General features: G+C 37.8%; 5 protein-coding genes and 2 pseudogenes across 16 annotated transcripts; 3 read left to right on the forward strand and 4 right to left on the reverse strand.

Moving 5' to 3' along the window:
- Positions 1-209: 209 nt before the first annotated feature.
- On the reverse strand, positions 210-48,850 carry CAPS2 (calcyphosine 2). Of its 11 annotated transcripts, none has more exons than XM_047742919.1 (19): positions 48,805-48,820; positions 47,316-47,342; positions 44,994-45,090; positions 42,065-42,114; positions 40,097-40,142; positions 39,879-40,004; positions 37,501-37,674; positions 32,550-32,672; positions 29,665-29,732; positions 26,554-26,673; positions 22,420-22,494; positions 21,457-21,552; positions 21,276-21,369; positions 17,157-17,275; positions 15,362-15,438; positions 12,768-12,922; positions 9,395-9,514; positions 7,434-7,530; positions 210-1,524 (listed from the first exon to the last, which is right to left on the reverse strand). In XM_047742919.1, exons 3-19 carry the CDS (start codon positions 45,066-45,068, stop codon positions 1,349-1,351), a joined length of 1,791 nt encoding a protein of 596 aa, XP_047598875.1. In that variant the 5' UTR covers positions 45,069-45,090; positions 47,316-47,342; positions 48,805-48,820; the 3' UTR covers positions 210-1,348. The 11 variants fall into 11 exon arrangements, with proteins under 11 accessions (XP_047598875.1, XP_047598877.1, XP_047598870.1 ...); XM_047742921.1 differs by lacking the exon at positions 48,805-48,820 and adding an exon at positions 48,535-48,706 and having other exon boundaries at positions 44,994-45,080; XM_047742914.1 differs by lacking the exon at positions 48,805-48,820 and adding an exon at positions 48,535-48,706.
- Positions 48,851-56,312: 7,462 nt separating this feature from the next.
- Positions 56,313-89,354, forward strand: GLIPR1L1 (GLIPR1 like 1). The gene is made up of 6 exons (XM_047742605.1): positions 56,313-56,640; positions 72,019-72,264; positions 75,718-75,818; positions 84,978-85,066; positions 89,098-89,124; positions 89,213-89,354. The coding sequence occupies exons 1-6, from the start codon at positions 56,464-56,466 to the stop codon at positions 89,320-89,322; spliced, it is 750 nt and encodes a 249-aa protein (XP_047598561.1). The 5' UTR covers positions 56,313-56,463; the 3' UTR covers positions 89,323-89,354.
- Positions 69,247-69,406, reverse strand: LOC125108015 (uncharacterized; annotated as a pseudogene).
- A 9,327-nt stretch (positions 89,355-98,681) lies between the features above and the next one.
- Positions 98,682-129,412, forward strand: GLIPR1L2 (GLIPR1 like 2). Its single transcript, XM_047742362.1, has 6 exons — positions 98,682-98,906; positions 101,007-101,252; positions 103,642-103,745; positions 119,062-119,147; positions 128,828-128,854; positions 128,939-129,412. The coding sequence occupies exons 1-6, from the start codon at positions 98,691-98,693 to the stop codon at positions 129,334-129,336; spliced, it is 1,077 nt and encodes a 358-aa protein (XP_047598318.1). The 5' UTR covers positions 98,682-98,690; the 3' UTR covers positions 129,337-129,412.
- A 19,246-nt stretch (positions 129,413-148,658) lies between these two features.
- On the reverse strand, positions 148,659-166,261 carry LOC125106476 (glyceraldehyde-3-phosphate dehydrogenase-like; annotated as a pseudogene).
- Positions 166,262-171,266: 5,005 nt separating this feature from the next.
- GLIPR1 (GLI pathogenesis related 1) lies at positions 171,267-190,586 on the forward strand. The gene is made up of 6 exons (XM_047740548.1): positions 171,267-171,551; positions 172,776-173,018; positions 184,439-184,551; positions 187,821-187,903; positions 190,127-190,153; positions 190,246-190,586. Exons 1-6 carry the CDS (start codon positions 171,378-171,380, stop codon positions 190,398-190,400), a joined length of 795 nt encoding a protein of 264 aa, XP_047596504.1. The 5' UTR covers positions 171,267-171,377; the 3' UTR covers positions 190,401-190,586.
- Positions 190,058-205,096, reverse strand: KRR1 (KRR1 small subunit processome component homolog). Of its 2 annotated transcripts, XM_047740546.1 has the most exons (10): positions 204,940-205,096; positions 201,808-201,980; positions 199,393-199,527; positions 199,091-199,216; positions 198,919-199,002; positions 197,773-197,829; positions 196,070-196,240; positions 193,810-193,887; positions 193,615-193,708; positions 190,058-191,552 (listed from the first exon to the last, which is right to left on the reverse strand). In XM_047740546.1, the coding sequence occupies exons 1-10, from the start codon at positions 205,064-205,066 to the stop codon at positions 191,413-191,415; spliced, it is 1,185 nt and encodes a 394-aa protein (XP_047596502.1). In that variant the 5' UTR covers positions 205,067-205,096; the 3' UTR covers positions 190,058-191,412. The 2 variants fall into 2 exon arrangements, with proteins under 2 accessions (XP_047596502.1, XP_047596503.1); XM_047740547.1 differs by lacking the exon at positions 197,773-197,829.
- Between the last annotated feature and the right edge of the window lie 83,262 nt (positions 205,097-288,358).

The raw sequence follows: 288,358 nt of genomic DNA on the forward strand, positions 1-288,358 counted from the left end.
CTACAACATATAATTTCATATTTAATATTTTAATGTTAATCAAGAGATATTTTAGACTCCTAAAGACTGTGAAGCATAGAATTTCAAATGTCAGTTATTATGCTGTGGGTGTTTGAAAATGTAACTACATAATTAAATGCCCCTCTATTAAACTGGGTACTAAATAATAGATTTTATTATACCAAAGTCAAAGAATGCAGACAATAAAGCAAATGCAGAATAATTTATTGTGCCACCAATTAAAATTTAACAAAATACACAAATAACATATTGAATATGTATTTTCTAACTCTACACTGAAATAACATACATTCATTTTAGGACACAAACATCCTTTTACATTTTGTTAAGAATTACTAAACTATCCCTGAGTCCATACATGGGATAATGCACTTTTTGAGATCTTTATTTAAAAATCTAAGAAAATATTTTCCCTCTCATTTTGTACTGTTTCTAGCTAACAGTAATTCTGTGTAGGTAATAAGGATTCCAGTTAAAAATAGAACAAAAGAAGGAACAGAGCTGATCACTTGAATAATTACATTGTGCTCTACTGGACAAACAACAGCACATAATTTAGAAGAATCCACAAGACAAGTCAGTATTTAAATAAGCATTTGAAGGGTAAGCCTCCATCATTCTAAATATTTATGCTACACAAAACATCTATACCATGTGGAAAATTTCTCTTGCATATCCTCTAATTCTTTTAACGTTTTCAAATGTTTTAAACAAGCTGAACTATTTGAAGTCTTAGAGGCTTTGGACCCAATTCCAGTTCATCAAATTGAGAATGGTGGCAATCATATTTTGGGGAATGAGTAGCCAAAAAACAATGGACGAGTAACTTGGTTACTATACTGAAGCTCTCATATAGTTTGATACAGATGTAACTTTCCTATGAAGCCTAATTTTAACAATGACCTTTATGGAGGGGGTGGGGGGTTGGGTGAGCCTGGTGGTGGGTATTATGGAGGGCATGTATTGCATGGAGCACTGGGTGTGGTGCATAAACAATGAATTTTGGAACACAAACACACACACACAAATAAAATAAAATAAAATATTTAAAAAATGACCTTTAAAACATATCCAAGATAAGTAATGAATCAGAAAGATAGAGCTTTACACGCTTAGAGTCAGGCAAACACTCAGACATGCACATGACCAGACATATACCACCCTTCAGCTCTTTTTCTGATTCCTCCTACCAGACTCAACCTGTTTGAGAAAAACAAAAAACAAAAGAAGTCCTAGAAAAATATATTCCAGGGTTTGACCACATTTTACATTCAATTCACCTCGCCTTTAGAAGGCTCAGTGCTGAAGACACACTCATTCTAAAAAATTAAATTCCCCAAGGAGTACGTACAATATTAACAAAATCTTCATCATGTACTATCCCTATACTTAGACCTTCATAGTAATCTTCAAATTCACCATAGGTCACTTCATCAGACTTGCTGCAGGCATCTTTTAATGTTTCTAGAAAAGATAATTTGATTTCTTCCTCTGTGGAATGGCCTGTAAGATAGTACCGACTGTGAAACAATTTCCTTAAAACACTAGTAAAATGACTGATGACGATAAAGAAATACTTAATCACCTTATGAAATCTTTTCAACAATTTCAAATCTTATGTCAAACTACCCTCCAATTTATTTAAACAGTTTCTTGCATGAATCAGAATTTAATGGTGATGACTTCAATACACATTCAAGGCAACTTTTAAATCTCTGATCAGATGTGTCCTATAGGTATAAACAAAATAAGAGTCACTACTGTAGATATTCTTTTATATCTTAATGTTTTAGAGGACTCAGCTTTATTCTCATTAGAAATGAGGAAAGAAAATAACAAGTAAATAATTTCAAAGATTTATAGGCTGTTAACACAGTAACCCAATGTGTGAAAAACATCCCTATATTCAGGCATTAGCTATTTTATGAATCAGTTACTCATAACTGCAGCTAGAAAATATTACCACAAATAAGATTCAAAGGCCTATGAAAATCTTTGCCAGAAGAATTTTCACTAGATTAAATCACTCTATTTTAATCTCTGACATTAAGTAGGCTATTTCCACTACATCATACTAAATATGATTAATTTCATTCTATAGGAAGATGCTACTGAGAATCAAAAGTGTAAAAAAATTATAATGCTTCAATTTGTTATGTAAAGAGAGAACGTAACTGCTAAGTAAAATAAGTCAGTCAGAGAGACAAATACCATATGATTTCGTTCATATGTGGAATTTAAGAAATAAAACAGATGATCATAGGGGAAGGGAATGAAAAATGAAATAAAAGAAAAAACAGACAGGGAGGCAAACCATAAGAGACTTAGCTATAGGGAACAAACTGGGGGCTGTAGAGGGGGGTGGGGGTGGGGTAACTGGGTGATGGGCATTAAGGAGGGAATGTGCTGTAATGAGCACTGGGTGTTGTATGCAAGTGATGAGTCACTAACTCTATCCTGAAACTAACAATACACTATATGTTAACTAACTTGAATTCAAATAAATAAATAAATAAAATCTAAAAGAAAGAAAATTACTCATTTGAACATGCTATATCCATTAAGATTCCTAACCCTGTGTATTACTGAGATGATAGAGACGTTGTAGTCTCCACCCAAGGATTGTGACTGAAAAGTACTTCTAAAAAGAATATTCCACTGAGTTTAATTTGGGAGAAGCAGGTCAATTTTAGCAAATCAGGAAAATATATTAAACCTGGAGATTTTATATCTCTAGAATCACCCTTTCACAGCCATTTAAATTCAATTAAAATACTGTAAAAGTTCTTAAAACACACACACACACACACACACACACACACACACAGGCACACCTGGGTGGCTCAGTTGGTTAAGGGTCTGCCTTCAGCTCAGGTCAGGATCTCCCAGCATCAGGCTCCTTACTCAGCAGGGAACCCTGCTTCTCCCTCTCCCTCTGCTGCTCCCCCTGCTTGTGCACTAGCTCTCTTTCTCTGTCTGACAAATAAATAAATAAAATATTTAAAACAAAACAAAACAAAACACCAAAGAGGCAACATAAAATATCTGATTCAGTCTTTTAATTCATTTGATTTTTTTTAATTCAGGAAGAGAACAATATTTAATTAATTTAATTAATTTAATTTAATTAATATTTAATTAAGTAGCTTGGGTTATTTTGTGGTCAGTGAAAACGAAGGAGCAATCTCAGGTGCTCCCTACTCACATGGATTTATATCTATTCCCAGGATTCTAGCATGGAGGAGGAAAAAAGACATCCTTTAAGTTTTTAATAAGAGGAATTAAAAGATGAAAGGAAGCTACAAAATATGGTCAGATGATAATCAAAGAAAATAGAGACCCATATACAAAGGCAAAAAAGTGTCAGAGAAATCTAAATGACCCTCTAAATCACTCTGAAGCCATGTTGCATTTTAAAATTACAAACTTAAATTGGGAAAAACCACCTTAATTGTCTAATGAGGTGGGCAAAATTAGGATAAGGGTTGGATCTTTTTCAAAAGCAGAAGTTCTCTAATAGACTTAGATAATCATTCATTGTTAAGGGCCTTTCAAATTAAAAAAAATGCTTTAGATGTTTGCTGTCTTTTAAAAATATGTGCAAAATAGAGAAAATGATTATTTTATTTTAAAAAAAGGCTGAATGAACAAGGACTGGATAATTATGCTCTGCAGAAATGGTAATATAAAACAATAGAGTGAATTTGTGATTGAGTGTTAGTCAAGGGTTAAAATTAACCAAGATCTAATATATATAAAAATATATACCTGTTGGCAAAAGAGATTTCCTCCTCTGTTTATCACCCATACTTTTGAACAAATGAGTTTTAATACTATTTTTTAATGAAAACATTTTTTATTTAAATTTTTGTTTCAAATACTCAAGATTTTTATACCTCCTCTGTATCACCATCCAAGAACTACTTACCTTTTATCATTTTTAACTAACCTTTCTTTCTGTCTACTTGGACACCATGAAGTATTTTATTTTTTTTTTTAAGATTTTATTTATTTATTTGTCAGAGAGACAAAGAGAGGGAGAGAGCACAAGCAGGGGGAGCAGCAGGCAGAGGGAGAAGAAAGCTCCCCCACTGAGCAGGGAGCCTGACATGGGACTCCATCCCAGGACCGAGGGATCGTGACCTGAGCTGAAGGCAGATGCTTAACCAACTGCGTCACCACCTAGGTGTCCCACCATGAAGTATTTTAATAAACAATGATAATATCTTTACAGAGAAATACATTTGGAACATTTCATTTCTATTAAAGCTAAAAATATCTTTTTCTAATAAATTATTTAAGTAAAGTAAAAAGAAAGTATTTTCTATAGTAAAAATGTGCTACAAAAGCCTTAATTTGAAATTAATTATAAATTGTAAATAATCTAGGGACGCCTGGGTGGCTTAGTCAGTTGAACGTCCAATTCTAGGTTTGGCTCTGGTATGATCCTGAGGTCATGAGATGGAGTCCTGTGCTGGGCTCCAAATTCGGTGGGAAGTCTGCTTCTCTCCTTCTCACTCTCTCCCTCCCTTTGCTCACTCTCTCTCTCTCTCTCTTTCTCAAATAGATAAATATTTTTTAATTTTAAATAATTTATATTCCAGAGATGGGCATGTGACTAGGTTATAATTTGTATTGATAGGTAATATTTTTAAACTTTAAACTTTAAAAAACTTCAATGGGTGTTTGTTTTTCTTTTTAAGACTGCTTGTACCTACTAGCTTATTTTCCTTAATGTGAATGCAAAGATGAGATATGGAATTTTGGGTTTGGGTTTTTTTGTTTTTTTTTTTTTTGAGGTGTTGGAATTTCTTAAACTAATGAAGGCTTATCCAACAAAAACAAAACCCTCACCAACAATTCAATGACATCTAACAAAACTAAAGCTGCTTTAGCAACTTAATTAAGATTGTTAGAAGGGAGAAAACAAAGAGAAAAACAATGTAGGATGTTGAAATCATCTAATTTTGAAATAAGAAAACTATCTTGTTCTTATATTTAGCAAGCTAATTAAGGAAGAAAAGCAGGGAATGACACAGGTTTAAAGAAAAAGATATGCTAAATCCAATTCAATAATGCTAGAAATTTTCTTATGGCAACTGCAGTTCATTTAAAGTCATTGATAAGCAAATTAAACTATTCTGACCTTAGGCTATCAGAAATCAGGAAGCCAGTGATAGTTACCTTTAATCTTTATAACAAATTGTTGTTTTTTTCACTTCATAATTAAAAGTGATAAATAAACCATTTATAAGGGTTGATGGTGATAAACAAAAGTAATTACAGGGTAACTTCTTTTAATAATAAAAATATCAAAGAAAAATTCTGGAATAGTATTCTATAGTATTTAACAGTATATGATCAAAATCATAAATTAGTAAGAAACTTCATAAAATATAAATTACAAATGGTCAAAAAATACAAAAATATGTTTAACCTTCCAAATAACCAGGGAAATGCAAATAAACTTTTTTTTTAGTCTATCAGATTGGCAAAATTCTGTGGTGTTGGGAGGACAGTCGGGGAAATGAATTCTCCAACTAACGGCAATATAATCTGGTATAGCCATCTTATAATGCAATTTTAAGTATCAGTTAAAATTTGAAATGTAGATATTCTAGGTATTGAAATTACCACCCCACAAGAAACAGCAGAAAATGAGCCTGAGGAGTCACAAATAAACATATTCGTTGCTTCATTGTTTAGAAATTTAAAGTCTGCCAGTAGGAGCCTAACTAGATAAATTGTAGTGTATTGATTTTTAAAAAGAATAATATGCAGCAGATAAAAATAAGGTGTTTCAATATGGATTAATATGGCAAGAGCTCCAAAACATATTTTTGAGTGTAAAAAGTAAACTACATACCATTGTGTTCAGTGTACCTGTCATGCTAAAAAAATATATATATATATTCAAGAAGTATTTGATATTTATAGCACCTATATAGCTATGAAAATTCACAGAGTAAGGACATATAAGAAATGTATATATATTAAATGATAATGTTACCTCTATAGAGGAACGTGTGATGAAAAGAGGAGAGTCACTGTGGCCAAATACTTTCTTTCTTTCTTTTTTTTTTTTTAAAGATTTTATTTATTTATTTGACAGACAGAGATCACAAGTAGGCAGAAAGGCAGGCAGAGAGAGAGGAAGGGAAGCAGGCTCCCTGCTGAGCAGAGAGCCCGATGCGGGGCTCGATCCCAGGACCCTGAGATCATGACCTGAGCCGAAGGCAGAAGCTTTAACCCACTGAGCCACCCAGGCGCCCCCAAATACTTTCTTTATACTAAGAATGTATTAATAAATCAACTATATAAAAATTTAAGTCAGAAAAAATATAGTAGGTAATGAATCTCTAAAATTACAGATCTTCCCTGACTCACAATAAAGTTGTACCTGATAAACCTATTGTAAACTGAAACTGTCTTAAGCTGAAAATGCTCTTAATTCATCTAACCTAAAACACCATAGTTTAGCCTAGCCCACCTTAGTCGTGCCCAGAACACTTACAATTAGCCTACACTTGGGCAAAATCACCTAAGGCAAAGCCCATTTTATAATACAGTATTGAGTATCTCATGTAATTCATTGAATACTGTGTATATATATATGTATATATGTGTATGTGTACATACATATATATATAATATAGTATTGAATATCTCATGTAATTTATTGAATACTGTACTGAAAGTGAAAAACAGAATAGCCGTATGGGTATAGAATGATTACATAAGTGTATAGGTTGTTACTCTCCTGGTCACATGGCCGGCTGGGAGCTTGCTACTGCTGCCCAGTTTCACAAGAGTATCATACTGTGAATGCTAGCCAGGGCGAAGATCAAAAAGCAAAATTTGAAGTGCAGTTTCTACTAAATGCACATTGTTCTAGTACTATTGTAAAGTCAGAAAATTGTTAAGTCAAGCCATCCTAAATTGCCTGTATGTATTTGAGGTATTTTCTAGATCCTCAAATTTTGATACACATATGTATGCCTGTTATATATATATCACCATTCCCAGAGAAAGACATTCACTTTCTGCCTTGAATCTTCAAGTATACGAAGATACAGTAAAACTAACCCAGAGAACTTGCACATGTAATTATCTGTCCTCTAAATCCATTCTGTCCTAACGCAAATTCCTCATGATCTCCTCAGTAAGAAATAAAAATTCAATCTCAGTTCATAAACATTAAAAAAAAAAAGCATAAACAATAGACCTCAGAATATTTAAATGAAGAAGGTCAAATGGCTCTTGTGTTTCTGGTTTAAAAAATAAGTGTTAAAAAAATAAGTGTTTATTTCCTCCCTTAATGACCTCAAGTCTACACTGTAAGTTAATATAATTTAAGATTTTACTCTTATTAACGTTTTAGAAATCGAATGCAATTGACTCATAATAATTACCTGAAATTACTTGAGGATGCTTCTTTGCACAGTAACATTTTCTTATGTTTGTAATAGGCACAGAGCCAGTTTTGTTGAAATCCAATTTCATGAAGGCCTAAATAAAGAAAAAAATGTTATTTTTTTCTATGAAATCATTAGACATGAGAACCCAATTCTCTATTCTGTAGGTTATCCTGAAGCTCTAAAAAGCCAGTTTAAAAGTACTAAACTGCTATAAGAAGGAAGTATTATGAATACAGGAAGATACTGGAGCAAGATAGGTAAACTGCACTCTCTGCCACCCTGACCTTGAGATAGTAAGCTAACCTCTGTTGCCCTAGCTTTTCTCCTCTTATACTGAAGAGCTGGGTAAAAGACCTTTCTGGTAACTTCCACCTCTAACCAAACCTGCTAACATCTTGATCTTGGACTTCAAGCCTCCAGAACTGTGAGACAATACATTTCTGTTATTTAAATCACCCAGTCTGTAGTATTTGTTAAGGCAGCCCAGGTGAACTAATACAGTACTTTATAACTCTACTTTTATCCTCTTTTCCTAGTATCAAGATTTATGAAAGAGATAACCCTCTAGCTTCTACTCCTGATACATCTGTCACCTGGGCATGTAAAGTACAAATAAGAGCAAATTTATAAATTATTATGTGATGAATTCATTTAACATAAAGTTTTTATTGTGTCTTTTGGCCAGTAAAGATTTTGATATTTTCTATTTGAGATTTATACCTCATGTAATTGTTTATACTCTTCTATACACAAAAGCTTTGTTTCAATATTAGATACATACACACAGGTACATATTCGAAAGAAAAAGAATCTACATTGCTCGAAAGTATGCTCTAAAAATGGCCAGCAGAACCTGAGTAAGATGTAGTTTCCTATAAAAATCAGGGCCTCCTGGGGTGCCTGGATGGCTCAGTTGGTTAAGCCTCAATTCTTGATTTAGGCTCAGGTCATGATCTCAGGGCTGTGGATCAAGCGTGTATTGGGCTCCAAGCCTGTTTGAGATTCTCTCTCCTTCTCCCTCTGCCCCTTCCCTCACTCACACATGCCCAAGCATGCATCTCCTTCTCTCTCTCTCTCTAAAATAAATAAGTGAATCTTAAGAAAAAAAAAAAAAATCAGGGCTCCTATTTTTAATTCCAATTTAATAGTCATTTTAACCTTCATTTGAACAGCTAGCTAATATGCATATTGTAAAAACCAGAAAAACATCCCTTAGTCATACTCCTAAGATAACATGTATTGAGCCTTGACACTAGAACAGCCACAATGCTAAGAATTTTACAAGTTTAGTCCTTATGCCAACTCTATGAGACAAGAAACTAAGGCTCAGAGACATTTAATAATAGATAATCATATAACTAGTCATTTTTGGAGCCAGAAATCTATGGAACCAGTTATGTGTGGAACACAGTAATGTGTGAACCAAAATTTGATTTCAGAGTTTATTTTCCTTTTAAAATCTGTTCCTAAAACAAGGGGAAGTGTAGCTCAGAGGTTAGAGCACTGGTCTTGTAAAGTCTGTTCCTAAAACATATGCATAAATTATTTTGCTTTATGCTGGTAGATTTGTATATGTATGTGTTTGCCTGTATTTTACTAATTCCAAATATATTACAGGTGAAGGGATTTAAAACATGTTCAATAGTAATCAATAAAGTTGTAAAATAATGAACCCAACACTCTACTAAAAGTAACTATTTCAGGGGTGCTTGCATGGCTCAGCAGTTAAGCATCTGCCTTCTGCTCAGGTCATGATCCTGGAGTCCTGTGATGGAGTCCAGCACCAGGTTCCCGGCTCAGCAGGAAATCTGCTCCTCCCTCTGCCCAACCCCCCCACCCCCGGCCCCCTGCTTGTGTACCCCTGCCCATGTGCATGCCCTCTCTCTTAAATAAATTACAAAAATTTTTAAAAACTTAAAAAAGTAACTATTTCAAAGATTATTTAACAAAATTACCTTTCGAACAAACGATTTCCTGTATTCGTTCATTTCACCAATAATGGCACGTTTGAATTCTCCATAATCAACCTTGCCACTGTCATTGCCATTCAGAATTTGCCATGCAGACTCAAAATCCTGGACATATTCACAGAGACCACTGTTTCACCTTTTAGTTATATACGACCACAACAAAACTCATCTTAATACTATTTTGTTACTACTTTTGTAGCCCCAGGCAAAGAAGCAGATTTAACAAGACAATTCCAAAAAGTTACATATAAAACCAAACAAAGGCACTAAGAACACCATTTAAAGGAACTCTGTGGTGGACAGTTCTGTAAAATTCAAGGTCATTTAGGAGAGTCAGTGTCACAAATTCTTATTTTAAGTTTGATTCCTTTGAATACAAAAATGCTCACCACTTACTTGAATTTGAACTTTCAATTATTTTTAATGTATTATATATGTGACAATTAAAAATTCACTTCAGGTTCTACAGTGCTTCCAACTGGCATTAGGGCGACTAGTGGTATTTCTGCTAGTCGTCATGTTTGAAAGTGCAAAAGATCTAAATGGCTCCAATATTATCCCACAATTCACACTGAAAGGTGTTATTTTGAGTAAATCCTTATGCCAGTTTGCTGATTTTACCATTGCCACTTACTTCTTTGCAAATGCACAATTTAATAGAATGTTCTAGTCACAGATTTCCTAATAACAACAACAAAAAAATACAGATGGGGTTTTCTTAAACTCAGGTAAATAGATGTATTTTCAAAGTTTCAGTCAAGTTGTTAGCTTTAAACAAGTTTGTAAATAAGATATCTAGCAAGGTGAATGACAAACAATGGGACTCAAAAAAGTTCTACTTCCTCCTGCTTTTTTCAATTAAAATTCTAATAAGAAAAACTCAATCTTAAGATGCCCTGCTTCCCCCAATTTTCAATAACCCCTAATTTGTCTGTCATAATGCCTAGCACATGACTAACTTTAAGTGTCTGTAAAATGCGCTCTTAAATTTGAAAATGAGCCTGACCTTTAAAATCTTACATAATACAGATAAAAGATGAATTCGCATGCCCAACTCATGGAATACTAGAATTAAAAGATACTGCTTGAAGCTTAAAAGAAATAATTTTCAAAAATGGAATAATTTACCAAAACGGGCAAGAAATTTATGTAAGTCTTTCTAAGATATGGTACAGACTGGAAAATTATAATTCAGTTGAAAAAAACAGAGCTTAAATGTATTGATAGTATCTCTAATAAATTAAGCTACTTAGGGTGCATATCAATTTTTTAAATTTCAAATCAAAGAGAATGACCATGCCTTCCCCAAACTACTTCCACAATTAGACCCAGATTGGTGATTCTGGAGTCCTTATTTCTGCTTATCATTTCATGGGCAGTCTCTAGTGATATTACAGGGGCAAAAGCAGGGAATATTATTTTTAAAATGGGTAAAAGGGAAGCTTACTCGTATTTTCATAATATATGTTCTCCCTATGTTTGAAGTCTTATATAATTATTTTAGTTTCTATTTCTGACTCCAGGGACAAAAATTCAGCAAATCAACCAAGAAAAGAAGTACTGGTTGATGCAGAAAGAATAAAAGACTGACCTAGATTATCTGGGCACTAACTCTAACTCAGTTATTAATTACCTGTGTGACTGTGGAAAAGACACCAAGGCTTCTAATTTTCTATTGCTGTTTTTACTATATTATTATTATTATTATTATTATTAAGAGGAAGAAATGAAGTTAGAGGATCTCTAATATGTATCACTAAGTGGGCCACAAGGTTAAACTTGGTAAAAAACACAAAGGACAGGCATGTGACAACAATGATAAACAACATCACACTGGCACAGAATTTTAGTTGAAAAGGCCTATTCCCCTGTAATTTTCTCATCTGAGTTTCAAAGTAACTCTGACCACAGATATTATCTGTAGATTGCCCAGGCAGAGCCTGTCAATCAGAAAAGTTTAAAAAGACCTATGCAAGATCACACAGCTGAAGTGGTAAGTCCAGAACTTGAATCTATATCTCCTAAGTTCAATTCCCAGTGTTCCTTCCACAAGTACACTACATCCTGTGACAAGACTATTTGAAGCAAGAGAAAACAATGCAAGAGAATCTCTGATCTGAAACCCTCGAGGTAGACATGTTTCAAATTTACTTTTAGAATGAAACCCAAACTTCTTAGCATAGCATGCAAAGGCTTTAAGATAATGGACCCCACCAGGCTTATTTCTCTCCACTCTTCTCTTTTCCTTCCTTCCATACGTCTGTCCATGTAAACTATGCTGTTTCTTCAGCACTTGCCATAAGCAAGGTTCCATTGGAGGTGTTAGACACAGCAGGAAACCAGAAGCACCTTGGTCCCCGTCCCGATGGATCTAACACTCTACTTGCCAGCAGAGCCAGAAAATACTTGTGAAGTGGTATGAAGAAAATAATATGATACATGGTACAGAGAGGACCAAGGATCAGATAGGCACTGCTTTAGACAGAAGTGTCAGTATAGTGCTCCCCATAGAGAAAGCCTAAATGATGAAAAATCCAACCCTGCAAAGGTCTAGTGAAAGATTGCTCACTGTACAGGGAACAGGATGTATAAAAGCTCTGGTTGCTCTTTGGGGAGCAGGGGGTTGGTTTTGGCCTTTTGCAATTCTTAGAACAGGCTACACGCCCCCTCCTCCTCTTCATGCCTTTGCATGTGCTTCCCCTTTGTATGAAATATTCATTGTCTGACCCACGTTCTTCCTCCCCTTTTGCCTGTTTAACTCCTCCTCATCCTTCAGAACTCAGCTCAGTTATGCCCTTCTCCAGGAATCCTATGATCTTCTCTCTTCTTCCCCATAACCTGGCCTGGAATTAATCCCATGTGTTCTGTAAGCATTCTCTATTTAACACATATAGTCTTTCATAATCCTTCATCTCTCTTTTCTTCTGATTATGAAGACCTTGAGAGTCTAGAGTATGCACTCTCAGAGCTTAGAACAATGCCTACTTATTAGGTTCTATTAAATATATGAAGGAAGAATGAATAGTGAGATTAAAATTAACAAGACTTGTCACCTGATGACTAACGCTGATTATGAAGCATAAAGAAAGAGACACATGGGGGCACCTGCGTTGGTTAAGCATCCAACTCTTGATTTGGGCTCAGGTTCACGATCTCAGGGGTTCAGCACCCTGTGCGGAATCTGCTTGAGATTCTCTCTCTCCCTCTGCCCGTTCCCCCCACTATTAAATAAATAAATAAATAAATAAATAAATAGAATCTTTTTTTTTTAAAAAAGACACACCTGAACTACTAAAATCCCATTAGAAGAGTAAATAATACCATTTAAGAATACTATGTCATTCATCACAGTACCTACATTTTCAGACACTTCTAAGTGAAATACTTGGAGAGTTTGCTTAAAATCTGCCTTATCTAAAAGTCCAGTTCCTTCTTTGTCCAATTGTTGAAGATATTTTGCCAATCCAGTCAAAATACGAACACCTCTTTTGTGTAGCTGTTCTTTTAGTGCATCTATTTAGGAAGAAGAGAAACGGAAACCAGTGTTTTCTATATACAAATGTATTGGTTCTCTGGTAGAAAAATTAAAGTTGATGTAAGTGGTATAAGGGATGTGAATATGCAACTAGATGGTATGTAGGACTGACAAAAGACCTTGAAAAATAGAATGCTTTAAGTAAAGAGTGTTACATACAAAATCGCATGTAAATATACTAGAACTATAGCACCACCGTGTGGTGAAAGTGTTACATAGAAAAATAAGGGATCACTTCATCAGCATGAAAATAATCTACATGTTACAAATAAAATCTTAGTTTTTACTTTCCAGACTTCCTCTTCATCTAATGATCTCACATCTTTAATCTCTTTCCTCTTTGCTATAATTACAAAATTGATGCCAGGCAAGTCACTCAAAAATAACGAGTTCAAAATTTCTAAAATATCTGAAATCTTCAAATTGTATCTTACATATTGAACAGCATCAAAGCTTTGCAGTGCTATCTTATACTTACACACTTAAAGCAGGCCTTTTTTTTTTTGGAATTTTTAGTTATATTCTCAAGCTTCTAGCATTCTCTTTGAAGGTCAGTAATTACACTTAACACAATTTATGCCATTTTTACTTAAGAAAATATAGTTAACTCTACTAAAGCAGTTATTAAATATAATAAAGAACAAATGTCAACAGTGGACTCAACAGTGACAAACATTGGGCTGACCATGAAAAAACAGAGAAAATGATTCACTAACAATGACATCAAGAATATTGGAAGAGGGGCACCTGGGTGGCTCAGTGGGTTAAGCCGCTGCCTTCGGCTCAGGTCATGATCTCAGGGTCCTGGGATCGAGTCCCATATCGGGCTCTCTGCTCAGCAGGGAGCCTGCTTCCCCACCCCTCTCTCTCTCTCTGCCTGCCTCTCTGTCTACTTGTGATCTCTCTGTCAAATAAATAAATAAAATCTTAAAAAAAAAAAAAAAAAAAAAAGAATATTGGAAGAGTTCAAACCCCAATCCCAGACAACTTTTAAATCTGTTTCTAGCCTTTTTACTCTCATATCATTTTTTTTAAAGATTTTATTTATTTATTTGACAGAGAGAGATCACAAGTAGACGGAGAGGCAGGCAGAGAGAGGGAGGGAGGGAAGCAGGCTTCTTGCTGAGCAGAGAGCCCGATATGGGACTCGATCCCAGGACCCTGAGATCATGACCCGAGCCGAAGGCAGCGGCTTAACCCACTGAGCCACCCAGGCGCCCCTCTCATATCATTTTTAAATGAAAAATCAGGATTTATCAAACTTTACAAATGATAGGTTGATTTCTATGATTGTTTGTTTAATGTATCCCTCCCTCTTGGCCATGAGAGTCATCAAAGGAACTGTCTGTCTGGGCCTACTATCTATCCTTTAGTGGTTATAAGACTGGACTCTAGAAACAAAAATCTGTAACACATATTCGTATCCAAATCCTGTGTGTATATCATTTATTACCACAATAACTCTGGAAAGTTAATAAAATAGGTTATCCCCATTATAAAGATGAAAAAGAAGTGCAAGAGATTTACACAAAGTCTATGAAATGGCAGAATCCAAACATCAACCTGGCTCCCAGGCTAGCATTTTTCTCTTTTAAAAGAGGTTGCCATAAATCACTTTGGGACATCATCTTATGCATAAGACAAATATTATATTACAAAATCACTTACATTTTATTCATTTCATGAAGAAAACGCATACTATCTAGTACTTTCTAAAATTCTTAAATTCATAAGTCATATAATACTAGTTAAACAAGATCACTAAAGTGGAAAACATCCTAAAACTATTTTCATTTTTTTTCAAATCCACCTGCTTTATAAAAGTATTTTTAGGGGCGCCTGGGTGGCTCAGCGGGTTAAAGCCTCTGCCTTCGGCTCAGGTCATGATCCCAGGGTCCTGGGATCGAGCCCCACATCGGGCTCTCTGCTCAGCAGGGAGCCTGCTTCCTCTCTCTCTCTCTGCCTGCCTCTCTGCCTACTTGTAATCTCTGTCAAATAAATAAATAAAATCTTTAAAAAAAAAAAAAAGGTATTTTTAAATGTGTAAATTCATAAAAGAAGCAAATAAGAAATATAAATCAGTGGAGCACCTGCGTGGCTCATTCGTTAGGCGTCTGACTTAGGCTCATGACAGGATCCCCGAGTCCTGGGATGGAGCCCCAAGCCCCGCATGGGAATCCCTGCTCGGCAGGAAGCCTGTTTCTCCCTCTCCCACTTCCCCCTGCTAGTGTTCCCTCTCTCACTGTGTCTCTGTCTGTCAAACAAATAAATAAAATCTTTAAAAAAGTAAAGAAAAGAAATATAAATCAAGTTCCTTTGTTGTAAAACTGAGAAATGTTTGGAAAATACTGCTTTACTGCTTGCAAAGAAAATTGTTGAAAATGAAAACTACTTGAGACAATAGTAATGATACATACCTTGAACAGCCTTTAAAATAAGCCTATCGTTAGGTTCTTGACTGGTTAAATTATCCTCAGGCTCCACAGAATCAGTTCTGTAATTGATATGTTCACAGTGATAAAAATGTATTCTTTTGCAATCTTGAGCACGGAAACTCTAAGCTCTTCCCTATTCTGGACTCAAAGAAACTCTCAGAGTTGGAAGAGTGCTTAGAGATTCCCCAAGTCCCAGCTTCGCTGCTATAATTTCCAGAAAAATTAAATATACTAAATCAAGAGCTAATATCTTTAAACCTTCCAAGAACTACCTTTAAACATTACATTCATTTTGTAGCTATTTCAATGTTCTTTTAGAATGATTAAAACTATAAAATTTAAAAGCAGTTTTAACTGTGAAAGTACAAAATATAAAAATGTTATTTTAAAAAGACAGAAAAAAAAAACTGCATTCATTTGAGCACTACGGTAAATGACAAAGAAACAGATATCCTGGGGCGCCTGGGTGGCTCAGTGGGTTAAAGCCTCTGCCTTCGGCTCATGTCATGATCTCAGGGTCCTGGGATCGAGCCCCGAATCGGGCTCTCTGCTCAAGCGGGGAGCCTGCTTCCTCCTCTCTCTCTCTGCCTGCCTCTCTGCCTACTTGTGATCTCTGTCTGTCAAATAAATAAATAAATAAATAAATAAATCTTAAAAAAAAAAAAAGAAACAGACATCCTTTAGCCAATTTATGGGATGTGGCCTCTAATATAGTACACCAATTATTGTCATTTTGAAATGCATACAGCACCAAGAAACACTCAGCAAGAACAGCATATATACACATATATTCTGTGATTTAAAAATATATATATTTTATTGATTATATGTGATTATATATGGTTACATTTTACTTACATAATTCATATATAACTATGAATATACATAAAATATATATTATTTATATATAAGGCTGTGATTTCTATGAATCAAAGCATTTGTAAATGAATTTGAATTTTTTTGAATCACAGAATATATATATTATAAAATACATACAAATAATATATATTGCAACTGATAATGTTCATACATATTATATATAATAAAATATATATAAATTAAATATGTTTTATAATATAGGTATTCATTTAAAAGCCTTTTTTGGGGGGGAACCTGGGTGGCTCAGTTGATAAAGCATCTAACTCTCAAATTCGGCACAGATCATGATCTCAGGGTCCTGAGATCAAGCTCCACATTGGGCTCCAGACTGGTGGGTGAGGAACCTGCTTAAGATTCTCTCTCCCTCTTCCTTTGACCCTCTCTTCCCCACCCCTAGCTTGTTCTCTCTCTCTAAAAAATATAAATTAATAAAAATTTAAAAATAAAAGCACTTTTGATTCATAGCATTATTTTTTCATTATGCATATCATCAATCAAGGAATACTATAATCATGTGAGACCCAAGACATTTTTTAGTGCAAAAAAAAAAAAAAGGCATTACACTAAAATGTGGGAAATGTTTTAAGATTATACTATAGCTTACCTTTAAAATTGACTGCTTTGGTGGCATTTGGTAAAATAAAGGTGTTTAGCACAGACAAATTAATAACCTTTAACATAGATGGAACACTTTTGATCTTTATTTAACTATTCCTACACATAAGATGTATTTGAGTACAATATAGAACATGAACTAGACAAATATAGCTATGCTTTGTTTTTCAAAAACATAAAGCTTAACTAAAGTCAAAATGTTTTAGGATAGAATATCATCTTACAATAATAAAAAATAGTGTTTTCACTTACTTTCAAAATGACAAATGCATATTTGACTTACTTGAGAGAATCCAAAGCTATCTGATCAATATTAGTGATCCGAAGTATAAGTAATGTGTTTTCTTTTATGCTCTCTGGAAGACTGGAATGATCAGAACTCAAAAATGTCAAGTTTGCACCCTAAAGAAATTAACAGATGAATTCTTTAAACTAGAAAGTATATGAAGATTCTGGGGGCACCTGGGTGGCTCAGTGGTTAAGCCTCTGCCTTCAGCTCAGGTCATGATCTCAGGGTCCTGGGATTGAGTCCCACATCGGGCTCTCTGCTCTGCAGGAAGCCTGCTTCCTCCTCTCTCTCTCTCTCTCTCTCTGCTTGCCTCTCTGCCCACTTGTGATCTCTCTCTGTCAAATAAATAAAATCTTAAAAAAAAAATTCGATTCTGATTATATTTGATATGGTATACTTTTATACTGATTAAAAAAAGTATATTTAGAGAATATTTAGAAACTGCACAGGCTTCAGCTAATAATATTGAAAAATAAAGGAAGTAATTTCCCAATCAATCTCTCAATTAGAATGATCTTAAATTTAATAATTGATGTGGAAAAAAAAATAAGAACTCCAATTTTTTATGAGTCAGAGGAAGAAAAGACAAATTATTTTAATTGAAATTATGACATCCCTGGGGCACCTGGGTGGCTCAGTCAGTTAATTGTCCGCCTTCGGCTCAGGTCATGATCCCAGGGTCCTGGGGTCGAGCCCTGCATGAGGCTCCCTGCTCAGTGGGAAGCCTGCTTCTCCTTCTCCCTCTGCCTGTTCATGCTCTCTCTTGCTCACTCTCTCTCTCAAATAAATAAAATCTTGGGGGAAAAAAGGGGAAAAGAAATCATGACACCTCTAAGTTCAGAAATAGAACTCCTGATTCACAGAAAGATGCACAGCAAATTGATAACCTAATAGATTCATCACCCTCTTACACTTGGTCTTTTCACAACAACCATCACATAAATGTAAAACTAACTATAACCTAGTTGGAACAGCAAGGTTTTGGTGAAAACATTCCTATCAAAAAATCCCTAGTCCAAAGTTAGAAAGATACTATTTTAATTTCTGAGTTGCTCAAATAAGTACGGTCAAATAGGGACAAACACAAACTCTAAATAAGGGGCTGAATTACCTCTCTTGAAAATAAGGGGAGAGATTTCTTTCTCTTTTCCTGGAGCATTTACTTTAAAAAATTGTAATAACAGTACTCTCTCCATTCTTTAAAATGTGTGTCAATTCTCTTGAAATGATTACATTATGTGATTAAGGAGACTATGTGAGAGGTGTAGCAGGGTAATGCCTGTGAACATATGTACGTGTGCACTGCCGAGTGTGTTAGGTGCATCGAAGAGCTCTGAGTCGGTCCAACGCAACAGGTGCACGCTTGGGAGTGAACCTGTGGGTGCACTTTTACGCATGAGCGTCTGCGGGCTCATGCGCATGTGTAGAGGAGTATTATCTTAATAGCTAGCACTAAAATTTCTTGCAGGGAGTATCAGAGAAACACCGTGGTGGGGCATACAGAAGTGAAAAGAGAAGTTCCAGAATAACAGCTGGAAGGCAGACAAGAACTGCCTTCACCTCCACAAAAAAGAAAAATAAGCCAAGTATTTCTGCATAAAGAAATGGAAGATTGTGGGAAGAACAAGAGATGGGAGGTGTCAGAAAATAGGAGAGGAGGACCTATACCACAGGAAATGTTTAAGGGACATATTTTTAAAAATAAGAATGTCTAATAATAAATTATAAGCTGCTTACTCTGCTGCAGTATAAACCTCCCTCTATATTCCCTTCAAAATGTCTTCCACACAAAGGCTCATATGTATAGTGTTGGGGGGGGTCCCTCCCTTCTTCTTCCCTATTTTTCTTCCTTCATCCTTCCATTCCATTCTCTATCCCTCCTCCCCTCACCCCTCCACCTCATTCTTTCTTGGAAATCATAAAAGGAAGCAGAGTTCTACACCGGGTTCAAGTAACATAGAACAGGTTAGTAAAAATAAGTCATAAACTGTATTAAAATTTTCGAGCAGCAGTTCAGAGCTAGAGGTAACTTTGACATTGGGATGGACACTAAACATTCTGTATACAGGTATGTGCAATGGGATTTGGAGCTGATTTTCTCTAGCTCTCAAGAGGCAGGCCAGAGTGACATGTCTGGTATACTTAATCCAAGTTTAAGATGTAAAGTTCTTCCTCACCCCCAACTCCTCATGTAACCAGTCACAACATATCTTGATTCTCCCTCCTGAAGACTTTATTTATTTTTTTTAAGATTTTATTTATTATTTATTTGACAGACAGAGATCACAAGTAGGCAGAGAAGCAGGCAGAGAGAGAGGAAGGAAAGCAGGCTCGATCACAAGACCCTGGGATCATGACCTGAGCTGAAGGCAAAGGCTCTAACCCACTGAGCCACCCAGGCACCCCACTCCTGAAGACTTTAAAATTTTTTTCTAATTAGCTTCATAGCCACAGCCACTTGCCTAATTTAGGTTGCTATAACCTCCTTCCTAATTAATAGAATTATATCCAATCTGGTTCTTTCTTTTAGTCTTCAATCCACTCCCCATCTTGTAACCAGAGAGATCTTTCTTTCTAAATCACAAACCTGATAATGTCAGCTCCCTCAATCCATCCACCTCTCATCTTTCAATAACTCCCCAATACATTTTATTTTTTTTTTAAGATTTTATTTATTTATTTGACAGAGAAAAGTCACAAGTAGGCAGAGAGGCAGGCAGAGAGAGAGGAGGAAGCAGGCTCCCTGCTGAGCAGAAAGCCCGATGCGGGGCTCGAACCCAGGACCTGGGATCATGACCTGAGCCGAAGGCAGCGGCTTAACCCACTGAGCCACCCAGGCGCCCCTCCCCAATACATTTTAGATGACTCTTTAATATAAGGCTACTCTTAATAAGCTCTGACTCATCTCTTTTTTTTTTTAAGATTTTATTTATTCATCAGAGAGAGAGAGAGCACAGGCAGGGGGATGGGCAGAGGCAGAGGGAGAAGCAGGCTCCCTGCTGAGCAGGAAACCCCATATGGAACTCGATCCCAGGACTGTGGAATCATGACCTGAGCAGAAGCAGACATTTAACCAACTGAGCCACCCAGGCGTCCGAACTCTGACTCATTTCTTGCCAACTCTGACCTTGAACTAAAGTTCGGCCAGACTGAACGACTTCCAACTAAGTCTCCAACTAAGTCTAAGTCTTCAACTAAGCCGAGCTCTTCCACATTTCTGTTCTTTCAGTGAGCTGTCTCCTCCCTCTGGAAGCCTTTTCCTATTCTCTCCTGTCTACCTATCCCAGTCTACCTAACGCCTTTTCTAGATCAGTATTAGGTGGCACTGTCTCCAGGAAGCTTTCTTCAACCCAACAAAACTGAATCATTGCCCCTCTGGCCTGGCCCTCCTATTTGACTATATTTCCCATTGGACGGTAAGCTCCCTCTAAGTAGGGAATTGATTTAACTTATTCACTGTTCTATCTCCAATACTTGGCCTATGAGTAGATATTTGTTACATGGATGGTCACTGTGGATAGTGCTAAATTTTATTCATGAGATAATGTGAATATAATAATTTAAGAGCACTACACAAATTGTAATATTACCTATGATCAACCTCTTCGAGGGTATCCTTGTTCTACACCACAAGTCAGGAGTTGTGTGAGGTGCGGAAAGTACAAGGCGGAGACACTAACTATCAGATATGTGACAGCTCCAGAGGTCAAGTATCCCTCCATATAGAGAAGAACATGCATTTACAGGAGATAAGCCTGCATGATGTGGACCATTCTCCCAGGACTATTGAAATAGCCAATTACCCAGTGGTACGGCCTTGTCAGGCCTTCAAAAGTACCAAGAGACAAGCCCTCCCAAACTTATACTGAAGAATTGTGAGGGAGGGGTAGAGTTTTGCAAGGAATTAATGTGATATGCTTACATTCAGACCACTGAAATCTGGACCTGGGAGGCAGAACCTCCTGGGGAAAGATCAACCATTAGCCCTGCTCTATAAGGAGTAGAGATAATAAATTGAAAACTAGAAACCCTGTTCTTTCTAACCCCCAAAACCATCCCACAAAATTCAGCATCTGGCATTAAAACATTTGCATACATATACACTTCACTTACAATATAAAAATCGCCAAGTTGGTATTGTTTTCCTTTTCTTCGTCCACACTGATGACTATAAATGTTTTTTTGAATAAAAGGAAGCACACTTGTTCTAGAAGTTAAATGACAAAAATGTGAAGTTATTCAGCTTCTTCAGAAGTAATCATCTTGAGAGTTGTAACAATGTTTTAGGGCATACCTATTTTTCCCAAATTGCCGATATTCATAAATTGTTAGGGACTGGTCATGAGCAAAAAAGAAACCAACCAACTCTCTGCAGGCATCATGTCCATTTCTAGAAAAACAGAGTAATATTAAAGATTTTCAAATAAGGGTAATTTTCAAATTAAATAATAAACCAGCATTGTGTATGTCAAAGAACAGCACAACTCCCTTTGATATGTGGCAATGAGCAGGGGTTATGGGAAGCTACAGGGAAACATGGCATGGCTTGCTGAAGTGTCAGTTTAAGTAAGATCTGGATGGAGAAAAAGGCTTTGCCTTACAGTGAAAGGATACAGATATATTACAATAGATTAATGTTTTGACATAGACTTTTAAGATAGAGTGAAAGACCTTTAAAAATGCTGACCTTGTAAAAAGCCACTGAAGGATAGATACTTATCTTTGTCAAAGAAAGTTTAAAATCACTGAACAAACTTGATAACTTTTAAAAACATACATCACCTTTAATATACATAAAGAACATCAGTTATTGTGTATGACTGGAAGTTTGTAACACAGAAATAACAGATTTGAGAATCATCTTCTCACTGTCCTGCACCTATTAATAATCTACTATTAATTTAAGCCCTTAAAAGAAAATCAAAGAAAGCACCTTACATACAGGTTAATTTTTAAATCCTTTACCATCCTCTAGTAAGTACCACATATCTTTAAAAAAGTCATTTCTAAGTTTCTTTTTGAAAGCCATTTTAAAATCACTTTTTAGATAACTTCTAATTAAAGTGCCTTGTTTATAGGTTCATAGTTCCTATAATTGTTGTAACATATTAGTATATATTTCTAAAAACATTCATTCTAAATTCACATTTTGCATTTAAATGTGACAAACTTAACCAATCTCATTATTGTTACTTCTATTTGAAGAGAATACTGTTTTATAATCATAGGATTAAAAGTTTAATAAAATCACAATTACCTTGATATGATCCTACCATCAAATTGTACTTTATGAGAAAGCATATTTTCAGTTAGTGTAGAATGGGTTCTTATCCTGTTAAGAAATACATTTGTCAATAATGAGTTTAAAGTTTCCTATACTGGATATTGACATAAATGATAAAGTACAAAAGAGGTTATGTTGATATGTTGAAATATACAAAATGAAGATGAAGTTATAAACCTCTTTCTTTTTTAGAGTGCTAGCTAGCTAACTGAAGCAGACTCAGAGGGAAAAAACCCTGAGATATAGTGTATAATACCCACATAACTTTTGTGTTGGAATGTATAGTATCAAAGCGCTACACAAGTAAACAGCGCATTTGTAACGGGTCCTATTACAGTGCTACCAGGCAGCCACTTCTAGCCCTGTTCTCCTTTGCCCTCCTCCAATCATCTAATTTGCTTTTCTAGCCTTTTCCCATTAGAGGTGACTAAGGGACAAAGTTCTGCCAATAATCTTCAAGGGAAGACTTTCTTTTGTCCTGATAAAAGAGTGACAAAGGAATAGTTCTTGCCTGTGAACGTGGCAGGGATATGATGCTCAGAGCCACTGTAGCCATCAGGCACCCATGTCAGAAAGGCCAATAAGACCTTGAGGAAGACAGCCCAGAGCTGTGTCATCACTGAACCACTGAACTAAAACCAATGCTACCTCCAGGCAACTGGTTTTACAAGAAAACAAATCCCGACTTGTTTAAGTCACTATCACTCAAGTTTTCAGTCATGGGTAGCTGAAAACATGCCTTGCCAAAATAACAGAATGGTGGGAAAGGCATTAGATGAGGTTCTAGCCTCGAATAAGTCTAGCTATAAAGACCTCAGATGAGCTGTGTAATCTTTATGGCCTTCAGATGGCACTGAATGATCTCACAGAGATTGCCAGTCCTAAAATTCTGTTTAATAATATGAAGTAAAACCCAAATGTCCACACTTCAGCATCCTATTACTAGGAAACTCCTTTATAATAAGAAATCTGAAGAATTGCCAACGTATCTTTACTCTCCTTCCCAAATAATTTTATGGCACTCCAATAAAGCTGCAGGTATAATGAAACTGTAATAACGTAAATAGTAAGTAAGTGTGTGGGTCATTGGGATCTTGAAAAGCAATACCTCTAAAATCAAGGTCTCTGAAAAATAAGCAAGATACAGACAACGAGAGCCTGTGGACCAAAGGAGTCTGTGAACACAGAGGGGAACCATGAAAGACTTGTCTTCTCAATTCAATTTAATCCATAGTATTAATGTGTTTATTGAATACTACTAAATGCCTGAAAAAACTCTAAATGCCAAGAAAATAACAGCAATAATAACAGCTACCATTTATTAAGAACTCCCTAGACACTAGTCATTATTAAAATCACTTAAATGCACATTGGTTCATTCAATGCTTGCAGTAACTCCATGAAGTAAGTACTATTATCCCATCTTACAAATAAATTTTACAGAGTCATATAATTAGAGCATGACAAAGCCAGCCCAATCTTGCTCATAACCATTACGTTATATTGCTTCTCAAAGGTGAATAGAATTCAATTTAACAGTGATAGGTTGAAGTAATAGCTTCAAGGAGCCTACAGTCTCCTTGAAAAGATAAAAGAAGTAAATAAGACATTTATATTATAAATGGAAAGTTCTGTGTGAGTGTTTTAGGTATCCAGTAAGTAGTATCAAACACTTCTCTCTACCCCAGCTTTCAACCAATACAAGAATAAGAATCAGACAAGATAAAGACCAAAATACTAATTTTACTGCTCCTGGTGGGAATGCTAATTTGCAGCAACCACTTTGAAAAACTATTTGGCAGTATTTTTTAAAGCTGAACATATGCATACTAAATGATTCAGCGATTCTACTTCTAAGTATGTCCTGAGCAGAAATGAATACATGTGTTCACCAAAAAACATGCACCAAAGTTCATGGAAGCATCATTCTTCTTTTTTTTTTTTTCTTAAGATTTTATTTATTTATTTGACAGAGATCACAAGTAGGCAGAGAGATAGGCAGAGAGAGAGAGAGGAGGAAGCAGGCTCCCTGCCAAGCAGAGAGCCTGATGCGGGGCTCGATCCCAGGACCCTGGGATCATGACCTGAGCCGAAGGTAGAGGCTTTAATCCACTGAGCCACTCAGGTGCCCCTCATGGAAGCATCATTCTTAAAAGGCCAAATGTTCATCAACTTCTGTGAACAAACTGTTGTAGATTTATACCATGAAATACTGTACGGCAATGAGGATAAAAGACAAAGACAAATGATAGGGATAAACTCGTGAACATGTTGAAAGAAGTCAGATACCTAGCGTCCAAATTTTGTGATGTGATTTCAGTAAGTTTATAATAAGGCAGTTATCATCCATGCTATCAGGACAGAAGGGCTAAGCTGGTGTGGTAGAGGAAGTGGACAGTAAGTGGGAGGCAGCACAGGGAAGTCGTTGAGGTACTAGTAATGCTCTATTTCTTGATCCAGGGACTAGGTATGTGAGTATCATTAAGTGTGTGGACATTCCTATGCTGTACACTTAAAATGTGTACACTTTGTGAACATATATTTCATTTCAATAAAAGCTTACTTTAAAAGAGACATTTAGATGTGTTAGCTAAATGATAATCGTCTAGAGTTGTTCATATCCTACTCCTCAGAACATGTAAATACGTTACAATTACATGGTACAGTAAAAGGGACTTTGCATATGTAATTCAAGACCTTGAGATGAGGAGATTATCTGGAATTATCCAGCTGGATTCGAAGCAATTGCAAGGGTCTTTATGAGAAGAAAGCAGAGGGATATGTTGACTATAGAAGAAGAATGTCAGAGGGGTGCCCGGGTGGTTCAGTAGTTAAGTATCTGGCTTCGGCTCAGATCATGATCACAGAATCCTGGGATAGAGCCCTGTGATGGGCTCCCTGCTCAGTGGAGGGTCTGCTTCTCCCTCTGCCTGCCATTCCCCCTGCTTATGCTCTCTCTCTCTCTCACACTCTGTCTGACAAATAAATAAATAAAATCTTTAACCAAAAAAAAAAAAAAAAAAAAAAAATGAGGGGCTTAGTGAGAGTGGGTTTCCATTCACTGAGAAAGTTGAAGAAGTTGGACAACCAGTAATCAAATATGTTATAGAAGCGATTCAAGCTTTTGGTAGAAATTTGGCTCCAGTGACCTTTAAAGTCCCATCATCTCTGAAATGCCCCTGAGTCTCCCTCTGCTCATGCTTTTGCTCTCCCACTCCCTCTCAAATAAATAAATAAAATCTTAAAAAAAAAAAAAAAAGGATCAGAGTGATAAACCACAGCTGTTGCTGGGTTTGAACACGCAGGGAGGGGCCATGAGCCAAGGAATAAAAGAAGCCTCTAGAAGTTGAAAGAGGAAAGGAAATAGATTCTCCAGAAGGAATGCAGCCTCGTGAACACCTTGATTTTAGGCATCTGACCTCCAGAACTGTAAGAAAATAAATTTGTGTTGTTTTAAATATTGTTTGTGGTAATTTGTTACAGCAACCATAGGAAATTGATACATGATATCTTTGAATATTTAAAGATATGGAAATAGTCTTCTGGAAAACAAGAATGAGACAAAAAAAATAACGGTTCTAAGAACTTTTTGGCATTTACAGCAGTCTGAAAATATGAAAGAATTGCTGCAGAAACTGGTCAATTGTCTATGTCATTTAATGCTGAGGCTAGTCATCAACTGCCAGTGAAGTTGTTGAGACTGTAGGGGGACTGCACCCGAAAACTGTGAAAGTCCAAAGATTTTATGTTGCAAAATAAAAGGCAAAATAATAATAATAACTTGTAAGCAATAATAATTTTGAATACATGATTAGATTCAATACATATAATTGTCTCAGTTACTATATCTGTATTTTCACATACATTATCTCCTAGGTCGTAACTGTTATTCCTAAATTACTAATAAAAAAGCTGGAGGATAAAGTTTACCCTATGACTTAAAATGGCAAAACCGTAATCTGAACTCCAAAAACTCCACTTTCCTTTATATAGAAAAAAACAAAAACGAGCCAAAAAACTCTTTTCAGTTAGACATAAAAGTACATTTTTAAAAAATTCATTTATAACGTAGTATATCTTCATTTGATATAAGTAAAAGTTTCTTACTTGGTTTCATGTAGTGTTCTTTTCCTAAATCGAAGAGGCGCTGTCTTTGAATCTAGAAAGATAGGAGCGCTTTCTGGTCTCTCAGTGGGTAGGTTTTGTTCAGGATCACTGATTACAGCCCTATATAGGAGAACACAAAATCTGAGAACTCAGTATGATAATGCACTACTCTAGCATTCACATATTTATAGGCAACTGGAAAAGCTCATCTACAGATACAAATTCACACTACTGTCAGAATTATACATTTTCCAGATACTGAATGAATACATTTAATAATTAAAAAATACTGGCCACAAAAAAGTGAATATTCCTATCAAAATCTTTTTCCATAAGTGTTATCTAAAGATAGATTGAAATTTTTGAGAGAACTCTGAGCTCCATGTCTCTCTCTTATTATTCTTTAAACAAATAGACACGGTGCTGGTGACTCCTGAATGAATACATGAAGCAAAGTAAGTAAGCAGCCATATGGATTTCTGGGGGGGAAGCATTCCAAGCAGTGGGGGAAATATATGCAGAACACCTAACACAGGAGTGAACCTGGATGTTCCAGAACAGGAAGGGAGCTGAATGTCTGGAGCAGAACAGACAAGGAGAGAAGTAGGAAAAGTAGTCCAAGTTCTAATAGTGGATAGATGATGTAGGGCTTGGGTAAGCTATATTATTGACCATAATTTTTAGCACTCCTGATCCACATCCTTGCCATGGCCTCATTATAGGTGTGCAGTACCAACTTCCCATACTCTCGCATTGAGCTTAGCCATTTGACTTGCTTTGCCCAATTATATATAGCTGGATGGCTCTACTGATGGCAACTAGACTAACTCATGTAAGTGTGGGTTGGCTGGGGATCTTCTCATCTAGCATAATCTTGACTAAGTGGCCCAGCTGCAGTTGCAAAGTCATGTTCTTCTTTAGGTCAGTGGGGTAACCAAGCTGTGTTCTTCTCACAAATATGGCAAAAGCTCAAAAGGTAAGTGGAAACACATAAGGCTTCTTAAGGCCTATGCTCAGAACAGAGACCACTGCTTTGTTCATACATAACTGGCCAAATTAAAAAGCAAGAGCCAATTGACTAAGCCTAGCCTGGACAGTTGATCTGAAGATACACGAGTTCTATTTATTCACTGTAGTTTTAAGCTACTAGGTTTTGTCATAATACATAACCAATGCACAGATTTTACTCTAAGATGGGAAATTACTGAAGGGTTTGATCTGCCTCACTTTTTAATAGACGTACTCTAGCCACTGGGTTAAGAATAGAGCAATGAAGGGCAAGTGCAAACACAATGAGTCCAGTTAGAAAGTGACTGAAATAATTCAGGAGAAAGAAGATGATGTTGTGAACAGGGATGATGGCAGCAGAAGGAGTAAATTTATTTTGATGGTAGAACTGAGAGTGACTGCTGAAAACTGAATATGGGATTTGAGAAAAAGAGAGGCATCAAAAGCATCACCAAGATTTTAGGTCTGAAAAACCTAAAGAATGGAGCTACGTTGGAGGAAAATCAAAGAGGATTTGGTCTGGGGGAAGGAGTGAAAGAACTTCCAGGAGCCCAGATTGGCAAACATGGTGTTGGTACCTCAGATCAAGGAAGCGTCAATGTATGAATGCTTTTTTTTTTTTTTAAAGATTTTCTTTATTTATTTGACAGACAGAGATCACAAGTAGGCGGAGAGGCAGGCAGAGAGAGAGGAGGAAGCAGGCTCCCTGCTGAACTGAGAGCCCGATGTGGGGCTGGATCCCAGGACCCTGGGATCATGACCTGAGTCAAAGGCAGAGGCTTTAACCCACTGAGCCACCCAGGTGCCCCTGAATGCTTTTTAAAGGCATGATACTAGATGAGATCACTTAGAAAGTCAATGTAGAAAAGTCTAAGAATGGAGCCCAGTGTAATCCCATGTAATGAAAAGGAACCAGGAGCAGAGATTAAGAACCAGAAGGAGGAAAACCAGCTAAGTGTTGTGTGTAGGAAGCCAATGGGAAAGAAGAAAGTACTTCAAAGAGGAGAAAGTTTTCAATAAGAGAGTGAGATACTGCTGATGGGTCAAGTAAATGAGAACGGAGAAATCACCATTAGTTGGGCAACGTGGATGCCACGATGAGTTATCTTATAAGGACATACTGCAGTGGCACGGTGAGGGTAAAAACATCAACAAAATGAGTTCAAGGGATAACGGAAGAGGAACATTAAAGATTGTAAGTATAATTAATTATTTCAAGACAGTTGCTGAAAAACATGCATGTAGAATACCTTTCTGCCACCTAAATAATTTTTTTCAAAGCTAACCATAAGTCTTACTTCTTCCTTGAAGACTTTCTAGACTATTTCAGCCTTTCTCTGAAATCCTACAATATTTACATATTATCATGCAATTTTTAGCACAGCAGGTAATTATCCTTTTCCCAGCTTCCTAAGAGTTATGAGACTTCAGATTGAGTTTTAAATTTTTAACAGTCCCACAGTTCCCAAACTGTGTACCACATCACTCCAGGGTGCCACAGGGAACTCACAGGGACTATGTGGGATATTTTTAATTTTTGAGGGCAATACAGTGACACATGATATTTGTTGGAGACTACATAACTATTAGCTTAAAGTAATTCACAGTTTCACCAAGATATCATGCTACACTCTTTCAGTGAGGTCAAACGTTTGCTGGGCTGGTTTTTCTACAGTTGCCATGATGAACAGCAAGTGCCATGTGGAATTGAAAGTGAAGTGACAGCATCCTCAACAATTCTAAGGTTGGAGACATCGTGCCATGCACCAGAAGGTGCATACAAGAAATTGTGGCTATTTAAGAATGAAGTAAAAATATTTTTCTTTTACTCTAGGCATATTATTTTTTTTGAAATGGCCATTAAGTTGTCATGAAGTAAATACTTAAGTTATTTAGAGAAAAATACTTAACAAAGACAACTGTTGGGTCTTTCTACTGGCCGAGGACTGCTGTAAAAACCCATCACTAAAACATTGTGAGTGTAGTGAATGGAGAACGTGTGGGAACCTTGGAGTTAGCCACCTGTTGGTTGACTAAAGATAAAAAAAATTTTAATGAAAACTTTCTGAATGGTTTCTTTCACTCATTACTACTAACTCTCACCTAGATAAGTGGTCTATCATCACTTGCTCTGCCACAGTCTGTTTCTTCCTCTCTGCAGCCACCATTTCCTGAGAAGAGAAAATTTTAAAAATTTCATTATCCGTAAAACAGAACAACACTGTAGTTAACACAAGGACCCTAAAATATACGTTAAATTTCCAACTTTCTTCTTAAATAGAGATTACTATATCCATCATTAATAAAAAAAAATTCCAATTATTTAATCTGAAAATACGATGATTTATTTCCTAAAAATAATGCAATTCAATTTCGGTAGAAATCATCAGAGAGTTCCATGCACTGCCTCTGAATTTCACGAAGCCGGAACAGAAGAGGAGGAGACTATGATATCCCCTCCCTGACAGATGCCTTGTAAGAGGCACTTTTACGTGCTCCAAGAAGAATACGAACATTGACAAAAAAAGAGTTTACTCTAAAACTGTTCATAGGAGAGGAAGTGAAAATTAAATTGGAATCCTTCAACCCTTTATCAAAAACTAAAAATAAAAATCTTTCAACAGCCTCCCATCATTAAAAGGATAATATTTTCTATGCATAATATCCATTGATCAACTTTTCTCAATTACTGGTTTGATTAAATTATCTTCACACTGGTTTTTGCTTTTCCAACTCATTTGAAAATACTTTTACTACATTTTAGGTTATATCAAATTGAAAAATTAGTAATCATTTAATTCCAATTAGATCATAATGTAACTATATTTACTAAAATGTTTCTTTTGAAGAGTAAATAAAAGATGTTAAAAAATTAAATGGTCAAAATAAAGCTTGCTCTGTTTTTACACTGTAAATTACTGTCCTCTCCATTGATCACTCCAGTAAATGAAATCAAGTACAATAATGTAGCGTATGAGAGAGGCTTTGTAACTCTATTCAAAATGGACACAACATTCAAGTAAGAATGACTAAAGGCGTATCATAGAAACTCCTAAGAAACCTGGAAATTTGGGTGCAATTATTTAAACATTAGTCTATAATTGAATTTGGCTTTTCTGGGGGTGGGGGTGGTTAGCAGAAATTAAGACACAGTTTACACATCCAAACATGCCCCATATAAATATAGTTAATTTAACATATAACTCCATCTGATGTTGTCTAAGCTCATGACACTTTATAACGATTTTTGTTTAGTAATAAATTTAAAACAGCAATTAAAAAGTTAAAAAGCACATGGTAACTTACAAGCACAGCAAAGTGTGTTTTATGTCTAAGAGTGATGAAGGTGAACACTGACTAAACTATGAAATTATATATAGAAAAGTTCAGCCAGAACATAGATGTAAAACCCAGAAGCTAGCAGAAGAGGTGAGATTAATGAATAGAGAGCCCATGCAGAAAGCCCACCTTAAGTGTTGACATTTATAGTGGTTTACTGCAGGAAAGGTTAGACCCACCCTCAGGAACATTGATTTTGAGGTCTGTGTAAACATAAAGCAGATTAGAAACAGAAGTCACACTAACACAAAGAATCTAATAATGTTGAAAAAAGACAACAAACTAGAAGAGATAGATATGAAAACCAAAGTTTCACTACTTCTGGTGTTCAATTAAGTAGTTAAAAATTAAAGTAAAAAGTTTCCACCTAGAATTTAAAAATTAATCAGTACTAATTTCAAATGCATTGAAAGTTTACTCACATAAACATGTCCTTGAGGAAAAAAAAAAGATAAATATGTGCTACCACAATAAAGTAAAATATTTGATGCTGAATTTAGTGAATTAAAGTGATCGTAAGTACAAGAAATCCACTAACACCCAGATGGCTTTGGATGACACCAAGAAGATTACCCAATGGGTCTTAAGTATCAATAACATCCATTTCAAGTATAACTTCAGGAACATAACAAAATAAGCCTTATTTGGGAGACTATTTTGCCTTATAAAGTAGCTTTTAAAATTTTAGTATAATCCTGGTAATATTCCTTATTCTATTAAACTTAAATATCTAAATAATAATAGACATAGAAAACAATGTTTATTTTGTTTCAGTACAAAAACTAGAACAAATTAGCAACTTGAGTTATCCACAGAAAACCAGTCTATGATCCAGACACTGACTACACAGTGCTGTCAACTGAGAACATATTAATTCTGGATGACTGTAATCCAAATAAAATGTATACTGACTTTCCTCTCGGTGATATTGATAATATAGCCATCTAAAACCATAATGCTTTATTATTATTGGCTATCTAAACCAGGGTTTCCCAACTTTTGAACCACTATACACTGGCATTTCAATAATCCATTACAAATATGTCTAAGATCGTAATCATCTGGGGATGTCTGGGGTGAGCAGTGGACTCCAACTTGAAGGAGCTTGGTCTGATTGCTCCAGGATGCTATAGAAATGTAATTATCTATTTGTATCAGATCTGGCCTAAGTGATACTCATCCAAAAATCTAGTTGATTTTGTAAAATACACAATTTAAAGTTAATATTAAGAATCTAGAGTTTTGCTTTCCTTTTTCTAAGAAAAAAAAAATACTTTATTCTTCCCCTTTTCCTTAATTTGCTGAAGTTTCCCTAGTTTTATTAGCTTATCACTTTTAAAAAATAACTAGGTTACTTTAGGGGTAGGGGTGATGTTAAATAAACCCACTGACAAAAATAGCAGCCAATTAACATTTAATAGTATAAACTAAATTTTTACAAACTCTTAAAGATTCAAGACTATTTCTCCACAGTCAATATACCAAACATCAACCTTTGGAAAAATGAGGACTCAATTTACACATTAGTGAACATCCACCGCAGTCCAAATTCAATTGTTGCAATTATTTATTCAATTTAAGTCTGCAAAATCTTGGAGGGTAAATTATCTTAATGGCTTAACAAGTAAGGAAAGATCCGGTTAACTTACAGCATCAGATTTTTTCATACAACTTTGTGCATTGTAAGGGATGTCTGCATAACCCTGTTGTAAGAGGGCTTTCCTATCCAGAGTGGTAAGACCACCCACGATGGATTCTTCACCTTGTACACACTGTAAGTGAAAGCAACAAATGCATTCTTGAGAGTTTATACTTAGTTCACATATTTAGCATATTTGTTTTTAACAAAAGAGGGTATTGAATAACCTCTGAACACATCAGTAGTTATTTGTGTACAACAATGTATACATAACAATACATAACACCTAACAAGTTATCTGTGTATAACAGTACAGGCTCTCATAATCAGATTGTCTATTTGAATGCAGTTCTTCCACCTTCTAGCTAATGACCGCACTATGCCTCAGTTTACCCATGATAATGGGAATTAAAAGGGGAATTAATAATAGTAACTACTTCACACACACACACACACAAACACACAGATGAAATGTCCAACACTTATAAAAGTATCTGACATATAATAAGCATCAGATAAAAGGTAGCAACAATCATAACTATTATTGCCCATTTGAGTCTTTGTAAAGTTAATAAAAATGGGCATGTTCACTCCTTTGTAAAATGAAATTCAGAAGTACTAAGAGATGGATGTATCCTTTGAGGTAAAGGATCCTTTGAGATCCTAAAGATAAACACAAAAATTTTCTCTGAATATAAGGTGTACTTATATTCTTTTAACAACAACAACAAAAATGCCCTGGCAGGATAGCAACTGCTAAAAACTTAATGGATTTCAAGAGTTTTTCCTCCAGGGTTTATTCTTACTTTAGAGCTTTCTTAAAAGGTCACATTCCATATTCATACTCTACTCTGTCTTCGTGACCTTTGATTGTTACATGAAATCTTATTATACATTTGTTTATGAATTGTTGCCTGCCTCTACTGCTATACGCTCCATGAGGGAGGGAACCTTGTCTATCAATTTTATTTCAAAATCCCTGATCTCAGAACAGGACCACACATAGTGAGCACTAGATAAATACTTATTCAACAAGCGAATAATGCATCTTATATAAGTTTTAACTATTGAGGGGCACCTGGGTGGCTCAGTTGGTTAAGGGTCTGCCTTTGACCCAGGTTATGATCCCAGAGTCCTGGGATCAAGCCCCACTTCGGGCTCCCTGCCCAACAGGGAGCCTGCTTCTCTCTGTCCCGCTCACTCTGCTTGTGCTCTCTCACTGTCTCTGTCAAATAAATAAATAAAATCTTTTTTTTAAAAAAGTATTAACTATTGGGAAATCAGTTTATGAGGATACTTTATAATTTTATTTATTTACCTCCTACTATATTTTTTCCTGAATAGTTTTTTTATTTTAACAGTCACCAAAAAATGTTTAGCATTATATGAGGTAAATTAAACAGATTAAATTAACAGATATGTTTAAGTACAAGCAAAGGTCTGCACTATGTTCTGGTTGGAAGATGCTTTCAAAAGATTTTTATTTTGTTTCAGGTTGTTTTTATCCTTTTACAAAAGGAAAACAATGACATTTCCACTCAGTATGTCAGATTTAACCTCCCCAACTGAGACTTCCCTGTGGTCTCCCCGACACTTCCAATTTCTCAGGCCAAAAACCTTAGAGTCCTCCTCCATCATCCCTTTCTCCTAAGCCTACAACCAATCCATCAGCAAATATTCTCAGCAAATACTCTCAAATATTCAAAATCTTTCCAGAGTCTGGCTTCTCATCATGACCACTTCTTATCCAAGTCTGCTGCCTGGGTCCAAGCCATCATCTTCATTCTTCACGTGGATTATGGTGACAGCCTCCTCAAACATCTTTCTGCTTCCAACTTCATCCTATTCTCTGTAAAACCCATCCTCAATGTAGCAAAGTAGCTTTCTGACTCAGAGTAAAGGGCAAGGTCCTCATGTTGTCTACAAGGCCTTGCAGATCTGCCTCCCAGCACCACTCTTAACTCTCTCTCCATCTCTCCCTTGCTCTTCCTCCTCTGACCGCACTGTCTTCCTTGGTATTTCCTAAATACTCCATGCCCCCTCTACTTCATGACACTTAGAGTTTATCCTGAGTGGCTTGTGCATTACCCTTTTCAGATGTGAGCTTAGATGTTACCTAACGGTAAAGATTTTTCCAGGTGAACCTGTACAAATTGCAATCCCAACTTAAGCCCTGGTCTTCCTAGCGCCCTTCCATCCATAGCATTTATCACCACCTGTCAGACTAAATGGTTTGTTTGACTGATTCATTCATTCATTCATTTTTTTCTCACTAAGTCCTTCCATTATGATATATACTCTGTGAGGCAAAAATATTTGCCTGTTTTATTCACTGACTTAGTATTTTCTATAAAATTAAAGTTTCATGATTTTTATGTTTTATTTAAAGATGTTTCATTATTTAAAATATAAATTTACATTTTAGGTAAGAATTTGACAACAAGAGATTCATTGGCTTTTTATACTAAATGGAAGGAAAACTCAACAAAGGAAATTTGCCATTCAGACAAGTGAGGGGAACTTTTACTTTACAGTTTGATTGATTATCTGTTGAGTGATATATCAGCTTGACTAGTTGGGGGCTACGGCCTTTGGTTATTGTCCTAGATCCTAAATATTTTTAACTTCAGCTTTTTAATTACTAAAAGGAATCAATTTTCCTGTTGTTCCCTGCTTTGTAGAGGGTCTTACATTTTTGATATAAGGGAGCAATTCTATTTCCAATGATTACTATTCTAGTATTAACTAATGTAATTGTAATAGGATTTACTAATAGCCCACTTATATAGCAGTTTTGATTTTCATATGGTATATATCTAAAAAGACATCAAATAAGTTGCTTGAACCACTTAAGTACAAAATTATTATGTATGGAAACCAGGGCTGTTTTGTAAAGCTATCAAGACATATGAAGTAATAATTACATACGTTTTAAAATCTACATATGTAGATATTAAAAACCAAAGTAAAACATAATTTTTCCAGAAGAAAACATGAATATGCTGGCTTCTATAAAACCCTTTATTCATACAATAAAGTAGTCACCAATCATATAGCAAGCTTCACAAGCAATATTTTTCCTCCCTTAACCAAAAACAAATACTTTCATTTGAAACTATGTTCAAGGAAAACAGTTTTACTTTAAAAAAAAAAAAAAAAGCGCCTGGGTGGCTCAGTCAGTTAATCATCCAGCACTTGATTCCCAGCTGGGTCATGATCTCACGATTGTGAGATCAAGCCTCTCATCTTGCCCCTCACTGAATGCGGAACATACTTCAGATTCTCTCTCTGTCTCTACCTCTGCCCCACCATCTGCCCACCAATCTCTCCCCTCTCCCCGCCCCTCACCTGTGTGTGCATGCGTGTGCACACATGCACCCTCTCACTTAAAAAAAAAATACTTTAAACCATTTTGCGGAAGCAAATAAAACATGAGCTTATAGAAATCTTTGTTCTATTTTTCCCAACATTATTACAGTGACTTAAATATCACATGATGGATCCTACAGCTATCTGGCCAAATGCTAAAGGGCTATGAAATTATCCTGCCTAATATTACAGACATCAGATTATTATACTTGTGTGCATCTGTTGGGATCTGGGAAATCTGTCTTAACATAAAAGAGACCAAATAATCCCATAACTTTTGTTACTCCTTCCATTGAACACCATGTGATAGAGTTAGTTCATACATGTATTAAATAAAATAGCTCATATGCCATACCTACTTATAAATTAATCAGTTCTTTTTACCTATTAAAAAAAAGTTAAGTAAATACAACCAGCAAACTTCCCTGAAAATACATTATTCTTATAAAAAAATTCATTAAATAAAGAATTATATTCAACTCTTTTCCCCCTTTATGACCAGTGGTATCACAAAATATGTTTCCAAACCTTTCACTCTATAATTCAAGGTTGACCTTTTCTATATGCTTATGAAAAGCCATTAAATTTATTATAGTGAGTTTGCTCTTATATTCATGATGAATTTACACCTAATTAACATTAAGTAAAAGCATAATTTTAGCAATTCATGTTAAAAAATATCTCTCAACAAGAGCCAGAAGACAATCATGGAGTGACAACAGTTTTGGAATAAAACAGGGTCACTGAAACATCTGAAATCACTTTTCTACTTTAAAATTTAGACTGTGAGGCAAACAGAGTTCAAGATAGCTACATGAAAAACAGCTTTTTAATACTGCCTTATTTTCAATCCCAAGTCAAATGGAAAACTCCTTACACAGAGAAGATGACTAGGTCATATGGCTAGAGTTTTCACATTTGAAAATGATAATAATAAACTTTTAGAGTTGTTAAGAATAAACTAGTTAGGGTGCCTGGGTGGCTTAGCCACTTAAGTGTCTGCCTTTGGTTCAGGTCATGATCCCAGAGTCCCAGGATCCAGTCCCGAGAATCCGGGCTCCTTGCTCAGCGGGCAGCCTGTTTCTCCCTCTGCCTGCTGCTCCCCCAGCTTGTGCTCTCTCTCACTTTCTCTCTCTTTGACAAATAAATAAATAAAATCTTTAAAAAAAAAAAAAAAAGAAGAAGAAGAAACTAGTTAATGCAAGCAGAATATTTAAAATAATAGTCCCTGGCACACAGAAATAAATGATAGCCACTATACTTACTATGACTAACAGTAAAACATACAAGACAAAAAGATTTCTATAATACATATAATTTTTTAAAATTTCATCAGAACTTGGGGCACCTGGGTGGCTCAGTGGGTTAAAGCCTCTGTCCTTCAGCTCAGGTCATGATCCCAGGGTCCTGGGATCGAACCCTGCATTGGGCTCTCTGCTCAGCCGGGAGCCTGCTTCCCTTCCTCTCTCTCTGCCTGCCTCTCTGCCTACTTGTGATCTCTGTCTGTCAAATAAGTAAATTTAAAAATCTTTAAAAAAATTTTAAAAATAAAATAAAATTTCATCAGAACTTTATAAAGTCTCATACATTACCTTGTCATCTATCTTTTTTCTTGGAGATTGTTGTGTGATCTTTGATTTTGTCTTTTCTGCATTTCTCTGACTATACTGTTTATATCCCTCTTTCATTTCAGTTTCATATTGCTGATATTTTAGTTTATATTTGCTTGTTGGTGCTGGCAAGTTTTCAGGTATTATGTCTTGCTCCTAGATATAAAAATAAAAAGTAATTTATCTCTCAGAAAAATCAAAATAATTATTAATTTTCCTTATTAACATTTAATAGGCTTATCATTTATCTTAACATGTATGCCTAAGAAATAAATCATTATGATCTATGTGCTAAACAGAAGTGATATTTATTTATTTTCTTTTTAATTTATTCGACTGAGAGAGAGAGCATAAGCAGGGGGAACAGCAGAGTGAGAGGGAGAAACAGGCTCCCCACTGAGCAGGGAAATATCTGTACTTTCCACTCAATTTTGCTATGAACCTAAAACCATTCTAAAAAGTAGTTCGTTTAAAAAAGAAAGAAAGAAAGAAAGAAAGAAAGACAGGATACAAAGATATGTAGCTTTAAAAAAAAAAGATTTTATTGATTTGAGACAGAGCAAGCATGCGCACGAGTCAGGGGGAAGGGTAGAGGGAGAGGGAAAGCAGGCTCCCTGCTCAGCAGGAAGCACTATGCAGGGCTCAATCCCAGGACCCCAGGATCTTGACTTATACCCAAGGCAGAGGCTTAACTGACTGAGTCACCAGACACCCCCAGAGGTGATATTTAAAACATTTAGCTGGTATAGCATCACTGAGCAATCAAAGCAGATGGAATTGCTCAGAATGGGCAGTGGCCTTAAAAAGCAGGAAGCCTGCACCTGGTTTCCCTACTAAAGATCAGTCCTCATTCTAAAATAATTTGGGAAGACAAAAATTAACTTTTCTTTCTTAAGAGTTTTAGATAAGCCTTCTATTCCTGCCCCAGAAAAACTCCACTGATAAGCATTTCTTCCAGAACACTTAAGGAATTAGAGATCAAGAACACTAAGTGCTGGTGGTCATTTGTAAAATTTCAGATATATCACATTCTGGTAGTATTTGGTTCCCTACCAAATTCCCATGGGAGTAAGATAACAGAGCCAGTGTATAAGTGAAATCTAAAAAGAGTACTGAGCGAACGCAATGACATATATATTGGCCCAAAGGGGGATAGCCACACTAAAGGAGGATGAAGCCAGCATGCCCCTTGAAAACTGTTGATAATATCCAAGCCCAACCTAGAGAAAGAGAAAACGAAGTTTCAGGGTGAAAACTGTAGCATGATACAGACTAGGGTACTACTGGTGCAATTTATCCAAAATGAGGCCAAGGAGAGCATGAATAGAACCAGCTAAGGGTGCCTGGGTGGTTCAGTTGGTTAAGCCTCTGAATCTTGATTTCCACTCAGGTCATGATCTCAGGGTCTTGAGATCAAGCCCCGCATCAGGCTCTCTGCTAGGCGTGAAGCCTGCTTAGGAGTCTCTCTCCCTCTCCCTCTGCCCCGCCCTTGCACCCCGTACACACACACTTTCTGTCTCTCAAAAAAAAAAAAAAAAAAAAACACACACACACACCCGTTTAAAAAAATAGAACCAGCTATAGGAGAAAGACCAACAAAGACAGAAAAGCAAGCCCTCCTCGTAGAATACTGAACAGAACTTGTGTTCATAACACAAAGTAAAACACTAAATATTTTTTGAAGTGTAAATATTGTCCCAAGGAGATAGTTTGGAATAAGTATAGTTACTTATAGTTACTCCATAGCATACCAGTAGCCCAAAGTATAAGTTAATTTCCAGAGACAAATCTTATGAGCCATTAAATTTATTATGGTGAGTTTGCTCCTATATTCATGATGAATTTACACCCAATTAGCATTAAATAAAAGCATAACTTTAGCAATTCATGATGTTAAAAAAAATTTCTCAACAAGAGCCAGAAGACAATCACGGAGTGATGACAGTTTTGGAATAAAACAGGGTCACTGAAACATCTGAAATCACTTTTCTACTTTAAAATTTAGACTGTGAGGCAAAAAGAGTTCAAAAAACTACATCAATAACAGCTAAAATCAAAAGACAAAATCAAGCAAGATCTGATCTAATAATCTACCATATTTCTTAAATTCCTGGATTTCCTATTAGGATAAACCTGTACTTTACTAATTGTATAAGACATTTTTAAAATACTATTCCTATGTGAAAAAAATGTAAAACAAAGTAGAATTATTTCACCAACATGATTGTTTGGGATCTTAATATATAAAATACTTAAACTGGACAAAACATGGACTAAACATAATGAAATTTCCGGACTAAATACGGTGCTTAAATGCCCATTATAATTCTGAAAGATGGTAGTAAGAAATAAATACTAACCAGTTCATTTAGATGATGCTGGGTATGTGATATCTGACATGGTGTGACCCAACTAAGAGCAGAAGATGAATTTGGTGGGTTAAAATGAATATGTGCAGTACTAAGTGGAATATGTGAAAAATCATCCTAAAATAAAATTAAATAATACTCATTATACACTACATGCAATACTATGTTCAAATGTTTATTATAGTAAGTAAATACCAGGTAAAAATTACCTCTTCATCAGAGTCAATGAGGCTTCCCAAATCAAGTCGTGGAACCCTGAAAGAAATAATCTATATGCATCCCATAACTTTTTAAAATGAGGCTTTAATAGTTGCAAATCATATGTACTACAGCTTATATAAAAAGGTACACTAAGGATGCCTGGGTGGCTTAGTCGGTTAAGCATCTGCCTTCCGTTCAGGTCATGATCCCAGGGTCCTGGAATCGAGTCCCGGATCAGGCTCCTTGCTCAGTGGGGAGCCTGCAGATTCCCTGTCTCCCTTTGCTTGCGTCTCCCCCTGCTTGTGCATGCTCTCTCTCTCTCTCTCTCTCTCTGACAAATAAATAAATAAAATCTTAAAATAAATAAAAAGGTACACTAAAGCCAAAGGTGTGCTGTACCTACCAGCTGTGAAAGGCTTTTGTTAAATACACAGCAGTTTTTGTGCTGGTTGTTAACAAAGCATTATTAAAAATAAAATTATAAAAAATTAAAAATAAATAAGTTATATTAAAAACAAAGGTAATAAATACTCAGATTCATCACTTCTTAATGACTCTACCATACTTCACTATTGCCTATGTTCTAGAGGTTACGTACATGTATGGTATTTGTATGGTAATATAATGGGATGTCTCTCTTTCCAAGTCATGCTCAGTGATACAATACACATAGCTTGAAATCAGCCACAGTGGGATCATTTACTCAAAAACTGGCAAATGCTATGAATTAGGAGTTGACTTATTATGTTTTGATCTCTTAGACTTAAAACAGTCATGGAGAAAACATTAATGGTTCAGATTAAACTTAAAACTGTATCGTATCTGTAACTGTCACATGGTGAATAACAAAAAACTGAGGAAATATTGTTCCAGTATCCTAAACTATTACAGAAGTCAACAAATAGATCACTCACATCACTTTACAATAAATGAAAGAAATCAACCAACATTCACCCTGGAACTACACTAGTTCACAGACTGAAACCGTCAGTTGGCTACAGATACCAGAATTCAGCAAGAAACAAAGAAAGCATTCTGTGAGGATTAATTGGCTATGTGGAATTTATAAAAAAGAGTTTATACATTTTGTTAGTATTTGTAAATTGCTTACCATATGTCCTCTGTATCAGTAAATTTATAACCAACTTAAAATATACTTGTTTATTCATAATTAACAAGTAAAATTTAAAATAAACTTATAACACACTTTCAGGAAACCAGCTGCTAAATATTTACCAGCACATGACTGACTGTCAGTATACACTGAGTACCTTGTTGCATCAAGAGCTTGCACGTACCTTGTACTCCCATTCTTTGGCTAGATGAGCACACAGGTATCTGTTATGTAGAACCACGTGAAATGGCTGATACTTGCTCATTTTTCTTCGATAAAAATGCTAATTTCATATGGTCAAGCCTAACAAAGTACTAGGTTTTTAGGTTCTATTTTCTAATGAGCTCTGTAGTCTAAAATACTTGAAAAGATATAAAAGTCATAGCCTTTCAAATCTTAAAAGGCAAAAATGTAAAATATAAAACATAAATTAATGTGGTCTAGTCCACAAATAAAATAATTTAAAGAAGACTGATAAAATTGTCATATCTGTCAAGATAAGATCAAAGCCACAGATATTTCCCATTAAATTAATTTTAACTACCCCAGTTATCAAATTCAAAATTTCACATATTTCTTTAACAAATTCATTTAACTGAGTTTTCTAAGTATGACAGAAGTTAAACCTTTTCAGGAAAATGTAAGAATATTAAATAAAATACAAAACAGAGAAGTATTACCCTCAATCCTATTAACCTACGTTAATTTTGGCATGGCAATTTTCAGGCTATCCATATCCACATCAATTTTTCTATGGTTCACAAACATAACTACATATCAAATTTTGCTTTCTTTTTTTACTTGTTAATATATTATAATATTTGCCCATTTAACAGCTCAAGTGTGAAGAAATGTGACTTACACAGGTAGACTAGGATTCTGGATTGCCCATGATCTTGGAGTCTGTCCTTGCTTTAATTAAAAAAAGAAAAGATCAGTACATATATACCCTTTATTTATACTTTAAAAGATAAGCAATGAGTCAATGCAAGAAAGCTGATTACCATTTTCTCAGTAAATACCACGTAAGAAATATTTTTTTAAAGATTTTATTTATTTATTTGACAGACAGAGATCACAGTAGGCAGAGAGGCAGGCAGAGAGGAAGGGAAGCAGGCTCCCTGCTGAGCAGAGAGCCCGATGCGGGGCTCAATCCCAGGACCCTGGGATCATGACCTGAGCCGAAGGCAGAGGCTTTAACCCACTGAGCCACCCAGGCACCCTACGTAAAAAATATTTATTAAGCATCTCGCTACTGTGCTTGAGACATAGGATGATAAGTAACACAGATCATCTTTATCCTCAGGGCACTGTCGGCAGGGGAAGACATTCACTCAAACAATAATGTGAAAAAAAAAAAAAAAACAAAACATGTGCTATGCCAGAGCAACTACATACAGCATTTTACCCAACAAGTCTAGGAAACTGAGGAAGCATTTTCAAAAACAAAAAAAGTAACCTTTAAATGGAACTCCGAAGGATGAGTAGGAGTTAGCCAGATTAAGACAGAGGGAGAAAATTGCTTTAGCCAGGAGGAACAACTCATCCTGCACTGGCCCACACCCAGGAGTTAGCAGCTAGAAAGGGCTGAAATGGGGAGTGTGAAAAAGTAATGGTGGCCAGAGCTGTTACATAATACAAGTCAAAGACCTTGGACCATGTCCTAAAGGTAATGAGAAAACTGCAGGATTTAAGCAAAGAAGTGACAAATATATACATATACATTTGTAGATGTTCAGTCTCACTTCCAAAAAATTATGCAAAGATATGAAAATTATAGTGAGCTTAGATACCATACAATAAATATATATAAATCGTAGAAAAATTTGAAGTTAATAAGGCCACAAAACAACTCATGCATCAACACTTCTGCCTTACTTCTGAAATGTTGTCTAACTGGTCATTTCTGTTGTACTGATAGCAAGTACAGAAATTACATTCAAGATTGAGCTTCATCATTCTAACTGATCATAAAAGAGAAAACAAATTCAATTCAGTATGAGCTTTAATATATGGCATTAGTTTAAATATTATCCCAATAAAAAGTTAAAAATGTAGAAATGTAAAATCACGAAATGATGAGTTAATTGGAATATATATATTAAGTTGACCCTTGAGCAATGCTGAGGTTAAGGGTGCCAACTACCTCCTCCATAGAGTCAAAAATCCACTTATAAATTTTAGCTCCCCCAAAACTTTAACTACTATTAGACTACTGTTGACTGGTAACATAAACAGTCAATTGACACATATTTTGTATGTTATATGTACTATATACTGCATTCTTACAATACAGTATGCTAGAGAAAGTAAATGTTAAGAAAATCATAAGGAAAAGACATTTGTAGTACTATACTGTATGTATTTAAAAAAATCTACATATAAGTGGACCTGTGTAGTTCAAACCTGAGTTGTTGGGGGCACCAAGGTGCCCCAAAGATTTTCTTAATTGTATTTGGGAAACATCAGGGTAGATTAGGAAGAAAATCTAAATAGAATATCATTATAGTTGTCATAGTCATGGTCATCACCATGATCATCTCCCAGAAAATGTTTTAACAGACTTAAAGACAGTCTTGAAGTCACAGACCTACCTATTTCAGAATGACAGTTACCTTTCTTAGCTAATTCCAACAAAACTGCGCTAGCCAATACAGAAGAAAAATAAATATAGCCAGCAAACTATGGCTTAGTTCTGTTTTATAAATAAAGTTTTATTGGAACACAACTATTTATTTATTTATTTATTTATGAACTGTCTATGTGTTCTCAATACAACAGCTGAGTTAAGTGGTTGCAAAAGAAACAACAGCCCATAAAACCAAAAATATCTACTAGCTGCCCCTTTATTTAAAAAGCTGAGTATGGGGCACCTGGGTGGCTCAAACAGCTAAGTGTCCTACCTGCTGCTCAGGTCATGATCTCAGGGTCCTGGGATCGAGCCCCACATCAGGCTCCCTGCTCAGTGGAGCATCTGCTTCTCTCTCTTCTGCTGCTCCTCGCCTCTGCTCATACCCTCTCTCTCTCTCCTTCTAATAAGTAAATAATATATATATATTTTTTTTTAATGGCAAGGAAATACCTATCACTTTTATGTATTTCTAAAGGAAAATTTGTATATACCCAATTCTGTGGTGGGAACAGGGACAAAGCAGCTATAACTCTACACTTAATCAATGATATATATACACACAGTGGTAATATTATGAAGGTTATGAAGAATAAAAGTCTTAATAATAGAAGCTCTAATTCTCTTTCTACCTAGCTAATACAAAATGTATGCTAATATTCTCTTCTTTCTACTATCCTTATTTCTTTTATTTTCTGCAGATATACATAGATAATTTTTTAAATAAGAATATGAAAACAATAATAATATGCTTGATTATTTAAAATAAAACTAATTCAAGTAATGACCCACTTTCAAATAATGATTATCTTCAGTTTTGGCCACTCAGTTCTTCAAATCCAGAATATATGGATCCTAAATATTTGTGAGTATAAGTTGTCATAAAAACATGAAGAGTCAGAAAATTATTTATTTTTTTTTTAAGATTTTTATTTATTTATTTGACAGAGAGAGATCACAAGTAGGCAGAGAGGCAGTCAGAGAGAGAGGGAAGCAGGCTCCCTGCTGAGCAGAGAGCCCGATGTGGGACTCGATCCCAGGACCCTGAGCCGAATGACCTGAGCCGAAGGCAGCAGATTAACCCACTGAGCCACCCAGGCGCCCCATCAGAAAATTATTTAATTAATCATCTTATGAGAGGAAAATTATATAGCACACGTACTTGCAGCAGCTTCTTTCTTCCAGAGAACGGCTGATTTGTAAGAGAAGCAGCAATTCCTTTAACCTCTAAATCCATTCAAGTTCACGTCTGCAGTATACTTGGAAAAAGGTAAAAAACATACAAAATGATAACTCTTACCCTAATTTTAAATAAGTCATACAAACTACGTAACACTACTTCATGGAGAGAAATCATGTGGTTAATCATTGTTGCTTCTTTCACCAAAATCAACTTTTTGTGGCGCAATTACATTATGTGAGGCAACACTTAAGAGGCAAATGCTAGTCTGAATAGGTTTCTCTGAAGATGTCCATGTCCTGATCACTGGACCCTGTGAATATGTTTACATTACATGACAAAGAGGACTCTTCAGATGTGATTCACGTAAAGGATTTTGAGGTGTGGAAATTATCCTGGATTATCTAGAAGGCCCAGTGTAATTACCAGGGTCCTTAGACAAGGAGGAGCAAGACGATCAGAGTAAGAAAGAGAAGATGGAAGGAGGAAAGCACAGGTCAGAGAGGAATGAAGATACTAGAAAGCTGGCTTTGAAAACAGAGGAAGAAGTCATGAGCATTCTCTGCAAGTTAGAAGAGGCAAGGATGAATTTTCCCCTGGAGCCTCCTGAAGGAACCAGCCTTGCTGACATCTTGATTCTAGCCCCTGATTTGTAGCCCTGTCATTTGTGCTTCTGGCCTCCGGAACTGTAAAATAATGAGTTTATGTTGTTTCAGACCACTGTGTTTGTAGTGACTTTTTACAGCAGTAATAGGAAACAAATGTCTGTACTTCCCTACCACAAAATGATGTAAACTTATTTTCCTTACTTTTTTCTTAAACTTTTATGAGTTTTGATTTTGCCGGAGTAAGCAAATGAAAAAATGTGTTATGCAAGCAGTATTCTCTGATACAAAGAATAAAATAGAGTGGGTGGTCCAATTAGAAATGATGAGGTAACTGGTAAAAATGCATGTAAAAGAATGCTGAAAATAATCAACTTGAACAAAAATGTACAAGACAAAAATCAGATGAATATCTCAGTGATACAAATTTTGAAGATTTTATTTTACACTTCAACCTTATATTACTGAGGATTTGTTGTTTAACAATTCATACTTTCTTTTTCTATTATTAGACTTGGATTTATTTTAATAGTAAACTTTTTTTCTTAATTTTTAAGGAAAGATAGCATGGCATAGTGTCAGCATAGAGTTAGATAGACTGACATTAAAATCCTCATTTAAAAAAAAAAATCCTCATTTTTGACACTTCTTTGTAATGTAAGCTTGGGTAAAAACTTAATCTTTCAGAGCCAATATTTCTAATATGTAAAATGAGTTTAATGTTAGCACCTTTCTCTTCTTCCTGTTTTAAGTAGAACATGATTATTCAATACATGGTAGCCATCACTGTTACTATTAAAATGTAGTTTTACTGCAGGCCCAATGAAATCCTGAGAGATATCCCAGTTCTTCACTAATTTATCTGTATGGCTCCCTCTACCCCATTTCCATAGCCCCCTCCCCTAAACCTCATACCCCAAGATTAAATTTCTACTCCAAGAGTAATGTCAGGAAGACTTACCAACCAACAGTAGATATATTCTGGAAACATCACAAATTACTGGATTTAAAAATAATTTGACTTTTTTTCTGAGTTATCTTTCACAAAGAAGCGACTTTTTGAAGTTGTTATTGCTTTGGTTGGGTGGAGAGAAAGTTGTTGTTTGCTTTAATCACATCACAAAAGCTGTTGTATTTGCCATGATGGTTAGCAGCCAACAAACCCAAGTAGAAATAGGGATACTGAGCAATCAGCTAAGTGCTTTTCTCCACACATCAACCACACAATTATTTACACCTTAGAAAGTACAATAGCCATTTCAAATCACTATAGGTCACTTTATATAACCATGATTCATTTGCAAATAACAAAAACAGCAAAATTTAAATCCTCTTTCCAGGACCCCCTAGTCCCTGAACTTCCCCAAGCTTGACAGTCATTACTTTTCACTTGTAATTAACTCTTTTCATGTCCCTAATAAACTATCAAGTCCACAAAGGTTGGTATCTCATGTCCTTAATATAGGAGATACTCAATAAATATTTTAGCCAATAAAGAAATTAATGCAGAGTCAAATACCTGTACACATTTTAAACATATTCTTCATTCCCTTCCTCTGAACCTAAATATGAAAGGACCACAGCCACATATAAATTCTGTCCTCAAACAATAGATAAGGCATTCATAGCATGACTGGCAGCTATTACCCTTCATACTATACTTAAGCCTCATAAAGGCAAGGACTATGGTTTTGCTCACCTTGTATCTCAGCACTTAACAGAAAGCCTAGAAAACAGTAGGAACTTAATAAATCTTTGTTAAGTAAGTAAATTCAGTCAACTCAGATATGAGTTATTTCAGAACTATGTAGCATACAAATGGTTCACTCCAATATAACAGGAGTTTTCAAAAGGCAACTGTCACATGTGGAACACTCCAGGATCTATAGAATTAGAGCTGTGAGGTTACTGACACCTTATGTCAAAGAATTAGCCCACGACTGCAGAGATAAAAACAGCTCAAACTTCTGACTTTCAAACTAAGGAATCTGAGACCCCAAAATGGGGACATTTACTTGCCCAAATTATTTACCAGTTATTACTTAGCATGAATTTACACCAGTTTCAGACCTCTTTCTAATACTATACCCTTGCTTGCACAGATCATAAGAGAAGAATTAGCTGCAGAGACTCAAGAACACCAGAAACCCAAACATAGTGGCAAAAGAATCAGAATTTCAAATAAACGGCATGTGAGCGGATCTTTGGAACGCAGACCAAAGTCTGTCCTTGTCCTATAGCACAGAATATACAGTTGGGGTATACTGGGAATGAAGGTGGTAGCAGCAGGGAAAAGCACTTCTGAATGGCTGTCTCCACCCAAACTGGTGCCAAGTGGTGAGACTTTACAGTTAGCATGTAATGAATATTGTTGACAAACAGATTCAAATCTTACCGTATTATCTTTGATGCTACCAAAAAGAAATGAACTCATCTCCCACTTCCCTCATTTTTTAAGGATTACTTCCGATTGCAATTATCACCACTTCTCTCTTGGTTAGTGATATTAGCGGCTATAATATGCTTATACCAAATCAGAACATAAAGGAAAGCGAAGAATAAACTGATCCAATCCATCCCATAAGTCAAGGAGAGGGAAAAGATTTAGTATTTAACCCCCATGCAGGTGAGGACCAAGTTTATCTTGGGCCCCGGGTGATCCCAGACCCAAGTATCCGAATGAACATGATATCATTCTTAATCTCATAGTAATTGTCTGTACATCACTCCCCACGAAGTTAAGATTATACATCAGGGCACCTGCAAAGTACAAGTGATGCTCCGCCCTCTTCCTATCTTAGATTCGTGGACTGGGGTGGGGCATACGGGATAGCCAACCTGACTCGACCCAATAAGCTGGGTAAAGAGCAGTTCCACAGTGGCAAGGATGAAAAGGGTACCAACTGGGGCAATTCTACCGAGAAACTCCTGAGACAGCTCCAGACAGGACAAGCTGGAAAGACACAGTTCCGGGTAGACTCCAGAAAGTCCAGGCCGGCGGCTGCAGGTTGCCTAGGAACAGGAGTCCCCACGCTGGGCCGCCAAACTCTCTCCCACTTCCAGGGAAGAGAAGATTGTTGGCCCAAATCTCTCGTTCCTTCCACACCACCTCCTGCCCCATGCTCTGTAGGGTCGTTCCTCGGCCAAACGGGCCCGCACCCGGAGGGCTACCATGCAGGTGTACTCACCGCACCGCGGTGCTGAAATCCTTGCAGCGGCCTCTGAGCCTTAACCCCGGACTAGTTCTGGGGCGCCTCTAAATCCCGGCGGGGATTTGGAAGAGGACTCATTCATCTGGGCTTCTGCTCAGAGAGAGAGAGCCAAAACCTGGCCCGGATCCAGACAGCTGTTGTATAATGCTTCATTTAACTGCGTTCTATTTAACATATTTTATAGAGCATCTAGCAAGAGTTCAGATTCCAGAGAGATGTTATGAGGGGAAGAATTGTGCTGTAATGTTGACTCTCAAGGAACCTGCGATTATTTAAAAAGACAAGACTGCTTTACAATATTATAGAGAGACATATAAATATAGATACATAGATATATAGATGTATAGAGGAAAAAAATTAAGATACCAATACAACGGAAAGGAAATAAGCCCAGTAATCAGGAAATTTCCATTTTATTCCTTGCTCTCCATGCAATGTCTTTGGTCATCAACTCCAAATCAATGAAAGGAAAGGTCTGGTTTGAGATATTTCTTGGGTTCCACTCCACCGTAATATGCCTGTACCCTTCCTGAATTGCACAGCCAACTGTAATACTCAAAGGAGAACCAAGACCCTCTGACACCTAATGCAGTTCTCCAACCACAAAATCTAGTTGTTTTTCTAATCTAAAGTGTCTTTTCAAAGTTAGCTCCCCTCAAAATGTATATATCTAAATTTGCAGGTTGGAGTCAGTTTTGGAGTAAAAACACAAATACATTTACAGTGAGTATAAGGTAATCACTCCTATTTCTTCCCTATATAAAATTCATCAACCCATTCTCCCCACACAGAAAGAAAAACAATATTAAACTGGAAAAATAAAGTAAAAATGAAACAAGAAACTCAACTTCAACTTTTAAAATGTTTTTAAAGAACTGAAACAATTCTAGTGCGCAACCTACCTTGCCCATTCCACAGACAACTATTCAGGCAAATAACATGAGGACATTTTCTTGTCTGTTTCTGGCACTTAAGCTTAGTACACCTAAATTGCTTCAGTATTTCTGAATATAGTTCTCTAAGCCTTTAGGAATACATTTTTTTAAAACATTGTCTTAAAACATCTATTACAAAAGCAGTAATATTGGATTATTATTGACTATATAGAAAGAGGAGAAAAACGTTTTCCTTCTACCCTTTGTGGTCTTCCTGCTGGTTTAAGAATGAAGTTGACACAAGACAGACTACAGGGAAAGAGACAAGGCATGTGCACACAGAGGCCCAATAATGAAATTGAGACTTAAAGAAATGACCAGGGGCGCCTGGGTGGCTCAGTGGGTTAAGCTGCTGCCTTCGGCTCAGGTCATGATCTCAGCGTCCTGGGATCAAGTCCCGCATCGGGTTCTCTGCTCGGCAGAGATCCTGCTTCCCTCTCTCTCTCTCTGCCTGCCTCTCCATCTACTTGTGATCTCTCTCTGTCAAATAAATAAATAAAATCTTAAAAAAAAAAAAAAAAAGAAATGACCAAAGCAGGCAGTTTTTATACTTTTCAGACAAAGAGACAATACATCTGTGAGGAGTTGACAAAACAAAGAAAACTTTGGGACTTTGGTAAATTATTCTAAACAGAATTTGGGCTGGGATAGTATATTAGTGAAAAGTAACAAGTGTTGTTTATGCAGCCTTCAGGGGTCTAAATTTCCTCACTGGTGATAAGGTATAAGAGGTTATCTTTCAGCAGGCCAGAGTGTTCTTTTTGCATTGGCCGTTTCTTAAGTAACTTTTATTTAAAATAATCAGTATAACAAAGTGGCACATTTGGAGTGGACTGCCTTTGGCCCCTACATATAAATTGCACTTTTTTGCCCATTTTCAAAACAAGCACCAAAGTTCTGTTGTTATTGCAGCTAGTTAATTTCTTCATACATAAAACAATACTAAATTAGCCATGTGTTAACCTATATTATTTGCAGATCTAAAATAATTTGCATTTGAAGGTCATCAAACATCAGTTGAACACCTATTATCTGCAAATGCATCCAGTGTTAAAAAAGTAAAGTATATGAGCCAACCTAGTATTTATTGCCTTTAAAATTGATTCTAAAATAGTTATGGATCATCTAGTATATATATGATGAATAAGATAATTTCTAAAGAAGCTTACAATTGTATACAATATTATTAGAAAGTTAAAGAGGGCTCATTTCCTCATTAATAAATATTTACTGAAGGCATAAGTGTTCAGTGGCTGTCCTAGGGGCTATACACATAGCAATAAAGCAAATAAAAACCACTGTTTCAGTAAAGGTTAAAATCTGAGGTGACAAACATTAAATAAAATATCATCTCGGGTAGCAATTAATGTAAAGGAAAATACAACAGTTTACTGGATAGACACTGACAGAAAAAGATAACGTTGTAGGATCACATATGGGTTTGCTGAAGGGAATTCTGCAGACAAAGGGAATAGCAAGTGCAAAAAGCTTGGGGATAGAGCATCCTTGTCAAGCAGACGGATGTGGCTAAGGCCAGTGAGCCAGTGGAGAATGTGGACTAGGAGACAGAGATTAGCCATGGTCAGATTAAATCATGCCTGTGGGCCAAACCTAGGACTTTGGATTTTATAAGTGTGACAGGAAGTCATCAGAGGGTTTTGAAAAGAGGGGAGGCTGCGATATTGTGATTTATCATAAGAAATATATATTTGATCTTCCTCCCTGTTTCTGGCACAGAGCTCCTAAAACACTTGGAATTTTCCTAAATGCTAACAGCAGTGAAACTTCTTTTGTTATTTTATTTTTATTTTATTTTTTTTTTTAAGATTTTATTTATTTATTTGACAGAGAGAGATCACAAGCAGGCAGAGAGGCAGGCAGAGAGACAGGAGGAAGCAGGCTCCCTGCTGAGCAGAGAGCCCTATGCGGGACTCGATCCCAGGTCTCTGAGATCATGACCTGAGCCAAAGGCAGCGGCTTAACCCACTGAGCCACCCAGGCGCCCTTCTTTTGTTATTTTAATGAGGTGACTCCTAGAAAGCACCAAAGGATGGAGGCTGGTAGCCAGTGAAGCCAAGCCTGTGATTGGAGGTGGAAGTTTCAGTCCCACCCTCGGGACTCCCAGGAGGTGAAGAGGGGCTAGAGGCTGAATTAATCATAGCCAAGGAGTTACTCAGTCATGACTCTTTGGTGATGTCTCCAAAAGTACCTCCAAAGGACAAGGTTCCCAGAGCATTCTGCTTCCAGAGAGCAACATAGAAATTCTGCCTGAGTTTCTAGCCTTCAGACTCAAGAATACAACATCAACTCTTATCCCAATCTTCAGCCTGTCAGCTTGCCATACAGATTTTAGGCTTGCCAGCTCCTACAATTGTCCGAGTCAATTTCTTGAAAATCTGTGTGTACGTACCTGTGTGTATAAAAAGGGAGTGGGGTGGGAATTTATGTCTATTAGTTCTGTTTCTCTGGATAACTCTAATACAGAGGGGATAAGAGAAATAAAGTAATAAGATATAGGATCATGAGGTGATTTAATGACAAAAGATCCCTTCTAATTGGAGGACTTCTCAAAAGGAACTAATGATTGGACTCTGAAAAGATTCATTTATTAATTTGTTCATCAAATATTTAACTCTTTGGGGATTCTGGGTATACAGGAGTAAAAAAAATAATAATAAGCAATCCCTGCCTCATGGGGCTTATGTTCAAATGAAGGGAGAAATGAAAATGTAAATAAATTACGTCTGATATGAGTGAGGATAAGAGCTATGGAAAAATATAAGACAGAAAAAAGGACAATAGGAAGTGATAGGTGTAGGATGGGTAATGTAAAATACCACTCTGAGGTATTTTGAGAAGATGACTTTTGAGCAAATATTTGAAAGAGATGAGAAACTAACAATGTAGTTTTCTGGGAAAAAGAGTTCTAGGCAAAAGAAATGAGCAATGCCCTAAGGTAGCAGCACCTTCACTTTTTTTTTTTTTTTAAGATTTTATTTATTTATTTGACAGAGAGAGAGAGATCACAAGTAGGCAGAGAGGCAGGCAGAGAGAGAGAGGAGAAAGCACCCTCCCCAGCGAGCAGAGAGCCCAATGCGGGCCAGATCCCAGGACCCTGAGATCATGACCTGAGCCAAAGGCAGAGGCTTAACCCACTGAGCCACCCAGGCACCCAGGACCTTCACTTTTTAAAGGAACAATAAAGGGGCCAGAGTATCTGGAGGAGAGAAAAGGAAGGGAAGGAAAGTAGATGAGATCAGAAAAGCGTCTTCTTGGTTAGGGCCTTGAAGGTAATAGTGAGGATAGCCTTGGGATTTTGTTTTGACTACCATGAGAAGCCATCAGTTGGAAGGTTTTGAGCAGAGGAGTGATCTGACTTATATTTAATAGGATCATTTTGGACACTATGTTGAGAATTAGTATTTAAATATTTGAATATGAAGATAAATACACATAGAGACAATAGAATGAGGTCCTAGAAATGCTCAAAAAATGTTCTCAATGCTTAAAAAAAATTTAAAAAATATTTTTTAATAGTTATTCTTAAATGTATGCATCACTTAACAAAGTCAAAATTAGGGGCGCCTGGGTGGCTCAGTGGGTTAAAGCCTCTGCCTTCAGCTCAGGTCATGATCCCAGAGCCCTGGGATCGAGTCCCACATCGAGCTCTCTGCTCCCTGGGGAGCCTACTTCCTCCTCTCTCTCTCTACCTGTCTCTCTGCCTACTTGTGATCTCTCTCTGTCAAATAAATAAAATCTTTAAGAAAAAAAAAACAACAACCAAAGTCAAAATTATTCCATATTTCTACTCTACCCCAGAAATCCAAGGACCTTAGAATAGTTCAACTATAATCACTAAGCTCTCCCATCTTCCACATGATTTTTGCCAAGTATTATAGTTCCAACCTGTATTTAAACTCCTTCTTCCTTGAACACTCTTTCTCCAGTAGCCACATACGTCCTTCTTGCATCCCCTTCAAGCATTTGCTAAAAAGTCACCTTCTCAAAGACATCCACACTGCCACACTGATCACCCTGTTTGAAATCACAGTCTGCCACCCTCACCTCCACACCCACCCCAGGGCTCCCAAACTCCTTAACCTGATTTATTTTTTCCATAAATATTATCAGGTTTATCATGCTATAAAATTTTATTTATCATGTTTATCATTTATTCTCTCTCTTCTTTCACTAGAATTCCAGAAAGGCAGATTGCTTTGTTTTATTTCTTATGGTTGTAATCCCAAGCATCAGGAAAAACGCCTAAAACATACCAGACACTCAAAGTATTTAAGTGTGCTTAAGATTATATACAATCACTCTGACTGCTGTCTTGAGAATAAATTATAGAAGGTTAGGAGCAGGAGCAGGAAGCTTCACCAGGAAGCTATTGCAATTATCCACGAAATCAAGGAGTGCCATTTCAAATGCTGAACAGTGGTCATGTTCTGAAAATGTAAAGACAAAGACAACAGAATTTGTAAAGGGACCAAAGCCTCCAAAGTTCAGGGCTTGAGCAATCAAAAGGATGAAGCTGTCATTAACTGAGATAGGGAAATTGTGGAAGGATCCAGATCAGGCTGTGGGATATGAAAATCTCAGTTTGGACTGTGTAAGTAATGTTAAAGTCACATATATTATAATTCTCCATCAGCAGAGGCAGACAGATATTTTCTCTACTACTCAATAGAATGTCCATTAGGATCGTTGTATTTTCTCCCCCATTTTATAATTTAATTTTCTGCTTTCTTTTTTTTTTTTTTAAGATTTTGTTTTTCAGTAATCTTTACACCCAACATGGGGCTTGAACTTACCACCCCAAGATCAAGAGTCACATGCTCCACCAACTGAGACAGTGATGCACCCCCTAATTTTCCACTTTCTATTTAAAAATGGTAACTATTTGCACCAAAGTTGATTTTTTTTAAAGATTATTTATTTATTTATTTGACAGACAGAAATCACAAGTAGGCAGAGAAGCAGGCAGAGAGAGAGGAGGAAGCAGGCTCCCCACCGAGCAGAGAACCCGATGTGGGGCTCGATCCCAGGACCCTGGGATCATGACCTGAGCTGAAGGCAGAGGCCTTAATCCACTGAGCCACCCAGGCGCCTCCCAAAGTTGATTTTTACTGGCAAGATTTATTGACTAGGCTATTCAGTTGATATAAATAAGTATTTACTTAAATTAAATGGCATTGTAAACAACCTTAAATCTTCAAATAAAAGTATTTCTTTGAAACACAGAAATACTGGAAAATATAATTTAACATCCCACAAAAAATGCTGGTTTATTATTGTTAGGTCTGTAATCAAAGGAGTGAGACTGACACGAAGTGAAGGTCAAGCAAAGCTTTATTTCACGTCAAGCATCGAGAATCAAACCGACCATTCGGGGCCACCTCTTACAGAAAGAGCGACCCCTCCCAGCCTTACAGACTAACTTTTAAAGGGCAAAGGCCATGTGGTTGAGCCTGGCCACACACAGGTGGCCAATGAGATTGTAACACACAGAGAAAGTTGCATAGTCATGCTAGGTCACACACGGGTGGCCAATTGAATTACAATTCACCCCATAGTAGCTATTTGAACTAGCCTATCACCTTGGTCAGCATTGGCGCCCAAAAGGTAGGGCCCACACTCCTTGGTAGCTAGGGAGACAGTATCCACTGATTGGATGTCTCCACCTGGCCTGACCCGCCCTTGTATTTGGGCTCTGTTACCTGGGACTGGTCGACCATATTTTGCTAGTTTCCGGGACTTGCTTTTAAGTAAGTCCCCTGTGGGGGGGGGGGGGGGGGGGGTCAGTTTAAATTTTACTGTATAAACAACAAAATGGCTGTTCAACCAGAGATGGAGCCGCTCTGGCTAAATAAGCCTGTACATTATTAAATAACAACTGATATAATGGATATAAAATATTAAACCAAATGAAGTTGGTTTGTATTGCAATGTAGGTAAAATAAGATCAAATGTACTCTGCTTTAGCCTTTAGAATGCCCACTAAAGTGATCCTTTCTCAGAAGTTTACTTGGTTACTAACTAAACCTTAGGTTTGTTCCAAGTTCCGATATCAACTATGAGATTTTGTCCAGAGGAACTACTTGGCTACCCTCTCTATTTTTATCTTTCTAGGCAATCTGTCTCCAAATGAGAAAACACACACAAACTATTAAATTATTAAGTGTTTGGCAAAGTAATAATCACACTATGTGGAATATACAAAATGCCTGTTCTTGCTTTATTAACAGTTTCTGGAGATATGGGCAGTATGATGCTGCAGTTTATTTAAAACAATAAAACTATATATTCAGTCTGTGTAACTAATATATAGGGTTTGGTACAGGCTTGGTCCGTTTTCAGCATCTAATACATGTTGCCTTTTTAGGTAACACTGTGCCCTACGTCTGATCTGGATAGCAATTTAGGGGCTATCCCTGGATGGTTAAACCTGCACCAGAGGGCGGCTCATGCTTTTCTGAAGCCCAGGGCTTTGTGATGGGATAATCCTGCTCTTTGTCTTACCTAGGGTTCTGGCCCCGCCCTCTCCGGGCAACCTGCTGAGCATCAGCGCCTGAGCTCGCTGAGCTCCAGCTTGTGCAGGAGGATGGAGCCTGTAGAGAGCGTGGTCCCCAGGGGCCAAGGATGACGGCTGGCCTAGCCGTTACTGTCCACACATTCAGAGCATCCTTTGCATCTCACCATGGTTCTGAGGAAAAAACTGAGCTGCTTGTGGACTTTAGGTCTCTGTCTGGTAGCCAGTAAATCGTCTGCTAAAGTCCCTGCTATCACAGACCAGCGCTTCAAAGACGAGTGCGTGGAGTCTCATAATGAGCTGCGAGGCAAAGTGTGGCCCCCCGCGGCTGACATGAAACACATGGTGAGAAAGAACGGGTCTGGGATCTTTTTTCTCTGGTTCATCCTAAGGTATCTCTGGGCGATAAATCTGATGGATTCATTTATATGAATTCAATCTGGGCTTTCACCAGGCAGTTAAGAATCACGTTTTAGCTGGGCTATTCTCCCGGGTAGTGATAGGAGTGGACGAAAAAGGAAAACCTGAAGCTGTATATTGCCAAAGCTTAGCCCCCTTTGGGGGGGGGGGGCGGGAAGAAGGATGGGGTGGGGGTGGTTCCGGGAAGGCTGGTGTCTGGGAGTTGCTTGGATTTCATCACTAAGGCTTAATAAATGTACTTTGCAACTTCTCACAACTTTCCTGAACTCGCCCCCATATTTTGGCTAGCACTTCCCAAACCACAAAACCAAGATACTTCATATAAAAGAAATAGCACAGTGATGGAGACTCTCTTGTCCACTTACCTGTTTTTACATTTTATGAACTTTAGGTTGTTGAAACAGTACTACATGTGTAGTATTCATTTTTAAGAAATGTTCTGCAAGGATGTAAATAATGAAATCAACACTTGAATAATATCAGATTGCCATTTCCATGAAAAATAATAAATATGTGAAGTTTAATTCCAAAAACATTGAACTGATGGTGTCTTTTGCAGACTTCCATCATATAGACATTAAGCCAAAAAGAGTACTCTACTGAAATATGACCATGAAAACAATGGTCTATTAAAATAATCCATAGAAAAATCCATAATTTTTAAATAAATGCTTGACTCTAAATTTTATCACAAGAAATTTCCCATGCATTTTTCTTGCTTGTAGATATATCATTATGAAATTATGAACATAAATGTTGGCAGCATAGCTTTGTTTATGTGCTATGCAGATGTTGCTACATTGTAAAACATATCTATTTATTCTTTCTATTTAAGCTTTCTTCCTCTCTATCCAACAGAAAATAAAATGGAAGTATTATAAAATCACAACTCCGGCACTAAAGTTCAAAACTCCACTATTCTGCTACATGGGAAAGCACTTTTTGAGGGGAAAGAGATTTCAACAATGTTTGGGAAACACTGGCTTAAACAAAAATAAACTAATCTCTTTAATGCAGAATTGTTAAAATATTTTAATATGTAATATGTACTTTAATCTCCAATAGGTTAACGTGGTCAATGACATGGATTTGCTTACAGCATTTCCTCTATATTTATTTGAATATCTTTTTAAAGGACTATCTTATGTCATTAAAATGCTATTTAAATATATGTACCCATATATTTGTGTGTATATGTAAATATATACATCCTATATATGTATGTAAATATATACACATGTACATATGCATATATGTGTGTAAATACACACAATACACACAAATATACACATTCTGTGTAAACACCTATAGATGCTATGTTCTCCAAAGGAAGCAATAAAAGGATATACATAATATTAATTTAAATTTAAATAACTAGCTGAAGGAGAGTGAAGAAAAGACCAGGGTGGAGAAGACATGAATGGAAACAATCCTTGTTTGCATTTACCTTGTTTTATGTTTGTAAATGTGTAGAAGCTTTTGTTATTTTTGTCCTTTAAATTTTCTGGATATGGAAATTTTCATTTCTTTGTGCATATCCATATTTCCACCTGGTATCATTTTCCTTCTGCCTAAATGACATTAACTTATACTTTGGTCTGTTGGTTTTAATCCTATCAATTTTGTATATTATAAAAACCTTTGTTTCTCCTTACTCTTTTCTCTATCATGCAATTTTATTAACTGTATATTTTTTCCAGTTGAACTGAAAAATAATGGACATACATCATGGTATAAATTTAAGGCATACAGCATGAGGGTTCGCTTTACATATATTGTCAAATGATTGTCACAGTGTGTTCAGGTAACATCCATCTTCTCATATAGACAATTACCAAAAGAAAAGAATGAAAAAAGAATAAAAATTTCTCCTTGTGATGAGAACTTCTAGGATTTACTCCGTTAACAACTTTCCTATATACCATATAGCAGGATTAGTCATAATCATCATTGATGTGATGTGGGTCAAGAAGGAATGATCAAGAAAGAAATCTTGAAATATTTTCAGTGCAAAAAGGAGTTTTTATTAAAGCACAAGGCCAGACCCATGGGCAGAAAAAGCTGCACTGGGATTGTGAGGAGCAATGGATTATATACTTCTAAATTGGGGGAGGGGGCTAAAGACAAAGGAAGTTTCCAATAGGGTTTGCATATATTAAAGAGGATTTACAGGATCCTGGAGGTCTGGCTATTGTCAAGTTAAAGTTACTTTTTGCCTCCCTCAAAGCATGACCATTAAAACTGTTGTGAGTGGGGTACCTGGGTGGCTCAGTCTAACCTGCCTTCTGTTCAGGTCCTGATCTCAGGGTCATGGGATTGAGCCCCAGGTAGCAGCTCCCTGATCATGGGGAGCCTGCTTCTGCCTCTGCCTCTGTTCCTCCCCCATCTTGTGTACGCTTGAGCGCGGTCTCTCACTCTCTCTCTCAAATAAATAAAATCTTTAAAAAAAAATAAACATGAACCAGTTGTGAGTTTTTTTGAGGAATGTCATACTCTGTCTCAAATATTCATCAATGGGCTGCAGGTTGTAAGGAAATTTAATTTTATCTGCATTTCTTTGGTTTTCATTCCCATCGACCATGTTGTACATTATATGGATAGCACTTAATTTATAACTGGAAATTTGTATCTTTAGATACCTTTCAATCTCCTTAATTTTTGCTAGATATTATCACTATGAGTAGAATTCTAAACTGAACTTTAAAGATGTTATCACAGTGTCTTCTATCTTCTCCTACATTATTTGTGATGAGAAATCTGGACCATTTTCTTGGTTCCCATGTATATCATATGCATTTTCCTTCGGTGGCTTTTAAGAATTTCTCTTTATCCTTGATTTGGAGCAATCTGATGTGCCCTGGTATCACATTGTTCATATTTCCTGGGGTCCACTGAACTTTTTGAATCTACAGATTTTAACCAAAAGAGAAAAATTTGAGCTGTTTTCTACTAAAATATTAGACTCCAAATACATGTACATTATACCATTTGAAGTTTTCCACAGTTTGCTGATGCTCTTTTCATTATTTTTTTTCTCAGTCTTGCTTTCCCTACTAATTTTAACATCTGTGTCAGTCCTGGTTTGATTTTCATTAATTGATTTTTCTTCTCATTTGGAGTTGGTTGTATTTTCTTGCATCTCTGTATGCAGATAATTTCTTCTTTTCTTTTTTTTTAATATTTTATTTATTTATTTGACAGACAGATCATAAGTAGGCAGAGACAGGCGGGGGCGGGGGCGGCGGGGAGCAGGCTCCCTGCTGAGCAGAGAGCCCTCTGCCGGGCTTGATCCCAGGACCCTTGGGATCATGACCTGAGCCGAAGGCAGAGGCTTAACCCACTGAGCCACCCAGGTGCCCCTGCAGATAATTTCTCACCAGATGCCAGATACTCCTAATTTTACTTTGTTGGGTGATGGTTATTTTTGTTTTTCTGTAAATACTCTGGACTTTTTTCCTGTCATGTATTCATGTTACCTGGCATTTTGATCCATTTGAGTCTTGTTTTTAAGATTTGTTGGGCAAGAAAAAATCAATGGTTTAGGGTAGGAATAAATATCTCCCACACTGAAGCCAAGTTCCTTCTGAGTACTCTACACAATTCCCAAAATTATGAGGTTTTCCAGTCTGGCTAGTGAAAAGAGGCACTATTCCCAAGACTGAGTGAGCATTAGGTAATATTTCTCTTGCCTTTTTGAGCAATTTCCCTGACCATGGATAGGTTCCTCAAATACATGGGCTTATCAGTACTCTGCTAAATACTCACACAGGACCCTCTGAACATCTTTGGAATTCTCTCTCCATGCAGGTCTCTCTTTCCTGGTACTTCTTTATGGCCTGAAAATTCTCTCACAGCACTAACATGAGGATTACTTTTTTAGTTTCCCTACTGTCAGGGAGCACTGGCTTTTTTTGCCTGGTGTTACGCCTGCTGACATCCGCTTTTGCACATAGTTTTTTTCAAGTGGGAAGGTGAATCTGGTCTTGGCGACTCCATCCTGCAGAAACAGAAGTGTTAACTGTGGACTAAATCTTCAACAGGAGATTCTCCTGTCTTCTACTACTGATCACCCAGAAAAACTAAGCACCTCATTTCTCATGTCAATTTCTATATTTATCAGGGGACACCTGGCTGGCTCAGTTGGTAGAGCATGTGGCTGTTAATCTTGGGGTTATTAGTTCAAGCCCCACATTGGATACAGGGATTATTACTTAAACTTAAAAAAATTTTTTTTCCATATTTATCAGAAAATAGTAGACTATGATGTTATGTTAACAAATAAACCCTGAAAGCTTGCAGGCCTTTTTTTTTTTTAACTTTTTTATTGATATATAACATTGTATTAAAATGTACAACATGATTTGATATATGAATATATGGTGAAATGATTACAAGTTTAGTTAACATCCATTACCTCACAGTTACAATTTCTTTTTCTTATGATCAGAATGTTTAAGATCTAATTTCTTAGCAACTTTCAAATATATAATATAGTATGGTTAGGTATAGTCACATCATTATGCTTTAACATACATCCCCAGAACTTATTTGCCTTAAACCTTGAAGTTCGCACCTTTTGACCTCCTTCACCAATTTCACCCACCCCCATCTCCACCAACCACCAATCTGTTCTGTATCTATGAATTTTTTAATTTAGATTCCACATATAAGTGAGATCATATAGTATTTGTCTTTCACTATCTGACTCATTTCACTTAGCATTAATCTTTAAAGAATATAGGTTTAATGTATCCCTCACATAAAGTCCAATACTGGTTGGACCATTCTCCACTTCCCCTCTTCTTCATGCAATGCCATCAGCTGTTTATATCTTACTTCCATCATGCCAACACATGTTTTTCAGAGTCACCATTGAGAAAGCTAGAAGATTATGTAGGTATTTGTATAATCAGACCTGAAGGTGATACATGCTGTTCCCATTCCTATCCCTCTGGGCAGAATTAGTCTGATAACCCTAACACGGTTGCATTAAATGTCTCAAGCACAGACTGCTTTTATGGTCATCAGGTACTTATTTATTTATTTATTTATTTATCCTTCCCTCCCAGAAATAGAACAATTCTAGGCCTCTGCCGAAGTATGAAGTCCAATATCTTGTTCAGTTACTGAAGCAAAGGCTTAATATCTCTGAGTGGTAGGCAAAACCCAACAAGGTTGGTTGTGGATACTCTTGGCCTAGTGACTATGTCTGTCCTCCACACAAACAATATTCAACAGCAACACAAGACAAGACCACCACACCAAACACATCTATTCAGAATGTGGGAGAATGGGAGCCACACAGTAATCATTGGTTCAGAATGATTCTGCAATCTTTAGATAGGAGAGGGTATGAAGACCTACTATACTGGGGTCCAGAAAATTTTTTTTTTGATTGGAGGAGGCAGGAATTCCCTTGTTCGTTATTTTCTGTGGTACCTATCTTCTCCCTCTAAATTGTTCTTCATCTGTCATCCTCCTTGGCCAACTTGAATTGGGCATTGGGAAATATGCCATCTTTGAGCCAGAGCCTTTTCATGTTGCTTTCTGTCCATGGTCATTTAAAGTACCCAACATTCACAGGTTTTTTTATAACAGGTTTCTGCTATCTTTGGAAATATATCTGTCTCAAAAACTCTCAGGGTCAGGGGCTCCTGGGTGGCTCAGTGGGTTAAGGCCTCTGCCTTCAGCTCAGGTCATGATCCCAGAGTCCTGGGATCAAGCCCCGCATCGGGCTTTCCACTCCATGGGAAGCCTGCTTTATCCTCTCTCTGCCTGCTTGCGATCTCTGTCTGTCAAATAAATAAATAAAATCTTAAAAAAAAAAAACAAAAAAAAACCTCTGAAGGTCTTTCAGCTGTATGTCTCCAACCAGTTCCAAATACCAATACCCACACTTAAAGACCAGTTAGAGAAATTTTCAAGTCTTTTCTTAGTTTTTCTCACTGTGGTGCTTTTCTTGTTCAGCTTAATGCCAGTTTTCTTGAAACATGAGTTTTGGGGAAATGGATACACTCTAATCTGTTCATTTGCTGTGCCACTTTTTAATCAATTAAGAAGATTTCCTTGGAGTCCTATATTTCAGCTCTTTGTCCAGAGCTTTTCTAATCACATGAAAGATTTAGGACATGTGTCTCAAAGACTTTTTAATATGTTATTATATACTACATAGAAGCAGTTTCTTTTCCAAGTCTCAAATGCCCCACATTTCTTTTTTTTTTTTTAAGACTTTATTTATTTATTTGAGAGATAAGGAGAGAGCACAAGCAGGGGAGCAGCAGGAAGAGGAAGAGGGAGATGAGACTCCTTGCTGAGCAGGGAGCCTAATGAGGGGCTCAATTCCAGAACCCTTGGAACATGACCTGAACTGAAGGCAGACACTTAACTGAGCTACCCAGGTGCCACAAAAGCCCCACATTTCTTGATTCTGGCTTTTATTTCTGCTTCCAAACTGGTAGTTATTTTACTCATAAAATAATTTTGTTGAACCAACAAACACTATTGCTTTGTTTTCCACTCTCTGCTTTGAGCTTCAAGTTCAATGGACTCATGGTCTTCCTCCTGAGTTATAGATCACATTTTTTCAGATCTTTTGGCCCTGAATCAGATGGATTCCTGCCCATGACATAAGCTGTGTCACTGTTTGCCAGCTAACTATTAAATTCCCCATATGATTCAGACAAGCTTACCATCATTTGTGGGCAAAGGAAGAATAAAAATGGAAGCCTACAGTCTCATTGTTTGCTCAATAATATAATCTTTATTTAATAAAGATTGTGTGGTTGCAGGGATTTCACCTAACTTGTTCAGATCTGGATTTGATCAGAATAATTTTGATCATTTTCACTGATGTTAGCAGTAACCAAATTTTCATTTCTTCTGAAATAATCGAAACTCTATTAAAATTAAAAGGCAAAGTTAGAATGGGTGAATTACAATTTTAAGTATTTTTTTAAAATTTTTTTACTTTAAGTCTTCTTGTATATTTTTATAAATAAAAAATTATTCACCATTCTGGTGTTCATGTCCATCTAGTGATCATTTTATAAAACATCATATGTGTAGTGGGGGAGGAGGGTAATATGTGATGTCCTATAAAATCTGGGCCCAGAGCAGGGATCCTTCTTACCTAGGTCTCAGGGTGGTTTGAGTTTAGATTTTTATTATGGATTCACTCTACTTCTAGCACTAAGTTTTATGAGGCTAGGTTAGGCTAGGCTGTGGTATAAAATAAATCCTGAAATGTCAATGGCTTAACAAAGTTTAATTCTTTACTGGTACAGGTTATAGAAAAGGTGAATTAGGATTCAACCTCTCTTGGAAGTACAAAGGGGGAACTCCCTACCCCAGCTAGGTCATTGACAGGCAGTATGACAAGAGTTCCCAATATAGGTAGTATGACAAGAGTTCCCAAAAAAGGATAATTGCTTTACCTATTTGAAGAATAAATATCTACGGATTCTCTCGCTATTCTAAAGAGGTTTAGCATCATCTTATTTTCTTCTCATTTCTTCCCCATATTTTTATTGAATTAATATGACTTTTATATTCAGATTGCTGGGTTTTGGTTTTTTTAAGATTTTATTTTATTTATTTGACAGACAGAGATCACAAGTAGCAGAGAGGCAGGCAGAGAGGGGAGGAAGCAGGCTCCATGCTGAGCAGAGAGCCCGATGTGGGGCTCGATCCCAGGGCCCTGGGATCATGACCTGAGCCAAAGGCAGAGGCTTTAACCCACTGAGCCACCCAGGGGCCCCCAGATTGCTGTTCTTAATTGCAAATGTTTGTTATGCTAGCTGTGACTAATAATAACACAAATAAATTTTAATGTAGCAAGTGTTGGTGAGGTTGTAGAGAAACTGGAAACACTGTACACTGATGGCGGGTATGTAAAATTGTGCTGCAGCTATGGGAAACAATATGGAGATTACCCAAGAAATTATACTAGAACTACCATAAAATCCAGAAATTCCACTTCTAGGTATATACCCCAAAAAACTGAAATCAGGATCTTGAAGAGATATCTACACTTTGATGTTCAGTGCAGCACTAGATACAGAAACAATCCAAGGATCCATCAACAGATGACTGGGGAAGGAAAATGTGGCATATACATGCAATGGGATATTATTTAGCCTTAAGAAAAGAAAATTTTGCCATCTGTGAAATAAGTCAGTCACAGAAGGACAGATGCTGCTGCATGATTCCACATTTGAGGTATCTAAAATAGTCAAATTCATAGAAGCAGAAAATTCAATAGTGCTTGCAGGGGCTGGGAGGTGATATGGTAGGGGTATTGGGGAATGGGGAATTGTTACTCAAAGGGTATAAAGTTTCAGTTATGTAAGATGAATAAGTTCTAGAGATCTGCCTTATAGAATAGTGCCTATAGTTTACAATATGGTATGAGGCACTTAAAATCTGTGAAAAAGGTAGATCTCATGTTAAATACTCTTAACACAAAAACACCAAGGGGACATAAGGAAATTCTAGGAGGTGTTGGTCATATCTATTACCTGGATTATGGTGATGGTATATGGGTGTTTGCATATGTCCAAACTCATCAAATTGTACACATTAAATATATAAAGTTCTTTCTATATCAAAGATACCTCAATAAATCTGATTTCAGTATTATTTTTGTTATTTGCATCATTTCTTATAATCCTTTCAGGAATTTTGAACATTGACATAATTATACTATTTTTATTATTCACAGTCATTCTTTTTATATTATCCATGTATAGCATAAAGTCTGCAGTAGCATACTGACATATCCCAGCATCCTCCTGCCCTCAACCCTATGCACAATATACTGCTTCTTGCCATACATAGCACAAGTAGAAGCATCATGATTATATAAGGATTTTTTTTTAAAGATAGTGCAAAAACTCTCCATCACATGAAACCATTACAATTCTCTTTGTTTTTAGTTTATATTTTGAAGAATTTCTTAGTAGGTTTTCTTATTCCTCCTCATGGAGAGGAGCTTCGGTGATATGGATGTAATTCATAATATAAGGATTTTTTTATCAGAAATGCTTACAGAGGGGCACCTGGGTGGCTCAGTGGATTAAAGCCTCTGCCTTCCGATTCAGGTCATGACCCCAGGGTCCTGGGATCGAGCCCAGCATTGGGCTCTCTGCTCAACAGGGATCCTGCTTCCCCCTCTCTCTCAGCCTGCCTCTCTGCCTACTTGTGATCTCTGTCTGTCAAATAAATAAACAAAATCTTTTTAAAAAATGTTTGCAGAGTGTACTGGAGGTTTAGGTCAGGCAGAAGACAGGTGATTGGGCTCTTTAAAAGTTATGTCTATAAGAATATCAAATTCTTCTATTAACAAGTTAAGGCAGAATATTACTCGATAAAATTTTTCCTGAACTGCTAAAGACTTAATAGCAATTAAGTGTTAGGTGAACGTATTGCCAGATCTAAGGGGACATTAGAATACTTTTTTCTAGAAAGATGTTTAATTATGTTATTCAATTAGGGGGGGAAATGAGCTTTATATAGTCCCTCGCATTCTAAAATGCAAATAGATTTTTTAAATTATATATACACCTAGATAATTATACATATCATGTGTGTTTGAACTGGCTTGAAATACATGTTTTAAATGCATATAATTCCTTAGCCATCAGGTATTAATTCCTACTATTTTAAAGACACTCTGTTCACCATTTGTAATATTAAGACTAAGTGTTAATTAGAATGAGAGAGTAATTTTCTCTTGTACCATACTTTGGAGAAGGGTTGATTTGGTACAAGCTATTCTACAAGAAAACTATGTTTTGTTTTGTTTTATTATATTAGTCACAATACAGTACCTTATTAGTTTTTGATGTTGTGTTCCATGACTCATTATTTGCATATAATACCCAGTGCTCATTACAATACGTGCCCTCCTTAATACCCATCACTGGGCTAATACATCCCCTCATCCCCCTCCCAATTAGAACTATGTTTTAACTAATATACATATTTTTAATATATACCAGATTTAAGGGTGCCTGGGTGCTCAGTTGTTTAAGTGTCTGACTTTTGGTTTCAGCTCAAGTCATGATCTCAGGTCATGTGATGGAGCCTTGCATTGGGCTTCACTCTGAGCATGGAGTCGGCTTGAGACTCTCTCCCCCTCTCTGTGCCCCCCACTTCGAGTGCTCTCTTTCTCTCTCTCTCTCTCTCTCAAATAAATAAATAAAATCTTAACAAATATATAAATAAAATACATACCAGATTTAAGCTGGTCTTTTTTTTTTTTCTTTTAAAATGAAGAAATCCTCCAATGATTCAAGTGAAAGACTAGGATTCTTACAGGTATTAAGAGGAGTTAGGAGAAAACAACAATTTCAATGTCATCAAATTTTTCATCCAAATCCACAGAAGCCAAACGGAAGTAGCACATTTTCAATTTTAATTTCAAAGAATAATCAACCAAAAATCCTACCCAAAGAAAATATACTTCAGGGATTAAGATGAAATTAAATTTTAGTTGACTCTTTAGATTCAACTAAAATAAGTTGTCATGGGGCCTCTGGGTGGCTCAGTGGATTAAAGCCTCTGCCTTCGGCTTGGGTCATGATCTCAGGGTACTAGGATCGAGCCCATATTGGGCTTTCTGCTCAGCAGGGAGTCTGCTTCCCCCTCTCTCTCCCTGCCTGCCTCTTTGCCTACTTGTGATCTCTGTCTGTAAATAAATAAATAAAATCTTTTAAAAAATAAAATAAGCATAAGCAGACCTACTCTAAAAGAATAGCTAAGAAAAGTTCTTCAAGCACTCAAGCAATGATGGAACAAGACTCTCAGAATATCAGGGATGAAGAAAGAACAAGTCAAAAAGTAAAAATACGGGTAAATACAGGAGCGCCTGGGTGGCTCAGTGGGTTAAGCCTCTGCCTTCAGCTCAGGTCATGATCTCAGGGTCCTGGGATCGAGCCCCGTGTTGGGCTTTCTGCTCAGGGGGAAGCCTGCTTCCCCCTCTCTCTCTGCCTGCTTCTCTGCCTACTTGTGATCTCTCTCCCTCTCTCTGTCAAATAAATAAATAAAATCTTTTTAAAAAAATATATGGGTAAATATAACAAAGTGTTCTTCCATTATGTTTTCTAAATTATGTCAAATTTTTTATTTTATAATATTGTTTGACATGGTTCTTAATATATGTATAAGAAATATTTAAAGCAATTAATGTTGGTGGAGTAAGTGGTAAAGGAACATAGATGGAAGTAATATTTCTATACTTTAGTCAAACTGGTAAAATGCTGACACCACTAGTTTGCAACAAGTTACATAAATTATGTACTATCTATAGCAACCACTAAAACACACACACACACTAAAAAAACACTATGGATAAATCAAAATAGAATCCTAAATAGTGTTCAAGAAGCTCGCAGGAAGACAGGAAAAGTGAAATAGGAATGAAAAACAAAGAGAGGGGGCCTGGGTGGCTCAGTTGGTTAAGCAACTGCCTTCAGCTCGGGGCATGCTGCTCGAGTCCCAGGATTGAGTCCTATGTCAGGCTCCCTGCTCAGCGGGGAGTCTGTTTCTCCTGCTGACCTCTCTCCTCTCATGCTCTCTCTCTCTCATTCTCTCTCTCTCAAATGAATAAATAAAATCTTTTAAAAAAAGAAAAAAGGGATAATAAAAATAAACAATAAAATTGTAGGATTTTGCTTAACCTATCAATAAGTACATTAAACGTAAATGGTATAAATCACATCAATTTAAAAATAATATCAGAATAGGAGCTCCTGGGTGGCTCAGTGGGTTAAAGCCTCTGCCTGCGGCTCAAGTCATGATCCCAGGGTCCTGGGATTGAGCCCCACACCAGGCTCTCTCTTCAGCAGGGAGCCTGCTTTCCCCTCTCTCTCTGCCTGCTTCTCTGCCTACTTGTGATCTGTCTGTCAAATAAATAAATAAAAATTTAAAAAATATATCAGAATGAATTTAAAAGAAAAAAAAACATGAGCAAATAATATGCTATAACCAAGAAACTCACTTCAAATATAATGATATAGGTAGATTGAAAGCAAAAGGTTAGAGAAAGACATGTCATACAAAAGTTAATCAAAAGAAAGCAGGAGTGGCTTTATTAATAGCAGATACAGTAGATTTCAGAGCAAAGAAAAACAGAACAATATTACATAATGATACAACAATCAATCCATCAAAGAAATTTAAATAAAAAAGATCGTATGCCCCAAACAACAGACCTGTAGAATATAGGAAGGAAAACCAGTAGAACTGAAAGAAGAAATAGAAAAGTATTCAATTACAAAGGGATATTTCAACAGTCTGCTCAAGAAGCAGACAGAAAATCAGCAAGAAGAACTTAATACCATTAACCAACTAGAATCTAACTACATTTATAGAACACTCCACTCAGCAACTAAGTAATACACATTTTTATGAAGCACCTGTGGAATATTAGCCAAGATTGACCATATCTTGAACCATAAAATGAAAACAAATTTAAGACAACTGAAATTATATAAAGTATGTCCTCAGAACACAATGCAATCAAACCAGAAATCTATAGTACAACAAAAATAAATTCTTTAAACACTTGGAAATTAAACACATTTATAAATAATCTATGGGTCAAAGAGGAAATCTTAAGGAAAATTTCAATTAGCAATAATCGCGCCTCGGATAAACCTCATTGGCTACGATACTGCCACTGCGCAAAGCTGGAAAATTTCAAAACATATACTGAAAATACAATATATACTCAAGAGGATGTAGAAAAACTGTATCTGTCATACTTTGCTGGTGGGAATGTAAAATGTAAAATGTTGCAGTCATTCTAATTTGGTCCTTTTATTCTAAAAAACCACATGTACACTTATCATATGACACAACAATTATCTTCTTATGGCACTTTTTCTTTTTTCTTTTTTCCCAGAAAAAGGAAAACTTAACTGCTACACAAAAACCTGTTCACACATGTTCATTGCAGCTTTATTTGTAATAACCTAAACAGTAAACATCAAAATTTCCATCAATAGGTGAAGGTTAAACAAATTATGGTATATCCATACTCTGAAATACCACTCAGCAATAAGAAGGAATAAACTACAAAAACATGGAACATTATGGACAGATCTCAATGGAATTACGCTGAGTGAAAAAAAGCCAATCTCAAAATGGTCAGGTCATATCGTGACTGTTTATACAACATTCTTGAAATGACAAAATTATAGAGATGATGAACATATTAGTGATTGCCAGTAATTAGGGATAAGATGGGGAAGTGAGTATGACTTTAAAGCATTAGTAAGAGGGATCATCGTGGTGATAGAACAGTTTATTCTATATCTTGACTGTGGGCGTGATTACTTCAATTTACACATGTGATAAAACTGCATAAAACTACACACATACACACATGAATGCATGTAAAACTACTGAAATGCTAAGGTCTGTTGATTGTACCAATGCGAATTTCTTCATTTTTTAAAAAATTTTATTTATTTATTTGACAGAGAGAGAGAGACCACAAGTAGGCAGAGAGGCAGATGGGGGGTGGGAGGGGGAAGCAGACCCCCTGCTGAGCAGAGAGCTCAATGCAGGGCTTGATCCCAGGACCCTGAGATCATGACCCGAGCCAAAGGCAGAGGCTTAACCCATTGAGCCACCCAGGTGCCCCAGTTTCTTCATTTTGATATCGTTTTATAGTTACTTAGAACACTATCAGTGGGGAAACCAGACAAAGTTTGCACAGGACCTCTGTGTACTATTTTTGTAAACTCTTGTGTATCTAAAATTAATTTGGAATAAAAATATTTTAAAAAATCATCTTTTGAGGGGCTGGCCCAGATCCTAGAATTGTAAGTTTAAGCCCTACATTGGGCATAGAGCTTACTTAAATTTGAAAAATTATCTTGCCAATAATACCTACATTAAGACATTGCCACTCTTGTAAAAAACTGATTGTGGACTCTATTCTGTTTCACTGGGATATTTGTCTATCCATATCTTGTACCAATACCACAATGTCTTTATGTAGATTGTGATGTATTGATATCTGGTACAGTAAGTCCTCTAGCCTTGCTTTACTTTTTTTTTTTTTAAAGATTTTATTTTATTTATTTGACAGAGAGAGATCACAAGCAGGCAGAGAGGCAGGCAAAGAGAGAGGAGGAAGCAGGCTCCCTGCTGAGCAGAGAGCCCGATGCGGGGCTCGATCCCAGGACCCTGAGATCATGACCTGAGCCGAAGGCAGCGGCTTAACCCACTGAGCCACCCAGGGGCCCCCTTGCTTTACTTTTTATAGATTGTCTTAGGTATTGATGATTCTTTGAACTTCCATATAAATTTTGAAATCAATTTCCACCCAAAAAAAAAGCTACTTAGTTTTTTTTAGAAATGAATTAAATGATCAATATCCAATCCTTTACCTATATTAAATCTTCCAGTTCATAAATATTTTACATCTATCCATTTAAGTCTTTACAAATCAATCTTAGTGATGTTTTGTACCTTTTTAGGGTAGAGATTTTTTATATAATTTATTGGGTTTATTCTTATATATTTGTTATCTTTGAAATTATTTGTTTCTGAAATATATATGGAAACACAATTTTGTATATTTTCCTGATATCTGGAAACTGATAATTTCACTTTTTTCCTGTAGTTTTATTTGTGTGTTCATTTGAATTTTCTACATACCTAGTCTTGTTATCTATGAATAATGCTAGATTCCAGTCATTTTACATTTTATGTCTTTTTTCTTACGTATTTACAGCTCACATATTTTATTACACCACCTAACTTCCTGTATTATTTTAAATAGAAATAATGAGACATCTGGTTTCCCAATCTTGGGAGAAAGCTTTCAATATTTCACCATTATATTGGTGCCTGTTAATAGTGTTTTTTGTTTGTGTTCTGGTTTGGGTAGATATTCTCAATCAAATTAAGGAAATTCTATTCCTGTGTGTCTAGAGGCATTTTCCCTTTCTACTTACAAATGGGTACTTATCTTGCTTATGGTATATTTGCATGACCTGAATTACTAGACTGTGAACCCTTGACTTAATTTAAATCACATTTGAATATATTTGTTGAGTGCCTCTAGTGTGCTAGGCCATCTGCAAGATATTGGAAATTCAGATAAACTGTCATAGAGTGGGTACTAAATGTTTCTGAAGTAGACTAAAAAAAATGACTAACTGTAAACATAATACCAAATATATATATATCTTATTAAAACAAATTTAAACAAAATTGGATAGCAATCATTAGAATAGCTTTAATCCAAGCTAATACACACAATTCAATTTAAATTGTTTTATCTTTCAGAGTTGGGATGATGGTTTAGCAAAGGTTGCTAAAGCATGGGCAAACAAGTGCAAATTTGAACACAACTCCTGTTTATCAATACCATATGGATGCTATCCAAATTATAAATTTCTTGGAGAAAATATCTGGTTCGGTGGATTACGCATATTTTCACCAAAATCTGCTGTTACTGCTTGGTTTAATGAAACTGCATTTTATGATTATGATAACCTATCATGTTCCAAAGTTTGTGGCCATTATACACAGGTAAATATTTGACATTTTGTTGATTAGTTCTTATTTATGCACCTTTTAACAAAAGACAAAAATTTTTAAGCATTTTCTTTCGAGTTTCCTTTGAGTATCTAAAAAAGCACTTTCATTTGGAAGATATTTATACTGGGAATAGATTTCTATATACTAGAATTTTTGGTTTGTTTGTTTGTCTTGTTTTTCGAGACTTTAAAAATCTTACTCCACTGTGACATCACAGTGGAGTAAGATTTTTAAAGTCTCATCTCATCTGCATTGTTTCCAACAAGAAATCTACTATAATCTTTTCTTTATTCCTTTGTACTTTATGTGTCTTTTGCTCTTTTACAGTTCTTCCTTTATTACAAGTCATGAGCAATTTCATAATAATGCACTGAAGTTTTCTTCATGTTTTCTCTGCTGCAGTTTACTGAGCTTCTTGCGCCTGTGGGTCTACAGTTTAAATCAAATGTTGAGAAACATTTGCCATTATTTCTTCAAATATTTCTGTCATTTTCACTTGCTACTCCCTTCCCAGAGTTGTTACTCATGCAGAAGGCCACTTGAAGTTTTCCATAGTTGACTGATCTTCTCTTCTCTCTTTTCCTGATTTTTTTCTTCTGTGACTAAATTCACATTCATTTAAAATAAATGCTTTATTTTTAAGTTCATTAATTAATAAATAACTGTATCCTGTATGTTTAATCTTTCACCTAGGATTTTAATCATATGGAATACAGTTATAATCATTATTTTGATTTTTTCCTTCCTAATTCTAGCATCTAGGTTAGTTGTGGGTTAGTTTCAATGGACTGATTTTCCCTCTTCATTATGGTCCATATTTTCTTGCTTCTTATCATGCTGCTGGGTAAATTTATTATATTCCCAAATTTATAAATTTTGCTTTGTTGAATGCTGGATTTATTTATATATCTCTAAATATTCTTGAACTGTCTTCTGGGATACAGTTATATTACCTAAAATTTTTAAAATTTTTTTGGTTCTTATATAGACTCTTGTGCATACTCTACCAATGCCCCAGAAATTGGTATTTTCCAGTGTGGCTAGTAGGAACAGCCTCGAATCCTGGGTCTGTATAAGTCTTCACATCCTTCCTCTAGTTTTAATAGGTGGTTCTTTCCCAGGCCTCGGGTAATTTCTTCACATACATTCTGATTAATGCTCTACTGAATTGATGATGATGACTTCCTGTAGATCTCTACAGTTGTATCACAGTGAAATTTTCACCTCCCCACTACTGTATTCTCTAAACTCCTGCTTCCTTGGTCTCCCCAAACTCTCAGCTATGCCTCTCAACTGTGTGAATCCATCAAGCATCTGCTGGTTTTCCCAGATGCTTCCTCCCTCTGCCCCGCCCCGCCCAGCCATGGCATGAAAACTTTCTCAAAGCAATAATCTGGGACAATTGTACAGCCAGATCCTCTCCCCTCAACTCACAAAGGGCATTATCTTTTTCAAGATACCGGTGTCCAGTAACTTTATTTCACATTATTTTCCCAAGTATTCTCATTATTTTGGTGGGAATTTTTGCTGAGAAGTCAAACTTGTTTTTAAGCTAAACAAGTCTTAAAAATGGCACTGAACTCTTAGAAGCTCAATTTAAGCAATAAAAAGGGCTTTCTTCTCCAAACTTACGCATCTGTATAAGATGTATTAGTATATAGTGACTTAAAGCAAGTCCTTTTTATCAGAGGAGCCCTGAACAAAGAGATTAGCAACTTCCATGCTCCCCTTCTATTCATTCCTTGTCCAAAAACAGGACACTATAAATCTGGAAACCCTTCTCAGGATAGATGTCTGCAAAGAATATGGTTTGGCTACTGCTAGGAAAATCAAAAGAATGGAATCCAAATGTTAGGTGTACCGATAACAAGCAGAATGTAATATCCCTAATATGCCATCAAGACTAATTCAAAAGCCTTTATATAATCCTTCATCTCTCTTTCGCTTCAAGTCAAAAGGAACCTGCTTCCAAATACTCCTTCTCCGCTATCATTGCAACATCAAAATTGTAAGCTCACTTCACACTAATTTACACATATGCTTAAATAATTAGGAATGAGTTCATTCTTTCTACTTGTTCAGCAACTACATCTTGCTTAATGTTCTAAACAAAATGAGCTAAAAATTTCCTGCATTTACTGTTTGCCGACATTCATATTGAAGTTACAACCAATGTTCATGTTGTCACATCTAGTCCCTTTAATGAAAGTAATACATTAAAAACCTACACATAGTCAATATTTACTTTTACCATTCTCAAAGCCAAAACAGAATAATAACTTAGATATATTAAGCAAATAGAATTTCATGGAGTAGCCATATACTCATGAACCAAATTTTAAAACAGGATTTCTTGGAAAATATATATACTTGCAGTTGTATGGCATATTAACTTTTTGAAACATCCAAAAGGAAAAGGATCTTTTAAGAATCAAGCTTAACCTCACTCTACTAAGTAGGAAACTAGCTCACAACTGATGTCAATCTCTTAAGCTACACACATGGTTAGAAGCAAAACTCATCTCTTCTCTCTTACTCTTCTCTCATCTGTTACCATTATTAAAGAAACAGTAATATTCTTCACTGTTTTCTCTCTCTCCCCTGTCTAGTTTTCCATAGGAGTCATTTTCCTTTTGATAACTTTGCTATTCTTTGCAACTAGACAAAAATAAAGATACACCATCTCTGTGGCAAGTATGTTTTGCAGAAGACTCATTACGTTCTTAATCTCTATCCATAACTGTCTCTTGCTTACTTAACAAAGGTAAGAATATGGTTAAGACCACAAAATTTAAAACGTGATCATAAGTGAAGTAAAATTTTTCTGAGAAAAAGAAATAAAAGTTTTTATTATTTTCATTTATAGTCTGACTTTAATATCATTTATATAATATGCCCATGGAGGAAATTAAAATACATTTCATAAGTCACCTAGAAAAAAACATAATTTTGTTTTCATGTTATATCCTCCTTTCAATTTATGAGAATTAACAGTGAGGAAAACCTACTTAGATAGCCTTCAGGAAAATAGCCTTAACAAAATAATTGTTTTAAAATTAATATTAAAAATTAAGGGGCGCCTGGGTGGCTCAGTTGGTTGTGCAGCTGCCTTCGGCTCAGGTCATGATTCCAGGCTCCTGGGATCGAGCCCCGCATCGGGCTCCCTGCTTAGCGGAGAGCCTGCTTCTCTCTCTCCCTCTGCCTGCCGCTCTGTTTACTTGTGCTCTCTATCTCTCTGTCAAATAAATAAATAAAATCTTAAAAAATAAATAAATAAAATAAAATTAAATTAAATTAATATTAAAAATTAAAAAAATAAACAGAGAGTAAATAGTTATGTGCATTCATTTCTGGTAGCATGACAAAGATTATACCTGCTCCCATAATGCATTGTTTGTATAAAGTTGTTTTGCATATTTTATTTTAAAATTCTTTTCCTTGTAGGTAGTTTGGGCCAATTCATATAAAGTTGGTTGTGCAGTAACAGTATGTCCTGGATTTGAGGGATATGAAACTGCAATGTTCATATGCAACTATGGACCTGCGTAAGTTATTTTGCTATTAAAAATATTTTAACTTAAAATAACATGTTAAGAATTGTTCTCAAAATAGAATAGAACCTTACACTAAAGGGACAAGTATTTTTTTTTAGACATTTTTTTTAAGATTTTATTTATTTATTTGTCAGAGAGAGTGAGCACAGGCAGAGGCAGATGGAGAGGCAGGCTCCCTGCTGAGCAAGGAGCCCGATGTGGGACTTGATCCCAGGACACTGGGATCATGACCTGAGCCAAAGGCAGACGCTTAACCAACTGAGTCACCCAGGCGTCCCGGGGACAAATATATTTTTAATAAATTTGAAGTCTCTCTCTGTAGCGCTACTAAAAAATAAATTAAAATAGAAGGTGGTGAGAGAACATTACCTTATATAAAAAATTATTCCTATTATGAAATACTTAAATTTGAGAATGAAAATTATGGAAACTGTTTAACTTAAAATAAGAGAATATAAAATACATTGCCCCAGTAATATCTAAATACTTGGAACACAAAATAGGTTGGCAGATGCTTCTCTAATATGACATAATTGAGATGAGTAAATGATTGAGAATGACAGTGAAATGCACATTCTTCTAAGAAAAGAATATCATAATTTTTAATTGCCATGCTGATAATCGCATATCTAAATGGAAATACAACATGAGCCTAATGGGAGTCCCCAAAAATGAAATTCTGGAACTCTAAGCCCAATAGATCTATACAAGGAAGAAAATAAAAATCAGTTAATAGTCCAACTCTTTTAACAACCGAAATTTTTTTAAAAGTACAAAAGTTAAAAACACAGGCAAAGAATAAAATATACATAATTTGCAAAAAGGATCTGAGATATGCCAAAATGGCTATGGAGAAGTACAAATGTGTATATCTCTGTATTTTCTTTGGTTGCCTCTCAATCAGTAACAAAAACAAAAATGACAAATGCATAGCTTTAAAATTTCAGGCAAAGTTCAGTTTTTATAAATACCAGAGAAATTGCAGAACTACTGAATACTTATTTATTACCATCCAAAATAGAATATATAAGGAAAAAGAATCCTAAAAAGATAAAAAGGGCACTGTTATCTGTGAGATAATTTAGGCAGAATTGATTTCCTGGAAGAGGCAAGGCCAGAAAAATATTTTAAGAAATATGGCCCAAAACTTTCCAAGCTTAAGGAAAATTATAAAGTCACAGAACAAGAAGGCTAACAAATCCCAAGACACAAGAAACATCAAGAAAAATGCACTGACTCACCTTATAATAAAATATTTCAGGAGGCACCCAGGTGGCTCAGTTGGTTAAGCAACTGCCTTTGGCTCTGGTCATGATCCTGGAGTCCTGGGATTGAGTTCTGCATCAGACTGCCTGCTCAGCGGGGGAGTCTGCTTATCCCTCTGACCCTTGCCCCGCTCATGCTATCTCTCTCTCTCTCTCATTCTCTCTCAAATAAATAAAATCTTTTAAAAAAATTTTTCAAAAAGAGTCATAATGAGAAAATCTTAAAAGCTGCTGGAGAACTCAGACACATTACATACAGAGGGACAAAGATAAGGATGACAGCAGATTTCTCAGTGGAAGTAATGTGAGAGAGAAAACAGCAATATCTTTAAATACTGGAAGAAAAAAAACTGTCCACTGAGAATTCTATGTTTTGAAAATATATTTTAAAATTAAAAGAATAGATTTTTTCAAACCACTGGAAATGTTAACTACATGAGTAATATATAGGATGTTTTCTTATTATTTAATTATCTTCCAAGGATAATTGTTTAATCAAAGATAATAGCAATGCATTGTGAGAGTCACAACTACATAAAATTAAAATATGTGATAACTATAGCATAAAGGCCAAAAGAGAAAAATCTAAGTATATTAAGGTTCTTTTACTCTGTTAATTGCAGTAATTTAAATTGACTGTGATAAGTAAAAGATGCATACTATAGGCTCCAACTACTTAAATAATAAAATTAGTTATAACAAAGGCATCAACAAAGCAGGTAAAATTAGATTTTAAAAAATATTCACTTAATCTAAAGAAAGGCAGAAAAAAGAAAAAGGGGAATGGACAAGAACAGAGGAGATGACTAGAATAAATAAGATGATAACCTCAAACCTAACTATATCAATGCTGACTCTTTCAGACACTTTCAGCTCAGATCATGATATCACATTCATGAGATCAAGACCCACATTGGGCTCCACATTCAGCATGGAGTCTGCTTGAGATTCTCTCTCTCCCTCTCCCTTTGCCCCTCCCCCCCACACACATTCACTATCTCTCTCTCTCTTTCAAAATAAATAAAATATTTTTAAAAAATAATCACATCAAATTTTTTTTTAAAGATTTTATTTATTTATTTGACAGCGAGAGATCACAAGTAGACGGAGAGGCAGGCAGAGAGAGAGAGAGAGGGAAGCAGGCTCCCTGCTGAGCAGAGAGCCCGATGCGGGACTCGATCCCAGGACCCCGAGATCATGACCTGAGCCGAAGGCAGCGGCTTAACCCACTGAGCCACCCAGGCGCCCAATCACATCAAATTTAAATGATACAAACACCAATAGAAAAGGCACAGATTCCAAGATTAGATAAGAAATCAAGAACCAGGGGCACCTGGGTGGCTCAGTGGGTTAAGCCGCTGCCTTCGGCTCAGGTCACGATCAATCAATGAAACCAGAAGCTCATTCTTCAAAAAGATAAACAAAATTGATAGACCTTTAACCAGACTCACAAAAAAAAAAAAAAAAAGAAAAGAAAAGAAAGAAAAAAAGGAAGGAAGAAAGAAAGACTCAAATAAACAAAATCATAAATGAAAGAGGAGAAATAACTAATACCACCAAAATACAAAGGATTATAAGACAATATTATGAGAATTACATGCCAACAAATTAGACAACTTAGAAGAAATGGATAAATTCCTAGAAACATATAACCCACCAAAACTGAAGCAGAAAAAAATAGAAAATTTGAACAGACTGATTACCAGTCATGAAATTCAACCAATAATCAAAAACTCCCAAGCAACAAAAGTTCAGAACCAGATAGCTTCACAGGCAAATTCTACCAAATATTCAAAGAAGAGTTAATACCTAGTCTTCTCAAACTATTTCCCCCCAAAAGAAGGAAAACTTCCAAATGCATTCTATGAGACTATTACCTTGATACCAGAACCAGATAACAAAACCACAAAAAAAGAGAACTATGAGCCAATAACTCTGATGAACATAGATTAAAAAATTCTCAACAAAATATTAGCAAACCGAATCTAACAATACATTTAAAAAATCATTCACCACAATCAAGTGGGATTTATTCCTGAGATACAAAGGTGATTTGGTATTCACAAATCAATATACTTGTGTCACATGAGTAAGAGAAAAGATAAAAAACATGATTGTATCAATAGATGCAGAAAAAGTACTTGACAAAGTACAACATCCATTCATGATTTTAAAAAAAAAACCCTCAACAAAGTTGGTTCAAAGGGAACATACCTTAACATAATAAAGGCCATATATGAAAAACCCACAGCAAACATCATACTCAATGGTAAAAAGAAAACTGTGAGTTTTTCTCCTAAAATCAGGAATAAGACAAGGATGTCCACTCTCAACACTTTATTCAAATAATACTGGAAGTCCTAGACACAGCAATCAGATAAGAAAAAGAAATAAAAGGCTTCCAAATAGGTGAGGAAAAAGTAAAACTTTCACTATTTTCAGATAACATGACACTATACATAGAAAACCCTAAACTCCACCAAAAAAACTACTAGAACTGATAAATGAATTCAGTAAGGTTGCAGGATACCAAATCAATGTACAAAAACCTGTTGCATTTCTATACACTAATAATGAAGTAGCAGAAAAAGAAATCAACATTGACAACAATCCTATTTACAGAAACACCAAAAATAATAAGGGGCACCTAGGTGGCTCAGTTGGTTAAACATCTAACTCTTGATCTCAGCTCTGGACTTATTCTCAGGGTCATATGTTCAACACCATGTTGAGCTTAAAAATAATACAATAATAATAAAAGCATCCAGGAACTTAACCAAGGAGATGAAAGACTATAAAACATTGATTAAAGAAACAGAGAACACAAAGAAATGGAAAGACATTCCATTTCATGGATTGGAAGAACAAATATTGCTAAAATGACTATGCTACCCAAATCAATCTACAGATCTGATGTAGTCATTATCCAATACCAACAGCATTTTTTACAGAGCTAGAACAAATAACCCTAAAGTTTGTAGAGAATTACAGAAGACCTCAAATAGCCAAAGCAATATTGAAAAAGAAGAACAAGGGGCGCCTGGGTGGCTCAGTGGGTTAAGCCACTGCCTTCGGCTCAGGTCATGATCTCAGGGTCCTGGGATCGAGCCCCGCATCGGGCTCTCTGCTCAGCAGGGAGCCTGCTTCCTCCTCTCTCTCTGCCTGCCTCTCTGCCTGCTTGTGATCTCTGTCTGTCAAATAAATAAATAAATAAAATCTTTAAAAAAAAAAAAAGAAAAAGAAGAACAAAACTAGAAGTATCACAATCCTAGATTTTAAAATCTACTACAAAGCTATAGTAATAAAAACAGTATGGTACTGGCACAAAAAGACACAGAAGAGGGAGCCCAAAAGTAAACCCAAAATTATATAGTCAATTAATCTTTGACAACGAAGCAAGAATATGCAATGGGAAAAGTGTCTTCAATAAATGGTGTTGGAAAAACTGGACAGCTACATGTAAATGAATGAAACTGGACCACTTTCTTACACCATACACAAAAATAAACTCAAAATAGATTAGGGACCTAAATGGAGACCTGAAAACAAAAATTGTAGAAGGGAGCACAGGGAGTAATTTTTCTGACCTCGGCCATAGCAACATTTTTCTAGATATGTCTCCTAAGACAAGAGAAACAAAAGTAAAAATAAACTATAGGGACTGTATCAAAATAAACAGCTTCAGCACAGTGAAGGAAACAATAAAACTAAAAGACAACCTAGGGGCACCTGGGTGGCTCAGTGGATTAAGCCGCTGCCTTCGGCTCAGGTCATGATCTCAGGGTCCTGGGATCGAGTCCCACATCGGGCTCTCTGCTCAGCAGGGTGCCTGCTTCCCTCTCTCTCTCTCTCTGCCTGCCTCTCCGTCTACTTGTGATCTCTCTCTGTCAAATAAATAAATAAAATCTTTAAAAAATAAAAAATTAAAAAATAAAATAAAAGACAACCTAATGAATGGGAGAAGGTATTTGCAAATGATGTGTCTAATAAAGGGTTAATATCCAAAATGTATAAAGAACTTACACAATGCAACACACACACAAAACCAAAAATGGGTCAAAGAAAAAAAAATGGGTCAAAGATAGGAACAGGCATTTCTCCAAAGAAGACAGACATGTGGCCAACAGACCCATGAAAAGATGCTTAACATCACTTATCACCAGGGAAATGAAAATCAAAACCACAGTGAGATATCACCTCATACTTGTCAGAATGGCTAAAATCAAAAACTCATGAAACAAGGGGCGCCTGGGTGGCTCAGTGGGTTAAAGCCTCTGCCTTCAGCTCAGGTCATGATCCCAGGATCCTGGGATCAAGCCCCACATTGGGCTCTCTGCTCGGCAGGGAGCCTGCTTCCTCCTCTCTCTCTGCCTGCCTCTCTGCCTACTTGTGATCTCTGTCTGTCAAATAAATAAATAAAATCTTTAAAAAAAAATACTCATGAAACAAATAGTGTTGGTTAGGATGTGGAGAAAAAAAGAACCCTCATATGCTATTGGAGGGAATATAAACTTGTATAGTCACTGTGGAAAACAGCATGGGGATTCCTCAAAAAATTAAAAATGGAATTACCATATGATCCAATTATTCCAATACTGACTCTTGATTTTGTCTCAGGTCATGATCTCAGGGTTGTGAGAGAGACCTGCATCACGTTCCACACTGAGCATGAAATCTGCTTAAGGTTCTCTCACCCTCTCTCTCTGCCCTTCCTCCAATACTCACACATGCAGTCTCATGTGTGTTCTCTCTTTTCTCTAAAAAAAAAAAAAAAAAAAGGAACAGTAGGGTTAATCAATCAAGAGGCAACCTGGTGAAATGGAGAAATTCCTCCAAGGACACAAATGAAATAAGGAAAACCGTAGAGCAGTATCTCCTGTGAATATATGTATAAAATCCTAAATAAAATTTAGCATTAGAATCCATCAATATGGTAAAAGTCTAAGACACCTTTTTTTTTTTAAAGATTTTTATTTATTTATTTATTTGACAGAGAGAGATCACAAGCAGGAAGAGAGGCAGGAAGGGGAACAGGCTCCCCACTGAGCAGAGAGCCCGATGCTGGGCTTGATCTCAGGACTCCAGGATCATGACCTGAGCCGAAGGCAGAGGCTTAACCCACTGAGCCACCCAGGTGCCCCTACTAAGACACCTTTTTAAATGGAGTTTGTTCCAGGAATATAGAGGTGGTTTAACATTCTAAATACATCAATCAATGTAATTTACCGCATTAATCAACACAAAAATAAAGATCACATGATCATCTCAATAGATTGAGAAAAAGCTAAACATTCATTCCTGATATAAGCTCTTAGAAAACTGGGAATAGAAGGGAACTTCTTAAACCTAATAAAGGACAGCTGTGAAAAATCTATATGTAATATTATACCAATACTAATAAAAATTTCTCTGAAGTACCAGGGAGTAAATATATTAAGCTTTGCATGCCATATATGTTGTTACTTTCATCTTTGCTTTTATTTTGTTTTAAAGAACCCATTAAAAATATTTTAAAAATTATTTGCTTGCAGCCCGTACAGAAGCAGGCCAGACTTGGACTATGGGCCATAATTTGCTGACTTCTAGTTTATAAGTCTATATTAAAAAAAAAAAAAAAAATCTGTGAAAATTCTTCCAAAACTAGTAAGTGAACTTGGTAATTTTCAGGACACAAGATCAATATATAAAACTCAGTTACATGTCCGTACACTAGCAATAAATAATAATAAATTAAATTTAAAAACAATACCATTTATAACAGCACCAAAAAATAAAAATTATCTAGGAATAAACCTGGCAGAAAACATGAAAGACTTCTACACTGAAAACTATACAATATTCATGACAGAAATTAACAAAGATACAAATAATTGGAGAGATTATATGCTGTTAATGAATTAAGACTCAATATTGCCAAGACATAATTTTTACTGATCTATAGACTCAATATAATTCAATAAAAATTCCAGATTTTTATTGTAGAAATTGACAAACTGATCATAAATTTCATATGGAAGTGAAAAGGACTTTTAATAGCCAAATCAACTCTGAAAAAAAAATTTTTGAAGGGCTAACACTATTTTATTTATTTATTTATTTATTTATTTATTTATTTATTTATTTTGAGAGAAGAGAGAGAGCACAAGCGGGGAGAAGAAGCATAGAGAGAGGGAGAAGCAGACTTCCTACTGAGCAGGGAGCCCAACGCCAGGCTCCATCCCAAGACCCTGAGATCATGACACGAGCTGAAGACAGATGCTTAACTGACTGAACCACCCAGATGCCGCAGAAGGGCTAACACTATTGTTTTCAAGAATTATTAATGCTAGAGTAATCACAACTGATATACAGTTAAACAAATAGATCAGTGGAACAGAATGTGGGGCCCAGAAATAAACCTATACATGGTGGTCTACATATGTTCAACTAATTTTCCCAAAATGCACAAAGGCAATGCAGTGGAAAAAAATTTTTTTAATAAACAGTGCTGGTACTGTTTGCCATTCATATATAAAAAAACAAAAGCAAACTCAGGTCTATATAACATACAACCTATAATAATTAACTCAAAATGGATCATAAACCTAAGTGTAAAACCCAAAATTGTAAAACTATTAGAAGAAAACACAGTTGAAATCTTTGTGACCTTAAAATAGCCAGATATTTTTAGCTATCACGTCAAAACCATGACCCATAAAAGAAATAATTTGGATTTCATTAAAATTTAAAATTAATGCTATTCAAAGACACTGGTAAGAGAATAAAAAAACAACCTACTATAGACTAGAAGAAAGTCTTTGTAAAGCTTATCTAATAAAGGGCTTATATCAAGAATATAGGATGAACTCTCACAATTCAAATTAGAAAAACTTAAAACTCAGTTGTTTTTTTTTTAAATGGACAAAAGATTAACAAAGAAGACATGCAGATGGCAAATAAGCACATGAAAAAATGCTCAACATCATTAATCATTAGGGAAACACAAATTAAAACCACAATGAATGTCATTACACAGTTAGAATGGTTAAAGACTGGCCAATCCAAGCCCTGACAAGGAAGTGAAGCAATCAGAATTCTCAGCACTCTGGTAGAAATATAAAGTGTTACAACAACTTTGTAAAAACTGTGTGGAAGTTACTTAAGAAGTAAAATATGCATCTACCATATGATCTATTCATTCCTTTTATCCAAGGAAATGTAGGTCCATGTTAGGTCCATGTAAAGACTTATATATGAAAATTCAAAATGTGCATAGTAACTGTATTTGGAATAAACCAAATGTCCATCAACAAATGAATAGATAAATTGCCACATATTTTTAATGGGATACTACTCGTGTTTTTAATGTTTTTCTTTGTGTACTCTAGGCAATTAACACTTTTTAAAGCCTTCCACAGATACAGAGATGGGGAGGAAAGCAGTTTGTTAAAATGTAGCAACTTATTTTATTGAAAAACAGGCATAATAGCTATCAAGTCTTATTGATACATCACCAAGAGAACGAGATAAGAACTATGGTACTGAACATAAAGCATATGTTTCTCCTTGCAATTTAAATTTTTATTGTATTTACAAAATCAAGTGATAATCATAGTATTTACAGTAAAAATTTTGTGACTGTCAACATGCATAATTACACTGGGTTCACATCTAATTTGTATTTTACAGAATATTCAAGAATATAACTGCCACATGGATTAGGGACATCCTGTAAACAGTTTTAATTGTTTCTTTTTACCAAAAAAAAGAAGCACAAAATTGGGACCAAAGTTATTTTTCCTTTTAAACATTCATGAGTGAGTGACCAAAACAACTTGCATAAATTCATGCACAACATTAGAGAAATTAATAGCCATTTCGCTAATCAATTATTCTCTTTTTACAGAGGAAATTATCCAAATCAACCTCCTTACACTAAAGGAATATCCTGCTCTTTGTGTGCAGAAGAAGAAACTTGTATAAAGAACCTCTGCCGTAAGCAAAAAGGAAAAAAAAAAATCATAACATTTTATTTGGAGACCAGTATCCATATATTAATTGTATTTTAAAATTTGGATCCTCAAGTATATAAGGAATTACTGACAATATTCTTCTTTGCTGCTATATGGTGATAGAAATCATTTGTCATAAATTACCATATTTAAACTCAGATGATCCCTCCCTACTTCACTGATTATTTTTCCTCTCAAGCTTAAGGACAGACAGGAGTAAGGTATAACTGTGATCCAGTTTGCTACTATACTAAAAATATCTGTTCATCGAAATGTTTATTTGTAATTGCTCTCAATCACCTCCTTTTATTAGTTATTATCAAAATAGTGATGCATGTAGAAGTAATACATTAATCAATGTTCAAATTAATTGTGATTTAAAGCTAATATGTTTCTCTTCCATTATCAGTCTTTTGGTTCTCAGAACAAAGTTTTTTTTAAAGATAAGTGCATAAATACCTGATTGAAAAAATTTTCAGTGAAACAGCGAAGAGAGATGATCTGAAAACTGTAAAAAAAAAAAAAAAGATGATGATGATGATGATTTGGTGCCATGAGAGAAAACAGACACAAAAATAATGCATATTAAATGATTTCATTTATATAAAGTTCAAATATTGGGCAAAACTAATCTACATTTGGAGTCAGGATAGTGGTTACCTTTAGTGACCAAAAAGGAGTTAATTAAATAGAATAGGTTACAAGAAGGTCTTTCTAAACTTATGCTATGTTTACCTACATGTGTTCACTTTGTAATAATTTATCAATCTTTCCATTTATGAGGCATGTATACTTTCATATTGATATTTACTTCAGTTAAACAATGAATTTAGAAGTATTAGAATAATTTTAAATTTCATTCAAAGCAGTTTAAGAAATAAAGTCATTGTATATCTCCTATTTGCAAACTAATGTTTTTTAGTTAAAGGGACATAAAGATAACAATGATACACTTTTTTTTTTTTAACCTTCCCCTTCCTGCCCAGTATCCAAGCCACTGTCATTTCTTGCCTGAGCTAGTAATCTCCCACTTCTCTTCCTTCTCCAAACTGTTTTACAGAAAGAAAATCCAGGTCAAATTGTTTTCTTAAAATTCCTCAATTGCTTCTTACTCCAGTTAAAGAAAAATATGATTCTGTTCGAAGGCCAGTAAGTCCAGTTATGATCACTCTGGCTCTTGCTTCTCTCCCCTACCATTTTTGTTGCTATTGTTGGTATCCTCCCTTTGACACACTAAGTTCCATGATTACCAGCCTCAAACATTCCAAACTCTTTCTGCTATCTCCAGCATCTCGATCACCTGTGGTTCTGTTTCTAGTTTCAAGATTGTTTTGTTTTCTCTTAGTTTTGGTAACATGCTCTGTTTCTTGGTGTGGAGAATGACCTTTAAAGATGGCCACTAATGATTCCTCCCCTCCTTTACACATATGCCACTCCTCCCAAAAAAGTGGAGACTATTTCTCCTCCTCCTCCTGAAAGAGGTCTTGATATTATGCCAGTTCTGGCCCTACCCTTTAGAAGAGACTTGCAGCTTCTGCTTTTGCTCTGTTGGAATCCTCCCAGAATTTCAGTTCCACACTCTCCCCCTGGAGAGGTCACACGGAGAAAGGCCTTGGAACAGGAGAGGTCAATTTTCTATTTCAACCCCATCTGAGCTCCAGCTAAATGCAATTATGTCATTGAGTCCTGAAGACACTACATAGAGCAGAGTAATTGTCTTATAGAGCCAGCCAATCCAGATAATTGTAAGAAATAATAATAAATCTTTATTGTTTTAAGCCGTTGTTCTGGAAGTTTGTGTCACAGCAGTATACTGCAAAAACACTTGGTGTATGCCTAATAAGTTGCCTATTAAGCATCTAACAACATGTGTAAAACAAAATGTAGGGAGTTCTACCTTTTCCTCTGCTGAACAGAGTCAAGGTTGTTCACCTTAATCCAAACACAGATTAGTCAACCCTGGGTTAGAATTCATGCAAGGCTTGGTCTACCTCTGTCTCTGTTCCAAGGGCATAGACGTACAGGGCTTTCCACTGAGAGACTGATGTGTTCACTGTTGCCTTTCCCTAAGAGGTTCTGAATTCTAATCTGCATTACTTTAGTATTCTGAGATTACTGAAAAATCTGCTTTGCTTTCCAGAGGCTTTCAGCCTAGGATTTTAGCCTCCTGTTCCTCATAGCTTCAAAATTAAACAATTTGAGGGCAAAATGACCATCTTGAACTCATTCTTCCACTTTTACCTTTCACCAGGATCTTTTTTTTTTTTAAAGATTTTATTTATTTATTTGACAAACGGAGATCACAAGCAGGCAGAGAGAGAGGAAGGGAAGCAGGCTCCCCGCTGAGCACAGAGCCCGATGCGGGACTCGATCCCAGGACCCTGGTACCTTTACCTGAGCCAAAGGCAGAGGCTTTAACCCACTGAGCCACCCAGGTGTCCCTTTCATCAGGATCTTGAACTCGATTCTCCAATTTTCTCAATCTAGTCTTAGAAGCCCAGCAAAAGCTCCAGTGGTTTCTGTTTACCCAAAATCAGCCTCTGCCCAGGCAAAGCCCAGATTTTCAGCCCTAGACCTGGGCCCAAGATGAAATGAAATGGCTCCTGGGGTGGGAATCAGCTTTCATAATGTCAGTCCATTGTTTGTGGATCTCCAGCGCTGAAATCCTGACCCTCTAGTTTTTGTTGCTTTAGGAAATCTCTGGGGTTCTTAAACATCATTTTGTTGTACTTTATCTGGATTTTCCGCTTTTACTTAATGAGGACTTTTTCTGTCATGAGCTTCTCCATCCCAAGATTCAAGCAGTTATCAACAATGGATCTCCAAGACAGCACCACACAAGCTGCAAAGGTTACAATAAGCTTTGCTACCTGGTAGGATGTGTTCCCAACTTGTTTCTCTTCTAATTGTTCAGAAATCATGCAGCTCTTCCTCAACCTTTGCTCTTGCAATTAACCACGGGATAAGTTTATTAGTTCCACAGAGGACCTTGAAATTTTGGTTGGAATTACATATAAATATATTTGTAAAGAATTAACATCTTTGGGATGCCTGGGTGGCTCAGTCAATTAAGTATCTGCCTTCAGCTTAGGTCATGATCTCAGGGTCCTGGAATCAAGCCCCGCATCAGGTTCCCTGCTCAGTAGTAAGTCTGCTTCTCCTTCTCCTCCCTGCTCCTGTTCTCTCTCATTATCTGTCTCTGTCTCTCTCTCTGTCTCTCTCCATTAAATAAATAAGTACATAAATAAATAAATATTAACATCTTTGCTGTGGTATGGTTCCACTTATCTAAGTCCTATGACTTTTGATTTGTGCCTTTCCTCTTTTTTTGTTGTTCAGTGTTTATATAAAGCCAATTTTTAGTTTTGTTGACTTCCTTTTTGAAAGATGGGAGCAGATTAACAAGAGACTTTCTGCCCTTACTTTTCTGTAAGGAAAATTTATTTTTTCCTGATAACTATTATATCTAAAGCCTAGAATTATGTTCAATACATAGTACACACTCAAAAAGTGAATAAATGAATTGAATTAAATGAATTCTTAACAAACTGTAGGATCTTGTTAAATAGAGGGAAAAAATTTAATGACGAAAAGACACAGAGCAAACTTTGGAGCAGGAGCCACACCAGAAATAAATGAGATATTTAATAGAGGGCTCTGGGTACCAAAAAGTCAACATGAGGGAATTACATTCTTTTTCACAGAATTTAAATGGACATGGCAGAATGCTACAAATAAAGTCAATTACTTTATTTAGTTTTGTCAATTTTAGTGTTTTTTTTTTTTTTTTCCCTTTAACACGAAAGCTTCTCTAGAAATATCTGTTGACATGACTTTCTGGTAGAGGGCATCGTATAGATTTTTAAGCACTGTGGAATTTGGGGAGGAAGCTTTCATTTTCTTAAGTTAAACTAAGTTTAAAGCCAAACTAAGTTTCCTAAGTTTATCTTATTTAAAAAACCAAAAAAGCAAGTGAATGCCCTTAATTCTATAATTTTTTTTTGTCTACCTTAGGTAATAAAGAGCTTGATGAATCTGAAAGTACGTATCAAACTATTTCAATATTGATTCAATTACTTCCTCCCCTTGAAACTAAATGGAGCTTTCAACTGTTGTGTTTTATTGACAGACTATCCAGATTGGAATCCACAGGGGACAGCACCTCAGCAGATATCATGTAACCCATTGTGCCTAGTTTCTGTTCTTCTTGAGACTATTTTAATTATCATTTATATATAAGAAAAGTTCTCAAATGTGACAATAAATACTTTATGGCTAAACATAAAATTCTCATCAGTTTAATTCTTTAAAACTTCTACACTCTTGTCTGTTACCTAAATTTAATGTCTGATTTTAACAAAAGATGTATTGAGTATAGAAGGGTAGCAGTAAAAAAAGAAAAAAATTAAGGTTTCTCTTTTTTTTAATACAATTTTACATTGCATCAAGAGTCCCACTCTCTAGTTTTCTAGATTGTCATTTTATTTTTTTAATTTTTTTTAAGATTTTATTTCTTTATTTGACAGAGAGAGATCACAAGTAGGCAGAGAGGCAGGCAGAGAGAGAGAGGAGGAAGCAGGCTCCCTGCTGAGCAGAGAGCCTGATATGGGGGCTCGATCCCAGGACCCTGAGATCATGACCTGAGCCAAGGCAGCAGCTTAACCCTCTGAGCCATCCAGGCGCCCTAGATTGTCATTTTAATTATAGGACACTTAAAGAACATTTCAGATATTAGGCATTTTCCTTATATTCCAGTAGTTTCCTTTAAGAATACAATTAACATTATTCAGAAAAAAAATGTTATTAAGGAAAGTTTCAGATAGCATGTAATGTCATACAATAGTTGGAGAAATGGACGGGAAAAGATTAAATTGATTAATTGATTTAATTAATTTAATTGATTAAAGGGAAATCAATTAAATTTTAAACCTCTGAAAGGTAAATGTATGTTCTTTTAGATTTTATTTTAAAATGTGACCTCATAAAATAACAGGATACAGACTGTATAACTTTTAAAACCTACACAACTGGAGTAGAGTTAACACCACCTCTACAAACCAAAGAATCAGTCAATTCTGCCATTTTTTTTTGTCTGAAGACAAAAAAACAAACAAAAAAAAAACAAAAGAAACTATTCAATTAATTCAGTTTCAAAAATCAGTTATGTTGAATTGTTGACTTCTATGGGCTAAACTATCTAGATCTTTTTCTTCTCAACTAAAGCAATCACCAACCTCCTCAGATATAAATATTAAAAATCATTTTAAAATATATTTTTAAACAGACATTTTTTTTTAAAGAGAGAGAGAGAGCAAGCAGGAGAGGAGCAGAGAGAGAATGTTAAGCAGACTCCATGCTCAGCATGGGGTCTGACATAGAACTTGATTTCATGACCCTGAAATCATGGCCTGAGATGAAATTAAGAATTATATGCTTAACTCACTAAGCCATCCAGGCACCCCCAAATGTATTTTTAACATGATTGAGAGTTATTTTGTTTATATTGCTAAATATCTAAGAATCTCCACATATCTGGATGATTATTGCTATTCTTAAAAAAAAAAAAAAAGCCAAATGATTTTATATTTCAAATCTGTTTGTATTAGGGTTCTCCAGAAAAACAGAACCAACAGAGAGAGACAGAGACAAAGAGAGGGGAAAGATTCAATAGAATTGGCTTACATGACCATAAGCTAGCAAGTCTGAAATCTGTAAGGCAAGTTGGCAGGGTGGAAATTCAAGTAAGAGTTGCTGTTGCAGTCTTGTGTCTGAGGTCTTAGAAATCAGGCAGAATTTCTATGCTGCAATCGGAAAGCAGAATTCTTTCTTCAGGAAATCTCTTTGCTCTAAATGCCCTCAACTGATTGGATGCAGCCCACCCTCACATGGAGGGTAATCTGTTTTATTTAAAGTCAACTGATTGTAAAGTTAATCATACCTAAAAAATAACTTTACAACAATAGCTAGATTAGTGCTTCACCAAACACTTGCCATCATAGTCTAGCCACACTGACAGAGTGTCACAACAGTCTAGCCATACTGATACATTTAAAATTAACCATCACACTACTCTTTGTCATCATCTTTATGGAATCATTATCTTTTTGGTAAATTACTGCTATTTAACTATTGCATTGTTAAAAATTCAGATCCATAATTACTCCTTAACTTGCAGTTTGAAATAAGCGAAAGGTAAGCTGACACATATACATATATTTTGTGTTGTCTTCATGGATTTTTTGAATTAAATTTTTTCATGAATAATTAAAATATCCTCTGATTTTTAATATAATCATCTCCTTATCTTCTTCAGACACCTTATTCATCCAAAAGCATGTTTCCTTAAATCAGATTAACTTAAGTTCTACAGAACACATAAAAAATTAATTTTTATAGATTATATTCTCTGATTTTGAAGAAATAGTTCTCAGAATATTAAATTGGCACTCCTATGGAAACTTGCAAATAGTGGTATTTCTTAGAAAAGGGGTCTCTATTTGCAGAGTTCTCTACACTGAAGTGTGAACAGAAGCTCGGTAGTTGGAGTGCCTCTGCCTTTCTGAGTGGGGCTTCCTCTCATTGGCAAGAAGAAAAATTCTGGGTCAAGGAGTTGTCTTTTCTATTCCTTATGATCATATCCAGACTCTTCAAAGGACATGTTGGGAGGCCTGACATCATTTGCAATTCTTTTACTCTGAGAAAATCTTGTTTTTGTTTTTTTTTTAAAGATTTTATTTATTTATTTGACAGAGAGAGATCACAAGTAGACAGAGAGGCAGGCAAAGAGAGAGAGAGAGAGGGAGGCAGGCTCCCTGCTGAGCAGAGAGCCCGATGCGGGACTCGATCCCAGGACCCTGAGATCATGACCTGAGCCAAAGGCAGCGGCTTAACCCACTGAGCCACCCAGGCGCCCAGAGAAAATCTTGTTCTTAATAGTGACCTTAAGTAATTAACCCTCATTTCACTCAGTTTGCCATTACTATACAAACTGCTCTGGGTTTGGCCTTTTCAATTTACTGAAGGCAGTTAACTCAGAATTTAAACAGTGCATTCTTTTCGGGGGATCCTCTTCTCCTACTAGCTATGTTCGAAATTCCCACAAATTTGACTAATCACTTGGCAGTAAACTCATCAGACTCATCAGTCGTAGCTGGGCCAGGTTTATCACATTCCTACCCTCTGGGAAGGATCAGAAACAGATGGATTTAAACAGCAGTCTCTACAGTTTTTTGATTATGCATCCTTATCAGTAAAATATACAGATAGACAGACTGCTCAACAGTCCTGCTTTGCCTGGGACTGAGGAGTTTTCAAGGACACAGAAAAACACACTAAACCCAGGGCATTCCTTAACAAGTCAGGGAGTTGGTGACTCTGTCCTGGTGGCTCAGTGGGCTGGGCCTCCGCTGCCAGCTTGGGTCGTGGTCTCAGGGTCCTAGGATTGAGCCCCACATAGGGCTCTCTGCTCTGTGGGGAGCCTGCTTCTCCCTGTCTCTCTACCTACCTCTCTGCCTACTTGTGATCTCTCTCTCTCTGTCAAATAAATTAAAATCTTTTTAAAAAAGTATACATATATCATCTAATTACATGTATTATGTGTAGTTGTATAATAGAGCAATATATATTTTAAATACTCAAAAACTGAACCTGAAAGGGATCACATAATAATGAATTAAAAAATAAGTGCTAAAGAGAGGTTTGTGCCAGGAGGATGGTAAGAATCAACTGATACTCGGGATACCTGGGTGCTTCAGTCAGTTAAGCATCTGTCATAGGCTCAGTTCATGAACCCAGGGTCCTGGATTGAGTCCCTCATCAGGCTCCTTGCTTAGCCCGTAGCCTGCTTCTCCCTCTGCCTGCCACTCCCCCTGCTTGTTCTCTCTTTTTTTCTCTCTCTCTGACAAATAATTTTTTTTTAAAGAATCAACTGAAACTGTTTGTTTGCACTTGTGTCTTTACAACTATAATTAATCTGCAATTTCCTTTCAGCAAGACATGTGATCATTTGGTAATGGTTGGCTTAGTTAAAACCAGGTAATATACTCTGTAATTAAATCTATGCAGGTTGATATACTGCAACAAAAGAAATAAACAAATCCCCAAATCATCACTCCCTGTAGAACTCCCATTTTTCCTCAGGAAAGCTATATACCACTTGCCATTGCTCCCTGTCAAAAAATGCCAAGGACTCACCTGTACACACTGGATTTGCTCCTTATCAAAATAACTCAATATGTATTAAAAATGCATAACATGTCTGACACCATACTATTGGTTAAAAATTTATTTTAGTTCTTGTCAATATAAGTAAAAATGAGGTAGTGGGTTTATTAATAGTATTAATTTAATAATAGTAATACCTAACACTAAGTAAGGTTTACAATGTGCCAAGCACTAAGTGCTTCACATATAATTATATAGTCCTCTTAATCCTGTGAGGTAGATGCTATTACTTTTCATTTCTTGAACTACTAATAGGTTTAAACATATTTTTATAAACTTCATTCAGATTTACAAATATATTTTTTGAGAGTTAAGATGGTGTGAGGGAAGACTCTCCTTTGGTCAAGGAGTCCGAGGAGTCATTGCATATATACAACCACTCTAAATAAATACTGACCTCAAGAATACAGAAGTAATATAAATTTAGGAGTCAAAATTTCATATAAATATTCCCAGATTTATGTTCAATTTTATGCCTTTGACTTTTAGATAGAGGTATACTATATTTTATTTCCTGAGGCCTAAACTCATCCTGGAAGCTGGTTATATACAGTAAAATTTTATCTATATGTGAGAATGATAGATGTAGCATGAAATTTCCACAGTTTCTGGCCCTTTTTTTTTTTTTTTGTCAATTGCCTACTTATCCCCTTTATTTTTCTAATTGTGTTGTTCATTTTCTTAGGAATTTTAAATGATTCCTAACTGTATCTTGATGGTACATCCATGATTTTAATGCTTTGATATTTATCTAGCCGATACCTTTCTCAGTTGTTCTCTATTTATATTTTAATGAACTAACATCCATCTTTCCATTTGGGAATGTTCATCTTATTTGTGCATCATTTTGTTTTGGTTCTCATTATTATAATTTGAATTTTTGGAATTATAGAACAGATCTATCAAGTGAAGACTGACATAAAAGTGAAAGAATAAGAGTAAAGTAAAAACAGCATGTCTCCTCAATAATATCTCTACGGACAACAAAATAATCTTTGGCCTATTGCATGATCATTCTTCTTAAGTGTACATAAAAAATGTATTTTTAAACTTGTTAGTTTTTATCAAAATCAGAGTATAGAATTAGAGTATTTTCCCCTAAAATTTCAAGCACAATGTACAGAAACTGAAAACAACCCAAAGACATCTGAGATAAGCAAGAGGCTGAAAGTCTGTATCCTAAAATTACCCATACTTTTCAAGTGAAGACAATATCTCTGTAGACACAACAGAAAAGTAAATCAGTATTCAAAAAGAATATGTGCAGCAGAACTTTAGTAAAATAAATAATTTAGTGATAATTTATTTTTCACATTGCTTGTAAAGAAATAGATGATTCTGTCAATACACTTTAACAATTCCAATGCCTTCAAGAAATTTAATGAGTTAAATTATATCACCACTTTCAAGATTAAACAAGTTAAAACTCTTTGAGGGCTCGATGAATAGGCTAAAATTTCAAAGTTCAAAAAGTCACAAGCTATAAGAACTTATGAGAAAATGAACACATCTTTTAGTACCACTGAGGAGAAGAATTTCCTTCCTATTCATGGTCCTTCTGACTGGACTAAGAATTAAATTGTCCTGAGACAGATTAACAAAAGAAAATCAAACTTGATTTTGTATGTATGGGGAATCCAAACAGAAATAGAAATTCCAAAGACAGGCAAAATAAGGTATATATATCATTCTGAACTAGGGAGAAGGGGACAGAGATCTGGATCTCAAAGAGAAGGAGTGCAATTCACAGGAAGATCAAAAAGTAAATGTTTAATAAATGTTTGCTGGGCCTTTCAGGAACAAGGGGACATAGAAGACTTTGATCAAACAGACCCTGCTAGGTTCCTCCCTGTCTATCAAAACTAGTTCAAAGTATAATGTAGTAATCTATGGCAATAACTCTCTTCCTGGAGCAGTCCTCTATCTAAATTCTTTATAGATACCTCACCGTTGCAGGAAGATAAAGAGCTTTTCCTGAATCTGCTGGGGTTTGATTGTTTTTGAACTCAAACTAGTCTTCATGCCAAAGCGTCCCATCATGGGACAGCCTGCCCAAGGCCTCTGATATAGACTCTGTGATTTTAATACATAAAATGTTAAACAGTGGTTAAATAATCCTCAAATATAACATGCCCCTTTAAATTTTTTGAAAAATGTATTTTAGAATGTAATTTGAAATGTTTCTTGTATGGAGTACATGATGTGGACCAATTCACCGAAAGACTGAATATTTTGCAAAACATTCTCAGCAAACCCAACCTTCTTTCTACACAAAACAAGCTACCTGGTTTTATGGGTCCTTTCTCTGTACTTCCATTTTAGTCACTTGGGTTTAAAAACTAGCTCTACTGGCTGGTGACTTTAGACCAATTACATGACCTCTTTTTCTGAGTTTTCCATCTGTAAAACAGATAATCATAGTGTCTGTTTCTTAAAGCATTTATGATTTAAATGAATTGATATTTTCCAAGCATTTAAAATAGCCCCAGATAAGTTCTGGAAACACTAGTGACAAATATACAATATACACTAGTGACAATTATACTGTGAATGTAACTGCCACTGAATTTTACACTAAAAATGGTTAAAATGGTAAATTTTATGGTAATGTATATTTTACCACAATAAAAAAAATTTAAAAATAAAATAAAATAGTGCCTGTCACAAAGTAAGAATTTTTTAAATAAACTAAAAGTAGCATTTACTGGGGCACCTAGGTGGCTTAGTTGATTGAGCATCTGATATCAGCTGGAGTCATGATCTCCGGGTCCTGAGATGGAACGAGCATCAGGCTCCAAACTCAATGGGGAATCTACTTCTTCATCTCCCTGTCCCTTTGCCCCTTCCCCTGCTCATGTTCTCTCTTTTTCTCTTTCTAAAATAAGTAAAATGTCTTTTAAAAATAGCATTTACTATTCTGCATCATAATTATTAGTTTATTTGTATCACCCATAACTAAAAGCTTCATATGGATAGACTACATATTTAATTTGTTCAGCATTTGTAACTCTAACACCTATCAGGGACTCAGACATATAGGAGGTCCTAAAGAAATACCTATGACTGAGTGTGGTGTCCAGCAATAGGTTGCCTAAGAGACAGTAACTTCCTTCTTGGTATAATTATTTAAGGAGAAGTATAATGATCTCCTATTAGTGATGTGTCAGAGCATCTGACCAATACATAGGACTAGTAAAATTGTCTAAAATTTCTTCCTAATCTAAGATTGCATTATACTATTTATCTTGTGCCTTGGTACAGCAATTTTCATAATCTAACAACAGTACCAACATAATAAAGGAACTCCATCTTTCACCACATGCCACCTCCATCCCTATAATATGCTCTACTGGTACTAAAACACTTGTAGTCTTTTCAGATCTCCTGGTATATTTACATGTTCTTTTCCCTTTGCTTAGAATGTGCTCTGTCGGGGCGCCTGGGTGGCTCAGTAGGTTAAAGCCTCTGCCTTCGGCTCAGGTCATGATCCCAGGGTCCTGGGATCAAGCCCTGCATCGGGCTCTCTACTCAGCAGGGAGCCTGCTTCCTCCTCTCTCTCTCTGCCTCCTTGTGATCTCTGTCTGTCAAATAAATAAAATCTTTAAAAAAAAAAAAAAAAAAAAGAATATGCTCTGTCATGTGTATGCTTCACATTCTTGATGTCACGTTCTCTAGAAAGGCTTCCATGGTCCTCAAAAAGGGTATTAATTGTCCCATACATGCTGCAACAGCATTTTGGCTTTGTTTTTATCACATGTTATAAGAGTTACCAATTTGCTAGTTCTCTAAACTATAGGCTATTTGGCAGCAGAGTCTGGGTCTTTCTCAATTATCTAACACATTGCCTGGTAATAAACACTTATTAGAAGTATAACAGCATGAATGAAACTATCTTGTGAGGTCTACTGCTTTCAATTGTATACATCATCATTTTTTAAAAGATTATTTATTTTAGAGAGAAAGAGAGACAGAGCAAGACGACGACAGGACGGGAAGAGGGAGAGGAAGAGAATCTCGAGCTGACTCCCTATTGAGAGGGGAGCCCAAGTTGAGACTTGATCTCACCATCCCAGATTATGACCTGAGCAGAAACCAAGAGTCAGAGGCTTAACCCACTGACCCACCCAGGTGCCCCGTACATTGTAATTTTTTAAAGCACATTTTTAAATATATTTTGACCAGCCAGATGCCAATGCTTTCTTTGTGGCAAAATTCTGTCCCAGTGTTCGTGATTTCAAGTACCTCTTTAATGCTATGGAGCACAGTTTGTTATATGCAAATGTGTATCCCAAGCCAAATATGTGCTTTTATTTTGTGCCTAGAACTTATACTCCTCAAAGCAAGTTTTCTTTAGCAAAATGTTTGAAGGCAAAGAGACCAAGCCAAAATCTAAGACACTAGCCATTTTGTCTGAAAGAAATAAATGAAAACAAAAAATGAGTTCTTACCAACTGTGAACAAGACAATTTGTCAGAGACGATTAACTCTGATATTATAGGCTGTCTATACAGATCAGCTGAGATGAAATGAAAATACTTTAACCTTATGGGAACTTGATGTTCCTTACTCTACCCCCTACACGCTAAGCTTTCCAGTCTTCCATTTATTCTGTAGTTCTTCACAAAAGATTATTAAAACACTAACAGAAAAATCTCAGTGAGGAAATCCGAATTAAAGAAGAAGTGCCTTTGTCCATGAGGATAAGAAAGGGTGCATCCCGCACTAAATTTTCAACTCAAGAGGCAAGAATGGAATTAAAAGATCTACTGAATTTTCAATAGTATCAAAGAAGAATGCTCATTTCCCCTTGCATAATTAGAAAGTTCCTCAAACATGTTCATTATTCAGCAACTGGCATTCAGTACAGATGGCTCATTAATAAACGATGACACAACATGTGGTATCAGAAATCAACTCTGGATAATTAGTTTTTGTTTTTATTTTTTTTTTAAAGATTTTATTTTTTTATTTGACAGAGAGAGAGATCACAAGGAGGCAGAGGGGCAGGCAAAGAGAGAGAGAGAGAGAGGAGGAAGCAGGCTCCCCGCTGAGCAGAGGGCCCAATGCGGGGTTCGATGCAGGACTCGATCCCAGGACACTGGGATCATGACCCAAGCCAAAGGCAGAGGCTTTAACCCACTAGGCCACCCAGGCACCCCATATTTAGTTAGCGTAGTTTAGTGAAAAGCCTGTACTCCTTTAACTCAAGCCTTTCTTCGGTTAGTTCTGCAGATTGCTATGACTTTCTGCCCCCAAACCTAGGACTTCCGTTCCCGCTTCTCCCTAAGCTCCTCCGAAAGCAGGCCCAGCTTGCGTGGGTCGGGGTGTGGCTTGGTAGGGGCGGGCTGGCGCGTGCGCACTGGCCTGTCTGCGACGGGTGGGCCATGGAGGCTCCAAGGCCCTTTGCGCGGGAATGGTGTGCCCAATCACTTCCCCGGATGCGAGGAGGCGTTTTGAGGCTGTGGCTACTACTGCTGGATTTCGGTTTGAACGCGACACTTCCTCATGAAGAGGATGTACACTTTATCAATGAGTACGTGAACCTCCACAATGAGCTCCGGGGCAACGTCCTCCCCCGAGGGTCTAACTTGCGCTTCATGGTGAGGCTCTAAGGCAGTTGCCCAAACCAACAACCTCCTTGTCACAATGCCACCCCTCAGCCTCAGAACCCGGGCACTGCTTCACTGAGGTTGACGAATCGCAGGGAACAGCACTTTTAGTTTGGGTTTAAAAAAAATACCCTCACATAAAAAACATGTCACTGTGACACACGGTTATTGCCAAGATTTTGCACAGTACTGGGATTTGTAGAAGTACTCAGCTGAGGGATTGTCTCAGTCACCTCATCCCAGCTCTGGCCTTGATTTTGCATTCCCTTACAATGTTATTCTTCCTTTTTCTTCCATTTTCCCCTCTTATTTCCATTTTATACCTCATCAACTGTTCTCTTGCTACTGGTCTTTGTGACTATCATTTAAATAAATATTCTCTTACCAGGCAATTAGGAGCTTCCAATTTATATTATTAAATGATATTACAAGGACTGTTTCCATAGACATAAGTTTTTTCTTCCTTCTGGGTTAGCTCCTTAGACAAATTCGAGAAATAGGATAAATAAATTAAGGGTATGATATTTTAAATTTATATGATATATAGCAATTGCTCTTGTAAAGGACTATGCCAAATTAAGCAAATACTAACAGTGTATTATAAGGTATTTTCCCATAACACAGTCATGGGAAGCAATAACTAAATGCTTACAAACTTGGACTTGAGAGTTAGACTTCTTGGATTTAAATCCAGGCTCCACAGTTTACTGACTCTAAGTAGCTATAAGTAAACTACTTAACTTTTTTTGTGTTTTAGTTACTTCCTTTGTGAGATAAAAGCAATAATTATGCATAACTCATGGGATTATTGTGAACATTGAGTGAAATAATGCTTAGAAAACACTTAGAATAGGGACTAGTACATAGTAAGCATGTGATATATAAACTATATGCAAAACGAAGCAATAGAAGGATAGTCCTTGGAGCATTGTTTGCAGATGGAAAGCTGTCTAAAAGGCCATTAATAGGGGGATGGTAACAGGTATTATAAAATATCCATATTGGGGAATAATACTGTGCTGACTTTGTTAAACTTGGATAGATCTAGTTATGCTAAAATGGAACAATCTCTCTTAAGTGAAAACTGCGAAGTTGAAGGCCAGTTATATTGTGTATGGCATGATTACAATTGTAGAGAAAAAAAATCACCCAATACCTACCTACAACATCCCCGCTTATATTTTATATTTGAATATGTTTGTATATGTATATATACAGAGATAGAGAAATGTATACATAAGCAATTTTTTTAAACAATTTTTACCTTTGGGGAGGAAAGTGTGAGGGATATTCTAAAGAAATATTTATTTTCTATATTTTCTATATGTATAATCTATGAAATTAACTAAGAAAACTCAAAGGAAATCTTGGTATTAGTTTTTAGAAACGTTTATTTTCAGATATATTGTAGCATGTACAAAGCATTTTGATTTTACAACTTTTTTGTTGATTTATCTAAATGTACAGTGAATTTAATGAGTCTCAAAATAGTGATAAAATTACACATTTCTGAATATTTCTAGATAGGTAGCAAGGGAACAGTATCTTGTGATATTTTCTTACATTTCTGAGACTACCCACAAAACTTGACATGTGCCTCTTTTATAATATTCAGCAAGTACAACTATGTGTTAAAATTTTATATTTATAAAATATAGAAGACAAAATTTATGCCTGACTTTGTATTTTATTCCCCGCATTACAATAGTTTGCATATACTCAGTATTCAATAAATAGTTCTTAGATGAATACTTTAAATTATTGTATTATTATGTAGAAAAGGAATGAGATTAAAAGTATATATTCTGAACAGAATACATGTTAGAGTATATAACCATTTGCATCATCTAACAATATGATTTTTAAATTACAATTATATAGATAGTCCTTTGCCTCAGGAAATAGTTATTTCATTTATGATTAACTCAAGAACATTTTCTCCCATAGAAATTCTACCAACAAGCTCATAAGCACAAAGTTTGAATTGTTTTCCTTAAACAGAATATGAGAACTCAAGGAAAGCAATTTAGAGAACAAGAAACAAAATGCTCATTATTATTATTTTTTCTTTGCTTTTTGCATTTTTTTCAGACTTGGGATGTAGCTTTGTCACGGACTGCTAGAGCATGGGGGAAAAAATGTGTCCTTGAAAATAATAATCATTTAGAAGAACTAAACATGGCCCATCCTGTATTTAATGGTATTGGTGAAAATATGTGGGTTGGACCTGAAAATGAATTCACTGCAAGTATTGCTATCAGAAGTTGGTATGAAGAGAGGAAAATGTACAATTTTGAAAATGACAGTTGCTCTAGTGACTGTTCTAATTATAAACAGGTATCTAATTTTTATATTAATTCAATAGACTCCTTAATTGCTTTCTACGAAGTTTTGATTATGTTTCAACTTTATAAATAACCTCAAATGGTAAAGTTACTAATTCTAATAGAATCAAAATTCTAATTAGTCCTGGATCTTCAAAATGTCTGTGATTGCATCTATTATGTGAACCATACAGTTAAAACATTCCTTTAAATGTAGTAAATCTCATTTCCATACCCAAAAATGAAAGGTGCTTTTCTAAAAGTAATACACTCTGGAAAAGGAAGAAACTAACAAATAAAAATTATTTTTAAATTATTGACTATAAACATAAGTAAAGAACTTCATATTTTTTGCACAGATCTGTACACATACTACTATATAGCTGGTTGATTAAAACATTTTAAGTGCAAATTAATAGCGTTATTTTCCTGTCTTGTCTAACAATCCACCTTTACACTTTATACTCCAGCAATACTGAACCACTTGTTATTTCCTCTCTATATACTTATTATTTGACTGTCACATTATTTATAATCTATATACTACACTGAGTACAGAGAGTTATCTTATCCATAAATTCTCAACATAACAAGAACATAACATTATTTTGGTTTTCCATAAATATTTGTATCAGGAATCAAGAAATAATTGGATTAACTTCCAAGCTGGTTTAAGAGATAATTTATTTTTCAAAAAAAAAAAAGGAGATGATTATTTTTCAATCAATAGACTATGATGTCATGTTTTATGCAGAACTTAAAATCCTATGATTTTGTCATGTTAAATTCGTATCTAAGTTCCATCGAATGAATCGTGTTTCAAAGCTGTTTGATCCATTCTTTCTTCGGGAAAGTTAGAGTGGTTCTCCATTGTATTGCTCATATCAAGGTCAGACTCCTTAATAAACGATTTTAATAATCCCAGTAAATTAACCAAGTCTACTCCATGATCTTCTCCTGTTATTTTTTCCTCTTTAATTCTGGTATCCTAGAGATTTTTGTTTCCTGTTTTTGGCCTGCTTAACTCCATTTCAACTACTGCTGACATTCTCTTCTCTATTCTTTTAATATATCACTTTGTTTCTTTAAGAATCGCTTTTTTTAATTTAATTTTTTTCAGTGTTCAAGATTCATTGTTTATGCACCACACCCAGTGCTCCATGCAATACGTGCCCTCCTTAATACCCACCCCCAGGCTCACTCAACCCCCCCACTCACTCCCTCCCCTCTAAAACCCTTGGTTTGTTTCTCAGAGTCCACAGTCTCTCATGGTTCATCTCCCTCCGATTTCCCCCAACTCACTTCTCCTCTCCAACTCCCTATGTCCTCCGTGTTATTCCTTATGCTCCACAAGTAAGTGAAACCATAAGAATTTTTTTAATTCTTTTTTTTTTAAGATTTTATTTATTTATTTGACAGACAGAGATCACAAGTAGGCAGAGGCAGGCAGAGAGAGAGGAAGGGAAGCAGGCTCCCCGCTGAGCAGAGAGCCGGACTCGGGGCTCGATCCCAGGACCCTGGGACCCTGGGACCATGACCTGAGCCGAAGGCAGAGGCTTTAACCCACTGAGCCACCCAGGCGCCCCAATTCTTTTTTTTTTTTAAATTCTCATTTTTTTTATTCTTTATTCTTTTATCTTTTTCTTTATTTATTCTTTATTTTTTAATTCTCATTTTTTAAAACCTCTAAAGCTTGGGATAAAGAGAAAAGGAAACCAGAAACTGTTTCTCTCTTCCACAGATGTTAACAGACAAAACAAGTACTTTTTTTGTTATGTGGAAGTATTTGAAATACTAAAGCCCTACAGAGAATTTCTGGAATATCTTCAATCATTCTCATATTGTCACTCCAATTCAAGACCTGTTTTTCTTTTTATAGAAACCAGCTCTTTTATACATTTTTTTAAATTGCAGGTCCAGACTCTATTTTATTTTATAATGGAATTTTCTCAACAAAAGAGAAATGCTGACTGCATTCAGTTACCCTCTACTCTTATATTACTTTTCCTTCCTTTCTATAATCTTGATGTCATTTTTCTCCTTTCTAGTCACAACTTCCAGTATTCCAAAACCTCTTTTCCTTGTTCCTCTCTGTCAATAACCTAGAACTCTCAGATTCAACAGGAGTTTGAAAATTGATTGAAGGTGTAAAACTCTCTGGATCAGTGTTTCTCAAACTCTTTATCCTAAGGCAGAACCTGCTAAAGGTTTCTCTAAATAGAGCTTGGGAAATGCTTCCCTAAATCTATTGATAATTCTCTACCTGCATCCAAATAGAGAATACTTCATATTCCTTAAATTGCTTGGTTAACAGTTCCTTGTGAATTGAATATATTATTGTTTATAACATGTCAGTAAATGTTCAGAATCAAATTTTGTTTCCTTTGAAAATTTTATTTTAGCTTGTTTGGGACACATCTTACAAAGTTGGTTGTGCTGCTACTTCATGTACAAGAGTTGGACGTATTAGATATGCAGTAATTTTCATATGCAACTATGCACCAGGGTAAGTTGTTTTAAATTTTAAAAAGAATATAAAAGGTTAAGGTTAAGTTTTCCTAACTTTCAAAATACTCTTCTAAATGTCTTTGTGCACTGTAAAAGAATTAAATGTAAGATACTAAAGATTTTAAATTGAAATAGTTTCAATTCTATAATGAAAAAAGTCATATTCTGTGCATATTGATTTAACATACAAATTAGCCAAGGATTACTTCCTTAAAGAATTTTAACTTTGTGAATGGTGTAAGTGAATGGTCGAGTTTCATTCTATACATAGCTGTCCAATTTTCCCAGCACCATTTATTGAAGAGACTGTCTTTTTTCCACTGTATATTTTTTCCTGCCTTGTCGAAGATTATTTGACCATAGAGTTGAGGATCCATATCTGGGCTCTCTATGTACCTGTTTTTGTGCCAGTCTATGTATCTGTTTTTGTGCCAGTACCATGCTGTCTTGGTGACCACAGTTTTGTAGTAAAGCTTGAAATCAGGCAACGTGATGCGCCCAGCTTTGTTTTTCTTTTTCAACATTTCCTTAGTGATTTGAGGTCTTTTCTAGTTCCATACAAATTTTGGGATTATTTGTTCCAGCAGTTTGAAAAATGCTGGTAGAATTTTGATCGGGATGGCATTGAAAGTATAGATTGCTATGGGCAGTATAGACATTTTAACAATGTTTATTCTTCCGATCCATGAGCATGGAATGTTCTTCCATCTTTTTGTGTCTTCTTCAATTTCTTTCATGAGTGTTCTGTAGTTCCTCGAGTACAGATCCTTTGCCTCTTTGGTTAGGTTTATTCCAAGGTATCTTATGGTTCTTGGTGCTATAGTAAATGGAATCGATTCTCTAATTTCCCTTTCTATATTTTCATTGCTAGTGTATAAGAAAGAAACTGATTTCTGTATATTGATTCTGTATCCTGCCACATTACTGAATTGCTGTACGAGTTCTAGTAGTTTGGGGGTGAAGTCTTGGGTTTTTCATAAAAAGTTTCATGCCATTGGTGAACAAAGAGAGTTTGACTTCTTCTTTGCCAATTTGAATACCTTGTATTTCTTTTCGTTGTCTGATTGCTGTTGCTAGGACTTCTAGTACTATATTAAACAACAGTGGTGAGAGTGGGCATTCTTGTCGTGTTCCTGATCTCAAAGGGGAGGCTGTCAGCTTTTCCCCATTGAAAATTATATTCTCTGTGGGTTTTTCATAGATAGATTTTATGAAGTTAAGGAATGTTCCCTCTGTCCCTATACTCTGAAGAATTTTAATCAGGAACAGATGCTGTATTTGTCAAATGTTTTTTCTGAATCAGTTGAACCCAAAATGGATGAAAGACCTCAACATGAGGCAGGAATCTATCAAAATCTTAGAGGAGAACATAGCCAGTAACCTTTTTGACACCGGATACAGCAACTTCTTTCAAGACGTGTCTCCAAAAGCAAAGGAAACAAAAGCAAAAATGAACTTTTGGGACTTGATCAAAATAGAAAGCTTCTGCACAACAAAGGAAACAGTCAACAAAACAAAGAGGCAACCCAGGGAATGGGAGAAGATATTCACAAATGACACTAGAGACAAAGGGCTTATATCCAAGATCTATAAAGAACTCCTCAAATTCAACACCCAAAAAATAGATAATCACGTGAAAAAATGGGCAGAAGATATGAACAGACACTTCTCCAAAGAAGATATACAAATGGCTAACAGACACATGAAAAAATGTTCATCATCACTAGTCATCAGGGAAATTCAAATTAAAACCTCATTGAGATACCACATTACACCAGTTAGAATGGCAAAAATTAACAAGACAGTAAACAACAAGTGTTGGAAAGGATGTGGAGAAAGGGGAAGCTTCTTACACTGTTGGTGAACATGAAAGTTGGTGCAGCCACTTTGCAAAACAGTGTGGAGATTCCTTAAGAAATTAAAAATAGAGCTACCCTATGACCCTGCAATTGCACTACTGGGTATTTACCCCAAAGATACAGATGTAGTGAAAAGAAGGGCCATATGTACCCCAATGTTCATAGCAGCAATGGCCACAATCACCAAACCATGGAAAGAACCTAGATGCCCTTCAGTGGACGAATGAATAAAGAAGATATGGTCCATATATATAATGGAATATAATGCCTCCATCAGAAAGGATGAATACCCAATTTTTGTATCAACATGGACGGGAGGAGATTATGCTGCATGAAATAAATCAAGCAGAGAAAGTCAATTATCATATGGTTTCACTTACTCATAGAGCATAAAGAAAAACAGGGAGGACATTAGGAGAAGGAAAGGAAAAGTGAATTGGGGTAAATTGGAGGGGGAGATGAAGCATGAGAGACTATGGACTCTGAGAAACAAACCAAGAGTCTTGGAGGGGAGACGGATGGGGGTTGGATAAACCTGGTGATGGTTATTAAGGAGGGCATGTATTGCATGGAGCACTGGGTGTGGTGCATAAACAATGAATTCTGGTACACTGAAAAGAAATTTAAATTTGAATTCTTTCTCCTTACTTACCATGTGATTATTTACTCTACACCTGAATACCTTCCTATGATGGGAAATAACTACCTTCCAAAATAGCCTCCAGCGCTAGAGAATTTTTTGGAAAATCTGAAGTTGTGTTATAGGTCAAGATTATATTATAAGTAATATTATTAAAATGTCCAATCAAGTGAGAAAATATCCTAATCAACATGTCAAGAAAGCAGTAAAAAGAACAACTACATGCTAGGATTAAGAAAGAATTTCTGCCAAATAAAATGCTCTGATACTAACCAAAAAGAAAACACAAACAAACAAAAAAACACATTAGTTACTGATTACTGATTGTATTCCTCTGGTTAGGGAAAATAAGAGAACTATGATGTAAATCAAATTACACTCAGAAATCCTCTTCCTGACCCTGTTTTGTGACCCTGAACACAGTCATACAAAACAAGTCCAAGACGTAGCATCATTTTATAACTTCTTAGGCTTCCTTTCATTCCTACAGAATGAAAGCATTGGGATGCTATCTGTTATAGGGAGAAACTTTTGAAAGTTAACTGCTAATTGGTATTGAAAATTTAGGGAACTTGGTACTGATTTAAAGGAGGAAAGAGGTTTCCTCCGAGGCACTAGTCTTCATTAATGCACTCAACACCTCTATACAAGGCACAGATTTGTCTACCAACAAGACCAAAAAAGGCTGACCATATTTAGTTTGTAGTCTTGGAAGGGAGACAAACAATAAATAAACACATAAATAAATAACATTTAATTAGATAATAAAATATGCCATAAAACATAAGGCAAAATAAGCAGATGGAATATAGGCAGGGTTGTTGTAAGAGAAAGTGGCATTTGGCCTGAAGATGACTAAATATTTCAGATAGAAATAAGAGCATATACAAAACCTTTGAGCTTGGAATGAGTTTAGCATGTTTGAGAAATGCATAACTGGTAAGAGATAGGAGTTCAAGTGGAAAGTTAGGTGACAGCTACACCAAATAGCATCTTAAGGATTTTGGAACTTATCCTAAGTAATGGTCAAGGCAATGGAAAGTCTTAAACAAGTGAGTGAAATGATCTTTTTTTATGTTTTGAAAAGAAGCCTTAAAAAAACAAAAGATTATCCTTGCTATTATATACTAAGCATTAAGTATAGGAAAATATGGATACAAAGAGGAAGTAAATACAATTAGATTTTTTCTATATTACAGGCTATAGACTATGGTATTCTTTTTTTTAAGTAAGCCCTACAAACATTGTGGGGCCTACACTCATGACCCTGAGATCAAGAGTAACATGTTATACTGAATGAGCCAGCCAGGTGCCCCTAGTCTATTTTGGATTAGGGTTTTAGAATGTGCATGGGTTTTCTATTGTTACATAATAAGTTACCACAAATTTAGTGACTTAAAACAGTACCTCTTGTTATCAAACTGTTCTGTAGGCTGTAAGTTCATGCACAGCTGTGGCTGGATTCTCTGCTCAGTGTCTCAAAGGTATCAAGAACTTGACTGAGTTCTTATCTCTAAGACTCTAGGGAAGAATCTGCTTCTAAGCACATTACAATTGTTAGCAGAATTCAGTTCAATGTAATTATAGGACTTGGACCACATTTAGTTGCTGGATCTCAGCCAGAGGTTCCTCTCAGCTTCTATAGGCTGCCCACATTCCTTAACACAAAACTGCCCCCATCTTTAAGTCAGTAAAACTTAATGCTTCAAGTCTCTGACTTCTCTTCTGTGACCAGCTAGAGAAAACTCTTTGCTTTTAGAGTGCCAAATAATTGAGTCAGGCCCACCTGGATAATTTTCTTATTTTAAGGTCAACCGTGCCATATAACATAAACCATTATTAATAGAAGTAAAGTTCATCATACTCACTGTCCTGGGAATTAAGCAAGACATGTATATACCAGGGGAAGGGATCTTATGGTCCATCCTAGAATTTTGCCTATCATAGAATGGGAATTGAGAGGAAAGGTCAGTTTCTGCATATATCATGGAGTTATCTGGAGCTAATAATACTAGTTTATGGATTTGACTTGAGGGATAAATGGGATCAATAATACAAGATGATACCTATGTCTTTAGTTTGATAAACTGGATGAATAATGATGCCATCAATTCAATAGGGAAGAACAGGAAATGTGTTTTGGTTTGGACATATTAGGTGGAAATATAAATATGGGAAATGAAGTGAATCATGAGAAGTAAAAAGTTCTGCAAAGATCTGGGATAGGTTTCTAAGCAGAGGAAACTACTGGTACAAAAGCCCTGAGATAGAAATAAATTACAGTCTTGAATGAAATCACCTTATGTGAGAGTATAGAGACTTATTTTAAGGGTGAAGTCCTGGAACACTACTGTATTTCAACTTTAGGCAAAGAAGATAAGAGGAAAATCTAAATGGTGCTGGTAAGGGGTACTTGGAAGCCAAGTGAAAAACATGAGTCAATATACTCAAAATGGATAACTGTATGAGATGCCTCTAAAAAAAATGAAAAGCATGAGGAAAGAGAGATGACATTTTCATTTGATAAGATGAAGGTATTTGGTGACCTTAATTACAGTAGTGAGTGCAAGACTATCCTATAAGTATAGTGATAAGATGAAGCTACAAGGTAGGATTATTATACTTTCCACCTACCTGTCCCATAAGCTTGTCTTGAAATTTCTATCAACCATTTTTCTTTTGATACAAATATTGGCGAGTTTGCCCCATGAAGGATCTAGATTAGAACATACATTAGTCAACTCAGTCCAAGTTTTATTTGATATGTACTCAAAGTAGACAGTAATAGCTATCTTTCTTAAGAATAACTTTCTTAAGAATAGTTAGAATAGTTAGCAGAAAATCAATCCATCATAGTATTATGAAATACTGAGTAAAAATTAATATAAGAGAGACAAACTGAAAATTGGAATGTGTAGGGAACTGAATGGTACCGTACCCCCAGCAAAGATATACCCAGGTCCTAATTAACAGAACTGTCAATATTAACCTATATGACAAGAATGAGTATTGTCTTATATGGCAAAAGATGTGATCAAGATAAGGATCTTAAGAGGAATTGCTTAGCCTAGAATATTTAAGTGGCCCTAAATGCAATCACATGTATTCATGTAAGAGAGGGAAAGGGAGATTTGGTGCTTAGTTACACAGAAGAGGAAGAAGCAAAGAGATCATAGAAGAGATTGGAGTGATATATTAATAAACCAAGGAACTTCTGGAGCCACCAGAACCTGGAAAAGTCAAGGAAATCCCCCCATGACCCTTTGGAGGGAACGCAGTCCTGCCAACACCTAGATTTTGGACTACAGGCCCCTAGAACTAGGAGAATAAATTTTTGTTGCTTTAATCACTGAATTTATACTAATATGTTAAAGTAGCCACAGGAAAGTAATACAGAATGGAAGAATAAGACAGATTTGCCATAGAGAAAATATAAATCAATGACAACCTTGAACCTCTTAGAACACAAAGATGAAGAATGGAAATCAAAATATGTATGAAGAAAGAAAGGAACTATATAGGGCAGATAAATCTATAAACTGGTGCTCCTAAGGAACCGAGAAGAATAAATGGAGTGTAAATAATAATCAAAGAAGAGAGAATGTTCCTAGTCTATAAAATACCCATATAAAGATTAAGATCACTCAGAAGGATCAGAAAAAAATGAACTGAAATAATATTTACATATATCATTTTCTAGTGATTATTCTTCAGTTTCAAAGATAAGACTCATATATTTCTAAACAAAATAAAGTAAAATTTTAAAAGTATTAATTAGACTAACCTTGAACTTAGACATTGGAGCTGCTACAATCAAATATGACCATGAGAAATTAAGTTTCAGTGATAGGTTATTTTATTAACTAAGCTAGGAAAAGATGTAGTGTGGAGGAAAAGGATTTGCTTATTTTTGGACATGTTGTATCTGCAGGTGACTGCAGGACCTTTTGTTTAATTAAATATGTATTTGTAGTAGGTGCACCAAACACTGACTAGGCAAGAGAATTCCATATTTTTTAATATGGTGTCTATCCTAAAAATGCTTGTACTCTGTTGGGAAGGAAATATGTAAAAATAAACAAATAAGTAAGTAAATAAATTAAAAAGCAACATTAACGAAATGCACACATATGTATACTTTAAATAGAATAGAGTTGTTGTAAAAGCGGGTATGAAATCATAGAGACATTTACCTGAATATAGGTTTAAAGGTAAGGTAAGGGATCTGGGGTTGATGAAAATGTCTTGACTTTATTGCCAAAAGAAGTAAATGATAGTATCCAAAAGTATTTAGTAAAGAAAATGTTCTTTATTTAATAGTTAAGGAAATAGAATCTGGCAGGTGGTGCCATTTTCTTTATTTCATAAACAGAGAGCTAGAATATATTTTCCCCAACCTCCCTAGAAATTTGGTGGGGTCCTGTGACAAACTCTAGCCAGTAGAATATAGGTCACTTTCAGGCCTAGCCTTTAAAAACTTCCCACATGTTCCTTCACACTCTTGATCTTCTGTCATCTGTTGGCTGGACACAGAGGATCTGGTGGAAGATTCAGTTGTCCTAGAGGGTGGCACAGCCATGGGATAAAGTGAGCCAGTGCCCCAGGATGACTGTTCAGAGGAAAGTTCTGCTCTACCACTGTCAATACTTATACTTCCATGACATGAATTCTGCCTACCATTGCATGGAAATGGTGAAGGAAGGTCAGATCAAGATGCAGTTTGAAGATGGAGCTAATAATATCTGCTGATTGATTTAACTTTAGGAGTGAATGTAATAGAATAATCAAGGATGATATCTGTGTCTAATCTGAGCAACTGGATGAGTGGTGATACCATTAAATTAGATAGGGAAGGCTCATAAATGAGTAAACCTTGGGGGAATAGAAAGTGTTCTGTTTCAGACACATTGGGTAGACAGACAACTGTGGGAAATGTAAATGAATCATGAGACATGAAGGTCTAAGATAGGTTCCTATGTAGTAAGAACTGCAGGTAAAGACTCTGGGGCAGAAATGAGTTGGTCCTTCTTGAGATCACCTTGTGAGAAAGTATAGAAAATAGAACAGAAGAGACTTAAGGACGAAGCCCTTCATCACTACAGTATTTCAACTTCAGGCAAAGAGTTATCAGGAGTATAAAGAGAGTCTAGTGAGGTAAGAGAGAAACTAGAACTGTGCAGGCATTTTTAAAAAATAACATTTAGACTTATTTTCCCACCAGTCTTTTTTTTTTTAATTGTATATGAGGTTGTTCTTTTTCATGTTTTTCTGCATACATAATAATTTATGATTCAATGATATATCATATTGTAATCATTTTAGACATTCTGAATAGCAGTTTAAATACATTAAGGGTAAACAATGCATATAACCATTAGAAGCAATGATAATATGAAGAGTTATGACAAGTTCACAAATGTTCAGTGACAACCATATCGCATTCACTGCTTGGCTATGATTTTAAGACACCATCAATGGTAATATGTATCCCATTTACAGAGATGTTAAAATATGAAAAGATGTGCATCTTAGAATTATGAAATACAGTATATAACTAAAAGGAAATATCTATAAAACAATATGTATCCTTAAAATAAAAATATGTTATATGAAATAATATTTTGCTTGCAATTTAATACAACTATTTCATATTTTAAAATATTAGCTATGAAGCACTAAATTTGATTTTATGAACTATTAAGGCTCATGACTTGCAGTTTGAAAAATAATGCCAATTTAGAATACTACTCTGATTAGATGATTGGCAGCAGAGAGAAGAAAAAGAGGTCAGTGTGTAGAGTTACATGAAAGCTGTTTTTTATAACCTTGGTTGCTAATGCATTTTTATAAGCTAAAGAAAGCCATCAATAAAAAAGAGAGAGGTAGACTATATTAGAACATACGAGGGAAAGGGGAGGAATTGAAGTGCAAGTTCTATATGGAAAAAAGCAGAAGAGAATTATAGGAAAAGTAAATGTAGAGAAAGCTTAATAATGAATATTTTTCTTCTTTTCTTGTGTAATGAAGCTCATGAGGATTTAATCTATTTCATTGATTTTTCAAAAGAAAAGATTCCAGATTTATTCATACAATCTAATTTCTTTGTTTACTTTCTATTTTATAATTTTGAGATATTCAATCTTCCAAGTATCTTTTAGGAACAGAGGTTCTTTTTGTTAAGGTATACAACATTCCTTTATCTTTAATCCTACTTAATATTGAAGATATTTATAGTTATATATTTTCTTCTGATTGCAACTTCTGCTGGCCCTTGGGATTTTGTGTGGTAAAGCCTCTTTCTCATTACTTTCTATGGACTGTAATTCCAGGTCATTTTAATAAAATATGTTTAATACTTAATACATAGTCATCATAGAAAATTCATGATAGAAAATTCAAAAGAAATTAATGCTCCCATTTCTGTTTTCCAGTTACCCTTCCCAATATTTTATCTTAAAAGATATATTCTATGCATATACCAAAGTTTATCTGTCTTTGTGAGTGTGTGTGTGTGTGTGTGTGTGCATGCGCGTTTCCACAATTCAAACAGAAGTCTACTACACTTCCTGTGGTGTTCTTCAATTTTTTGTTTACTTAGTGATATAAACTGGAAGTCTTTCCATTTGAGTACACAAAGAGTTTCCAGATTCTTTTTAAGGTCTTTACAGTGTTCTGTTTTTCAATGAGTGTGCAAAAGTTCATTTACACAATGCTTTCAGGGTGCCTGGTTGGCACAGCCAGTTAAGTGTCTGGCTCTCAGTTTTGGCTCAGGTCATAATCTTTGCAAATAGAAAAGAACTCAGTGGGAACCCTATATTTGCCTTGGCTTTCTCTGAGAGAATTCTCGAAACCATAGCCAGAGAAACAGAATCCAAGCAACAAATGTGTTATTTGCTGAACATAGGAAATATCAGTGGTTTTTGATGTTAAGATAGCTTATATTCAGGATTAGGATCCTGAAGGGGAGAGGACTGCAAAGAAGGACGCCGAAAAACCTGTAAAAATTCTTTACTGGTCCTTGGTCAACTCCTAAGCTATCCATCCCAAGACACGATTCTGGAAAGATTAAATAGGAACAGTTGCTTGGAAGCTGAAAACCCACATAGAAATTTCAGAAGCTGCACAGCACTGAGAAGACATAGTTGCAGTCTGGGCTTAGCCAAAATGGAGAGATCAGCCTGGGGACTTAGCAAGCAGAACATAAAAATCCAGAAAATCAAAATACATTTGATTATATAAAAATTTAAAATTAATTTATAGCTAAAGAAATACCATAGCTATAGCCAAAGAAAAAACAATATACTGCGAAAATATATTTGTGGAATATATGGCAGAGTTGGTCTCATTAATTTGCAAAAAATTCATACAAATAATGAAGAAAAAGAGAAACAGCACAGAAGAATAATTTAAAGAAGATATGGAAAAAGGTCATTTACTAAAAAGAAAAAAAAATCATTAATCATATGAGGAGATATTCAATCTCATTCATCATTGAAGTAATGCAAATAAAAACAAATACAAGTTACTACTTTTCACTCATCCATCTGAGACGATAGAAAAGCTTGATACTCTGCACATATGATGGGACAGTAAATTGGTATAATCTTTCTGGATTTGGCAGAATAATAAAATTTAGAATATACTTACTTTTTATTCTTGTAATATCCTTATTAAAATTTTATCGTATTAATATCTTCATGAAAATAGGCCTATATATATATATGTATATATATATACACAAGGATACCCATTTCAATATGTTTTAATAGCATGAAACTGAAATAAAAAAATAATGACTCAAGTAATAGCAGACTGAACAATTTATTTACCATGCATTATTGTATAACTATTGAGAATATTGGTGTCTTTATGTACCAATCTCACTTGTTAGATGAAAAAGTAAGATTCAGAACAATAATAAGTAAGACTGGGTCTTTTGTTATAGCAGCTAGCATTATCAGAAAATACAGTGATTCAGAAGAGAGAAATGGGAAATTTCAGTTAGGTGGGTAGGTCTGCTCTACTAGTCATTCAGAGACCAGCTTGCTCCCATCTTAGTTTCTTCACCACTCCCTGGAGGCAGAATCTATGTCTACAGATCAAGCCCAAGTCACAGATAAAGGCTTGCTTAATCTCATAGTAAGGCAAAAGAAACATGTTTGCATGACCATCTCCTATAGCACAAGTGGGAAGTGATGCACATTACTGCTGTTTGCATTCCATTGGATATAAAACTGATCACATGGCCACATCTAAGTTGCAAGGGAAATTGGGAAACATAACATGGTTAGCCAATAATGTGACAAGCTAAAATATTGTTATTTCTGTATTTTAAGAGATATTTAGATTGATAGCTAGTAGTCTATCACAATATATAAGTACTGAGAATTTTTATGGGGAAAAAAACCCACTTGTTTCTGGTAGGAATTATAAGAAGACATTAAACAGAAGTTATCTTTGGGAAGATAGAAGGAAAAGTAGAGGATGGAGACATTTTCCCCTTTAAAGTTGCCCTTCTCCCTGCTTGACGGAGAGTCAGCTTCTCCCTCTAACCTTCTCCCCTCTCATGCTCTCCCTCTCTTTCTCTCAAACAAATACATAAAATCTTTTAAAAAAATAAAAATAAGGTTGCCTTTTCCGCTTCCTCCTTTCCACCATATACTTACAAGTATTATACTTATTACTTATTTATTTACTTTAACATTAATGAAGGATATCTGAATTGAGATCAGAGAATTATTTAAGACATTTTTAGAAGACAATAATAACAGGATTTGTAGATCATTATACTAAGTAATGAAAAAGAGGAGGGACAGTGTCCAGTCAGTTAAGCATCAGACTCTTGGTTTTGGCGGGGGTCATAATCTCATGGGATTGAGCCTCACATCAGGTGGCTTCCATGCTCAGCAGGGAGTCTGCTTAAAGATTCTCTCCCTCTGCCCCTCCCCTCACTTGCATGTATGTCCTCTCTCTCTCTGAAATTAATTAAATCTGTAAAAAAGGAAGTAATAAAAGAGGTAACAGTCAAAGAAGATTCTCAGAATTATAATTCAGGCATGACTGGTATTGCCATTAACTGCAATGGGAAACACTGAACCTACTGGGAGGGAAGATCATGAAATCCATCTTGAACATAATGAATTTAAGTTGGCTGTGATTTACCTGCATTGAGATTTTCAATAAGCAGGTGGTTATATGGGTCAGAAGCTCATGAGTAAGGCATGGCATAGAACAAATATTTGGAGTGCAAGACTACATAGGGTAATTGAAATCATGTGAGTAAATGGGATTGCCTAGTGAGAGGTATAGAGTAAAAAGAGAATAGCACCTCTGGAATCTTACGCCAACATTTAAGGGCAATTAAAGGAAGATGAAGTGTGGGGAGAAACCTAAGAATGATACACAGGTAGGAGAAAAAAATAGAAGAGTATCATAGGAAGCATAGGGGAAAGCATGTTTTTAGAAGGAAGTAGTAGGGGCGCCTGGGTGGCTCAGTGGGTTAAGCCGCTGCCTTCGGCTCGGGTCGTGATCTCAGGGTCCTGGGATCGAGCCCTGCATTGGGCTCTCTGCTCAGCGGGGAGCCTGCTTCCTCCTCTCTCTCTGCCTGCCTCTCTGCCTGTTTGTGCTCTCTATCTGTCAAATAAATAAATAAAATCTTTAAAAAAAAAAAAAAGAAGGAAGTAGTAATCCAAAATTTCTAAGAGGTCAAGCAAAGTAAGGACATTAAAATATCAGATTAAAGAGAAGTTCATTGATAAGCATAAGAAGAGCCATTTCTGTGGAATAGAGGGAAATGAATGAATTCTGGGCTCTTTTATTGTTGCTTTTATTTTGTTTTGTTTTGTTTTTAAAGTGGGAAAGATGTAAGCCTATTTAAATATTGACATGAAAGGTCAAATACAGATAAAAGCAATTCTTTATAAAGAACAAAGGCAGAGTGTGGGTGTGAGTGTGTGTGTATATACATATCCAAAGGTACAAGTTCCTGAGAAAATGGAAAGTTATTAAAGAGATTAGCCTCAGAAGGAAGGAGGGGCAGTTCTCCAGTTGTATTAAAAAGGAAGGAAGAGGGTACCTGGGTGGCTCAGTTGGTTAAGCAGCTTTGGCTCAGGTCATGATCCCGGAGTCCCAAGACAGAGCCCCACATCGCCATCCCAACTCAGCCGGGAGTCCGCTTCTCCCTCTGACCCTCTCCCCTCTCATGCTTTCTCTCACTCTTTCTCAAATGAATAAATAAAATCTTTTTTTTATTTAAAAAAAAAAGGAAGAAGGAAATAGGTATATTTGTCATGTTTAGTGAAAAAAAAAATTCCCATGTTTCAATCTAAAGGCTATTATATTTCACTGTGAAGTAGGACAGATCATGTCCTGAGAATAAAGGAGACAGTGAAGCTAGAATTTTGAGGTGTGGGAAGGCTTGAAAGAGTTATGATGGAAAATGAGGGAGGAAGCTGATTAGAGAAACATAGAAAGATTCTCTACCTCCTATAATGATTTTTCCCCAGCAACACCCAGCAGCCTTGAAGCAGACATGGAGCATGCAGACTGTTAAGGTTCTGTCATTTTTTCCAGTACTGGGGTTTTGTCAGGTAGACATAAAGGAAAACAGTAATAGAGTTATAGGGTTTTAGCCAGATAATATGCAAAGCAATAGACCTAGGCTTTATTGAGAAAAGACAGTAGGATAGATAGGGATAAAATAGACTTGCAGTACCAATGAACTTAATGAAGAAATATGACAGGAGTAAATGAGTGAGCAAGCTGCAAGGATAGGAGGCTACAGTCAGTGAATGGGATATATGATATTGTGAGTTCAGAGGTAGAGTTTTAGGGGATAACAAGATCCAGAATGTAGCTACAAAAGCAACAATTATGGAGTATTATTTGAGATGGTAAAGACATCCAGTAACAGGCCAAGCCTTTGGATGAATCATCCATAAGCACATTGTAATCATCTATGTCCCAAATTTAGGGATGAGAACAATTTCGCCTGAAAAGGGAGATGGTGACCAAGGTACCAAAATGAATGAGGCACTAGATCAGAAGGAAGACGGTATCTTGGGGAGGATTAAAGGATAGTGCAGCTAAATAATATCCATCTCAAAGGAGTGTTTAACTGTGGGTCCTAGACCTGTAGGTACAAGATGTGAGGGTGAAGGGAGGAGATGTGATAGAGTTAGAGAAAGGTTTAGGGCACCTGGGTGGCTCAGTTGATTGAGTGCCCAACTCTTGGTTTCTGCTAAGGTCATGATCTATACAGCTCTATAGCTCTATCATAGAATTTAAATAATGATCTTCTAGTGGACTTAGGCTTAGACATGCATATAGTTACTCATTAGGCCACCTGGGCAACACAGCCTTATCTAGCGCCTGGACACATGTCCTGTAATAGTAATATCCTGAAGGTATGGCAAAATAGGAGTCTAAATAGTGTTCCAGAGGACTGTTTTGACTTGATCTCAGCAAACCTCTAGGCTGATTCTTGGAAAAAGCAAATGCCTAAAAAAAGAAATTTGTCTGTTTCTTCAAGTACTTCCAGGGAAGCTTTGAAATTTCAATGGAACTTGCTGGTAATAGGTATTTAATTTTCTTTTCTCCTAATCCAGGCCAATAATTCCAATTGCAATTGTGGAATTGTACTGTAGATTTGGACTTAACTTGATTTACGTTAAACTTCTTACAGACTCAGAACAAGAAAAATATTGGCATGGGAGAGTATTAGTCTGACATTTCTGGCTATATAATATAAATAGTGATATGAAATTCAAATCTTTGGAAAAGAAGACCCATTGTATTCTACCATGATGTAAATTTATTTTGGTATATATTTCTAAGTTTTCACCCTTCTTCTGGATGGCCCAGAGTGACCTAACCAGGGTCTTCTGTGACTAATATTTGTTTTTAAAATTTTCACCTACACACTGAGTAAATAAGTATTCTCGTTAAATATTATTTCTCTGCCTATCTTCCCTCTTTCTCAACCTAAATCCTTCATATAAACTTCCCAATTTATATCTATTGTGTGGCCTCTCTTTCTTACCTAGCCCTGGGCAATTGATGTAATAATTTCTCAATTCTTCCCTCTGTTCTAAACAATGAATTAAACCAAATTTGTAAAATCCCATTTAAATTTATTTGCTTGTTTATATATTTACATATTTTTAAGGCAGACTTTGAGTAAATCATGCAGCTGGTTCTTTAGGACAATAAGCATTTCAGGATTTTACAAACTTTTCAGAAAATTAATATATCATTTCTATAGAAATTTTTATATATTTGTACCAAGCAGAAAGCAATTAATTATAAAACATTCTATAACATCATTTTGAAAGGAAAATTTTGCTACAAACTTAAATTAAAGCAGCTTTTTTTTAAATATTTTATTTATTTATTTGAGAAACAGAGATCACAAGTAGGCAGAGAGGCAGGCAGAGAGAGAGAGGAGGAGGAGAAGCAGGCTCCCCGCTGAGCAGAGAGCCCGATGAGGGACTCCATCCCAGGACCCGGAGACCATGACCTGAGCTGAAGGCAGTGGCTTAACCCACTGAGCCATCCAGGCGCCCCTAAAGCAGCTTTAAAACTCATTCACACTTAAATTACAGTACTTTGTTTTAAGGACATGGGGATTCATTTCAGAAAAGACTATTTTCTTTGGGGAGAAAAGGAGAAGATTACATCTCCAACTTCAGTACTTCCTTAAGTCCCTTTTCTTAGTTAAATCACCTTAATAACCTAACTAAAAATTGGTAACCATATTATTTAAATGATGAAATTTGAGACTTTTTTCTAACTAAATGTTTTCTGCTTTTTTGTAGAGGATCTCTGTCGAGAAGGCCTTATAGACCAGGAATAATTTGTGCTCAATGTAGCAGATATGACAGATGCACAGATTTTCTATGCAGTAAGATAAAGAAAATAACTTAAACATTAAAAAATCCATAACACATTTGATGACAAGAAAAATGAAGTATTGAACACTAGTTTTTCTTTGTCATGTTAATATTATTCTTTTGATCAGAGTGTTGTTATTATTAACAAAGGAGGGTTGAAACTGTATCATCTCTAGAATTTTCTAGTCCACATAGCCTTTTTTGCCCTCTCTTACCCCTGTTTCTTCCCCTGGAGATCTACCACAATGTCTGAAAGAAGGAATGGGAAAGAATAGTTCTCTCCTAAAGAAGCTTGCTAGTTAATTCCTGAAATAGCAGCCTGTTTGAGAATGACTGCTCTAAAGGATAGGATATTCTAAAATATTTATAAAGAGAAAAGAAGTAAAATAACACACACTTAGTAGCCTTTTCTTTTAGTTTTTTTTCCTCCAAAATATTCAAAAGATAGAAGTAGAAAATATATTTGGGTAAACTTTTCCTTAATTTTCCCAAACATAAGAGCATGTAATCCAAAAGTACAGCCACACCTGAAATATATGATGCTTACAAGAATGTGTTGGGGGCTAAATTGAGACCGTAAGGGGGCACATTGTAATTTTGTGATAAAGAAACGAATGGACAATTTCATCATAATATCACTGCTGACATGAATCCACTCCAACATTCTTGCCCTTGCTTCGCTTGAATCAAGACGCAAAATCTTGCTCTTCCCCTTCCCCTTTTCTTTCTCCTCCTAAAATAATTCAATCCTAAAACCATTAAGTAGGTCAGAACAAGGTAGGCATCCACACAGAGGGCCAGAGGATGTAACATATTAGAGCTTAAGCAGAATGACAAGAGATTCATACACAGTGAACATGAGAAGACAGCCTTAAACAGAGGGAGGACAGTGTCCACATGGGGGTATAGTCTTATATAGAAGGTTAGAGCCTCTGTGGAGTGAAATGGATGTCCATGAATGAGGTCAGACTTAGGGTATCAGAAACATACCAGAATGAAGAGATCTCCATACCAAGAGGGCTCAGTATGTGGTATGTGAGCCCCAGTAAGTGGAGGAGGGCATCAACATGGGGTAGGATTGAGAAGCTTGGCATATAATAGACAGGACATGTAAGGACTACATCCTTGGAGGGATGGTTTGGCACTGGTTGTTTGAACCCAAGCGGAATGTGAAAAGGATTCACATATAGGGATGCCCTGGTAAGAGGTATTAAAATCTATGTAGATAAGGGAGCATCCATGTTTAGAGGCAATTTCACATGATGTATCAGAATTCAAAGTAGGTGAGGGAAGCTTTAATGTGGGAGAGGGAGGTGGCCTGGCATCTGGAGGGGTCAGAGCCCTAGTGGAGAAAAGTAGGAATCTACACATTGGAGAAGCCCAAAACTGGGTTTTACAAGTCTGAGCAGGGTGGGAGGGGATCCAAGTGGAAGATCAGGCTATAGGTTGCCAGAGTAAATACAGGATGCCCAGTTAAATTTGGACTTCAGGTAAACAAAACAAAACAACACAACAACAATATATATATATATATATATATATATATATATATATATATATATATATATATACATACATATATATTTATATATATATATTTAGTATAAGTATATTCTGAATATTGCATGAGATATATTTGTCCAAGAAATTCTTTGTAGTCATCTCTGATTTGAATTCAACTAGGCATCCTATAAATATTTTTAAGTTTGTATTAAAATTACAGTTAGTTAACATACAGTGTAATATTAGTTTCAGGCGTACAATATAGTGATTCAGTACTTCACTTAACACCCAGTGCTCATCACAACCAGTACACTCCTTAATCCCCATCATCTATTTAACCCATCCCCTACACACTTCCCTTCTGGTAACCATCAGTTTTTTCTCTATAGCTAAGAGTCTGTTTCTTGCTTTGCTTCTCTTTCTCTTTTTTCCCCTTTGTTCATCTGTTTTGTTTCCTAAATTCCATATATGAGTGAAATCATATGGTATTTGTCTTCCTCTGACTTATTTCACTTAGCATAATCCTGCAGCTCTATCCACGTCATTGCAAATGGCAACACCCTATATTTTTATTTGCTAAATCTGGCAACTCTATAGCCTGGTGTGGGGTATAAGAGCTCAAGCAGAATGAGGAGGACACCCATGTAGGGAAGAGAGTAGAGGCAATAATGAAAATTGGAAACCTACTAGGGATTGATCAAATAAACAAGTAGATTAAGGATAATGGAAACCAGCTTTCTCACTGTCAGAGAATGGAGTATTAAAAATGTAAAGGAAGAAAACAAACATGAACCTTGTGATGAATTGAAATTAGAGGTATTGAAACTTAGGGGTTTCAATAAATATAAATAACATAGATGTAAATGTTTGTATATGTATGTATCTATACACATATACTCCCTAGCTCAGAGATGGTTTTGGAGCAGTGGCCTCCCACCCCCAAAGGAATGAGCACAACTAGCACCCACATCTTGGTTTCCAAATTCGAGCCTACAGTAAAAGAAACAAGGGCTCATTTGGAGAAAGTTCCCAGGGCTGGAGCAGGGAAAATAGAAGTTAAATCCAGACCATCTTTTTATATCTAAAAGCAAAGAAGTGCTCAAAGAGTGATGGGGACATGTAGAAAAATGGATACGCAGGACACAGAAGACATCTTAAAGGGCTCTCAGTGATCAAACCTAGGACAATTTGAGTACCAAAATAAAAATAAAAATTATAACTCCTTGCATATAACAGGAAACTCTGATTCATACTAATGTAAATTAATAAATGAATAAATTAGAAGTTTGATGAGGAACAATATATTACATAGTTCCAAAGTAACTCCCTATAAAAATATTTCAATACTAGTGGGAAAAGAGTAATTTCACAATGGAGCAGCCCACCCGACACCACCCTAATAAAGTGATCCATGTGAACATCATCAGTAATTGGAAAAATCAAGACCAAAACCCTGCACCACCTGAGAGGATGCAATGAGAATAACAGCATCTCTTCTGTGATACTCCTGCCAAAGATGCACAACTAGGTCCAATCACAAGGAAGCTCAAATAAGTCCAGATTTCAGGTTTGTTTAAAAAAAATTAAAGATTTGTCTGCAAGATAACTAACATGTTATCTTCAAAATATGCCAAGATCATTAATGTCAAATAAAGACTGAACCACCGTCCCAGACAGAAGACAATAAAGAGACGTGAAAACTAAATATAATGCATGAATCTGAACATGATCTTTTGTTACAAAGACACTATTAGCACAGCTGGCAAAAAATAATGGAATGAGGTCCAAAGATTAGAAGATAGTAATGTAACAATGTTAATTCCTGATTTTGTTGGTTATATTACCATCACGTAGAAAAATATCCTTGTTTGTAGGAAATAATAAGTACTCTCAGATATATCAGAATGGCCACTTGCATTAAAATGGTTCAAAATATGTTATTTGTACTGTATTGCAGCCTTTTTCTAAATGAGGGATTTTTTTCCCAATTTTATTTATTTCTTTTCTTCTTAGTGTTCCAGCATTCATTGTTTATGCACCACAACCAGTGCTCCCTGCAATACGTGCCCTCCATAATACCCACCACCAGCCTCACCCAATCCCTCTCTCCCCTCCAAAACCCTCAGTTTGTTTCTCAGGGTCCACAGTCTCTCATGGTTTGCCTTCCCCTCCAATTTCCCCCAATGCCCTTCTCCGCTCCATCTCCCAATGTCCTCCACGTTATTCCTTATGCTCCACAGCATTGCTGTAAAACTGATGAATAATAATTTTAGACAGGAGCTCTTGAGAGCAGCTAGGGGAAAGAGATTCCTTACATACAGAGGACGGTCCATCAGAATAACATCATACCTGTCCACAGAAACCTGGCAAGCCAGAAAGGGCTGGCGATACATATTCAGGGCACTAAAGGAGAAGAACAAGCAGCCAAGAATACTTTATCCAGCAAGGCTGACACTCAAAATGGATGGAGAGATAAAGAACTTCCAAGACCATCAAGTTTTAAAAGAGTATGTGATCACCAAGCCAGCACTACAAGAAATATTAAGGGGGGTTCTATAAAAGAAGAAAGAACCCAAGAGTGTCATAGAACAGAAATTTACAGAGACAATCTATAGAAACAAGGACTTCATAGGCAACATGATGTCAATAAAAATGTATTTTCCATAATCACTTTCAATGTGAACAGCCTAAACGCTCCCATAAAATGGCACAGGCTTGCGGATTGGATAAAATGGCAGGACCTGTCCACATGCTGTCTACGAGAGACCCATTTTGAACTTAAGGATACATCCAGACTGAAAGTGAAGGGATGGAAAAGCATCTTTCATGCCAATGGGCCTCAAAAGAAAGCTGGGAGGGGCGCCTGGGTGGCTCAGTGGGTTAAAGCCTTTGACTTCAGCTCAGGTCATAATCTCAGGGTCCTGGGATCAAGCCCTGCATCTGGCTCTCTGCTCGGTGGGGAGCCTGCTTTTTCCTCTCTCTCTGGCTGTCTCTCTGTCTACTTGTGATCTCTGTCTGTCAAATAAATAAATAAAATCTTAAAAGAAAAAAAAGACATTCCTTTAAAAAAAAAAAGAAAGAAAGAAAGCTGGGGTAGCAATTACCATATCAGATAAATTAGATTTTATTTTATTTTTTTTTAAGATTTTATTTATTTATTTGACAGAGAGAGATCACAAGTAGATGGAGAGGCAGGCAGAGAGAGAGAGAGAGGGAAGCAGGCTCCCTGCTGAGCAGAGAGCCCGATGCGGGCCTCGATCCCAGGACCCTGAGATCATGACCCAAGCCGAAGGCAGCGGCTTAACCCACTGAGCCACCCAGGCGCCCTGGATAAATTAGATTTTAAACTAAAGACTGTAATCAGAGATAAAGAAGGATACTACATCATTCTTAAAAGGTATATCCACCAAGAAGATCTAACAATAGTAAATATTTATGCCTCCAATACGGGAGCAGCCAACTACATAAGACAACTGTTAATCAAGATGAAGAGTCATATTGATATGAATACATTAATAGAAGGGGATCTTAACACGCCACTCTCAGTAATAGATCATCCAAGAAGAAAGTCAATAAGGAAACAAGAGCATTGAATGACACATTGGACCAGATGGACCTCATAGATATATACAGAACATTCCACCCTAAAACAACAGAATACTCATTCCTTTCGAGTGCACATGGAACTTTCTCCAGAATAGACACATACTGGCTCACAAATCAGGGCTCAACCAATACCAAAACATTGAGATTATTCCCTGAATATTCTCAGACCACAGTGCTTTGAAACTGGAACTCAACCACAGGAAAAAGTTTGGAAGGAATTCAAACACTTGAAAGCTAAAGACCACCTTGCTTAAGAATGTTTGGATTAACCAATAAATCAAAGAAGAACTTAAACAATTCATGGAAACCAACGAGAATGAAGACACTTCGGTCCCAAACCTATGGGATACAGCAAAGGCAGTCTTAAGGGGGAAATACATAGCCATCCAAACCTCCCTCAAAAAAATTGAAAAATCCAGAATACACCAGCTCTCTTTACACCTTAAAGAACTGGAGAATCAACAACAAATTAAGCCAACCCCACACAGAAGGAGGGATTCTTTTAAATTAAAAAAAAGTTGTTAATGCAAAACCTAAGGAAAGCAAATCAATTTGAAATTTTTTGTTATAGTTCAGGGAAGAGATAAGGTTCATACTGGAGTATTTGTAAGAGAAATGAAGGTGATGAGATAAATTTGATTAATATTTATGGGGCAAAATTAACAAATCTTAGAGAATAATTTGACATAGTGATGAGAAAAAGAGTCTAATATAAATACCAGAGTTGGTGCAATGGATTGAGATATGAATTATATGAAGAGAGAAAGCTATGGAAAATAGATGATGGGTTTTGATCATTATTAGCTTTAAATACCTATTTGATATCTGAGTAGGTAAGACTCTTAAGCTTAGGGTATATTTCAAGGCTCTATTTCAGAATCAAGAGCATATAGACAAGTCTAAAAATATAAAAAAGGAATAACTCATCCAGGTACAACACACAGAGAAAGAAGAGTAGTATACTAAGAATAGGATCCTAGGGGTGGGGGAAAAAATGAGAAATACTGAAAGAGAATGGCGGGAACAGTGGAAGAGGGACGAAGGGAAGAGGATACCCCAGTGTTCCCTTTCATTAAAGTGTTCTTACTGACTTGGCAATATGGGAGAACATTGAATCTGGGTTTCAAAATCAGAGCCATGTGGGATGTGGTCCAAGTGGAGGATCAGCCTGTAGGTTGCCAGATTAAATACAGGGTGCTCAATTAAATTTGAAATTCAGGTAAACAAAAATATTTTTAGTATATCTCAAATATACTTATGAAGAACTGAAAAGCCACATTGAAAACAACACAAGGAACCAAAAATACTGGAAAATATAGTAAGGGATAGGGAGGTCAAGTCTAAGAAATGCAAGAAATTTAAAAGATTAAAAAGAAAATTATAAGAAAGCGCTGATAAATCTGATTCCTTATGTGAATAATTGGAGCCCCTGAAGACCAGAACAAAAATAATAGAGTAGAAAACAAAGCAATAGATAGATATACAGGTATTTAAAGAAATAATTTTTTAAAAACCAGAAATAGAAATTCTTGAATCTAGACATTGAATGCCTACTATGGAATGTAAGCTGGAAAAAAGTAAGAGGTTCCTTAAAAAGTCAAAAATGAACCACATGATCCAGTAATTTAACTTCTGGGTGTTTATTTGAAAATGAAAACAGTAACTCATATATGCACCCACGTGTTCATTGCAACTTTATTTACAATAGCCAAGATGTGGAAAGAACCTAAGTATCCATTAAATGGGTGAATGGGTAAAGAAAATGTGTTATATCTGTATCTATCATTACACACACAAATGGAATAGTATTCAGCCATATTAAAAAAAATGAAATCTTGCCATTTGTGACAAAATGGATGGCCCCTGAGGGCATTTTGCTAAGTGAAATGTCAGAGAAAGAAAGATACCATATGATCTTACTTAACGTAAAACCAAAAACCAACACACAAAAACCAAGCTTATAGATACAGAGGATAGATTGATTATTGCCAGGGGTCGAGGTGGGCAGTGGGCAAAATGGGTAAAGACAGTCAAAGGTAGAAACTTCAACTTCTAATTATAAAGTAAATAACTCATGAGGATGTAATGTACAGCATAGCAACTATAGTTAATAATAATGTATTGCATATTTGAAAGTTACTAAGAGAGTAGAACTTAAAAATTCTTATCACAAGAAGAAACTTTTATTACTATATATGATGACAGATGTTCACTAGATTTACTGTGGTGATCATTTCACAATAAATACAAATACCAAATCATTTTGTTGTATACCCAAAACTAATATAATGTTATATGTCAATTATACCTCCATTGAAAATAAATAAATAATAAATAAATAAATAAAATAAAAACAACCTTTTAAAGATTAAAAAAATAAAGAAAGAAAGAAAATGGATAATATGTGCCAGGGAAAAGTGATGCAAATTAGAGGAAAGTAAAGAATCCTTTAAGCATCCAAACCAAAATGTAAAATAATTCATTGGAGTTTAATAGTCTGCGTTGAGTCAGGAAAACAGCCACGTTAAATATTCTGACAATACAGTGTTGAACATAGAAAATAGAACTCACATGAATGGTGTAAACTCTAAGGGAGCAAAGATCACAGAAGTTGCTATGAAAAGGCAGAGAAACTATAGTTAGAAGGTCAAAGAAGCAGAAACAGAAAACCTCTTAGCTTGAAGCACCAAAATAGGTGGTTCTCAAAAGCTTACAAGAAAATTGCTGCAATTCTCAAGAATCTTTGAAAAAGCTCCCACCAAACGGTCTCAGTATTTGACAGCAAAGCAGGTAGTTTCCTATTCTACCAAGCAGCCACTGGGAATCTCACATCTGTTCGCATCTGGCGAACAACCACCCATGGAGAATAATAACGGTTTCTTCTTCTCTTAAATCTTCCAAATTTCACATGCGTTCCTGTCATTGGCAAACTCTAACTTGGAGCTATACAGAGGAAGTAATTCACAGAAAGGTAGTAAGTTCCCGATTTCAGGTCTGCAACACAGGATCAACTTGACACCAGTGTGATAGAATGCTGCATTGGCAATCGACAATCCTGCATATTTTGGCTGGTGTCAAACTTTTCTGTAATAAGAGTTAATGCCAAGAGACAGTGGAATAATTCCTATATTGTTCTTAATGCTGTACATAAATTCAGCCAAACCTATTATTCAAATACAAGCAGATAAACAAATCGTGTGGGAACACAAAGAAATTTGTGGTACATAGTTCTCACAAGCACTTTCTCAATAAACCCCTAGAAGATGGCTTTCACCAAAAAGAAGAGATGAATGGAAAATGAAAAGCTACACTGGAAAAACTATCTATAAGCATAGTTTAATCAATAGACAAAGACTAAATTCTTAAGGCTATAATTACAGAACAAATGTAAATATAATAAATTTTGACAATATAAAATGATATAATTAATAAAACTTGGCAGAAGAAGAGAGAGATAGAAAAATGTGCTTAATTTCCCCATCTTTCATAGCAAGGGGCCAAAAGATATTATTTAAAGCTGATAAATCAAACAATAGAGAAGTAAATAGATTTAAATGTATTTAATATATTCAATCAAGTGCAAAAGTAAAAGAAGAATGTAATAATGGAAAATAGTGATGACAAATGAAGGAAAATCCAAATAAGAATTATGCTAATTACATCATAGCTCAAACTAAGTGATCAACAGCTACACATACACAGAATGAAGTAGAGAAAATATAGACTTTGTGGTAAAAAAAAAATTTTTAAAGGAGTGCCAAATAGAAAATCATTGTATAAAATATGAAGTAAAATAAGACAAGCACAAAAGGCTAAAATAACATCAAAGATCCAATTGGTCAGTTCATCCCTAGGATTTTCTGAAGAGTGATTTCTAAATTTTCTTATAAGGTTAGTGTCAATTACAAGACAAAGCCTCTGGTTCCCATTGGGCCTCTATGTGTGAGAACTCATATATCCTCTTAACTCTCCTTCCTAATGGAATCCAGGAATGATTTTTTGATCTTCTCTGCCCCAGTCAGCAGAGGGAAGGAAATTTATTCCTGAGAAGTGTTATGATAGCTTTGGGCTAGATAGCAGAAACAATAAACTCTATACCAGGCTGTATAGTTTACTTTGCAATGAAATGAAGAACAACCAAAAGCTCCTGAAAATAAGAATTAGATGAGGAAAGTGAGTATATTCAGAAGATTAATTTGGAATGATCTGGGGAAAAAAGAGAGATGCATGTAAGAGATATTATAAAATCCTAGAATGTTGAAGCTGGAAAAATCTTTACAGATTCTGTCGAAGTGAAATGATTCATACAAAGTGACAATGATTTAGAGACAGAATTAGTGATAGAATCCACATGTCTTCATTCCCATACTTCTATGTTCCCCCTAGCAGACTCAGCTGACTTTTACTGGAAGAGAATGTATTATATTTTGTGATGGGCTACTTTGGAGGAGGCACATCAAAGATGGCAGCATGATACCTGAGGACTAGGAGAATAATGTCATTATTTTTAGAAAAATTATTTTATTTCTAGAGAAAGAAGGAATTTTATATAATTCTTTATGGACTTTCTTTTTCTTTTTAGGTAATGCAGATCGTGACCAATCCGTATGTATGTATTGTCGTCCTTTATTTCTTGGACAATTTAACTACTTTATACGAAATCCAGCTTTCAATTTTGCTTCTTTATTTACAGATTACCGATTTTGGTATCCCAGATGGGAAGTTCCTCGGCCAATTGTGTGTGATCCACTGTGCTTATTTATTTTCTTTCTGAGAATGTTGTGTTTTTCAATATGTATCATAGTTGTTTTGATAATACAGTCTCGGTTTCCAAATATATTATTGGAAGAAGAAATGATGCTTGCCTCTGATCTAACTGAGGTAGAGCCAGAACAGTTACAGGAAAAGGAAGAGGAAATGGAGGAAGAAGACAGGGGAAAGGTGGAGGAGGAAGTGGAGGAAGAGGAAGAATATAAAGAAAAGGAGGAGGAAGAGGAAGGGGGTCAAGAGGAGGAAGGGGAGGGAGAGGGTGAAGAACAGGAAAAGAAGGAGAAGGCGGCAGTGGAGGATGAAGATTTACCACCACCATAAGACAAAAGTGTAATACAAAAAATAAATAAATAAATAAAAGCAAAAAATAAAACACTGAGCTTTAATAAAAAAGAATATGTACAAACCATTACTGCAATACCTTTTATTCTCTTCTTTTTCTTATATTTACTCAACAAATTTAAATTTGAAAAACATAGAAACAAACTAACAAAAACATGTATTTTATAGTAAGTATTGTAAGGCAAGTTCTCGGACACTAAGAGTAGGTAAAGACCTGATGACAGAAGTACTAAAAAAGATTTGACCAGTCTAATTACTTTTAAGATTTTACTGTGTTATCCTTATAAAGGAAGGAATTCCCATTTTCTAAATGTCTATCTCTGTGTTTTAAATATTTCTTGAATGGGTTAATAAGTTTCTCAAGTATTAAGAATATACATGTTAATGTGCTTAGGATCATTCCGACTCAAGATAACCATTTAATTACTTTTGGTTTTGTTATTTTTATCATTATGCTTATAGTTGTTATTTTTTTATTTTATTTAAAATCGATTAATTACTATTATAGTTGTTATTGATAGTGCTGATGATGTTGGTGATGATATTGACCATGTGCTATCAAGGCATTGAATATCATTATGTATATTTGTATTGTGTGTGTTTGGGAAATAGTTTAAGTGGTACTGTACATGCTGTTAGGAGACAAATTTTTATTTCTACTTCATGTTTGATATTTCATTAAAGCCTTGTTGTAATTCTTTATTAGGCTATATAATTTATTGCCACCAAGGACAAATAAATGTCAAAAGTTTAATTATTAGTGATTGAGCAATTTGGCTGCTTCCAAATTTATGTGGTAAAATAAGATAAAAATTTAAAAAGTTATTTGCTTGTAGTTATTTAATATGTACAGTAAAAGTTCACGAATTGGTAATATAAATTAACTACTTACTATTTGTAGTACTAGTAAATGATCTGAATAAAAATACCTAACATAGCACACATAAAATTGTATAAACTCCATATTTTTTAACTTTATTATATTAAAAGCCTATTCTTAAATGGGGCAAGATGAGAATTATACAATAAAGCCCTACATTTATGTAATTTCTATGTAGTCAGCCTCTTTTCTAACCAGCTTCCTAAGAAAAAGCCTTAGGTAGTGAAAAGGGCTGGTTCTCTACAATGATTTTATTTATTAGTATGTTCTGATATTTATATACTATTTCACAGCTTCCAAGGTGGTTTCACATAATTTTTTAATTTCCAAAACCGCACTGTAGAGTTGATATTGCTTCCATTTTTAAAATGAGAAGACTGACCTTGGGTTTGTGAAGTGTTACAACCTAGGACTCAAAACAAATTTATTTCCGGACATTCTGAGGCATTTACAAGTATAAATTCTTCATGATCCCATGTTCAGTTCCCACTATGACGAACTTATATATTTGTATATCTAACTTCTACCTATCTAACTTTACTCTTCAACATATTCTCCAGGTAATTTCATGGAATATAATTGCTATAAGCCAGTGGTTCTTCTCTGGGGGCAATTTTGTCATCTCCCTTCCAGGGACATTTGGAAAAATCTGGAAACATTATTGAAGCTGTGACCAGGAAGGTGCTACTGGTATCTAGTGGGAAGAGGCCAGGAATGCTGGTAACAATCTTATAATGCCTAGGACAGCCCCCACAGCAAAGAATTATCCTGTCCAAAATATCATCAGTGCCAAGTTTGAAAAATTCCACTGTTGGCTTATCTTCACCCCAGATAGGTGTAAATAATGAATGTATTGTAGATGTTATTGTATTTCCCTAATTTCTCATTTTTCTAAAAATCGTTCTCTCATTTTCTTTCCTACCCTTCTTGCTTCACCTTTTTATATCCACAAGTTACCATGGGAACCATCATTTTGCTTTTGAGCTTCTGTCTTCTTACTTTGGAGATGGTCTACTAAGCACAGATGGTTGCAATCATAGTTTTTGGCTTGGAGATCCAGACAGACTTTCAAATGAGGTTCTCCCTGATGGCAAAAGTTGTAATATGTAAAGCTCTGAGGCTGTTTAGCAGACTGCATGGAAAGAAAGAATGAATACCAACAGAGAAGCAGTGAAAGGTTGTTGTCTCTGATGCTTAGTTTCATCCCAACCTTTCACATGTATTTTTTTTTTCCAGAGTATACCCTATTTCCATCCAGTAAGTTTTCCTTAGGTTATTTTGAATAGGATTCTGTAACTGACTCAATTGATAGGACATTCATAGTATAAAGATATTTTCATTAAAATGTCATTTATTGGGCACCTGGACGGCTCAGCTGCCTTTGGTTCAGGTCATGACCCCAGGGTCCTGAGATGCAGCCCCACATCAGGCTCCCTGCTCAGCAAGCAGCCTACTTCTTCCTCTCCTTCTACCTGTCATTCCCCCGGCTTATGTGCTCTCTCTCTCTCTGTCAAATAAATAAATAAAAATCTTAAAAATAAATAAATAAATAAATAAAATGTCCATTATTCTGAAACAGCATTAGCAATAATGGCACTAAAACTGAATATGTAGAGATCCTTTATAGCATCAAGTGGTCAAAGAATAGGGTGTCTTTTTAAGTTTTATTTCCTAAGTCTTGGTTCTTGGTATCATACCATCTCTCTCTCCCAGAACCATACACCGTATGTACTTAGAATGCTTACTTTATTACACAAGTTATAGGTTGACTCCCTACATAAGGGATCATTAGTATGAATCTCAGAGGTGTCAGGGAAAATTACCCTTACTCAGTTTCCATGGTACTGAGTTTCAGGAATATATTTTGACCAGGATGTTCTGACCCAAATGGTCTTGAGTGGAGAAAGAGTACTTAAAGTACCGTATATTCTATTCTGCATTATAAAACTCTACGACTCTTAAAATGTTCCTGGCCCTAGTAAAGTAATTTCCAGCAACATTATGTGTAGTATATACTTGCCCTTGGTTTGACTAAGGGCTTGAGAAAGTGTCAAAGAGTCAGTACACTTAGTCAATAAATACTAACAAAATATTAGGTGATCCAATGCTATCCTGAGTCCTTGATTTAAATGGTCAAGGATCAAGTACATTATTTCTTAAAACTAGATAAAGGTAAGATTGTTGGGCTTTCTATAGGTTCCTTAACTCCCCACAGCAATGAACTGTAGAACTGGATGGTAATAGACAGTACACAAAGGGAGGCTGCGGAAGAACAAAATGAATACAGAATGTTCACAAGGAACAGCACAGCAATAAGGAAGGAACTAGATAGAGTCATAAGGATTTGGTGACTATAGAGGGAGTAGAAGGATTTGCAATTATTTAGCATAGCCATGAACCCCATCCACAACATTCAACATAATGTTGATGGGAAACCAGGTTGGCCAAAAGTGATGGGCTGGGGCAGAGTGGAGGACATTGGACATTTTCTTACCATTCCATAGCAAAAGGAATTGCCAAAAACACATGCCCACTCAATTTCAAAGTACCGCCTGAGTGAGGGAACTTGATTATGGGCAGTATTAGACAAGATCTCTAAAAATATTTAAAATCTGAGAAATACTATTGATATTCCTGTTATTAAACAGATCTGATAGACTTCAACATTGCAGTAAGACATCTTATGGAATGCTAGCTTGTGTAGTGTTCTATACCTGAGGATCAGGCCCTCAGGAAATCCATACATGGTGGTGTTGGCTAAGACTCTTGGGGCAGGAAAGTCACACCTATACCTAGAAAAGATATCAGAATAGGTGTCTATTTCAGTGAGAATGAACCACTGGCTTTTCTAGAATGAAAGGAGCCCAATGTAGTCAACTTGCCACCAAGTGCTAGTTGGTCTCCTCAAACAATAGTGCCATGTTAGAGACCCAGAATTCATCTCCATTGTTGGTAGATTCTATATACAGAGGTACCTGGAACAACACTGATAAATGAAAGTCTATGCAGCTGGATCTGTATGTGGCATCCATGCATTCCATTTGTCTGTCCATCATACTAATTCTAGGTGGGAAAAAGACAAAGTCTAGCAAATGTAAATTGATGAATTATTTTGTCTACTTTGTCATCTGATGCATATGGTGGGCAATAATCTGTTTTAAAAAAAAAGTCTGCCTACCATTCCCACTTCTTTATTTCCATTCATATGTCTCTGCCCCAGATCTTCTTATTTCTTACCTTTCAATCCTTTTCCTTCCAAACTCCCAACCTAAGACTAGATATATGCTACGGTCCATGTGATCATATTGATTCTCATGTCAAGCCACTTGTACTTCCATACAAAGTGGATAGTCAGGTACCATTCAAAGCTCCACCCTGAAGATTTTCTCTTACCACTGCCTTTCCAGGCTATAATGCAGTTATTGTCCATTTTCTGCTTGCACCACATTTTGGACCAACTGATTGATAAATTAACATTTGGCTTTCAAAAATTACCTTTACCTAGAGGTTCAGGACCCCCCCCCCATATAGTCACAAGTGTGAACTGAGTTCTGGTAAAACATTAGTGGGTGAGATGGAGGTCTAGGTTATCTGCTCATGTAGCATACTCATGCCCTGTGGTCCCACTTGGATTTGATCCCATAATGATGCTTTGGTTCAATGTCAACTCAGATCATGTGTCCAATAGTTCCCAAATGTGTGGATATTCCTCCCTTCAAATATATATTCATTCAAGTAAATGTCCATGGGTTCCTTTTGGAAAATGCTCAGAAAATCTTTAAAGTGCATACTAGTGCCCTAGTATAGGAACTTAGTCACCTCTTCAGTGGTTTCCTGTGTAAAAACTGGCTCAGTTCCAGTAACTAAGCAAGAGATCATGATTTCTTGCCACTTGCTTCATTGGATCACTAGTGAAACCAACCGTGCCTGTTCATGTCCTCCTGAAGTCAATGTCAAGACAGAATTAGAAGTATGAGGTTTATTAGTCAATGCCTGTAAAACTTGAGGTATCAAAGAATATAGGATGAGAAAGAGGGGAAAAAAAGAGTAACTTTATAGTGGAGAAACCTGATAAACACTATGGCAGCCAGGTGATCAAGATCAAGATCAACAGTGGTAAGTCATGCTAACAGCATGTATCCTTGATATGATATGATGAAAATGGCATTTTACCTCTGTGGTCGTCTTCTCAAAAATAATGGAATCCCAGTCAAATCATGAGAAAAAAATTAGACATCCCAATTAGGGGACAATCTATAAAACACCAGTACTTCTAAAAACTTTCAAAACCTTCCTTATTTCAAAAAACAAACAACAACAACAACAAACGTCCCTTAATTCATCAAAATAAGGAAAAACCTGAGAAACTATCAGTACCAAAAGGAGTCTAAACCTAGATATAAGACTACTAAACGTAAGATGTATCCTGACCAGGATCCTGAGACATAAGAAGGGCATTAGGTGGAAACTAAGAAAATCTTAATAAGTATGTGCTTTAACTAACAAACTTGCATCAATATTAGTTCTTTAATTGTGACAAAAGTGCTGTAAGTTGTTAATAATAGGGGGAAGTGGGTGGGAGGTATGTGGGAACTCTGTACCATATTCGTAATTTTTCTGTAAATCTAAAATTGTTCTAAAATAAGGTTTTTAAGAAAATTAAAAAATTATGGGACATGAAAATTACATAAAATTCAAATTCCAGTGTCCATAAATGAAGTTTTATTGGAATACAGAAATGCACACAAAGGGTCGGGAGAGAACATTAGTAGATAGGGAAAGCCTTCAGACTATAATGCAGATCTGACACCTATAAAATTCAGTCAGAAAAAGGCTCAGACCACACAGTGCAACTCCGAAAAATATCATCCCACACAAGGCGGGAAGCTGTGGTGCAAAAATCCCCTATAGAGAACTTTCGTGCTGGGAGAAGTATGTGTTGGGCAGCGTTGTCAGAATTTCAACCTAAAATCAAACCAGAGGGGGAAAACAAATAAATCAAATCAAACTAGAAGACACAAAATGGAAAATCTCATTCATGTCCCTTCAGGATCACAAAACTTAAGGACTGAGAGACTGATTTCCCATAAATGGCTGATTTATAGAAAACTGAAGTCACTGAAAATTTTTTAAATGTACGGAGTTGGTCAGGGTTTGCCTCATATCGACCTTGGGAAATTTTGCTTACAGTTCCCGGAGGAAAAATGTCCCCATTTGGTTGGTCTTCCAAAATAAGCTGAATTGAGCTTTGTTCGTATGACTGGATAGGTTTTATCTGCTCAGGGAATTTTCAAAACTGGTCTCTGTTTTTTATTTTAACAGACTCTAAGTGAACTTTCTAAACTCTTTACATTCTCTGCCCATAAATACAGACCCTCAACAGACTCCCCTGTGGCTTGCCACAGTTTGCATGTTCTGAATTGAGAATCCTTTGCTAATTCCCAAATAAACCAGTCTTTCTGGCAATTTTGAGTCTGCCTCAGTTTACCTCTTTATCTAGGTTGATAGCAGCTATGGATTAGTGCAACTGTCATTCTCAGTCACTGACTATACTCACCCAGGATAAGTAGAGTTTGGCTAAGATGCTGTAGCAAATTCCGAAGTGCTGTGGCTTGAGGCCATCAGCTAACTGCATGCCTTGTGACAGGCTCTATCTTGATGAGATATCTGAGGGATAAGCCTCTGCATTGCCCAAGTGGGTAAAGAAGATTTCCTTATAGTAGCTAACATCTCACAGGGGTCAAAGCAGATATGCAGCATATCTCGCAGCTTTTAAGATTCCGAGGAGGAGATAAAAGGGAATTAATTGTAAAAAAAAAAAAAAAGAAAGAAAAAGAAAGAAAGAAAGAAAAAAAAGAAAAGTGGGAGGCAATTCTGATTAAAGACTCTCCTCCATAAGGAAAATAATTCCTGGACTATGATATGAAAATTTCAATGGACAGGCAGGCTAGAAAGGTCTGAAGCTGTGTGATGAGGTCACATTATAATGACCTGAGAGGATCAGTGACAGAACTTTTCCTGGGTTTCTAGGTACCTGGCTCAATGCCAATGTAACTCAGATTGTAGGACATGAAACATATGTCAATACCGAGGGGAGAGAAGGATACAGCGCTAAGAGTGAAAGATGGTAGGCTAGCCCATTCTGCTAGGAGGAATAGCAGAGCGCATCTATGGTGAGAATGGTGTGAGTGAGTCAGAAAACCTGCTGCTGTCACTGAGCAAGTAAGGATGGGTTCTTTATGTGGGAGCCTTGGAGTAATCAAAGCTGAAAGATGGGTGAATTTAATGACTCGGACCCTGAGGGACATAACAGAAAACTACTTCCGGCAGAAGACTGAAGGAGGGCTGCAGGAAAAAACGTTGCACTTTTTGAATTAAGGATACTTGATCCAGTTACTTGCCATTTTCCCTTTGAAAGGCAATCATAGACATTCTACTGGGCTGAATGCCCTGGTTGAGACTTTACTAATAAAGGACCCCATTAGTTTTAAGATCAAAGATGCCAGTAAGAACCTGGGCATTGTCAGAGAAGCATTTAAATAAAAAACATGCAGCTAATCAAAATAACCCAATTAAATGGGAATGATATATTCAGGTACCTGTTTGTAAATAAGGAGAAGCCATCTCCCTGGGGTTAGAAGATGATTTACTTCTGACATTGAAGGCGTGTTCCCCACTATATGAGTCTCTATGTGCAGAAAGAAAAAACAAGATAGCGCTTGATTTGCAGACGGCAATGCTTGATTGATGGAGAAGATTATTTTTCTGAAAGAATGCCAGCTAACAGAAAATTTCTAGTAAAAGAAAAGTGGGGTGCCCAGGTGGCTCAGTTGGTTAAGCATCTGCCTTCGGCTCAGGTCTTGATCCTGGGGTCCTGGGATAAAGCCTGCATTGGGCTCCTTGCTCCGAGGGGAACCTGCTTCTCCTTCTCCCTCTGCCTGCCACTTCCCCTGCTTGTGCTCTCTCCTCTTACTTCTCTCTATGAAATAAAGAAAAACTTGTGGGGGGGAAGGGGGTGCATAATCAGCGATATGGACAGTTATATACAGTATATCTAACACAAACCCTTACTGGGATAAGCAGATGGGATGGATAGATAGATAAGGATTCAGTCAATGACCAGTGGTCTAACCATTTGTCTTGGCAAGTAGGACACAGGGAACCAGACTTAAAAATACCATCATTTAGATGCTGGACTTAAAGAAAAGCCATGAGCTTTTCATCTTAAAATATGGATCAGTCAGAAAAATGTATGGACGAGTCATGTTGACACCCATCAGTCACATTCAGAGGAGAGTAGTGCTAGTGACTGAGAAAACAAGATATGTTTATTTGTGCAAGCTGTGACAGGGTTAGGTCCCTGAAATTGCCCTTGTTTCATGTCCAGCTTATAATTTACTAAAGACATGCTTACATTTTAGTCCATTAACCTATCCTAAAGTTACATGGCTCAGCATCTGTGGGAGTAAGAAGTTACAACTAGGTTTTCTCTGCTACTGACAATTTTGGGACATTTGATTTCATGACTGAGGCCTTGACAAATGCAAAAAAGGCTAAAAGACAAGACTATCCATATGTACAAACCCAAACTTAGATACCAAAAGATCAAGGAATAATAGCATTTTATAGACAGACAGTATAAGACAGACACAAAGGAGCAAGAAATGTAATATGAAGTGGTGCCCTCAATAATCCATCTCAACCACTAAGCAGAGGAATAAATGAAAATTAAAACAGGCACTTTAAGTAATTGTAGCCTCCTTGATCTTCATAACTGGCATCGTGACCTTTAGCAGGTATTCATTTTACATGATTGAATTACTAACCTTCCTTTCATAGCTACAAATCTTATTTTTCTTTCCGGAAGAAGCACTGAAAGCCCTTGCACATCACAGGACAGGAATTGCACAACACAGAAAGCCTCTCTCATGGAAAGCTGAAATGGGCACCACGAAATCTCCATGAATAAGGAAATGTCACAGGCCACTGCACCCCCCTCACTGATAAACCACACCTTATCCCTTTAAAACCCTCTTGGGGAGGCAGAAAGCCTGGAGTTGGCTTTGGGACCATAGTCTTCCTCCTCCGCAGGTGGCTGGCCTCCTGAATAAAGCCTAGTCCTTTTCAATCAATACTGGTCTCTTGAGTATTGAGCAATGGAAGGGAAGGGAAGGTGGGTTTCAGCAACAAAATTACTAGGCAAAACATGGCAGGGGAGTTGTGGTGGAGCATTAAGGAGGAATATTCCAGGTTAAAAGAATGTGTTTCAACTCACATTGCAGGTGATAAAGGTAGATCACTAACTGAATTGTATCAAAGAAAGGGAGTTGGCAATAAGGGGGGAGACATGAATGATGCAGCTTTCTGAACAACTTCTCCAGAGGCAACTTATTTTCGTGCCCCCTACACAAAGCAGCAACTAGCTATCTCCATTGTGTCCCCAGTCTGAAATAGAAACCATCCGCCCCCTCCTCCTCTTTCTTCTTTGTACTTGGAGTGTGGACATGAAGCCATGGATGGAGCCATAGCCCTGTGACCATGAAATAAGCATGAGTACAAAAGCCACATGCTAAGGATGGTGGGATAGAAAAACAGAAAGTGCTGGAAATAAAGGCATCATTTTGCTACTGCAGTAGCCCTGCACTCTCCACCTTTGGACTTCTTGCTATTTTAGAAAAATCATACCCCATTGTAGTTAAGTCACTGTGGATGAGTTGTTGTGCAGCTATCTCTCCCTTCAAAACACAACCTCAGGGGGCTCCCCTGTGAATCAGTCAAATGTCCGACTCCTGATTTTGGTTTCAGGTCCTGATCTCAGGGCTGTGAGATCGAGCCCTGCATGGGGTTCTGTGCTGAGTGTGGAGCCTGCTTGGGATTCTCACTCTCCCTGTGTCCACCCTTCCACCCCACACTTGTACTTGAGCTCCCACTCTCTCTCTTTACAAAAAAAAAAAACTGAAAAGAGTGAAATTTGAAATGCAGAAGACTGTGTTAAATGGACTGCTTGCTTGGACCTCCCTGCTCATACAAACCCATGATTTCATACCTGCATAACTTCCAGCTCAACATGAGCAGATAATGTCTTTCTTAAAAATAACAAATAATATATATATTTAGATCTAAGTTTCATGTTATTTTTGTTTTTTGTTTTTGTTTTTGTTTTTGTTTTAGATTTTTATTTATTTATTTGACAGACAGAGATTACAAGTAGGCAGAGAGGCCAGCCGGGGGGCGGGGGTGGGGGAAGCAGGCTCCCTGCTGAGCAGAGATCCTGATGCGGGGCTTGATCCCAGGACCCCAGGATCATGACCTGAGCCGAAGGCAGAGTCTTTAACCCACTGAGCCACCCAGGTGCCTCATCGTGTTCTTTTTGTTTTAAACCAAAGTGTGACCTACATTCTCACAACTACTAGGGAAGTTGCAATTTGCTGTCTCATTGATGACAGCTGTTCTCCTCAAAACCCACAAAAGGGCTATTGTTGGGGTCGATTCCACGTTAAAACATGTTAACCCCCTAGGGCCTGCCTGGGCCTACTTAGCCATAGTGACTCCATGTTGCCTAGGTAGACATTTTGTTGTTTAATAAATGCCTCAACAGTTATTGATATCAGTTCCAGTAACTGTTGCTAAAACACACCTAAAACCTAAAACAAGGCCATTTTGTTTATATCGGTTCTAGGTAACTATTACTAAAACACATACCTAAAACAAGGCCATTTTGTTGTTTAATAAACGCCTCAGCAGTTACTAGTATCGGTTCCAGGTAACCTTTCCTAAAACACACAGGTAGGAGACATCCAATCAGCCAAAGCCACATATGTAGATGTCTGCGATTGTGCCCTATAAAAACTAGCCTGTAAGACCAAGGGGTGTCGCTCTCTTCGGAGACGGCCCTGGCCGGTCAATCTGACTTCTAATGCTTGGCATAAAATAAAGCTTTACATAACTTTCACTTTGTCTCAGCCTCGTTTCCCTGGCCAGTCAGTCTAACTTCTAATGCTTGGCATAGAATAAGGCTTTGCGTAACTTTGTCTCAGTCTCGTTCCTTTGATAACAGACCCAACATATGGGGGCTCATCCGGGATCAAACAACAAGAACTGAGCCAGCATCAGAATTTCTGGGAAAAGCCTCGGGAGGTAAGATCTCCATATTCTATGACATCTGGTCTGTCTGGTTGTGGAGCTCCAGGGTTGGCCCACTGGGGAGAAGCTGGACGCAGCCATGCTCCCCAGGGCTGGAGTGGATTCGGGGGATGCCCCATCCCTCTTCTGGTAGATCATCTGGGGGTCCGAGCCCCCCAGGCTGTCATCTGGGTCTGTAGGGGGCCGGGAAAACCCCCACCAGCGGGTGAGGGCCACTGGGTCTGTGTGTCTTTGTCTTGTCTTTTTGTTGTCTGTTGTTGCTAGTTTCTAGGGGAGCGAGAAAATCCCCACCAGCGAATGTGTGTAGGGGACCGAGAAAATCCCCACCAGCGGCAGGTTCTGGGCAAGGGCCGCTGGGTCTGTGGTTGTCTGTGTCTTGTCTTTTTGTTGTCTGTTGTGTTGTTTGTTGTGTTTGAAGAAATGGGACAAGCAGAGAGTAAGGGTACTCTGACTTTCATCTCTCCATTCCTCCTAATAGATGTGGGACTTCTCCCTTGCTTATTTCTTGTGTTAATGGCTATAACTAGAGCCAACTGTGGTTGGTCTAATTCGAGACAGAGACTTTAAGGAATATTCCCAAGAAGCTGCCAAAACTCCTTTTGTTTCGGGGAAGTTCCTTGCCTTCTCTGGCCCGACCTGGACTACCTAGCCCCTCCCGTTTGCTGGCGGAGCCTTCTGGTGGCTCTTTGTTCTTCTGTCTCCCCCTTCTGTTTCTGCACCAACTTGGGTGCGGCTTGCATAACTGGCATAACTGGCCTCTAGACCATCCTTGGTGCTTCCTGCACCATGGCTCCTTCTCTCTTCACTGTCACTGGAACAAAAAGAGCACCCTCTGGACCTAACACCCCCCCACCCCAGCTCTTCCCACCCATGTCTCAGGTAAACATTACAAGTGGAGTGGTTCCAGGTGAAATGTAAATCAGCATTTAAACTAAGTAAAGTTTGTTGGTTTAATCAAGGTAGACATGTCTTTAAAGTTACAGCAGTAAATGTGAAACTTCAATCAAAGTTTACTAAAGGTCAAATAAGCTCATGTTATTTGTTAAAATCTATTAGCAAAGAAATAACTAAACTGATGATTAATTGTCTGTCTCTATGTTTTAATGGGTAATTGTTAAAGTAACTTTCAAAGTCTTTCATAACCTGAAATTTTAAAGGTTTGCTTGGATGACAAATGGAATTAAATTTGTTGGACATCTAGGTCTTAACCAAATAGGATAAAATACTAAAGCATTAATTACTAGAACCAAGTTTGTGCTCTTGACTTCTTACTGCAAAAAATTTAAATCTGTTGGTAAACATGTTTTGTGCTTGACTGATTCATAAATTTGCCATCTACAGAATTCTGTTGTAATTGTTCACAATTGGTTAATACTTAGCCATCACTAGAGACTAAAGTATTTCTAAGAATAAAAAATTCTGCTAACTATAACTAAGACTGATGAAAGTAAGAGAAAACAACCCTATATGTAAAAATCAGGAGATAAAAAAAATAAGAAATAGAAATACATTTTGTTAAAGACAAAAGGTAATTTTTTCCTAAATGAAATAATTGTTTGAAAAAAAAATGGCTTGGGACAAAACCTAGATGCAAAAAAAGTTGTAAAAGGTTTATGAAGAAAAATCTTCAAAAAAGAAATTTTAGGTATGGTTAGAACAGACGAAAATTAAAATGAATTTTAAAATGTAGCACATCAGAATAATAAATCACATGAAATGACCCTATGTATTCTAGACTACCAAAAGAAAAATGCTGTTAAGGTTTTTATTAAAATTTTAATGTTGTCTAAAAAAAACAGAGGAAAGGCAGTTGACTGATGACTGATAGTAAGTTTAGAAAAACTACACACACAAAAAAGAGGGCCTAAGAGAGTAAGTAGTTTTGTCTTAAAAATATCTGGTTGCACCAGAACTTGAGAGAAAATAATAAAAACTAAACTTGAGAGTATCTAGTAAGTCTTTAAAGACTCGGGGAAAGTGACCTTTACTTGCCTTGGTTTATAGGTTTGAAAGAGAACAATGAAATATGTTGGAAATTTAACCATATTAGATCAGTTTTGATGGATATATTCACAGGAAGGAAAAAAAAAAAGGACTAATAAACCTTTTCCTATAAAATGTTTCTGTTCTTAAAAAAAAAGAAAAAAAAAGACTAAAACCCTGTGTCATGACAAATCTATATTGGTGATCCACTCAAGTAAATATTGACTATTATGTAAACTAAGAAAATACTGGTATAAAAAATCTGCTTTCTCTCTGTTCAAAAACAAAGTTTTCTTAGATTAATTGATCTGCTGTTAAGGAGAGAATATAAATGGTTTTCTCTTTGCCTGCCCAGAGAAACCAGTTTCTATATTTTGTTTTATCTGTAATCCTATTTAAGCATGTGCTTTAAAACTTAAATTTTAGCAATTGTCAACAAGATTTAAATTGTAAATGAGATCTCTTTGACTCATAAGGCTTTTCCTTGCTATGCTAATTACTCAAAAAGTACTGCTAAACCAGTGATAAACCTTGGGTTACATATGGGTAAATGCTATAACTATTATAGAAATTCTATGCATTTCCTAAAGTTTTAACCTTTTGATAAGGTCATCACATGATATTGTAATTATTAAAATGTTATGTGTCACAGAAGTAACCTGATTTTCTTGCCAGTTAAACTGTAAAACCATATCTATTCTGAATTTTTGTCATTTATAATTATTTTAATTCTCTTATAAAATAAATTCTGCCTTAAAGAAAATTCATGTGGAGACTTCCAGGACAAATACAGGTCTTTGATATCTTGAAATCCTGAAACTGAAATGAATAAAAATTTCCAGAACTAACTAAAACTACATTCAAACTAAACCAGAATTAGTAACATGGGACCTCAATCCCTGGCGAATGAAGAATTATTGCCCAAAGGAACCCCCTGACTGGAAGCCAAACTCTGATAAAAGTAAGGAGAGTCTACGTTTCTACTGCCAGGCTCTGCGGGGAGGCCTCCATGCAACTGCAAGGAGACCCATAAATTTATCTAAAGTTAGTGCAGTGACTCAAGATAAGGATTAGTCTCCAGGGGCTTTTCTAAAAAGGCTTATGGAAACCTATAAAATGTATAGCCCGATTGACCCTGAGGCACCCGAAAATCAGAGAGCAATAAATCTTGCCTTTGCCAGTCAGTCAGCCCCAGATATAAGAAGAAAAGTTCAGAAAATTGAAGGATTTGAAGGGAATAATTTGACTGAGTTAGTGAGAATAGCAGAAAAGATGTTTAACAACAGAGATACACAAAAAGATGAAAAACAGACTAGAAAAATAGTTAAAGTTTTGGCATTACATGAAGGGGGGAGGAAACAAAGGAAAAGAGGTCAATGGAAAGGGAAAAGGCAGGTAGAAGATGGTCAATGGAAAGAAAGCCTAAGTACAGAGAAAGCTGGTAGGAAGCCTTAGCTTCAGATCAGTGTGCTTACTGCAAAAAAACAGGACACTGGGCCAAGGAGTGTCCCAAAAAAAGATGACAAGGCTGGCCACCAGAGACTGAAGGGGCCATGGTTCAGAGCCCCTCCCTGAGCCTTGGGTAAAAATTGAGGTAGAGGGGAAATCAATTGATTTTTTGATGGACACAGAAGCCCAATTTTCATCATTACTAGAGCCTATGGGGAAACTATCTGAAGAGGAAGACTGGGTACAAGGAGCAAATGGCACAAAAAGACATAAATAAACAACAAAAAGGACTTTAAATTTGGCCTACGGCTATTTGCATCCATCAGTACTCCCTCCCCTGGGAAGTAAAGAAAGGGAACTCCATAGAACACACCTTTGCTTCCTGTCAAAAGGCTGAAACTGGGGAATACCGACCTGTTCAAGACTTGCAGGAAGTTAACAAATGGATTGAAGATATCCACCCAATGGTGCCTAACCCCTATATCCTACTCTCCCTCCTGAGCCCCAAGAGAACCATATATACTGTCTTAGATCTCAAGAATACAAGAGAGTCTCAGCCCCTCTTTGCTTTTGAGTGGTCCAACCCACAGAAAATGTTCCAAGGCCAGCTCACCTGGACAAGAACAAACACCCGAGTGACGGGGTATCAGGCCCTCCTCCTCAATAAACTGAAAGTGACTTTCTGGTCCCCAGCGGTGCTAAATCCAGCCACGTTGCTGCCAGAGGAGCTGACTGACCACAGTACTTGCTAATAGCTGCTGAGGACTATGAGTCATGTTTGGGGGGGACAGGCCACTTATTTAGACTTTGATCTCCAAGAAGGAGTGTGTTCACTGTCTGAGTCCAGGAAACAGGTAACCAACCAACCGATACACCTGCCCCACCCACACAACTGCAGGGAGGTCCTAACCCAGGTCACAGGAATAAGAGACACTCCCCTCCCAGACTCTGTTCACAGACAGGGCGGATGAAAGAGGTATGCGGGAGTTGTGATGGGTTCTCCTAAGCAGGAACTCTGAAAAGCAGCCCTGACACACATCTCTAGGAACAACAGGTATGTCTTTGCTACTCTCCATATACATGGGGCTATTTATAAGAAAGGGGCCTATTAATAGCAGAAGGAAAAGAAATTAAAACAAAAAAATACTGGCTCTCCTCCAGACTATTTGGGACCCGAAAGAGGTGGCCGTTATGCATTGCCCAGGATATCAAAAGGGGACTGATCTGGTTTTAAAAGAAAACCAATTAGCAGATCAAACAGCAAAGCAAACAACCAAGAAAAGGGCTCAAGAACCAGTTACACTCCCGGCCCCAGCCCTACCAGAAAAACCAGATTATTCAGAGGAAGATTTAAAATATTTACAAAAATGGACTAAATTGGGGTGCCTGGGTGTCTCAGTGGGTTAAGCTGCTGCCTTTGGCTCAGGTCATGATCTCAGGGTCCTGGGATCGAGTCCCACATCGGATTCTCTGCTTGGCAGGGAGCCTGCTTCCTCCTCTCTCTCTGCCTGCCTCTCTGCCTACTTGTGATCTCTTTCTGTCAAATAAATAAATAAAATCTAAAAAAAAAAAAAAAAAAAAAAAGAGGCTATAAGTCAAACCTCTACAAAAAAAAAAAAAAAAAAAAAAAAAGGACTAAATTGAACTATAAAGGGGATTGAGCTAAGACCAGGACAAAAAAGTTAATTCTTCCTCGAAGACTAAAAAAAAAAAAAAAAAAAAAAAAAAAATTAGTAAACCAAATACATCAGGGCACTCATTTAGGGACACACAAACTTAAGGAACTCATGGGCAAGCAATTTTAGGTATCTAAATTAGGGCGTATGGCTCAGGATATAGTTGATAGATGTGCTCAATGTCAGGCAGTAGAAGCAGGAAAACTACAATGGGAAAAAAAAAAGAAAGAAGTAAAAACCAGGAGTTTATTGGGAAGTGGATTTTACAAAAATAAAATAAAAAATGTTAGTTTTTATAGATACCTTTTCAGACTGAGTAAAAACTTTTTCTGCCAAACATAAAATGGCAGGAATAGTAGCCAAAAACTACTAAAAAATAATTCCTAGGTTTAGGTTGCCTCTCGTGATTGGGTCAAACAACGGCCCTGCAATTGTGAGTTCAGTCTCACAGGCATTGGCCAAGGCCGTGGGCACTAATTGAAAACTACACTGTGCCTACCGGCCCCAGAGTTCTGGACAAGTAGAGAAAATGAACCGGACTCAAAAAACCTTGACAAAGTTAGTTCTGAAAACTGGCGGTGGATGGGTAGATCTCCTTCCCTTCGCCCTCCTTAGGGTGCAATGTACACCCTACTTAAACAAGGTTACCCCATTTAAAATAAGGTTCGGGAGACCCCCTCCACTCTGCCCATGACTACAAGAGGTTGCCCTAGTGGAAATGACTAATCAATCTGTATTCCAGTCACTGCAGGCATTACAGTCTGTCTTAAAAAGAGCCCACACAGGGATCCGAACTGCCTACACTGAGACGGAAACGGAGGTAAAACCACATCCTTACCAACCCAAAGACTTGGTTTGGATACACCGCCACCGAGTGAAAAACTTAAAGTCTCATCGGAAGGGACCGTTTACTGTCATCCTATAGAGGACCTGAGGGATTCCAACATCTTACTGCAGGAATAAAACAGACAAAACCTGCGGTTCCCATCCTAATTCCAGTACTAACTGATCCTTTAAAAAGTTAAAGAATTGACTAATCTCCAAAGAAAAGGGGGGGATGTTGGGGTCGATTCCACATTAAAACATGTTAACCCCCTAGGGCCTGCCTGGGCCTACTTAGCCATAGTGACTCCATGTTGCCTAGGTAGACATTTTGTTGTTTAATAAATGCCTCAACAGTTACTGATATCAGTTCCAGGTAACTGTTGCTAAAACACACACCTAAAACAAGGCCATTTTATTGTTTAATAAATGCCTCAGCAGTTACTAGTATCGGTTCCAGGTAACCTTTCCTAAAACACACAGGTAGGAGACATCCAATCAGCCAAAGCCACATATGTAGATGTCTGCGATTGTGCCCTATAAAAACTAGCCTGTAAGACCAAGGGGTGTCGCTCTCTTCGGAGGCGGCCCTGGCCAGTCAATCTGACTTCTAATGCTTGGCATAAAATAAAGCTTTACATAACTTTCACTTTGTCTCAGCCTCGTTACCCTGGCCAGTCAGTCTAACTTCTAATGCTTGGCATAGAATAAGGCTTTGCGTAACTTTGTCTCAGTCTTGTTCCTTTGATAACGGACCCAACAGCTATCAGAACAAACTCACGTTTTCATGTGTGTGATTTTATTTTGTTTCGTCTTCGCTGACTTCAATCTTAGCTATCATATGAACTCAAACACCATTCATTGGTAGGGTTCCCATTTGGTTTTTGATGTGGCTTGTAATTTCTCAATCCTTTCTGTCGGGTTAGGCTCTCCTAACACTGACTTTGGCCTAAGCTCTTAGCCCTCCTTACAGTAGGTAGCCGGATGGAATCCTGGCCGAGCCTACCTATATTGGGTTAATAAAAATGGTAACTCCCTAGCAAGACTGGTTATGAAAAAAAAAGAGGAAACAAAAATTACCAACATCAGAAATAAAACAAGGGACACTACTAGAGATCCTGGAGGAGAAATTAGAAGAAAAATAAATGAAACTAACAAATAACTTTTTGTCAATAGATTAAATGATTTAGTTGGAATGAGCAAATTCTTGAATGAGTCCACCTTCAAAACCAACGTGAGAATAAAGAAAAATCTAAGTAGCTTCCCATTAAAAAAAAATAATAATTTTAAAAAAGATAACTATGAAAGGTCCAAGACTGTATGTTGCTTGCAAACTAACAAGTTAGTCAACCACAGTTTCGAGGATACTGAGAGAAAATACAGGACTTCTGGGTCAGAGACGAAGGACAGTATTTTATAGCAATGGTAATGAATCAAAGATTTTAAAAACATTTTTTTCTCTTTTTTCCTTTTATTTTTAGATTTTATTTATTTGAGATAGATTGAGAGAGAGAGAGAGAGAGCACAGGCAGAAGGAGAAGCAAGCTCTCCGCTGAGCAGGGAGCCCAACCTGGGGCTTGATCCCAGGACTCCGAGATCATCACCTGAGCTGAAGGCAGACACTCAACTGACTGAGCCACCCAGGCACCCCAAAACATTTTTGTTTCTTAAATTGTATTTATATTTAAGAAAGCAAATAGTCTTCTATGGCCTGTAATAAAAATACAGTTGCCCACGGAACCACAACTGGCATAACATGCTAAAGGTGTTTTAGCAGAGAAACTGCCAAAAGAAAACAAAGGGGAAAAAAAGAACTAGAACATTGAAAGGAAAGAGCAACATCTTGTTGAAACCACCACTTCCTTTGAGTTGATCAAGTTCAAAACCATTTCCTTCTCCCAAGTGAGAAATTTATTAGGCTAAAAGTGTGGAGCTACTTGAATAGTATAGATGTTAACTGGGTAAGTCTCGATGTTATGATTATATTGGCTACATTATCTCTTTGACCATTTATATCCCTTATTCCTACCTGGAAACACTTGGGTTATGTTCAGATACCTAACGAGGTACTCACGTTCAGATACATGACAAACTTATCTCATGAATGATTAAATCTAGTAGCATCATACATTATGCAAATACTTCATAAACACAAGTATTAATCTATTAATAGTTATTCATTTTTTTCCTGTGTATGGATTTAGAAAGTAATTTATCTTTTCTGTATTTGTAATAATTTTAAAAGTTTAGCCACCACAATTATCTTAAGATAAATTGCTTTCAGAAAAGGACTTTTTTTTTAAATTTTTAAAAACAATTTATTTATTTATTTTAAAAAGAGAGAGAGAGCACACACACAGGTGCACATGTGGGCAAGGTTGGGGGTAGAGGGAGAGGGAGAGAATCCTGAAGCAGACTCCCCTAATGAGTGTCCAGCAGCTCTTACTCCTTGGAGGCCATATGGACCATAAGGTCCACCCCCCGGTTGCTGTAGCCAAATTCATTACCATACCAGGAAATGAACTTGACAAAATGGTCATTGAGAACAATGCCAGCCCCAGCACTGAAGGTGGAAGAGTGGGCATCACTGTTAAAGTTGCAGGAAACAACTGGTCCTGGGCCCAGGATGCCCTTGAAGGGATCTTCTATGCCTGTTTTACCATCTTTTTGATGTCATTGTATTTGGCAGCTTTCTCCAGGTGGCAGGTCAGATCCATGACTGACACATTGGGGGTGTGGACATGGAAGATCATGCCAGTGAGCTTCCCATTCAGCTCAGGGATGCCTTGCCTAGATCTTTTGTAGTGCCAGCAGAATCAGGGATGATGTCCTGGACAGCCCTTTGGCCATCACACTGCAGCTTCCCAGAGGGGCTGTCCATGGTCTTCTGGGTGGCAGTGATGGCATGGACTGTGGCCACGAGTCTTTCCACAATGCTGAAGCTGTCATGGGTGACCTTGGTCAGAGGGTTGGTGGTGCAGGAAGTACTGATGACAGTCTTGAGGGAGCAGTCCTACTTCTCGTGGTTCATACCCATCACAAACATGGGGGCCTCAGGAGAAGGGCAGAAATAATGACCCTCTTGGCTTCACTCTTCAAGTGAGCATCTTCTCCATGGTGGTGAAGACCCCAGGGGGCTCCACAAAATACTCAGCACCAGCATCACCCCATTTGACATGGGCAGGCTCTGGCTCCTGGAAGATGGAGGTGGGCTTTCCCCTGATAACAAGTTTCTCATTCTCAGCCTTGAGAGCACCATGGAATTTGCCATGAATGGAATCATACTGAAATATGTAGACCATACAGTTGAGGTCAATGAAGGGGTCGCTGATGGTGACAATATCCACTTTCCGAGAGTTAAAAGCAGCCCTGGTGACCAGGCACCCAATAGGGCCAAATCCATTTCCTCCGACTTTCACCATTGTGCCTAGGGGATTGTGGATGGCACTGCACCAGAAGATGCAGCTGTCTATTGAACAGGGAGGAGCAGATAGCCTAGAATCTTCTAATAATGAGGCAGGGTGGCATTGTCACCAACGTCTTTCTAATCCTAATCTCATATTGATAAGAAACCTGAATTTACTATATAGTTTGCAGAATTATAAAAAATGGAATATTCTTGTAAGTACAGATTTGTACACAAAGTTCCTAGTTAAAATATTCTTAAATTGTATTGGTCCATACTTCTATGCTAGTCACTATATTCATACTGCCTATTATATATATATATATATATATATATATATATATATGAATATTTATTTAGACATCACTAATAGAAATATAATGCAAGCCATACCTGCTATTTTAAATATTTTGTAGTTATATTAACAAAGTAAAAAGCAGCAGGTGAAATTAATTTTAATAACAGACTTTATTAATCTAACTTACCCAAAGTAGTATTATTTCAACATTCAATCAATATTAAAAGTATTAAAGAGATATTTTACATCTTTTGTTTCATACTAAGTCTTTAAAATCCAGTGTATATTTTATACTTAGAACACAATTCAGTTTAGGCTAGCTACAGTCCCAGTGCTCAGGAAGCCGCATGTAGCTAGTGGCGATGGCACTAGATGGCACAAATTTAAAGACTCAGATCTTGCAATGCCCCAACTCTAGAGTGTATCTTGTCCAATATCCCACCAGGCTTCTGATTACTTAATATAATTTGAGGTCAGGATTCTGAATTAGAGGGTATATTGACTGAAGGTTTGCATCCCCTCCAGATTCATATGTTGAAGCCCTAACCCTCAATGTAATGGTATTAGGATACAGGGTCTTTAGGGAGTAATTAAGTCTAGATGAGGTTTTGAAGGTGGAGCCCCCATGAAGGGATTAGTGTCCTTATAAGAAGAGGAAGAAGCCAGAGCTCTCTCTTTCTCTCATTTTCTCTACTATGTGATGACAGAGTGAGAAGGCAGCCCTCTACAAGCCAGAAAGAGGCCTCTCACCACCAACTGAATCTGCCTGCCCACAGATGGTGGGATGTCCCAATCTCCAGAACTGTGAGAAATAGAGGTCTGTTGTATAAGCCACCCAGTCTATATTTTGTTGTAAAACTTGAGAGGACTAAGGCAGAAGGAAAGATGGTAAGAGGTAATGTAATGAAAACAAACTGCTTCTGTGTCATAATTTAGTGGAAAAGGAAAACATGTGTGTAAAGGAAAAAAGAGAACACAGAGGAAAGGAGAGTCAGAAAATGCAACAGAGAATGAGAAACATTTGAGTTGGGCCTTATGGGATAAGTAGGAGTTGGACAAAGAAAGAAGTAAGAAAATGACACTTGTGTCAAAAGGAACAGAATCACTGATTCAGAGAAGAACCTGGCATTTTGTGCCTGCCGAGAAGCTTGAGGAAGCTGAATTACAGAAGACCAGTTTCTCAGGGTGGGTCAGTGGCTTAAGGATTGCAAAAGGCTTGGATACACCATTGCTCAAAATAAAAAATGTATCTCATTTAAAATGCTGAGGAACAACAACAACAAAAAAAACATAGTGATGATGACCATCAACATGGTTTTTCTACTTTCTATAATTCTACTTAGTAAAAATTAAACCAACACACATTCTTTTTTTTTTTTTTTAAGATTTTATTTATTTATTTGACAGAGAGAAATCACAAGTAGGCAGAGAGGCAGGCAGAGAGAGAGGAGGAAGCAGGCTCCCTGCTGAGCAGAAAGCCCGATGCGGAGCTTGAACCCAGGACCTGGGATCATGACCTGAGCCGAAGGCAGCGGCTTAACCCACTGAGCCACCCAGGCGCCCCAAACCAACACACATTCTTTGATCAAGGATTGGCTGACCAAGCTCACAGAGAGATCCCAAAATGAGAATTTGGAAGATACTGGTGTGAACATGCTTGTGATTCCTGATCATTGGTATCTAGGCTAGATAGTGAAAAGGAACAAGCAGGCCAGAGTCAAGGGGATGATAAGTGAAGGAATAAGATGAGAAACTTTTGAGTCACCAAAAGCACAGGCAGCAGATTTAGTAGCAGGGACTGGGAGGTGGGAGACAGAAGACTGTAGGAATTTGGAGGTAGAGTAATGCCAGTTGGAGTTTGGAAGTGGAGCAACCCTAGCTGATAATCCATGTGAATGATTTCTTAAAATCAATGAAGTTGAGTTAAAAAGTTGGGCTAAAAAGTTTGTGCAGGGTGTTAGATATCCAAATGGAGACAACAGCTATAGGCTATGGCCCAAGTCCTTGAGGACTTTAGGGGAGGTCTGAGGAGGATGAGGGTAAGAATGGAATTCAGTGCAAATGGATGCCATGTACTCACAAAGTCTTACTGAAGAAAGCTTGTGTAACACTGGAAGCAGCAGTAGAAACCTGGGAGAATTTTGGTCCTGACATCCTAAGATACAGAGAATGAGAATGAATAAGTGCCCTCAACCTAAGTACTTTGCCAGAGAACAGTTTTCATTATGGCAAAGAGAAACCACGTGGTGGTTCTCAAATGGCCATAACCCAGAAATACTGGGGAGAGCTGATTAAAAACAATGACAAATTGTGGTGATGTGAACTGTCAAATGCACAGGATATGGATATGAGTCATTGGTATAAAGAAGAGAGATGAGGGGTGTCTGGGTGGCTCAGTCAGTTAAGCATCTGCCTTCACCTCAGGTCATAATCCCAGGGTCCTGGGATCAAGTCCCACATGGGGCTCCCAGCTGGGGGGGGGGGGGGCAGTCTGATTCTCCCTCTTCCTTTGCCCCTCCCCCTCTACTATGCTCTGCCTTTCTTTTTCTCTCTCTCAAATAAATAAATAAAATCTTTAATAAAAAATATAATCAAGAAGCTTCTTTCATTTACTGTAAACTCGAGGAAATTTCTTAACACTTAATTTCCTCATCAAAAATTTAGCTATATAGTACACACTTTCCAGGATACTAATGAGGGTGAACATTAACTGAGAACATGGTGGGCCACACTACAATGGAAAGTATAAGATCATGGATCTCTGTCTTGTGAAAGGACCACGGTGAGCTGGCAGAAGAGAGCCACCCTCTTGGTGTAAGCGGAATAGTCCAGATAGGCTTATTTGGCTTCCCAGTGTCTGGCAGGGTAAAAGCAGAATGGCGGAAGGCGAAGGCTTGTTGCTATGGTAACTACATACCAGCTCTCAGCCTCTCCACAAGAGAGTTCCTCTTCCTGCACACAATGTTCCGTTGGTACCAAGCTCTTTGCTGAGCTACTGTGAGGCTGGTAGTGTAACTGTGGTAGCACATAAAGCAGGCTCTGAGGTCGCCCCTGTAAAGGCCCATGAAGGCACTTGAGGGAGGGCCCAATAAGAACTTCTCTCTTGCCACCTTCAAATCAGAACAGCATCGCTCCACAGAGAAACAGAAAAAGGAGCATCAGGCAGATTTTATGCTAAAACTGAGTTAAGTCATATTTGGACTCCTACCAAACTAAGAAATGCAACCAGAGGATGTGATGCTTCAGTAAATGTTTTCCTCTGAAACAGATCAAGCTAGGGGAAGTTTTTAGAAATGTGTATACATAATTCTTGTGTATATATATATATAGGAAGACAAGTGTGGCAACGTTTAAGAGTTCAGAAATATATGTTACTCAAGTCTCATGCTAATATCATCTTTGAGTTCATATTTTTAAGAGTGACTACTCTCTTTAAGATTGAGCAGAATTGATCCCAGTGCTTATAAATTTCATTTGGATGCCATCTCTCTTGTTATGTGAAAGGCAAAATTTAGAAGTTCCATGTGACTTCCTCTTTGGAAAAAACTGTTCCTTGAGGTCTGTGTGGCTGAAACTGAAGTCAGGAAGTGATAAACTAAAACTCAGCATGCGAAAGGATAGAAAAGAAGTACTTAATATGTACATCAACCAGATGATCTCCTTGATGGGACTTCAGTCAGACTCCTCAAAGTCCTGTTCTTGACTAGGCCTCAACCTTGTCCCCAACTCCCACCCTTGCCAGACCTGCATAGCACAACTTTATCAACAATCCTATCAGCTGAGAGTATCAGGGAGCAAGAATTCCCATCCCCCGCAAGGTCTTTCTAGCTGGATTAAGAATCAGAGTGACATGAGACATACAGGAGAAAATAAAATTTAATAATGTATGTACAGGGAATCCATGTAGACTAAGAAATTCCAAAGGCAGTCAAGCAAAACGAGGTATATATGTCTTCTTGAATTAAGAAGGGGGTAGAGGTCTAGGACTTCAGAGGAAAGGAATGTACTTCACAGAGTGATAAGAAGAGCAGATGTTTGGTAATTAGATGCTTCTCCTGACATATAGATGATTCACTCAGATAAAATTTATCTCTGCTAATAATCCCTGTTCTGGGAAAGACCCCCAGTTTAGATTATTCTATCTAGTTAAGGGAGGGGCAAAAATTTCTCTTGAGTTCACAGGGTCTTGCTTACCTTCAGCTCAAAATAATCTTCAGCTTCAAAATAATCTCAGCATAAGACTCCGGAGTGGGCCCATCTTGAGGTAGCCTTTCCTTGGCCCCTGTAAGAGAAAATATCCCTCACCCTTGATATACACACACACACACACACACACACACACACACACACACACACATATACATATATACATATCTTTAATATCTAATCAAATTCCTCATGATATCCAATCAGTCTGGCCTGCTCTTTATAATTTTCCATCCCCCAACGCCCTCCTCAACTCTTGTTTCTTGGCTGTAAATCCTGAGTTGTCTTTACTGCATTCAGAATTGAGCCCAGTTCTATCCTAGGGACTCTTTACCCCTATTGCAATAGTTTCTAAATAAAATCTATGTTTACTGCTTCAGCTGGTGTCTAGCTCAGGTTCTTTAAGACAATATGTACAACCAGGTTCATATTTATACATTATTCCAACATTTAGGATAATATATGACCTCAATACCCACATGATGGTGTTGGAAGTATAAATTAATACAAGTTCTAAGAGGGTAATTGGACACTATATATTTGGAATCTTAAAAACATTCATACCTTGTTACCCAGTCATTCAGTTTTTAGGAATCAATCCTACTAAACTTGGAATAGGCCTTATATATAAATATAATCATAGCAGCATTATATATGAAGAAGATAAAAACTGAAAACAATCTAAATATCCAACAATAATTTGTTACCTAAAGTACAATGCATTAATTTGAGGAAACATTGTACAGCCCTCAAAATGTTAATGAAAACTTAAAATAACAAAAAACATACTTATAAAATGAAGATAAGTAGAGAAAAATTAGCAAGATACAAAATTGCATAAAATCATGTCCTCGTTGAACAAATAAATCTCTGCATGTATATTATATATGTATATATTAAAAACACACATATGTCTATGAAATGTTGAAAAGTGCACCAAAATGTTAAAAAAGGGAATCTTCTAGTAGGTTTTTTTTTTCCCTCCTCAAAAAGTTGGGATTCTTAGTTGCAAACAAAAGAAGTCATTCTGGCAAAATTAAGCAGAAAAGGCCCTTACTAAAAGAAATTAGCTGACCAGGTGACTGAGGGGGCTGGAAACACAGACTACAGTCTACCCTTCTTAGAGCAATGCCCAGGTCTGGCCAATAAGAAAGCCATCACCTCTGTTGCTGTCAAGCACCAAAGGATTCTTCTATAACTGCTGGCAACCAGCAACTCTAGAAAGCTTCCACCTTTTAAACCTCAACCCTCAGACGCTGTACATATCTGTTGCCACTCATCCAGTAAAAAATGGAAACAGTGTGGGGGCTATTTCTTCATGTTGCTCATCCCCAAATTAAAGAGGGAGGCTTGGAGGGTTTTGAGCAAAGGAATGATATAACTGACTTCTATTATGGAAGGGATGCTTCTGGCTGCTGGCAGGAGAATATAGAGTAGGGGCAGGGAAGGAAGTGAAGAGACTACTTAGGAAGGTAATGCAATAATCCAGGTTGGAGGTGAAGATAGGTTGATTGAAAAGGGAGTGGGGAGAAGTGGGTGGATTCCAGATATATTTCAATCAGATTTGCTAATGGATCACATGCAATGTGTGAAAAAAAAATCAAGGGGGACTCCAATATTTTGGCCTGAGAATTTGGAAGACTGGGTAGTATTATACTGAAAATGAGTAAGGAACAGGCAAGGTTAGGTAGGGAGAGATAGGTAGGGGGCTATGGGATCAGGCTCACAAAAATCACAAAAATGTGGAGGTGTAAGGAAACCAGAGGTAAGAGAACAAACCAGACCCCTGCCCTAGACATGTGGGGAGAGTTGTCTTCTTCTTTTTTTTTTTTTAAAGATTTTATTTATTTATTTGACAGACAGAGATCACAAGTAGGCAGAGAGGCAGGCAGAGAGAGAGAGACGAAGGGAAGCAGGCTCCCCGCGGAGCAGAGAGCCCGATGCAGGGCTCGATCCCAGGACCCCAGGATCATGACCTGAGCCGAAGGCAGAGGCTTAACCCACTGAGCCACCCAGGCGCCCCAGTTGTCTTCTTTATGATAGTCATCTGTGACCAATAAACAATGACCAGACCCTAAAAAAAAAAAGAAGTAAACCATTAAAGATGTTATCACCAGTCCAGTCCTTACTCAAGCCAAGACATCACAAGAATGATATGACCACAAGCTCCCTGGTCAGTTCTAAATAAAAGACTGACAGTGGAGGCCCTCATTGGCAACCCTGTCCAGACCCCTTTCACTCCAGAGAGCTTTTTCTGTATCCTTGTTTAATAAACTTCTAACCCTTTGCTCACTCTTCTTTGTCTGTGAGATTCATTCTTCAACTCCATGAGACAAGAACCTAACTCTTCTGCTTTAAAAATGGGAAGGCTGGTATATGGAGGTGACAAGTAGCAGCTGAATACATGACAGGAGCTCAAGGAATATAGAAATAAAGAAAATATTTTGCATAGTGGCTAAGATGGTGGGTTGGGATTTCCTGTTGGGTCTAAGTACAGCTCTGGGCATACCTTGGCTTCTTTAGTCAAAATCCTATTTTCATGAAGACTAAGGAGTCTCCCAGAGGGAACTCTGGCTGAGTTTGAACCAATAGAAAGTTCTTTAGACCTTGACAGTAAGAAAAGATTCTGAACAGCATGGGGACTATCTCTTGGATTTACCTCTTAATCTATATCCCATAAGAACACAGAGAGGAGGTGTAAATAAAAACTAAAAAGGACCTGGACATGGAACACTGCTTTGCAACCCACCCTTATGGCCTGGCTCCTTTATGGAATAGTGACCCCACAAGAAAAAAGACCAAAAAAGTAGCATTGTGCCTCGAAAAGTAGCATAAACTATTGGTGGAAATGGATTTGTTCACCAGCTAATGGAAAACAAATCATTGGACACCCTCTTATGGATGGTTTTGCAAGGCTTTGTGGTCCTATGTTAGTCAGTGAGAGCAAGAAACAGTGGAGTGTACATTACTATCCTAACTTGTGGTTGGCTCTGCTTGGGGAAGAAAACTCTGGTTAGAGTATATATTTTTTCTAATAAAGAGTTGAAAATGAAGGGATTCAGAACAAATCTCCCCCAAATATGCCACTTTGAAATATTTTGAACTGAAAGCAATAAAGACCCTGTGGGCTCAGGGGAATCATTCCCCCTCCCTAACTGCCTAGAAGAATCTAAACTAGGAGTCTTTATTAGAATAGGAGTTATTATCAGAGGGGCACCCAGCTGGCTCAGTTTGTAGAGCATGCAACTCTTGACCTCAAGGTTGTAAGTTCCAGCCCCAAGTTGGGTATAGAGATTATTTAAAAATAGAATCCTTTAAGGAAGAGGGGTAAGATGTAGAGGAGCAGGAGACCAAAATATCATCAGGTCCCAGGAGTTCAGCTAGATAGTTATCAAACCATCCTGAACACCTACAACCTCAACAAGAGATTCAAGAGAAGAAGAGCAGCAACTCTAGGAACAGAAAATATAGCACTTTGCAGAAGGTAGGATGTGCGAAAAAGTGAATCCGAGGCAACATACGGGAAGATAGAGAGCGGGCAGGGGTGGGGGGAGGAAGGTTTCTGTCAAGTGAGAGAACAGTGGAGCACAAAATCAGAACTTTGAGAAGTCTAATCCACTGAGGGACATCACTCCAGAGGCTAAGCAGGGGGTGGAGTCGTCCCAGGGACAGTATGGTTTCAGATCCCTCAGGGTCGCAGAAAGACCAGGGGTGTCTGAATGTGGCAGAGCTCCCAGGTATCAGAGCAGGGAAGCCAGCTGCAGAGACAGAGCCGTGAAGCAGGCTCTCGGTTTGGAATTACCTTAAACCATGATCCAAGGTGCAGTCAAGCCACTGCTCTTCAAGGGATCCCACAAGTGGCAGATCCAGGAAGACTCATCTTGTCCTCTGGGAAGAGCAGTGCAGGAGTGTGCTGGGGTTTGGAGACTCTAAACGGGGCTGTGAGCCAGAGATAGAAACTCTCAGTCACAGATCAGGTGAGCTCAGATCGCAGCCGGAGACCAAGGAGACAGGAGTGATTGACCACTTTTCTCCAAGGACACACTTAGGAGTGTGTCTTGGCTCTTGGCTCCTCTGCACCTGAGATTGGGAGGCCGCCATTTTCATTCCAGACCTCCAGAGCTCTACGGAAAGTGTTCTGGGAACATAAGCTTCCGAGATCAAACCTGAGCAGATTACTTAGCCTGGCCCCTGGCAAGGGCGGTGCAATTCTGCCTTGGGCAAAGACATTTGAGAATCACTGCAACAGGCCCCTCCCCCAGAAGATCAACAAGAACACCAAGTTCATCAATCAATAAGAACTGAGGAACTCCAGAGCTAGTGGAAAGCAACACATAGAATTCACGGCTTTTTTCACATGATCCTTTAGTATTGCAAAGTTAATTTTTAAAAATTTTTTTCTTATTCTATTTTTTAAATCTTTCCTCTTTCTTATTTTAACATTTTTTAACTATTTTACCTTATCAATACCTTTATAAAAATCCTTTTTAATTTTCATTGTTATAATCATATTTTATCCTCTTACTGTATTTAACCTTATTTTTATATACATATAGGTTTTGTTTTTCTTTAAAATTTTGGGATATAATTTCTTCTAATAGATCAAAATATACCCTAAATCTAGCACATGGCTTTGTTCTAGTCTCCAGCCTGATCATATTCTTTCCTCTTTTTTTTTTCTTTTTTCAACCAACTTCTTATCTTATCAATTCCTTTTTTAGAACCTTTTTTAATTTTCATCTTTACAATAATATTCAATCCCTTCATCCTGTTTACCCTCATTTTTGTATATATACAAGTTTTTCTTTCTTAAAAATTTTGGGAGGTAGTTTCTTCTAACAGACCAAAATACACCCAAGATCAAGTGTGTGGTTCTGTTCTATTCACCCATCTAATATATATATTTTTTCTTTTTTTCCCTGTTACTTCTCCCCCTGGTTTCCAGTCTCTTCTAATTTGGTTAATGTATATTTTTCTGGGATCATTGCTACCCTTTTAGTATTTTGCTCTCTCATTTATCTGTTCTTATCTGGATAAAATGACAAGGTGGAAAAACTCACCACAAAAGAAAGAACAAGAAACAGTACCAACAGCCAGGGACCTAATCATTACAGACATTAGTAACATTGCAGAACTAGAGTTCAGGATAATGATTATCTAGGTGCTGGCTGGGCTTGAAAAAAACATGGAAGATACTAGAGAATCCCTTGCTGGAGAAATAAAATCCCTTTCTGGAGAAATAAAAGAACTAAAAACTAACCAAGCTGAAATTTAAAAGCAATTAAGGAGGTGCAATTAAAAATGGAGGCTTTTACTGTTAGGATAAATGAGGCAGAAGAGAGAAGTACTGATATAGAAGACCAAATGATAGAGAATAAAGAAGCTGAGGAAAAGAGAAATAAACAACTACTAGACCACGAGGGGAGAATTCAAGAGATAAGTATAAGATTAAACAATATTAGAATAACTGGGATTCCAGAAGAAGAAGAAAGCAAGAGAGGGGCAGAAGGTATATTGGAGCAAATTATATAAAGAGTTTCCCTAATTGGGCAAAGGGAACAAGCATCAAAATTCAGGAGGCACAGAGAAGCCCCCCCTCAAAATAAACAAAAATAGGTCCACACCCCATCATCTAATAGTAAAACTTACAAGTCTTAGTGACAAAGAGAAAATCCTGAAAGCAGCTCGGGACAAGAGGTCTGTAACATACAACAGTAGAAATATTAGACTGGCAGCAGACCTATCCACAGAGACCTTGACAGGCCAGAAAGGACTGGCATGATATATTCAGAGCACTAAATGAGAAAAATATGCAGCAAAAATTACTCTATCCAGCTGGGCTGTCATTGAAAATAGAAGGAGAGATAAAAACCCTCCAGGACAAACAAAAACTAAAAGAATTTGTAAACACCAATCAGCCCTACAGGAAATATTAAAAGGGGTCCTGTAAGCTAAGAGAGAACCTATAAGTAACATAGACCAAAAAGGAACAGAGACAATATACAGTAACAGTCGCCTTACAGGCAATACAGTGACACTAAATTCACATCTTTCAATAGTAACCCTGAATGTAAATGGGATAAATGCCCCAATCAAAAGACACAGGGTATCAGATTAGATTAAAAAAAAAAAACAACCCATCAATATGCTGTCTACAAGAAACTCATTTTAGACCCAAAGACACCTCCAGATTTAAAATGAAGGGGTGGAAAACAATTTACTGTGCTAATGGACATCAAAAGAAAGCTGGGCTGGCAATCCTTATATCAGATCAGTTAGATCTTAAGCCAAAAACTATAATAAGAGATGAGGAAGGACACTATATCATACTTAAAGGGTCTGTCCAACAAGAATATCTAACAAGAATATCTAACAATTTTAAATATCTGTGCCCCTAACATGGGAGCAACCAATTACATAAACCAATTAATAACAAAATCAAAGAAACACATCAACAATAATACATTAATAGTAGGGGACTTTAACATCCCCCTTACTGAAATGGACAGATCATCTAAGCAAAAGATCAACAAAGAAACAAAGGCTTTAAATTTAGTTAAATATATTTAGAACATTCTATCCCAAAATAACAGAATGCACATTCTTCTCTAGTGTGCATGGAACATTCTCCAGAATAGATCACATCCTGGGTCACAAATCAGATCTCAACTGGTACCAAAGATTGGGATCATTCCATGCATATTGTCAGACCACAATCCTCTGAGACTAGAACTCAATCACAAGAGGAGAGTTGGTAAGAACTCAAATACATGGAGGCTAAAGAGTATCCTACTAAAGAATGAATGGATCAACCAGGAAATTAAAGAAGAATTTAAAAAGTTCATGGAAACAAATGAAAATGAAAACACGCTGTTCAAAATCTTTGGGACACAGCAAAGGTGGTCCTGAGAGGAAAGTATATAGAAATACAAGCCTTTCTCAAGAAACAAGAAAGGTCTCAAGTACACAATCTAACCCTACACCTAAAGGAGTTGGAGAAATAATAAAGACCAGAGCAGAAATCAATAACATAGAAACCAAAAGAACAGTAGAAAAAATCAATGAAACTAAGAGCTGGTTCTTTGAAAGAATTAATAAAATTGATAAGCCCCTGGCCAGACTTATCCAAAAGAAGAGAGAAAGGATCCAAATTAATAACATCACGAATGAAAAAGGAGAGATCACAACCAATACCAAAGAAATACAAACAATTATAAGAACATATTATGAGCAACAATATGCCAGCAAATTTGACAATCTGAAAGAAATGGGTACATTCCTAGAGACATATAAACTACCAAAACTGAACCAGTAAGAAATAGAAAACCTGAACAGACCCGTAACCAGTAAAGAGATGGAAGCAGTCATCAAAAATCTCCCAAAAAACAAGAGCCCAGGGCCAGACAACTTCCCAGGGGAATGCTACCAAACATTTAAGGAAGAATTAAGACCCATTCTCCTGAATCTGTTCCAAAAAATAGAAATGGAAGGAAAACTTCCAAACTCATTTTATGAGGTCGGCATTACCTTGATCCCAAAACCAGACAAGGACCCCATCAAAAAGAAGAATTATAGACCAATATCCTTGATGAACGCAGATGCAAAAATTCTCACCAAAATACTAGCCAATAGGACCCAACAGTATATTAAATGGATTATTCACCACAACGAAGTGGGATTTATTCCTGGGTCGCTAGGTTGGTTCAACATCTGCAAATCAATCAATGTGATACAAAATATTAATAAAAGAAAGAACAAGAACCATATGATACTCTCAATAGATGCTGAAAAAACATTTGACAAAGTACAGCATTCTTTCTTGATCAAAACTCCGCACAGTGGAGAGATAGAGGGTACATACCTCAATATCATCAAAACCATCTATGAAAAACCCACAGCGAATATCGTTCTCAATGGGGAAAAAACTGGGAGCTTTTCCCCTAAGGTCAGGAACACAGCAGGGATGTCCACTATCTCCACTGCTATTCAACATAGTACTAGAGGTCCTAGCCTCAGTAATTAGACAACAAAAAGAAATAAAAAGCATTGGAATTGGCAAGGAAGAAGTCAAACTCTCACTCTTTGCAGATGATATGATATTTTATATGGAAAACCCAAAAGACTCCACTCCAAATCTGCTAGAACTCATATAGGAATTCAGTGAAGTGTCAGGATATAAAATCAATGCACAGAAATCACTTGCATTTCTATACACCAAAAGCAAGACAGAAGAAATAGAAATTAAGGAGTCGATTCCATTTACAATTGCCCCAAAACGATAAGATATCTAGGAATAAACCTAACCAAAGAGGCAAAGAATCTGTACTCAGAAAACTGTAAAGGACTCATGAAAGAAATTAAGGAAGACACAAAGAAATGGAAAAACGGTCCATGCTCATGGATTGGAAGAACAAATATTGTGGAAATGTCTATGCTACCTAAAGCAATCTACACATTTAATGCAATCCCTATCAAAATACCATCAATTTTTTTCAAAGAAATGGAACAAATAATCCTAAAATTTATATGGAACCAGAAAAGATCCCAAATAGCCAGAGGAAAGTTAAAAAAGAAAACCAAAGTTGGTGGCATCACAATTCCAGACTTCAAGCTCTATTACAAACCTATAATCATCCATATAGCATGGTACTGGCACAAAAACAAACACATAGATTGATGGAACAGAATAGAGAGCCCAGAAATGGACCCTCAACTCTATGGTCAACTAATCTTTGACAATGCAGAAAAGAATGTCCAATGGAAAAAAGATAGTCTCTTCACAAATGATGTTGGGAAAATTGGACAGCCACATGCAGAAGAATAAAACTGGACCATTTCCTTACACCACACACAAAAATAGACTCAAAATGGATGAAAGACCTCAGTGTGAGATAGGAATCCCTCAAAATCCTTGAGGAGAACACAGGCAGCAACCTCTTCAACCTCAGCCACAGCAACTTCTTCCTAAAAACATCACCAAAGGCAAGGGAAGCTAGGGCAAAAATGAACTTTTGGGACTTCATCAAAATAAAAAGCTTTTGCACGGCATAGGAAACAGTCAACAAAACCAAAAGACAACTGACAGAATGGGAGAAGATATTTGCAAATGACATATCAGATAAAGGGCTAGAATCCAAAATCTATAAAGAACTTACCAAACTTAATACCCAAAGAACAAATAATCCAATCAAGAAATGGGCAGAAGGGGCGCCTGGTGGCTCAGTGGATTAAGCCTCTGCCTTCAGCTCAGGTCGTGATCTCAGAGTCCTGGGATCGAGCCCCACATCCGGCTCTCTACTCAGCAGGGAGCCTGCTTCCTCCTCTCTCTCTGCCTCTCTCTCTGCCTGCCTCTCTGCCTACTTGTGATCGCTCTGTCAAATAAATAAAATCTTAAAAAAAAAAAAAAAGAAAGAAAGAAATGGGCAGAAGACATGAACAGACATTTCTCCAAAGAAGACATCCAAATGGCCAACAGACACAAAAAATGTGCTCCACATCACTTGGCATTAGGGAAATACAAATCAAAACCACACCAGTCAAAATAGCTAAAATTAACGAGTCTGGAAAGGACAGATGTTGGCCAGGATAAGGAGGAACCCTCCTACACTGTTGTTGGGAATGCAAGCCAGTGCAGCCACTCTGGAAAACAGTATGGAGGTTCCTCAAAAATTTGAAAATAGAGCTACCCTATGACCTAGCAATTGTACTACTGGGTATTTACCCCAAGGATACAAATGTAGTGATCTGAAGGGACACATGCACCCGAATGTTTATAGCAGCAGTGTCCACAATTGCCAAATTATGGAAAGAACCTACATGTCCATCAACAGATGAATGGATGAAGAAGATGTGAGATAGATATATATATATAGATATATACATCTATATATATATAATGCAGCCATCAAGAGAAACGAAATCTTTCTGTTTGCAACCATGTGGACAGAACTATAGGGTATTATGCTAAATGAAATGAGTCAGTCAGAGAAAGATAATTATCATATGATTTCTCTGATATGAGGAATTTGAGAGGCAGGGCAGGGGTCATAGGGGGTTAGGGAGGGAAAAAAATGAAACAAGATGGGATCAGGAGGGAGACAAACCATAAGAGACTCATAATCTCATGAAACAAACTGAGGGTTGCTGCGGGTAAGGAGGTATGGATAGGGTGGTTGGGTTATGGACATTGGGGAGGGTATGTGCTATGATGAGTGCTGTGAAATATGTAAGCCTGATGATTCACAGACCTATACCCCTGGGGCAAATAATACATTATATGTTAACAACAACAACAACAAAAATTAACAATGTTAAAAAGAATGATAATAATAAAATAAAATCATTTAAAAAAAGAAGATGAAGAGGGGCACCTGGGTGGCTCAGTGGGTTAAAACCTCTGCCTTCAGCTCAGGTCATGATCTCAAGGTCCTGGGATCCAGCCCCAGATCGGTTCTCTGCTCAGCAGGGAGCCTGCTTCCTCCTCTCTCTCTCCCTGCCTCTCTGCCTATTTGTGATTTCTGTCTGTCAAATAAATAAATAAAATCTTTGAAAAAAAAATAAAGAAGAAGAAGAAGAAAAATTATTACCAGAGATAAATTTTATCTAAGTGACTCATGTTTATGGCAGGACAAACATCTAATTATCAAACAGCTCCTATTCTTATGGCCCTGAGAATTGCCTTCCTCTTCTTTGAAGCCATTAACTTTTACCCCATTCTTTAGCTCAGGATGACACATATACCTCATTTTGCCTCTTGGTCTTTGAACCCCTTATGTATGTGGGGTTCCCATACACATGAATTTAAATTTTATTTTCTCCTGTTAATCCATCTCCTGTTAGTTTAATTCTTACACCAGCCAGAGGAGCTTTTAAAGAATAGAGGAAAATTTTTCCTCTCCAACAAGAGGAAAGTAGTAGGAATACAAAAGACTGGATTATTTCTTCCTTAGGTCAAAATAATTGAAAAGATACCACATGACAGAATCCTTAGTAATGAAGGGGAGCAAAATTTGCCAACCCAAATTTTGCCACCCCAAATCCTTATCTTTGGGATAAGGATTATCTTGAGCTGGTTATGTTTAAGAAATTGCGAATAGAAAGGCTCTGAAAACTGAGTAGATATTACCCTTTTGTATGAAACATTTACATTTGCAAGGAAAATCTCCATTTGTCAGCCTCTCCCCCTTTCTGTGCCCGCCCCCACCCCCCGCATAAGAAAGAGGGATGCTATCTTTCTAGAATTTCTGAAACTCTTATAAATGGAGAAAGCAATGATTTAAATCAGCGTAAGGACCATACACTTGTTTACTGTGCTTTTCCTGATAACCTCCTGTAACTGCCTTTCCCCTTCCCCCAACAAATTCTTTCTGTATTTAAGGCAGTGGCTTGGGCCATTTCAGGAAGTTACTCAGTTTTTCTGGGTATCTTTCATGCATACAGGAGGTATACATGTTATTAAACTTCTGCTTATTTTCCAGTGCTAATCTGTCTTTTTATTATAGAAGGTGGCTCAGCCAAGAATCTAGAAGGGTACTGGGGAAATAATTTTTCTTCCTCCACAGTTACAAGAAAAGATTCAAGATAGTTATAGTTATGCTTGAATACACAAATATAATTAACCTCATCCTGAGAACGACATATAACCCCAAGCTCCCAGTTATCCAAGTTAGACAAGACATGAAACTTTATAAAGTTACTAGTCTTAACAAGGCAATTGTTTTTTGAAAGCATATCTTCAATTGTTGAGTAGAGAAAAGAAATATATTAAAAAAGAGAGAAAAGAAATGTATAATGCAGCTGAAGACCTCAAAACATAAAAACAAGAAAAGTATTTCAGTTTAACAAATGAAACTGTCAGTATTTCTGCTTTGTATATTATCTTAGAAGAATGAGTTTATTCATTAGTAGGAGCATGTCTCTAGTCCAATGTGTTATGTGAGAAGGACCTTTGAATAAAAAGTGACATTTGCCTACCATTTTCCATTTGATCTCCAAAGATGCTTAAAAACTAATTATAAAATATCATTATGGGTAATTGAGTCCATCCATTTCTAAAATTAAGAAAATAAATAATTCAGATTATTCAAATGAATATCAAATGCAGTGGCATAAAAAAATCACGACATAAGGAATCTATTAAGAAACAAATCTAACACCATTCTGAATAATATGCATCAAAATCCATTGTGAATCTATCACAATGATTTTTATACTGTCAAGATATATTTTTTCTAATAATTAACTTATTTAAATATAATTCCATAAAGTATGAAAATGTTCTAGGTTTTTTTTTTGGTACCTGTGGGACACACATATGCATACCTATATTATTAAAGGGAAGTAATAATAATAGTTAATAGAAGTAGTATTTATGTGTCTTGCATGAACTGAATTTTTTATTTTACAAGTAATTTCTTATCAATTCAATGAAGTGGATGTTATTATTATCCCTTTTTTAAAGATAGGGAAACTAAGGAACAGAGAAGTAGAAGGCTCAGTTCTACAGCCAGTACAGTTTAAAGAACTTGTGCTCGTGGACAGCTGGGTGGCTCAGTCAGTTAAGTGTCTGTCTTCAGGTCAGGTCACGCCACGATCCCAGGGTCCTGGGATCAAGTCCCAAGAATCCAGAATGGAGTTCCCTGCTCAGCAGGGAGTCTGCTTCTCCCTCTTCCTGCCCTTCTCTCTCTCTGACAAATAAATAAATTAAAGGAGAAAAAAAAAGAACCTGTGCTCAACTCCAAACAGGATTTGCAGTCAGGCAGACCCTATGTTGCCATCTCAGTAGTGCCATGCTCTTGGTTCAGGTGTTTAAGTTCTTTAAAAAAAAAGTCTCAAAATTGCGATGTGTAAAATAAGGATAATAATGTATCTCCCACAGCTACTGTGAAAGCACAGTGAGATAATGGATATGAACCAGCTCAGCCTGGGGCTTGCTGTCCCTGGGGCCACATGGCCTAATTCACGTGGTTTCAAATGTCAGGTTCTCATGTAACCTCATGCCGTGGGACCCGGGCTAGGCAAAGACTTGTTTCCTCATCCCAGCTTCAATTTTTGATGCTACTATGGAAGCAAGTCCTAGACAAATTCTGCTAAGTGTCTAAACATTCGTTAGCAAGCAGTTACAAAAACAGTTCCGCTCTGTCTGCTCCAACCATTCACTCGTATAGGAGGCTCGCCCAACACCCCTTCTCAAGTTGGATCCCCTCTTCAGGTGAGGGCTGGGACCAGCGACTCTGTAAGAGAGTGTGCTTGGCGATCTCTCTTAAAGCTCCTTCATGCCATGGCAGGGGGGTATGTTCCATCTTCCCACACACCATCCACTTTGAACAGCATTCATGGTGCCAATGGAAACCATTAACATCCTTACCCTAATTAACAAGCTCTCTGGTGTCAGTTTTCATAACTGTATGTGAAGTGCTCCGAGCACCTCTGGAGTGTGGATTCCTGAGTAGAGTTCTTCAGTGCTGACTAATGGCTCCTAGGATAAGGATTAGAGTTAACTTGGACCCACGAGCATCCAGACCACTGGCTTGTACCAAGTTATTATTGTGTGAGGTATTACCACACAGACAATACAACCGTGTCCTGTTCGTGTTAGGTTGATAAACGTTATAGTCCTTCCCCCTTTCGGGACCCTTTCCCTCCATCCATCCCCACCCACTCTCATCCTCAATGTAGAAGGTGACTAGCGCCTCTTGAAACAAAACATCTACAGAATCTAATTAGGGATATTGTCTACATCATTTCTCCCCAAGAAATAAGAAAGTCCATTGTGGATCTTAAAAAAAAAAAAGGGTCTAGAACAACACAGCAAGGGTAAGATTTTTCCCGTAATACATACAATTATCTCCAGTTATTGGAACTGTTGTTTTTTGTATTTTTTTTTAGAAGTTTCTTAAGTAAAACATGCTGGGATAGAGAGCCCTACCTCATCATTCATCCACAAGCCCTTTAGTCTTTTACCAATGCACGGTTTTATCAGCAATGTATATGTGTTAATTTGTGTGTAGTTAGAAAGATCCCATGGTTCTCCAAAATAAAAATGTTTTAGTTTCTTTTTCTGATTAAAAAAGATATATGCTCACTGTAAAAAAATTTCCATAATACAGAAAAGAATAAGGAAAGTAAAATAAAAAAAAAAAATCTAAACTGCCACTATTCAGAGATAAACACTGAAAACAAATCTTTCTTAACACACATACATACTTTTCAAGGAGAGCATGGCAACGACCCAGGGTAAAGAGAGGAAAGACTCAGTAAAGTTGTAAGCTTTCTTGAAAAGAAGTGGAGGCCTGTATTTGCAACCTAGCAGAAAGTTCCTGTTCTGAGTAAACTACTTCTGTGGTCTTTTGTTGTGGAAATGTTTTTGTTGTGGAAATTAGGAACTTCAAGGGTTTGGGGGATTGTTCAAGTGATCACAAAATGTCACTGAATTTCCTTGTTTGCAAGGTTTTATTTTTCTTGTTCTGGTGTTCAAAATTCAGTCTAGCTCACAGACTCAGAAGAAGGAAGCCTGCCTCTTACCTCAGAAGGTCTCACTGGTGACTATCACTATGTTGATCAAAAGGTTGCCTCTGAGCCTTACACTAGGAGTCTTAGGTCAATAAAATGGAAAGGAATGCTAGTACAATTTTAGGCAGCCTGGACACAATTGAGATTATATATGAGTATTTTGTGAGGTTGTTGGGGGTGGGGAGTGGCAGCAATAATTTCAGTTTAGAGTTCTATAATTCTCCTTTTAAGAATTTCCATTAAAGGGACACCTGGGTTGCTCAGTGGGTTAAGCATCTGCCTTCAGCTCAGGTCATGATCCCAGGGTCCTGAGATTGAGTCCCACACTGGGCTCTTTGCTCAGCGGTGAGCCTGCTTCTCCCTCTGCCTACTGCTCCCCGGCTTGTGCTCTTTCTCTCTCTGACAAATAGATAAATGAAATCTTAAAAAAAAAAAAGAGAGAGAGAGAGAGAGATAAATTCCATTAAAAATAACCCCCCAAGCCCATTCCGTTCATCATATCTCTTGATTTTCTAAAATACTGGTGTTTTCTAAAACCAGATCCTACCCCAACTATAGCTAAAAAACCCTTCTATAACTTCCTATTCGATTTCTGATAAAATCCAAACCGCTGGCAGAATCCAGAAGTTTTCCCTGATGGGACTCTTACCTCTCTCCCCAGTTGGATTCTAAATTCCATGAGATCCAGTACCATTTTTCTTACCAGCCATACTTGACGACCATCTCTACGGAGAGAGGCAACATGCTGTGGCTCTTTCCCTGTTCTTGCCAAGACTTCGCATTTTCAACTTCATAGCTGGATACGAGACAGGGAAACTGAAGGGATCCCATGAGGAGGAAGGGGGCCTCTTTTTTCCTTTGCTTCTTTTCCAGCTTCTAGTCTTACTAGGACCTGCACCCCCTCCCCATTCTACACATACCTTGTAATGCAAATAACATATGTCTTCCTTTATTATTACTTTTTTAAAGTAGGTGCAATGCCCAGTGTGGGGTTTGAATTCATAATCCTGAGATCAAGAGTTGGCATTCCTACAGACTGAGCCAGTCAGCCCTTCTACATATATCCTCCTTGTAAGGGATGAAGAGATAGGGGCACCTGGGTGGCTCGGTCGGGTAAGTGCCTGCCTTTGTCTCAGGGGTGTGTGTGTGTGTGTGTGTGTGTGTGTGTGTGTGTGTGTGTTCAGTAAACTCTGCTTTCACTTCCTGCTGGCTCATGTCTGATTTCCATCCTTCTCTAAGCCAAAGACCCTCTTGTTTGGTCCTGTGGGACCCTCGCTGGGTAACTGGACAGGGTCTGCCTGCATCAGATATGTGGTCCCTATCCCCTCCAGTTCTCTTCACCTCCTTACCCTTTCTTTGCTTGATCAACACCAGTCTGATTCCAGCTCAGAAAAGACGTTGCTGCTGTTGTAGGAAACCACTCTGACCCTCCCAGAATGGCTTAAGCATCCTCTGTAAGTCCTTAGCCCCAGGTGCCGTCTTCTACCTAGACCTTCAATTGTCCGCAACCCTGTCACCACCATCTCACAGCTCGTACTTCTCTGAACTCCTAGTGATAGGGAAAATCTGTATTCTAAGATGGCCGACCAAGCGAGCAGGGGAATCCCAGTCGCTGCCACAGGGCCCTTCTGGGTTCTTCTTCCTGCCCCACTTTGTGCGTGCGCCAAAAGTGCACCACGTGTACAGAAGTAGAAGTGTATAAATTACCCCCATTGCTTGTGGTCTGGGCTCAGACTTCTGGAGATCACTCTTCTCTGAGCCTGCTGGTGTCAGATAAACTTCCTATCCTCCCAGATCTCTGAACGCCACTTGGTTCTTCTGCCGGGCAATCCAGTCCAGGTTCTGTAACAGTAGATCTCAGTATTTATCTCCTATTATGAAACTCATTACCCAGAGCAGAAATTTAATATGTTTTGAGTTAATATATTCGCCGGTTCATTGGATCCTCCCAAATCCTCTCTGATTAAGGGGCTAGAAAAAGTTTTATTTGCCTCATTCAGTAAATAGGCAGCTGAGGATTATAGTTTGGTAACTTGTCCAAGGTCTTACAGCTAGTGAGGAACAGAACTTAAACTAAAATGTGGAATTGAAACAAGTGCTCTCTCTACCATCTCCCTCTTTTTCCCTTGGTTACACACACACACACACACACACACACACACACCCCATCGAGAATGAATTCTCTGTCAAGTTACGATGTTAGCCAGATATTCCAACTGATAACGACTCTTAAAAAAAGTTTCTGAAAAGCATTTTGCCAGACGTTTATAGAAGTAAGAAACGTGTTTTTATTTAACCACCAGAACCTCCATAAAAATTGAGACGGTTATTTCTGGAGATTCTAGAATTTTCTTTGGAAATATCCCCTAACTAAAAGAAAGTCTGATGTAGCTTCATAAAAATCTAAGTTATAGTAGGTGCTGTGTTACTGAAAGCCACTGAGAAGACGGGGTTAAAAGCCCCAAAGTGGCCACAAACCATATAAGGAGAAACCCAATTTTTTTTTTAAAACTTGTGATGAGCTCACGTTCTGCTTTTTGCTTTTTCTGAAAGCTGAAGTCGGTAACGGTGAGAGAGGCAGCCGGTCACGACCTGCGGTGGCTCTGGGGTCCCGCCTCCCGGGACTCCGTGCCAGGCACACTGAGCATGCAAGTCGCTCTTGTGATGACAGCTTGGCTGGTTTCCGTAGTTCCCAGTCACAAATATGGAGCGAACAGTTTGCCAGACATCAAAAATGAAGATTTCATCAAAGACTGTGTTCGAATTCATAACAAGTTCCGATCAGAGGTGAAACCAACAGCCAGTGCTATGCTATACATGGTAAGGAAAAGAGCAGTATCGTGGCATAAGTAAGTAAAAAACAACTAATGTGTACTGACTTGGGAGGTAAATCCTTGCTAATTCGGAATGCTTTTATTTTATTTTTTCATCTTGATTCATGGGTGTGGTGAATTCGTAATCTGTGATCAAAACTAATCCAGTTCAGCTCTCGTAAGCGAGCTCAGCAAGTACCTTTTATGAGTAGTAAAAGTACCTTTTACTTCTCTTTTGAGATATTTCCTTTCCTCTGGTTATAGATAGATTTTACTTTTTTTGTTTTTTTGACACTTTCTTCCCGGTTAATTTTTGAAGGTTTTGTTGTTGGTTTATATTGTCTCTAAACTTGCTTTTTTTGTTGTTGGTGGTGGTGGTGCTGGCAGACAATTGGCCTTCTCAAGAGGGTAGCATGGCATCTCAGGAAAGGATATGATTTTGAATCAGGTTTGGGTTTGAGTCCCGGCTCTGTGGCTGTGAGCAGGGTTTTTAACGTGTCTGGGTTCCTTAGGGTAGGGCCACATTTTGTATATTAAATTACATAAACTATGTGAAACACAGCATATTCTGCATGTAATGGGCTCACAGTGAAATGCTGATCTGTGTCCCTCATTTAGATTCTGAATTCTGCAAAACTCAATCATCAGGTTTCCCACTGGCCCTCTACAGTCGACCCCACTTAGCTGGAGGACCCGAGGGCAGCTGCTCCTTCTCTTTTCCGGTCATCACCCTCATCACGCCTCATTCCCCGTTCAGATTCTCACTCTGCTCACTCCTAGTACATTGTCTAGTGACAGTTTTCATTCTTTCTGAACGGAAAGGAATGGCAGCTTGCTTAATTCAGGAGGCTGGCCACCTGGGTTGGAGGCATACTCTGGTCCAAAATCCAGCTCCAGGCTTTCTGCCTCGCCCAGACTGTTTTAAAGGGACAGTGAGGGGAGTGCAGTGGCCTGTAATGTTTCCTGATTCTCCAAAGATTTAGTGGTGCCTATCTACAGCCTACAGGGCTGGAAGGTTGTGCAAGAGGCTAATTCCTGTTCTGTGACATGTGAGGGCTTTCTGTTCTCTCAACTGTAGGAGGCTGAGTCACCCTCTCATCACCAGCATTCTCATCTTTCAGTGTCTACACTGATTCCCCCTCAACTCTTTTTCCTCGCAGTAGTTGAAAGATCTTCAAAAACCACAATTTTCATTCTTGACCTTCCTGTTGTTTAATGTTCCTTTTGGCAGACGTGGGACCCAGCGCTAGCCCTAATTGCAGAAGCGTGGGCAAGAAACTGTAAGTTTGCTCACAATGGACAACTGCATTCGAACAGGCTGCACCCCAATTTCTCCTCAGTGGGAGAAAACATCTGGACTGGCTCTCTATCCCTATTCTCTGCATCTTCAGCCATCACAAGCTGGCACAGTGAAGTTCAGGACTATGACTTCGAGACTCAGAGATGCACCAAGGTCTGTGGCCATTACACTCAGGTAAGCGTCTGCCCCGTATTCTCTTGAAAACCGTCTTTTCAAGCGTAAGGAGAAAACTGGAATCTGGTGTTAAGAAAGTATCTAGTAAGCTGCTGCACCTGTAAATAGGAAAGAGTAGGGGTTGCAAGATTCCTTTAAAAATAAGTAAGTAGAGCAAACTTCCGTAGCCGGGAGGTAGAGCTTGAAGAGTTCAGTTATGGGCGTAAACCTAACCGTGAGGCTCACCAGTCTGGACAGACTTCCAGTGTTTTGTTTTTGTTTTTTTTTTTATTTGACAGAGAGATCACAAGCAGGCAGAGAGGCAGGCAGAGAGAGAGGAGGAAGCAGGCTCCCCGAGAGAGCAGAGAGCCCGATGCGGGGCTCGATCCCAGGACTCCGAGATCATGACCCGAGCCAAAGGCAGCGGCTTAACCCACTGAGCCACCCAGGCACCCCGACTTCCAGTGTTTTAATAACAGCAACCCCCCTGGGGGATTTTATTCCATTCGTGAGCCTTAGAGGATGTGATGACTGAATGCATTTTCAGGGATGGGTCCTCTATGAAATTGGAGACTTGATTTGGGGCTCTAAAATCGTGAGAAATAAGACTCTCTGACTGAGGCTTCAATTTCATATCCTCCCGTTCCTCCGAGCGTGGGCAGAGAGAGCCCATGATGTGTCCCAGAGGATGAGAAAAACAACAGTGAGAGGCCACAGTGTTAAGTAAACCATCCTGTGGCTAGTCCGCCCCCCAAATCTACAGTATTTAGTCCCAGTGGCCACATTCAGAGGTGCCCATTGAGTTTTTTGTTTGTTTGTTTGTTTGTTTTTTTTTTTTTTAATTCAAGCTGGTTTTGGTTTTTTAACCGTCTAAGGCATGTTTGCAACATGTGGAAACATATCCTTCTGGTAGCATCTTCTGTGGTCTTCTTACTCTGCTGCCTTCCTAGCCCCACCACATTTCACTTATTTACTTTCATTTCCTGGCAGTCATTGTCAAGCCAATAACTAAAGGGGCTGAACCCATGCCTGGCTGGTTCTAATGTAAAAAAATGTGTTGGAATGAGGTCTGAGAGCAAAAACATTTCTTTCTTTCTTTTTTTTTTTTAGGATTTTATTTATTTATTTGACAGAGAGAGATCACAAGTAGGCAGAGAGGCAGGCAGAGAGAAAGGGGGAAGCAGGCTCCCTGCTGAGCAAGGATCCCCGATGCCGATGCGATGTGGGGCTTGATCCCAGCATCTTGAGATCTTGACCTGACCCGCAGGCAGAGGCTTAACCCACTAAGCCACCCAGGCACCCCCCAAAACATTTCTAACAAGGTAGTTAACTTGGAATAATAGGTGTTTTTAAAGAGCAAAATATTGTTGGAAAAACTCTCAGTGTAGTTCAGCCTTATAGAGCCTCTAGTCTCAGTGGTGTGGTTCCAGGTAAAACAAGGTTGGCATCGCTATTTATTATTATGATGTGAGGGGAAGGGCAGATTTCAGTGACATTTTCACCTCAAGATTATTGTAAGCAAGGAAGAGTTATCAAACCACCAGTAGCATTTGTCCCTTTCTGGAAAATAAAAATAAGGTTTCCCCTAGACTTATCCCATAAACCATACATCTTGGCTTATGTTCACAAGAAAATTGTAACCAGAAAATTGATTTCATCAGAATCCCACAAGTCCTCAAGGGCCAGAAAGCTAATTCCAGGTTGTCCGCAAGGGGTACCTGGTACCATTAAACGTGGGGCTGTTTAAATTTCCAAAAATAATTGTCAGTTTGCCAGTACCAACTCTCATTCAGTTGTATTTAAGCTTCTACCCTGCACGAGGCACTGTTGTAAGGCATCCCTGCCAACCAGAGCCTGGGACGCTAGCTTATGTCCTACCAAGTTACTGAGGAGTACAATAGCCAAGAAGTCAAAATGAAGAGAAATGCGGGGTGGGGCAGGGAATGAGGGACACAGATGGCAATGGCCCCTGACCCTTAGGAGGTGACCTTCTTTGGGGAGAGACGTGTGTAAGTAGATGTAATAATGGCGCTAAGTGGTGCGTTGTGAGGAAACTGATAAGGTGCTGTGTGGGCAAAGAGGACGCAGCAATGTATCTGGCCAAAGGGAGGTCTGGAGACATAGGCCTTGTTTAAATAGCAGGAGCTGTATCAGTTGGTTCTTGAAAACTAAGTGTGAGTTTATCAGATGGAACGGAAAAGGAAGAGATCTCCAGGAAAAACTAACAGATGTACAGTGGGTACAAATGAGCCTTGTACTTCAGAAGAATGGCTAATAGCTCACCACACCAAATATGAGAAGATCAAAGGACTGTTAAACTGACCACACACTCCTTTTTTTTTTCTAAAGATTTCATTTATTCGTTTGAGAGAGAAAGACAGAGCACACAAGTAGGGGGAGTGGCAGAGGGGGAGGGAGAAGCAGACTCCCTGCTGAGTCAGCCAGGAGCCAGATGTAGGGCTGGATCCCAGGACCTGGAGATCGTGACCTGAGCTGAAGGCAGATGCTTAACCATCTGAGCTGCCCAGGCATCCCGACCACAGACTCCTAAACCATGCAAGTCAACACACTCCATGTCCATCATTCTAGGGACTAAAAACAAGAGGAGGAAACTTGATTTTACATCATATAGACCTGAGATTTCAGAGACGGCCCTCTCCAAATTAGCAGAGCTTACTTATAAAATTTCCCCTTACATCTAGGACAAAGAAGGGCTCACATTTGGGACATGAGAAAACTCATTTCCTTGCATACAGGTATCAGAGCCCGTGCTGAGTGATCCTAATCTGTTCTCAGGATTAGAGACAACTACTTCCTACCCCTACTTCTGAAAAGCAAGCCTTATCCTGGAGAGGGAAGTCCAGGGACACCTTGGGTCTGGGATAAAGCAGCCACAGCAACTACTTTTAAGAGAGTGTGGTACTCAGCTCTCCGTAGTTTCAGATCTCCTTCGAATCTCACCACAAACCTGTCAGAAGCCGCAGTCATCCCAGATGACATCCCAGTCAACAGGCTCAGAGAGGTGAAGAAGTTGTTTTCCCAGATCTCACGTCCTCGCCTGTGTGCATCCAATCTCAGCTGGTCTGCGGGAGACCCCCTGAGCACCAACCCCAGTCCCCCTAGTAAGGTTCTATTTCCTCTGCCACACATTGAAAGAAACAATCAGGAACCAGGAGAAACTCGCCAAACTGCAAGCACACGTGCGCATCGCGGCAGGGGAAAGGAACTGCTCGCCCAAAGAAGGTGGTGATGAAGTCTTAGAATATAAATAGGGTTCAGTGACGTAGAGTTCGGAGCCCACGGACAAGAAAGAACTCTTGAGACGTCTTTGGCGCAAAATGGTGGTTTATTAAGGCATGGGGACAGGACCCTTGGGCAGAAAGAGCTGCCCTGTGTTAGGGTACGGAGTCGACCACCCCTCAGTTAGACAGAGAACACTCTCGATAATGCAAGTCACACAGCGAGGTTTATTTCCAGCTAGTTGGGGTCCAAGTATCTGCCTGGCGCAGCGGGTTTCAACAAGGACCCCGAGCACCCAAAGCCAAGGGTTTATATAGCATTTTCAAGGCACTTCTTCATGGCTACATACATCTCTTGCGCCCCACTTTGACCGTTTAACTTTAACTTTTTGCTACCCCCGGCATCACCCTGGCGGTTAAGTGAGATTTAGGTTTAGAAGAGCTTTCACCTTAATTACATTTCCTTCGGCCTCAGCCTCCTACAGTTTTATGGTGGGGAGGTCGACCTTTGACCTCATTTGTCACTGGAAATTGGGCCGTTGAAGAGATAGCGTTTTTTGTTGTAAATCACCAGGACATTTGCAAACCAAGGGAGACTCCTGTCTTGCAGGATTGTGATCTCTGCAAGTTAACTATTTGTTTTTCTTTAACATTTGGTCCCTGTGGCGCCATCGCCTAACCACCCTGGTGGTATGTGATTAAGTTGTTTCTTAGGTTTTAGCTATTTTTGCTTATCTCAAGTTACCTGCACCGTGTGTGCTGGTGAGGGACGCTCAGTAAAATGGCTTCCCGGCCTTCAGGATGGCCACTCTTATGCTAACCCACTCCTACAGTGCAAGGTGCCAGCTTTTGCTTTGCCAAGATGGTTGTACTTATGTCAGGGCTAGACTCGAGGTGGGTACAGCCTTGTTTTTCTTGGCCTTCACACCTGGAGCTGGTTTCTGGGACTTGTTTTTTAAGTCCCCTGGGGGAAGGGGAGCAGGGACAGTAAAATAGGTCCTTACACCTGGAGTTGTGAGGGGTGGTCCATTACATGCTTGCAAGTTGGGAGGGGGTCAGGATGGTGTTAGTCTCTAAGGAATTTTGGAAGCAAGGTTTCCAGGACCTTGAGGAGCTAGCTGTTGTTGGGAAAAAGGTTATTCATTACCAGTAATAAAACCTTTTCGTGAGACCCTTTAGATGTATATCAGTGGGCCATATGCTTGGGAATGATTGTCAACACTATCTTGGAGGGTTTAGAGATAAAGTTTCCAAAGGAATTGTTAAAGTAGACCTACAGGATTCTGATTGGGGGTAGAGGTCGGTCAGGCTAGGATTGCCCTTTGCCCTTAGCAAAGTGTTAAAGTGGAGGCACTTGAGTCCCTAGAGGAATGTCACTCTGCCTGTTTTAAGGGCTTGTTAGTGGGTAAGGAAATTTAATAATTTTTCTTCCGCCTCTGTTTCCCACATCAGTGGTGCATAGAATGGCTACAGCGGATGATAAAAACTTCAGGTCTCCTTAAAGAAGTTAGGGGTTAACAGTATCTCTGGATTGAAGAAACAACTATGCTCACAAACCAAGAAACAGCCATCTCCCTTCACAAGCCAAAAAGTTCAGGCATCCCTGGCAGTGAACACTTCGGCCACCACAGGCAGTGCGGAGACAGAGCAGCTGACAGAAAGGCTGCCCAGCGTCTTTAAGCAATCTGGTGCAGGCAGGCTGCCCAGTTCAGGAAGAATGGCTGAAGCTCTGCCCACACAGTCTCTGGACAGAAAAGCACCATTTGCTACCACAGAGGAGGGGGAGGAGGATGAAGTTCCAGATCTTGCAGAATTTCTTTTTAAAGATTTTATTTATTCATTTGACAGAGAGAGAAAGAGAGGGCACAAGCTGGGAGCCCTATGTGTGGACTGGATCCTGGGACCCAGAGATCATGACCTGAGCTGAAGGCAGATGCTTACCCACGAGCCACCCAGGTACCCCTGGATCTTGTGGAATTCTGATGAGGTTTCCAAGAATGAAGCAAACTGACCTGAGTCATCTTCTGAAGAAGACAGACTTAAGTTACTGGGAGCTGCTATTTTATATGATGACTGCTTTTAAAAATTTTGTCCATGGATCTGATGAAATCTAGATCTCTAATTTAATTTTTTAAGCCCAAACTTCTTGGACACTATGCTCTTTTCAGTTTTTGCTTAGACACAATTCATTCTTAGCAGCTAATTAAGCTGAAGAAACCTCCGAATAAAGTTTGAAACAAGGCTAATAAAAAAGAAAAGAAAAAAAAAGTTAAAAAAAAAGAAAAGAAAAAGAAGTAGAAGTTGTCTTCCCAGTGTCACATAGCTAGTAAGAGGAAGAGCTGGGCTCCAGATATCAGGTATGTGATGAGGATTATATAATAGGATTTATATAAATTATATAAATTTATATAGGATTTATATAAATTTAGTAGATAATTATATAAATTATCTAGTAAAGAAAGGGCTGGTACTTAGTAGCCATTAAACAAAGCTTAGATCTCATTCATGAACTGGTCTTTTTGCCAATTATATTGGAGGAAGATTTTGGCAGCCTGGTAAACATGACTTTAGGTTAGAATATAATGTTTTCATCCTTGCAAGAAATGTTATTGGGAGGTTCAAGACCACTCAGTTGCCATTTTAAATTCTTGCTGGAAATTACCTCAAGTGGATATTATAACCCCTCACTTATCCTTATCTTCTACTAATAAAAGCAAGCTATTTTCAGATTTTGGCTGGTGCAGTTTGGTTGTACAGAGTGAAGACAATAGATTTAGATCCAATTACTAACTCATAAAGATGTGGTATTTCTTGACATGTTAGGTCAACACTTTAGCTCGGTCTTCACTAGAGATAGATTTGCACTGTGTAATAATTTTGGTATATTAATATGGAGGATTAGATATTTTGTTGCTTGAAGTTCGCCTTTATAAAACTTGGGAATAGTTTGACTTCAATATACGGGCGGGGCAGAGCTTCAGTTTGGTAGTTCTGAGAATGCCCACTAGATGGCATCATAGATCTCATTTTTGGCTTTAATCCTTCCCGCACTGCCACCCTCTGGAAATCGTTACTCTTACGGAACCAATGAAAGTGGGACATGTTTCACAGTTTCTCTATCTGGTTTTATATATGTTGCAGTGTCACCATACTCGTGATAATAGTGCCTGGTAATGAGTCAGAAGGACTCATACTGAGACTTGAAAGATGGTAGGAAGAGGGCAGTAGCTCCAAATGAGAGACATACCTGCCCCCTGTAAGTTCCCCAGATGCAATGTTTTCGTTAGAAAGGAATAAAGAGTCGTTCCTAGTTCCGCTAAAAGGGAAAGCACTCTGAAGCATCTTGCTCAGGGCATGGACTGTCCTCACAGTACTTTGTGGTGAGGCAGAGGTAGGTTCCAACTTTCATCTATAAAAATAGGAGCCATACCTCTTTTGTGATTTGTTACAAAATTAAACATGATGTTGCATGGAAAGCGCTTAACACTACCTTGGCACCAGATGAATTCCTAGTAATCAATAGTTCTCTTTGTTTTTTTTTATAATAAGGCTTTCTTCCTTACCATTTAAAAAAATAAAATAAATGAAAACATACAACAGGAATCTGCCTGATAAAAAGATAGTTTTCAAAAAGTTTAAAACAGAAGAAAATTAGTAATTAGAGAATAAGACATGAACATTTGCTGAGTACGTTCTTACGAGCCCATTGGAAATGTCAAAAATAGCTCTGTGGAGTAGATAGTGTTATCCTCACTAAATAGTGAAGGAAGCTAAGGTCATGGTCACGGAGTGAGTGGCTGAGCTGGAATATGAACTCCGTCTTGTAGCCCTGGACCCCACAAGTTGAACCCAGAATCTAAATGCCCATAAAGCTTTTAAAAAGAGACCAACCAGGGGTGCCTGGGTGGCTCAGTGGGTTAAAGCCTCTGCCTTCAGCTCAGGTCATGATCCCAGGGTCCTGGGATCGAGCCCCACATCGGGCTCTCTGCTCCACGGGGAGCCTGCTTCCTCCTCTCTCTCTCTCTGCCTGCCTCTCTGCCTACTTGTGATCTCTGTCTGTCAAATAAATAAATAAAATCTTTTTTAAAAAAATAAGATAAAATAAAACAAAAAAAATAAAAAGAGACCAAACTGAATGGAGAATAAACTGTGGGACATCCGTGCAATAAAGAAGTGAGCCTAACAGTACCAACGGATCTCAAATGCTTATGCTTAGTGCAAGAAGCCAGAGTGGAAAAAACACATTTAAACTGATCCCGTTTCTGTAACATTCTGGAAAAAGCAAAATGATAGGGACGGAAAACAGATCAGTGATTGTCAGGGGCCTAGAGATGGGGGAAGAGACGACCACAAAGGAACACAAGAGAACTTTGGGGGGCGATGGAAGTTCTCTAGGTCATGAATATGGTGGTGGCCATACACTATGTTTTGCCAAAATTCATGGAACTGGACACCTAAAAAGGATGGGTTTTACTGGGTGTTAATTACAAACTGACTTTAAAAAAAGAGAGACCAATTAAAACAAAGTGAATGGTAATTAACATTACACACCCTTGGAAACAAAGAGGCCAGACCAAAAAAAAGTAAAAGACAGTAAAACAAAAGAAACAGTGTAAAATGTTAAAGATGTGTGTGTGGGAAGCCCAAAGATTAAGAATATTTGAGATAAAACAACACCTGAAGAAAGTGTTCAAAGACCAAAGAATAAAAAATATAAAATGATTTACTAAGGTGATAGCAAGAGGAAAACACAGACGACACTGCACCCAGTTAACATGCATAGTAATCACTTACAGAACCCATTAAAATATAGATTTTACTCTTTTTTTATGGCTGAGTAATATTCTTACATATATAACACATTTTCCTGAAGAAGAAATCCTGCTGTTTGCAACAAGGTGGATGGACCTGGAGGGCACCTTGCTAAGTGAATTAAGTTAGGCCAAGAAAGACAAACACCATCTTAAATGTGGAATCTAAACAAAAAACAAACTTAGAGAATAGACTGGTGGTTGCTTGGGTTGCGGGGGGGGGGGGGGGTGTAAAATAAGTGAACGTGGTTACAGGCTCAAACTTAGAGTTATAAAATAACAAGTCTGGGGTTGTAACGTGTGGCATGCTGACTGACCATGGCTAGCAATATTGTAGTATATATTTGAAAGGTGCTAAGAGAGTAAATCTTAGAAATTCTCATCACAAGAAAAAAAAATCTGTAACTATATGGTGTTGGGCATGTTAAATAACAAAAATTCATCTAAGTAATGTTAAAGATCTGATTGGCTTTATTAACTAATTCACGAATCAGGCAGCATCCCACCCAGCAAGCAGAGGGGAACTCCAAAGGGCTACGGAAAGGGAAAGGTTTTTAAAGGCAGGACAAAAAGTCAGAAACAGGAAAAAGGATTATTTTGAGTGAGGTCATCTTCCTTTGGGGAGAAAAGGGTCTTAATAGATGGTTTACCTCATCTTCCTTTGGGGGATGGAGAGGTCCCTGGGACAGATTGGCTTATTGGTGCTGACCAGAAAGTTCCTGACTGATCTGTTGAGACTGCATTTCTGGGGTTGCTTGGGTAGCTCAGTCATTAAGCGTCTGCCTTTGTCAGGTCATGATCCCAGTGTCCTGGATCAAGCCCCACATTGGGCTCCCTGCTCAGTGGGGAGCCTGCTTCTTCTCCCTCTCTCTCTCTCAAATAAAGAAATAAAATCTTAAAAAAAAAAAAAAAGTGGGCCAAGGTTGAAAGTGCGATTAGGTTAGGCTGTAGGCCCCAGTTGGGTGACATGGGCTAGAATAAGTGACACCCCTTCAGGCCAGTGATTTTCTTTCTGACACATGTTAACTAGATCTATTATGATGATCATTTCACAGTGTATAAATATATTGAATCATTATGTTGTACACCTGAAACTCATAATGTTATATATAAATGATATCTCAATTAAAAAAAATACAGATTTCAAGGACAATTCCAGTGACTCTCCTTCAGCAGGACTGAGATGGGCCCAGAAACCTGTATTTTAAACAGGTGGAATCGCTCTGAGATACGATCAAGAGAAATTTAAAACTTTTTAAATAAATGCAAAAACGATTGGAAAGTATAAGTGCAAGGATCAGGTCCAAGGATTCATGGCCATAATGAGAGGCTTCTCAACCTGAGCTAGAGGCCTCCGTTCAGGCAGGGGATTCCTGTGTGAGATGAAAGGCTGATCAGGAAGGGAACCCGTCCCTTCTGCAGGAGAGCGCTTCTCCTCCTCTATGGGGAAGCAGCAGCTGCCGTCCCATGGTCTCCCCAGTTGCCAAACCAAAGAGGACAGCATGTGGAGAGCTGTGGCCCTACCTTCCCTTCCCTCCTGCCCGCTCAGCCTCCCTCGCCTCTCCCTCACCCACAGCCCCATCTTTAAGCCTCAGAGAAGCGCAGACTCAGATCCACACCTATCCTCACTCAATTCTCTCTCCCTGAGGTTTTCACTGATTTTTTTTTTTTTTAAGTAAACTTGAACTTTTTCCTGCAGCCACACCAGCCTTGTCTCAGTTCGGTGAGTCTTTCTCCTCTTGGGTTAGCATGTGTTGCCCTCTTGGGAAGAATTCCTCTGGCTCTTAGACCAGCTTACTGGGCTTCGATTCCATCTCACTAAGTCAGAGCAGGTTCCCACGCCGGCCGGTGCCTGAGCCCCCTCTGTCCCCACCCACACCACAGTCAAACCCTTGCATAAAGGCCCCATGGCAGCTTTTCTCTACATTTTGTAAAGGCACCCCCCCCCCCCCCGGCCAGGCTCCAATTCATTCACCTCTGTATCTCCCATATTTGGCATAATTCTTGTCACAAAATTGCTCTTGAAAAAAAATGAGTAAAAATAATTTCACATGCAATTTGGTATCACTGTAAAAGGAATGCTTTTAATTGCTGGTTTATCTCCAGACACTAGGTCTTCAAAAATTTTTTTTTTTTCCTTTAGGCTTCTGTGACATCAAACACTCCTGGTTACGATGAACTGTCTAATTTGTGGTGCTTCATGCAAAATGAAAATGTAAAGTCCCTTGTTCAAAAATTGGGGGAAAATTCTGACCCTGGGGTCCAGTGTGATAGCCAGGCCGCTCTCCCTGAGGCTGCCTCTGTCCTTGGTTTCCCTCCTATGTCACTCAGCACTCCTTTTCAATCTGCTTTGCTGGTTGATTTTTTCTCTTTATCCCATGCTCTCATTTACTTATTTATTATCTTTGCCTATGATCTGATCTATTCCGGTGTCTTCCAGATTTCTATCTCTAGCCTCGCTCTGTCCCCTGAACTATAGATGGCCACTCTTTAGCCCCAGAGTCACTCTGCACTTGCACGTCTCATAGGCATCTCAGAGGTCACCGGACCTGAACAGAACCCTTGTCCATGCTCCCCCTAACCCTCTTCCTTCCCTAGTTTTCCTAATCTCAGGAAGTGTTACTCAGGCCCCAAATGTTCCCACTTCCTCCACATTCAAAGCAAAAGTAAATCCTTTCAGCTTTAGCTAGAAGCTGAACCATGAACCTGATGGATTCCCAGGAATGTGCCACTACCACCAGCCACATGTGGGCCACCATCTTGTTTTTGTTGTACCACTAAAACAGCCTCTCAAACACCCTCCTTCTTTCTTCCTTTGTTCTTCTCAGTCCACTGACTTCATAACAACGAGAGAGCCTCCTGAGATGGGAAAAAGAGTCTATGCTCACTTGCCTACCAGATTTCCTGCAACCTGGCCCTCTGCCTCTTACCTCAACGCCAGTGAGTCTCCCTATTGCCTGGGTCCCAGCCCTGCAGGCCTTCTCTCTACCACTCTCACAGCCAAGCCAGTTCCACCACGGGGCCTTGCACCTCTGCTCCCTCGGCACGGAAGGCTCTTCCTCCCACATTTCAGTCTCTGCGTGTTCATCCCCAGTGTGTCCCCTCCTCCAGGACACCTTCTCTGGACCCCCAGGCTCAGCCCCACCTCCCCAGCACTCACTATTTTATTTCAAGTGCCAGAAATTATCTTAGTATCATTTCACACACTCACACCCCAATAATAATAATTCCAATTCTTGTTTCCAGCTGAATTCCAAGCATCTGCATGCTCCCCGGTAGCAATGGCTCTACCTGCCAGAGTGAACACACCTCACTATGTTGAGGAAGGCCTAATCATACTCAGATGTTCACTTTATTGTCTCTCTTGCTACAAATCCTTATTTTCTTTCAGGTCGTGTGGGCAGACAGTTACAAAGTTGGATGTGCAGTACAGCATTGCCACACAGTCGATGGCATTAGACATTTAACCAACTTAGCACATTTCATATGCAACTACGGACCAGGGTAAGTACCCACATCAACCTCTTTCTAAATTTTTTAAAATCTACTTTAGAAGTATTTATTTTCATTGTGGAATATTGGGATAATAAAGAAAGTGTAAAAAAGAAAATTAGTATCACCATTAATTCCTCTACCCAGAGATCTACTCCATTAACACCTGGTACATTTTTTTCAGTGTATGTGTTTCTCTGTGTTCACCCTTTACAAGTGTTACATAAACATACACACATACAACGCATATATTTTTTAAGGTTTTTATTTATTTGACGGAGAGATAGAAGGCACAAGTAGGCAGAGCAGCAGGCAGAGGGAGGGGAGAAGCAGGCTTCCTGCCGAGCAGGGAGCCTGATGTGAGGCTCGATCCCAGGACCCTGGGATTATGACTTGAGCCAAACGCAGAAGCCCAACTGACTGAGACACTTAGGCACCCAACATTTTTTTTTCTTTAATTTGTTGCCCTTGAAATCTGGATTTTTCCAGTCTTTGGGATTCCAAAAGATTTGTTAGAAGCCTCTCTCTCTTTCCCTGAAGTAATGTTCAGAAGAAATGTTTGATAGTTTGACTGAGTGTAGGTGAGAGTGAAAGGACTAAAATCCGGTGTCATTCAGAGAAGAACAACTTTGACTTAAAATCCCAAAGTCAGAAAATACGGAAAACCCAGGAAAACCCAGCCAAAGCCATTAAATCAATCAGTGGTAACTTTTCGTGACATTTATATAGCTTAATAGTTAAGATACAGGGTCTTGACAAGAGACTCAGTACCTTGGTTCACTTACTGTGTGATCTTGGACAAGTTACTTGATCTCTCTGAACCTCAGTTTCCAAAAGATCAGGATAATAAAAGCAACTCTTACCAAGTAGCTATGAAAATTACATGAGAAAGCGAGGTAAAATACCAGGTATATGTAATACCCAGCAATGTTGATTATTTGAGAAGTATTCACAGATCTCAGGGTTGAGTCTGAATCCCATGGAGGGCACAGAGATTACTTAGAAAAAAAAGTCTGTCTTTTCTCTTCCTCAGTCCCGGGGCCCTCTCCCTCTTAGGCTACCTGGGGAAACACTAACATTTCCTGCTTCTTTAGGGACAGAATACTTTAGGGCCCTTGGTCTCAACTGTTCCTATCCAGACAAATGAGGCCTTTCCAGTAGCATTATTTCTCCTGGGATGAATTCTGCCATTTCCCTAGGATTCCACAACTGCCTTGTCTTTAGCCCGGTTTTGCAGTAGTAATTTCTTCTTTTTCTTTGCAGTTTGGAATACATAATTCAACAAAAAGAATGACATAGCACAAACGATTTTATTAAAAACATTGTAGAACTTGACCACTCAATAAGTACTGTGCTTTCTAACAATGAAAGCTATCCCCATGATTAATGTGTATTTTGGAGGCCTTTTATAATTGTTATCAGAATATTCCTTTGACTATTTTCCACAGTGTAAATAAAGTAGGCATGAGGATGAATGGTTTCTGAAACAACCTAGATGAATTTGGAGCCAAACAAAATTAGAACATATATTTGGTGTTGGAAACAAGGTGTTAATAAAAAGTAATGTCTCGGGCGCCTGGGTGGCTCAGTTAATCGGCTATCTTCAGCTCAAGTCATGATCCCAGGGTCCTGGAATCGAGTCCAGCATCGGGCTCCCAGCTCAGCAGGAAGCCTGCTTCTCCCTCTCCCACTCCCCCTGCTTGTGTTCCCTCTCTCGCTGTGTCTCTCTCTCTGTCAAATAAATAAATAAAATCTTAAAAAGAAAAAAAATCACCCCTACTTCAAGTCAACTGATAGGGATTAAAAAAAAAAAAAAAAGTAATGTCTCCTTAACTTTCTTAACTTCAGAAGTAAAACTATAGTTAGGGGAGGGGAGTCGAGTCCATGAACTTGGATTCGGAAAAAAGTTAAATCTTTATTTTCACTAATCTCTACTGAAAATAACATTTCACTATGTATAAAGACAACACTTCAGTCACGTAAGCAATGATGTGACTCTGTGTTAGTACTACTTCTATCTTTGTAAATATCAGTTATTCTCATAGCAATTCCACTTGCTGCAGAGATCTCAAAATATGGTTGTAATCTATCATTAAATGTACTATCATCATTAGACTTCTTGTTAGATCTTATTTGAGAAGCACATATTGCTATATCAAAAATATTTTTAACATTTTTATAACTATTTGAGCTTACTCGGTTTCCTTTACAATCTTACAAACTTTATTTTATGCACTTAAAAGCAAAAAATTTGGGGGCACCTAGGTCGCTCAGTCAGTTAAGTGTCCAACTCTTGATCTTGGCTCAGGTCTCTATGAGGGTTATGAGTTCAAGCCCAGCACTGAATTGACTTAAAAAAAAAAAAAAAAGTAAACCAAACTATTTTGAGAGTCCATAGGCTCCACCAGAACTGCCAAAGGTACCATGACACAAAAAAGTTAAAAACTCCTTTCCAAAAACTATGAGTACAATGGCAGATTTACTGCAATGCATGTATCAGTCTCATCATTACTACTCTGAAGATATTCATGGGGATATAAAATGTCTGTGTATTATTTCACTTTCTAGTATATGAGCTTGGTCAACTACTTTCACTCTGTGCCTCATCTCTAGCTATATTGGGGATAAATAATATTATCTTCCCCATAGACTACTGTGAAAATTCATTCATTCAAGGATGCTTATTATTTATTATTCACATCACACCTTTTATGTGAAAACAAACTGCACACTAGAAATTCCCCCTATCTCTCATTTTTTCTTTTGGAAGGCATTTAACCCAGCTAAAGGACTCCTGTCCAATAAAAACCATGGAGGCTTGCTAAACTGAGAAGAGTAAATGTGAGTCGTAAGACCTTAGAATGAGCAATTTTTTGGATGGTAGTGATCACACAGGCCAGACAGTTAAGCAGAGCAAGCGTTGCCCTGGAGTCAGACCAATCTGGGTTTCGCTGTGACTCTGACATGTACACATTTTTGTGATTTTTGACAAGTTAATTTCTGAGAGCTTTAGTTTCCCTACCTGTAAAATAAAAATAAAAATAACTTCCATAGTTGTCTTAAAGAATGAAATGAGATGATACAGGTGAAGACATAGGTTCATAGATAGACGCATAGACTAAAACTCTGTAAATATTAACAGGCTTCCACTCTCTTCAACCCTGGGCATCTATGAACTTCCACCCTACAGATTTAGTCAGAGTCACAGTGAATTTCATTGCAAAAAAAAAAAAAAAAAAAAAAAAATCTCTCCTAATGGACAGCTTTTTTCTACTTTATAGACAAAGCTACCAAAGGCCATATAGAAAAGGATCTACTTGCAGCGCCTGCCCCAGTGATGACAAATGTTTGGATAACCTCTGCAGTGAGTAAAAGGAAAAATCTACCAATAATACTATGTGTTTAAAACTATAAAACTTTCTCTGCAGAGTTAAGAATGCAAATGTTTGCTTTAACCTAATAGCTATTTTCAGGGAAGCTGGCTTATTGTCCTGGAAATGAACATATATTTAAGGTAAATTTAAGGAAGCAAATAATATCCTTATTTAGCTCTAATCAGTACAACAAAAAATGACTGTGAGAATACAAACTGTAGACCCAGGATTTGCTAATTTCAGCAACATCAAAAAAACTCCTGATTTGTGAACACTAATTTCTCATCTTCACTCCAGGTATAGCCACTTTTTTGATCAGCTCTCTGCGTGGTCATTTCTCCGCTGGTTCAACCATTCACTTCACTCAGCTTTGTTAATGTGTAGCCACTATGCAATGAATCCCTTCCCAGAGTTTCAACATATTAACTGAATTTTTTTATGTTGCTACAATACTATAAAGCGTATTATTTTTTCCAAGTTAGGCAGTATAATATTGGAGTGAAAACCACACATTTTTGAGAGTATGACCAGGTTCAATTTCCAGTTCCACACTGTGACCTTGGGCAACTGATTTCCTCAACAATAAAGTGTAGATGGCAGTATCTCTTCACAGGTTTGATGAAACAGATCAAGAAAAAAGGAAAATATTTATATTTAGAACAAGAAACTGGCATACAGTAGCATTCAATAAATATTACCTATTATCCACAAATTCATCCTTCCTATACTCCCAAATGTTGAGTGTTTTCTTTATGCCCAAACTTTGTCACGTTTTTATGCCCATGAACAAACCTGCTTCTTTAAAATCCATGGTGAAAACTGAGACAATTATTTTTAATTATTTAAGGAGTAATTTAATTTTGCCATTGGTTAGCTATCTTTCCCACTGGATTCTGAATTCCAACAGGTAGGAATTATGCCTAATTCTCTTGTACCCTAGTCTGGCTGGCAAAAGCAGCACTACTTTTAAGGCATGTTTCCTTAAAAAATACTCTTCTTTAAAAATCTAGATAGTAACAACAACTTCACAGTGACAGAAGGAAGTTCGAGTTTTAGCTTTTAATCTTGGGAACTAGCTTTAAATGGCCTCTAATCTTATGGGATAAAAACTGAGAAAATGAAGGCTGTGATCCAGTAATGAAAAGCCCCTGGGCCCTTAAGAAAAATATAGGCAAACACGCTAGTGTGCATGAGGGTAAAGAGCCTTTAACAGATTCCATCTCTGAAAAATTATGACAAATATTGGAGGAAAAAATTCCTTTCTGGTGCTTTAAGTACTGCTGGCAGGTTCGGTAAATACCCATGGAGGCCAAATCAGGATGGTTTTGCATCATGTGCTGGGTATGTTAATGACACATGGGATGATTTTAGCTGGTGCAAGAATATAGATTTGTTTAAATGTTCAAGAGGTGAATACTTACCACTGAAAAAAATGTCTATGTAAGAAAAAGTGTAATGTAGCACAGCACATTCTTGATTTCATGGTATTAACTGCAGAAAAGTTAAAGTACCAGCAGCTTCCTGGTAATTCACTACAGACAAAGCCCAGTCACAGGTTTGATGATCAGGGCTGCTCACAAACACCCCGGCCACGTCCTTGCTGGACTCCACTACAGAACTCAACAGCGGCTCGCCAAGCACTGATGTAGAAGGGGTTATCTATTTGATTAAAAAAGTATCAAGAAGGCTAAGGAGGATGTAGAATTTCCTACCTACTGTTCTGAATGTCAAAATCTGAATAAATCTCAGTGAAAAGAGAGGAATAATTATGACATTATGCAAACCAAATCCCTTTAAGAGAGAGGTCATGGTCTCTTTATTAATGACTGATCATTAAACAGTATTGCTCTTCGCAGGGAGGAACTTATTTCCAGGAAAATATTTTAATAACTTGTTCATGTTGACTCTTACTAACAATTATTTTTATTTTTAAATTCTAATAGTTTGTTATTTTAATTGTATTTATTATCTGCTAGTTACGACATATGAAATTATTTTTCACTTACAGTAACAGTATGCAAAAAGTTTATATAAAAGGTCAATTTTAAAATGTCACGTTAATATAGTTAGTACGAAAAATATTTAATAACTAATGTTTGAAAAACACTATAAGAAACCAAAATCAAGTTAATGGTCATAATTAGAGACTTAGCTTTTTTAAGCAAAATAAAGCCTCACCAGTACAAATTTTTTTCTTTCTTCCTACTTTACAGCTAACCTAAAGCGAGACAAAGTCACAGGTATGTATGTAAATCATTGCTCCATTAAGATCTATGGGAATTACTGCATTCTGAGAAACAACTATTAAGGATATTTTATGTTTGTTTCACAGATTACTTCCCGATTGTGCATCCTGACTGGCCAGTATCTTCACGCAACAGATACCTATCTCTCTTTCTCATTGTTAGTCCACCAATCCTAATACTGAGTGCTATAATGACCATTTGGGTCAAGCACAAATACCCTCACTTAGTTCTTCTGAACTAATATAATCCACAAAAAAACAATTCATTCACATATGGGTTTTTTTTTTTAAAATTAAAAGTTGGGTATATAGTTCTTATTTCTAATTTTAAAACATTTCAGAAAAAAATACGTTGTTGCACTAAACCCTTAACAAAAAGAAAAAACTGTTCAACTTCCTACCTCTAGAATAAACTCATTTTTACTTTCCACTTTTCTATGAATAAGCTCTATTTTCAGGCTACCACAGCTGTGACTTTCTGTAAGGTACCCAGCCTCCGTGTGTCTTAGCTTCTAAAACTACAAAATGAATGTGCTCGATTTAGGTAATTCGAGGTACTCCACTGGCCCTCATTAGTAAAAACATTTCTACGTAAGTGCTGCGTGCTGCTTCAATTCTAAACATCTGGTTTTCCCCACTCTCTTGCAATCTGAGGTCTTTGGTTTACCATTTTCCCAGACTCAGAACAGTAATTAAGGGATTTAAGAGACCTTGCTTTTTTTGCTTGTGGGTTGTTTAAACATAATGTAAAATGAGATTATAAAAAGAAATAAGCCCAAATGTTTACTTGTTAGCATTAGAGAGAGCACTGCAAAGTCTGCATTTATTTTCCTCAAAACCAAATGGTGGGACATGATTCTATTTAAAGACTAACCAGCGGCATCAAGCACTGGATTTGATGGATAATTACAATAGTCACATCTCAAAAATCTTTATATAAAACAACCTAAAAATTACACCAAAGTCATGCTTAGGCCAAACATGCCAAAACAGATTAGGTACGATATATACAAGGTGCATATATACTACTTTCTAGCACAAAGCTTTTAAAAAAACACACAGAAAATACAATAATTTATATTTATAAAGAATATTTATATATATATAAACACTGTTTTGAAGAATGACACAAACTCAGAAAAATGTGATCAGAGTATTCCTTCTCACACATAGGCTACTAATGCCCTAGTATCTCAAAATCCTTTACAAAAGGAGATAGCTTAAAGAGTTCTCATCCAGGGTTTTTTTTTAATGTTACTTTTTTTTCTTTTTTTTTTCATCCGCTTCCAATTTAAGCTTAACTTCTTCAGCTGAAAGAGCTCCCAGTTTCTTATTCTTTGCTTTCTTAACCTTTTCCTTGATGGCGGCGACATCAATTTTATTTTCAGTAGAAGCTAGACAAATTAAAAATGATATATGTAATTCTTTAGGTTTTACCATATAAAACACAGAGAGTATGTATTTGGTGTAATAATTTCAGAGTACAGGTGAAAGGTCATGTTGTAAGATATAAAACACCTCCCTAAAATATAAAACTGCCTAAAGTTAGACATTTAAGAGAAAACAAATGATAAAGTACTTTAAAAATATATTAGTGAAAGTACACATGAAAATGGCTTAGTTTAGTTTAGCTTTTAAACTAATAACTGAATTCAACAATATTAAAACTTAATTTTTTCCTTTAAATTGCAGTTGAGATTAGTTTTGCTTATATTCTTATTCATATTTTAGAACTTAACAGTACTCATTAATATGCCAATTTTCCATTCCACCCATTAAAATAACTTAAAATTTCATGAATAATATTAAAATGTAGCCCTTCTAGCTTCTGTAATTTTAATTAACTAGTCATTAAGCTTTAGGTCAAACTCTACTTCATCTAATACCACACATAAAAACTTAAAAATAGGGGCACCTGGGTGGCTCAATCAGGTGTCTGCCTTTGGGTTGGGTCATGATCTCAGGGTCCTGGGATCAAGCCCCACACTGCTTCTCCCTCACCCCCGTCCCTCCCCGTTCATGCTCTCTCTCTCAAATGAATAAAATCTTTAAAAAAAAACAAAACTTAAAAATGAAGTTTTCTAATTATTAGTTCAATGAATGACTAGTAGTACTTTTATTTAACAAGGTTTTGGTAATAAAGACAATGATCTGAGAGTATTTGGAGATCCTCCTAACAGAATCCAACCATGGAATCAATGTCAAAACCTTGAACAACAAAGAAAAAGGAGAAAAAAAATGTAGGTTTTTCTCACAATTTAAAGAGCAGTATTCAGAGCATAGGAGAATCCCAATATAAGACGTCAAACTTCCCAGCAACTTGAGTAGAGATGTAAAGCTTTTACTATCATGAAATAGCTACATTTTTAATCATTATAAACAGAGATTAAAACGGCTACTAAATGACCTTCTAAGTAAAACTCACAGGCTGAGTAAACTGGAAATTATAATGCTTATGACGTTTTTAATTTTTACATAAGCAATGATCTACATTGAAACAGAGTATTTTTAGAGCTATTAACAATGATATAATATAGGATATTAAAATAGCAATGTTATATCTGGTTTTCACCAATAAGTCAGGTACAATGATGCCAGTGACTTCCCTCCCCTCACTGTGTCACCGGCTACTCCGGAAAATTATTTTAGGAAGAGTACAAGTGTTACTAGTGGGAAAGAAAATGCAAAAGAGGAAAGGGTGGATCAAATGAGGCTAGGAATAGAAAAGGAAAGACACAAAACTTTTTTTTTTTAAATCTTAGAGCACACGAGGAGGGAGGGCCAGAGGGAGAGAGAAAATCCTCTAGTGGACTCCTGGCTGAATACAGGACTCCTGGCTGAATACAAAGCCTGCCACGGGGCTCAATCCCAGGACCCCGAGATCATGACCTGAGCCAAAACCAAGAGTTGGCCGCTTAACCAGCTGAGCTCACCCAGGTGCCACACACTATCTTTTTAATAGGTCCTAAGACCTTGTTATTTTGATAGTGTCCTTTAGCCCAAGGTGATCAGAAATCCATCATAACAATACAGGAATCAAACTTTAAGCCACAGATCACATAAGAGAAGAAAAGCATAACCTCTGATAAGCTCTTTCTGAGAGGCATGACAACAGAGCTCAGCAATCTCACTGCTTTAGTTACTTTTAAATCTACAGAAGATTCACTGCTCTAGTTTATAGCTTTCACAACAGAGTCCTACTCCAGTACAATCAGAGGTCAGGAGAGGACTGTCAATCCAGGACACTCTTAAATAGTCATTAGCTGCTAATAAATTATATAACACCTCAGTGGTCTCGACCCTAGGATTAGTGATTAATGGTATGTCAACAGAACTGATGAAAGATACAGTTATGTCTTTAGTTAACACTCAAAGAGATTCAGAAAAGTTCCCTATTGGGTTTACTTTTCAGCAAGACTTTAATACTAAACCAATAAATGGAGAACAAGCATTTACCTTCCTTTGGTTTCACAACTGGTTTTTCTTTAGGTGGAATAAAAGCTTTGTTTCTTTCCTCTTGTCTCTTACTAAGAGCTTCTGCTTGTTTAGCCTGGATTATTAATAAGAAATACGTTAATACAATTTATCGTTAAGTAGGAATTCAAGTTTCTATGAATTGTGCTATCAATGTTGTGAACTAGACAGTCTTACCTTTATGGCTTCCATTTTCTGTCGCTTCTTTTGACTTGCCTTCAGAAAATATTCACCACTAGCCAATTCTTTATCAATCTGTTGAAATTAGTATTTACAATCATATCAGAAACAAGGTAAATGAGAAGTCATTCCCTGAGAAAGGCACAATGTCCTTGAGGTAAAGAGAGTGAGATCAAAAATCTATGGTCAATTCATAAAGGTGATGACATAAAAAGAAGATGTGCTCTAAGCTGAAGAGAATACAAGCAAAAAGCATGGAGGTAGGAAAGAAGGTGATGTGTTCATGAAATACACAGCAGGCAGTTCTAGATGGGACAGAAGATCAATAATTCACAAAGGTGTAAGGAAACTGGAAAGATTATCTGGGGTAAGCTTGAAGAACCTTGAATGCCACGTGAAGAGGGTGGGCTATGATTTAGAAATGACTGCAGATTTCTGAGAGAAATGAGGAGACCAAAGCAGCATCTAAAAGGTACAGAAGAAAGAAGAGATAAATGCTTGGAATAAAGTAATGGCATGCAAAATGAAAAGAATTGTGAGGATTTGGTGACTAATTCAATGCTAATTAGAGAAAGCACTAGCTTATTCATCAAGATAGAATTGGCTTATCTTACATTAACACATTATTGTATCTAAGGCAGTTAAACTCTTAATAGTTACTAAGCTCTTTACAATTACTAATCATTTAATCCTCATTAACAGTCCTCAGAAGATGTTTTTATCATCTCCATTTTATGTACAGGGAAACTGAGGCATGGATAGGTTAAATAAATTGCCAGTCACGAAGCAAGTTAAGTGGCAGAGTAAGTCAACTGAGACATCACTATTTAAAGAAGCTTAGTCATAGGGAAGAAAGACATGATAATTCCGAACTACAGGACAAGGCCTTAAGATGTAGAGCAAGTGTTATGAAATGACAGTTGCGTAAATAAAATCTACTTTCCCCCAACAAACCGTTCCTTTGTTTGCTTCTCTTTACAGAACAGACCTCATGAAAAAACATTTCCATTGTTTTATCACCATGATCATTATTTCTTTTTCCCCTCTGACCTTTCATCAAACCTCTGAGATTCAAAGTCCAAATACAGGGTTGTGGAGAAGACAGAACACTGAAAGGGATGTGTTTACATGCTGACAACAAAGCATTAGTAGAAAGGAAAGACTTTAGGATACAGCCAAAGGAGGGACTCATAAAGTAAGACCCCTCAGGAGACAGGCAAAGATAGAACTCAAAGAACAGGTAAAGAAAAAATTGGTTCAGGTGGGAAAAAAAAATTATAGGTGAGAGAAAAGGAAGCTGAAGGAATTCTCACTTGATGGTCTTAAATATTTCCATAAAATAAAAAGCAATGTCATCTGTTAGGAGTGAGAGGGTGCTTTAAGAATTAAGAGGATGGGGCGCCTGGGTGGCTGAGTAGCTTAAGGGTCTGCCTTCCGCTCAGGTCATGATCCCAGGGTCCTGGGAATGAGCCCCATGTTGGGCTCCCTGCTCAGTAGGGAGCTTGCTTCTCCCTCTGCCCGCTGTTCCCCCTGCTTGTACGCTCCCTCCATCAAATAAATAAAATCTTAAAAAAAAAAAATTAAGAAGACACAGAGAATTATCTGAAGTTGGAAACATGAAACAGTGGATTTAGTCCAAAGATAAGACTTTCTCCAGCTATGTTTACCACATTCTGAGAAAGAAGTCAAATTTTAGGACTGATCAAGTTTGACAGTTTTGCTGGACAAGTACGAAAAGAAGGAAAAGGCAGCATAAAAGAAAACAGTGATGGACAAGAGAGAAAAGGAAATTGGGGAGGGGGGAAAAGAATGAAGCCAGAAAACAGGTAATAAAATGAGAGCATCGTAATTTAGAAAAAAGATGGATGTGAGAATTTAAGATTTCAAAACTAGAGCAGTCACATGGCACACAGTCACAGGAAAGATGCTAAAGCAGAGTGAGACCATTAAGGGTTAAAATGTTAAATCTTTTTTATCCACGGAACATGTACTGTGGCTACAAGGGCACAACTGACAGCAACCACCTAGACATAGTTTACACTCCTACTGTGAAGCCCCCACTCTCCACGCCCACAAACTTAGCTCAAAATAAGCCTATTTACATTTAACTTTGGTTAAATGTCATACCTGTACACACACACACACACACACACACACACACACAGAGTCTACCTAAATTACTCTCCATAAAGTTTCCGACAAAACAGATTAAAATGGTTTCCCCCTCATATAAAGAAATTCAACATTAAATACTGACCTGACTTTCTGGTTGTGGTGGTGGGAATGGTGTGTACTCTTTCTTGACAGTTTTTTTCTTTGGTTCCTTGCGTTTATTCACATTCTTGTGCTTGAACTGTGGCAAAAATCTTTCCCAACTTTGTGATCTTAATTCAGAATCTTTTGCCAACTCTCGTTTGATCATTAAGGTCTTTAGTCATGGGGATATATGAACAAAGTAAGAATTTTTAAGGTAAGTATTGTTCCTATAAATAATTCAGTTAAAACGAGTAGTTCTTGGGGCACCTGGCTGGCTTAGTCAGTTAAGCATCTGCCTTCACCTCAGGTCATGATCCCAGTGTCCTGGGATCAAGCCCCACAGTGGGCTCCTTGCTCAGCAGTGAGCTTGCTTCTCCCTCTGCCTACTGCTCTCCTTACTTGTGTTGTCAAATAAAAAAATTAAATATTAAAAAACAAAACAAAACAAAACAAAAAACCTCGAGTAGTTCTTAATCTCCTCAATAGGAGCAAAACAGTTCCATAAAAAAAAAGTAATCTCAAACTAAGCACCAGAAAACCATTAGAAATTTAGATTAAATGCAGAACTTCTGGGAGCTCAGTCAGTTAAGTATCTGCCTTCAGCTCAGATCATGATCCCAGGACTCTGGGATGGAGCCCCAGATTGGGGGTGGAGGGGAATGTCCCTGCTCAGCAGGGAGTCTGCTTCTTCCTCCCCCTGCTCACATGTGCACACGCTCACTCTCTCTCAAAATAAAAATAATTAATTAAAAAAAAAAAAAAAGAAATGCAGAACTGTTCAAATAAATTGAGAATTGAGATGAGACTAATTCAGCTTTTCATCCATTAGTTCATTAAAACTTTTAAAACTCAACTTAATAGGAGCAGGAGAGTTCTTAATTAGCAATGTTCCCTGAAAGCAGGAAGTTTTTCGTAGTACTTTATCACAGGGAAAGAAAACAACCACACATTCTCCTATCAGACAAAACCAATATTCTCACATTTCTCCCACTCCATTTGAGTTTTACACACAATGGAACATCAAAGGATGCAAACCAAACATCAGATATAAGACAAGCTCTCTTTATTTTTAATGTCCTATGGCGACTCAAAACCATTCTTTCACCCCAATCTAAGAGTGACTCTGTAACTTCATCAAAATTAAGTGGACTGCTTAAAAAATACCCCTCACAAAATAGCTCATTACAGCATGGTTACATTTCAAAGTGTAATCATGAATGCTATGCACATAGTGATATAACAGATCTCTCTCAAAAAGTTGATAATTTGAACATGAAATTAAAAGAAGTTTTAATACAATCTGATATATTCGATCAATTTAATAGAAAAAAGCCCAATTCTGAAAGATCACATCTTTAAATATAGTAACAGGCCTATCATCCAAGAAAACTCGATCATTACCTTCTACGACCAACTCTATGAAGCTTATTTCCTTTGTATTAGAACTATGTCATACATTATAAGATCCCCTTTCAATAGTTTTCAGACTGTACACCACAGAGACTTAAGTCTCCAAGGATGTAACTACAGGACTAGGGTAGAGTTCAGTGGGCTGAACTCTAGCTCTAATTTACCCTAAATACTTCTGCTTTATCTGTTTTGTGCATTTGGCTTCCATAAAAGATTTAATTTCAAGAAAGGAAATATTTCTGTAGCTAAAAGAAGTCTGACAACCACTGTTAGAGTAACATATAATTAACTCACTTTAATGTTATAAATTGGATGAATATTCTTCATAGTATCTAGAACTACTTTTCGAACCTGAAATTTGCAAAGAAAAATGAATTAGTCACTTACAAAGATTTTAATGAACTAAGTGGAAGGGGATTAATATACGAACCAGGCAATGACTACCCAACTGAATATAGTAGTTACTTCAATTGCTTTGAGTGACTTTTAGATCTTTCGTTAATAGTCAACCTCTCTTGGATGCAATGAAGTTTCTCAACTTTACTGCTAAAATATAACATACAGAACTAAAATAAAAACGTTTTGGAAGTGTGGAATTTAAGATTTAAGGTCAGAAAATATGTGCTCAAATAATGGGAATGCCACTTGATAAGGGAAAGTCACCTAATGTCCTGTTCCAGCTTTCTCATTTGTAGTCTGGAAATAAAACTACCTCAAGGCTCTCCTGTGAAAATTAAATAATATATTTAGACCTTACAAAACTGTAGGGTATTCTATATATATGTTATTATTGCCACATGAGAAAAGGGCAGATAACTTATGAGAAAGAGGTCCAAGAGAAATGCCATTAAAGGTTCTGGAAAGGAAACAAGACCTCGCAGCCAGATCCAGACAACCAAAGCAGTTAACAGAAACTGTAACTGTTAAACTGATTTTCTCATAACATTAAATCTCACAGTTAAAAAAAAGTTCAATATATTAAATAAACATTCTATTAAAATTCAGACAAAAAAAACTTATTTTAAACGAAAGACATTTTCAGAATCTGACCTCTACTGGTTTATATAGGTTACTGCAAATCACCATTTAATTCTCTCATCACTTGTGCACATGTAACTACATATTTCCCACATGTACTACAGACTAAAATCTTAAATAACCATTTAAAATTTGTAGTGGAAAGAAGGATGATGTGCAGACCTTCTAATATGGAAATGGATACCTCTTCAGTTGCCAAAGGTTGGCCATAATATGCTAGGATCTAAGAGTGATGATTCCCTCAAATAAAAGCACAAAGTTTTTACCAAGGGGAAATCAAACAAAGCACATTCTAAAAAACAGTAACTGTTAAAACAGTGTATTATCCAATGAACTATTATAACCAAATTACTTAATTTGTTCTCTGCTGAAAATTAATGGAAGACAGTAAATAGTTCTCACCTCTTTTAAGCCACTAAAAGGTCCAATGACCGAAACCGTGTTTCCCTGAACCATAATATAACAGTTTGTTAAGAGTTCCAAAGCCTGTGTCAAAAGAATAAACTGGAATTCAGTACACTGAAAAACTAAATGACAGAGGAAGACACTTCAGTTTTCCACTGATAAAACGTACCTTCAATGTAGATCCTTTGGGACCAATGAGGCGTTGTCTTCTTTTTACAAATCTTTCTTTATTTCTCACTAAAGAACCTATTTTAATGATGTCACACGCAACATCATCCTGAAGAATTCGTACTGCCTTTTGGAAAAATGAAGAAAATATTTCATTAATATGCTCTACAAATACATTTATTTTCAAGGCCCAGGTTAATGAAATCAAAGCAGAAAAACGAAAACTCTAAGGAGGGATGCAGTGTTATACATGTTATCTCTAATGATGCAAAGAAAGCAAAGTTTTCCTCATTCTAAAGTTACCTGTTCAAATGAAACACTCCTTGCTAAAAGTTTTATTAGGTCTCTGGCTCTAATGATGATATATGGATCAAAAGTCTTCTTTGTTGTACAGACAGTCATACTGCCCTCGATCAGGTCCAGGGTTGCACTAATATGCTGCGAAAAGGAAAGAGCAAATACATCACTGTCTAAAGACCAATTCAATTTTACATAATTATAGAGCTTAACCTAATCAAACTATTAATTACCGTAAATTAAGCTGTAATTCTATCAATTTCCTCCTTGAAGCTGGGTAGTTGATGTAAATAATGAACACCTGATTACTTTCATACTTTAAAGAATCTAAGAAACGCAGGCAACTGAAACCATTTATACTTACTTGGCTTTAGAATACTTTGTACTTACTGGAATAAAGATTATTTCTAGTTTAAAAAATCTCTATCAACACAAATGAGGCCACAGTTAAGACCTAGGGTAAAAATGTAAAGCTACATATAGTTCCCCTATACTGGACGCAGCTCTGATCTGCCGTCTGCTCCTTAGGGTGAGAATGGACTTTCTTTTTCAAACTTTCTTCTCATTGGGATTAGCTAAATACAAAGTAAAAACAAATTCTCACAGGTTCAGAAAGAAGCAATAACTGGAAAGTTACATATTAACTCTTAATAGGAAGAACCAGATTTCAACAAAGCAAATTAAAATGTCATTTCCTGACTGAAAGCATACTCTGAAGAATATTTCAATGTAGTGAGTAATGAACAATTCAATATAAGGATGGATCCCTACAAGTTTACAAGAGTCCAGTCTAAAAATACACAGGTAAGGGGCACCTGGGTGGCTCAGTGGGTTAAGCCTCTGCCTTCGGCTCAGGTCATGATCTCAGAGTTCTGGGATCGAGCCCCACATCGGGCTCTCTGCTCAGCAGTGAGCCTGCTTCCTCCTCTCTCTGCCTGCCTCTCAGCCTACTTGTGATCTCTCTCTCTCTCTATCAAATAATAAAAAAATAAATAAATAAATAAAAATAAAAATAAAAATACACAGGTAAAACAGCTTGTGGTTTGCTGAACCATCCTAATACCTAACAGGCACAAACTCCAGAGCAGTCACATAGTTGAGGAATACACTTTATATCACTACTAGTGTGTGCACAGTGCCTACATATACACATATAAATGAATCAAGTTTCATAAAAATGAAACTTATCCTTACCATATGTGATACATTATTTCTTTCTTTTTATTTATTTATTTTTTGGGCACATTTTTTTTAAAGGCTTATTATATCCACTAAATGGACTTCCTGCTCTACTAACAAGTTTCAATCCATAGTTTGAAAAACAAAAACAAGTATGTCGTCTAGGGAAAATGGCAGCAGCAACATACAGGGGAAAATTGACCACATCCCCATCTTCCATTTAAAATGAAAATTAAGGGGCGCCTGGGTGGCTCAGGGGGTTAAAGCCTCTGCCTTCGGCTCAGGTCATGATCTCAGGATCCTGGGATCAAGCCCCACATCGGGCTCTCTAGAGCTCAGCAGGGAGCCTGGTTCTCCCTCTCCCACTCCACCTGCTTGTGTTCCCTCTCTCACTGTGTCTCTGTCAAATAAATAAATAACATCTTTAAAAAAATTGATGACAATTAAGAAATCATCCAGGAACATGCTTTAACTCAAACTATACAGAAACATGGCAAATATCACAGTACAGAATAGAATAGGGATCCTGAAACCTGGAGTTCACAGGTGAGTTTCAGAAAGTCCATGAGATCCCTAAAATTCTAAAAGTATGTGAATTTTTCAAAGTTATCTATTACTCACAATATTAAAAATAAGTGGAATATACGAATAAACTCCAGGGGCGCCTGGGTGGCTCAGTGGGTTAAGTGTCTGCCTTTGGCTCAGGTCATGATCCCAGGGTTCTGGGATCAAGCCCCACATCCCGCTCCCTGCTCAGTGGGGAGCCAGCTTCTCCGTGTCCCTCTTGCTGCCCCCTCTTGCCCCCCCACAGCCACCTGTGCTTATTCTGTCGAATAAATAAATAAAAGCTTTAAAAAAAAAAAAAGAGTAAAGCTTGTATCTGGCTGTTTAAAATACCGAGGGAACCAGGGGCGTTTGGGTGGCTCAGTGGATTAAGCATCCAGCTCCTGATTTCGACTCAGGTCATGATCTCAGGGTTGTGAGAGAGAGTGCCATACAGCGCCTGAAGTTCGGGGCAGAGTCTGCTTGGGATTCATTCTCTCCCTCCTCCTCTGCCCCTCACCCCAATCACACATGTGCATGGGAACTCCTACGCTCTCTCTAAATTAGATTTTTCTTAAAAACAAAAAACAAAGGAACCAAATTAGCCAGTTATGCTAACACTTTAAAAAAATGAGCATATTTATTTAAAAGTAAAGATATAAGAGCAAAATCTCAAAGAAATATATAAAATGTGCATACATGTTCATTCAAGGCTTTCTGTACCAATGGCCAGCACTCTTTCAAGTAAGCTTCCCTATATTTTGGGAACAAAGTTGCAAAACTGCTCTCCTCCAAGAGTCCTCTGGGATTGTCTTCTTTGGAAAAAGCTGGTTCCTTCCAACCATCAGGAACAGTGAGGAGTTCTGATTCATCTAAAGAGGGGAAGAAACTTACAAGTAAGATTTTACCCTTCTTTTAGACACCTTTTTGAACACTTATATGCATACACTTACATGCTTTCCAAAACTCTCCTTGTAGTTCCAATTCCCACACTCTTTAGATTATTCAACAAAGAACATGCCTCTGTCATTATTACCAACACACTGTATTAAAATTAACTGTATATATTTCCACCTCCTAAAACAAAGTTCCTTAAGGGCAGGAACCCTCCTTGGATTCACAGTAATTCACATATGCCTGACAGACAGTGGGGCACTCCAAAAACTTCTATTGCACTACACTATTAGAATTAGAGATCCAAACACCATTTTGTTTACATGAGTATTTTCAATATAACATTTTGGACTTTGCTGAATTGCAGTCTGTGTGTGTGTGTGTGTATGCATATATATTTGTGTTTGTGTGCGTACACACACACATAAAGCTTAAAAACTGATATTCTGCTGTATATTTTCAGTTACCAATCACTGGTATAGAGTTTTAGACTTTCCAAAAAGTTTTCATATGCCTTATTTCTGTATACACCTTCATCATGACAATTGTGAAAGATAGTTGGAAGAACCAGTATTATTCTCCCCATTTTATAAAAGACATTCAGTCCAGAAAGATTACTGACTTATCTAAGGGGAAACAAAGGTGATTCAGTCTAGGTCTCCATTCAGTTAAACAAAATGTCTCCCAAGGTCATAAATTGATCTCTCAGATCATTTATTAAAACTCCTGGTCCCAGATTTTAGATTAAATCTAACAGCTATGCTTTAATTCAGTACTCCTCAAAGATATGACCCAGAGGCCTGCACTGATCAGCATAAAGTAGGAATTAGGCAAAAATGCAATTCTTGGGCTCCAACTCAGACCTATCAAATCTGAATCTCTGGGGTGAGCCCCAAGAATCTGTGCTTTAATAATCTCATCAGGAAATTCTTATGCACACTAAGTCTGAGAAAAGGGCCTTTGTAGTTCATGTTATCCACCATGGGTAAACTTGCTTCTCTGTCTTATACTCACATCTACTTTGTTATTTCTGGTTCAAATCACAGAGAATTAGCTACCCTTCATACATCACTCACTTCCCAAAATCCTTTAAAAAACAAAAAACCCTCCAATTCTACAACTGTGATTACTTAAAATGCGTTCTTACCAAGTCTCTACCAATTTAAACACTTCAACAGCTACAAATTAAAAAAAGAAAATAGCAAAAGAAATATATAGGAGTTTCACAATAAAGTGCAAATAGCTCAAAAGAACATTAACGCGTTAGTAATAAAGGAAGTTCCAATTAAAACCCCAACCAGACACCATTTCATATCTACCAAAATCAAAGAAATTCAAAACGCAGATTTTATCAAGTGCTACTGTGGATGTAGAGCAACGAGAATTCTCATTCACTCCTAGTGGAAGTATAAACTGACACAATCCCTTTGGGAGAGATTTAGCATTACCTGTACATACCCTAACTTTCATGGATCTAATCCTATTTACATAATCTGGAGAAAACTCTTAACACGCAAACCAGGAGATACACACAAAGATGTTTATAGGAGCACTGTTTATAATAGCAAACAATGGGAGCAATCCAAATGTCTACCAACAGTAGAATGAGAATATAAATAAGTGTATATTCATGAAAGGAAATGTCATCAATATCAAATGAAAAGAATAAACTACAGCTACAAGTATCATTGACTCAATAAGGAAAAAAAAAACAAAACACGTTAGCCTAAGAAGCAAGAACAAGGTCTACAGCCCTCTTACATTCATATACAAGTAAAAAACTGACAAAATGAACCACTTTGGGCATTGGTAGTAAATATGATGCAGAGAATAGAAGATCAAAATGATTCAGGATGGTTACTTCATGTATTGTAAAGGAAAAGACTATGAGAGGTGCTCCTAGAAGGGTCTGGAGTATGAAGTTTTTTCCTGCATAATGGTATTGACTGCTCCTTTCTCACATGCGGGGTTTATTCTGCAAGCTGTACATGGACTGTACTCTGCTATGTTACGCAATTAAAAATAACAGAGCTCCTTTAATACTTCCCTGACTCCTTTAATACTTCCCAAGGTTTTTAACACTTCCAATAAGACTACTCGGGTCTTGGGCTATTTCTTTATCCTCTCTTCCTGTCGTTCATACTGAAGAAAATGTATAAAACCACACTACAAAGACGGCAACTTCAAAGTAAGGCAGTCTAACATTAGAGAATGAGTCGTGTCGTCTAATGTATTAGCCGTTTGACGAAAAGGAATAATGATAAATATTCCAAAATTTCACTAATGGACAAACCAGCGTTAAGAACACGCCAGATACGGCGCCTGGGTGGCTGAGTGGGTTAAAGCCTCTGCCTTCGGCTCAGGTCATGATCCCAGGGTCCTAGGATCGAGCCCCGCATCGGGCTCTCTGCTCCGAGGGGAGCCTGCTTCCTCCTCTCTCTCTGCCTGCCTCTCTGCCTAGTTGTGATTTCTCTCTGTCAAATAAATAAAATATTTTTTTTTAAAAGAACACGCCAGATAGCTCTTTCTCCTTATCTGTCTCACTCCTTTATTATCAGCGCTCACTCATATGTATAACGACCTCCTCCTACTCCTACCCCGTTCCATCTCATTTTGTCAACGACTTTCAAACACCGCCGCGAGAGTAAGGTCCTGCGGCACCCTCCATAATTTCTTAATCTTCTTCCTTTTACATAAGACAAACTCTGCAGCATCTTTACTATGAAAGGCCTCTAGCAAAAGCGGCTAGGAACACGTGGCTGGCACCATACCTGCCAGTCGGTCCCGGAGGCCTGGCTATCATCCCCAATCCTCAGCAACGATAGCTACTCAACTTCACAGAACACACTCAGGCAGCACTGCAAGCCCCCAGCCAGCGAAAGAAAACAACTGTAACTCAATATCCAAAAATCAGATTCAGTTCTCGCTCAAACTTACCTCGGTTGTCCGGCTTCGGCTTTTTCTTACGAAACTCACTTTTCCCGTCCGCGATAGCTCGTCCGCTGAAAGAGGAGGACGCCATCTTCGAATTGCTTCCGGTGTTACCGGAAGTGGAACTGTCCATAAATCCTACCGGATTTTGGTCCTGAAAATCTGTCTACTAAAAACGAGTTCCGTAAAATTTAGACGAGATCTGCGCAATCTCCGTGCGTGCGTACGCTAGAGTCCGCGTTATTTGCACAAACTACAGGCGCTTCTCCTGCGTAGCCAATGGAGAGCTGGAGACTTCTTTCCCAGGATACATGGCAACACGGAGTTTAGCTGCATGCTGGGAATTGTAGTCCAAGACTACAGGCAAGTTGGAAACCGTCTTATCGTAGTTTCCTCTCGGTCCGATATCTTGCTTAGGACTCCGAACTCCAGGGTTTGGCCACAGAGTGCAAGCGGTCTAAGCTTGATGTCACTCACTCATTCATTGATAAATTTATATGACTGTCAAGTAAGTGCTAGGTTTAAAGACGAAAATACATGATCGTTCACGGCAGGGAGTGACAGAGCTACCATTTATTGTGAGACTACTTTGTGTCGGCAGTTTATTTGCATTTCTAATTCTTAAAATAACATTAAAACAAACAAAATTCTCTAAGCTTGATAATTTTTTGTAAGATAAGTTTTAAAAGTCTTTGTTTCTGATGGTAATTCCCTAAAGTCGTTCTAAACCAGAAGGATAATAACTGACACTTCCAGGGTGTTTCGCCTCGCCTAAGATTTCCCAAACACCTCAAGACGTGAAGTTCATCACTACTACAAATTTTCACACTTCTAAAAAATCTAAAAGTGGTTAGACTAAAGATGAGACTTCTTTTGATGACCGATCTTACTATTTGCCATTTCTAAAATTTTCTGCAGCACACTTAAGGGAAGTCTTTGATACGTTTTATTTCTTGCGTTAGTGAAACTAGAAATGCTTATGTGAAATCCACCCTTGTGTGTCTTCTATAAAAACTTAGTTGTACATAAGGTACATATATAAAACAGACTTAATTAGGGACAGAAGGTCCCAAGACACAGGATTATGTTAAGATTTTTTTTCCCCCTGGGGCGCCTGGTTGGTTCAGCCAGTTAACTGTCTGACTCTTGGTTTCAGCACATGTTATGGGTCCTGAGATAAAGCCTCAGGTCAGGCACTGCACTCAGCGCCAGGTCTGCTTGTCACCCTGCTTTTCCCCTGCTCACACACTCTCTCTCTTAACATAAAAAAATAAAATCTTAAAACAAAAAAAAAGAGGTATATCTTATAAACAGCAGGCCATGATCTCATCCCTATATTGTTGCAATTTACTCAAAAAGCAACAACAAATCCTGGGGCACCTGGCTGGCTCAGTCAGTAGAGCATGTGACTCTTGATCTTGGTGTTGTGAGTTCAAGCCCCAGGTTGCATGTAGAGATTACTTAAAAAAAAAAAAAAAAAAAAAAAAATCTTAAAAAAAAGAATCAATGACAAATCCCTATAACAGACCAAATAACAACTGGGGAAAGTTATAAATTGAGAAGCAATTCCTTTAGTGTTCCCAGGAATCCTATGAAGCAGGTTTTTATTACTGTTATTTTAAGGTACTCAGTCACTAGTAAGTGGTGAGCAGGACATCAAGTACAGGCAGTCTAATCATTAGCAGCTTCAGAAAGGCTACTAAAAGGATTAGTTGTTACAAAGTGTTGGAAGAAGGACTGAGTTTTCAGCCTCATAGCTTTTGAAGTGGAGGGTATTAGTTCCTCGGTGGATCTCCAGCAGGCCTATGTTGCCGTCTTTGGATTTGTAGTAGTAGAGTTAATCCAAATATCTGATAAGCATATGATGCTTAACTTCACTACTGTATGAAAAGCATGTAAAGTGAAATATCACTTCTCACCCACTAGCTTGTAAGCATGTAAAGTGAAATATCACTTCTCACCCACTAGATTGGGAAAAAGAAATAATAAATACACATATTTTTAAATGATAATCTGATGGAAGAAAGTGTACTCCCATACACTGCTGGTGAAAATGCAAACTGTCACTGCCTTTTTGCAAAACAATCTTAGTAGTATAAAATATGGACATATTCTTCCACAGTAATTCCACTCCTGGAGAACTGTCAACTAGAAGTAAAGCACCATTCCATTGAACGTATGTATAACTGTGTCAATTACTGCCTGTGTAGAAGTAGTTCCCTGAAAGGAACTATGGAGCCACACCCACTAGTCTGTTGCCAAGTTTCTCACCCATCCCTGTTCGGTTTCCTATAACAGGAAAAATAATCTTAACTCTGTGACTCTACACATGGAAAATGCTTAAAAAAAAAAAAAAGCTTCACGTATGGTACATACCCAGTAAGTGTTAGCTATCATTCATTTATGGTGGTGAAAAAAAAGCATCTTGACTATCAATTAGAGATATAGTTAAATAAACTGATATTACTTTCACAGTGGTGAGGTATTATGCAACCATTCATAAGAACTAATTAAATCTAATGAAGATATTACTTAAAGGCATTGAGCCAGATACAGTACATATATAAATAGTTATATGTTATTACTTATATAATTATCCCATTTTAAAAATAATTATCCCATTTTGGGGGCACCTTAGGTGGCTTAGTCAATTAAGCATCGAACTCTTAGTTTTGGCTCAGGTCATGAGATCCAGCCCCGAGTTCAGCTCCATGCTAGGCGTGGAGCCTGCATAAGATTTTTTACTCTCCCTCTCCTTCTGCCCCTCCCCCATCCAACTTGCATGCTTGCTCTCCCTCTCAAAAAAAAAAAAAATTCCTGTTTTTATAAAGCAAACCATTCAATAAATATTTATTGAGCATCTATAATGTTTCAGGTTCTGTTCTAAATACTTGGTTCTATGTGCTGGGTATAATAACTATATGTATGTGTATATATGTATGTGAATATATGTATGTGATTATACAACAAAAGAAGATTTGGAAGTCTACACATCAAAGTTACAAGTCTGGCTATCGTAGGGATGAAGGCAAAAAAGAAAAAGGAAGTAGGCAAAGACTTTAAAAATAGGTAAAAAAATAATAATCTTTAGAAAAATAATGTCAACAAAAGTAAAGGAGTCTGCATGAAAGCCTAGAAAACCTGGGAATCTAGGAAAGCCCAATTTGAGAAACAGATTCAGCCAGTCTTGGAATGTTTACTGTGCAACAAAATGTTTCATGTGTCATGGTGTTGGAATAAAATATGCTTGCAGGATATCACTGCTTCCTTCAAGGCCCCATTTAGTAAACTCTGTAGATATGGAAAATGATGTGTGGCTTTGGCTGCTAACCAGCTTGAGTAAATACTCAACCAACCTCTTTTTCTTCAGATGTAAAATGAGAGAGTTGAGTTAGATTATTGCTTCTTTAACTTTAGCCAACCTCAGACTCACATGGAGAGTGACCCCATTCCCAGTTTATAGTTCAGTAGGTCTGAGGGAGGGCCCAAGAATTTGCAGGCTGGAAAACAAGGAATTATCCAACCACAAAATGTCAATAGTGCCAAGGTTGAGAAACTTGTATCTACAGATGTTCTTAATTTCTGTGATTCTACTTCAAAAGGCTAGTAAGGACTTTATTCTAAACCAGGCATGCAATGAAAGCAAAGTTTTTTCCCACTTTTTACCTACCTAGGGCAGAACTTGCCTAGTATCAAAGCCAAAGTTTCCAGATGGCTGTTCATTATTATGCTGGGCTCCTTGGTGGGCAATCCTGCTCCATTTTCCTCAACTCTGCCTGTCATTCTGGAATCCTGTGGTCTCATTACCCAAACAATGATACTGGTACATACAGTGGATGCTTGAGGCCTAGAGACACTCATTACTGCTTGAATATTAGTCCCTCTGGGCCCCAGGCCCACAGAACATTAATATTTCATTGGGCCTCTCCTACTATTTCCAAGGCAATCTCCCATCTTTCTCTTCTTGATTGTTCTTATTGATAAGCAACAGCTTTGATTTAATTTTCAATTAAAATATTCTTCTCCCTAAAGGAAAGCTGGAACACATTTCATGATATTAGGTTCCACCAAAGCAACAGAAGGCTTTTTAATGCATGCATGAATATTCAAGATTTAATCAGTGACATGTGAAATGTATTGATACTGCTGAGAATTATTATTTTATGCAAATAGAACAAGCAAACTACAGTCTTTTATTTGTTTACATGACACCGGGAGAATATCTGAACTTCTCTAAGCAGATTTCTAGTCATTTGTTAAATCTATATGCTTCTCCCATCCTTCAGACAGTGGTAACCACAGATGGCCCTTGATGAAATGAACTTTTTTTTTTTTATGAAATGAACTTTTAGATTATTTATTTCAAACATTTAACGGATCTATATTTAAACAAGTCATTTCATGATGTTAATAAGACGGCAACATGGCTTCTCCATTGTTTCAAAATCTCGAATTAAAAAGTGTAGCTATCTGATACACTTAGAGACTGGAAATTAGAGTTTAACACTGCATTTTTGCTTTTGATTGTCTATTAGTGACTTTAATTTTTTTTGGTTTATGAGTCCCTTTACTAATCAGATGAAATTAAGGGACTCTTTCCCCAGAAAATCACATGTATTTGGGTAAACATATCATTTTACCCATAGTTTGATGAGATGCTTACTTTTCTGTCACATGCTTTCATAAAACCTCTAGAGGATCAAGCCATCAGGTTAGGTTAAGGACCCTTGCCTTAAAGCAACACAGGAAGAATTTCTCAGAAGCCCGGATCTGATCCTATGAGCACTCAAGTCCCCTGCTCTAAGAGTTCTCCAGAAGAGGCAGAATTAGAGTTTTAGTATGCTTTAGTACTTGTATATAAGTGTACTTCTCAAGATTCCTTCCACTGCAAGTCACAGAAAATTAACCTAACAAGTAAAAAAGAGGATTTATTGTCCTACATACCTTGGAACTGGACCTAGGACCTCAATAATATCATAGAAACATTTGTGCCCTTTCTCTATAATAATCTCTCTCTCTGTCCATCTGTTGGCTCTGTTTTTTTCTGTGCTGCCACAAAAACACACAATGTGTACTACAGTAAGTATAGCAAATTATTCAGGGGATTAATAGTTTTTCAGGTTTTACCCATCACCATCTCTCATTCCCATGCCACCATTTCATTAAAATAAGTCACATACTTAAAGAATTACTTAGCCCTGGTCACAAGATAGAGGAATTATGTACTAAAATTTTAGTGTGTGTGTGTGTGTGTGTGTGTGTGTAGTAACTCCATATTTGCTGTGAGGATTTTAAAACGTATTGACTGATCTACTAGGCTGATTTATATTTCTCTAGGCATTTGCGGTGATACTGAAAAGGTGATCTGCTATAATTGTGACAACTTGGTGTAACCCTTTTTTATAATAATTATTCTCTCATGTAGCATATTTCCCCACAGGAAATAGCTACATATTTTTTCTTTTAATTTCGAAAAGAATAAAAAAAGAAAATGCAAGGAACAACAATTTTTAAATACATCATTCAAGAATCCCTCTACCTAGGTTTAATAAATATAAATTTCATTTATCATTTTGGTCCCAGATTTACATTAATATTTCTATCATAAAATTTCACATATATGCAAAATGAAGTCACTCCATAGTCTTGTTTCTCTCTTTTCTAGAAGCAATAACTAGATGTTTTGATTTTTAAGAACTATTTCCGACTTAGTAGGAAGCAGGAGACTAATATAACAAATGCTTTTGTGGTCATAATTAAACTTAAGACATAAAATATTTTCAGTTAAATCCCCTGTCCACACCTCCCTAATCTCATCCCCCCTACCAGAGGTGATCACTATGCCAAAATAGGTGTTTATAATTTCCTTGTATATTTTTGTTTATATGGGTACTATACACACATGTAATCTCTTAAAAAAATAAACTGGGCTTTAGATATTTTACATATGGCATATTTATACATTAAACATTAATAGACTTGTATGTAAAAATATATCATATAAATATTTTATATTAATTGTGTACAGATAAATGCTGTATGTACTCCTATAACTTGCTATTTATTTATTTAGAGAGAAAGTGTGTGTGCTAGTGGGGAGCAGAAACAGGGGGTGGGGGCAGACGGAGAGGGAGAGAAGAATCTTAAGCAGCCTCCATGCCCAGCAAAGTCTGTCACGGGGCTTCAGCTCAGGACCCTGGGATCATGACCTGAGCCGAAATCAAGATTCTGAGGCTTAACCCACCGAGCCACACAGGCACCCCTGCAACAACCTGCTTTCTAATGGAATAGTTTGTTTTGAGGTTTACTCATGTTGAATCTGTGTGATTCTAGTTCATTCATCCATGGTATGTATATATATGACCTTTGAATTCGTATGTAAAAGACATGGCAGCTTCAGTCTTGGTTTCTTCTTTTCTCTTGCTCTCTCCCTGACAGCTCGCTCTGGGAGGACCCAGCTGCCATGTCTTGAGCGGCCCTATGGGGAGATCCAAAGGGCAAGGAACTGCATCCTCCTGCCACCAGCCTTGTGAGAGAGCCTGGAAGCACATTCTCCTGGCTGGTCAAGCTGTCAGATGACCGGAGCATGGCTGATTCCTTGACTGCAGCGTCCTGAGGCTAAGCTGCTAACAAGTTCCTGACCCTTGGGAACTTCATAAATGTTTTTTGTTGAAACCTGCCAATTTCGGGGGTAATTTTTACACAGACATAACTGGAACAATATTGAAGCAAGCCTAAATGTTCAACAAAATATTTATGAGATTTTGATTAGGGTTATGTACATGAAACTTTCTCAGGAGGAATATTTTTCTTTGATTCTTGCCACTAGAGGGCAAAATGTTCATAAAGCATGGCTTGGATAAAGAATTAAAAGGCTTTTTCTATTTCCAGGAACCACAGACTGTCTGAGTGGGGGGAAAAAAAAAAACCAACTTAAAGATTACCTGGTCCAACTCCATTAATTTACAGATGAGGATTCTAACACCCAGAGACTTTAACTGACTAGTGCAATGTCACCCAGACTTGGATCTAAATGTATAAAACTCAGCTGCATTTAATAATATGCAAACGCAGTAACTACTAATCAACCCTGTTGTTTTTTTAAATCACTAGGTGTAGAATAAAGAGAAAAGCCTTTTTAAAAATCCTCTATTTCAACTAACATATTAGTATTCCCAAGATCAAAAGACTTGTGATAATAAGCATTTCCATTCATTGGGTGCCAATTATAAGCCACTTACCGTACATTACGTGCTATGTCTTTTCATTTCTTCTGTACAACAAAACTTTGAAACATATACTCATCAATGCAGTATCTTGTCCAAGGACAAAGAGCTAAAAAGAAACAAAACAAATATGAATCTGATACAGGTTAAATCTCATTGTAATAATTTTGGGGGGCACAAGACATAGTGTCTGATTATAACAGAAGTTTGTTGTTTCTGGAAATCACTGAGTATGTTGTGACATGTGAGTGGCTGCCACATAACAATGGAAAAGACAAAATGATTTTGATGACTCACTTCTTATTTATTTATTTATTTATTTATTTAATAAACATATAATGTATTATTAGCCCCAGGGGTACAGGTGAATCGCCAGGTTTACACACTTCACAGCACTCACCATAGCACATACCCTCCCCAATGTCCATAACCCCACCCCCTCTTCCTAACCCCCTCCCCCCAGCCCCCCTCAGTTTGTTTTGTGACATTAAGAGTCTCTTATGGTTTGTCTCCCTGCCAATCCCATCTTGTTTCATTTATTCTTTTCCTACCCCCCAAACTCCCCACATTGCATCTCCACTTCTTCATATCAGGGAGATTATATGACAGTTGTCTTTCTCTGATTGACTTATTTTGCTAAGCATAATACCCTCTAGTTCCATCCACGTCATCGCAAATGGCAAGATTTCATTTCTTCTGATGGCTGCATAGTATTCCGTTATATATATATATATATATATATATATATATATACCACATCTTCTTTATCCATTCATCTGTTGATGGACATTTAGGTTCTTTTGATAGTTTGGCTATTGTGGACATCGCTGCTATAAACATTCGGGTGCAAGTGCCCCTTTGGATCACTACATTTGTATCTTTAGGGTAAATACCCAGTAGTGCAATTGCTGGGTCGTAAGGTAGCTCTATTTTCAACTTTTTGAGGAATCTCCATGCTGTTTTCCAGAGTAGTTGTACCAGTTGGTATTCCCACCAACAGTGTAGGAGGGTTCCCCTTTCTCTGCATCCTTACCAGCATCTGTCATTTCCTGACTTGTTAATTTGAGCCATTCTGACTGGTGTGAGGTGGTATCTCATCATGGTTTTGATTTGTATTTCCCTGATGCCGAGTGATGTGGAGCACTTTTTCATGTGTCTGTTGGCCATCTGGATGTCTTCTTTGCAGAAATGTCTGCTCATGTCCTCTGCCCATTTCTTGATTGGATTATTAGTTCTTTGGGTGTTGAGTTTGCTAAGCTCTTTATAGATTTTGGATACTAGCCCTTTATCTGATATGTCTTTTGCAAATATCTTCTCCCATTCTGTCAGTTGTCTTTTGGTTTTGTTAACTGTTTCCTTTGCTGTGCAAAAGCTTTTGATCTTGATGAAGTCCCAATAGTTCATTTTTGCCCTTGCTTCCCTTGCCTTTGGCGATGTTCCGAGGAGGAATGATGACTCACTTCTATTCTTCCCAGAGAGGGGTTTTTTCCCTCTCATTCTGTCTCTCTGTTCCTGTCTCTGTCTCTGCCTAATACACACAGATTGCCCCTCCCCTTGATTTTAGCGAAAAGGCTGTGTGATGTTGGAGAACTGTCCTGGAGCTTGACTTTGTTGCACTTCCTTCATTTCTAAAATGAGAATACACCTAAATCCTTCAAGCTCTCAAAGGGATGCTGTGATGATTAATGAGGAAGTCTTTCTGAATCTCATTTGATTTTGCAGAAGACAGGTGTTTAATAAAGCTGAGGAATCATTATAATAGCAATTAGTCATATTTTAGGACAGATGGGCAGGTATTTGGCAGTACTGACTTGGCTGGAGCTTTTGCCACACCAAAGCAATGAAGTCAACATGTCAGCAGCATCGAGTTAGGTGAAAGGAGGGCATAATATCTTCTTAACCCACACACTGCTTTGTTCATCATCCCTGCCTGGCGCGCACTGGCACGTAGTCACAGCATTTCTAATGCAGTTAGGCAGGCAACCTTAGGAGAACCACCTCATTGCCGTGATTTATAGTGTCCAAGGAGAGCCACCACTGACGCTCCTCTCCTCATACATGCATGACACTCACACCAAGAGACTGAGCCTAGTCCTCCTCCCCTTGACTCTGGTCTGGCCCTGTGACTTACTGAGACCAAGAGGAGGCTGTGGTTAGGACTTTGCTAATTCCAAGTTGAGCCTTCGGAGGAGTGGCAGTTTCTGCTTTCTCTTACTTGGAAGAGAGCCACAGGGTAAGAATTCAACCTCCCTGAGACCACCTCACTGCGAGGAAGCCCGCCCGAGCTAGCTATGTGAAGAAAAAGAGACAGGGATGTCCCTGGCCAGCTCTCAGATGTTCCAGTCATCACTGCTTGTGTTCTGGACATGAAATGAATGAAGAAGCAATCTTAGACATTTCAGCTTCAGTAGACACCATTTGGAGCAAAAGAACTGTCCCTCCCAATTACAGAAACAGAAAACTTAATAAAAATATCTGGTGGTGTTAAGTCACTATGTTTTCGGGATGTTTGTTACACAGTAATAATGTCCCTGATCTCATGGTGCTTACATCCAAACTGGAGAAGAAAAATAACAACAACCGTAACAAAAAGATTATTGTAATTAATGATAATGTAACTGGGAGGTGGGTAATGTGGATAGCATCATCATTGTTTTTCTAAGGCTGCCTTTCTCATGCATCAGCAATAAACTAATAGATAACAAGGAAAAGGATAAGGCAAAAAAAAAGAGAGAGGAAGAAAGAAAATGTTGCCCCTGAGCTGCTTGAAATTTAGTTAATTATCTGCAACTTAATGAGTAGCTTCTTGATAGGAGTATATACTATACTACTATACTAATTGTTAGTATATACTCACAATTCATGATTTGGGGAGCACCTCACCATTTGGGACTTAATGTCTGTAGCTTTGCTAACCCTGAAACAAATCTAGTAAGAGAGGTGTTCTTCCTCCTACTTTATTTGCTTTGGGGAAGGTAAAGACGGGAGGTACTAGCATTGGAGGACAAGTTGTGCTGTTCTGCGTGCTGCCTACTGACACAGTCCCTGAGACAGGGCCATTGCCCCACTCAAAGAAAATGTTTTAATTAGGAAAGAAACAAGGAAGTGTATATTTTATAGTCCAAAGTAACTGGAAGTTTCAGTTACTGATTTTCTTTTGAAGAAAGGGCATTTTTCATAAGAACATTCCAAATGGAAAACCACTCTTCTTTCATAAATAGCATGGTTCTCTGTGCTATGCTGTGAGTCTACTGCTGAGGTACTTCCATATTCTTTTAAAATTAGTGATGACTTCTTTTGAAGGTAGGGACTCTGATTTTTTTTTTTTTTTTTTGCTTCTTCATCCTCTCACCTAAAATTCTGCCCCTAGTCCATGCTTCATAAATATTTGTTGAATAAGCAGATATTGGATTAAAAGACAAGGATCTGGATTTGAATCCCAGCCCACCTACCTACTGGCAATGAGTCTCTGGTCAAGTTACTTAATTTTTCTGCATTTCCATGGCTCTCAATTGTACATTAGGAAAAACAACATTTTACATGGTTGTTTGTTAAAAAAATAAACAACAACACACATACATAAATTCTTACTACACACACACACACATATACATACATACATACATACATACACATACATATGAATACACAATGCAATTAACACAGAGCCTACATGTGATTGAAGTTAATTAAATGTAGTCCTTTCCCAAAGTGGTTATTTGCCTTTAGATAGAATTGTGAGGATCACTATAACCTGAATGTTTGTATCTCCCATCCCTCCCACCACCCACCCCAAAATCTTATGTTGAATCCTGACAACAGGTGATAATATTAGATGATATTAGAAGGTGAAATTAGATATTAGATATTATTAGATGGTGATGATATTAGATGATGATATTAGAAGGTGAAGCTTTTGGGAGATGATTAGAACTACCCAGGTGAATGGGATTAGCACCCTTCCAGAAAAGGCCAGAGAAAGCTCCCCTGCCCCCTTCCATCTGGTGAGGACACAGCGAAAAGATAGCTGCCTATGAATCAGAAAAGTGACCCTCACCAGACACTGAATTTGCAGGTGCTTTGATATTGGACTTCCCAACCTCCAGAATCCAGAATTGTGAGAAATCAATCACTGTTGTTCATAAACCACCCAGTCTTCGGTATTATTATAGAAGTCTGAACAGACTACAATAATCACTATTGCTATAATTCCATTTAAATGTGTTTTTTATTTAAATGGTGACTTTTCAAACTCTGCTTTCATCTAAGATAAATTTCTTATTTGGCCAGTATTAACTGGTAACAGCTGAGCATCTATTGTAATTTTTCAAGAGTCAATATTTTGGAAACTTATTATTTGTGAGTTGATGATGTAGTGATGAAAATTTGCTGGAGCAAAACAGAGGGACAGAAAAGGTGCAACAAACTCGACTCCTTTTACAAAATATAGGTCTGATGCCAGACTGGCTAATCTCAAAACGTCTGTTTGAAAGAGGACTTCAACGACCTACTTCCATTTTGACCTCTGTCTATGCTTTCTAAGTTCTTTCCAGCTTATCTTTTAACCAAGGCAAAAATTCAGGCGTGCAAAGCACCCTGTGATGGGAACTGAAACTATCCCCTCAAGCAGTAAGGAATGCCGTGAGGCCAGCAAGACCCTAAGTGACTGACTCCAGACAGAGATCTGCCTGCCTTTTACTGCCTACCTGCACCTACCCACCATCTTTGTCTATTTTCTTTATATAACCTAGAAGTATTTTCAGTGCGCTAGAGAAGGTCTTGGGGATGTTAGTCTGCTGTCTTCCTGGTGCTGGTCTCACTGGAATAAATCCCTCTCCTCTTTCACCACTACTTGCCTCTCTGCCTCTGGATTTTGTCAGTGACAATAGGCAGAAGCTCCTCTGTTTGGGACCCCCAGGGCCAGGTGCTCTTGCACCCTTGGGCCTGTGGTCATGCTGAGGAAACTCATTATGAAGTCCTTCGAGGTAATGGCGCCTGGGTGGCTCAGCTGGTTAGGCGTCTACCTTTGGCTCAAGTCATGATCCAGGGGTCTTGGGATCCAGCCCTGCATCCAGTTCCCTGCTCAGTGGGGAGCCTGCTTCTCCCTCTCCTCCCAACTCCTGCTCTCTTTGGATATCTCTGTATCTCTCTCTCAAATAAAAAATAAAATAAAATAAAATAAAATAAGTCCCACGTGGTTAAGGGCTTAAGTGATACAGCTTTGTGATGAAGGATATTTGGAAGGCAGGCGGGCAGGGACAAGGATTCCCCGCTCCCCCCACCAAGAGGAAACCACCCTAAAAGGATTTTACCACACCCAGGAAGGAGCCCTCCATCCCTTCCCGTGTGTTAGATGGGTGACAAAGATCTGATTGGGTGACACGTGCATTCATCAACAAGCCTATAAAACCCCCCAGACGTAAACACTCTGGTAGCAACCCAGGCACTCTCCCTCTATGGGACATTTGTACTGTTGCTTATTGAACTTTGTTTTGCCGCCCACCTCTTCATCTGGTCCACCTCTTCTATCTCCGAAGCAGTGTCACCAACTGAGGACCCCAAAGGAAGGCGTTGCTTGCTACCCACTACGTCTGGTCTACCTCTGCATTCTTCGGAGTGGCCTAAGAATCACGGGCACCGATGTTGCGAAAATCCTGCAACACTTGCTTAAAAGGGGCCCAGTTGGAAACCGAAAAAAAAGATGTTGTCAATGAAAGGTAATAGTAGAGAGAAAAAATATGACAACGGTTTTTTTTTTTCGTCTTTTTATGTTTACTATGTATCTGTGGAATAAGTGCGTGACTAACTACTGATACAGACCTTTGAAAAACTCGAATAAGAGAATTACAATTTTTAGAGCATGAGCTTTATTTCTTAAGATGAGAACACATAATGGCTGATTTACTAGTATTTTAAACAATTGATAGTGAAATAAAATTATGGTTAGAAGAGTCACTTTAACACTGAGAGCCACTTGTTTTAGACAATAACTTAACAGGAAATAAAATGATAATATTCAATTTATAGGATAATCTCTGTAAGTGGTTAGAAAACAGAGCCTTTAAGAGGATTCGAACCTTTTCTTCTCTAACTACTAGGGAGAGCTTTATCTGGGCCAGGAGTTGCTGAAATAACCTTTCTGAGCTTTCAAAATCTGTATCATTTCTAATTCCATGGTGCCTCATTCTGCAGTAAACATAAGGGTTTAGAAAAAGATTTAGAAATAGCAACAACGACAACAACAAAAAATAGAAACAACAAGTGATAACTCTTTCTGGAGTGTATTCTTTACCTTGGATAACAAAGGACAGATTCCCAACTCACACGCTTGGCTGACCAGCCAGTCTGCAGTCTGAGATGATCTCTAGTCCCCAGCAATCTAGACAGTGATGTGGAAATGTTGGGGTTTGGAGCCAACAGTCATAGAATTCTTGAGACGTCTTCAGTGCAAAAAGGCTTTTTTGTTTTCGTTTTGTTTTGTTTTCAGGACATGTGGACAGAAAGAGCTGCACGGGATTGTGAGGAGGAACTGATTATATACTTCGGAATTGGGGGAGATGAAGACAAAGTTTCCAAAAGATTTTTATATGCTACAGAAGATTCTTGGGATCCTGGAGGCCTGGCTATTGTCAAGCTAATATTGTTTTTTTTCTTCTAGGAAGGCATTAACACTGAGATAGTCGGGAGTTCTTGGCGGAATGTCGTACTCTGCCTGCCTGAGTATTTGTCAATGGATGGCAGGTTTTAAGGAAATTTTATCTACCTTCCTCCCTCCCTTCCTTCCTTTTTTCTTTCTTAAGATTTTATCTATTTATTTGACAGAGAGAGACACCGTGAGAGTGGGAACACAAGGAGGGGAAGTAGGAGAAAGAAAAGCAGGCTCCCCACTGAGCAGGGAGCCCGATGTCGAACCCAGGACCCCAGGATCACGACCTGAGCTGAAGGCAGACACCTAACGACTGAGCCACCCAGGTGCCCTTTTATCTACATCTCTTTTGCCTTTTTTCTCCACACCAGACAGCATCTCTGTATGGAATAAAATCGAGCAGAACAATTTTCTCTGTAACTTTAAAAACACTGAGACCATCTCCCAAGAGTAAGCCATTAAAACCAGGTAAACAGCAGACCCCCAAGGATATGGCAAAAGTTACAAAGGTGTTTTTATCACTGGGCTCTAGCTGGATATAAGCTATAAGGTAGGAGACTATGTAAACTGGCTATACATTCCATACTGATAGTGGAGAACAAAGGCAAAAGGAGTGTACATAGAATTAAATTTCCTTATAACCTGCATCCCATTGGCAAATACTTGAGACAGGCAGAGAATGATGACATTCTTCCATGAACTCCTGACTGTCTCAATGTTAATGCCTTTGTAAAGGAAAAAACATCCTTAGCTTGATAATAGCTAGGCCTCCAGCATCCCTAAAGTCTTCTTTACTATTTCAAAATCCTTTTGGAAACTTTCTTTCTCACCACCTTCCCAACTTTAAAGTATATAATCAATCACTGTTCACAATCCCAGAGCAGCTCTTTCTGCCCATGGGTCCTGTCCCTGTGCTTTAATAAAACCACCCTTTATGCACCAAGAAAAAGTCTCAAGAATTCTTTGACCACTGGCTCACAGACCCCATTTCAAATCATACCACATACTACCCCAGATGGCGCAATGAAGAGTCCTTAGGATTTACCAGATGATACCAGTGTCATCTTATTAGCTCTGCTTTTAAACGTCCACTCAGAATTTCTGGGTCTTGGGGCGCCTGGGTAGCTCAGTGGGTTGAGCCTCTGCCTTCAGCTCCGGTCATGGTCTCCAGGTCCTGGGATCGAGCCCCACATCGGGCTCTCTGCTCAGCGGGGAGCCTGCTTTCCCCTCTCTCTCTCTGTCTGCCTCTGCCTACTTGTGATTTCTGTCATATGAATAAATAAAATCTTTAAAAAAAAAGAATTTCTGGGTCTGTATTGTTGTCAGATAAACAACATCTATCTCAGATAGTGGAACATTTTACTGAAAATACATCTCTGTTTACATTCATTCACAGATTCACAAATAGGAGGGACTTAAATTCTCCTTGGTTCTGGAAAAGTGGGTTATGTGAGGGTCAGGAATGGAATAGGTAGTAAAATCTTCCTCAGTCTAATACTGTATTGGCCCTTTACTCAGTTTCTGCTGATGACCAGAATCACAAGGGCCTTGAAAATGCTGGTGACGAGGGAAAAAATCACAATCTCTGTCAAGTGTTACCTAGCATCTTTTAGACCATCTAGGCTTTAGTTTATCCATTCTGTTAAAATAAAAAAAAATTCAGGGACACCTGTGTGGCTCAATTGGTTGGACGTCTGCCTTCAGCTCAGGTCATGATCCCAGCCTCCTGGGATCAAGTCCCACATCAGGCTCCTTGCTCAGCGGGGAGACTGCTGCTCTCTTAACCTAACAAATAAAATCTTAAAAAAAAATTAAACCGAGCAATTTTTAAGATCTAATTGACTTTTTTTTTTTTTTAGATTTTTTTTATTTATTTATTTGACAGAGAGAGATCACAAGTAGACAGAGAGGCAGGCAGAGAGAGAGAGGGAAGCAGGCCTCTTGCTGAGCAGAGAGCCCGATGCGGGACTCGATCCCAGGACCCTGAGATCATGACCTGAGCTGAAGGCAGCGGCTTAACCCACTGAGCCACCCAGGCGCCCCCTAATTGACTTTTTTAAGCAATTCACGGATTGGGTACCTCAGATCTACTAAGGACAGAGATACTCCAAGGAATTGTACAAAATGGAAGGCGGGTGAGGCAAGGAAGTACCAGCAAAAGAAAAGAAAGGATCCTTTCAGGCCAAGACATTGCTGGGAAGGGAATAACAGGGTTTTTATCATGCAGATTACCTCACTAGTCTGATCAGAAAATTCCAGATTGACTGTTTAAAGGTCGCATTCCGTGGGGTGCCTGGGTGGCTCAGTGGGTTAAAGCCTCTGCCTTCGGCTCAGGTCATGATCCTGGGCTCCTGGGATGGAGCTCCACATCGGGCTCTCTGCTCAGCAGGGAGCCTGCTTCCCTTCATCTCTCTCTGCCTGCCTCTCTGCCTACTTGTGATCTCTGTCTGTCAAATAAATAAATAAAATCTTAAAAAAATAAGTAAATAAAGGTCACATTCCTGGGATAGGTTAAAACTATAATCACGTCTTGGTTTGCTGGGGTAGGGGGGCCACAATGACTCCATTTGGAGTTTGTCATTTTTTTTAAATAATTCCATAAAAATACATGGAGTACCTATACTATCCCCAAAATTGTACAGGGCCCTAGAAATACTGCATTGAAGGAGACATAGTCCCTACCTGCTTGAGAGCTTACAGTGTAGGGGTGAAGGACACTAAACAAATACTTATGGTAAAGTATGGGAAACACACAGTGGTATGGGAGTACACAGTAGGAGTGTTCCTAATTCTTCCAACTAGTAAAACAGTAAAGGATACCAAAGCAGTCCTCATCTGGGTGTCCTAGTACAAAGGACCTGATTACCTGGTCTTCAGTCTCCACAGATGAGATAAGAGAGCTTAGGCTAAATTAATTCTAAAGGTCCCTTCTAAAGGCTGCTTTTAGGCAAACAGGTTTGAGTGGTGGAATATAGAAAGGGGCCCACAGTGCCCCCTGACTGAATACAGACAGGTCCATCAGATGAGCCACCTCAGAATACCCAGAGGCCCTCAGTGACCAATGAGCTGCTTACAACCAAGCACAGTTACCAAAAAAGGGAGAATTCCATACATCCCTGTACTCCTCTCCACCCCGCCTACACAGCCCCACCCACTGCCTCAGGGCAGACAGCCTCACCTCTGCGGTCCTGCCTGAAGCTCTCTTGCCGTGTATTCAAGATACTTCTGCCTCCTTTGTTCTGCCTCAAGTGAATCCTTTCTCTCACACACATATACACACATGCACACACACCTGCACCACTACCCTGCTCCCTTCCAGTCATTGCCCATCTCCATCTGATTGGGAAGACACCACACCTTCCATTAGTAAGGTGCTAAAATTTTACTCAAGCCTCCCTAATCCCAAATGGCATTTTCAAGAACTTTCTCAGAAAGATTAATTTGAGGATTCCTTGGGAACTAAGTGCAAACAATGATTACATCTTTGGCTGTTGCTAAAGTGGAAGCCGTGAAGCTCTAGTTCAGAATCCTGAGACGCTCGCTCATCTCTATGGGAAATACCCTGTGAATTAGGTCCCTGTGGTACAGCACATGGTCTTCCTTTGAGTTTCCCAAAGGCCCTCTTTCTTGTGTGTGCACCAAGCTGGGTGAATACTACTATCTTCTGGTTCACAGTGAGCTGTCACATGCCCCAAAAGTGCCACCTCAGCTAACTAAGTGGATTAGCATGAACCCCAAATTATTCTTAGAACCTTCAGAGCCAAAATGAGGGATGAGTGTGTGTGTGTGTGTATATATGTATATATATGTATATGTATATGTATATGTATATGTATATATATATATATGTATATATATATATATATATAATTAGACATGTAGAAACATCCTTATGCTTTCTAGTTTCCAAGGTAAATATGCAAAAGACTTCCATAGTTGATGCTGTAGTATGTCTCTTTCAATACGGTTTCCAACCCTTCTCTCTTTTACTATTGAGGCTAGGCAATGCATATGTTCAACTCCCAGCCTTTCTCTCCTCTTAGATTAGCTGTATAGCTCAATTCTGGCCTATCACATGTAGATGGAAGGCCTTTGAGACTAAGGGCTTCTTGCTGCTTGGAACATGCCTTTGATGACTTGAAGTATAGCAGCCTTCATGAAACTGATGTCGTTTGAAGTAAGATTCAGAGCCAACCACCAAGAAAGAATTCCTGAGACATTTTTGGTGCAAAAAGGGTGTTTTGATTAAAGCAGAGTGTTAAGACCTGTGGGCATAAGGAGCTGCATTGGGGTTGTCAGGAGTGGCCGATTATATAAGATTTTCTATCCTATGGAGTGGAGAGTATTGTTAGGGCTCCAGGAAATTGAGTCTACAGGTTTCTGGAGATCCCTTTTTTCTTGTAAATCATTGAGACAGTTGCAAACTGATGGAGACTCCTGTCCTGCATGACTGTGACCTCTATCAGTTAACCATTTATTCCCCTTCCCTTGTTCTTGAGCAGCCAGGAGTGCCTGAGGAATTGTCACACATATCCCACCTGGGGGTGGGGGGTAGGTGGGGGGTGTCACTAAGGTGTTAGCTTTGCTCTCAGCTTATTTTTGCTCCCTCATAATGAGGATGAAAGTTATCACTAAAGTTGAAGGAGCAGGAGAAAAAAACAAAATTAATTCTTTGATGGCATCCTAGAGATGCTGCCTCAGCCTTGAACCATCTACAGTAAACTTGGTATTTTAAATCTTTATTGGGTTTTTGTTTCTCACAGTTGAATGTCATCCTACTGATCAACTTCTAGTAATAATGCTGATCATATATAAAAGTTTCATACATAGAAACTTTAGAGTGGGCTTAGTGTAATTAGCAGGAGCCTGAAGTTGATCAGTGTATGTATGTATTTGGGTGGTATAAAATCATCTTGTTTTGGGGCACCTGCCTGGCTCAGTTGGTAGAGCACACAACTCAAAATCTCAAGGTCGTGAGTTTAAGCCCCATGTTGGGTGTGGAGCCTACTTAAAAAAAAAAAAAATCATTTTGTTTTTTTTCATAGCATTTTATCTTCTAAATATGAGGTTTTGATCAACTATGTGATTTCTCTGCTATGTTTTGATTAAAATAAACTCTATGTGGCTCTTAGCTAATTCCAAAGTTCACTTTCACCCTTAAATAACAAAGCCTTGTCACAATTTAGAATATTTTAAAAGAGAAATCTGGAATGCTCCATTGATTTAGGAAAGAATGTAACAGAGACATCAGTATAAAAGAACATTTTCAAAAATAAGTCCACACACACTGCGTATGTTTGTGTATGTGTGTCTCCCAGGATCACTAAATTTGAATAGATAAAAACTTTTCATATATAATCCTCTAATTTCTTTTTTTTAAAAGGTTCTTTAACTTTTTTTTTTTTTTTTTTTTGAGAGAGAGAGAGAGAGCCCATGAGTATGGAGGTGGAGGCAGAGGGAGAGAGAGAATCTTAAGCAGGTCCCAAGCCTAGCACAGAGCCCGACACAGGGCTCCATCTCATGACCCTGAGATCACAACCTGAGCCAAAAGCAAGAGGTAGACTTTTAACCGACTGAGCTACCCAGGTGCCCCTCTAATTTCTTTTTGATGGTATCCATTTAACAGGTATATTTTCCCAAAACATTGTAGGGTCTACAATGAACAAGTCATTTGCATATTCTTAAGAAGTCATTCTTGCCCTAAGGGGGCCCTAAATTCACAGGGAATGCCAAAAGCACATACTATGTTCCAAGTGATAAGAGCTATCCCAGAAGGAGACATAGGGCTGGGAGTAGGGGAATCCAAAGGGATTTACAGCTTTCTTTGCCAAATACTGTGAGAGAGATGAGGGCTGCAGAGGAGGGAACCTAGAGAGCCTGAATAAAAGGTACAGAATAAATATAATAGTCATCTAGTACCCATTACCTAAAGAACAGTTTGCCATGTTGGTTTTCAAAATTCCTCACCCTTCACACCCAATGAGTATCACTGTCCTAAGGTTGGTGTTTGTCTTTCTCATGTATATCTATATTTTTATAACATACACAAACACACATAATACCATACAGTATAATTTTGTATGAGTTTAATTTATGTAAGTATTATATGAAACATATTTTACAACATGCCTTTTTTACTTAGTATCTGTTTCTGCAACTTATCCATGTTGGTATGTACACCTGTCATTCATTTACTTTAACTTCTAACACTATATAAACATACTCTGATATATTTTTTTCATTCAATAGACATTTCTAATTATTATTGCCACTATAATTGAAACAATGGACATTCCTATATAATGTCATCTTTCTCAATGTACAGGAATTTCTCGGGAAATAATACTTAGAAATGAAGCATAGAGTCAAAGATGAAAGTTCAATTTCAACTTTCATAAATACTACCAAATTGCCATCCATACAAACTCCCGTTTCTTCACATCCTCACCAAAACTGATGCTCATCCTTTAAATTTTATCAATAGAATAGTCACAAAATGGTATCATGTTGTGTTACAAATAACTTTTTGCTGTATATAGATTTTCTTTTTGCCTTTTAAATGGTGTCCTTTATAATTTTTAATATAATTTGTAGAACTCTTTATGATTTACGATTTTTGTGTCTTGTTTCAAATTTTTTCCTTCTTCATAAAATATGATTATAAAATATTCTCATTTTTTTCCCCAAAGGCTTTCAGGGTTTTATTTTTACATTTTTGCCTTAATTCCCCTTAATTGTTTTTCATGTGTGTTATAAAGTGGGAATCAAATTGTATTATTTCTAAGTAGAAAACCAGTTGTCCCAGGAGTACTGACTAAACTGTTCTTTCTGGTGGCTCTGTAATGCTGCTGCTATCATATATTAGTTAGTGGGTCCTAGGTGACTATTACATTTATTCTGTATCTTTTTGTATGACTAAAATGTGTCATAATTTCTTAAAAAGATTTTACTTATTTATTTGACAGAGATCACAAGTAGGCAGAGAGGAAGGCAGAGAGAGGTGGGGGGAAGCAGGTTTCCTGCTGAGCAGAGACCCTGATGCGGGGCTCAATCCCAGGACCCTGGGATCATGACCTGAGCTGAAGGCAGAGGCTTAACCCACTGGGCCACCCAGGCACCCCCAAAAACGTGTCACGATTAAACAAAATGTAAACAGAAATTGACTTTAAAACTTTGCATACATGGGCTTTCTAGTCTGTTTCATTGATTTTTTTTAGCCTATCCCTGTACTAACACCATGCTTTTTTTTTGTAGTTAGTACTGATATCTAGTAGGAGATGTTGTGCATCTTGTCCTTTTAAAAAATTGTTTGGGTTACTCTTGTCCCTGTGTTAATTAAATGTTTAAAATCAGTTGTCTAATTATACACACTCTCATACATACACAAACACACAGCTATTGGGATTGGAATCTGATTTAAAATTAATCTGGCAGGAACTGACATCTATAGGACATTGAGTTTTTCTATCCTTAAGCATGGTATAATCTCCCCCACTTATTTATGTCTTCTTTGATGATTTTCCATAACATTTCTTACATTTCTGAACTTTTTTTTTTAGGCATCAAAATTTTTATTTACCCACCATCCTGCTCTCTTAGCATTATAAACATTAATTAAAAATTATAAACCAAATTTAATCTTTTTGATCCAGGGTTGTGATAGCATCCATCATGATATAAAGAGGTGACAGATCTGTGCCTGCTTTTATGATTCTCTGGCTCCTCTCAACCTCTGGCTGTCACTTCTCTTATTCTTTTTTGGCTGTTCCCTAACAGTATAGTCTAACCTCTGTAAAATAGAAACTGAAAGTACTAACCTCATTTTTCTCTTACACAAGAGAATTCCCAGCACTAAGGCAGGCTCTCAGGGGCATTCAAACTCCCCAAAGTTCCTTCCTGCTCTTTGAGACAGTTCATTCTCATCTGTCATGGACTGAGAAGCCAGTGAACCAATAAATTTAGACCATGTGTACAAAGTCCATAGGCCAGGCGATGGCCAAGGTGGTAAAGTGCATGCACTTTGTGACCACCCATTTCTGAACATTTGTATAGGTATTCTGAAGTACCTAGCAATTGTGTTCCTTTTTAAAAAAATGATACCTTTTAAAATTACATTTTCTGTATTGTAGATAATTAAAATTATAAGTGACTTTTATATGTTAATATTGTATGTAGTAAGCATTCAGGATACTCATTAATTTATAATTTTAGTTGTGGATTCTCATGGGATTTTAGCATAATCAAAATGTAGTCTCTGTATAATGGTGGTTTTGTTTCTTTCTTTTTAATCCTTAAGATTTTATTTCTTTTTCTTACCATGATGGTTTGGACATTCAATATAATGTTGCATAGAAGTATTGCACATTGTTTTTAAATATCTTTCAATTAATCAAATATAACACACATGCATACATATATATTTGTTTGTTTTAAGTCAATACCTATTTAGATTGAATTATATGTTTCTACATTTCTTTGCTCACACTGCCCCTCTCACTCGATGGATTGAATTCCTTTCTCACTGAAATATATCTTTGAATAATTCTTTCAGTGTGGGTGTGTGAGTGCTAAATCCCCTAGCCTTCTTTATATAATATCTTTATTTCATTCTTACTCATGAAGAAATTCCCTTGGATATAGAATTCTAGGTTCACATTTTATCAGCATCTTATGAATATCATTCAATTGTCTTTCTGCCTTTACTGTTGCTGATAGCAATACTACTATCAATTTAATAATTATTCCTCTGTATTAAAAAAAATAATAATTATTCCTCTGTAGGTAATCTGTGCTTTTTCCTCTTGTTGCTATTAACATTTTTTCTTAGTGTCTTTGGTATTCTGTAGTTTACAACAATTATCAAAGTATCTATCAATGGATTTTCTTTAAATGTAGGACTTGTGTGTTTTCAGTCTATAAATTCATGTTTTCATTAACACTGAACATCTTAATTTGTTTTCTCCCTAAGTATTCCCCAGTCTTTCTTTTCTTTTTTGCAATTCCACTTAAAGCTTTGTTGATCTGTGTCTTCCTTTTCTCTCTTTTTTTAAATTAAAAAAATTTTTTAGAGAGCATGTGTGTGTGTGCACATTTGCACATCACAGGGAGTGGGGAGGGGCAGAGAGAGGGAGAGAGACAATTTCAAGCAGACTCCATGCTGAGCATGAGCCCAGTCAAGCACGAGGGCTCAATCTAACAACGCTGAGATCATGACCTGAGCCAAAATGAAGAGCTGGGCACTTAATTGACTGAGCCCCCTTTTTTTCTCTTAACCACTCTTTGATATTTGGTATCTCTATACGCTCTGTGCTTCATTCTAATCCATTTCCTTAGAATTGTCTTCCAATTCATTGTTTCTCTGGTAGCTATATAATTTCTGTACATTTTATTTGTTTTTTTTTCCTTCTAAGTATCCTTTATTCTTGGTTTCTAGTCCTTTTTTTTTTTTTTTAAGACTTTACTTATTTATTTATTTGAGGAAGACAGAGTGTGCATGAGCAGGGGATGGGGGAAGGGGGAAAGGAACAGAAGGAGCAAGGAGCCTGTTGAGCAAGGAGCCTGATGCAGGGGCTTGATTCCAGGACCCTGGGATCATGACCTGAGCTGAAGGCAGATGCTTAACCATCTGAGCCACACAGGAGTCCTGGTTTCTAGTCCTTTTATCTTGTGAATGCATTAAGCATTTATTTTACAGTCTTTTTTAGACTGTTCTACTAGCTCAAGTCCTTATAGAGTGTTAATTCTCCTAATAATTGTATCTGTTAACTCTCCCACATAATGAATATTATCTGTATAGTAATTTTTCCTACTGTGATCTCATTTTCAACTGAGGATTTTTTTTTTTTTTTCGGCTGTAAGATTTCTGAACATTCTGTGTTTTGAACTATTTGTACAAAGCTTCTGCTAGTTGCCTTAAGGTGTTAATTTATCCAGAGTTACCTTGTTATTATTTTCAACCTAAAGAATCCTGCACATAGCTAGCAATATACAACTGGATTTCCCATCAGTATATGACAGAGGTTTTTAGATTTTCTGGTAGAACTTTGTTTCCACTCAGCTTTAGGCCAAGACAGACTTTGTTGTCACTCATCTAGGTACCATAGACATGTAAAGTCATCTCAGTAATGCAGTATCTGAACTCAAAATCGAAGACCAAATTTGCTGTCCTAACAGGGACATCAATAATCCCTATGCTGCCAGCTAGGATCCTTTGAGATATCAGATTATAAAACTGTCACAATGACTGTAAGTTTTCTCTTTCTTTCCACTGATTTAGGATTCCCTTTCAATTAAAAAAAAAAAAAATCAGCCATACATTCGTGTTTGTGTGTGTGCATGTGCACAGACTTGTCCGTATATTGTGTTGTATTTTTTCTAGCATTTCCAACTATTTTTTACTAGGTTGGTCTGCATTATTGACAGAAACTGGGAGGTTTGATTACTTCTTGAATACAGAGAAACTTAGATTATACAAAACATTCTTTCTCATGCAACTTGTTCCATTTAGCCCCCAGTGCTAAGACAAATAAGCAAGGTTCTCAGCCATGTGCTTAATAATGACTGTTTAGACCCATCGATGCATTTCTAAACCCTGATTTCTTAGCTAAAAAAAGGGGCTAAATAAAGTTTAAATAAATGTTCAAAAGTTTATACTATAGTAGTAGATTCATTGCCCATACATTATAATAGCTATTCCTCTTCTGAAGATATTTGAAACATAAGTCTTGGGTCACTGGAGGCAAATTAAGTACATCAATAAGGAGTTCTTGCAACATATCATTATTTTCCAGGAGAATGAGTGGTTTTGGTTGAGTATCATCTGTTTGGTTTTTTTTGGGGGGGTGTGGCTAAATATTTTATTTATTTATTTGATAGAAAGAGAGAGATCACAAGTAGCCAGAGAGGCAGGCAGAGAGAGAGAGGGAAGAAGCATCCCCGCTGAACAGAAAGCCCAATGCGGAGCTCTTTCCCAGGACCCTAAGATCATGACCTGAGCTGGAGGCAGAGGCTTAACCCACTGAGCCACCCAGATGCCTCTGATTGAATATCATTTGTAAATAAGAGACAGATAAGATACCCTGCTTTTACCAATAAAGTGCCCATCTTAAATACCTTTTTTTAAAAAAAGATTTTATTTATTTATTTGACAGAGAGATTATGAGTAGGCAGAGAGAGATGGGGAAGCAGGCTCCTTGCTGAGCAGAGCCTGATATGGGGCTTAATTCCAGGACCCTGAGACCATGACCCGAGCTGAAGGCAGAGGCTTATTAACCCACCAAGCCACCCAGGTGCCCCTAAAGTGCCCACCTCATTAAAATAAAAGTAATGGGTATTTTAAAAAGTTTAAATTTCCAGACTTGTCTATTTAATGTACAGACCCTGAAGAATATTGATCTAATGTCATTATTTAAAATCCATCCTTTTTTTAAAGTTTTTATTTATTTGAGAGAGAGTGAGCACATGAGCAAGGGGAGAGGCAGAGGGAGAGAAAGAGAATCTCAATTGGATTCCACACAGAGTGTGGAACCTGATGTGGGGCTTGATCTCTGGTCCTGAGATCACAGTCTGAGCTGAAACCAGAAGTGAGGAATGGCCAGATCAGGGAAGACCTTGAATGCCATGCTAAAAACTTCAAAATTTATCCTGGAGATGGTGGAAAGCCATTGAAAAATTATAGGCAGGGGAGTGATGCGGTCAGACTTCATTTTAGATAAATGACAAATTTGAAAGGTCAAATCTAGGAAAAAGACAAGTTAGGAGGCTAGTCTACCATTCTAGGCAAGAATATTCCCAGTCCAGATAAAGGGCTATAGCAATGGGGATGAAGGTAGAAGCAACAGAGCTGAGAAACATTTAGAAAGTAAAATCTTCAGGGGCGCCTGGGTGGCTCAGTGGGTTAAAGCCTCTGCCTTCGGCTCAGGTCATGATCTCAGGGTCCTGGGATCGAGCCCCACATTGGGCTCTCTGCTCCGCGGGGAGCCTGCTTCCTCCTCTCTCTCTGCCTGCCTCTCTGCCTCCTTGTGATTTCTGTCTGTCAAATAAATAAATAAATCTTAAAAAGAAAAAATTAAAAAAATAAAAAATAAAAAAAATAAAAAAAAAAAGAAAGTAAAATCTTCAGAGCTTGGAGACTGATAATATGTAGTCAAGAACTTGGGGGTAAAGAAGTCTCATGTGACTCCAAGGCTTTTGGCTTCAGTGATGTAGGGGATAGTGGTGTTGTTATTATTATTATTATTTTTTTTTGTATTTTATTTTGTTTAAGTTTTCTTCTAATTCCAGCTAGTTAACATACAGTGTTAACATTAGTTTCAGGAGTACAGTATAGTAGTCCAGCACTCCATACATCACCTAATGCTCGTCACAAGTGCACTGCTTAAGCCCCATCACCTCTTTAACCCATCCCACCCAACCACCTCCCTTCTGGTAACCATCAGTTTGTTCTCTATAGTTAAGAGTCTGTTTCTTGGTTTGCCTCTCTCATGCTCTCTCATTATTTTCCCTCTGCTTGTTTCTTTCTTAAATTCCACATATGAGTGAAAGTCATACAGTATTTGCCTTTCTCTGACAGCCTTATTTCTCTCAGCACAGTACTCGCTAGCACTATCTAGGTCATTGCAAATGGCAAGATTTCATTCTTTTTTATGGCTGAATAATATTATGTGGCATATATATATTCCACATCTTTGGGATAGTGGTATTATTAACTGGGATTAGGAGGAGAGCAGATGTGGGGAAACTAATGAGCTTTAAATGCCTAGAGAATCCATATGTACAACCTTAATGCCCAGGAGAAGGGCTAGAGAATGTGATTTTTGCATCATTAATATATAGATATGTCAGTACCACAGGGGAGTCAAGTATATCTGAGGACAGCATGCAGTGTAGAAGTGACCTGGGATCTAGATTCTAGAAAGCATCAATATTTGAGAACAAATGATGAGATAAAAGGGAAGTATTAAGAGGAGAGTCTTAGAAGTCAGAACACAGAAGAATTTCAATAAGGGTGTGTGTGTGTGTGTGTGTGTGTGTGTGTGTGTGTGTGTGTATGTGTGTAGTAATGCAGGCCCCACTTTGATACTTATAAGATATATTAATTCACTATCTTCACTCTTTGTAAGAGCTGATGTGTAGCTGGGACTCTGTCTAGAAATAGACATTAACAGCAAACAAACAAAACTTTGAAATTCTTAGGCAGATAGTTTCAGCAAAGAATGAGAATTTCAACATGGATCTCATTTTCCCATCAGCCAGCAGGATGCCACCATTATTGTTAATAGTTATTGTTAATAGAAAAGTTAAAAAGCTCTCTTGAGGAGAAAGCCATCACTTTACCAGTAAAGTAAGTAACTAAAAATCCCTACTATTACGTAAATTGAAAACCAGGAGGCAAATTTTAATTAAAAATATTTATAGCAATGGAATACCAGCTGCTAGTTTCTCTCACCACTCATGAATGTGTTTTGCAGCTGGCTGTAATTCTCTCTTATTTCAATCAGCTTTACCAATAATAACAGCTGTTCATTAGGCAAGGTCCATTTTATTAGCACCCATGTGATATGCAGTAACTGTTAAAGAAGTCTTTAATATGAATGATTTTTAGGAGAACCACACTAAGATTTGATGGACCATTGTTTAAAGTAGTTTTGTTTCTTTAAGTAAGAAAAAGATTCCTAAGACCTTAAAAGTGTCTCCATCTTCTGTAAGACTAAAACATTTACATGCATTTCCTGATCTGCTCACTGAACACTTAAGAACATCTCAGAACATATTAAACATAACAGGAAGTGTGGTTGGGAGGCGCAAATGAGTGTATACAAGGATGAATTTGATGCAGTATTTCTGGTGTTTCTTAAAAGACTGTGTCCTTAGAAATATTAGCAGTCTCCCTCATCAGTGCAAAATACCTCTGAGTCCAGGGGCTAATCAAAGCTATTTGTTTGCTTGTCTTGTTTACTAACTTGGCCAGCATTTCTGTGTCTAGTAAGACATTCTGTTCTACTTAGTGGAAAACAGAAAAGTCAGAGAATGCAACGAAATGAACTAGAGTTGCTTAAACCATCAACACACATTATGATAAAGACTTTAGCAAATTGTTGACCCCCCATTAACAGAAGAAAAAGTGATGCCTCATTTGAAGAGGACACATAGTAGAACCTGCTGCTCAGATCTTGGGTGAAGGTGACCTTGTTCTGCTATATACTCATGGAGATTAAAACAGACTTGATTAGTATGATTTAATAACAGAAGGAAAAAATGTTTTCTCAAGAAAAATGTATCGAATAAGTTAAAAAAAATCTATAAAATATTAGCAGATTCTAACAGAGTTCCTATTCCAACTGTCAGGAGACAGCAGTAGCAGAATTGAAACTTTGTTTTCTTAAGCAGATCAAAGATACTGTCAAAGGGACAGCTCATGTTTTTCTGTGTTCAGGATGCCTTTGGTATATACTCCTTTCTAAAATATATCCCCAGCTTCCACTTATTAGAAACTATCATGTATGGAATTCAACTATACACCAAAGGTCAACTTAATCCCTTGTATAACACAGATGTCTTACAAATTAAACTTTGTTTTTTTACCTGAAACATGTATTGAATTATAAAAAAGAATGACACAAAAACAAATCTTTTTTTTCTGACTGACACGTTTGCTTGCTTGCTTGATTGACTGACTGATTGATTTATCAGAGAGGGAGCTGGAGAGAGAAAGCACAAGTATGACCTGACCTGAAGGCAGGCACTTACCCAGCTGAGCCACCCAGGTGCCCCTGACATGTTCCTTTTGGCCGAAAAAGAAAACAAAGAAGGATATTTTAAGGTAGTTTTCTAAGTGCTTCTTATGTATGAGTAATCCTTTCTGAACAAAATAAAACAGATTCTGAAATTTTATGTGAGGACCAAAGAGAGCAAGCCAGAAGCAGGAGATTGGAAACCAAGCAACCTGAATCTGACCACAGTTTTTTTATGGCCGCTCTAACACCCACACAGAGACCCAGCTCAAGCTTTTAGGGGATCAGTTGCAAAAATCTGACTAAATTTGCAGCCAAGGATCTTTCTCCTTATCTGTCTTTATTTGATGGGAGAGGAATGAAGTTTGATTCATTTTCTATTTACAAGATAATGAAGGGGCTCTAGATGACTTTAAAGGGCTCTTCCTGTTCTAATTTTCTTCGAAAACACTGAGCGCCTCCATCTGAGTTGCTGTACTAAATTTACATGTGCAGGCATAGAAATAGTCAGTAAGCCAAATTTACTTCTAAATGGGCCAGAAACTTCATTTTAAAATAGAGGAGAAATGGCAGGAAATAGGAATGAAGCCAGAGCAATTTAAAAAGGAGAAGAGCATTTGATCTTTTTTTTTTTAAAGAGGAAAGTGGAAAAACAAAATTAAGAACAAGACAGAGGAGAACTTTTAATAGTGGGACGTTTTTGTTATTTTAAGGATTTTATTTTTTTTTTATTTTTTTTTTTAAAGATTTTATTTATTTATTTGGGAGAGAGAGAGAGCATGAGTGGAGGGGAGGGGCAGAGGGAGATGGCAAAGCAGGCTCCCCATAAGCAGGGCATTGGATGCCGGGCTCAGTCCCTGGAAACCGAGATCATGACCTTGAGCCCTCTGGCAGACGCTTAAGCAATTAAGCCACCCAGACACCCCTGTTATTTCATGGATATGCTTAGAATAACTGACTGGTTTGAAGCAATTTGACTTCACTTATTTTTAGGGCAAAGCAAAAAATACAAATATGGGACTTGAGATAACAACAAGCAGAAATGATAATAACAGAACTCTTCATTCTGTTAAGTTTCACTGGACATCCCCAATGAGACTACTTACTGGCTTCTGTGTAATCCTCATGTTTATAAATGGACAAGCTCATGATTTTCTGATCGGATCAAGACGGAATAATTAATGTGTGCAAAGTGCAAGTGGTTATCCCTGCTCTAATTCTGTAAACACCAGGGGGATTATCAATTAAAGATGCCCTCTCCATCTGCTATGAAAACATTCACATGTTGGAAGCCTGCTGAATTTTTATTATTGCAAATTCCCTGTTTCCTAACACTCTCTTCTACAAACTGTTTCTCAGTCTTGGATAAACTTTTATGAACGTGATACACATCTTGGTTCATGAAGTTATAAGTAAACCACAGTCCTTTGAGCAAAAAAGGATGTAGTTGAACCATATGATACACATCTCCTGTTATCACAACAGAGTTGTATGACACTAAAGGCCAGTTTTTTCCCCCATCTTTTTACACTTTTTTAAGCCAACTTGTATCTGTATGAGTTTGTGTCTACTTTAGTTCTATTGCCTTTATCCTTTAATTGCATTGCTTTTGAATATGCAAGCTATACTTCAAAAAAGGTAGTCATAGCACTTCTGTAAGAATTATTTTAGGCTTAGTAGAAAGAGAAGAAAGAAATAAGAGGTCAGGTAGAAAGAAATGGTTAATTATTTCTTTGTTCTAAATTTTTAAAAAATATTTTATTTATTTATTTGAGAGAGAGAGAGAGAGAATGAGTGTGAGGGGCAGAGGGAGAGAGAGAGAATCTCAAGCAGATTCCACACTGAACGTGGAGCCTGACCTAGTGCTTGATCCCAGGACCCTGTGATCATGACCTGAGCGGAAATCAAGAGTCAGATGCTTAACTGATTACGCCATCCAGCTGTCCCGCTAATTATTTCTTTGTTTTCCTTTTTTCTAACTCTTACTCCTGGCTCTCTTTGGATTGCAGGGAGGGGATGGAATGAAAGGGGAAAGAATTCTAAGCAGCCTAAACTGAAAAGAATCTGTGGGGCTTGAACGGTAATAGAGATATAGATAGATATAGATAGAGAATAGAGATAATGAAATATAAGTCAATGCACATTAATTAGCTCTCCCAATTCTATCCTAGAACTCTGTAATTTATTATGAGGAACTGAGTCGGAAAAAAATCTGGAATTTAGAGTTTCCTCTGCTTCTAAAGATCTATTCCTTTATTCATTTAAATGAAAACTGAGGCAAGCCTCAATTTCAAAAAAGTTTCTGAGGGCTCGTGAGTTGGGGCCTTGTGTCAGGCTCCACGCTGGGCATGGAGCCAACTTAAAACAAAACAAAACAAAAAGTTTCTGAGTAAATTAAAAATATGTCCAATTATTTATAAAGAGAGTCAATTCTGTAGATAAAAATTACAGTTGACTTATCAATCTTGGTCTTAGATTTGTTTTCATGTTACTCATTGTGTCTGAAAACTTTGTATAAGCAAAAAAATACCCTTTACTCATGAGTAGGAAAAATATCTTGCTTCATGTACTGTCATCAAGTATTTAGGGACCTTATATCATTTTTTTTTAATTTTATTTATTTATTTGACAGAGAGAGATCACAAGTAGACGGAGAGGCAGGCAGAGAGAGAGAGAGAGGGAAGCAGGCTTCCTGCTGAGCAGAGAGCCCGATGTGGGACTCGATCCCAGGACCCTGAGATCATGACCTGAGCCGAAGGCAGCGGCTTAACCCACTGAGCCACCCAGGCGCCCCCCTTATATCATTTTTATCCAGTAGACAGCCAGAGGTTTGTTGTATTTCTGGAATATTTGACTCTCAGCTTACAGTTTTCTTTCCAACTCTATAAAAAGCTAAGGAATGGGGAAAAAATATTTGGGGAGAAAAAAACCCCCAATAAACATTACTTTGGACCTAGTAAACATTTCATGTACATTGTTTGCTAACACAATGTTAGATACTGTGTGATAAGGAGGGAGTTACTAAAAACTAAGACTATCAAGTTCACTCTCTAGGTGATGAGATCAATATACTCAGATCAGTTGGGTGGAAAATTGCACCAACGAGATGTGTTGTTAAGCAGAACTTTAGAATTCAAAGGTTGAGGAAATCAAGATTGAACCCTGATGGGTATAAAAAGACGACCAAGAAATCTTGGGAAAAAAGGAAGAACGAATGTTCCTGAAATGATTATCATTATTTTCCTACCTGGAAGAGTAGACAGGATGACATTTGGGGTACAAAAAAGAGAAAATCAAGAGCATGGCTAAATCAAAGAGTAATAAGGACCAGAGTTGGCCAGAGTGGAGCATTTGGGCTGAATCTCCAGAGTAGACAAAAGAGTGAGGAGGGATTTTGGAGGACTGGAGGTCATGAGAAAGAGTTGAGGCAGAATAGAATCTAAAATTTGTTTTTGTAGGTAGTGGGCAATTGCTGAGAAGAAAAAAAAAAGCAGCATGGAGATACCAGATTAATGTATTAAGGGACAAATGATTTTAGTCAGACAAAATTAAGGAAGTGAATTATTCCAAAAAACCTGGTCTTTTGGATTTCTTCACTTGCATATACTAAGGCTCTTTAAGAATCAACTGATCTGGATTTACTTAATAAGTGTAAATGAGGGGTGCCTGCATGGCTCAGTGGGTTAAGCCTCTGCCTTCGGCTCGTATTGTGATTTCAGGGTTCTGGGATCAAGCCCTGCAGTGGGCTTTCTGTTAGGTGGGGAGCCTGCTTCCTTCCCTCTCTCTCTGCCTGCCTCTCTGCCTACCTGTGATCTCTCTCCCTGTCAAATAAATAAATAGCATCTTTATATATAAATAAATAAATATAAAGGAGGTTTCACGGTAAATTAGTATGTGTTGAAAAAATCTACTGTATGCCAGACTCCCTTAAATCATCCTCACAATATGTCATGGTATGTTAATATACACCTGTTGTGTTAATTTTATAGATGGTTAACTGACTGCTGGCCTAAGGTCACAGCACTTAAGTGATGAGCAGAACTTGAACTCAAGTCTTCCAAATCTAAATCTCATTCTCTTTCCCCTGTTTTATTTCAGGCACTGAGTTTAATATTTATATAAAAAACAAAGCATCAGTGATGCACCATATATGCTAATGTTTTTATTTAAAAACTTAGCTCTGCATAATTGGAGACAAATATGTAATAATTTTAGGATTTTTAGTAATTCTCCCAAATCAAGAGTAGGCAGACTTTCAGATACTTAAAAAACAGCCAGTAAGAAATCAAATGTTTGATAAATAAACACCTATTTAAAAGTTTATTAACTGGCATGTTTATAAAAATAAAATTTTCATTAAAAATGGAAGTTTTATTGTTTGAAACAATTTTTTACTTCATGAAAGAATTAGGATAGAATAGGTAGTACATTTGACTCATTCTTTTTTTAAATTTTTTAATCATTTTTTTAAAATTTATTTTCAGCATAACAGTATTCATTCTAAGCAACCTAGATGAAATGGATGCATTTGACTCATTCTTAAGAGGTGGATCCTACAAAGCATAATCTTTATCACAATCAGTTTTTATATGTCCTCACATTAAATTAATCCAAGTTTCTAATGTGTAGCATTAATACAGATCAAATTATGCCTGGGATATATCTGACTCTTTCAACAAATATTTATGAAATGCCTAATATGTGAAAGACAGATGTGGTACTGGGCTCTGAGGAAAAACATATTTTAAGAATTTGGAGATGGTTTGACAGACAGCAACCAAAAATATAACACCTCAAATTCATCTAGGACTCAGACAAGTAAGAAAAATAAATGGAACAGACTTTATATAATACAGTAGGAAGTGATTCAATTTAGATTATATGTACATAAACACCTCCTCCTTTGAAAACAACTAAATTTCAAAGTACCCTTTGAAGGCAATGGTTAATTTTTTTTTTTTTTTTTTTTTGACTGGCTTGCATATTTGGAGGACCAGAGACAGTTATGTGCCGGTAAGTGTTTTATAATTGGCTCTTTGGAAACAAAGTCATGAATTATAGTATTTGCCTATTTCTGTAGGCCGTGGCCTACAGAAGCCACAAGAAGGATGTTGATTTTCTAGCCACTTGGCCCTTTTCAAGCCACTAGAAGGATGTCATTGAACGCAAGTAGGGAAGAGATGCACAGTAGCTCCCCATGCTGCCATCTTTTTCCTATGCAGATAAAATACACATAAATGCCATCCAGAATACAGGTAACAGTAAAATACATAAAATAATGAGTAAGTGATGAGTTTTGAGTATTTATCAACTTTGTTTTTTATTTTTTTATTTTTTTTTAAAAGATTTTTATTTATTTATTTGACAGAGAGATCACAAGCAGGCAGAGAGGCAGGCAGAGAGAGAGTAGGAAGCAGGCTCCCCGCTGAGCAGAGAGCCCGACACGGGGCTCCATCCCAGGACTCCGAGATCATGACCTGAGCCGAAGGCAGCGGCTTAACCCACTGAGCCACCCAGGTGCCCCAACTTTGTTTTTTAAATATAAATTTTAGTCATATTTTTTTATCCATTTTTAATATTGGCAGCTTTTGAAAACCAGATCTCAAAATTCCTAAAAATTTAATAATTGGCTCTTGTGAGCTAGTACAAATTGGCTTTAGCACACCCCTGGGAGACCAAGAAAAAGAAAGCAGGCATGAAAGGTCACAAGAGTATTTATCTAGGCAAAATCAACAACTCCTAACCTATGAGAGTCCTATGTAGAGTGGATCAATTAGATATTCATTAGTATTTACTGAGAATTTACTAACAGCCAGGAAGCTCTTTATGTTTAATTTTTTATTTATTCTTCAAAATAATCTTACAAAGTTGTATTACTGGCATCACTTTTTAACAGATGGGAAGCAGGCACAGAGAGTGAAAACTTTTCCATTAGGAAAGCCGGGATTAACTCCAGTTTTGTTTAACTCAAATGCCCTTGCTCTTAAAAAAGAGCCCTCCCTCCCCGACCTCATGAGAGACCTTCCAACTGTCAAAGGATTACAACCTCCTAAGCCGCTCAAAACTCCAACTTAACGGAGTAGTGAATTTGCTCCTCTGTCAGGAGGGCCTTAATTAGTAAACATCATGTGGAATAAATAAATTACAAAGATTGAAACAAATTTCACTCTTCCATCTACATTCTAAAAGTGTACACACTTCCCCAATTACTATGTTCTTTTCCATGCACTGATTTTCACTGAGGCTTTCTAATTCCCAAAGAAATAAATGCAATTTGGTAAGGCTAAATGCTTCCCCCCCCCCCACCCCCACCATTTCCTAGATTTCCAACTACTCTGCAAAGAGTGGGCTCAGTTCTTGTCTGCCTGTCAGAGTGATTAATTAGATTTAATTTCATGCTGTCTTCTCCGCCATCCTGTCCCTTCCCCTGATGACGAATAATTCTTCCACAAAGTCGAAACAAATGGCCACGGTATCTAGTTTTTATTTTTGGAAGTTTTCCCCAGCCAAAACACACAGAACCTCTTCACAGACAGCAGTTTAGAAATCCCTGGCTAGGATTCCTGCCCTTAACAGCGGCACTTGATACGGCTAGATGGCCCGTTGACTGATATCCTGGGTGGCATCGTGCCAGATCCAAAGTTGTGAGGCTATTTGAATCGAGAATCAGCACCGGGCAGTGATAAATATAGATGGGCAGCCTACAAAACAGCTCTGCGAGGGGCCGTATCTTCTTCAGGAAGTACCTTCGTGCCAGCACTAAAGCATTAACACCACGTGTCTTTTTCTACACTTGACATCTGTGAACACTTAGAGTGTGTGACAAAAGGAGGAAGTGAATGAGAGTGGAATGGAAGACAAGGGTTTATAGCCAAAGCCAGCAGACCAGAGAAGGATGAAGAACAGCTGGGGCCCGGAAGTCCATTAGGAATTCCGCCTCACTGACTTTTTTAGTATGTGGTTGTGAGCATTAACGATGGGTGCCTAGTTTCAAGGCCAGAGCTTAGCACAATTGAAGAAAGAGGTCAGGAACTGGCAAGTTGGACCTCTGTTTCTAGCCGTGCCATAGAGACCCCAAAAGGATCCATTAGTCAATATGCCACACGGCCACCAGGTGTGCTTTAGAATAGGAAGCAGACCCTTCCCAGTGAATTAAAACATGTCGTGAACCCAGATCGTTGGCATCTCGAGGGAACAAGAAAACACGGCTGTTCAGAAAGTTCCAGACACCCAGACAAGCTTGACATAGCTTTAATAAGTTCATCAGTGCAATGAAGATGTCTAGTAGTCTAAATATGTGTGTGAACATGGGAGGACTTCAGATTTGGGACTTGTGGGACTGACTAATTTAAGGCTCCCAAAGGTTAACAACTGGCCTGGTATCATTTTACAGATAATCCTCAATTTCCTTATCTGTAAACTGAGAATAAAATTAAAATATCCCTTGCAGTGTTGTTAGGCTCAAATGAGATCATTTATGCAAAGCATTTTTAAATGGCTAAAATCCATTACAATGATCATTGTGCTTGCTTCTTTGTAAAAATGAGTTACAGCACTAATCTTCATTGGTCCTATTTAGAAATCATGTAGAAAACACACTCTGTAAGTCATGACTCTAGTATTGGTACTACAGTTGTTTTTATTTTTTATTTTTAAAGAAAACTTTATTATTTTCTTAATTAAAGATTTATATACTAATTTTACACAGAGAGAGAGAGAGAGAGAGCAAACACATAAGCCTGAGGGGCAGGGACAGGGAGAGAGATTCTTAAGCTGCCTCTGCGCTGAGCACAGACCCCTCCCCAGGGCTCGATCTCACAACCCTGAGATAGGACCTGAGCTGAAACCAAGAGTCAGGCACTTAACCAACTGTACCACCCAGGCACCCCTACAGTTGGTTTTAAATTGGAAATGTTTAAAAGAAGTCATCTTGAGGTACTATACCTTCAGACTAACATGGAAGTATTTACACTTTCTATAAAGTCATCTCACCGAGCTACCTTCAGAGCCTGTGTACAAATTGAAGAAAAAGTCAGTCCCAAAAAAATCACTGCTCATATATGACCCAAAATAGTCTCTGTTTTTTTTTTGTTGTTGTTGTTGTTGTTTGTTTTGTTTTGTTTTGTTTACCTGACATTAACTCTGAATGACTTTTGGCTCAGATATGAAATTATGCTCACCCTCCAAGGAAGATATTTGTAGTACATTTTCTGGTAAAAATTTCACATAACCTTAGCATTTGAACCTCCCCATGGTTCTTCAGGCTAGGCAGAGTACCGGCTTATATGGACCTGGTTATAAAGAAACTGAGGGCCAGAGAGATAGAAATTTTCCCCTCTTCCTTGGCTGTTTCTATGGACCTTTTCAAATCATTAACTATAGTTGCAGACGGGCACCTCGGTGGCTCAGCTGGTTGGGCATCTGCCTGTGGCTTAGGTCATGACCTCAGAGTCCTGGGATGGAGCCTTACATCAGACTCCCTGTTCAGGGGGGAGCCTGCTTCTCCCTCTGCCTGTGTCCTCTCTCTCTGTCTCAAATAACATCTTTAAAAAAAAAAAAAAACTTCTTGGGGCACCTGGGTGACTCAGTGGGTTAAGCCTCTGCCTTTGGTTCAGGTCATGATCTCGGGGTCCTAGGATCGAGCCCTGCATCGGGCTCTCTGCTTGGTGGGGAGCCTGCTTTCCCCTTTCTCTCTCTGCCTGCCTCTCTGCCTACTTGTGATCTCTGTCAAATAAATAAATAAAATCTTTTTTTAAAAAAAGTATAGTTGCAGAAAATATTTTGAATGATGCTAATGCCACTGGAATATAAGTACGGTCCCCCAGTGAAGATGTATTTTAAGTGTAAGTCCTGATACATTAATTTAAAAATCAGTCTGTTTATTAAAATAGAAAAAAATCAGTCGGTTGAAATTTTAAATTTACGTGTTACCTATTTCTCAGTCCTTCACTTTTAGAAGAAATTGAGGTTCAAAGGTTGAAGAAACAAAATATTCATTGATGTTTGGGTGAACTGCCAAGGTCACACAGCAACTTGGTATCAAATCATGAAGAAATACACAGTGAACCCAGATGGCTTTTTATTTATTTTTTCCTTTAAAAATTTTTTAATTAAAATTCATTAATTAACATATAATGTATTATTAGTTTCAGAGGTAGAGGTCAGTGATTGATCAGTTGTATATAAACCCAGTGCTCATTACATCACATGCACTCCTTAATGCCCATCACTGTGTTACCCCATCCCCCACCCCCACCCCTCCAGCAACCCTCAGTTTGTTTCCTATGATTAAGAGTCTCTTATGGTTTGTCTCCCTCTCTGACTTTGTCTTACTTTAATTTTTTCCTCTTCTCCCCTATGATCTTCTGTTCTGTTTCTTAAATTCCACATATCAGTGAGATCATATGATAACTGTCTTTCTCTGATAGACTTATTTTGCCCTCTAGTTGACTTATAATACCCTCTAGTTCCATCCATATTGTTGCAAATGGCAAGAGTTCATTTTTTGATGGCTGAGTAGTATTCCAGTGTGTGTATGTACACATACCACATCTTCTTTATCCATTCATCTGTCGATGGACATCTGGGCTCTTTCCGTAGTTCGGCTATTGTGGACATTGCTGCTATGAACATTGGGGTGCAGGTGCCCCTTTGGATCACTATATTTATGTCTCTGGGGTAAATACCCAGTAGTGCAATTGCGGGGTCATAGGGTAGCTCTATTTTCAACTTTTTGAGGAACCTCCATACTGTTTTCCAGAGTGGCTGCACCAACTTGCATTCTCACCAACAGTGTAAAACAGTTTCCCTTTCCCCTCATCTTTGCCAATATCTGTCGTTTCCTGATTGTTAATTTTAACCATTTTGACTGGTGTGAGATGGATGTCTTCTTTGGAGAAATGTCTGTTCGTGTCTTCTGCCCATTTCTTGATTGGATTATTTGTTCCTTGGGTGTTGAGTTTGATAAGTTCTTTAAAGATTTTGGATACTAGCCGTTTATCTGAAAAGACATTTGCAAATATCTTCTTCCACTCTGTCGGTTGTCTTTTGGTTTTGTTGACTGTTTCCTTTGCTGTGCAAAAGCTTTTTATTTTGATGAAGTCCCAATAGTTCATTTTGCCTTTGTTTCCCTTGCCTTTGGGGACAGGTCTAGCAAGAAATTGCCTAGCAAGAAATTGGGGCAGCCAAGGTCACAGAGGTTGCTGCCTGTGCTATCCTCTAGGATTTTAATGGATTCCTGTCTCACATTTAGGTCTTTCATCTATTTTGAGTCTATTTGTGTAAGGATGGTGTAAGGAAATGGTCCAGTTTCATTCTTCTGCCTGTGGCTGTCTAATTTTCCCAACACCATCTGTTGAAGAGACTGTCTTTTTTCCATTGGATATTCTTTCCTGCTTTGTCGAAGATTAGTTGACCATAGAGTTGAGAGTCCATTTCTCGGTTCTCTATTCTGTTCCATTGATCTATGTATCTGTTTTTGTGCCAGTACAACTTTGTAATAGAGCTGGAAGTCCAGGACTGTGATGCCACCAGCTTTGGTTTTCTTTTTCAACATTCTTTTGGCTAGCGAATGGCTGTTTAGAAAACACAAACAACGTGGTGGTAAAAAAAAAAAAAAAAATGATGCCCGTAGGTATATGGCTTTATCAGTGTGACATTATTTTCAGATTTTGGATTTATCTTCCAATCTTGAAAATTAACCTATATTGATTCTATTTTCTCTCAACATGCCAAAATTAATTCCTCGCTACTTAATGTTACTTCCTCAGAGAAGCCCTCATTCTCTCCTCCGTCCGCTATGAACAGTCTCTTTCTGTGTGTTCCAGTAGCACTTGGTTTATGATACTATTCTAACATTAGCACATTATCTTCTAGTTTATTGTTTTTTGTGTGTGATTGATTGACTGATTTATATCAATCTCTAGTTTACATATTGGGAGCTTCTTAAGGGCAGGGATTCTTACTGGTTTCCTGGTTTCTCTTTCCTAGCACCTAGCATGGTGCCTGGTACATAATAAAGTATGTTCAATAAATACTTAGTGAATGAAAGGATGGATGCAAAAAAAAACTAAGTCATGAGACAATATAAATAAACAAAAAGGAGTTTATATCATCTTAATACATTTCCAGCCTGACCAAGTACTTATCTGTTTACTGTCTTCTCTTTATCTCAGAAAAGCATCAGGCATTTTGATTCTGGGTGTTCTGAAGAGTACAAAGTCATGCCACCTCAGAAGGACCAGGGTTGAGGACACTGCATGAGGGTTATTGTTGATGCTAGAATTATTTTTAGTACTTCTGTTTAGTTGAATGCATTCCTTGTGGGGAATTTAAAGTGCTTCATTCACATGTCTGTGTAATTGCCACAATCCTGTGAGCTGTGTACAGATACGATTATTGCCTTATTTGATGAATGAGGAAGCTGGGGAAGCTTGACTCATTTAAGGCCACTGAGGTAGCTTTTAGGAGGAGAAAAATAGAACTGCTTTTCTTATTCTTAGCGTTTCTATTGTGTGGAACTGCCGCCAGTGTTAGCACTGGAGTAATCAAAGCTTGACTGCTAGTGAGAGACTCAGACATTCACTTGGATACTGACCCTCAGCTCTTGTACCATTCAAAGCTGCCACAATCGAGAACATACTGTGTCAGATCTGTTTCACCCTGATATGTAGGGCCTGGAGCTGTCACTGTTGGTTCCTTCCCTAGGACCGGCTGCATAATTTGCAGCACTCAGAGCAAAGTAAAAATGCAGGCTCCTTGTTCAAAAATCAAGAATTTCAAGAAGGATTCTGCAAAGAACTAAATCCTCCTGGAGTTGCACACTAATGAAAGTCACTTTATCTTTGCTGTTCTTCTGTTACTTTACAAATCCTCCTGAAGTGTTAGGTAACTGTTGCTCCCATCTTCCCACCTGCTTTCAGTAACATCCTATTCAGAATATCCTCTATGTTGGCATTGGGGTGAAATTTCCAAACTAAAAATCTATTGAGGTTCTTGCTTTGTTTAAAGTCTTCCAATGATACCTCATCATCTCCTGGATAAAGTAAAGACTTCTTAGGCCCTCTCTTTCAGTTATCTGTTGCTACATAACAAACCACTCCAAAACTCAGCAGCTTGAAACCACCACCATATATCTGCTCACAATTCTGGGTTCGACAGCTTGTCCCTTCTCCCTGTGGTACTTATGGGGCAATGTCACGTGTTTTGTGACATTGTGACAGATAAACCAGGGCCTGGCAGGCCCCAGATGACTATTGCCCAGAGCTTTCAGCTGGGGTGCCTTAGTTTTCCACCACATGGACTTAGTTCTTTTTTAGGTGGACGCTCTAGCAGTCTGGCGGGACTCTTCTCCTGAGAGAAGATCAGCATCTCTGGATTCCAAGAGAGGAAAAGCAAAACCCGGAAATGCTGTCTAAGGCCTCAGCTCATCGTACAACATCACCTGTTCCCCATTCCGTTGGTCCAAATGTTAGCACACTTCATCTTTCAAATTCTCTATCATGGGGGCATTTTTATTCCTATTTTAGAGATGAGACAAGTGGATGTTCAGGAAGAACCTGAAATGGGATTCAAACTCAGGTATGCTTGACTCCAACACCAGTTAAATTTTCCTGATGCCACACGGCCATATCAAAATGTGCCTTTGTGACTTCCCCGGGCTGCTCCCTTTGCCTGAAAACCTCCATCTGCACCTTCTCTCTGCCTTGTTCTTTTCATCCCTCCTCTCCACGTACCATGGAAAAACCACATACACAAGTCTTCGTGAAAACTGTGGTTCCCCTAGGCAGTTAGGTGACCCACTTCAGTAACCTATACAACACTTTGCTTTTCTTTTTCTCTTTCCTGATCATTTGTTCCTTCAGCAGAGGAATCTTATCTTGCCTTGCATCTCCCCGGCTGAGTACTGTGCTTGGCCATTTTTTGATAAATGACTAGGGAATGGAATTTTTAAAAAAGCATGTTAACTTTGACAATTAAGGTCAGATTCAGGCATATTATTAATTGTCCCTGAAATACGCAACAGAAAGAGTCGAATAGCCAAAATGGTTGTCCGTGGCGTATCCAAAAATCTTTTGCACCTGCAAATTGCACCTTCAGGCCATTCATTCATTCATTCAGTTAGAGTCTAGGAGGCAGGGATATTTGTTTGTTTGTGCTTTATTCACTGTGGAAATTCCAGAACTTGGAAGTGACTGGCACATGGTAGGCATTCAATTGGTGTCTGCTGACTAGATGGATAACATAACCGTCCAAGGAACTGCCTCCGGAATTGCGTGTCCTTGATTCACTTCTGCAAGATTCATTTTCAGCTGTATACCTCAGTGGCTCTCTGGAAATTGACTAAGCCACTAAGTTGGAAAGTCTTGAAGCAAAGTTTCATGCAGCCTCAGAAGAAGTCAGAGAAATAAATCACAGGAGTCCTCTACATTTGGTGACATTCTATGCTCACTTTATTGTAATATCACAAAGGCCAGAGTAAAAGGATATGGAAAAGGGACCTGAACTCTCAGCTCTAAATAAAGAACCATGTCACATATTTTATCTGGGCTCACTGGCTGCCTAACTCCATCTGCCCTCATCCCTCACACTCTCTCTCAGGCAGGATGTGATCTAATGAGAAGGCTGGCGCCAAGCACCAAAATGCGGTCATAAAATTTGCAGTTTATTGCCTCCTCTCCACATTTTATCATCAGGGAGATGATGGAAGTTCAGGAGGCAGAGAAATGCTAGTTGTCCAACTCAGGCTTCATATACACACTTACAGGTGTTTTGTTCTCTTTCACATCTAATATCTCCAAATAGACCAGAAGCATTGAGTGACATTTGGGTGAATTCTTGCTCCTATCGATAAACTCTAACAAAAACATCTTGCTTTGTTTTCAGCACTCCACATAGCTGTAAGACAATACCTGTCTCACATGTAATTAATTCTCAGCTGTCAGTGTGAGCACAATGATGCTGGTATAACAGGCTGATGTGGAAAGAAGTAGGGATGGAGTTTACAGTGCACAATAGATATGTCACCCTCTGAAAACTATCTACTATCTACTACTGTTCTTCCTTTTTAAGGGTTTCTTCTTCCTCTTCCTCCTTCTCCTCCTCCTCCTTCTTCCTCTTCTTCTTTTTTAGATTTTTTAAAATTCATTTGACAGAGAGAGGGACAGCAATCAGCAGAGGGAGAGAGAGAATCAGATTCCCCACTGAGCAAGGAACCCGATGCAGGGACCAATCCCAGGACTCTGGAATCACGACCTGAGCCAGAAGCAGATGCATAACCGTCTGAGCCACCCAGGTGCCACCTTTTTAAGGGTTTCTAATGAAGGATACATTTTAATTCTTTAAAATTAGTTCTTTGCTAATCTTCATAACTACTTTTACTCTACAGAAAACAATACCAAATCATGTCTTAAAGTGGATTTTTGTGCTATAATTGTCATGCCTAAAATGTATGTCCAAGGAGAGAAATTACTACTCTCTGGAGAATGGTCTAAACTAGTCCAACAATTTGCTTGAGGAAAGCCTGAAGTAGTAAGACTATTTTCACTTTGTTTTTAAAAATAGAAACACATGCAGCAGCATGATACAAGTTCAGTGTCCATGTAGGTGCTGCATCCCAGCCAGAAGACATGAAGCCCTTAGTTTTTTCATCAGAATTCATTCAATAATAGTTCAGTATTGGGAATCTCCACGTTCCTACTCTCTTTGGTGTTCCTGGGCTCTAATAAGTACAGTTGTACACTTTGCCATTTAATTAAATCCTGCCAGGATGTTAGTTATGAGAAACCGATTTGGGAGTTGTTTACCTCATTGTGGCCTTCTTTTTGTTCTCCATTCAGGATTCTCCCCACCTTGGGCACAAGTCAGTACATTTGTTTTTAGAGATTTGTACTGGGTTTGCCTCTGCAAAGAAGTAATTGGATTCTCCATTGATTTTTTTTTTTAAAGATTTTATTTATTTATTTGACAGAGAGATCACAAGTAGATGGAGAGGCAGGCAGAGAGAGAGAGAGGGAAGCAGGATCTCTGCCGAGCAGAGAACCCGATGCGGCACTCGATCCCAGGACCCTGAGATCATGACCTGAGCCGAAGGCAGCGGCTTAACCCACTGAGCCACCCAGGCGCCCTCCATTGATTTTTTGACCCCTGTTCTAACCTCACCCATCACCCCTTCTCTAGCCCAAGGGAGATCTGAGCTTTGTTTATGAGCAAAAGAGCTGGCGAGAGTCAACTGACAGGTCAGGGTCAGGCGGTCATGAAACACTGGGATCAGGTGGTGGCAGCTTCAGCATTTTTCACAGGACACTGAGCAAGAATGAAGACTCTAGGGCACTTTTCACAGAAAGCAGAGGTGAGGATTATATTTGCTGTGCTGAATCCCCCATTGGGCACTGTTGTGATGCAGAAACATTCCCAGCTGTGCAGATGACCTGGTTTATGGAAGGATGGAAGTTTATGGTAGAGATCCTCTGCAAATCATTTTCTAACCTTGTAGGGTGTTAGATATAATCTATGAAACAATGAAAAGGATGACTATTTCACAGATTATCTCCCAAGCTTAGCTTCCCAGGAGTTCCCCTTGTACGAGTCTGTGGTTTACACTCCTTTGGGCATGGAGGTCGGATCACTATTTTGGGAAATGACAGTGGGAACAGTCAGCTAGGCTGTGTTCATGCTCTTGAGTTGATATGGAATGGTTCCCCTAAGGAGATGTCAAACATAAAAATTCAACAGAGAAGAAGAAGCACAGTCCCACTGAGCAATCACACCGAGCAACGACTGAAACTGGTAACAGTGAGCGCTATCATGATTTTTAGTTTCCCAAACGCTCTACTGAGAGATTGGTTTGAACCCTGGTTAGGGAATAAAGAGCTCTCTAGAGACCATGTAAAAAAAATTTTTTAAAGGTATTTTTAAAAATATCAAACGTGGGGTGCCTGGGTGGCTCAGTGGGTTAAAGCCTCTGCCTTCCGCTCAGGTCATGATCTCAGGGTCCTGGGATCGTGCATCGGGCTCTCTGCTCAGCAGGGAGCCTGCTTCCCCCCCCCACCCCCGTCTGCCTCTCCGCCTACTTGTGATCTCTGTCAAATAAATAAATAAAATCTTTTAAAAATATATATCAAACATTTACTTAAGTGTGTGTGAAGGACCAGAGACTATGTTAAATATTTTTCAAGCATCATCTCATAGGTTCCTAATTAAATTTTTTGAGGAAGGCTTTCTTAAGGATCCCCATTTTACAGCTCAGGAAACTGAGGTTTAGAAGGGCCAACTAACCAAAGAATGTTTTACCCAGGTCTGATTCAGTTGAATGTCCCCAAACCTTAACTGATAGACCTTGTTCAACATTCACTCGTAATTTCAAAGTCAGGCATGACACCAAACAAAATTAAGGCACAATGATCTGGAAAATGTGAATTGTCACTAGACCCCAAAGGGAGTTTAGAAAGACAAATCCTGAATTATCCCATTAGATAGCCAGCTAGACTTGAGTTGTAGATGAAGTTGAAGAAATTTACATGTCTGTCCCACATAGCGATTAATTTCAGAGTAGCAAGTTTGTTAGTATGAAAGTCCTTCCTTTAAAGTACTGATTTTCAAGAGTACGGGCTATATGCGCCCTTTTTCTTGTTTTGCCTTTCACCTGGGTGCTTATGGGACCTATGCCATTCCACAGGCAAGGCCTCTTTCCCCATCTCTTCAGCAGTTTGTGAAGACCTGACGCTGTCAGGTAAAGACATACCTCCCATCAGAGTCTTTCCTTTTAAGACTTTCTTCAATTCACATTGTTAAAAGGGTCAATTTTGCCCAGGAAAAGCACTCAGTGGGTTAGTGGAAGGCACTTCCCAAAGGCTCTCAGGGCTAGAGACTCAATGCTTATTCTAAAAATTTATTTTCTCCACTAGAGGACAGTGCTTGAAAGAATAATAGTCCTTACCTCCGAGGTTGGGCAGTACTGAGGACTGCAACAACACGCTCATTGTTACTTCCCCTAACCCACGCGCCCAGCACATAAAGAATTTATTTCTTTGGAGGAAAAAGGAGAAATAAATATGTTTGCTCTAACATGATGCAGAAATCAATGATGATGCTGTTTTAACTTGCTGAGCATGGAGAAAAAGAAATGCCAGGAAAATGTAATATTCCGAATTGCCAAAGCAGAAATGAAAGAAGACATCCTTATAAGTGTAGGTGAAATCCTTTGACAATAAATTCTTAAAGAGAGAGGATATTTGTTGAAGCCCTGACCAAAGGCTCAGAAAAATAATCTCTGTTGTTTTGGTTTGATCATTGAATTTACTGTGAATAACTTACTTCGATAAATATCTCTTTTTCCCTTTATCAGTATAATAGCCACACATGGCGTAGGGTTCAAAATACAAGCTCAAAAGATGTATAATGTTATATAATGGTTAAGCTTTGCCCTTTGAAGAAAGAGATGAGTGTTGAAGGCGAGTGATTAAAGCTATTTGAAGATGGATTTAAAGATTGTTGAACCTTGCCAAGGACCCCCTTCCGGTTACCTGCTCAAATCTTAAAGTAAGAGTGTCACTAATTAGATACACTGCCAAAGCGGAGGCATTGTTTCCTTAAACCATAATTAAAGCTCACATCCCCCAGGGCTTGATCTCTGCTTTCACAAGAATGACAGAGACCCTGAGGGATTAATTGAGGACTGCCTACTTTTCAAATGGGGCTTGTGGGGGTGGGGGAAGTTGAAGAATAGATGGAGAGAATAAAGTAGTTTATCAAATGTACCAAAGCCAACCTCTCTTTTTTCCTGGAGTCAGCCCAGATGATTCACCAATCAGCAAGGAGTTACTGAGTGCCTACAGAATCATAGAATTGGAAAATATTGGAAAACCTGGCACAGTTCTGGGAACTGTTAAGAGTTTATAAAAATTATCAACCTTTTCCCTGCCCTGAAGGAGAAATAAGTAAACTCATCAATACAAATGGAAGACAAGGGATACTGGGAGAGTGTAAAGGAGTCAGACATAAGGATGAGGGAATGGAGAGCACTGCTCCTATCTCAATTCCATAAAACAGGGTACCTTCCCTCTTCTGAGCTCACAGGCTAGTGGGGGAAGACAGACTGACACTCAATTAACCCTTCACTTTCCTACTTAGAGGGTAACTCAGTCTGAGGAGTATCCACTCAGTAAATACTGAGGGTCCACTTTCATTCACTTTCCTCACTTGGCTTGGGAATAGTTCCAGACACCCACAAAGCAAGATTAGTAACAAAACTCACTGTAGTCTAGACGATCAGGATTTTTATCCAACCCTCACTAGCTGTGAGACTCTGTATGGCTCTGCCCAGGGCAACAAACCAGTCTGTGCAACATCAACACAGTTTTCGTCTTTGTGGAATGAAATTACAAATACACCCACGTCACAGGATTTAGTGTGTGGATGGACAGGAAATAAGGACAGAAACCACTCTGAGCCCCTGACAGAGCTCTTTCTGTTAGGGACCCACCATGATCTCACAGGCTTCACTAATTTCAAAGGAACAGGCTTTATTCAGCCTTCATTTTGGAAGTACAAAAATTTAGCTCCAGATAAATGGAGACCTGATTATTCACATTTCAAAGGATCCAACTTTAAAAGCTTTGAAGCAGGATTTTTTTAAAATAGTCTCCCCCCCCCCCCCAATGAATTAGCTGTAATTGTGGAATGCTGGATCTGGAAGAGATTTTAGAGATCTTTTAGGCATATACACTCATGCCTCCCAATTTACAGATAAGGAGTCAAGAGCAGATTTTTTTAAAAGCTGGATTCTGTCCTATAGGTCGGTCAGCTGAGAACTAGAAACTAGAACTAGAAACACAAGATTACAATCAGATGTAAAGATAAAGTGACTTTAAAACCATCACATGATCCAATGAGATTTGCTCACAATTCTATCTTCTGTGACTATTCAGAAATATATTTATAAGAAATATTGAAGCACCAATACGAAGAGTAACAAAGAATGTGTGCACAAATACCATTTATTACAGGCAGTCACCAGCCCACCAGGTTTTTTCTAGTCTTACCAAAATCATCATGTCAATAGAATGTCTCCTTGTCCTTCCAATCTCCTTATTAAAATGCATTGAATTTGTTTTTCTCCTACTCAGAAAGATAAGGTTATTAATTATAGGAACTGCTTATCAGCAAAATGTAAAATAGCAAGAGAGTCATTTGATGGTTTAGCTAAAAAGGAAAAGAAATGGAGGAAGGAAGAAAGTCAGAATAAAGGAAAGCTTAGGGAATGAAATATGAAATCTTTATTCATGAAGGATTTCCTATTTGTAATTTGAAATATTTCCTGGAAAGGATGCATTCATTTTAAAAGCAAGGAGATGCAGCAGAATAAGTATATATGGAAACTGCCATTTAAAATTAAAGGAATAAACCATTATATTGCCATTGCTAGAATTTTTCCACATGAAAAAGATGACCTTGCCTCCAGGATCCCTGGCAGGTTTGTGGGTGGCTGGGAGGACACTGGGGGACGAGGCAGAGAGGACCTCAGACTTCACTCTGAAAGCCGGACTTCGATTCCTCTATAACCCTGTCAATAACTACAGTTTGGGGCATCTTATGTGGTGAGAACTTCGTTTCAATGTGATTTAAAATAAATATGCTGCAATAGAAAGCAGGGGATTATCTTCTCTCCAGAAAACAGAAAAATAGAATGCTTAATTCTATCCACTTTGACGTGTGTTTGGAGCATTGCTGTTACACGGCCAGCCAGCTCACGGCTGTTGTTTTCTCGCCTGTCAGTCAGCATGTCGGGCAAATGGATTCTCAGAGTTGGGTGTTAATCAATAACCTCAGTCTTGAAACAGCCCGTGTTGAGGCTAGATCCATTGGCATTTAATTTCTACATGTCACAGTCACAGGTTTAACTTCCTCCGCAAAATAAATTAGTGAAAACCACTTGTATTGATACAAAGGTTTTCAGCCTAATTCATCTGAAATGAACACGTATTCTCCTGAAATACACATACACATGTAATAAATTTAATCACAGCCCCTAATTTAGAGAAACAGACACTGAGTATTTGGGGGCCATTACACTTCCGTTGTTTTTACTTTAGTAGGAAGGAAAATTTTGAATATATCTCTGGGTGTGGTGCAAAAGGAGTTTAAGTTCACAGAGCCCTGTGGCTCAAAGCAGTAGTTTTTACGTAGAACTACAATGTTCTATTTATACTGTCTATCTCTTTATCTACCCATCTCTGTATCTATTAAGAGTAGTCTTCAAAACTCTCTCAGCTTTAAAAAAGGTTACATTTGAAAATGTTACATAAAAACAAAGGCCCTCTGCTAAGTGCCTGGAGAGGGCTCACACCCAGGCGGGCTCTGCAGCTCCCCTCCACCCCTCCACCGCTCCACCATGTGTTTGGAAAAGGGTTAGTGGCGACTGAAGGAATGGCTTGTGATCCCATGGTGGCTGCTTCAGGTGATCCCAAGAGGAAATGGTTGCAGACCTGTCTGTAAAAGTCAGCAAATAGGCTGCTTCAGCCTTTGCCAGAGATAAATAATTCACTATCATTAACTAATTAAAATATACAATCCCCCTTTTTAATCTGTACTGACTGGAAACACTATTTATAAACACTGTTTAAGAAAACAAAATTAGGGACGCCTGGGTGGCTCAGTTGGTTAAGCAGCTGCCTTCGGCTCAGGTCATGATCCCAGCGTCCTGGGATCGAGTCCCACATCGGGCTCCTTGCTTGGCGGGGAGCCTGCTTCTCCCTCTGCCTCTGCCTGCCATTCTGTCCGCCTGTGCTCGCTCTCTCTCCCTCTCTCTCTGACAAATAAATAAAAAAAAAATCTTAAAAAAAAAAATAAATAATAAAAAAAGAAAACAAAATTAGCAAACACTCTAAATAATATATCTTATGTGTTAAACATTGACAAATCATAGTTCATGCATAAAAAAGGACATCTTCTGAGCCAGCGAAAAGTCAAGAGTAGTTCAGTAAGAATCCATTGTTAGCTATTTATAAAGAAGATATCTCAATTTATATTCTACACTGCAGTGGGAGTGGACTACTCTTAACGTATTTGCTTGTATTTTAATTTCAGTCTATAAAAAATACCTATTTGGGCTGTTGTTGGATATTTGTATAGCTGGTCAAGTGGTATTTAATCATGTATTTGAGTCAGTGTTGGTCTGGGACTATGAGTTCTTGGAAAATAGGACTCACAGCTGCTTGACTTCATTTCTTGGCCAACTGCTGTATGTATTAGGCACCTAGGGATGACTTTGGAGTCACATCCGTTTCTGTTGCTTCCTGTTCCTCCTTGTGCTCCTTCCGATACCCGATCAGACTTTTTTTTTTTTTTAAAGATTTTATTTATTTATTTGACAGAGAGAGAGATCACAAGTAGGCAGAGAGGCAGGCAGAGAGAGAGGGGGAAGCAGGCTCCCCGCTGAGCAGAGAGCCCGATGCGGAGCCCGATGCGGGGCTCGATCCCAGAACCCTGGGATCATGACCTGAGCCGAAGGCAGAGGCTTTAACCCACTGAGCCACCCAGGCGCCCCCCCCCCATCAGACTTTTTTAAAAGAGCAAAGCACTTCCCTTGGTAAAAAGACTGCATCTGCAGAACTTTCCTCTTGAGCATCTGTCATGCAGGACTGAAAACTCCATGAAATGCAGTTGATATATGGCTCTCAGCAAATAATTCTAAGAGATTTTGAAGGTGTAGGAGCCCCAGTGGTTGTATTTTACTGACAAAGTGTTGCTTTTTTTTTTTTTTTAACTAAACATTGAGTCCTAGGGTTTAGCTCATCAGATCGTTCAAACCACCAACTTTATTACATCCACTGACTATTTTATAGTGAATGTGAGATACAGATGAGACAGGTGGGTAGACAAGTTACGATTCTGTGTGACAATGGAACTGCCAGGTCCAGTGTTTTCCTAAACACAGGCTCAACTTCCTTCTGAAGTCTTTGCAGATTACATCTGATGGCTAGGTAGGTGCCTTCTAGACCAGGAAAACAATGTCATCAAAACCCCATTCTTCGACTGCTGCTTCAAGGTAGGGAGTCTTTCAAAAGTCCCTTCAAGTGTCCGAGAGAGGCTAGTTCTTTGAAACTTACAGGTCTCTCAGTAAACATGGATTGGTGCCTTGGTCCCGGGCAATACAGTAGTTTCCAGCCCTTGGGCAATCATATCAACCAGGAATGTACTTATTACTTATTAGATCTATAAGGGCTCATACAGTTTTATATAAGCATTTGCTTGGAATAACTGGTGATCCATTCACTCATATACCAGTACATTCTGTAGACGTTTATTGGGTGCCTGAGATAGACTACGCAATCTGCCAGGTTTGGGTTGCAACAAACCCTTCTTTCCCGAAGGGTTTATAGGTTAGAGCTACAGACACAGAAGTAAACAATGAGGACTGATAGTGTACAGGCAGAAGATGCACAAGGTCCAAGGGGGACTTAACACAGCCTTGGATGTGAGGGTGGCACTGACTGAGCTGAGCTTTGGGAGGTGTGTATGAGAGGGTGGCGAGAGCCAAGGTAGGGGAGATAAGCAGGCACCAGATTTTAAAGGCCCTTGTACACCAAATTAATTTATATGACCTTCGTCCACCATTGTGTTTCTCAAGACATTGATATCCTGGTGTGGCCCATATCCCAGAACCACAGGATAAACAAGAAACGTCTTCCTGAAGCACTGGTTCCAATTAGTGCTGAGTAATCTAAAATACTTGTTACTAAAGGAGTAGAATGCAAAATCTGTGCACAGTTGTAAGATAAATATGAATTCCTGGGACATTTTGCTTGTGATGGGTTACTTGAGGTTGTACCTTTAGGCCCACCCTCTCCTCTCCCATTAGGGAGCCCTTGTGGAAATGGTTGCAAAGCACATTTCAAGGAGCTACTGAAGGGTTTTAAGCAGACCAATGACAGGAGCCAATCGGCAGTCAGAAAGACTCCAGGCTACCAAGTAGATAACCAGAGAATGGCGGCAGAAGAGAAAGTGGAAGCAAGGAGGCTCTTGTAGCCACCAACATGCAAAATTATATTGGCACTAACCAGCATAGTAGCTGCAGGGATGCAAAAAGTGATTTGCAAGACATTCTGGAGATAGAAGCAGTGGCATAAGTATTGATTGATTCATTTAATAAACATTTATGGAGTGAACCATGTTTCAGGCATCGTTCCAGATTTATAGTAGGGAGTAACATGGAAAAGATCTCTGCCTTCTTAGGTGTATACTCTAGTGGAAAAAAAAAAAACAACAGACAAAAACAAGTAAACAAGAAGTTTACTTAATCATATAAATAAATGTTAAATTCCCTTTAGAAAATGAACTGGGAAATGGGATATTGCCTTGGGGAGCAGATAAGGTGATCGGAAAAGGGATTCGGAGAGTGAGTGGGGAATGAAGGCCAACGTGATGGGTGAGTGACAGTGTACTACATTGAGAACTGGAGCACAAGAGAAAAGGAAGACTTGAGAGGAAACAGTGTTGAGTTCAGTTTGGGAGATCTAGGAGAACATGCCTGAAAGACATATATGAAGACATGAAGATATATATGTCTACATCAGATATGCAGCACACACTCACATACACTCACACACACACACACACACACACACACACACAGTCACATCATACAGATATGAAGAAGTACTGAAACTAAAGATCCAAATAGCAGCAATACAAAGTGAAGGGGAGATCCTAGAAACTTCTTAAGCATGTGCTAGGGTTTGAATGAAAGATAATTATTTGTTAGGTAAAGAATCATCATCACGTGGGGAATGGTTGCCATGTTTCCTCACATTCAGTACGTATAGTCCATGGTGTCAGGGTCTGATCTGATGAATGCACTCCTGTGCTTTTATTAGTGGAAGTTACTGTAAGTGTGTGCAGAGGGAGCTCAGTGGATCACCCTGTGCTCTCCTTGGGGACATGCTCTAGACATCACTTCCTCACTGTCCACCTGAACTTCAAAAAGGCACCTGCACAGTCCCTAGAGAGACTCGAATATAATGAGGCCCATACCCAGCAGCTCAGGGAAGCCATTAAGATAATGAGAGAGTCTGGTGTTCTTCCTTGCAAGTTCCCTAGAGTCCCAATTATGGAATTTAAAACCCCCAATTCCCAGGATGTGTCGACATTGAAAAACCCCAGTTTTGGGGGTTCTTTTTCTTCTTTTCTTCCCCAGACAATGTGAGACAATAAAACCCTAGTCTGGAAAAGGAGGAAGGCCAAGAAACTTTTTCTGGGAAAAAGTAGAAGAACAGTACATAAACATGTTTTCCCCTCCAACAGTCTTCCATCGCAGTCGAATGTCTTACTTCAACTACTATTACTTAATCATGTTAGCATTTACATTGACCTTTACATTGGGTTTTTGGCTGGAGAGTTTTCTGTGAGGCAGACTTAGCTAAGAAAGCGCCTACTGGTTTATGCTGAAATCCTTCATAATTATAAAAGCCACAGACCTCACTGACGAAGTCTTCCAACATTGACAATTAGAGAACACCCCACCTTCAAGGAAAAAAAAAAAAGTGCCCGCATGAAAGGACACTTTGAGTAAATGAAAGTGTCTTTTCGGATGTGAAGCTTTAAATAGATCTTTTCATGGATTATCCTATTACAGGAGATGAAGATGAGTGATTCTTTCCCAGTCATGGGGTTATATATTAAGAGCAGGCTTAAAAACCACAGTGTGCTGGCCAAGTCCCAAAGCACAGACATCTTAGGAGGATGTGGACCTGTTGAACTGGTAACTGGTTATAGGGAACAGAATGAGAAAAGCTGGATGTTAGAAGAAGAGACCAGGATATGAAATAGTACAAGTTTATCCAAAAGCCATATTCTGGGATTGAATGCCCTCATCCTTGTTTTTTTGTATTTTTTTTTCTCTTTTTTAACATGTTTAGAGTCTCATAAATTCCTGGTGCACGCCCACACTCCAAGGCTGTTTCTGTACTCATCTAGGCTGTCGTGGCACACACACCAAAGAGCCCCTAATTTTCTAAGTCTACATATGAGGGCATAACTAGTGACCAGATAAATGTGCCCATTTATTGCCTTTCTCCGGGGGGAGGGGAGGGAATCGGCTACTCCATGAATGCAATTCTATAACCATACCTTTCCACCAAAGAACTGGATGTAATTGTCAACTTATTTTTTACAAAGAGTAAGCGACAAGCCACTCAGATGAACTACCGACGGCCACTGTATGTCAGCACCACATTGGGATAGCAGGTTAAAAGCAGTTTTAATATTCAAAAGAAATCCTGACATAATATTTCCAATTTAAACATATGATAAAATTGAAATTTAAAATTTTTCATTTGCCTAATACATGTCATTTAATGCTGGCAGGAAGAATATCCCAACTTGGGATTCTTTAACTCAAAAGACATTTTTTCCCTCCTATAAGTTCTCTCCATCTTGTCAAAGAAAGCCCGAAAAGAAAATGAACAAATTAAAAGAAGACCTACAGCAAGAGGGAGGGATGCCATGTTGGGAGAGTGAATTGATAACCGTTAGGAGCAAGAAGGGGCCCAGGGGTTGGCTTTGCCTTGGTGAAGTCACCACTACTCTGGGCCTGCGTCTCAGTCTTATGAGCTCTAAAATTTAATAGGGTCTATATTCCAAAATATATTCTTTTCACTCTTTCAAACATCATAAAGATGTGTATAAAATCAAAACAATCTTTAAATTTATAAAAGGAGAACTATAACACCCCAGTGGAATGGATGGACAATCACATTCACTGACCAACACATTCTCTTCCCATAGATTAGCTTTATGAGATGCCAAATTATGGTCAGAGTAACCAAGATTTTATATATTATTCAAAAATATACCACATTAGACTCTGATAGCCAACCCACCCAATTAGGAATCGATGACTTAGGCTGAATAATCAGTTATTTTTTGACTAATGGACCAAGATTCAGTTAGTCTTTACCATTTGGATCTACACTGCCAATGTTTGCCTCTGGTTCTCTCCTTTCCCAGTGACTCTGTGGCTAAATAATTCCTCCTTAAATCTCGATACTAGCACAATCAATTAGACCATGGACAATCCTTGAGTCCAGAGACTCATTTTGATCTTTTTAAGGTTTTTTGTGTGTATTTTTTAAAAGATTTTATTTGTTTATTCATTTGAGAAAGACAGAAAGTGAGCACATGCAGGAGTGGAGAGAGACACAGAGGGAGAAGCGACACCCCACTGAGCAGGGAGCCTGATGCAGGATTCCATCCCAGGACCCTAGGATTATGACTTGAGTTCAACGCAGATGCTCAACTGACTGAGCCACCCAGGAGCCCCCTTTTTAATGTTTCTTGAAAGACATTTATATTTAGTCATTATATATTCACATCACTAACTTCAGAGAGTAGTCCAAACTTTATCCAAATCTACCTTTCCATCTCCCATCTAGGGGAGAAAAGAACCATTTGAAAGTCTTAACTGTATCTGAGAAAATACAAAAATACAATTGTCATTAGATTGACATAATAAATGAAAACTAAAATAATAGTGATTCTATATGCAAATGATAGTTTATTTGACACAACTGTCCCTTAATCTGATAAGTAAAATTTCAAGCAGCTCATTTGTAGCATAAAATTATCATTCTAAAGAAAAATTTTCTCATGAGTAGTTATACAAGAATTAAAAATGCTGCCACCAAGTGAATTTGTTAAATTGTACTCTGACTGTTTCAGGGTTTCAATTTAATTGTCATCTGTCTATAAATACTGGAGAAGAATATGCCATCACTTTAATGGCTGGCAGTTTTCCAGTTATAATTACTCAAAGACAGGACAGCACAATGAAGGCTGCAAACCCGTACACAAAGGATATGGTTTATGTGTGAGGTAAAGGAAAGGCATGGAAGAGGAAATATTACTTTTAAAACCATTACAAATATCAGGAAAAGATTAGGAAAAGATAGTGCCATTGAGTTGATGAGGGTCACATTCCAACATAGAATTACAATTCCACTTACAGAGAACTGTATCTTTCAGTAGCAGACATCACAGAAACTCATCAAATCTCAATCAGACTTATAAATATTAGGGAGGAAGGATGGATAAGAGGAAATTACTTAGAACAGATCACTACTTTTCTAGGGGATGAGGTAATGATGTAAACGGAACCCAAAATGCCCGTTGTTCTGTTCCAGTGCAATAGAAGCAGGACAGCTTTAGTATGAATGGAATGGTGCCTCAGAGAGCCCAAATTGCAGGTAGAGTAAGCTCAGGGTGTTGCAATCAAGGAACAGGAAAGAGACCCTTTCCCAGAACAACTCTGCCCCTTATTCGCTGCCAGGGAAATTCCTCCCTGGAATTTCTCCATGACAGTGCTATTTCTATTCAGATTCAAAATGCCATTCAGAAAGAAAGAACATTAAGCAGCTGCCAATTATTTACTTTTCAGTGGGAAATTATTTCACAACATTTATTTCACAGAAGTTTATTTATATACCAGGCCCTGGCATAGGCACAGAGGATACAATATGGAATTAATACAGATATGATTCCTTGTCTCATGAGTTAGAGTCTAGTTGGGGAGACAGACATTAATCAAATAGTCCCTAAAGAATGTTTCGTTGCAGCGAGAGATAAGAGCTGTGCAGAAGAGAAAGCTGGCCTAAAAATGCATATGACCTCATCTAAGCTGGAGTCTTAGGGAAGTTCTCTAGGAAGTGATCACTGAGCTGACTGCTAAAGACGGAACAGGAGACAACTAGGTGATGGGAAAGATGGAAAATCATTCTGGACAAAATAACAAAAAAGTATGTTCAGCAACCATTAAAATGGAACATTATTCAGCCAAAAAAAGAACAGAGGACCAATACATCCTCCAACATGAATGAACCTTGAAAACATTATGCTAAGTGAAACAAGGCAAGCACAAAAGGCCACATATTGTACGATTCCATTTAGATGAAATATACCAAATAGGCAAATTCACTGGATTGCAAGGGTATTTTTTTTTTTAAAGTAGGGTCTGTATCCAGCATGGAACTTAAGTTGGGGCTTGAACCCATGACCCTGAGATCAAGACCTGAGCTGAGATCAAAAGTTGGATGCTTAACTGACTGAGCCATCCAGGTACCCCTGTCTAATAAGCAAATTCATAAAAACAGATTAGTGGTTTCCAGGGTCTGTGGATAGGGGAGAATGAAGAGTGACAGTTTAGTAGGTATGGGTTTTCCTTCTGGGATGATTAAAACGTTCTGAAACTCAGTAGTGGTGATGGTTATACAACATTGTAGATGTACTAAAATGCTCCTGCGTTATCTACTTTAAAATGGTTCAAATAGCAAATTGTTGGTTATGTATATTTTACAATTAAGAAAGAAAAAAGCATTCTGTTCAAAGGCCCTCCTATCAGGCGTGAGCATGTTCCCTTCCAGAAACTAAAAGATGGCCAATGCGGACAGATGGTAACATGTGGAAGGCAGTGTGGGTGGATGACAGAGACTTAGAGCCAGTGTGGGCGAATGGCAGGAGCAACAGGCAGAGAAGAGAGACAGAGATTGGAGAGCTAGGCTGGGATAAGAACTGCAAAGGCACAGACACCATGTTAGAGTTTTGGCCTTTATCTTAAGACCAGTGGGAAGCCACTGAAAGTTCAGGAGTGGTGGGGGATGTTATTCCATATATACTCTGAAAAGATAATAATATATCTAATGGAGTGAATTTTTATTTTTTATTTATTTTTCTAAGATTTTAAAAAAATTTTTAAAAAGTAATCTTTATACCTAACATGGGGCTTGAACTCACAACCCTGAGATCAAGGGTTGTATGCTCTACCGACTGAGCCAGCCAGGTGCCCCAAGAGTGAGTTTTTATACCTTGAAAGTCAGATGTGGTAAAAAATGAGATGAAGGATGGGTTAAATGCACACAAGACAAATGCTGCCTCCTTCCCATTTTTTTAATAGGGCTCATTTTGTCTGTATCTGCTAGATATTCATATATAGAAGCCTCAGATCATCATAATAAATGAGGATATTTCAGAGTGAGCTAAAGGAGAAACTGATGCTGAGTAATCATGTGGGCTTGAGTGTAATGTGGTAAATTCTCTTAATATGGGAAAGCAGAAGAGTGGAATAGCAGACATTTCATGGTTTTTTAAGATAAGTGGCCTAACTGGTGCTCAGTGCAGAGGTTTATAAAAGTTCTTCCAGGGAGAGGCAATGAAGAGCAGGCCTCGGAGAGCTTGGTATCATCCGTGGCAATAATAGGTCTTCCAGGTTTCCATAGTTAGTCAAGTCACTTGAAGATAGACAACAGCTTCTGGGTGGCTCAGTGGGTTAAAGCCTCTGCCTTCAGCTCAGGTCATGATCCCAGGGTCCTGGGATCGAGCCCCAAGTCGGGCTCTCTGTTCAGCAGGGGGCCTGCTTCCTCCTCTCTCTGCCTGCCTCTCTCACTACTTGTGATCTCTGTCTGTCAAGTAAATAAATAAAATCTTAAAAAAAAAAAAAGATAGACAACAGCTTCTGGACTTGAGATCACTCCTGGAATGATGGACTTGCCTCTCTCAGCATCCCCACTGTGTGCTGCCTTGGGGTACAAACAAGGCTCTGTCTCAGTTTAGAGAAGGAGCTTTAGGAGTAGATGTGCTAATAGATGTTAGAAATGTGGGGGCTGATAAACAGATAATACGGCATTGTGAAGGTCTGTGTTCATCCATTGGTTTGCTCCTTTCTCATTTGGCAAGTGTTTATTCAGTATTAGTGCGTGGCCACTACTGTTGGCCACACTTATCCTATGAATCGGTTCACAAGACTAGCAACCCAAATTGGGTCATCTTATATAGTAACTAAGAAATTACAAGTAATGTATAATTTTACAGATAAGGTACATAACAGGAACTTGCTGTTTAGATCATTAAGGCCAGAACCTATGCACTCCTGTTTGCTAGATTTCTAGCATAAGAATTATTTTCTTGGGGCACCTGGTGGCTCAGTAAGTTATGCGTCCGACCCCTGATTTTGGTTCAGGTCATGATCTCAGGGTCGTAAGACCAAGTCCTGCCTTGGATTCCATGCTGGGCATGGAGCCTCTTAAGATTTTTTGTCTCTCCCTCTGCCCTTCCCCCTGCTCACAGGCTCTCCTCTCTTTCTCTCTTAAAGAAAAAAAAAAAAAAAAGTTCTCTCAATGGACATAGTCTTTGAATAAATAAGTTTAAAAAACTAATTTTTTTCTTAAAAAAATAACTTTTTGCTCTGATGTCATATTTCCATCAATTGCTGTTTATGGTCCCTATGAAAGTTGTTTTTTTTTTTAATAGTATCAGGATGTGCAGAAATCTCAGATAAAAGTTTGAAAATGGGTTAAAAAGATAAAGACTTCTTTTTTTTTCTATTTATGCACATGTAAACTGTATCATCATAGTCCACTGTAAGATGTAAGATTTTCAGACCCACCTGACAAAGAGAAAATAAAATGTTCAATGAAATCCCACAAAAAAATTTCCTTGTGAAAAGAGTGCTCAGAAAAGAGAGTGGTCCAAGTTCCCATAGCAATAAAGCAGCACTGCATAAAAATCCCCAATATCTTGGCTGTTACTATCTAGCTCCATAAGAGAAAGCCTTTCCACTGTGGCAGAGAACAGATGGGACGGAGCTGCCTCCTTTCTGTGGAGATGAAGATTGGTCAAAAGATCAAGAGACAATCGAATTGAAACGTTTCCTATTGACTCAAAACCAAGAAGCCAGGGTAGGAATGAAGGGCCACCCAGTGTTCAAGAAGTCTAAAACTCCAAAATGAATAGCAATCTCTTCAACACAATTTTATGATTTAAGTATATCTGAAACATAGATGTCAAAGGAAAAAATATTCATTTATTTTCTTTAATTAGTTACGACCATAGTAACATATATGATAAATCTCTAATAAGGGAGGCATTTGCTTGAAAAATTGGAAAATTAAACTTAAAAAAGAAAAAAGAAATAAAACATTGTCAAGAAGGTGACTCCTTAGCACCTAGAGAAGACTGACAAGCTTCTCGAAATGCTTGCTCTGGAGTGAGAGAAAATTAGGAAGGCAACAGATACCATGTAGATTCTTCCAGCTGTTATAGCTCACTGACACTGATAAGCTTAAATTTAGAAGGTGTGTTTTCTTAATTGAGTCATTGATACCATTCCTATTATTGTGTACAGTTAAGAAAGAGAGTTGTAGGGACGCCTGGGTGGCTCAGTTGGTTGGACGACTGCCTTCGGCTCAGGTCATGATCCTGGAGTCCCGGAATCGAGTCCCGCATAGGGCTCCCGGCTCCGCGGGGAGTCTGCTTCTCTCTGTGACCTTCTCCTCGCTCATGCTCTCTCTCACTGTCTCTCTCTCTCTCAAATAAATAAATAAAATCTTAAAAAAAAAAAAAAGAAAGAGAGTTGTAATAACCCAGGGTTCATAACCCATAGCTTCTCCATCCACAGGCTTTCAGGGGTCTGTGAGCGCCCCCCCCACCAAATTTTACGATAAATAGTATATGATGGATTTGTATTGTCTCAACTCAGCTAAGTTGGAACTATGTTCTCCAGAATTCCCTTCTTTATGGATTTCTAGGATAGTATGGGCCTCAAGAGAATTTCTATATAAGATTGAGAAGCAGAAGTAGAGCTGTAGCCACCTTTTTTTTTTTCTTTTTTCTTTTTAATGCTTGAAAGGTGCACTGTTGGAACTCAGGCATGTTATTACTTATCTGCAGGCTCACCTTGAGGGCCTGGGGCAGCAGCTGGGCCTCTGCCAGATCCTCCTGCTGGATCAGCTTCCCTGACTCTTGGACCAGATGCGTATTTAGCTCCATGATGGAAGGCACCACCTTCCCTTTTATCCAGCTTGTCTTTGCTTGCTCTACTTCACATCCATCTTCTTTTCCCAACTGCCTGTGGACTTCAGGTGCCAGCACCAGACAAAGAAATAACTTTTCACCCTGACTGAGACCTCCTAACCAGCTCCCACAGTACAACGAAGTCAAATACCTATAATGAATTTTAATTTAATTTAATTACTGATTATTTACATATTTGTAATTAAGAAGTACACATAAACATACATATGGTTTTGCTTAAATCCTCATACACTGTATGCCAAAGCATAATTTTTTAAAAGCTAGAAATTTAACACTCATACAGTTACATTGTGAGCATAACAAACTTACTTACCTTATTGATGAGGAAAAGAGCAAGGTGGCAAAGACTGTTCAAACAAAAGATGCAAGAAATTGATGTCAGTAAGAGAAAGAATGATAGAATATGATTCATAAATTAGATTAAAAACTGGTTAGTGTACTCATGACAATCAGAGTATAACCTTTAGGATCATCTTCTTTTGGGGAAAACCATCTGCACTTCAACTGGACAAAAAATCATTTGTGCCTTATCGATTTTCTACAAGTTAAAATGTAACTTTATAACAAGTGGGCCCTAATCAATAATAAATAGTAAAGCAGACAAATTATATCCCCCAAAGACAAGCTTGTAAGATGCTGTTCCAGCAAGCTTTGAAGTGGCATAGTTGTCCTTTTGCTTCATTTCCACTTTGGATCATTTTTTTAAAAGATTTAATTAATTTATTTATTTGAGAGAAACAGAGTGAGCAGAGGGGAGTGGTAGAGAGAATCTGAAGCAGACTCCGCACTGAGAGCATAGCCGCTGGTGGGGCTTGATCTCATGACCTGAGCAAAAACCAAGAGTTGGACAATTAACCGATGGAACCATCCTGCTGCCTTCGGACAAATCTTTTTGCATGTTTAAATATATTTTTCTGCAGAGAACAGCATTGTCTACATTAGAGGGATTTGTGATATTTTTTAAAAGAGAGTAAGAACCACTGAACTAAAAGAGCAGAAGGTAATTGATCTTATTCAAATTATGCAATAGTTGGGAAAATAAGAAAACCTGTCTAATCCCAGAAGTCGTTATTTAGCTGAATTTTCTCCTCTCATTGCTAATAAAAGGCTCAGATTTCCCGTATTTTTAATAACAGCCATAAAATTTGTTTGTCATTACTTTAAGATTCTACTTTCTCTATTTTACTAATGCTATAGCTTCACTGCAGGTTTACTATGCAGCAGGCACCTCTGCCTACAGTGGCTCGTTGAAGCCTCATGACAATCCCTTTATGTGGATGTGACTGGCCTCCTGCTCCAAACGAGGGAGAGAGCCGAGTGGGTTGCCTAAAGCCACACTGTGGATATTTGACCTCGAGTGTTTCTCACTTTTTTATGCTCTATCATTTACCCAGCACTATGCTCTGTCATTTCTTTCAGAAAATTCCTTGAAAGATAAATGTTTATTTCATATTCAGTGTTTATCTTCTTTGCAACCAGTATATGATGTATGCAAACTGCCTTGTTATCTTGGGGACTGACTCATAAGAGCCCTCGTGTGTTAGTTCTCTGTCTCCCCCTTCTGCCCCCTTCCCCCTTTCTGCCAGTCCCTCACAGAAAGGGGTAATAGGGTTTTACTTACCTTTCATCTCTAGGCAATGTCACAGTTTTAAATAATATAGCTAGAGAAATGACTTCAACATCTACTTTTTCAAACCCAAATTCACCTCTAAATTCCAGACCTGCATTTCCAACAAATTGTTAGGTTTCTTCATGGGATAGCTCTCAAGCATTTCAAGCTGTGTTCCAAAATAAAAGGCACCTCCACCATCTCCTCCTTTCTCCCCACCCCTTTCCCCCACTCTGCCCCTGGAAAGATACTCGAGTTTCTGTGTTTCCTGGTTTTGGTCAGGTCACCATGGTGTGCATAAGCCCAGGGTGCAGAAATACAGGAGAGCATGAGGACACACTTTCTTCGAAAATTAATTTTATCCACTGGTAAGTAAAGCACAACATTATTCCTCCCCCTAGATACTTGCAGGGCTCATTCTCTTGCCTTTTAACATTTTTGATACAATGTCACCTTTCCAATGGTCCTGACCAGCTGCCTCATGTAACATACACTCCTATTGCTCTTCCCCTTTCATTTATCCTGTTCTCTTCTTTTCCTCTAGCATGTAACACCTAATAACACCCTATATAATTTACTTCTTCATCATGTTTATTGTTACTATCAGCCTCACCTCTCAAGAATGTCAGCTTCACAAGGGCAAATATTTTTGTTTCATTTACCAAATTATCACCACTGGATCCAGGGTAGGTCACACACTTGGCACTCGTGTAAATATTTGTTCAGTGAATGAATGAATCCATGAATGAATTTTGTAGCAAAACAAGCATAGCTATATTTTGGTGTGCATGAATTAAAGTGTAACATATCAATGAAAATACTTAAGTTTTCTTTGTAACTTGGTACATATTTTTCACTTAAAAAATTTTAAAGGAAAACTTTTGACACTACAAAAAAATGGAAATCTGTATCACATGTTTTAAACAGAAGGAAACTCTACAAAGATGTGATTATTAACATAAATAGCATAAATATACCACTTAAAACCTGCAGGCCGCTGGTGGCAAACACTGTCCTATACTTCAGAAAATATTAGTCTAAGACATTTAATAAAATTTTAGATTAGATGTCACTAAGTCCTAAACCCGGAAGGGATTGTAGAAACTAGCTCATTTTCGGAAATAAAGATACAGAAGTTGAGAGAGGTTTAAGTGACTTATTTCCAGCCATATAATGACAATTTGGGGTCTCTACCACCTTATTAAATGGCTCTCATGACATGTATTTACCTGTCTGTAACTGTGCCATTTGCAATTAAACAAATCCTCTCTGGCATTTACCTGCCTCTGAGCTTTTATTCATCTTGAACACTTCCCTCTGCCTTTCTAGCCCCTTCACCACCACAGACTAGATTCAACTAGAGTGTCACCTTCTCCATGAATGCTTTATTTGTATTTCTTTTATCACATGTATTTGTCCTCCTTTGCATTATATTACTCTCTTTTGGACTTGTTTTGGATTTCCTACTTTTCTTGAGCTTCAGTAGAGAGTGTGAGTACAGAAACAGTCTTATTTTTATACTCGTCCAGTCTTATTTTTATACTCTTTATACTTTAGGATACCAACCGTTATACCTTTCTAAGAATTTGTGCTTAGTAAGCTCCTTACAATGAGCTATATTGAATCTTATTGCCATTTGGGAACGAAACTGTGGAAAATGTGTGCTGGTGGTCTTTCTACATTATGGGGCCCATCTGTTTGCTATTACCTGTTTCCCACCTACTGTCAATACCAACCTAAAGCTCCATCTGCTACTTCCTCTTCTCTTCCAACCTGACTTGGCACTAAATCTGTCAGACTCTACCTCAGATTTGTCTAGTCAGCATTACTTTGCCTTAATGATTTTTACTAATTACTAAAGGTCTATTTGATTCTATTTGCCTCTTGAGAGTATCTAAGATGTGAGCAAGGTAACCAATACTGAATTCAGGATGATATGTCAAAACCACTTGGAAAAAAGTACTAAGCAAGCATTCAGGTTTGAAATTAGAACCAGCATTACAGATGGGAGAGCCATGACCTTGGGAAAATCAATTAACCTTTCTGGTTTTTAGTGTTTTCTCCTTTAAGATGAGAGAATTAGGTCCAGTGTCTCTAAGGTCCCTTCTGAATGTAACATCACTGGCAGCAAATATTCATCCTTTATGACAGCCTTAATTCCATTTCAGCTCCATTTCCTTCACCAATCTTTCCTGACCTCTATCACTGTAAAAAAGGAAGCCCTTATTTCAATTCCTACAGTGTTTAATTCTCAACTATCTTACAGTAATGCCTTATCCTGAACAGTAGTCAAGTTAGCTATGGTATTCATGTTAGCCTTACTCCATGACACTGACCCTCCCTTAAGTTATGGGTTCCTGAATGCACTAATGGCGTCCTTGTGACTCCTCCCCACACACATGACTAGCAGAGAAGGTTATAGATGGTATGCACAGCATCTGCTGAATTTATTGACTGAGTAAATGAGTGAGCAAACTGACTGAAAAAGTATAGTATCATGATCATTCCATGCTGAAATAAATAAAAACCCAAAATGCTACTAAACTAATTGTATAATTAAAGAAATTTAAGCTAGGGTTATGAATTTTGGTCACCATGGAAAGCAACTCCAGAAAATCAATGTTTAACTCTAATAGCAACAGACAGCATGTTGCTTATGTAGATGTACTGGTATGTATAGAAGGAGAAGCCATGCTACAGAGTGATCTGGAGCTCACTGGTGGCTGCCTGGCTTTCATCTGTGTGACCTTGGGAAAATTATGCCACTGTGTCTCAGCTTTATCTTCTGTATCATTAGGGGATCTAATTCCTGGAATAACTGTGAGAATTAAATGAGTGCCTGGACCATATTAAGTGTTCAATGAATGTTCACAGTTATTTTATAATCAGTACTGACATATTTCAATATGTCTATCCTTAGGACACAAATAGGAGTAAAAACGAAAGCTTTCTCCTGAGAGCACTGTGAGATTTTTCTTTAGATCTTATGACAATCGAGTATGTTCTACTTACATCAAGAAAAAAAAATCTTAACTTAAAAATAGCTAAAAAGCACGGAGGTATTTTAAAAGTGACCTGGATTCTTACTTAAGAATCCTACAATCCTTGCTTGTCAAAAAACTGGCATACTGTACTTATCTTCTTAATGTAGGCACATCAGGCAGAAAATTAATGAGCAAGAATGCTTCAGAAAGCACATTCTAGAATATTCTTTAAAAATATCTTCCTCTTAAAAAAAATATCTTCCTCTTGGAAACAACCACATGATTTTCTTAAATCTGTCATATGATGCAAGGGCAAAGACAGTGATTTGCCTTCTGGTTTTACCACTTCCTAGCCACATCAAACTGAACATGTTATTACATCTTTTAAACATCAGCTTCTCCATCTGTGATATAAGAATAATAACAACATCCTCACTCGAAAGATTATTGTAAGGATTAATTAAGATCACAAAGAAGGTACTGAGCACAGTGTGTGTGAGACAATAAATGATCAATACATGGGATAGCTATTATTATTTCTGGGGAATTACACCTGAAATTATATCAATACGTTGGCAAATTTTAAATCCATTTAGGTATACTCATTTCATAAAGAGGTTCCAGGTTTGTTTGTTTTTTTTTTTTAAGACAGGCAAATTTTTGTTTGAGCAGTGGATAGTCTTTGTAACAAGGTTTATATATCTTGGGATTGCAATGTCACCACAACAAATCTCACTATCATCTCTCTCATTGCTGAAAAACTGACAGTCCACAGAACTGCTTCCCTAGATTTAGGCAATTATCCTTTCTCAGTAAGAAAAAGAATGAGATATTATTGTGAGGATATGGGAGTGTTCCTAAGACAAGAGGATGTCCAATGTCTTGCCTGGCAGAAGGGCGTAAACCCTGACAGCACCTCCACCAACAGCATCTGGAGTGGAGGGGCTGCTTCAAAGTCAGCATATGAATCTACATTTCCCTTTGTACAAGTTTGGGAAAGCATATGAAAAATCCAAGAGCATAGCAGAATTCAGTGATAACAATACAATGAGTTTTCAGGCAACTTAAACTATATGGAATGTCTCTTGAAAAAGAGGGGATTATAACTTGAGCAGATTGAGACAAATTTTTTTTTTAAGATTTTTTGGGGGGTTAAATAAAGTTGATGATTTAAGATTGCAAAGTGCCAAGGTGAAAAACAATCCCAGATTTAGTGATGAGCAGAGAAATGACCTCTAATTTTTATGACCCTCTTGAGCTCTGCTTTAATTCACAATATTTCCACTGACAGCTCACTGAACTGTGTATGTGTTATCTTTTCATTTCCACATAGAAGTCATGCTCAGAAGCACACAGGCTGTTTTAAAATGTCAGCCTTCTAGCTGAAGTTCTAAGACACAACAGATCTATGATTTCTTCATATATTTCCATAAATGGCTCCTATGTATGGAACTTTATGAAGCCAAGTTATAATAAACTTTTGTTATGAAAAACCCATTACCTATTATCAGCCCCCATCACCCAGTCTGTGCATAGAGATGGAGAGCACAGAGAAATGACATTAAAGGGAAATGAAATTGTTCAAATAGGTGGAGCAAGAGACATGAGCCTAGCGCTACAAATTAAAGGTCCTTGGAGTACAACTGTATCTCATTCATACTAGATCATTATGCCAGAAAAAGCTGGGGAGCACTGAGAACCATGGTACTTTTAGTACTACAGTCATGTAGTTATCTCTCTGTCTTTCTATACCTTTCCCTTTCCCTCTCCATCCCCCACCCCATTCCTCCACCTCTCAGTCTGACTCTATCCCTCAAGTGAAAACTATTATTCAAATGACAAAAGCAAACCTGTTTGAGGAAAAATAATGAAGCTTCTCTTTTCTTCCAATCTATTGTTCTTCTACAGTTGTGAAAGCTATTATATGATTCTTGTACTGCAGAATACCACTAAGCAGTACCATGACTCTAACAGATACTTTATCAAGCAGTTGCTTCAATTATAAAAATCATCTAGATTGGGGAATTAGATCCCTTAAATTAAGAAGCTTTTTCTAACCATCATTGTATAGGAAGGTATGAAAATGGACAGATTTGAAACTGTATTTATAAACTGAGTTTATTGCAGCATTCCAGAAATTTGGAGATCTGGGAGACAGTCTGGCAGAATCTTTTTATCAAAGGACAGCAGAGTCTTGGAGGAAGAGTTAAGAAGAAAGGCTGGGTCTAGAAGGTGGCATGTGGGAAAATAGGCCAGAGCATCAGGGTAAAATTATTCTGAGGCAAGAAGGTACTGGCTATTCCAGTTATCATGTCCTAGCAGCACGGACTCACTTCCTGAGAGCAGCTTCCTTGAGTCCACAACATCAACCATGTTCCCTCTGCTAGTCTTCCCCATAGCATCTGCAGTCTTTCTAGTAAAATTATGTATTTGTTGATGTGTTTACCAGCTGAATGCCTGTTTCTTCTTCTTGACCAGTGGCTCTCTGAGCCCAGGCATCATGCCTGTTTTGTTTCCCACTGTCTTCCTACTACCCAGCTTATGCACTTGTTGAATGAATGAACCAAAGAATGTATGAATATCAGGGAAGAGGGGGTGGGGGGCGATAAAAAGAATAAAAAACAAATTATCGAGTTTACTGAGAAAAAAATCAACATCTCCTTTAGCTTCAGTTACATTCATTAAGGTAGGACACAGCCCATTAGTGCATGTATCTCAGACATCAAGCCTCAAGAACTTTCTCACAGATATTGGATGCCACCAAAGATGCTGCCACTAGGAAAGGGGAGGGGATGCGTTCTTAACAGCAGTAAGAGAAAGCAATAAAGGAGAAAAGAGCTTGGTGCTTTGAAGAAAGGAAAAAAAAAATGGCCAAGGAATTCACACAAGATACTCCAGGAAACTCTCAGAATTATTTGGGAAATTTTGAGAAAAGCTCAAAAATTACACTTACAAATTTGTTTTGAGATTTTTTAAAGTTACTAATTAGAATTTATTGTTTTCTTTAAATTTTTTTTGCAATAATCTTTACATGGAAAAGTCTTAATTTTTTATTGTTATATCAGTCACCATAAACTATGTCATTAGTTTTTGATGTAGTGTTCCAAGATTCATTCTTTATGTACAACACCCAGTGCTATAATCACACTTAAAAACAATAACTGATAGGTCACTAAAATAGAAAAGCAGTTTACAAGTGAGTATGTATAATTTAATGCTTCTATGAACATGTACAAGAAATTTATAATATATTCATTGTAGTTATTTCAAGAAGTGAAGTTATCAGTGATTGTATTTATCTTGTCTATCTGCACGTTTTTCTTTTTGAAAAAAAGTACTTTGGGGGTGCCTAAGTGGCTCAGTCAGTTAAGCATATGACTTGCTTTCTGCTTAGGTCATGATCTCAGGGACGTGAGATGGAGCCCCACATCAGACTCTGTGTTCAGCATGGAGTCTGCTTGAGAGTCCCTCCCTCTCCTTTTGCCCCTCCCCCCCCCACACATGTGCATGCACTTTCTCAAATAAATAAATAAATCTTAAAAAAAAAAAAAAAGTGCAGGATACCTGGGTGGCTCAGTCGGTTAAGCGCCTACCTTCGGCTCAGATCATAATCCCAGGGTCCTGGGATGAGTCCTGAATTGGTTCCTTGCTCAGCAGGGAGCCTGCTTCTCCTTCTGCCTGCCACTCCCCTTGCTTGTCTCTCTCTCTCTGACAAATAAATAAATTAAGTCTTGATAATAATAAATTAAAATAAAATAAAATAAAATATTTTTTAAAGTGCTTTGGGGGTCTTGGTTGGCTCAGTTGGTTAAGTGTCTGCCTTCGGCTCAGGTCATGATCCCAGAATTCTAGGATAGAGTCCCACATCAGGATCCCTGCTCAGTGGGAAGTCTGCCTCTCCCTCTGACCATCCCCCAGCTCATGCTCTCTCTCACCCTCTCCTTCTCTCAAATAAATAAAATCTTAAAAAGGTGCTTTGCTTTTTCTTTTATTTTACTAAGTGGAAAATCACTGAGCAATCGTAATGAATCTTTAACATATTCACACTACAGCTCATGTTTATTGCAGCATACAAGGAAAACATAATTCCTATCCAATATGGTACAGTTCTCACTGTATACTACACACAAACACACTAATCCATGAGTTCAATGGTGTTGCATAATTAGTGTTTATCTGTATGTCTAATTTTTCCCTGTTGAACAAGGAATCCCTTTGCTTATAAATATTTTAAGAGTTTTAAAGGCATACTTTTTGTGGGGAGAATGATAGGAAGGAGAAACAAATTGTGCTTTTTTCAGTGTGCTAACTTAAGAAATGGAGAGGAAAAGGTATAAGACTACAGGGTCACTTATAAAAGCAGAGACCCAATGAGCGAGCAAGATAACACAAATGTACCATTCCTATTTCCTGTGCTCTTTTCTGCTGGTGAACACTCATATCTCAACCTATTTGTGATTCCTATTTCAGCAGAAAATAAAGGTTTTCTGGAGGGAAAAAAAGTAAATATGATGAATGGACAATGGAGTCGCATAATGAATAATATACAGCTTTCTGTCTAGATTAGGTAGCAATGGTCCCTTTAAAAATGCCATCTTCTGCTGAGTAGTAGGGCCCACAGGCATTTCTTTGCCTTTGCTTAGAGTAGCTCTTCTGCCTGGAACCTGCGCCCTGCTGTTTTCCTCCTTGCTCCTTCTCATCTATCCAAAGAATATCGACATCTGGCAGCTTTGGACTATGCCCTGAGGAATCCGTCGCCATCAAAAGGGGCAATAATTTGAAGGGTGGAAAAGTAAAGAAAACCACCCAACAGATGTTCCCAATATAAGAAAAGACCAAGATTGATTGCTTGCCCCCACCCACCCCCAGTTTTGCTTTCCATCAAGTCATCTTAGCTTCAGTGGCACGATTGAACAACATATGACAATAAACAGGATTGGCTGAACCCAAAAAACAAAGAGTAAACTTTCTCAAGTGCCCATTCTTTATAGTGCTAGACCTTGGACTAGAGAAGAATACCTTAGAATCTTTGATGGGAAAGCCTCGGGCCTTTTAAAATGAGAACTGGTGAGTCACAGAAATAAAGGAAGTTGGCTTTACTGGAAACAGTTTCAAAATCTGATGCTCTCAGTTTCTCATTGGGCCCTATAGCCATATTAGGAATATTTCCTCTGTCCACAGAGTGGCTCAACATAAGAGTGTGTCATCTGTTGATTATTGCTTAACAATATTCCCCCTAATAATAGCTGAAGATCCAACAAAAACAAAACAAACAAAAAAACCCCAAACAAAAAGCTAGCAGTCACTATGAAAAAGAAGAAGGGAAAATATAAAATGTACACAGAAATGGTGGGGCACATATAGACCACATCTAATTAGTATGCAGAGGGACTTTGGGATGACTTTGGAACAATGACCAAAAACCTCTTTTCCTACCAATCCGTTAAAGCCTAAGAACTTCACCAAACAACTTCCCTAGCCCACTGCATTAACCTAGGCAGACATAATCATCCCAGTTTTGGAACTCCCAGAGCACTTTGGTCTTACGCCAGAAACACACTGTGAAAATTAAAACTCAGTATTAGAATTAGATGTGCTCTTGCTAGGACCCCAGGTAACAGGCAGGCTCCTCCACTTGCAAAGGTGTCTTATCCATCTTGGTTTTCACAGTTTCTGGCTTAGTTGCTGGTACTTGGGAAGCCTTAATAAACAATTATAAATGACAGAAATCCAAAGAAAACAGAAGTGCTTCTTACTGTCATATGAATGGCTAATGTTAGAACTGAGATGGAGAGCCTACATCCTGATTCTTCCACACACAATGTCAAAGATATCTAATGTTTCCCTGAAGGATAACTCTACTCACATCATTTTCCTGCTCAAAAACAAGATTAAAAACTTAAATGGCTCCCCATCGCTTGAAGAAATCTGGACTCCTCTTAATATCTGCTCATCATCCCCATTGCTCTCCATCATGGCTCCATTGCATAAACCAAAACCTAGGAGTCATTTCCCTCCTGTCCCTCCTGTCCTTGATGATCAAGTCCTAGCAGACCTGCCTTCAAAATACACCCAAAATTTGTCTACTTCACTCTACTTCCTCTGGTACCCTCCTAGTTCAAGGTACCAGCACTCCTGACTCAACCATCCAAATAGATTTTTCATTAATGACTGAAACCGATCTCCCTATTTCTATCCTTGCCCATCTCAGATCCATTTTTCATATAAAAGAGCAATAGAATACGCTTTTTAAAAATTGTCCATTTACCTGCTGGGGAAAAAATTAAGTTGATAGATGTTATGTAATCTGTTGCAAAGTGTAATATATAGTGTAGACTATTGTCAAGATTCCAATATCATATATATATATATTTTTAGACATATTTTAATTGTATTGTCTAGGGCTTTCATTAAGACCATCAGGCAACACTTATTTCCTCTCCTTTCTTTTCAACAACAGAATGTGATTGTGTTTCATCACAACAAATTGTGCTGTTTCCCACTTCCTCAGCCATGTGACACCTTAATGAACTAATTTAAGGTCTCAGAGCTTAACATGATACTGCTTCTAGATGACATCTGTGTTGTAACAGTTGCCTACAGTGCTGGAACCTCAAAGATTAACTAGGAGAGGGAATCAGCAGCACAAAAACTCACTCAGGGAAGTGTTTCCTGGAGCCTCTCAAATCTACAAAGACTGATGAATGGAGCTAGAAGAGGCTTTGTTTTTTGGACAAACAAACTATAAGTGTGTAAAAAAAAAAAAAAAGCCATGGGAGTAAAGTAGAATTTTATGTAATACAGACACGCTCCAAAACAGTTCTAGCCTTGACATTCTAACTGAAATTTAATAGGATGAAGATGGGGGTAGGTGAATTAAATTTTTCTGAGTTACTAAAAGTAATTTCAAGAAAAAAATTCCTTGGAAATGTTTTTTAACATATACATAACCAACACACATGTTACCTAGAAAGATTGCAGAGGTTAATGACACGAGATGGTGGTGAGATGAGGAAGTTCTTCAATATAGCCATTAGGAAAGCAGTTAAGAGTTGAAGTCAGGCTGGCCTTCTGGTTAACAGATGTACCATTCAAATGACTGTTAAGCTATTAAAAAGGAAAAGAAAAGGGGAAAGAGAAGAGAACAATGGAGGTCCTCCTGTGATATAGAATCTCTCCACGTAAATAGTACTGATAATTTAATGTCTTAAATACACATTTCAAGAACAAATTCATAATCGCAAGGCATAGCATACTTGAGAAATTACCAGAAATAATAAGTTCAAAGGTGATTTCAACAGATGGGGGTCTTATGAATCCTTTGAAGTCATGAAATAGCAGACAACATAAAGTGATTTAAAAAATTTATTTAAATTAATTAATTTATTTAAGAGAGTGTGAGTCCTGGGCAAGGGGTAGAGGGAAAGAATCTCAAGCAGACTCCCTGCTGGGCACAGAGTCTGACTCAGGGCTCTATCCCATGCCCTCAAAACCATGACCTGAGCCAAAATCAAGAGGCAGACCCTTAACTGACTGAGGCACCCATGAATTTTAAAAATTTTAAGAAGAAGATGAGTTGAAAGAATGGAGCTTCATGGCAATTGGTACAATCAATTGCTCACTCCCGCCACCTGTGAACACTGCTATGAACACACCTTAAATAAGTTTTCTCTCATTTTCCAAAACATATATAGGCTTTCATCATGTTTCTCACTGAATTAGTAGATCATTAAAATTCCAAATTCAAACTGATACAGACAACTGGGTTATTAATCCAGTGAAATGTTTTTGTCATGAAAGGAAATACACAGACAAAGCCAATGAGAACTGTGTCCTCAAGTTTCTTAAAGACTAGCAGGAAATACATGGTATGTTCATAAATGCATCTGTATAGGCAGAACCGCCACATATGGTTCGGTAAGTTGTGAGGCAAAACCTGCATGGTCATCTAGTCAGCCTGTAAATAAAGGGATGGACAATAGGAGTACAAAGGAGAGAGAAGTTTCTTTCATGTGGAAGATCAGGAAAGGCTTCCTGGAAGAGGTGTTGTTCAAGTTGTGTGTTGATGGAAAGGATTTAGTTGCATACATGCTGGAATGATGGTGAGAGGCGTTCAGCCAAAGGAAACAGGCTGCTTCTGACATCAGTGGCCCAAGTCCATTAACTGATCCCAGTCCTGTGTAGTATGGTCAGCATATGTCGCTCTGCCCTGACCTCTTTGTGGGACTCCTTCACATACCTACCTCTTCCTTTGCCTCATTCTCCCTCCAACTCTACCCCGATTTGCTCAGCTAACTCACCTGCAGATGTCAGCTTGAGCTTCACTGCCCATCACCTACTCTCCATCTCCATCCCAGCCTGGGATGAGAATTACTTCAAATGAAATGTCCTTATCAACCTCTGGGCAAATCTGTGATGACACTTATCATGTATGTTTTGAAGAGTTCTTTTATTTGGCTCCCCTGAAAATTGTAGCCCCCCTAAGGGGAAAGGCTGCACTTACCTTGTTCACAATGAATTCTCCAGGGATTAACACAGTACATGATACCTAGTAAAGGTTCAGTAAACACTTTTGCAGTGCTTATGTCGATATTTTGCTATATCAAATTCAATTAAAATATGTTTTGTGAGAAAGGGGCACCTGAGACATATATCAGGTTTTCCTGTACAATATAGCTTCTTTCAAAAGTGCCTTGATGTTCAAAAAGGAGAAATCATAGATAGTAAGATTACATATCTCTTTAGGTTTTTCAACTCTGCTTTTAGAACTTTGGGGTTGATATCCAATTAAATAAGTAAGTCATTTCTAGTCTGCCCTGCCACTAATCTCCAATATAGAAAGAATTAAAAAAATGTACAAGTTTCTGTTTTTTTTGTTTTTTTTGTTTTTTTTTTTTTAATGTATAGTGAGGATATGACAAGCCAAGGAACTTGGGCATCATCCACCAATCCAGCCATTCAAAAAATATTCTCTTCATGCCAGAATCATTCCAGGCATTGGAGATACAGTTGGAAACAGGACAGAAAAGATCTTATAGGGGTAGGGGAGGGGAGATAAACATGTAAACAAACAAATAATCCAAAAGATTTGGAGACGGGGTAAGTACTATTGAGAAAATAAAATGGAGTTGTGGTAAGAGATAGGAACACGAGATGACTTAACTTTAGGTGGTCTGAGAAGCACCTCTGAGAATAGGACATTTAGATGGAGAAACAGATGCCAAAAAGGAAACGGGAACATGAAGAACTGGGGAAGAATGTGCTGGGGTCGGTAATATAAAATTTTAAAAGACAGTGTTCAGACATTTCACTTCCAGAAGTACCAGTAATTAGGGGGCACCTGGGTGGCTCAGTGGGTTAAAGCCTCTGCCTTCGGCTCAGGTCATGATCCCAGGACCCCTGGGATCGAGCCCTGCATCGGGCTGGGCTCTCTGCTCAGCGGGAGCCTGCTTCCCCCTCTCTCTCTCTGCCTGCCTCTCTGCTGACTTGTGATCTCTGTCTGTGAAATAAATAAATAAAATCTTTAAAAGAAAAGAAAAAGAAGTACCATTAATTAGGTATCATCTAGGCTTCCGCAGAGATCCTCCTTCCCTGCCTCCGTCCCTTCCTCCCCGCAGAATCAACATCTCATAATTAGAGGAACAAGTCCTTGAAACAGGGGAGGTGATACAGAAGTTTTTATTTTTCTTGCATTCCCCACTTCCTATTTAAATAACTCCAAAGAGTTCCTGTTTGTTCTTCTCCCAGCCCTGAGCCAGTTAGGTTTCTCGCTTGTAAACCCATGAAACTGACCCTGGCTAATTTAAGATGAAAATAGATTACCAGAAGGTAATAGGGATATCATTCATCTGATCAAAATGCTGAAGAGTCAGCTTTAAAAACTGACAAGAAACAAGGGAACACAGCCAGACCCACATAGCTAAATCCCTGACAGGAGCACTTGCTTAGGACCCAGAGCTGGGCACTGCTATCCACGATCCCCACTTCTGTCACTCCTGTCAGTGGCTGCTGCCTGCCAGACTCTAGATCCCGACTCACTCCACCACCACTGCTCTCAAGAATAATCTCTCATTGTCCTTGTGTCTTTGCATCCCTCCCTCCAGATTCCAAGGAATCAATAGCACTACTGGGTATTTAACCCAAAGATACAAATGCAGTGATCCAAAGGCACAGCTACACCCCAATTTTATAGCAGCAATGTCCACAATAGCCAAACTATGGAAGGAGCCCAAATGTCCATCAACAGATCAATGGATAAAGATGTGGCATACACACACACACACACACACACACACACACACACACACACAAACATATACATATACAATGGAATGCTACTCAGCCATCAAAAAACCAAAATTTTGCCATTTGCAGCAACATGGATGGAACTAGAGGGTATTATGCTAAGCAAAATAAGTCAATCAGAGAATGACAATTATCATATGATCTCACTGTTAAATGGTATAAAATAAGAGAGGGAGACAAACCATGAGACTCTAAATCATAGGAAACAAACTGAGGGTTGCTGGTGGGGAAGAGGGTGGAGGGATGAAGTAACTGGGTGATGGACATTAAGGAGGGCACATGATGTGATGAGCATTGGATATTATATAAGACTGATGAAGCACAGACCTGTACGTCTGAAACCAATAATATGAGAAAGAAAGAAAGAGAGAAAGAAAGAAAGAAAGAAAGAAAGAAAGAAAGAAAGAAAGAAAGAAGAAAGAAAGAGAAAGGAAGGAAGGAAGGAAGGAAGAGAAAGAATGGGAGAAAGAAAGAAAGACCAAGGAATCCAGTTGGTCAAGTCTACTTCCATATGCTAACACCTCAGTTTTCTCATCTTGAAATTGGGTACACTGTTAACCATCTCACAGTGCTATTGTCAGGATTAAATTAGATAATACAGAGTCTCACAATAGCTGTTGTTTGTGTTGTTTTCATTTCTGTTTGAGCCCTCAGGACACTTGTTCTTTGGGATAACCAAAGTCACCACTTGTGACTTTATTCTGATTCTAATTGTTGCTGTTTCCATCACAGGCTTCCATCCTGTCCCATCTTGCCAATTAATCACTCTTTTCCTCCTTTAGTTTCTGTTCTGTCTCTTGTCTCATTTTCTTTTTTTTTTTTTTTAAGATTTTTTATTTCTTTATTTGACAGAAAGAGATCTCAAGTAGGCAGAGAGGCAGGCAGAGAGAGAGGAGGAAGCAGGCTCCCTGCTGGGCAGAGAGCTCCATGCGGGACTCAATCCCAGGACCCTGAGATCATGGCCTGAGCCGAAGGCAGAGGCTTAACACACTGAGCCACCCAGGCGCCCTCTCCTGTTTCATTTTCTGTAGGAAATCACAATTTTCAGAATTATATATTGGTATTTTATAAATATCACTAGCCAATTTTAGAATTTCCTTGATTTTATGAGGGAAAAGAATGTTTCAGGCAGAAGTGTCAGGGCTTTGGTTCTTCTCTGCCATATTTTAAAATTATGTCTTTGTCTTGTTATTGAAATCGAATAGTTATTTTATTCTTGTTTTTCTTTTCTAAGACCAGAATCAGCTTAAAAACCCAGGGGTTGCAGAGGACTATTCACTAGAGCAGAGTTTTTCAATCTTAGCATTACTGACATTGTGGGCTGGGGAGTTCTTTGTTTGGGATCTTCTGCATTGAAAGAATCTAGCACCATTTCCGGTTGCTGGCATCTCTCCTTTTCCCACCCCAGTGTCACAACCAAAAATGTTTCTTGGGAGCTAAAATCAACCTGGTGGAGACCAACTGCCAGGGACTTGACTAAGTGATTTATATCTATGCTACACGTATGTCCACCATGACGCTTTTTTCTAAACAGCATTCAAATGCTTTGCCCCAACTTCGGTGACTTGGATCACTTCCTTGAACAAATGAACTAACTTTTTCCACACCTAACCATAGGCTACATCTGAGACCTCATGCTTTGGTGGCAAGAGTGTCTTAGCTTAGAGTGTATATATGGATCATACCCACATAGTTCTTTTCTTTTTCTTTTAATGCCCATATAGTTCTATTACGAACTTTCATATAGCAACTCAAATGTATCCTTTTCATATACAACTTGTAAGCTCACTGTCATTAAAATATCATAGCTCTTTCATTGTAAAATACCATTGATTGTAGGACTCAACTTAACTCTCTTTTTGCTTGAAAAACATTGTATTAAATGTTCATAATCTTCTTTTCAGCTTAATTAACCATAAATAGTACATATATTTGCATTCCACCTTATTTCTCAGGGTTGCACTGAAACTATGAATCCAAGAGTAGTTTTCAAATGTGAAAATACATCAGAATCATTGTGGAAGATTATGAAAATGTATATTCCTGGCCACTGTCTTTATAACTCGAGGATAAACAGTAGAGCCCAGGGATACAAATAATTCTAGATAAGCATCTCAGTGAATCCTGAAGCAAGTAGTCCATCAACATACATTTAGAAAGATTGGTCTAATTCTTCTTCACATTTAGAATATAAAGATTTTTCTAAACCACTCTTGCCCTCAGCAGCCGCGTAGACCATCCATGTTTACCATACCAATAACACATTGCTTTTCATAGTCTTGATCATGATCTTGAGACACCCTAAATAGTACCAGGGATTCATTTGAACTTTCTATTTAGCTAAATTTGTAGTTTGCTTCTAGTAATTAAATTATGTATCACTGGGAGTTAAATAGCTTATTTTATAAGCCCACTGGGACTTTTCAACAGATGAATGTTTGAGGCTGTGGTGCTAGACTTCCGTGATGCTTGCATTGGCTAGCTAGACCAATCTTTGCTATCTTAGAAAATTCTCTATTCTCCCTACTTTGGCATTTTCTACTGCCTTTCAATTTATCACCTGGGGCAAAGCAGATGATCTTCTGGATATAAAATAATTTTCATTTTAAGACTGCATAATAATACCAATTTTAAAAGAAATCTTATTTAACAGGCATTTGAGTTTAATTTAAAATTCACCAGACTGTGATGTTACCAATGCAAAGCACTTATTGAAGTGACAATTGATTGATCAATAGCTCATATACATGTGTCTAGTCACTGACAACTACTTATCAACTTACTTTCTCCCTGGTGGCTGAACAATTTCATTTGATATTAATTATAAGATGCATCTAGATTTTATATGTAATCAAGAGTGATAAAAGGTATTTTACCATAAAAAGCAATTCTTATGATTAGGATTTTAAATCTAAGTTTTACACTTCTAATCAGTATACTCTTTGAGAATATTAAAATGATCGGACAGCTTCATCTGAACAGGGGAATTGTGTCTCTTACAGAATTTTTTTTAAAACAAGAAATTTTACTTTTGCATAAAAGAAACAGTAAAATTTCTGAGTTAATGAAGCTTTTATTTCTATCACACAAATTAGTATATATAAATAATCAACATATTCTTAGTGTGCTTTTTTTCTAATTAAAAAAAGCATAAGCTAATTCAATAATTCCTTTTTCCAGACAAACTGAAGAATCAGCCAGAAGATACAGAAACAGAAAGCTACAGGACTAAGTCTGTAAACAAAGTAAATACCAGAAATTGATGGATTGTGTCTGATTTCAGAAAGGTGTGTGCCACACTGATAACCCAAGACTATGTCCCCAAATTGACTGTTTCTATCCATAATATGTGCCAGTGCTTATTTTATTCAGTAGGTTCAGAACCATCTGACAACTTGCTTTTACTCCACAGACAGTACAAATCAGGGAGGCAGAAATAGGTGCACACATTTCCTTACTCTGGGCTGTTCATCTTATAAACCACCATTATTCATCCACACAAGCTCTCTGATGGGTATTAGTAGAAAACATAGGTAGACAAGAAAGCTAAGAATAACAGACTAAAAGGACACAAATGAAATATCTCTGAAGGTGATTAGGTAATTGGTATCTTAATTTCCTTAGGAGTGCCCGTCTACGTTGGAAAACATGTCTTCTGATATGGCCAAATTACAAGAAGGTGGTAGAACCTCTGCCTTGAAGAATACCATCAACACCAAGAAGTCTTCTCTCCTGTTTTTCTGTAGAGTCTGGCCTCTAAGGTGTTACAGTAAAGTGAGCGTGGGATTTTGTTAAGTCCAGAGGTCCTGAGATTTATTTCTTGGACTTGGAAAACCTTGGTCCATCTGTAGAAGCTAAGTCAGAGCTGAGAGCCCCCACAATGGAGGTGAAATCTCAGGCACAGCCTACAGTGGCAGTGAGCACCCCCTCCCAGTCCCCACAGTCTACATACAGCTAACAAGGGCCAAAAGGATGGCGGTAAAAACTAGAATAAGGAGGAGGGAAAAAATGGGGACAAAAATGCTAAGAAAGGCTAGCCAGGACTTGTCAATTTTTAAAATGGGAAGGGAAAGAAAAGGCAAAGAACAAAACAAAACAGAACAAAAGTGCTTTGCTTTTTTAAGCCTGGGAGACTATGAATATAGCAATGGCATTAATAGCACTAGGAAAGTCAGGAGGATAAACATTTGGGAGCTCAAAGATGTGAGAAGTTTTTGATTTATTAAATTTGAAGGGCCAGAGTAGTTGGAAGTGTCCAGTTAGCTAATGAAGGAATAGAAATAAAACTCAAGGGAAGATTCGGGAATTTGCACAAAGATGTCAGTGGAAACTCCAGGGACAAAATATAGGGACTAATGAACAGGTGGCGTAGGATAAGAGGTTCCAAAATACTCACATTCAGCACATAGGAGAGGGAAAACAGGCATCTTGAGAAGACAGACAGAATTCTGAAAGTATGTCCAGAAAGTTGCATCTCAGAGAATCACATTTCAAGGAAAGGGCTGGTCAGCTGTGTCAGTGATGGGAAAACCTAAGGCAGATGACAGGATGATGAACACAATAGAAAGGAATTAAAGCAGCTTGTGATTAGTTGAAGGCAAATTTGGAGGAAGATCATTTGGTGACTATCCTCCAGGGATTGTGCCAATGACACCTTATATTTCATCTCCAGTTCAGCCTGAACAGATGGCACAAATGAGAATCTCTTCATATGAGGGTTTCATCTGGATTTATAGCCCAGTCAGTCCCATTTCTTTATTTGCCTCTAGAAGGGCTGGAAGCAAAACCCTGCCTGCATTCCCAGAGGAGGTAGAATAAGGCTCATTAGCAAGATGTTTGGGATGGCTTTGCTTGCAGTTTTATGAAGAAACTTTATGAATTAGCAGTGTAATATGTAATGTAGATTCTCTTACCACTACAGATTCATGTTTTGGTGCTTTCTAATATAGCTGTATTTTATATGAAATATAATTGGTTTCTGAGCTGTCAGATTTCAGCATCTTTAATTAAGCTACTGAAAGTAGAATTGATAAAATTATTTTTATTCAAATATTGAGAGGGTTTCCTATGAGTAATACAAATATGGTACTTTAATTTCTAAACTTAGCAAATCCCAAACTAAACCTTTTAATGATAATAAATCTTATTAGACTACACTGAAGTCCCCTCTAGTCTATGCCAGAAGTTTGAAATAAAGCCTGAAATAAACACCTATATCATTTCTATATCATTTCAAATTTCCTTTTTGATGTATGGCACTCCTCTGGATTTAATGTATATGTCCTGAATTTTATTATTGCTATTTCAAATGCCTTATCATATTTTACTATGCTGTATGATGTGGTGAAAATTTGTGAAAAATAAGACTACAGTTTGATTAATTATAGTACAGCAGTTATAATTCTGCCTTTGAATTAATCAGTGATTTCTTTTGTTATGACATCAGTATTCCTTTTATAGACATTTTTTAAATGGATCACTAATAATCTTATATTTCATAGTTCTATCTGGTTGTAAATGTTAGAATACTACATTGAACTAACCCTAGCATTCTCATGACCTAAAGTCAGCAACCAAACACAGCACAGGAATGTGGCTGGGTTCCCTGAATGATCTAGAACCAGGGCTTTGTCTGTACTCCTTTCTGCTCTGATAATCCACAGTTATTCCCTGAGGACTAACTTACTCTACTCCCCAGTCAACACACAAAATATGGAAAGCAATAGCTCCCTGATTTAGGTATTATAATTCAGGCATCTAGGGAGAGAGTAGTCTTCTCTCTCTCAGTTCCAATTTTAGAATTCTGAGGCAAAAGACTGGCTATTTTCTTAATCAGCTGTTGTTCAGTCTTAGGTGAATCAACTGTGGCCAAGAAGTGGGGTCCAAAGAGGAGATTGGGATTTTTGACACAACCTATCAACTGTGGACAGGAGTCATAGATACATTGAACAAAATGGCTGCCCTGAATCTACAGCCATTATGACCATGAAGGGGAAGTAGTTAGAAAAGTGGTGTTGGCTAAAAGATGCTGTACTTACAGAGTGATGAGATAACCTGTTGATTCAGTCACTTAAATTTTTTAAAAGTCATCTCATTTGATTAGAAGAAAACTACAACCATAACTATCATTTGGGTCTGTCCAATTAGTTTTATTTTAGAATGTTTTTATTTGGGGCACATGCAAACACACTGTGGCTGATTTTAGTTATTACTGGGGGACTCTTGTGGAAAACTGGGTGAGCCGGGGGACACATTTTTAAAAACACAGAACAGCCAGTCTTATCCAATCATTGATTGAGAAGGATGGGAAGGGTGTAAGTGGGAGTCTATTAGCACTGCCTCTTCTGCTTTGCTTCTTTGTGCCTGGAAACCTGTCAGGACACCTATCAGTCACCTCTACAGACAGCAAAGCAGGAAAAGAGAAACATTGGACTGCCTTTGTCTGGACTTCCCATTGTATAACAGGTAATCTCCTGACCTAATTTAAGCTACCCTGTGGTATTCCTCTGGCATTCCCAGCTGACATAACCAATGGATGCAGCTATCACAACATTAAGAAAGTATAAAATACTGTAAGTCTGTGCCTTGGTACCTGAAGGTTGCTAATTTCTACTATAAGTCTTTTTCTCCTTTTGGGAGGTATAGAAGGCTGAATAATGGCCCCTCAAAGATGTCCACATCCTATCCCCAGAACCTGTAATATGGTATCTTGCCTGGTGTGATTAAGTTAAGGATCTTGAGATGGGGATCAGAGTCAGAGAAATGTCCATATCAAAGCAGGGGTCAGAGAAGAAAGAAGGTATGACACTGTTGACTTCAAAGATGGGGGGAGGGACCATCGGTCAAGAAATGTGGACAACTTCTAAAGACTGAAAAAGGCAAGAAAATAGGTTCTTCCCTACAACCTTCAGAAGTGATGCAGCCCTACGGACACATTTTAGATTTTTACCTTTATAATTGTAAAATAATAAACTTTCATCATTATTCTACTTCATTGGTGACAATTTGTTACGGACGCGGTAGCAAACTAACACGGGGGCTTTAATTAATGGCAGTATAAACACAATGGACTCCTGCTAGAGTTCCCAAAGATTCACTCAGCCTCCTGTCACCCAGCAGATCCATTTCAGGACACTTCAGGGGCAGCATGAGGCTGTGTCCTTTTACTAGATTGAAATTTTCCTCTTTGATCTAATAAAATTGACATTATAGACCTGGAGGCAAATCTGGCTTCTTTATATCCATAATTGGCTTTTGAACTCCGTTTCCTAGAGGTTTTTGTGACTAGGTTGTATCTACTGAGTGGAAATTTCACTCATGTGACATTTAATATAGAACTCTCTGAATGCATGATTAATTTTTGCATACCAGATATTACCTCATTATCAGATTTACAGAAAGTAGCAACGTAATTATAAAGCAGCTATTTTCAGCACACTCTGCCAGGTTATTTCTCTGCCAAATCATTATGCCCTGAGAAACAATACGTGGCACTATTGAAAACAAGTCGAGTCTTGTGAGCAATCGGTTCATATAATTGCATCTTTATTATTCAAAGTTCCCTTAGGATTCTGGGGTCTCATGATCTGCTCTGCTCTGGGACTGCAATTCATTAAGGTTTCTATCCTGAGCCAGTTTTAATTAAACTGTCCTCCTTTTCTCTTTAGCTCCCCATAGTTCATTTTTCTTAGCAGGTCTTAGTTGGTCTAGAAATCTAGCTGTTGAGCTAATCTGAGACCCCTCCTATCTGTCATTTTGATGAGTCCCTTCTTGGCTTATAACTTCAACAGTTTATTTAGCTGAATGATCATAAAATGTACCTGCTTCCACAAAAAGTAAAAAAGAAGAAGGAGAAGAAAAAAAATACCATTTAGCATCTCAGTTTGCATCTTTTAGAAAATAAAACAGGCATTTGGAGACATTCATAAGCTGATACCATGTTTGTGGCAATAATACTAGATGATGAATTTAATATCCTGAGTACAGATCAACTTTTAGTTTTCTTTGTTCTGAAATTAAACAGCCTGTGATTGATTGAAATGCTATGACATATATGATAGATGGGT

The sequence above is a fragment of the Lutra lutra genome, chromosome 8 (assembly GCF_902655055.1).
Source record: "Lutra lutra chromosome 8, mLutLut1.2, whole genome shotgun sequence".
Taxonomy (NCBI): domain Eukaryota; kingdom Metazoa; phylum Chordata; class Mammalia; order Carnivora; family Mustelidae; genus Lutra; species Lutra lutra.

Bases quoted from the DNA above. Each gene is read 5' to 3' on its own strand.
- CAPS2 (XM_047742917.1), bottom strand. From the start codon at position 45,068: ATGGATTTAGAGGTTAAAGGAATTGCTGCTTCTCTTACAAATCAGCCG. The intron at 17,276-21,275 runs GTAAGTGAAGTG...TAATTTCTTTAG, and splicing joins AACTTGGCGATTTTTATATT to GGTGCAAACTTGACATTTTT. The intron at 12,923-15,361 runs GTATGTATCATT...CTTCCTAAATAG, and splicing joins TATTTTAAAGGCTGTTCAAG to ATGCACTAAAAGAACAGCTA.
- GLIPR1L1 (XM_047742605.1), top strand. From the start codon at position 56,464: ATGGTTCTGAGGAAAAAACTGAGCTGCTTGTGGACTTTAGGTCTCTGT. The intron at 72,265-75,717 runs GTAAATATTTGA...TTTTCCTTGTAG, and splicing joins TTTGTGGCCATTATACACAG to GTAGTTTGGGCCAATTCATA. The intron at 75,819-84,977 runs GTAAGTTATTTT...CTCTTTTTACAG, and splicing joins ATATGCAACTATGGACCTGC to AGGAAATTATCCAAATCAAC.
- GLIPR1L2 (XM_047742362.1), top strand. From the start codon at position 98,691: ATGGAGGCTCCAAGGCCCTTTGCGCGGGAATGGTGTGCCCAATCACTT. The intron at 98,907-101,006 runs GTGAGGCTCTAA...CATTTTTTTCAG, and splicing joins GGTCTAACTTGCGCTTCATG to ACTTGGGATGTAGCTTTGTC. The intron at 119,148-128,827 runs GTAAGATAAAGA...TTTTCTTTTTAG, and splicing joins ATGCACAGATTTTCTATGCA to GTAATGCAGATCGTGACCAA.
- GLIPR1 (XM_047740548.1), top strand. From the start codon at position 171,378: ATGCAAGTCGCTCTTGTGATGACAGCTTGGCTGGTTTCCGTAGTTCCC. The intron at 187,904-190,126 runs GTGAGTAAAAGG...CCTACTTTACAG, and splicing joins ATGTTTGGATAACCTCTGCA to CTAACCTAAAGCGAGACAAA. The intron at 190,154-190,245 runs GTATGTATGTAA...TTTGTTTCACAG, and splicing joins AAAGCGAGACAAAGTCACAG to ATTACTTCCCGATTGTGCAT.
- KRR1 (XM_047740546.1), bottom strand. From the start codon at position 205,066: ATGGACAGTTCCACTTCCGGTAACACCGGAAGCAATTCGAAGATGGCG. The intron at 199,003-199,090 runs GTACGTTTTATC...CTTTTGACACAG, and splicing joins CCAAAGGATCTACATTGAAG to GCTTTGGAACTCTTAACAAA. The intron at 193,888-196,069 runs GTCAGTATTTAA...TAATTTCAACAG, and splicing joins CACCACAACCAGAAAGTCAG to ATTGATAAAGAATTGGCTAG.